Raw genomic sequence first — 276,284 nt, forward strand, 5'->3', positions numbered from 1 at the left:
TACAGGACGAGATGCTCACGCATTCCCAAAGTTCGACCACTGAATCTGCAATTATTTTTTGGGCTACTTGAACGGGAAAATTTTGGTCGGTCTGTCTGTCCGTCTGTCACTCGATTCAGCCAGCCGGCCAAAGTGAAACATTGCCTGCGCAATAGTGGTATATACTCACAGCCAAATCTAAACGTATAAGTCCGATCTTAATGTTCATACTTGTCAACATTGTTGAACAAGAACAAAACAATACGCAAACATAAGGCCGAAAAACAATACAGGAGTGATATTTGCAGCGTTCCTTTATTAGAAAATTAAAGATGCTTGCTTTTTGCGATAGCAAATAAAATACTACATCAACTACAGAAAACGGTCGCCTGCTGTGGCCCGCGCTACCTGGCCGAATCCTAAAAATCAAACGGCAACAGCAACGAAAGGTTCCACTATATAGGTTCCGCATTCAGCTTGGAACGATTGTGGGGTGGGGCAACGTGGTTCTATAAACGTTGTAGTCGGGTCCCTCGATTTACGCGCGTCTCCGCCGTACGGCAGCGCTTTCATCGAGGTACCGGACCGGGAGCAGTGGAACGCGGTAAATTTAAATTGACTTGAGCAAACCTTTAGCGCGTTAACTTGGAAGGAACGAGACGGGCGAGGAACAGCATCATGGGTGAGCGGGAAAGCGAAGGGATGTATTGCATTTACTTGCCAGGAGCGCCAGTCGACTGTCGTCTTGCGTCGACATTTGCAACGAAAGGAGCATGTACACGGCCATTTTTGTTTTGTTTTGTTAGTACAGGCAAAGCTTATAAAAGTAGCACTGAGCTAAATATAGTTTGCTTACTTGCCAATGAGTCGTCATAGTCGACCTCAGAAAATTGTCGGGTACGATAGTGCAAGGGAAGCCGCTCTTTCGAGCGCACCTTTCTTGTTAAAAAAAGGCATGTAAGTCGGCCGAAGAAACTCAGAGCACATCCTCCACATTCTAGACTTTATTCTGGTCAGGTAAGTTGACAATGCTTATCGGGAAGGCGTTCCAGCGAACGCCGCCCGCTCTCACCGAATCACCACAATTACAGCGCATGGGTCGAAATGTCCCCCCTACGAGTAACTTGACATCGCAACACATATTTTCTCCCACTTTTCACCTTTCAACATAGTAAAATTACCGCCGGTGCCTGAACTCTTCTGCAGCCCAGTAGCAGCAAACCATCGTCACGTGCAAACAGCGGCCGAGCTGCAGAGCCAAGTCAGTCGCGGGATGACAAAGTTTCATCACTCACGCGGCATTGTGTTGACTGCTGCCCTGTGACATAGAGGCACAGGGTAACCGAAGAAAGTGTTTGCTAGATAACGAAGCAACTACTTCTGCTAATCATGCGGAAGGGAAGAGGGGCGGAAGCGAAGTCTAGGGGAGCTTCTAGGCGGGGAACAGTTTCCAGTATACACTGTAGAACTCGTGAAGGAAAGAAAGCTTAGGTAAGCCTCCCAGCGATTCGCTGCATTGCGAGAAGTGGTAGAAGTCGCGCGGCTTTTGGCGCCCCCAGGAGGCCACTAGCAACAACGTGGTAGCAACGGGAGTGAAAGGCAGGTCCACAGAAGACCTAGGTGACGGCACGGCCCAGCTGATATCCAATGGCTGACAGGCGCTGATGAAGCAGACGACAGTAGAAACGAGTGGAAACAGAAAGTAGGCGCGAGTGAAGGCGGAAAGTGTGCGTACATTTATTTATTCGTTTAGGCATATTGTCGATCTCATCAAGGATTTTTGCAGGAAAGGCATGTAACGTTAAGTTGCAGAGTAAATACACAAGAAACACGCATAGCAATGCAGCTAAAAGATAATGACCTAGTAACAGATCGAATAGATTTTAAATTTAGGACAGTGCACGGAATTGAAACTTGTGAGTTCGCAATAGTTTGCAAGAATAAAAAGAATTCAGCGACTTGAGCAAAAATAGAGCATTGGTTGGTATTCACGGGGGTAGTCTAGAATCCTAGAACATGTCGGTACTGGAAATGTGATATTAGAAGCAGTGAGAATGGCGCATCGAAACTTTTAATCAGCGAGCAATTGAAGTCAATGAAATTAACGTGCAGGCATCGGTGCGTCAGGGCTGTGCATTGTCGAGCTATTTTGGCGGGATAAGTAATACCAAGTCTTTTCATGCTGTCGGTGAACAAGTGATACACCTGTCGAACATGCCTGTTTAAGTGGACTTCCATAGAGTTTACTGGCCTAAAATGTCATTCTGGAGCGAATGGACAAACGCGAATGACATCCTCCAAGGAGCTCACTTGAAGCTGAGTGTGTTCCTTAAACACATCTTCCCCGGGCCGGCTTGCAGAGTGAGTACTCTCGTCAGCAGGGATCTGAATATCAGAAAATAACATAAGCCAGCGGTCGTTGATATATAGATATAAGTAATTTTAAATGTTAATTATGGATACATTGCTGATTTATTTTTACAAAAACAGAAGCAGCGATGAAAAACAAGAACGTATTCTCTCTCACAACGACGTGCCAGTGCCGCCTGGTGGGGTGTTGCTCTATGGCAACCATTATCTGCGACGTTCACGCAGGCGGTTTGTTGTGGCTTTATGGTTGTGCTCCCGTTCAAGCCCAGTCTGTTATAATCCACACTGTGTGATGATTTTCTCTCGATAATAATGCTGCGGCGACTCGCTGCGCAACGAATAGCAGTGACGATATGACCGCCGGTGTTTGTTCGCCGTTCCCACATCGTTTTTGTGGACTTGTGCTAGGCGCCGATTGCTGCTTTGTTTTGAAGGTACGTTGCGCTTGCTGTGAACACAGAGACGGGCATGAAAAAAAAGTAGTCTTTCACGAGAAGACGGCGCACTAACAACTGATTTATTCGGAACAATACAAGGAGGGTAAACCTTTTAGGACAAAAGTAGAGGACAAAGGTACTTGGCAGAGGAGTGTTGCCACTTTCCTCCAGGGGCACTTAAAGAAGTTACCAATTGATGCTCCCTTCTTGATAAGAAGCTCTGATGAAGTTGTGGACTATCTAAGGGACAGCCCCGGTATGAACTGGTTCTCAGTTGACGTGCAAGACCTATTCTACAGCGTACCCCAAGACAATGTTTTGTTAGCGGTGGAGCAAAGTATTGATGTTTATGGGAATGTGCGATTCCAAAACGAAGTGGGTCTTTCCTCCACGAACTTCTTGTGTCTACTGAAATTGTATTTAGACTCGTACATTTGTCACCAAGGGTTTGTTTTCTCGCAAAAGGATGGGGCTCTTTCATCGCTCCAGTGCTTTGTGACTTATACCTTGCGCGTGGCAACAGAGAGCTGCAGGATTCTTTGAAGGCATTCCAGGTGTATAAGTGTTTTCGTTATGTTGACTATTTTCTAGTGTGCATACCATCCAGTAGCAACGTTCATGATGCTTCTATAGGTATTTTGGAGATGTTTAAGGCTGCCCACTGTGGTCTCCAGTTTACATATGAACTTCCTGTCAACGCCTGCTTGCAATTTCTAGATCTTTCCCGGCCGCGGCGGCCGCTTTTCTGATGGAGGCGAAAAGCAAAAACGCCCGTGTGTACGAGATTTCGGCGCACGTTAAAGATCCCCAGGTGGTCAAAATTAATCCGGAGCCCTCCACTACGGCGCGCCTCATCGCCTGCGTTGCGTCGGCGCGTTAAACCCCACAATCAATCAAATCAAATCAATCAATTTCTAGATCTTAGCCTAAAAAAAATGCTCGGAACACACTTGCTGGTCCTATCAAACCCGGTGAGAAAACGGCTTACTTCCTTTCGATTATGCCCATACAAAGTTATTCAAGCGTGGAATCGCGTTGTCGTGTCTTTCGAACGCGGTCAAAAAATCCTGCCACCACCGTATCACGGAAAGCCTTAGCTTCCAAGTCAGCCGGCTAAAGAAAAGAGGTTATCGAGACGCGTTGCTAATTCCTGTTGCAGAAAAAGTCCTGAGAACTGTTGTCAAAGGAAAAGGTGTAGAAGTAGGAAGTGTGAAAGAACGCATTCGACCTGCCGTCTTGATACGTTCACGGCGTTTCCCACAGGTTAAAAAAAGTCGGGGGAAAGCATAAAGTACCAGCTGTTTTCACTGCACCTTTAAAGCTCGGTGGCCTTTGTAAGGCTTTGCAGTTAAGAAAAGAAAGGGGAGAATCCAAGGCAACATGCACGATTCGGCATGTTGTATATAAGATACCTTTGTTTTGTGGTCGTTTCTACATCGGACAATCAGGCCGACGTATCAACGAAGGGGCGCGTGAACACAGATATGCCTGCCAACAAGTCAGCACAGTGGAAAATCTTGCAGCACATCGTGCGAGGTGCAAGTGTGAGGTCTCATTTGACAAAACCACCATTTTGTTCCGCGCTAAAGATAGAATGTCCCGGGAGATTTACGAAGCGTTTTAAATGATTTCAGGACGTGAGGGTGAATGCGTGAGCACCCCTTCGATTGCGCTCGCCCAGCGTGAGATTAAGTTTTTAGAATCTTCTAACGACTGCACGTGGAGCCGCTTCAACCACCACTATCTTTTTATCTCTTTTTATCTGTATATTTCACCCGTCTGTCTTCCCCTCTCCATCTACCCGGAATCGTTTGTTGCATTCTGTGTTTTCTATATATATGTTTTTGTATTGTTCCGAATAAATCAGTTGCTAGTGTGCCGTCTTTTCGCGAAAGTCTACGTTTTATTCCCATGCCCGTCTCTGTGTTCACAGCAAGCGCAACGTACCTTCAAAACCATGTTACACCAACTAGCCCGACATCAAGCTTTACTGCTGCTTTGTAGTTGTTGTGTGGGGCTAACCTTTTTTTCGTCATGCGTACTCTTTTTCCCATTCTCGCCCTATGTAACGAAGTTCTGCGAAGCATGGGCTGTTGTAGTGCACTGCCTGCGTTTGTTGTGCGTGCTCGTGCTTCGGAAATGGCAGTGAAAGCGAAGAACGTGATTTCACGGAACTTGGACGAGCATCCAACATGAATAGATCACAAAACCATCGTAGAGTTTCTGGAAAATCGCAAGCTGTGCCAAAGCCTAACGTAGCACTGCATTAATGTATATTATAACTGGTGGCTGCAGGAAGCTTGTTTATTGCTTGGCTTGGCGCTCGGAGGTCTAGTTTCATTACAGGTCGCGAAACACAGGATGTAAAATGCGGAGCTTCTGCGCGAACGAGAATTGCTCAATTTTAGCAGCTCGTATTCGACCAAACTTTTATACCTATTGTACCGCAAGTGAACTTTCACCCGCGGCAGCTGTGATTCGCGGCAGCTGTGAACTAATTCACCAAATTGGCCTTTACTGTCCCTTGGGGTGTAAGCAGAATATCTGGTGTCGCATTATTAATGTTCATATTTGTGCAGGCAATATTTTTGTACACATAAATGCTGGACTATAGAAATCCATCCTTTAATTTGTTCCGACATAGGTGGCTGTGCAGTTAAAATTTGTTGTCGTTTTGGCATGCTACGGCCCCCGGGTCGACTTAAAGGGGTCGTGCAGACAAAACACAAGTTTTGTTCATTCGAAAGATTGCCTCGTTAGAATAATTCTGACATCACTTTTAACGTGCACTCCCCTCAAATAAGCTATGTAGTAAGAAAAAAAGGGAATGGTCATGCGACTCACTAGCTCATTTCCCGCAACAAAACAAATGATGTCATATGCCCAGCTGTGTGATTGGCTGAGGCCGGCAATAGCAAACGCAAATTACGCAGGGCTGATATAAGCTTGCCAAACGAGATATTTGCGGTAGAATGTAATGCATAGTCATTTTACAGCAGTAAGAATAGTGGGGTAAACAGTGCAAGTTACGAAAGTATACGTAAACATAACAATATCGATGCGTACTGCTGTTGGTACTGCGCGCACTATGCTTGTTTTAACTGCACAGCACTGAGGCGCTTTGGGGTTGTCTCAGACGACACGGGCCGAATGGCGTAACCAACGGTGTCTTACGTGACCATATTTATCGAGCGAACACCATGTTTCACGAAACGATTATTTTCTACTTTAACCAAAACAAGCCACGTACAAATACGCTCAAAAACAAACAAACGGCAGACAATGGTGGACAACGGTCCCCGGCTCCGTATGGTAGCTCCATCTGGGAGGACTGACGGTAAGCAAGGCTGCAGAGCCTAATGGCGCACTGGAGGTTCGTTTGATTACCCACCCTTGTGACTTTATGCCAGGCGTCACGAAAACACACCATCTGGGGGGAGAATCAAAATTTTGACCTAAATTCATTAATTTATCAGCGAATACAGCACCGTTTACTGCCGGACAAGCGCTGGGGCACTATTAAACACGAAATCTTTCGACTAAAACAAACTTGTATTTTCTCTGCACGGCCCCTTTAAATTACACTGTTTTCCACCACAACTTAATCCCGCACAGTCATGGTAAAATGAAATGCGAACGCGCAAATATGGACGGGAACACAAAAATAGTGCTATACTTTCTATGCAAGTCAAATTTCCTCATCACTTCATAACATCAGCAATGTTTATAAAGGTGACTTTCCAAGTATACCCCAACGGTGTCACTACGTGATCTTCACGCACCTAATTCTTCGATCTTGCGTGTTCAGGTTCAGGTTCATATATTCGAGGTCGCTTTTCATTTTTTCATGGCTGTACGCTTAGTTAACACAATCAAGTGTTTACATTGTTTCTAGCGTCAAAGAATGGGAATTTCAAGTAATTGTCTGAGGAATATTTATTCCAGCTATTGTCACTGACATCTCGGCCAAGGGCCCTTTATTTCGTCGTTTTAGCAGCAGGGAGCCCCAGGTAATTCGGGAAGCCCCAGCGCACTCAGAGTAAGTGCGATTAAATAGGTACGTTTTAGAGGCGTATGAAATAAGGCGTGCACTAGTGGTGCCAGGCTGGAAAAACTGCAGAGATGGCGCCCCACTCCCTTCGTCGGAGACCCGGCTGTTGCACCTCGCATGGGTTACCGAACTTGCCGCTGAAAGTTCTTTATGACTGGCAGGCCCGGATCGTTTTGTCCGCGGGCTGTCGCATCTCTCCCAAGGTTGACCATGTTAGCACGCGCTAGAACCAGCGGCAACCGGCTTCGCGAACTCGGCGAGCGCACGTGAACTGGCGAGAAGAACAGCACGCGAGAGATCACGCCACGAACGCTGTGCAGAGTGTTCTCGATGGTCGAGCTGGTCGACATCTGGCGCTCCCCACGAGGCGCATGCTTATGTGCACTCGGACTTTTTCCGGGGTATTTTCTTGCCAGCTACTTACGTGGCACAAACCCACGCGCTGGGCGCTCCTAACGAGGCAAACCACCACGAGCGCTCGGTCTTCTTTCTTGCTATTTTTTTCTGGTAACGCTGTACGGCAGAACTAAAAGCTTAAACGGCTATGCTGTTAAAAAGGAACCATTTGCCGAAACCTAGGATGGAACAAGGAACCTTTAGATCGTCAGGCTAACGCTCTCCCAAATGAGCCATTTCAACGGGGCGACGTTTAATACGCGTCTTCACGAAGACTGCTATCTCGGCGAACAAGTGAAATTAAATGCCACATGGAGAAAAATGAAAACGCATGCCGAAACCCGGGATTGAACCAGGGACCTTTAGATCTTCAGTCTAACGCTCTCCCAACTGAGCTGTTTCGGCGGGGTGAGGGCTGGCAGGTGTTTTCACGAGGATTGCAATGACGGAAAATGAGCGATATAAAATTAAGCGTATTCAGCAGAAAAAGGAAACACGTGCCGAAACCCGGGATCGAACCAGGGACCTTTAGATCTTCAGTCTAACGCTCTCCCAACTGAGCTATTCCGGCGGGGTGAGGGCTGGCAGGTGTTTTCATGAGGACTGCAATGACGGAAAATGAGCGATATAAAATTAAGCGTATTCAGCAGAAAAAGGAAACACGTGCCGAAACCCGGGATCGAACCAGGGACCTTTAGATCTTCAGTCTAACGCTCTCCCAACTGAGCTATTTCTTTTTTTTTTTTTTCTTTATTGCCATATTTTGACACAGCACTTGAACCAAACAAACCAAAAACAAGATAACGATAAAAACTGCTAGCCAACAACCTTGCTAGCAGAAAGCGGTTAAAATTGCTTCAGGTCCGTTAGCGACTCCATCACGGACAGCCACTCTGGAGGGTCAGGTTGAGCCCTCCACACTTCAATCATCAATCGCATAGTATCAGCAAAATACTCTTTTGAGCGTTTGGCATCAACGTCACGATGACGGATCGCCATACGCGACTTCCAAATGCCGTGCAAAGCCAGGACCATGACAAGGTCGTATGGTACCTCATTGTCGCTCTCAATAGGCAGGAACCTGATGCCATGTGCGTCCAGAGGGAAGTCCTTTTTTAAAGTCCGCTGAAGCACGTCCCAAAAAAATATCCCATCCCAGCACTCGAGGAACACATGTTCTACCGTTTCGGGTTTCTTTCACGGGTAGCATTCAACCCCCCATGGCATGTACAGTCTTTGTCAAAATTTTGTGGGCCACGGGAACCGTGGCAGGAGCAGGCGCGCGGTCGAGCAGGGGCGCTGCACTTGCCGCTGTTGGCTGGTTGCGCGGCTAAAGAGAGTAAGGGGAACTTTCGCGCTTCCTTTCGTAGTATATGGCTGTCAATATAAGTGCAGCGGGGCCGGCTTCTCAGAGCAGGCGCACTTCGCTTCAGCGCACGTACTTTCCGCAGCACTTGTCGCGCCGGGCACACTACAAAAGCAAGAGCAAAAGTTCCCCTCGCTCTCTTTAGCTGCGCAACCAGCCGACAGTGGCAAGCGCAGCGCCCCTGCACGGCCGCGCGCCTGCTCCGGCCACGGTCACCGTGGCCCAGAAAATTTTGACAAAGACTGTACAAACCCTTCTCTTTCTGCCACGTTTTTACAGGGAGGACACCCGCATGCAGTTTAAAAAAGAATGACTTAACCCATGGCGGTACCGCCATTCGTTTTACACGTTTGAGCACGTCCTGTCCTGGCCCTGCACGGTACATTGACCTATACAACGGCACAGGTAATGCAGTGTCAAGCAAATCACGGTACAACTTTTTCCGCGTAACACTAGATAAGTACTCTGTACTGAAACGTGCACGCAAAAACTGGGTCGCTTGAACCACTTCACGGAAGTAGCCCTTGATTACTCCGACAGAAAAGTGGGCAGACGTAACAACAAATTCAGGTAATGCCCTTGATAACTTCAGCTGACACACTGTGCGCAGGAAAGGATCGTTCACGTCACGAAAGAACAAAAAACGATTGGCGACTTGCCGCAAAAACAAATGGGACAAAGAAAGCCCCCCCTGACGCACGCGCCGAAAGAGATTCGTGCGGCTCGTCCTTTCCCATGTCGATTCCCAGATCAGCACAGCAAACACCCGGTGCAGGGCTTGTACATGAGAACGCAACCAGTGCAGCACCTGAAGTACGTACCACAGTTTGCTCATCAAAAATATGTTGCATACTGATGCTCTAGCAAACATGGAAAGGCCACTGCCTTTCCATTTCTCAGCTTTTTCGCGCAATTCAGCGGTCTGTCTGCGCCAGTAAGGGTCACTGTCTTCATAGTTTTCCAGGGGCACTCCCAAGTACTTAGCGGGCGTCGTCTGCCAACTGATACATTCAAACACACTAGGCGCGCTTTCCCAGTCCCCATGCCAAAATCCTAAACACTTTTGCCAGTTTACTCCGCTGGCACTATATTTACAAAACCGTTTCAGAGCGTTTACAGCAACGCTGATGCTGCTTCTATCAACACAAAAAAGGGCAATGTCATCAGCGTAGGCCAAGACACGCACTTCAGCTGACTCTAATCGAAACCCGTTGACGCTCTCACTTCTTATGATGCTTAAACAAAACGCTTCAATATATACACAAAAAAGCAACGGTGACAATGGGCAGCCCTGACGCACGGCTCGCTGAACCTGAATGGGTTTGCTTGTCGTTTTGTTTACAACAAGGTGAGTGCAACACCCATTGTACGCCATACGTACTCCCTCGCGTACAACAGATCCTACGTTTACATGCTGTAACATGTCTAAAAGGAGTTCATGGGATACCTGGTCAAATGCTTTTGCCAGGTCTATCTGGAGCATGGCCACAGCACTTCGCATACTGTCACAACATTCAAGAACACTTCTGGCGGTGTGAATGTTCGTGACTATTGACCGTCCCTTTATTCCACAAGTTTGGTGTGGTCCAACAATGTCTCTTATTACACTCTGCAAGCGGCTAGCCAATACTTTCATTAATATCTTATAATCAACGTTGGTTAAACTGATTGGGCGATAGGCAGATATTTCCCTCAGTTTATTATCGTCCTCCGATTTCGGTATAAAGACTGTGTGGGACACAAGAAAGGACGGAGGTAGTTCTCCTGTTTTGTAAGACTCGGCGTAAACTTTACGCAAAACAGGGCTTAGATCCTCCTTGAACTTTTTATAAAAGGCTGAGCTCAGTCCATCCGGACCCGGGGTCTTCCCTGGGCTCAGCTCGTCAATGGCTCTCCTTATTTCATCTACTGTTATATCACTTTCAAGACCTGCTGCTGTTCCTTCGCTCAGGCGCGGCAACAAACACATAAATTCCTTTTGGAACTGGACAGCATCGATATTCTGACGCGCGAACAACTTCTCATAGTAGTCACAGAAACTACGCTCGATGCTTGCATGGTCATTACACTTTACGCCATCGTACTCTATTTCCGCTATCGTATTTCTACGTGCGTATCTTTTCTCTGAACTGAGTGCTCTTTTGGTAGGCGTTTCACCGAGTAGGAACCGTTCAGCCCTTGCGCGTACAAGTGCGCCGTGATACTTTTCCTTATCTAATTCTTCAAGCTGCACCTTCATTGTTCGAATGTCGTCCTTGAACGTACCGGGCGACTTACATTCTTCTGTAACAAAAACATCAAGGCTACTTCGTAGCAGGGCTTCTTTGCATTTATCTTCATTTTTCATTGCCCCCGATCTTTCCAGGGCTTTCATTTTTACTTCTTGTTTGAAGAGTTCCCATTTACAAATGAAGTTCACTCCTTCATCACTACCGAAAATCTTTCGTGCGCATGTGTTTACTGCCTCCACGAAAGTTCCGTCTTCGACTAACTTATTGTTCATCTTCCATAAGCCCCAAGAAAAGGCATTTCGCCGCTTCGCGCTCCTACCGAGCGTTAAAGATACCAAACAGTGATCGCTGAACGAGACAGGTATCACACGGTATTCTTCACACTGCGGCAGTAGATCAAGCGATAAGTACACCCTATCAAGACGCGCATGGCTATTGCCTTGGAAATGCGTGTAGCGCACGGGGCCATTACTACCGACGCTATCACCAACGTCTTCTAGGGCGAAGTCTGCTACAATATCACTTAGTACTGCCGTACTAGCATCTCTAAAAGGTGACGGGCTACTTTTGTCGCGTGCAGAACACACGCAGTTAAAGTCACCCAGTAAAATTACCATCCGGTCTGTCTCACACCACTTTCTAATTTCCTCAAAAAACAACTTCCTTTCGGCGGCTTTGGTGGGGCCGTACATGCAAATAACCCGCCATTCATTTGATAACAAGGCCAAATCACACACAACCAACCGCCCCGAATCAGACGCAGTGACGGTATTCAGGGTGGCCCCTAAACTACGCCGTATTAACAGTGCGCAACCCCCCGAGAACCCGACTGCGTGAGAAACACAGACGTCATAGCGCGACATGAATGGCCGCACTATACGGTCCGTCTGATCCTCTCTCTCGACCTTGGTTTCTTGCAAGGCGACAATATCTAGATCCTCGTCTACAAGAAGGCGGTACAACTGACTTTGACGTCTCCGATCCGCAAGCCCCCTGACATTTAGCGTGGCTATGCGTATAGGCTTGCTTAAATAAACCATTCCAAGAAAGCAACGGGGATTACCGTGTAACACTTAAGTCCGTACATTCCAATAAAAAGCACTCCGCAGACACTAAAGAACTCACCCGCATTCCAAAACGCAACTACAACAAAAAAGAAAATGAAACACTCATACATACACTCATACATACATACATTAAACTGCAAATACTCTAAGCGCTTTTCGGGCACCACTAAACACGGTGCTATACTTGCCCCTCCCCCCTTCCCCACCCTAAAAAACACACCGAAAGGCACTTTACAGGCAACAAAGTCACCGGAGACGCTACAAAAGTACTCATTGGACCCACCTACGTAGTTCAGTTTAGTTCGCTCGCGCTTCGGTAGAGCAGTGCAACACCAGACACAGATCAAACAGTTGCCGACTACCTTTCGAAGCATCGTGGTGACTAGGTGGGCGTAGCCGGGGGCTTTGTGCGGTCTGGGGGGACGTTGGGCTTCGGCTTGAAGCTCGAACGTCTCACTATAACCGCCTTGGTAGGCGGCTCCTCGCTGCCGGGGAGTCCGTCGCCTTGTCCTGTGTCGTTGCCCTCGCGCTGCCGCTTTGCGGCGGCACCACTGAGGTCCATTTGCACGACGTCCTCTACTGTAGACGACGCCGCCGTCGTCCCCTGGCTTGCCGCTCCGGGGCAGCCAGCCTCCTTCGGCGCTACGAGTTGGGGAGGCGTCTTCGGCTGACCGGGCGGCTCCGTTTCAGGACCGCGCTGGCCAGCCTCGGCCTCGACCTGTTCCGCAGGCGTCTGCTCCTTTGCCGCCCCGCCGGTGACTCCTGCTGCGGTCTCCTCCGCGTCTGCCTCGTCCATGAGGTTTTCGCGGAGGTCCTCGTCCTTCGAAGGCCCGGTGACGCTAGCGTAGGACTTGACACAGGCTGCCGCTTCGTGCCCGTAGCGACGGCACGCCGAACAACGTGGCACCTTACACTCCCGCCGAACGTGGCCCTTCATGTTGCAGCGCAAACACTGCGGGGCCCTCCCGGTGACGACGACGAGGGCCTTGTCGCCCGCCACGCGTAGCTCGTGCGGCAGGTCTTCCAGAGTTACTCCGGCCTTCAGTTTCAGGGTCACCGACCGCAGCGTGGAACCTTTATCTTGAATTCCGTCAACGCGCCAACGCTCTCTGCGCACCTCACTGACACGCCCGTAAGGCGCCAGCGCAGCGCGCACTGCCTCGTCCGGCACGTTGTGCAGAAGCCAACGTAGCTTCAGACGCGCTTCCTGGTTGCTCGGGTCGATAACAAGGCAGCGCCTGTCCTTTACCTTGATGTCGCTTGCTTCCAAAATTTTCTTCACACCTTCCGCTGACTTAAACGTCACCGCCCAGACGTGACTCATCTGATACGCCCCCAATGCCAAAACATCGGGGAGCAGCGCCAGACGAGCCAACGTGTCGCGGAAATCCTCGACACGGTAGGGGCGGGCACGCATGTCCGCATGCAGAAACACCGTGTTTAGCACCGACTGTCCTGTAGGAAACTGGGGCAAAAGTACTTGGTAGTCCTGAGAATCCTGGGCAAAAATCCTGTTACCGCGGGCCGAAAGGCCCGCTGAAGCCGCTCCTTGGGCGGAGCTCGACATTCTGCGACCGCACGCTGGCGCAACCGGAAGCAGAATCCCAACTGAGCTATTTCGGCGGGGTGAGGGCTGGCAGGTGTTTTCACGAGGATTGCAATGACGGAAAATGAGCGATATAAAATTAAGTGTAGTCAGCAGAAAAAGAAATCACGTGCCGAAACCCGGGATCGAACCAGGGACCTTTAGATCTTCAGTCTAACGCTCTCCCAACTGAGCTATTTCGGCGGGGTGAGGGCTGGCAGGTGTTTTCACGAGGACTGCAATGACGGAAAATGAGCGATATAAAATTAAGTGTAGTCAGCAGAAAAAGGAAACACGTGCCGAAACCCGGGATCGAACCAGGGACCTTTAGACCTTCAGTCAAACGCTCTCCCAACTGAGCTATTTCGGCGGGGTGAGGGCTGGCAGGTGTTTTCACGAGGACTGCAATGACGGAAAATGAGCGATATAAAATTAAGTGTAGTCAGCAGAAAAAGGAAACACGTGCCGAAACCCGGGATCGAACCACGGACCTTCAGATCTTCAGTCTAACGCTCTCCCAACTGAGCTATTTCGGCGGGGTGAGGGCTGGCAGGTGTTTTCACGAGGACAGCAATGACGGAAAATGAGCGATATAAAATTAAGTGTAGCCAGCAGAAAAAGGAAACACGTGCCGAAACCCGGGATCGAACCAGGGACCTTTAGATCTTCAGTCTAACGCTCTCCCAACTGAGCTATTTCGGCGGGGTGAGGGCTGGCAGGTATTTTCATGAGGACTGCAATGACGAAAAATGAGCGATATAAAATTAAGCGTATTCAGCAGAAAAAGGAAACACGTGCCGAAACCCGGGATCGAACCAGGGACCTTTAGATCTTCAGTCTAACGCTCTCCCAACTGAGCTATTTCGGCGGGGTGAGGGCCGGCAGGTGTTTTCACGAGGATTGCAATGACGGAAAATGAGCGATATAAAATTAAGTGTAGTCAGCAGAAAAAGGAAACACGTGCCGAAACCCGGGATCGAACCAGGGACCTTTAGATCTTCAGTCTAACGCTCTCCCAACTGAGCTATTTCGGCGGGGTGAGGGCTGGCAGGTGTTTTCACGAGGACTGCAGTGACGGAAAATGAGCGATATAAAATTAAGTGTAGTCAGCAGAAAAAGGAAACACGTGCCGAAACCCGGGATCGAACCAGGGACCTTTAGATCTTCAGTCTAACGCTCTCCCAACTGAGCTATTTCGGCTGGGTGAAGGCTGGCAGGTGTTTTCACGAGGACTGCAATGACGGAAAATGAGCGATATAAAATTAAGTGTAGTCAGCAGAAAAAGGAAACACGTGCCGAAACCCGGGATCGAACCAGGGACCTTTAGATCTTCAGTCTAACGCTCTCCCAACTGAGCTATTTCGGCTGGGTGAAGGCTGGCAGGTGTTTTCACGAGGACTGCAATGACGGAAAATGAGCGATATAAAATTAAGCGTATTCAGCAGAAAAAGGAAACACGTGCCGAAACCCGGGATCGAACCAGGGACCTTTAGATCTTCAGTCTAACGCTCTCCCAACTGAGCTATTTCGGCAGGGCGAGGGGTGAGTGGTGTTTTCACGAGGACTGCAATGACGGAAAATGAGCGATATAAAATTAAGCGTATTCAGCAGAAAAAGGAAACACGTGCCGAAACCCGGGATCGAACCAGGGACCTTTAGATCTTCAGTCTAACGCTCTCCCAACTGAGCTATTTCGGCGGGGTGAGGGCTAGCAGGTGTTTTCACGAGGATTGCAATGACGGAAAATGAGCGATATAAAATTAAGTGTAGTCAGCAGAAAAAGGAAACACGTGCCGAAACCCGGGATCGAACCAGGGTCCTTTAGATCTTCAGTCTAACGCTCTCCCAACTGAGCTATTTCGGCAGGGTGAGGGCTGGCAGGTGTTTTCACGAGGACTGCAGTGACGGAAAATGAGCGATATAAAATTAAGTGTAGTCAGCAGAAAAAGGAAACACGTGCCGAAACCCGGGATCGAACCAGGGACCTTTAGATCTTCAGTCTAACGCTCTCCCAACTGAGCTATTTCGGCTGGGTGAAGGCTGGCAGGTGTTTTCACGAGGACTGCAATGACGGAAAATGAGCGATATAAAATTAAGCGTATTCAGCAGAAAAAGGAAACACGTGCCGAAACCCGGGATCGAACCAGGGACCTTTAGATCTTCAGTCTTACGCTCTCCCAACTGAGCTATTCCGGCGGGGTGAGGGCTGGCAGGTGTTTTCATGAGGACTGCAATGACGGAAAATGAGCGATACAAAATTAAGCGTATTCAGCAGAAAAAGGAAACACGTGCCGAAACCCGGGATCGAACCAGGGACCTTTAGATCTTCAGTCTAACGCTCTCCCAACTGAGCTATTTCGGCGGGGTGAGGGCTGGCAGGTGTTTTCACGAGGATTGCAATGACGGAAAATGAGCGATATAAAATTAAGTGTAGTCAGCAGAAAAAGAAAACACGTGCCGAAACCCGGGATCGAACCAGGGACCTTTAGATCTTCAGTCTAACGCTCTCCCAACTGAGCTATTTCTTTTTTTTTTTTTTTTTTTTTTGTTTTTTCTTTATTGCCACACTCTGACAGAGAACAAGCACACAAAGCAAGGAAAACAGGTACACAAAGCTGTAACATACACTGATAAAACTGCTAACAGTCTTTTGCTAGCAGGAAATGGCTAAAACTGGTTAAGGTTTGTCAGCGACTCCATTACTGGAAGCCATTCCGGGGGGTCAGGCTGTGTCTTCCAAACCTCTACAATCAAACGAACAGTTTCTCCAAAGTATTCCTTGGAACGCTTAGCACCAACATCGCGGTGGCGTATAGCCATGCGAGATTTCCATATGCCGTGCAGAGCCAAAACCATCACCACATCATACGGCAACCCGCCGTCATTCTCGATGGGTATAAACCTGATTCCGTAGGCGTCTAGAGGGAAATCTTTCTTCAAAGTCCTCTGAAGCACATCCCAAAAAAAGACCCCATCCCAACACTCTAAAAACACGTGTTCTACTGTCTCCGGCTTTTTGCACGGATAACAGTCAACCCCCCACGGAACGTCCAGTCCTTTCTCTTTTTGCCACGTTTTGACTGGTAGGACACCCGCGTGGAGCTTAAAAAAGAACGTTTTCACCCATGGCGGTACCGCCATAGATTTCACGCGTTTAAGCACATCCTGGCCTGGCCCTGCACAGTACATTGACCGGTACAGTGGAACTGGAAATACAGAGTCAACGAGATCATTATACAATTTTTTCCGCGTGACGCTACATAGGTATTCCATCGTGAAGCGGGCACGCAAAAACTGGGTCGCTTGAAACACTTCGCGGAAGTATCCCTTCATTGTCGAGACAGGAAAACGTGCTGACGCTATAACAAAATCGGGTAACACCACAGACAACTTCATTTGGCAAACAGTACGCAAAAAGGGGTCTTGTACATCCCGAAGGAAAAGAAAACGATTGACAACCTGTCGCAAAAACAAATGAGACAAGGAAAGGCCCCCGCGACGCACGCGCCGAAACAAGTTCGTTCGACTTGTTTTTTCCCACGTGGACTCCCAAATCAACACGGCGAAAACGCGGTGCAACGCCTGCACATGCGCACGCGAACAGTGTAACACCTGGAGCACGTACCATATTTTGCTTATCAAGAACACATTGCAGACTGAGCCTCTTGCAAAAATGGAGAGCCCAGTGCCTTGCCATTTTTCTGCTTTATCGCGCAATTCAGCTGTCTGTCTGCGCCAATAGGGATCACTGTCCTCGTAGTTTTCGAGAGGCACACCTAGGTATCTGGTTGGCGTCGTCTGCCAGCTTATACTTTCAAACACCTCAGGGGCATCTTGCCATTGGCCGTGCCAGAAACCTAAACATTTTTGCCAGTTCACACTGCTGGCACTGTATTTACAGAAGACCTTTAGTGTCTTTACAGCTTCGCTTATGCTGCTTTTATCAACAAAGAAAAGTGCAATGTCGTCGGCATAGGCCAACACACGCACCTCACACGACTGTAGTCGAAAGCCGTTGATGGTTTTGCTTCCAATAACACTCAAACAAAACGCTTCTACATATACACAGAAAAGCAATGGGGACAATGGGCAACCCTGACGTACGCCACGTTGAACCTGCACTGCTTTGCTGAGGGACTTGTTCACAACGAGGCTAGTTGAACACCCACTATACGCCATGCGTACTCCTTGAAGAATAACAGCCCCTACATTTATGTGCTCTAACATGGCTATAAGGAGCTCGTGTGATACCTGATCGAACGCCTTCTCCAGGTCTACCTGAAGCATTGCTAGAGAACCTTGAGTGCTGTCGCAACACTCAAGAACGCTTCGAGCAGTATGAATGTTCGTTACTATCGACCGCCCCTTTATACCACATGTTTGATGCGGTCCAACGATGTCCCTAATAACAGTCTGCAAGCGACTCGCCAGAATTTTCATTAAAATCTTATAGTCTACATTAGTGAGACTGATTGGGCGATACCCAGATACAGCTCGGAGTTTGGCGTCATCATCTGACTTAGGAATAAAAATGGTGTGCGACTCATGAAAAGACGGTGGCAGCACACCATTCTGATACGCCTCAGCGTATAACGTACACAACACCGGACTTAGGCACTCTTTAAACTTTTTATAGAATGCAGCGCTTAGCCCATCGGGGCCAGGCGTCTTTCCCGGGCTCAAGTCCTCTATAGCTTTTCTTACTTCATTCTCCGTTATGTCTGTTTCGAGCAGTGCTGACACCTCTTTGTTTAGGCATGGCAACAATCTCAAAAATTCATCCTTAAACGCCACGACATCAATAGCGTGACGTGCAAACAGCTTGTCGTAAAAGTTACGAAAATAGCGTTCTATGCTGGCTTGGTCCTTGTACAAGACGCCTTCGCTTTCTATTTCCACTATCGCATTTCTGCGAGCGTACTTTTTCTCGGAGCATAAGGCTCTTTTGGTCGGCGCCTCTCCCAGCAGCATCTTTTCTGCTCTTGCGCGAACAAGCGCGCCATGATATTTGCCCTGATCTAAGACCTCGAGCTGTGCTTTAACATTCTGTATGTCATCTCTGCACGTCCCCGGCGATTTACATTCTGCTACAATAAGAGCATCGAGATTACTTCGTAGCGTGGCTTCTTTCTTTTTCTCGTCGCTCTTCATTACAGAAGAACGTTCAAGGCCTTTTAGCTTAACTTCTTGTTTAAACAGCTCCCACTTCCGAATGAAGTTCGTCACTCCTGAGCTGCTAAATGAGGTCCGTGCGCATGCGTCAACCGCCTCGACAAATTTATCATCTTGCAGAAGTTTGTTGTTCATTTTCCACAAACCCCAGGAGAACGCGTTTCCACGTTTAGCGGCCCTGCCTAGTGTTAACGACACCAGACAATGGTCGCTAAATGAAACTGGGGTCACTTCGTAATTGTCACATTCACGTACGAGTTCTACGGAAAGATACACCCTGTCGAGCCGCGCATGACTATTGCCCTGAAAGTGTGTATAGCGAACGGTGCCTGCATTGCTCATACTATCACCTGCATCTTCCAGGGCGCAGCCGGCTACTATCTCATTCAGTACCACCGTACTGGCGTCCCTGAAATTGGTCGTGCTGCTTTTGTCGCGCGCTGAGCAAACACAATTATAATCGCCCATTAAAATTAAGAGCCGTTCCGTCTCACACCATGGACGCATTTCTTCAAAGAAAGCCTTCCTTTCGGCTGTATTGGTGGGCCCGTAGACACATATTACACGCCATTCATTGGAACAATACTCCAAGTCGCACACAACATACCGCCCCGTTTCCGAGGCGGTGACAGTCTTTAGAGCGGCCCCTAAGCTTCTCCGAATTAGAAGTGCGCAACCCGCAGAAAACCCGACTGCATGCGACACGCAAACATCATAGCGCGCAATAAAGGGCCGCACCATACGATCCGTCTGGTCCTCCCTCCCAACTTTGGTCTCTTGCAAGGCCACGATGTCCAAATCCTCATCTGTTACGAGTCGATACACCTGATTTTGACGTCTCCGATCCGAAAATCCCCTGACGTTAAGCGTGGCGATGCGCATTGGTTTGCTCAAATAAACCATGTTTAGGAGGGAGCTAGACTTATTCCACAACACTTACATTCATGCAGCACGAAAAAGAAAGACGCTTCGTCAACTGCAAACATCCCATACACGCTCCAAAATCTCGCACTTATAAAACATTCGTATGGCCTGCGGGATTCACGGCAACTACAATACACACTGCCACCCTCCCCCCAGCCAAACCTAAAGATGAAAGCATAAGCATCACGAACACAATACCCCCTCCAAAAATACTGCCTTGACCCAACTACACTGTTGCGTTTAGTTCGTTGGCGATTCAAAACAGCAGCGCAACAACCAACACAGAGAAACAGGATGGCGACTACCTTTCGTAGTGACGTGCTGGCTAAGTGGGCGAAGCCGGAGTTTTCGTTCGGTCTGGAGGGACGTTGGGCTTCGGCTTGAAGCTCGGACGTCTCACTGAAACCGCTTTAGCCGGGGGCTCCTCGCTGCTGGTGAGTCCGTCAACCTGCTCTGTGTCGTTGCTTTCGCGTTGTCGTTTTGCCACGGCCCCACTCAGGTCCATTTGCACGGCTTCGGCTGCTAGAGCCGACACCTCCGTCGTCCCCTGCCTTGCCGCTCCGGTGCCGTTGTCCTCGTTCGACGAGACGTGAGGGGGAGGCGTCTTCGGCTCGACCGGCTGCTCCTTTTCAGGAACGCGCTGGCCAGCCTCGGCCTCGACCCGCCCCGCCGACGTCGACTCCTTCACCACCTTGTCGGCTACTCCTGCAGCTGTCTCCTCCGCTTCTGCCTCGTCCATGAGGTTTTCGCGGAGGTCGTCCTCCCTCGCTGGACCGGTGACGCTGGCATAGGACTTAACGCAGGCGCTTGCATCATGCCCGAAGCGACGGCACGAAGAACACTTCGGAACCTTGCATTCTCGCCTGACGTGCCCCTTGAGGTTGCAACGTAAGCACTGCGGGGCCCTTCCGGCGACGACGACGAGGGCCTTGTCACCCGCCACACGAAGTTCGTGCGGCAGGTCGTCGATGGTCACGCCCGCCTTCAACTTCAGGGTCACCGTCCGAAGTGTCGAGCCCTTGTCTTGGATGCCTTCGACGCGCCACCGCTCCCTGCGCACCTCGCCGACACGCCCGTAGGGTGCCAGCGCAGCGCGAACGGCGTCGTCCGGCACGTTGTGCAGCAGCCAGTGAAGCTTGAGGCGGGCTTCTTGATTCGACGGGTCGATAACAAGGCACCGACGATCCTTCACCTTGATATCAGCGAGCGCAGAAATCTTCTTTACACCCTCCGCCGACTTGAACGTCACTGCCCAAACGTGACTCATCTGGTACGCCCCCAAAGCCACGACGTCGGGGAGCAGTTCCAGACGAGCCAAAACGTCCCGAAAATCCTCAACACGGTAAGGCCGGGCACGCATGTCGGCATGAAGAAAAACCGTGTTTAAAACCGACTGACCTGAAGGAAACTGTGGCAAAAGTACTTGATAATCATCAGCATCCTGGGCAAATTTCCTGTTACCGCGGGCCGAAAGGCCCGCTGAAGCCGCTCCTTGGGCGGAGCTCGACATTCTGCGACCGCTCGCTAGCGCTACCGGAAGCAGAATCCAACTGAGCTATTTCGGCGGGGTGAGGGCTGGCAGGTGTTTTCACGAGGACTGCAATGACGGAAAATGAGCGATATAAAATTAAGTGTAGTCAGCAGAAAAAGGAAACACGTGCCGAAACCCGGGATCGAACCAGGGACCTTTAGACCTTCAGTCAAACGCTCTCCCAACTGAGCTATTTCGGCGGGGTGAGGGCTGGCAGGTGTTTTCACGAGGACTGCAATGACGGAAAATGAGCGATATAAAATTAAGTGTAGTCAGCAGAAAAAGGAAACACGTGCCGAAACCCGGGATCGAACCAGGGACCTTCAGATCTTCAGTCTAACGCTCTCCCAACTGAGCTATTTCGGCGGGGTGAGGGCTGGCAGGTGTTTTCACGAGGACTGCAATGACGGAAAATGAGCGATATAAAATTAAGTGTAGTCAGCAGAAAAAGGAAACACGTGCCGAAACCCGGGATCGAACCAGGGACCTTTAGATCTTCAGTCTAACGCTCTCCCAACTGAGCTATTTCGGCGGGGTGAGGGCTGGCAGGTATTTTCATGAGGACTGCAATGACGGAAAATGAGCGATATAAAATTAAGCGTATTCAGCAGAAAAAGGAAACACGTGCCGAAACCCGGGATCGAACCAGGGACCTTTAGATCTTCAGTCTAACGCTCTCCCAACTGAGCTATTTCGGCGGGGTGAGGGCCGGCAGGTGTTTTCACGAGGATTGCAATGACGGAAAATGAGCGATATAAAATTAAGTGTAGTCAGCAGAAAAAGGAAACACGTGCCGAAACCCGGGATCGAACCAGGGACCTTTAGATCTTCAGTCTGACGCTCTCCCAACTGAGCTATTTCGGCGGGGTGAGGGCTGGCAGATGTTTTCACGAGGACTGCAGTGACGGAAAATGAGCGATATAAAATTAAGTGTAGTCAGCAGAAAAAGGAAACACATGCCGAAACCCGGGATCGAACCAGCGACCTTTAGATCTTCAGTCTAACGCTCTCCCAACTGAGCTATTTCGGCTGGGTGAAGGCTGGCAGGTGTTTTCACGAGGACTGCAATGACGGAAAATGAGCGATATAAAATTAAGTGTAGTCAGCAGAAAAAGGAAACACGTGCCGAAACCCGGGATCGAACCAGGGACCTTTAGATCTTCAGTCTAACGCTCTCCCAACTGAGCTATTTCGGCTGGGTGAAGGCTGGCAGGTGTTTTCACGAGGACTGCAATGACGGAAAATGAGCGATATAAAATTAAGCGTATTCAGCAGAAAAAGGAAACACGTGCCGAAACCCGGGATCGAACCAGGGACCTTTAGATCTTCAGTCTAACGCTCTCCCAACTGAGCTATTTCGGCAGGGCGAGGGGTGACTGGTGTTTTCACGAGGACTGCAATGACGGAAAATGAGCGATATAAAATTAAGCGTATTCAGCAGAAAAAGGAAACACGTGCCGAAACCCGGGATCGAACCAGGGACCTTTAGATCTTCAGTCTAACGCTCTCCCAACTGAGCTATTTCGGCGGGGTGAGGGCTGGCAGGTGTTCTCACGAGGATTGCAATGACGGAAAATGAGCGATATAAAATTAAGTGTAGTCAGCAGAAAAAGGAAACACGTGCCGAATCCCGGGATCGAACCAGGGACCTTTAGATCTTCAGTCTAACGCTCTCCCAACTGAGCTATTTCGGCGGGGTGAGGGCTGGCAGGTGTTTTCACGAGGACTGCAGTGACGGAAAATGAGCGATATAAAATTAAGTGTAGTCAGCAGAAAAAGGAAACACGTGTCGAAACCCGGGATCGAACCAGGGACCTTTAGATCTTCAGTCTAACGCTCTCCCAACTGAGCTATTTCGGCAGGGCGAGGGGTGAGTGGTGTTTTCACGAGGACAGCAATGACGGCGAATGAGGGATATAAAATTAAGTGTATTCAGCAGAAAAAGGAAACACGTGCCGAGCCTCGGGATCAGACGAGGGACCTCTAGATATGCAGTCTTATGCTCCCCGAATTGAGCTATTTCGGCTTTTTTTGATTTCCGGTCTTAGACATAGTCCAGAAGCAAGGCACGTATAATAAAAGCGCTGGATTTACGTAAGCCAGCGTAATATGACTAAAAACTGGGTATAGGCAATATATTTTCAAGTTCATGCAACCACCAGGCGCACATTGTTGAATATTCCACATTTCTGCAATACGTTGGGCAGTCTCGCGGAAATACTGCCTTGCCGGCCTTTTGTCTACGTCACAGTGACGAGACTCCGTTCGTGACCTCCATATTTTATGAATTACCAGCGACATCACAATTTCATAAGGGACTTCATTATCGTTTTGCACCGCTAAAAACCGGATGTCATATGGGTTCAATGAAAACTCCTTTTTCAACGTTCGCTGAAGAACGTCCCACAAAAACAGCCCATCCAAACAATCCAAAAAACATGTTTCACCGTCTCGGGCTTCTTGCACAAAGAACAGCCCACTCCCCATGGCGCGGACAGACCCTTCTCTAACATCCATGTTTTGACTGGTAATACTCCATCATGCAGTTTCCAGAAAAACATTTTAACACCAGGAGGAATGGTCATAGCTCTTACACGTTTCAAAACGTTCTGCCCGGGACCCACCGGAAACATGGGTCGGTATAAAGGAACCTGAAAACCGATTTCAGCTAGGCCGTTGTACAACTTTTTCTTCGACAGGAAGCTCATGCCCTCCATGAAGAAACGCACACACAGAAATAGTGTCGCTTGCACTTCCTTTAAATATCCATGTACTCCTCCGTTGTAGGTTTGACATGACGTAATTAAGAATTGGGGCAACAGTTTTCTTAACCTGACTTGAATGACAGTGCGCAGGAAGAGGACCTTTACTTCACGCAAGAAAAAGAAACAATTTGCCACTTGCCCCAGAGAAATATGCGAGCGATAAACTGCCTTCTCGTGGTCGTCGAAAAAGATTCGTTCTGCTCGCCCTTTCCAAGGACGAGCCCCAAACAAAAACTGCATGAACGCTATGCATCCCCTGAACATCGGCACGCGAACAATGGGTCACTTGCAAAACGTACCACATCTTCCCAAAGAAAAACATGTTGCACACTGTTGCGTGCGCAACCATCCACAACGCACGGCCCTTCCCTTACTAGTTTTCTGCTTTATCACGCAGCGCCGTCGTCTGGCTTATCCAGTATGGGTTGCAATCAATTAAGCTATTTCGGCGGGGTGAAGGCTAACGGGTGTTTTCACGAGGACTGCAATGACGGCAAATGAGTGATATGAATTAAGCGTATTGAGCTGAAAAATGAAACACGTGCCGAAACCCGGGATTGAACCAGAGACCTTTAGATCTTCATAACGCTCTGCCAACTGAGCTTTTTTTGTCAAACAGTAACTTTATTAATATGAATAAGTAAGGGTACAGTCGACATGGAAATATGAAGGCGCGCGAGCGGCTAGATGTTCACACATTGATATGTACAAAAAATATCTCGGTTACAGGTGAGAAGCCGTTGGTACAAAGCTTGTATCATGAAAAAATAAGAAAAAGCTCATTGGTCAATGTTTACATTTGGAAATGCAGTGTCTATTTCGGTTTTTGATTGCCTGGCTCTGACAATACACAACAAATTCGAGATCAGCATGTAAAAAATTACACAAGAAAAGGGTGATGATGCCTAACGAGGGGCTAGCGTTGTTAGTGAAAATTCCCTAAATGGCGTGAGCTGCACTATTTCTGGCCGCAACACAGGCGATACCTGCGGAGATTTAATTAGTTAAACAAAGCATCCAACGCTTTCTTTAAAATACTGATTTACAGAACAGCCATCAACATCGGTGTAGAGCCTTGCTATGTGAGAACGCCATATTCTCTGGAGGCACAGTGCCATGACTAAGTCGTAAGGCACCCAGTACTCCTGATCTTCGATGAGCTACCGTGTACCGGGTGCAGTAGAAAATTCTAACGAGGCGTCCTTTGAAGGGCATGCCAAACATATTCCGCCTCCCAACAATGCAAGAAACCGGGGTCCATTGTCTCCGTAATTTTCCCGGGTGTAACCCAAAGAAAAAAGACTTGAGCCATCCCCTGGCTGTAGCTGCATGCTTTTCACCCTTATCAGCGCATCGTGGCCGGGTCTCTACAGTACATAGCTCTGTACAAGGTCACAGTGAAGACAGCATCCACAATATACTTATACAGGGTTTTCCGCGTCACTGCGCTTAAATATACTTTCAAAAAATATACAGTCAAAAAGTTCACACTCACGACTACTACTTTTAAAAAATCCAAATTTGCCACCTGATATGCACACTCAGTGGGGACAGCATAATTAGGGAGAATCCTGCCCAGCCTGAGTTGACAAATCGTATGGAGTAAAGGGTCTGTCATGTTTCTTAAAAAAAGTGTATTTACTAGTTGTCGCACAAATAAGTGCCTGTACTTGTTATCTTCCATACGCCTGAACAGGTTGCTGCGGCTGCACTTCTCCCTGGTTTTGCACATTTGTGCGAGAACACTGCAACAATTGCATCACATACCACAGTTTACAAAATAAAAACAATTTGCACACTGCTGCTCTACCAAAGGTTGATAGATAAGGCCCGTTCCACTATCTGACTTTGCGCTAGTCTCCAGGGTTTGTTCACGCCAGTAAGGTGCACTAAGGTATTTTACTGTAGTTGTTAACCAGCTTACGTTGGATAAAGTGTCGGGGGTTGATCGCCATTTGCCATGCTGGAACCCCATGCACTTACCAAAATCGGCGGGACAAGAACACGTGTTTTCATGAGGAGTGCTTTGTCGGCGAACACATGAAACAAAATTAAAGCGGATAGAGAAAAGAAGAAGACTTATGCGAAAAACCGCGATGAAACCATGGACCTCTCGACCTTCAATCTAACGCTCTCCCAACTGAGCTACTTGGGCTTTTTTTTATTTCCTGTATGAACACCAGAACAACAGTTCATCAATGGTAAGTTACAAATCGCCGACCATGCTTTCGCTTGCGGAAGGCTTTAAAATCAACATCAACAGTGCGCAAATCCTCCAGAATTGTTAACCATTCCAGTTCTAGGTCCTGGGTTGTAGCGACGTCATACATCGAAGTCATGCTCTGGGCGAAATATCTGCTCACGGTTTTGGCGTATACGTCAGCATGACGTACAGCAAAGCGTGACCTCCAAATCGAATGCAATCCTACAACCATTATGAGATCATATGGCACGCCTGTAGCGAAAGGGAACGAGGAGACCAGACGCCCGGCTATCCAAGATGGCTACGACCGACTCCCGCGAGAGCCGCGCTCGTGGAGCGAGCTCCCGCTGGCTGCGCTCGTGGCGCACTTCGTCCTCTTTATTTAACACACTCCCGCGGCCCCCAAGTTGAGCAGGGACTTGTTGCACCATAACATCTGCGGACCCTGTCGCCGTATCTTAAGTCCCGATGACAGGCGGACGGAAATCCACTGGCGGAAGGAGCATGGTCGCACAACTCCGTCGCGACCGAAAAACCGGTGACGATGGTGGTCGAGTTGCTAGACGGCAGGCATCGGCTTGTCTTCTAGAAACACGACGTCCTCTACTTCGAGCTTGGCTGGCGGCTGTTCTGTCACCTCGTGAGTGAATCGAAGCAGCAGGAGGTATTCCCATATCGGACGGTGCCACAGACGATACCCCTTGGCGGCTTGACGGTGCTGTCAGAGTATGCGCAGCTCGCTGCGAGTCAACAAGAGTTCTAGAAGGCAGAGTTTCTGCTGGAGGCACGTGTTCCCTTTGCTTAGCCAGGAGTGCGCTTGGAACAGCGGGCATGGCTTTGTTCTTTGCCACAGGCTTTTCCGACACAAACGTGGTGATATTGTCCTCCCTCAGAACAAGGCTGTCTGAGTCCTTCCACTGCGTGCCGAGCACTTTCATGATGCAGGGGTCACCTCTCTTCGTTTTAAAATCAAGTTTCACCTTTTGGAAGGACGGATGGTTGGCGACGTCGCTTCTTGGCTCTTCGTTGCGGAGCAAACCTGATCCCGGTGGTTTTCTTTGCGATCCTGAAGTTCGAACGGTTGGGCGGCGGGGTCGTTGAACGTGGAGTTTTCCGTAGTGCCCCGAGTTTCGCTGACTTCCAGGCGGCACATGGACGATCGATCGTTGTCTACGGCGGCGTCTTCCGTGGACGATTCTCCAAGGGAAAGAAAGAGTGCGCTCGAGTGAGCGGTCGAAAGGCTTGAGCTGTCGAGTTGACTACCTAGAACGGTCCAGCCCAGAACCGTCTCTACGGCCATCAGAGTGGGGGAAATTCTCGAAACGTTTACTGTTGCCACCTTCCAATACGCGTCTGAACCGATCAACACGCTGACCTGGTTCTCTCGAAACGTGGGCGCAAGTCGGGCATCCGCAGCAACTTGACCCTGATCGGCCATCACACGAGCGATTTGTTTGCTGACGGGCGGGCTTGTGATGGTGCAGATGCTGGGAACTTCCAGGGCCTCGACTGTGATGTTCTGGCCATCGTGCTGACTTTTAAGTGTCAAAGAGACTCTGTAGACTCTGTTGCACGTAACAGGTGCTCTCGGGCGAGTGTCTCCGAACGTAGAAAGCGTTAGACGTTCGACACCGTTGACCGGACAACAAAGTGCATGGGACACGTCGCATCGAATGAACGTTCGCTGGCTCCCGGTGTCCAACAAAAAGCGAACGAGCAGCTGGTGACTCTTGCCGAGGGCCCATGCACGGCCTGTCTGGAGAAGCACCGACATGGGTCCTGCACCAGTGGTTGACGCGGATGTCACCGCGCTGGCATTATTGATTGCTGCCCCTTTGCTGCGACTTTGCTCCGACTCTGGACTGGTGGGCCCAAACCTTTCCGCAGGGAGCTGGATGTCGCACAGGGACGTGAGGTGGCGACGGGAACAGTGGCTGCAGACAAGACTGTTGGCTGTTCTGCAGTGTCTGGCGAAATGGTTGTGCTTTCCGCACCTGAAACAGCACCTGTTTGCCTGCAGTCGCTTTCGCTTCTCCTCGGGTAATACCGCCGATGTGCAGTGGGCGAGGACGTGGTCCTGAGCGTTGCAAAGTTGACACCTGGGCCGCCCCGCAGAGGGACATTGGGCGCTCAGAGTCATTGCCGTTGGAAGAACGACACGCGGTGGCGACGACTGACCCCTCTCCTGGACGCGGTGCGTTGACGGCAGAGAACGATCGAAGGCGCTCTCCTCTCGAATCTCCTCCTGGACGCGGAGAAAGTCCAGGATCACCTTGATTTCCTTGGATCTGGCGGAAGGGGACGCGGACACCTCGGATGCGTCCTGCTGCGCCTCCTTCAGCCTTTGCCGGTACAGGAGGCCCAGGTCGTGCGGCAAGGTCCGCAGCAGTACGCGATGGAGCACGACGGAGTACTGGTCCGGGGAAACGCCCAGGCCCTCCAACGCGTTTATGCGAAACGTGACCGTGTCGTAGAGGACCCGCAATTTGTCGGTGTCGGCCGAATTCTGCACCGGCTCCAAGGCGAGCAATTTGTCCAGGTGGTCGTCCACTAGTAGGTCTTTCCGCCCAAATCTGTTGGTAATGATTTTGACGGCGAAGTCGTAATTGTCGTCGGCCAGCCTGATGCCCTCGATCGCGTCCTTGGCGGGACCGGTCAAGTACGAGAGAAGGTACTTAAACTTCTCGATGCGTGGCAAAGTCGCGTTCGAATGGATGCTTGACTCGAACTGGTCCCAGAACCCTTGCCAGTCGCGTCGGTCGCCCGAGAAGTTCGGTATCTGGAGCTTCGGGAGTGCGGCGAAGCGGGTCCCCTGCGTTGTCTGAGGGGTGCCCGGTCGAGAATGCGAAGGTGCGCTCCCGCAAAGCTCACCAGACTCGGCTGTAGCTGTGCTGGCTGAAGGGGACGGGCTCGTGACGGAGCGCACGCGCGTGCGAGGGGCGCAGATGCGCTCGTCGTAATCAATAGCATCCAAGACGTCCGCGTCAAATTCCTCTTCTGTGATATCCGCCTGAATCTGGCTGTCCAGCTCGTGCAAGGCTCGCTGCTTGTCGAGAATTATGTCCAGCAGCGTCTGACATTCGAGAGTCGGTGCCCCCGGGTTCTGCAGGAGCGCGTCGAGTGCCGTCATCTTCTTCGTGACGGTGACGCGAAGAACGGCACCAGAGAATTGTGTAGCGAAAGGGAACGAGGAGACCAGACGCCCGGCTATCCAAGATGGCTACGACCGACTCCCGCGAGAGCCGCGCTCGTGGAGCTAGCTCCCGCTGGCTGCGCTAGTGGCGCACTTCGTCCTGTTTATTTAACAACGCCATCACAAAACTCTACGGGAACGAACCGTATGCCCTGTGGTGTTACAGGAAATTATTTCTTTATGGTTCTTTGCAAGACGTCCCAAAAGAAGATGGCAACCCAGCACTCAGTGAAAACGTGTTCCACAGTCTCCGGTTTATTGCATAAAACACACGCACTAGACCAGACCTCGTATAAACCCTTTTCCTGCATCAAGGTTTTCCCTGGAAGCATGTTCGTGGCAGCCTAAAGAAAAAAGTTTTCACGGACATGGGAAAAATATCATCTTTACACGCGACAAAGCATTCTGGCCCGGCCCTTTGCAGGACAATGATCTGTACGGCGGTACAGAAAAAAAATCCTTCGAATCTTTTGTTCGGATTTAGGATCGGAGATGGGCGGTTCGGTTGGGGAGAAGGGAACACGTTTTTTAGGAATACGCAGCTTATCTGCTTCCTGGAGAGTTCAAACAAGTATTATATTAAGGAACCCACCTTCAAAAAATCTTTTTGCATCTTCCCTAACCCCCCCCCCCCCCCGGGAAGAAATCACCTGGAAGCCCTAGCCACCACTGGTCCTACAGGTGCAAATAAAAACGACAGATGCGCACTACCGACGCAGAAATGACGCTGTTGCACTACCCGTAAGAACGGCTCGTTCATATTAAAATGAAAGGAAGCGGGGAACCAGCTGGTGCACAAAACGAAAAAAAGTCCATGCCCTCACGATTCTAAGGTGAGAAACAGGTTATCTCTGCGCATGGGCTCAAAACTGTAACTCCACACAAAGGTAGAGAGTACCGTATGAAGGACTCTCACTTTATTCCTATAGCACAGGCCGGACATGCAAGACGTAGTCAAGCTTTACAAAGAGAAAAACGTTGCTCCCCCATTCTCCCCCCATCTATGATTGCGTGCTACGCTTAATTTCCGGAAGCACTAACTCTCAGTGGGGTTCAGTGTATATTTATTTATTTATTTATTTATTTATTTATTTATTTATTTATTTATTTATTTATTATACCTCAAATACCCCAGTACGGGGTGTTACATGAGGGGTCGGATGTGGTACAGATTTCTTTCGATGGGGGTTTTGAACAGAATGGGGCTTGAATGGTGCAGGACGTCGGGTGGAAAATCATCCCTAAGAGGAACTCCGAAGTCCTGGCCCTCTTCACAATCCCACGTAATTTTCCCCCCCAAAAATTACACCATCTTCCCGTGGGGAACCCTGATGAGGATGCGAAGCATCGTGGCGGTTCCGTGTGGTTCCATTGTGTTGCCGTTATGTTGAGTGATCTGGTTTTTACTAGCGCCAGAGGGAATTCCGCGTCCGGGTCCACACCGGTGGCAAAAGCACGCAAGTGCTGTTGTGTTACGGTGAGTAGGCGGTGGTTCTCGAGGCGCCGAAACTCGTCCATCATGTTCTTGTCGATGTTGTCTCTGTGGTAGAATCGGTAGTCTCCGTCAGCTTTGGTGAGGTAAAGGTTGTTGACATTGGCGCACCGGCTGAGAGCAATGTACACGCCCTCCTCTTCGCAGGAGTGCAATGCACTTCTTAAGCGACCCTGAACCTGCGTCCACCGGCGATGTCCGCGCACGTGGAGATGGGCGCGCGCAGCCTGGCCGCTGACATAGCACATACCCACGTGGGGGATTGGCCAGGAATCTCCTCGTCTTCCTTGGCAACGGGGGGAGATGGGCGCGCGCTGCCTGGCCGCTGACATGGCAAATACCCACGTGGGGGATTGGCCAGGAATCGGGCGTGAGAAGGGCTAATGCACCTGCTTAAAGGAGTACTGACACGAAATTTCAAAGCTGAGATCCGCTCTAGCAATCAAGTACAACGACAACACAAATAGGTGCCTGTGAATAAATGCATCTTTCTTTCTTTGAAGTTGTGTGTGTGTGTGTGATCTCTCTTTCGCGAACATTACCGAACCGCGCAAATTCAACTCGTCCATTCGCACTTTCACATTCTTCCCCTCGGGGAAATGCGGGGAATTTTTTCTCGTTCTTCTTCTTCTTCGGCGGTTCCCCTACGGGAAGATGACGATGGTGGTTGAACGCGAACCTATCTCGTGATGGATTCTTTGGTTGGCCAATCCCTAGGGGCATCCTGCCACAATCAGCATCAGAGGCGCCGCGGACGGGCTGGTTGAGCTGCAAGGCGCGTGGCGCTTCCCGCCACAGCTTTCCCACGGGAAATTCAGCATCCCCATCTAAAGTTTTCAGTTCGTCGTTTCCATTGACGTTCAGCTTCGCGTGCGTTCGTTGTATCAGTAGCTTCTTGACGTAGTTTGGATGAGTCAAGGACATAAGGCGCGTTCGTAGCCCTTGCTCCTGTCCCGGATTTGTAGCGTAGTGGGAAGAGCAACGCGTACCTCCCGTTGCGACCAGAGAGTCGTGGGATCGAAACCGGGCGCCGCTAACTATTTCTTTTTTTTTATAGTGTAGTATCGCGGAGCTGTGGGTGTAAGGAGGAGAGTTGCGCATGCACAGTGAGCGAGTGGACGGCGCCGCCATCAACGACGCAGGACAAGGCGAGCCTAAAAAATGCTCCGCATTTAAAACCTTGGCCGAGTACCCCAGAGACCAAGCCAAAATTCTTAGACTGCTCAAGATTTAAGGCAGTGCCACACACTTCACAAAACTGCCTGGTCAACCTGCCCGTTTCCAAAACATGTTTTTGTCATTGCAAAAGTAGACAATGTCATCGGCGTAAGCTAAGACTTTGACCTACACTGCGCCAGTGAGATTTTCTCTGTGTACCTTTGGATACGAACTGATGCCTAGCACCGAACGAACTTTGTGCGAAAATGCGGCGCGTTAGTAAAGAACAACAAAAAAACTGTCTCCAATCCACGCTGTGAAGGTGATTGCGTACCCGTTTTAATACATCTGATTGAAGCCCGCTCCCGATCCATGATCGCTATAGCGGAGGTGGAAAAGACATCTATAGTATCCCAATATGTGTTTTCATTCACTTCGCTTCACTTTGCTTACCTAAGCAAAGTGAAGCGTTTCAAAAGAGAAACGTTTCTAAAAAAACGAACAGCTCTTTTAGCTCTTTGGAACTCTTGATGACAGTGGCTCTTCGTCCACCCTCTACGTTCTCAAACCACTATTTCATGAACCCACCTGCCAGCACCGCGAAAGAATGCCGCATCGGGGGCTGGCTTTGCTTTCGGAAAAAGAAATACCTATGCACCCTTAGTTCGAAGTCAACATTTACTAAAACCGGCTTTCTCTGGGCTTAAAAAAGGTTTGATCGCCTCATGCGCTCAAAACAAAAATACCAAATAAACGATCCACAGTACTTTTGCACTTAGTTTACCCCAGCAGGATGACAGGGCATCGCCTGTGCCGCGTACCGAACTGAAGGGGAAAAAAACATGGTGTTACATACAAATGCTTGATTTCCGAGCGGAATGTTTCATATTTCTTTTTCGACTTTGTACGTTACCTGTATTTACAACAACACTTAGATATGTGCCGACCTAACTCCTCCATTGGGAGTTAAAAAAACTTTAGTTTTAAAGTCCCACACACCCAACCACGCACTTGAGCACTTCTCTAGGTTAACCTTGGCACCAGACACCACAGAAAACTCTGAGACGCGTTGTACTGCGTGTTGCAATTCTTCCCGAGATTCAAACACCAGGGTCAGATCAACAGCGAAGGAAGGCAAGCAGCTCCTCCCGTTCGTCCCCCATGTTGGCACCACTCACTGCGGCATCGACCTGAACGACAAGACAGAAAGGTTCCAGGTACAAAGTGAAGAGAACGGGCGACATCGTGCATCCTTGTTCAGCGGATATGTTGATCATAGTGACTTGGCCGTTCATAACTGCTGTCGCAACGTTTCTGTAATATGTGGCGACATACCTGAGCAGCTTCTCGCCAATATTGCACCCTTCAAGGAGGCTGAAGAGGAACTTGTGCGACACTATGTTGAACGCCTTGCTGAGGTCTATTGTCAGCACCGCAGTTTCGGCTCCAGTTGCCGACGCGGTTTCACACAACATTCGTATTTTTTACAGGTTGTATGCGATGTGACGCCGTGTGATACCATACGTTTGATGACCTCCCACGTCGTTCTCGACAGCATTGTCTAGTCTTCTCTCTAAAATTCTGGCGAAAATCATAAAGTCAGTAGTCAACAAAGTGATAGGGCGGACGTCGCTAGTATGCCGTTCGAGTGCTTTTTGGGTATCAGCACAGTTAGTCCTTATCTCATTGATGGTGGGATAAGATCCCTTCTCAAAATGTCATCGTAAAAATCCCTCAGGGCTGAGACAAGCACCGTTGTAAACTGTAAAGTGCTGGTGAGGCCATAGCTTCTTGTGTCCAACTATACTGAGTGGCCGAAATTTGAATTCCTTATGGAGGACGCCTGCTGTGAGGGCCTTTCCACAAGCTTAGAAACTGCTATCGGCAGTGCAACCCAGGCTTGCACGCGTACTGTCACAATGTCACCCAAAGTGACAGACTTTGATACCGAACTTGAACGCCTCCGGGCAATTCGATGGCGAGCGGAGCGACGGTACCGGCGTACAAAAGCTGTACACGACCTAAGGGTAGCCAGAAGCACACAAAAGAAGATACAGCGCCGCATCGCTCAGGTTCAGGCACAACTGTGGAAATCATTTTGTTAGTCCCTCGACCCCCAGAAGCCTTTTTCTTCTATATGGAGAGTAGTGCGTGGCATGACGACACCTGTGCAGCAGCGCTACCCTTTCAAGGCTTTGGCACTACATGAAAACCGTATGGAGATAGAAGTCCCAGAAGCTTTCTGCGCGATGGTTGCCTCTAGACCTGATGGCAATCGATCTGCAAGGATCCGTGAAGTCCCCACGTCACACGATCAACGCATGGACGTGCTCTTTTCCATGGAAGAGTTAGAGGCGGCTCTAGCATCCTGCAGGCGTAGCTCATCCCCAGGTCCCTATGGAATCTCCTACTCCACACTTTGCCACCTTGGTCCTCAAGCACGTCAAACTCTTTTGTACATATTTAACAAGACGTGGATGGATGGCATCGTTTCACCGGAGTGGAAAGTAAGCCGTCTGGTCCCCTTACTCAAGCCTGGCAAATCTCCGCTTGACCTTCCATCATACCGTCCAATTGCCCTGGCAAGCTGTCTTTGCAAGGTAAGGAGGAGGAGGAATGCCTTTAATGAATGAAGAGAAGTCAGCCTGGCAGCGAGCTTGGCTTGCTACTCCACATGAACATGAGATGTGCGAAACTGAAGGCAAACGAAAACACAAAAACTCACAGACACTACACAAGCAAATAAGCACACAAACTGACAAATGCAGGATCACGCACACGGCTCACAAACAGAAGTGAAGTTAAGGCACACATTCACAGAGTTTCGTTCAGGCCGGAGTCACGGAGAAATGACACCAAAGCCTGTGTACTCCGTGTTGCCGCGGCAGTTGAGTACCAAGGACCAATGGCGTCACAAAGCTTCAATGGTGCATCAGCACGCAGTCGCAAAGTTGTCTTCCAGGTTAGCCGCGAGGTGTCATAACGGGGACACACACACAGAACATGGAAATAATGATACTCACGTGGCTGCAGTGGTACCTCGAATACAACAATATATACCCTGAAGTTATGGCTGGCTTTCGGCGCGGGCGTTCCTCCATAGACTGCGTGGTGAACTTGGTAACGTTTGCACAGCAAGAAAAAAGTCGCAAGCGCATTTCAGCAGCCCTCTTCCTTGACGTTAAGGGCGCCTATGACAACGTCGTTCATGAGGCTATTCTAGACGCCCTGGAGCACTTCGGACTTGGTGGGCGAGTTTACCTATGGATGGAAAGCTTCCTGTCCGGAAGATCTTTTTATGTCATGATGGAGGATGGCCCGTCATCACAGCACTTTATTCAACGTGGTGTTCCTCAAGGTGCGGTGCTAAGTCCAACGCTTTTCAACCTAGTGATCGTCAGACTTGTGCACGCTCTCCCCAAGAATGTCTGCGTCTCCATTTATGCCGACGACATTTGCCTCTGGGATTCCGGGGTCAACCGACCACAGCTACGGGCACGACTTCAAAAGGCGGACAATGTCACGCGATCTTACCTGCAACAGCAAGGTCTGAGTATCTCGGGTGACAAGTGCGCGCTGGTTGCATTTACCCGCAAGCCCATGTTTCGATATTCTATCAAGATTAATGGGAGGTTCGTTCCCTACTCCAGGCATCACAAATTTCTTGGCGTCATCATCGACAAGGACATTTCCTGGAGCGCACATGTGTCTTTCCTTAAGAAGAAACTTACCACCATTGCCCACATATTCAGATTTCTTGCTGGAAAGACGTGGGGAACATCGGTAAGATGAATGCTGCAACAGTACTCCGCACTTTTTTTAGGAGCCTTGCGTTACAGCTTGCCAGCAATTTCCAACACTTGCACCCCTAACCTGAGGGTAATACAAAGCGTCCAAGCACAGGCTCTGCGTACGTGTCTTGGTTTGCCGCGTTGTGCATCAACAGTGGGCACCATTTGCATCGCTCAGGAACACCCAATAGCAACGTACGTGGCTACTGAAACACTACGCCTGTAGATAAGGCTCCTCACGAGGCTGCCTTCTCACCACCTGGCGCAGCTTTCTCAAAATAGACCCCGATCTACTTTTTCAGCCATTATCGCAACGCACAGGGCTGGAATCCCTCCAAGGTACGCCCCTGCGGCAACACCGTCCTCCCCGTTGTGGTGCCTGGCACAACATGAGATTCGTGTCAGTGTTCCGGGAATTCGAAAAAAAAGCCGACTTGTCACCATTGGCCCTTCAACAGCTTACACTGCTGTTACTGCATGAACGGTACAACGACCGGAAACATGTGTACACGGATGGCTCAGTAACGTCATCCACTTCGGCAGGTGCGGTGTTTGTGCCAGCAGATTTTGCCACAACACGATTCCGTGTTGGCCATACCACGAGCTCGACAGCTACAGAACTTGCAGCCATTCGTGAGGCTCTTGATCATGTCATTGGAGCTACTCCTCAAAATTGGGCAATCTTCTCTGATTCCAAAGCTGCCTTACAGAGCTTACGCGCAGCCCTGCGCTACGGCCCCCTCCACCAACTGGTGACGGAGATAAGAGAAAAATTCCATCAAGCCATCACAGCCGGCCATGACGGAATGTTTCAGTGCCTTCCAGGTCACTGCGGAGTCATCGGTAACGTGTTGGCAGATGAAGCTGCCCGTATAGGCCATGAGAGCGACCGCACCATTCTGCTTCCGCTTTCAAGGACCGATGCCGCCAGGACGCTTAGCTCCTTTGCAGGCAGGATTACCATGCAGCAATGGAACACACCGGACTTCTCGAATCTCCGTCTATATATTCAGGATCCTCTTCTTCAGCGTCGTATTCCATATGGGCTGTCTCTACTCCAGTCAACTTTACTTTGTAGACTGGTCGGGAGTGGCCTTCACGAAAGCCTACTCCTTCCTCATCGGGATGGCCAGCAGCGCCCACTGTGACGCCTGTGGGGCAGAAGAGACTGTAGAACATGTGCTGTGTCGCTGCCCCGAATACTCGTCAGAGAGTAGCGTGCTTGCAACCGCGCTCAGCCGATTGGACAATCGGCCATTTACAGTGGAAACTATTCTAAGTCATCGGTCTTTACCATCGACCTCGCAGAAGGCGACGAAAGCCATTTTACGTTTCCTGAGTGAAACGAACTTGCGTGAAAGACTGTAGTGCCCGAAATGGGACTAGAGTGCGCGCTTTCCCACTCCTATCTCTTCCTATTCTCCCGCCCTTTTATTCCCTGAGCCCCATTCCCCCAGTGCCGGGTAGCAAACCAGGCTCTACATCTGGTTAACCTCCACAGGGAAGTCCCGTTTCAAAAGGCGCTAAAAATCCATGGACGAAGGTTGAGATGTAAACAAACAAGGCGCCTTATTTGTTTACCCTTCAACCTTAGTGCGCGCCTTTTTTGCGCGTTTTAAAATATGAACATAAACCAGCTCGCCTGGCTCTTCGTTTTCATGCACGATAAGTAGTGATACATGTTTTCATGACGACTGCTTCGTCGGTGAAAAAGTGATAGAAAATTAACACATTGAAAAAAAAGGGCCCACATGCCGAAACCCGGGATCAAACCTTTACCTCTTTAGACTAATGCTCCACCAACTGAGCTACTTGGGCTCTTTTTTTCTTTATTGCCTGCTTGCCACGTGGCATATTAAAGAAACACAACACTCGTGGCACAGGTTTAAAAACAACAGCCTTGCTTATGCGGCAAGGTTAACTACAAGTTTCTTAATGTTTCGAGGCTATGTAGCGTAGTCAAGCGTTCAAGTGGGTCTGTGCCCGCCCTGTAAACTTCCCTGATGTATGTTACACATTCAATAAGATAATTCCTGACGGCTCTAGTACTGATATCGAACCCGCTCTCGTGTAAGCTAGCTGTGCAGGCTAAGTAACAATGTCATATGGGGCACGCCTCCTTTGTTTTGAGTTCGAATGCACACGGTGAAAGTGGAAGGTCCTTTTTCAACGATAGGATCTCCGAATGAAATATTGCATTCCAGCAATCGAGAAAGATGGGTTCGATTGTTGCTACTCTGCTCCCCAAACAACAGTTTACCGACCCGTGCACGAATAAACCCCTTTACTTTTTTCCTCCAACCAGGGGTAACTGAGACACTTTGGTGCGCTAAGCATTACCAAATGACAGACCGAACAGGAAAACAGCGCAAAAAAAAAAGACGACTAATAGAGAAGAGGAACACAGGCGAGCGCTGACAAACTGCTCAGAATGAACCAGCTGGCCCCATTTCTGATGTTAATTCAGTTCATATGAGAGAATGTTTGGCTGCGCCAACCTCAGAGCATCATGCAAAAGCAGCGCACATGCCTGCTCATAAAGCGTCCACAAATGCCTCTCTCTCGATATTTAGCATTTCACCGCTGGGGTGTGCGATGGGCGGTTCTCTCTTTTGTTAATAATGGTAAGTTTAACATATGCACCATTCCATCCGGGACGTTGTCATCTTGAGTGTGCAGCGCTGCCTTATAGCTAGCCGATTCGTTGCCTTGTGCGTTTTCTGCGTGGTGTGTGCGCGCGAGCTGGTGTACTCGATGAAGTTTATATTTTAAAAAAATTGATGCTTGTCTCATACCAAAGAATCGAAATAGCCGCGTTTCAGGGTCGTAGTGAAGCTGAAATTTATCTCGGAGTATAGCATGATCCATAGCGGGTTTCCACATGGTGGCGAATAAGACATATCTGATTGATTGATTGATTGATTGTAGGGTTTAGCGCGCGGACGCAATGCAGGCGGTGAGGCGTGCCATAGTGGAGGGCTCTGGATTAATTTTGACCACCTGGGGATCTGTAATGTGCGCCGAAATCTCGTACACACGGACATTTTGCTTTTCGCCTCCATCAGAAAAGGGGCCGCCGCGGCCGGGAATCGAGCCCGTGACCTCGTGCTCAGCAGCACAACGCCTTTATAACCACTGAGCCACCGCGGCGGGTAATAAGGCATATCTACAAATACTTGGTCACAACCCTTACCTCACAAGCCTCAAAACCAGCGCGAGACTCCGTCCCCTTTCCTAGCGGGAGGGAAAGGAACCCGCCCCTGCGAAACCACGGCGCCTTCTATCGGTGGGTCTGGGAACCTGCGCCTGCCCTTGAGCGACGGGCGAAAAGGCTCGACCTATAACAGCTCCGATGTTAAAACTTTTTTTTTTCCGACTTGCGAGGCACAAGCTTTCAAAATTGCTCATTTCCTAGTAATCTTTTCATTAAAGTAGCACATGAAGAATTGGAAAACTCGTCTCGCAATGTGTATCCAGAGCGCCCAAGCCGTGGCCAGCGAGGATACATCAAAAAGGAAGAAGGCTGTAAGTGCGCGACTTCTGTGGGGTACGATGTTAGATTTTCTTCTCGCCCAATAGAGCGACCTATAAATCGCTTTTCCACAGACCCATGGCTGCTGGAATTGCCTGCTTGCCTGCTAATTTCGTACAGCATGTTTCGTTCTCCCAATTTTTGATAAAAAAAGTTGCAGCGGCCGATTCGCTTCACCTTCGTGGTCACCCTAGATCTTTTATTGATGCAATGTTTATGTGCCTGTAGTTTTGCTATAGGTTTTGCCTAAGCGTAACTGGAGTTACGCGTCTGATCCGCCGCGGTGGCTCAGTGGCTGAGGCGTTATGCTGCTGAGCACGAGGACGCGGGTTTGATTCCCGGCCGTGGCGGCCGCTTTTCTGATGGAGGCGAAAAGCATAAACTCCCGTGTGTACGAGATTTCGGCGCACGTTAAAGATCCCCAGGTGATCTAAATTAATCCGGAGCCCTCCGATACGGCGCGCCTCACCGCCTGCGTTGCGTCGGCGCGTTGAACCCTACAATCAATCAGTTACGCGTCTGTGTTACCGGTGAATGGATTACTTATTTAAACTCTTCTTGTGATTTTACAGCTGAGAATGAAAGACTGAGAAATCTCATTTCTGTCTCTTTGAATATCCATCAACACCATTGCATTAGAAACCCGGACAACGGGCATGAAAGGTGCGGCAAAAAACGCACAGTGCATTGGTCACCCGTCTGAATTACGTCTTGTCGTATACGTGTGGTTGCTGTTACCGAGATATGCCTAGCTAGCCCGCGTTCTGGTCACAGCGGAAAACTTTGTCCTTTATTGAAAAAGTCCTACTTCCTCTATATAAACAGAGGTCAAATAGAAAAGCGTTGAGCGTTCACCTTGAGGCATTCCTGACGATGCAGCTGGCCGATCTTTGATCTGACCTCCTGCTCCAAGAGTGCACGCGCGGGTTTCTGGCTCGCCGACCCAGAAAACCCGAGAGAAAGCGCTTTATCTGCTGGCGGTGGGAGCATTCAGAGTAGGTTCGCTACACTGCGCGATCGCCTGGGCCTCCATTTGCGTGATCCGCTTCTCTTGGATCTCGAGGACATTCATAACACAGAGCAAGCTTCCCGATCCCGCTCAGTGACTCACGAGATTCTACAGGCCCCTGCCCTTCACCGTTCCTTTACCTACATCGCGTCTGCCCGAAGTTGCATTCTTTCTCCTCCAGCTGGGTTGGCCACCTGTTGACTGTGTCTTCAAACTCGAGAAACAGTGCTCGAACTCTTGTATTTCAGCTATGTATTCGTAAAGACAGGCAGAAACACCACCAGATAACACGACAATTGTGAACAAATGAACACAAAATATTGTACCACACCGGCTGAGCATAAAAACGTGAGCCGGCACTTTGAAATGAAGGCCTTTTTGTTTCATGGTGCCACGCATTTTAGGTGACGGACGGCACTGCAAGCGTCGCTTGCACAACTGAAGGTTGCGAACTACTTCTGCATCATCCAACGTTACGCCATCCTAGGCGGACGTCGTCATTCCAAATTTTCTGAACGTCGTACACGCTAGCTGATACAGTGTGTCATCACCTGCACGTGTCATACTATTACTCACAGGAGTAAAGCCGAGGCTATAGTGAAAACGTCCCCGAGCCTTCTGCGGGTATCTTCCGGAAGACTATACGGCGCTAATATTGCCGCACTTTTTTGCCTTTAAAATTTTCTATACTGGTGATAGCACGCACAGCTATAGCGTGCGAGGCGCGGATAGAAGGTCTCATTTCTTTAGGATGCCTCGTGTCTTTGGCGCCGGCAAAAAACGTTGCCTCAGGATGGAATCCCCTGGCACTAACACGCGCGATTCAATAGGATCGTGTGTGTGTTTCCATCTTTATATTTGCGCAAAAAATCATCTGTCCGCACCGACACCCGCCCAGACGTTGCGCAGGTAGACCGGGCGGGCCTAAGCGCTCGATTTAACTTTTGCCTCTGCATGCGGTGCTGCTCCATGCAAGAATTCGTGCTAACGGTTTTACTTCGCTGGGAGTGCCGCCTTATGGTCGGTGGCCGACTTTTTTTCCCCCTCCCGGTGTGCCTTTCTCCAAAGAACGTATCTGCGTCGCCTCCAGCCGTATCGGGTGTGTAACACTCCCTCAGAGATTCTTTGGGTGGCCAGGTTGCCATTGTACAAGACTGGTTGCCGCCTTGTCTTGTTCGTTCGGGGGAAAGGGGAGGACGTGTGGGCACAGAGGCTCGCGGCTATTCTTACACGCTTACCTGGCGTTTTTTGGGTTGCTCGGTTTTTTGTTTGCATTCCTCCACGAAAAGCACTGCAGTACAGCCGAGAGCAACCGAGAGTGCTCAGCCGGTGAATCTAGCTGATGAAAATATAACGGCGCCTACGCCATTCGTAGTTTCCATTTGTAGGATTCATTTTCCATTTTACAGTGACACCAATAAATGAATAAATCAGTGAATAATTCGATCAAAAGAACAGTTGCCTGTTTCCGCCTCCCCCTCACCCCCACTTTTTTTGTCTGAGTAATTTTCGTCGCGTTGCTTTTGAGCGTTCCTGTTGTTGAGGTGTCAGTGTTTGAATTTCGCTGGTATAGAAGAAGGCAGGTTATTTTTTGTGTGTTCACAGGGTTGCTTTTCTATAGTCATTTGGCTTTCGTAAAGATTTTGCTGATATAATATTGGTTCAGGTGAGCCTGAAGCACGAGTTTTGAAAGAATTTCTTGTAGATTTTTAAGTTTCGCCGAATGCCTATCTCGCGCGGTCGTCTTCCACGTGTGAGTGGTTTGACGGGCGAGAATTCAAAAACCTTTTGCTTGTATAACTTGATATGAAATGTCCACTTTTTTGTCCCTATGGCCTCTACGCTGCAGCCGCGGAGTTGCAGATTTTGACGAACAGGCGTTCAATATCTACACAGTTGCTGAGGTTGCTTAGTGAGATAAAGAATGTACATATTTATGAGACAAGCAAGCCTTACGACCATTGGGCTTTACTTACATGTTGTTGGTGACTCGTGCGCTCTCAATTACACAAGACAATTACAAATTACAATATACAATCACAAAATATAACGGCGCCTACGCCATTCGTAGTTTCCATTTGTAGGATTCATTTTCCATTTTACAGTGACACCAATAAATGAATAAATCAGTGAATAATTCGATCAAAAGAACAGTTGCCTGTTTCCGCCTCCCCCTCCCCCCCACTTTTTTTGTCTGAGTAATTTCGCCTGCTGAGCAAAGAAACAAAATTTACTGTTAGGTTGATCTTCAGTGAAAACAATGATCCGCACACTGCCAATTTTTATTTCACAAATGCAGTTATTCAGTCAGCCCTAGCCGTAGGAGGGAAACAGCCCAAGTTATACGAATCCAAGCTATCACAGAAAACCAAGGACCTTCTTGGCAAGCGCCGAAAAATGACAGTCTGCAGTGCACGGGACCGAATAGAAATGGCAGAGTTGGCAAAATTGATCAACAAACGCAAGACTGCCGACATCGGTGCATTCAATGTTGCAAAATTTAAAGTAATATTCAAAGCCAGAGGAGGTTTGAAAGCTACTAGAAGGAGGCTCACTATTGGCAAATATAGAATGTACGCTCTCTGTGGCGCCAATGGCAACATAAGAAACAATATTGATGATATACTCAAAATAGCCGAGGAATTTTACACTAAAATGTACGCTTCTGGCCCTGACTCAGAGACAAGTTATACGATAACTGGTGTCGGTCAGGCTCCGGCGATTACGACAGATGAGGTAACAACGGAGCTCAAAGCAATGAAGAAAGACAAAGCTGCACGAGATGATGCGATCACGGCTGATATATTGTGCCTCAAAGGCACATTGTGCTAACAAACCTTGCAGCCATATTCTCGCAGCACTGCTCGAGACATTCAATGGTGCCGAAGGTGTGGAAAAATGAGAATTTAGTTCTCCTTCACGAAAAAAGGCGATGACAAGGGGCTTAAAAACTACATATCCATCAGCCTCCGGTAATTACCTACAAATTATTTACAAAGGTAATTCTCAATCGTATACGTGCCACTTTACACTTTCAACAACCACGAGAACAGGCCGGTTTCAGGAAAGGTTTCTCCCCTTTAGATCATATTCACGCTATCAATCAGGTAATCGAAAAGAGTTCGGAATATAATACATTCTTGTATATGACATTTATAGATTATGAAAAAAGAATTTGATTCAGTGCCCACACTAGCAGTTATAACGGCGTTTCGCGAACACGGCGCAGACGAGTCACACGTTGCGCTCTTCAGAGATATTTGCCACAGACGCACGGGAACTATACAGCTCCATCAAAGAACTTGTAAGTTTCCTATACAAAAGGGTGTCCTCCAAGGGGACACAATATCCCCACAATTATTCACAGCCTGTCTGGAGAATGTATTCAGAAACCCTAGGTGGAGGAAAATAGGGGTGAGAAGTAATGGGAAATATTTCAGCCACCTGAGGTTTGCAGATGCCATTGTTCTGTTCAAACAAACCAGGAAGGATTTGCAGCGCATGCTTTCCCAATTGTGCTCGGAAAGTATTGCAGAAGGCTTGAAAAAGAACACAAAGAAATAGAAGGTAATGTTCAATACGAATGCTAAAACACGATAATTTAAGGTAAGTAACGAGGTCTCGGAAATAGTCCCAAACCAGGAAAAAAAAAATTGGGCCCATCTCCCCACGAGGGGGGACTCGAGTAAATGCGTCGCGTAGGGGGTGGGTGTATTGCGTTAACGTTAGTGTTTGGGGTGGGGGGGGAAGGGTGGGATGGTGGTGAATGTGTTAACTATTATTGCTTATTACTAGTAATTATTGTTATTTCTTTCATATATTAATTATTACTTTCGTGATTTTGCGACTCGAGTCCCCCCTCGTGGAGAGATGGGCCCAATTTTTCTTTTTTTGTGTGACGCAAGAAGTGAAGGCAAGGAGTAGGTTGTTGTAAGTCGTTATTTATTTATTTGTTGCTGTTGTCGTTGTATTGGACGCTGAGAACGACGGCTTCGTGGTCGCTAAAGTGTACTGTTAAGGGGTCTTTAAGCAGTGGTCGTGCGTTTCAGCAACTGGTGAAGACGAGATCGATGCAACTGCTGCCTTGTATCAGCAGCTTCTTGACGTAGTTTGAATGAGTCAAGGATATAAGGCGCGTTCGTACCCTTTGATTCTGTGTCGCTTTTGTGGCGCAGTGGGAAGAGCACCATGTACCTCGCGTTCCGCCCACAGGGTCGTGGGATCGAAACCAGGCGCCGATAACTATTTTTTTATATAGTGTAGGGGGAGGGGTGCGGACCTGTTGTTGAGAGCGAGGAGGGTAGCGTGATGCGGGAGAGGAGGAGTGGGGGAGAGGGCGCACCTGCGCGCTGAGCTGTTGCGGACGGACGGCGGACGCTACATGTGAGTTAAGGAAATGCTCTGCATTTAAAATTACTCGAAGAATTAGCATGGGTGGGCTGCTTTCGGTAAGAATTCGGATGTCCTAACTAGTAAGCTTCCTCTAGCTCTCCCTCAAAAAGCTGATATTTAGTCAGTGCATTCTTCCAGTTATGACGTACGGAGCAGAAACTTGGGATCTCACTAACCGTCTTGAAAGGAAACTTAGATCGGCACAACGGGCTATGGAAAGGTGAGTGCTGAGGGTCACGCTCAGGGCAAAAAAACAACTGCGTGGATGGAAGACCTTCTAGTTCAAATTAAATGAAGAAAATGGGCATGGGCGGGTCACGTCATGCGCTGAGGGGACAACAGGTGGACCCTCCGTTCAACAGAGTGGCTCCCAATAGACCGTAAACGCAATAGGGGTCGGCCGAGGAATCGATGGAGAGATGAGCAGCGAAAATTCGGGGTGAAAGCATGGAGTCAACTAGCACACGATAGACGTAACTAGAGATTTTTGGGAGAAGCTTCCATCCTGCAATGGAAACAACTAGGCTGATGATGATACCGGTGCCCGATGACTCGTGCCCTGTGCTTCACAATATATATATATATACATATACACACACACACACACACACACACACACACACACACACACACACACACACACACACACATATATATATATATATATATATATATATATATATTGTGAGACAACCTGACTATGCCCTGTGCTCTTAAATAGGTTACGGACATTTCCTCGTAAGCAGCACATTATCATTAGTGTTAGTGCCAGCTCTCATGGCCGCGGCATCATCATAACCTGTACATAATCATCATCACCACTTAATAGGCCTCTTTCGTCCGAGTGTCCGAAAAAACCCGTCACGCTTTCCATCGTCTCTCACTGAGTGGTGGAGGGTGCGTCTCGATTTCGCAGTCTACCTCTGCAGCGCCACTCCTGGAGATCCGCTCGGGCCGCCGTCTGACTCAGGAGACCATGCCCATGACACTCGATCCAGCCAGCCCCACGGCTACGCCTCCCCTGCAGTGTTTTGTCAACAACCCCCCCCGACTTTGCTGGCCTTCGTGGCGGTGATGTAGAAGAGTGGTTGGACAACTTCGAGAAAGTCAGCGCATATAACGGGTGGGACGACGAGCTAAAACGGCTGACTGTCGGCTTTTCCCTCACCGAAATCGCGAAGACGTGGTACCTCAATAACGCGGAACGCATACCCGATTGGACGACCTTTACAACCGAGATCCGCAAGATTTTTGGGACATCCGCAGCTCGCTCTGAGGGCACGAAAAAGAAACTGGGAGTGCGCGTACAACATCCTTGCGAAAGCTACACGTCTTACATCGAAGATGTCCTCGCACTATGCCGGAAGGTCAATAAGGATATGTCGGAGTCGGACTGCGTACGCCAGATACTGAAAGGTATTAAAGGGGTCCTGAAATACCTTCCGCCGATGCGTGGATGTACATGTAACCAAATAAAGCAATGTATTAGCAATCTCCTGCCGCAAGAATTTTGTTGAAGCGATGAGTATTAGCTGAGAAATCGTAAATCAAAAACCGCGCATTATCGTCGCGCCGCGTTTCCTCCTCCTTTCAACTTACTCTCCGCTGTTGACGGCGAGCGAGCCTTCCCTCCCATGATGCTGCGCTCCTCGGCGGTGACGTACTTCCGCTATTGCGCTGCTCACACAGCCGTCTGCTACGGGTGGCTACGGGCAAGCTTTGTTGACACCATGAATTCCGCACTCCGCTCAAGGCTGGAAAAGGGAACGAAAAATCTGGCCCCATGTGTGCGGCGGCCTGGCCTTGCCCTTTCGCGGTGTACGTTGTTGCAGAACTTTGCTATCGGCGGCACGCGACTTTTTATCGGCGGCGAACTCGCAGCCGCACGGGGAGGATCCTGCGCTCGCTCCCTTGGATGCACAGCGCACTGTTTATCCAAAAAGCGCCGTATCAGATGTGGCCCCGCTGGTGCCGGGTCTTATTTTGTGGCGGTGGTAATTCCTGCCGGCGGCATGTGAAAAAGACATTTTGAACCGATACAGAACCCGTGCACAAAACGCCAGTTCAGCTTGGGGCGACGCGTGGTGGAGAGCGGCAACGTTGGCAAAACATACTCCGCCACGGCTCTGAGCTTCCTCGCGCTGGAGCGAGCACCATTTCTTTGACAATATCAAACATCGGTTGCCCTGGCAACAAGGCACAAACCGCTCTAGAAGTCAGTTACGGTTGCGTGATCCCGGTTCAGCTTGGGGCCCCACCTCGCGGCATATGGGCACTGCAGGCATACTACTCACTCCCATTTGGAAGTGCGAGATGCGTTTGGCATTACAGGAGGCGATGGTGTGTGTGTTCTGGACGCCTTTGTTTCGCGATGAAATGCGTTGTGCTTCTGCGGGTGGATAGTGCTTCCCATGGTCTGGATTATCTTTCTCAAGCGGCGTACGACTCAACCTCGCATGGGGTATGTGCAGTGTGCGTGGCTAAAAGCCATCTCGGCTTGTGCGCCGGAGTTAAGTGACTTGCTGTTCGTCCCCGCAAACCGCGCGCGAGGTGAGTGCCGAATTTACGACTGGCAGGAGCAGGCAACCTATCGTCTGTCAATCGCGGTTCGGACTTGCAACGCATGTTGTGACGTTGTGTTCGTTCGAAACGCATCTCTGGATTGTTTGGAAGTTGAATAAAATGTATGCGTCAAACCCGGGCATTCGGCTCAGGGCGTTCTCTGCGATTGCAAGAAAGAAGTGCCACGGGGCTTCAACGCTTTCTTTATGGAACGTACTCAAGTAAGAGAATATTCATGTCATGTCATGGCCCTGTTGCATTTAATACAAACGGTTAAGCGCTTGTTTACACTTGTTTCGTTTGTCGTAAAATGTCCAAGCACTCCGGCACTCCGCTGGCATATCAGCCGGCGAGCCGACGCTGAGCAGACGACTCATCTCTTTGCCGGAAGTGCGTGAAAAAGCCGCCCAATAGCAGGATGTCTAGCTCATGACGAACATCTGGGAATCGATGATGTAGACATGTGAAGATGGCGGCGTCCAAAAACACGAAGGAAAGGGTGAGAAAAAAGCGACCAACTTTGCAACAAAAGTGTGAGCTTTCCGCTGCGCGTAAAAGAGTAATACTTGGCACAGATGATGTTGACGACCCAATCTAACGATTGCGCTAGTCAATTTAGTGTGCTCAAAACGCCTTTCAGGGCCCCTTTAACCCGTTCGCTTTCACTGCGCTCGCCCTTCAGAACCCAAGGACCGTCTCGGACCACTACATGACAACGTCTAGACGATTTGCAGTCGATCCGCATTCAGCACGATAAATCGGCCACGAACTTAGGTGACGAAGACCTTCGCGTGCTTATGAGGCAGCTGATTCGGGAGGAGCTTGATGGCCGTGCCTCCGTGTGTGCTTCTGCTCCTGCTCACCACCGCTCAGCAAGCCCCAATCTTCGAGAGATAATCAAAGAGGAGCTTGCCTGTGTGTCTGGGCGGTCTGTGTCTGATCTTGCCGCTCCTTATGCCGTACCATCCTATTCTGAAGTCGCTGGAAGACCGCCTCTGGCCATGTCCTCGGTTACCTCACAACCTCTGCCCGGATATGTGGCAACGATCAACCCTGCCATTCGCCCGCAGCCTTACTATCGTACGTTGGGCCTGCCGAGCCCCGATCACCCGCCTAACAGGCCAGTGTGTTTCTACTGCGGAATTCGCGGCCACATTGCTCGTTTCTGTCGCAGGCGTCTACAGGATGAACGGCGTGGCTACGACACCTACGAGCGCGACGTAACTATAGCCCTCGTTATGGATACCGACAGCGGGGTTATCAATCTCCGCCCCACCAGACTCCATCTCCAGCCGATTCCCCTGAGTTACAACGCAATCCCCGTGATCAACGACGCCGCTCTCCCTCGCCTTTCCGCCGAGCTGTATCACCGCTTTGCCCCGTCGTGCACGACAGCGCTCGTCTCTCAGAAAACTAAGCCATGCAGTTTTTGGAGGGGAAACTGCATCCAGGGAAAAGATAACAACTCCTCCAGAGCATCCCTCGAACATTTTGTGTGTATTCGTCGAAGGCATCGGCATCGAAGCGTTGCTGAACACTGGTGCAAGCGTCTCAATTATTCATGCTGATCTGTACAAAAGGTTACGCAAGGTGAGAACACCGTTTAGAGGTCCCTCATTACGTGGTGCAAATGCAACACGCATCGGTCCTTCTGGATATTGTACAGTACGTGTTTCCATTGAAGGAGTTTGTCATCATATTTAGTGTGCCGTACTCTCCACGTGCCCATACGACCTAATTCTTTGCTGGGACTTTCTTTCATCGACATCCGCTGTTATTTGTTGTAGAACTCCTGCTATTAGCATCACAGATACCAATCATTCAACTGTTTCCTCGACAGAGCCAATTTCTTTGGTGCTGACGACCGATCGCGTCGTAACCTCCCGTCGTGAGCACATTCTTCCCGTTTCTGCTAGCACTGTACTTGACGGTGATGTTCTGGTCATCCCCTGCAGCCGCCTCCTTTCCCGTGGAATTGCTGTTGCCGCGTGTCTGGTTCGTTTTTCGAAGCTCTTATACCTGTGCAAAACACTACTACACAAGACGTTCTGCTTCCGCAAGGTTCCACAATTGCATATCTCCGATGTCGAGGTGACCATACTGCCTTCGCGTTCCCGTCCCCTTACATGCCTGGCTTCAGCGACTACTTCCTCGAAGCCTTCTCTTGCGGTCACCGTCAGCCCGGACCTCACAGAGTGACAGAAATTATCAGTCCTGGAGCTTTTAAATAAGCACCATGCATCGTTCGACTCCTACTCAACAGATCTTCCACACACAACCACGACCATGCATCGCATCGAAACCGAAGGGTCGTCTATTGTTCGCCATCGCCCGTATCGCGTCTTCTCATCAGAAAAGCAAGTCATCGAGGAAAATGTGGCTGACATGCTGAAATGAAATGTTATTCGGCCTTCGTGTAGTCCTTGGTCGTCCCCGGTTGTGCTGGTAGAGAAGAAAGATGGCACCGTACGCTTTTGCGTTGACTATCGTGCCCTCAACAAGATTACCAGAAAGGATGCATATCCCATGCCACGCATCGACGACGCCCTGGACTGCCTGCAAGGCGCCGGATACTTTTCGAGCCTCGTCTTGCGTTCTGGCTATTGGCAGATTCCCATGCATGAGTCCGACAAAGAAAAGACAGCGTTTGCTACTCCCGATAGCCTATATGAATTTAATGTCATGCCGTTCGGGTTGTGAAACGTTCCGGCAACATTTGAACGCATGATGGATTCGGTGCTCAGAGGACTGAAATGGAAGACCTGTTTCTGCTACCTGGACGACGTCGTTGTCTTCTCGTCGACGTTTACAGAACATCTTAAGCGTCTGGACGAGGTACTCACATGCATTCCTAACGCCGGACTTCAACTCAACTAAAAGAAATGCCGCTTTGCCACCAAAACCACCAAGGTGCTTGGCCATGTCGTTAGTAAAGATGGCATCAGACCCGATCCTGAGAAGATCGCTGCCGTTGTAAGCTTTCCTCGTCCCCGCCAACAAAAAGACCTCCGTAGTTTTCTCGGGTTGGTTTCGTATTCCCGCCGCTTTGTGCGAGATTTTGCCACCATTGCGTCCCCTCTGAACCATCTCCTACAGTCCGGCGCCCAGTACGTTTCATCCGATGACTGTCAACGCGCTTTTGATGATCTGAAAGCCGCCCTAACGTCTGTTCAGGTGCTCTGCCCCTTCGACGAAACAAAGCCCACTATACTCCACACGGATGCTAGTGGACATGGCATTGGCGGTGTTCTCCTCCAAAGTGATGATCAAATTCGGGAGAGGGTCGTCGCCACGCAAGCCGTTCGTTGACACCTGCAGAAAAGAATTACACAATCACTGAACAGGAGTGCCTTGCCATCGTTTGGCAGAAATTTCGCCCTTATCTTCATGGCCGTCATTTTACAGTGGTGACCGACCATCATGCGCTATGCTGGTTGTCCATCATGAAAAAACTGTCTGGGCGCCTTGGCCGCTGGGTTCTCCGCCTGTAGCAATACGATTTTTCCATGGCGTATAAGTCAGGAAAGAAGCATATGGACGCCGATGCTCTCTCTAGTTGCCCACTGTCCTCTTAATCTTCCGATGAGCGGGAGCACGCTGATAACACACTTTGTTTGGCACCCGTTATCTCCTCAAGCATTGAGGGACGCGTGGATTTGCCGTCGCTGCAGTCGCATATTGCGGCCCCATCATTGGCTATCTCGAAGGCCGTTTGACACCCCCAAACAGCCGTGCGCATCGCCAACTCATCAATTTCAAACTATTTAATGGCGTTCTTTACGGGCAAAATTACCATCCAAACGGCAGCAAATGGGTCCCCGTTGCGCCTCGTACACTCCGGCGCCCTATCTTCGAAGCCTACCACGATGCGGCTACCGCTGGGCACCTTGGCTTCGCAAAAATTTACGAACGAATACGTAGTCTCTACTTTTGGCCTGGCCTGTCCACTTCTGTTGCCAAATACGTTCGCTCGTGCGCCTCTTGCCAGCACCTCAAGCGCTCAACTCCTCCTCCTGCTGGACTACTTCAACCTCTTCCTTGTCCGTCGGCGCCTTTCGGGACCGTCGGCATCGATTTGTTCGGACCACTAACTCCAACGCCATCTGGATACCGTTGGATAGTTACGGCTGTCGACCATCTGACACGATACGCTGAAACAGCACTCATTCGCTCTGGAACGGCTGCTGAAGTCGGTGACTTCATACTGCACAACATTATTATGCGCCATGGCGCGCCACGCGTCCTCCTCAGTGATCGCGGCAGGGCTTTTCTGTCCTCTGTAGTCGAAGAGCTTCTGCGTGCCTCCAACACGGTGCACAAAACAACGTCCAGCTACCACCCGCAGACGAATGCTTTAACTGAGAGATTTCATCGAACCCTCGCGGACATGTGTGTGCGTGTGCGTGCGTGCGTGGGTGTGTGCGTGGGTGCGTGTGCGCGTACGTGTGCGTGTGCGTGTGCGTGCGTGTGCGTGTGCGTATGCGCGTGCGTGTGCGCGTGTGCGTGTGCATGCGTGCGGTCGCCTATTTCAGAAACTAAAGCAATAATGCATGGTGTATGTTCTGGCTTTGACGAACAATCCGCAAGTAGGGCTGTTTGATGAGCAACAGCCGAGTTGCTCAAAAAGTGTTGCGTTGTTTTCCTAACAGCTTTTTTTTACATTTCCAAAAAAAAGACGCCATTTCTCGGATCGGAGCTGCGCGTACACCACGAATGTAAAGCACCGTATCGTTCCCACGTTTCGAAACGCGCCTAGAGGTCTATCTCGTCCAATCGGCAGCTTGGCTGCCCGCCCCAATCTTCTGAGGTTGGTTTCGCAACCGTCTTTGGGCGCTGTTTTTCGTCGCAGCGGACGGCAGATAGAGCAATACGTGCGTAATCTCGCGGCTTTTACGGCGGCAAAGAATGTTTCGAAAGCCCAGCAAATGCGAAGGGACGTCGAGCCTTCCCCGTGAGCGCCCTGTGTGCGTGGCCGAAGAAAAGATTAAGCTGCTGCCGCTCGCATCTCGTTCACGTACGAAGTAACCGATGCCGTTGTAGACGCCGCTTGAGCGAGCGATCAATGGAAAGAAGAGAGCAACCAGAAGAAGTGCCACTACCAGCCGTCCTCTTGCGCCGAGACCTGACCCAGCGAAAGCGGCTGCAGCTCTATCCGTCTGGGTGAACCGAAGTGCCTGTTGCTGCTGGCTGCTGCCAGGAGTTTACTATAGGGGCGTCGGGCAGCCATACACCAACGCGCCCCCCTCTCTCTCTCTCTCTCTCTCTCTCTCTCTCTCTCTCTCTCTCTCTCTCTCTCTCTCTCTCTCTCTCTCTCTCTCTCTCTCTCTCTCTCTCTCTCTCTCTCTCTCTCTCTGTTTTGTTTTTGTTTTGGCCCTTCTTTTTTTACCATGTTGTTAGCAGTTAACGTTTTAAGTCTCAAACGTACTGTGAGGAACCACCTTTCACGTACCTGAACCAGCAAGCCCAGCTAATGGTGAGCTGCTCTGACCACTGTTATGAACCAGCTGTAACAGGCACTAATTGTTAGGTGCCGCGAATTCTTCGATTAGCCCCAAAGCTCATGATTGAATTTTTCTTGCAACCCTCCTGTCTGTTACTTCGTTATGCCCTTGATCTCATCATGGATTAAACCGTTACACGTTACACGTCTCATTGTAGTAAACTCCCCGCTAGAAGCACGCCAGTCGTTGACATTCGTTTGAGCGGAAATTGAAAAGAAGCGCTGCAACGCTTCTCTTTGGGATTCGCTTTAACAGGCATATGATGATGATGATGATGGTGATGATGATGACGACGACGACGATGATGATGATATAATAACACGAACAAACACGGAAAAATTGACTGCATAACTGCCGTCTCGACCACGTAATGCCCCCTCTCTTCCACTCCCCTTTACCCTCTTCCTCCTTTTATTACCCTTTCTTCCGCATTCCATACCGTACCCACCCCCTCTTTCACACTCTCCATCCTCATTTCCCCCTCCCAGCCTGTAATTCCCGCCTCGCCCTCTTTCACTCTCCCTCCTAAGGAGCAGCGAGGCCACCAGTCAGTCAGGAATATCGAGGATGACGTAGTAGTCCGTCTCGTGTTTGAAAGTCCACATCGATTACAATAGCCAGGTTTTTATTGCATCGTTCCTTGAGTAACTCTGCCAGTGCATGAGTGAGAGTGAACTCAACAAGATTGGGTTCTCCGCTTGCAGCAACACGACGTAAACACCTCCAGGGCTCACCCAACCTCATACATAAGAATATCAGATCTGCCGAAATAAAAAAAAAATATTAACTGACAGGGGTAGGAGGCGGAAAAAGTCGGTCGGAAGTGTCCGCAGTTGCCACAGAGCTTATGGCTAACATCATCTCGTCCTGGAGGCTGCGTTCGGACAAAAGGTACTCCACATTTTCGGAATACTTACCTTGCATGTGGAGCAAGCAAACAAAAGCGTTTCTCCACGGTCCTACGCCTTACTCGCGTTAACGCATTGCGCGACGCTTGGTGATAATTGTTCTCGACGCCTGTGCCATCGCTCCCACATGGAGTTCGTTTTTTTGAGCACTGTCTTAATGGGTAGTTAACCCAGGCGACGTTATCTCTGCTCCTTTAGACAGACGTCATTCAAACTCGTTTCCCCCAAAGAGGGTGTCAGCACCTGAGTTGCAGACTGCAGTTCTATTCATTTTTCTTTCTTTTAGGGGCAAAGCACCTTCGGGAATCGAGCTGTCGGCGTCTTATGTCGTCGTCGTCGTTCGTCATCGTATTCTCATGTGGTCACGGTACTAAAACACCGGGACACTCGTTTTCGAACGCCTCGCGCTAGAACGTTTCATCTTCATGGGCAAAAACTGGTACGAAAAGAACACACCGGGTCACACGTTTTTCGTTGGCGCTTGCTCGCTTGCTTGCTTCCCTTTCGCTTCGTACTCGCTTTAACTTTAAAATGTGCAGTTCTCCGTTCCGAATTGCACTTCTCCTTCGTCTTTGTAATAGGGATGTTGCGTATACCAGCGCGCGTGGTTTTGGCGAGACAGAGATATACAATCTTTGAATACACTTACACACGGCATGTTTCGCCCCTCCCCAGGTTTCACGTTAATCGATGGCCCTGTTTTTTTTAAGTTTTTAAGGGGAGGGGGCTTAGGCATATTGAAAAAGAAAGAAAACTGAACAGAACTGCAGTCTTCCAATTTGGGTGACCACACGCCCTGCTTACGCGTAACGCGCAACGTAACTCACGCGTTAATAATAACATAAACGAAGCTTTTAAAGGGAGGGGGCTTGGGTATATTCGTTAATGTTATTATTAACGCGTGAGCGTTACTAGGTGCATTGAGAGATTTTTTGTGTGCGCTAGCCATCCGCAGCTCCCGTGGTTACCAGCTGTGCTTATCAAGCGCCTGTGGAAAGACGCCATCGCCGCCAACTAGAAACGACGACGGCGGTGGGCAGAATCCAGCGACCACCTTGAGCAGAAATCGGGCATAGCGACAACTGGAATGTGGAAAGGAGGATGCATTCCGGTAAGCTCGCCTGTAATGATAAAACGCTGGCGAAGGAGTAAATAATAACAACAATGCTTTATTTCTCATCTAAAACGATGTAAGAGGAGAGTGGAAAAAGCTAATTTGGATAGATTTTGAAAATAAAAGAAAAAAAAAACGAATAAGAAAAACAAATTATTTGGGATTTTAGTAAGCGATGCACTCGCACAGTGAAATTCCTTCTGCTCGCGTCGATTAGCCGTTCTCTTCATGTGCAGCGGCCTGTAGACGTGCTTCACCGATGTTTGCCGCTCGAGCTGGTCCGAGAAGCAGCGCCTTTCACACATCACGGTGGTGTGGGGCGCACTTTAGAGCGGCCCCCGCAAAATGTTGGGGCGGTGCGTCAGGCAGTGGGTGATAACAGGTTAAGAAAAAACTACTCGTTTGTCGAAATCGAAGCCCTAGCTTTTACTGCAGACGTATTTCATACAAAAAGTGGCACTCTCCCAACTACCCCAGTACAGTGCAGGGGGCATAAAAGAACTGTTGCTGCTAGTCTAGCTTTGGCGGCTGATCTTCATCGCTGCGAGTGCACGGATGGTGTGCACCAGCGACGACGAAGTAACGCTAGCATATCGCAAGACGTAAAGGTAGATTGTCAATGAGCGTGCTCTTTATTTTCACTTGCTAATCAACTTTTGCTGTCTAACATATACTTTCCCTATGGAAACTTATGCAAAATTCTAACATTTATTACCTACATACGCCTCGCCATGGCCGGGGAGCTTCTTGATAACCCTTTTTTTAAAAATAATTTTGCTGTGGGGTTCGGAACGTAGAAATTTCGAATTTTCGTAAAGCCAGGAAGGCATATACCTTATAATGATGTATTTTTTCTCCGCATGGAGAACGTCCACTGAGTCCCTGTTATCCTTATTTTTTTACTCATGGTGATCGCACTATATTTGTTGATTAACCTTGTTTATCTCGTCGCTTTCTGTTTATTTAGATTCAGAAGGACCGCCAAGAACGTCAGCTGTGTGTATTTTCCAACATGGGTTTCATATATCATACTAACTGTAGTACAGAGGCGCTTTTACTGTAAAAGAACCGAATAGCTACATAGCGCGAATGTATAAATACCCTCCACTTAGCGTTGACTGGGCAAAGCGCACGTTATTTCAACATCCAAATGCATGCGTACCTTCAAATTGGTCTACAAAGTGAATATAATAAACACCCGCCTTTGCCGGTGCGTGTGTTCGTGTGCGTTTGTGTTTGTGTGTGTGTGCGTGGGTGGGGGTTGTATGCATGTTTCTGCGTGAGCGAGCGTGATATAGATTCACACTAGTGAAAATGTCGAGCTACTCACAAAGTAGCTACTTTCACCATACCATTACACGAACTTATGCAAACCACACTGAAGATGATTCGTTCGTCTCCAATCTCCCACGACAGAGCAGCATCTCCGACAAATCGCTACTGTTTGGATCTCAATTTTAGCGCCGCCGAGATTATCAGCACGCAAGTTAAATGCCTCAAAGACGTGCCCCGGGTCACTCCAAATATAGTCAGTCATCGATTAGAATAGTTTGGTCAAAATTTTGCGGTTCGTGCTCCCTATAACAAGTTCTAAACTATATGCAAAGAGAGTAGACTAAGGAGATAAGGTACGCAACGGTAGGGGTAAAAGAAGTTGAATGAAGGTCCTCGCGTCATCCATGTTGGCGCCTGTTTGCGGAGCCCCGTGGCGCGCGCTTCCGTTTATCTCCGCCCGAGCATCCTCGGAGCAGCACCGCCGCACTCGGCGGGGCAGGTGAGAGTTCAATGCTCGCCGTCTGCGGCGGCACAGCGGCAGATGCCCAAGTGCTCTCTATGAACGAAGCGCCACACTACCGCCGGTTTCCTGGGTTCGTTCGACGAGCCTGCCACGAGACGGGCGCGCGAAGCGGCTTCTGTTCGCTTCTGGGAGCAGAAGGGTCCCCCCGTCACTCACCTCCAGATTTTACAAAAGGAGCCAGGGACTGCTTCGTGCCGCTGTATTTTCTGTGCTAGCTATTTTACTACTCTTGAATTACTAGGTTGGCATGTTTTCACATGGGACCACCAGATGAACAATTGCTACTGCAGAGACCTCTTTCGCTTTTCCTGATTGCAACAAATAAAAATAATACCAATAATAAAAATAAAAATACAAGACAATCGCTGAAGTGTATAGTAACGTGCGTGCAGGGACATCCGATAGGTCCTTGTACAGTAGCACGTATAAGAAACCCAACGTAACTTTTAAAGTGGGAAATGCGTATATACCCTACATGCAATGACCCATGAACCAAACTGTCATAACACAACAGGATAACATAATTTCGTCACAGAGATCGATGAGGGAACATATACTCTGAACACAGAGCGCGTAAATTGAGAATAAATATTATATTACTTAATGGGGGCAAGATACTAGGCAAGCAGCAAACTACAGGCCAACTACTACTACGTAAAAATAAATTCCATGTGACGGATTAATGAAATGTGTATGGAGTCAGCTGTTGACAATATCGTCATCAGCAGAATAGAAATAAGTGTTCTGTAGTATGGACAGGGTATCACAGCCACAATCAGAATCTTTATTTCAAGAAGAAAATGGATACAAGAAATAGGTGAAACGTCATCTGGATAGTTAGCCGACACTGCTTGTGATGGATCCATAACAAAATATGCATAAAGAAACAATTCGAACACAAAATTTACAAGGATGATATACATTGTGCTCAAGAGAAATATATTGTGCATTTTTAACATGGTGATATATACTGCTCAGACATAACATCAAGAATTTATTTAACGAATGAGTGTTTATGTGTGTTTTGTTTTATTTTGAGTGTTATATTATTCTATAGTTTGGCTCCCAAGCAACAAGCAGTGTGGCAACCATACACATTATGTATTTTCGGTAGATTTAAGTTCCATTGATGGGCGTGTCTGGTACAGCGGCCTTTGGGCTGAAATTACGAAAAGAGAGGAATTTTCTTGTTTGAGGCAGCACGATTTGAGAAAAGTTCTGCACAGCCAACTTTCGCCTGAATTACCGCTAAAAACTTTATCGCCTCCGCGTTCAGGCAACGCGGCACTTCCAAGTACAGCGGTCGTGAGCCAGGAGGGTTAGGCTCACGAGGGGCGCAATGACAGTATGAGCATCGACTACCATTTATTTTGTTCTTTATCAATATCATTCTCTATTTGATTTACACGCGTCGCTCCAGAAAACTGAGAAACATGTTGTAACGTGGCTACAGCTCTAGGAAACACGTAGAGCTGAGGAATTCTCTAGACAATCTGCAAGCTGCGCCGAAACGCTGAATTGCTCGCTGTTTGATAGATCTTACATGAGGGTGAAGGTAAACTTTTCATCAAGTTCCACAGTCGTTTAAATTATAGGCAAAGTAAGACTCGGTGGCAGTGAGTTCGATTCAGGCAGGCGTTCTATACAGCTTAAAAATTCGCGGACATTTTTTTTTTTTGCAAATACCTACGATCACTAAGACATTAAACTTCTTCGAAAATCTAGATCCCATCAGCAGTAAGTTAAAAAAGAATGCGTTATAGCGGCTCAAACATCATTGTCAAATAAAGAAAACAGGAGAGGACCGACAACACACCCCTGCGACAGGAAACTTGAAGCCAGTAACGAGAGGACCGCTAGCGGTTAACATTGACATAGCAGGTCCGCCCACGCAAGTGACTTATTAAAATGTTCAGGGGGGACAGTTTTGCATTTATGGAGTGGTGGCTGGCGACACGAAAAGCCATGCTTGGTCAAAGTACACAGTATTGAGCTGTATCCGAAAGTAGGTTACATAAGACATTTGGTTATAAAAGAAATGAGGGTGACAGTAATAAAAATCTAATAATAATATTAATGTTGGTATGTGCAGCCAACGATGGTTTATGATTCCCAGGTAGACTTTGGTGCTGGTACACAAGTGAACATGTTCGTGTAAGTGCGAGGTTGACCGAAGAAAAGCACAAAACGGACAAACAAGGAAAAATAGTTATACCTGATAACACAACGAACAGGTCTGTTGCCCGTGAGAACGGAAACAGAATACGGCACACAATTTGCTTCGGGAAGGCACATGGACCTTCCAAAATTGAACAAAAGAAAAACAATACTTAGTAATGTAAATAAGACGAGTGTTATGTGTATTGCTGACAACGTTAATAATAACTGCAGTATCAACAATGACAAGATCATTCAATAACACAAACAGAGTTTATGAAAGGGTGATACGGAGACAAAATACAACTTTGTTCAATTTGAAATTTCTAGCCTGTGGTAGCTTACTCAGCTCTGTTCCAGTCACGAAATTATTTTGCAACTAATGAAAGCCCAAGAAATATTGAAAAACTTTGTAATTCGTGTTACAGTGACGTAATATGGACAGGAGTTCCACGTAATGTGGGTCAGCAATAGAAACGTGGTTATCAGTGTGTTAACTGAATGCTAGTATTCAAGTGATACGATCAAACGGAACTAGAGGCCACACTACAATCGCCCAATCATGTTTCTGGGCAGTGGCTTAGGTCGGTGACCGCCAACCGCACGCACAAGATTCGGTGGCCTCACAGAGAAATCGCCGTAAAGTGGCTTGGGAGTCACCACTGCTCCATCTGTTTTTCACGATATCGCCATTATTTGTCTGAAGTTTTCGATAATACTGGTATCATTTCTTTCGGGACAAAGCAGTATTTTGAATGAACAAAAGTTGTATTTTGCCTTCATGGCCCTTTTAATAGCCCAGTAATAGCCCGTTGGCCATCGTCATTAATCAGGTAACATCAATCAGGTAACACGAAAATTCCCGGAGTATAATAAACCCCTCTACATGGTAGTTGCAGACTGATGAAAGGCATTTGGTCCTGTGAACACCGCTGCTGTACCGGAGGCATTGGAAGGCCAGGGAACAGAGGAGGCAAGACTCTTGGAGGACATATACAAGATATGCTCGGCCGGATAACCCTTCACATGAAGAGGGGAAACTTTCCTATCAGGAACTTACTGACGAGGTGACACTATAGTGAACACACGAAGTAAACACAGTAGTAAACACGCGAGTAAGCACAAGAAACCCGGCTTTACGGCACACACCTCATTTTCAAACAAGTTATAAGTGGAAGTCTTTATCTCGTAATCTCCCATGAATACTCAATAACTATACGCATACAAGCATATCTAACAAAGAAAAGACTAGGAGCTTTTTCACTCATGTAGACTGAAATCACCTGAGGGCAAAAGTGGTTCTGATCTTGTGCTGTTGATGGTTTTGCTTTGCTGTACTAGTAACTGTTACATTGTAGTTTAGGTATGGCTTGTCTGTATGTTCATACTAAAATGCATGCATTTTTATTTTTTGTGAATGCTAGAGAGCGTTACTTTTGTTGTTACTTGTGATATTGTACGTGTATGCAGAATGTAGATACACTGCATTATATGTACATTTTGTTAACTTGTGTGCCTTGTGCTTTGTTGCCCGTGGTACTTCCTGGCAATTCGTAGGTTATGCTTTTTGTTTTACTTTACATAAATAAGTGACTGTAATTTTTGCCTTCATATGCTTGCTGCCATTGCCTTGTGTGTGGTTTCCTAGCTTTGTCAACCTTCTAAGGCAGCTTTTAACCGGAAAACCACATCAGTTTCTGGGAAATAAAAACCAGTTATGACGATGGCGATGATGATGTCCACAAGGTTATTTGAAGTCTGTCTGGAAGGGGTATGCAAGAAGCTTGATTTAGAGAAGTCGGTGATACGAGCAAATGGGGAACACTTGAGCCTCCTGGGATTTTCGTACGAAATCGTCTTGTTCAATTACTAAAAAAAAACGCCTCCAAAAATGCGTCCGGAGCTGTACCCAAAAAATTTCGTCTTAGGGTCAAAGATGAATGTGAAGAAATCGAAAGTGTAAGTTAAATAGAGAGGCAGAAGTACTCCTTCCTAGCCAAAGTAATGGAATGCTTGAGGAGGTGGATGAATATAACCACCAAGGCTTGGACAAGTGGTAAGTGCGGAACACAGCCACGAGAAAGAAATTAGTACGCGCTGGGGGGCGCTCGGCATGCACTCTTAAATAATGAACATGAGGCTTACTCTATAACTGAAAAGAGTGGTAGACAACCAATGCGCATACTGCAGCCAACGACTTACGGGCCAGAAATTTGGCGCCTTACTAAACCCCTTGAAGGACAACTTACGTCAGCCCAACGATCAACGCAAAGAAGGACGATGGGAATAACGCTTATTGATAGTAAATGAGCTTCTTCGGCCAGGGAACAAACTTAGGGGCAGACTATGTCGCAGCTCAAGTTGAGAGGAAGCGGTTGGCTTAAAGGCGCCGTGCAGACAAAACAGAAGTTTTATTCGTTCGAAAGATTTCCTCGTTATAATCATACTGACCCCACATTTTACATAAACTTGGCTTAAATAAGCTATATGATCAGGAAATAAAGGAATGGCCACGCGATTCAATAGCTCGTTTGCCGCACTAGAACCTATGACGTAATATGCACAGCTGTGCGATTGCTGAGGCCGGCAAAAGCAAACGTAAGTGAGGCAGGGCTTATAAGCCTTCAGAACGGGCCATTTTCGCTTAATCGTAAGGCATATTCATTTTATAGCAGTAATTGATGGGGTAAACTACGGAAGTTACAAAAGTACACGTATATACAGAGCCGTAGCCTCAATCCTTTTAGGATGGGGTTATGGGTTATTGGAAGGGAGGAGTGTTACCGAAACACTAACCTTCGCTTTAGCGCTGCCTGGAAAAAATTTCGGAGAGGGTTCTAACCCCACAACCTCTGGCTAAGTCCCTGCGTATAGAAGTACCAGTGCGTACAGCTGTCGGTACTGCGCGCACTATGCTTGTTATAGCTGCACAGCAGTCCGGTGCTTTGGGGTTGTTTCAGACGACATTGGCTGATTGGCGTAAGCGACATTGTCTTAGGTGACCCCGTTTGTCGAACATACCCCATTTTTCACGAAACAACGGGGGTCTTCGATTTACACTCTCGGACTCACCGCGGATAGTCCGCGGGTATCCGAGGATTCCCAGAAGCCATAGGGATACGTGGGAAAATCAAATGTTGGACTGCTTCTCGGGGACTCCGCGGTGAGTCCGAGACTGTAAATCGAAGAGCCCCATGACTACCTACCGTAACAAAAACGAACCAGGTGCCAATACGGACAAAAAGAAAGCAAAGGCGGGAAGCGGTGCGGAGCAGTATGATAGCGCCATCCAGGAGGACTGACTGTAAGAAATGCTCCGCAGCCCGCTGCAGACTGAACATCGCATTTGAAGTTCGCTTGAAGACCCATCCTTGTGATGTCATGGCAGACGTCACGAAACACACGATTTGGGGGGAGAATCAAAACTTTAACTTAAATTGATTAATTTCTCAGTTAATAAAGCCACTTGCTGCCGGAGAAGCACTGGTGGCACTATAAAACACCAAATCTTCCGAATAAACCAAACTTCTTTTCTGTCTGCATGGCTCCTTTAAGTTGAGCGTGCAATGCGAAAAACTGAAAACCGGCGCACCAGTGAATAAATGGAATGAGAGGAGGAGAAGACAACTAACTCAATGGAGGGATGAAATAATAAAACTTCGTGGCGAAGAATGTACCCAGGCAACACAAGATGGGGATAATCGGAAATATATAAGAGAGGAAAGGCGGAGAGGTTAGTGCTGGGTTTAACTGTTTGTCTCTAAACAAACGTCTGTTGTCGTCCAACTAGAGAAAAAGTGGTGAAAGGTATAATGTTTCAGTTAGAAGAAATACTTACCGTATTTACTCGATTCTAAGCACCCCATTTTCCCGCGATCGCGATGCCCAAAGTAAAGGGGGTGGTTAGATTAGAAAAACCTAAATTACCGCCCACACCACCACTTTATTTCGCCGCCGTATCTCGACGACGCGGGCGCAAGGAGCAATGTTTTATGGAGCCAAATTCAAAAAGCAAAATAGGTACAGACCGTGGACCCACCGCTTATACGTCTGATACTGAGTCACTCTCACGAGTCACTACCATTCGAGTCCGTTGCGCCGCTTGGGCCGCCGGTCTCAGTATCCCCAAGCAGGTCGTCTTCTGTTCGGTTGAAGTGGTTTCAATGAAAAACTTCATAAATTACTCAGCCACAACGCCAACTCGGGCCCGCTTCCGTGTGTCTGAAATATACCTTGCGATGGTTGTTTAGAAAAGGGGGTGCTTAGATTCGAAAGCAAACTTTTTTTCGCAATTTTGTTTGCTGAAAGTATGGGAGTGTGCTTAGAATGAGGGGGTGCTTAGAATTGCAAAAATACGAAGTATACCGTTTAGTGTGGCTCTAGTAACACAGAAAATGCCAAACTGCAGGTATACCACCGCTTTGTACTTTTTCACGAACCTCGATTTGTGATTTCACAAATCGGGAATGTTGACGCCGAATAGAGGTGCTTGTTTCCCTGTAAGTCGAAAAAATCGAAGGGAAACGGGAAAACGAGATGACAGCTGCCATTATTTATTACTAAGCAAACAAATCGCCGTTTGTCGTCGAACAAAAGCTGAAAGATGTGCAAAAGACATGATCTTTCAGTTTCAATAAATGTTATAAAGCTTTTAGTTTTCTTATACCCCTTAAAGGAGTACTGACACGAAATTTTTATGTTACGTTTTTTTCGCTGTTATGCGTGCCTACCAGCCCACTAATCATAGAATGACAGATTAGACGGTCGAGCGCAGCGTAAACATTCATTTACGGCGTCGTTTATTCGTGCCAGTTTCGGTTTCGACAAAAAAACGCCGAGCGGCCGCCATGACAGCATGTATTACATGGCGTCACCATTCTTGCCGTATCGCTGCCTCTCTGGAAGCGCGCGCGAGCGAGCGCACGCGCGCGCCCAGACCGGCCGAGGTTTTCGCCGTCCCCACAGGCCCGGGCAGCAGACGTCAGTCCCAAAATCATGACGTGTACACACGCCCGAGCAGCGCGCGCCAACCACAGCCAGCGCGTCGGCTTCGTCACGGGAGCCCCGACGTCGTCAGTTTGGGGCACGTAGCAGATGATGTCACGTCGGCCCGCTCTGGGCTTTCTCGTGCGGGCGAAGATTAAAATGGATTTTAAATATGTTTCGCTGAACGGTTGCTGTTGAAACTTGCTGGGAGATATCTCCTGATAAAAAGGAAGCGTTTTACATAGTTATCTCAGCTTTGAAATTTCGTGTCAGTACTCCTTTAAAGTTTCATGCAGAGTTTAACCCTTCTTTTGTTTGCAGAAGTATTTTAGATGCGACTGCATCTCATTCACTCGCCTTGTCCCTGCATCCGGCGTCGTCGGCGTTGTTGTCGGCGTCCGCCCCTCCCCATTCTCCTCGCCGCGTGAGCTGCGCTCTCCGCCGTTCACCTTCTCTCCTCTCCGATAGCGAACACTCTCTCGCGAGGGGCATTGGATTGGATTCGAATGGATTGGCTTGGCTTGGCTTGGCTTGGCTTGGCTTGGATTGAATTGGATTGGATTGGATTTGGATTGGATTGGATTAAAGTGGATTGTGTTGGATTGTGTTGCGTTATAGCCGCGGCAGACGCACTGGCGCCGGCGGGTCCCCTCACCGTTATGCGCGCTATAAAACGCAGTGCCTGCACCGCTCCGCTCCATCGTTCCAGCGCCGTTCCTCCGCTGTCCAATGCTGCAACGTGAACCCCCTATGCGTCGCATCTACACAGGGGTTCCCGCGAGGGGAGATGGGAGTTTTTTGCTCTGATTGAAGTCATGCATGCGCCGGCCAGAAAGGCTGAGCGCCCTGGAAATGCAAGCGAATTTTAGAAAGGCAAAACGAACGGGATAGCTGCAAGTAGAGGCTAGAGCTTTTACTCTATATATTTCCTGGGAAAAAAAGGTGGGGTTTATGTTAATTATACTTTGCATCCACTGGCTTGGAAGTACCTCGAGATATCGTTTCGGTCATCTGTATTCATAGGTGGGAGACGTTCGTTGAGGGGCCTTGCGACTGGCCGTTTCCTGGTAATCGCAAGTAAAATGAGACACGCGATATCGCGCGCCATGCGCGGGCAGAGGTTCGAAGTGGCGTTTCCGAGTCGGTCGCGTGGTGCCTTGCACGAGCACCGACACACTTGGCTGGATACACTCGCGGCCGCGAAGGAACGTATGCGTTCTGAGGCGGAACGCCTCCGACGCTGCGAATGCTCCGGCGGGCAGCGCCGGAACGACTCCGCCCCCGGATACAGCGTCGACCTGAAAGAGAAGATTGATCCTTAGTTGGTACAAAAAAAAAAAAAAACCATTAAGAAGGGAAAGAGGGGAAGTTAACAGGTCCAATGTCGACCAGTTGTCAGTAACTTCGCAGCTGAAACGTGTCGCTTTGATGTACGCGAAAAAAAAAATGGTTGTGGGAACAAAGGGCTCAGAGAAATAGGGCCGACACGGCAATCCGGCTTAAATTAAAGGTTTGAGTCTTCAGTCATTGAGGCTTCATTGATAATCAAACTGGGTTTTAACGATCCTGAGCTCCACCTGTGATATATGGGTAGCGCTGTAGTGAAGTGCCAGTATAAATTTTGACCATGTGCGCCCGGATGACGGGGATTTTTTTCATTTCTATTTCGCCTCCACCGAAAATACTTCTAGGACCGGAAGGCGAAATTGCGATCCCGCGTGTAAATGCAAAACACCCGAGTCACTCAGCCACCACGGCCGGTCTAAGGTTTCAGTTAGAACGTATTGCAGCTTACAAATTTTCATGCATCCAATCTTGAAAACAGGGCTACATGATGCATGGCGGGAATAAGTAATAACCGTGAATGTCGCTTTAAAACACTACCGTTGCGTGCAAATTGCATATTAGCCAAATACTACGTAAGGGAAGTAGAGAAACTGAAGATAAAAAAGGAAGGAAGCTCACACTAACGCGTAAGACTCGAAGGTAGCGAAGCTGTGCGCAACCTTCCCTACCACCACAACGGCTTAAGTTCACGATTGCCGCCGATTTGCTTCCTCTTCGCTGCCGCAACGACCTTTCCTCCAAAATTGTTGCTATAAGTGTGAGCTTCCTTCCCTTTTTCTTGAAGTGATAATTTTTGGACGTCACCGTGGAGGGGCGCTGTACGCAATATTGACTTCACGACCATCATGATGGTTTAAGTCTACGATTGCAACCAATTTGCTTATTCGCTGCCGCAACAACACTTACTTCATTACTGTTGCTATAAGTGTGAGCTACCTTCATTTTTTTTTGGACGTGATAGTTATTGGACATAATTGGACTTTGGATGAGGGGCGTACACCATGACATCTTTCTCGTTCCGAGCAAGTGTTACCACGATTACGGCGAACGCTGGTCTTGCTTTTTTACCAACCTTGGCCAATATCTCTAAGTGGGTATGCCCGTTCTGGTCAATGTTGGCCTATCTCCCTTAGTGGGCATGATCGGCATTCTTGGCCAATCTTCCTAAGTGGGTATGCTCGGCATTTTCGGGGTATTTTTAACTGCGGAAATGAAAAATAACGATTTGCTAAACAGCTTCGCTGTTAAAAATGAAGGCCACTGAAGGCAAAAGCAGCATCTACGAAGCGGGCGGCTTGTGCAGTATCACAACGGTATTTTATATATTGTGAAAAAAGTCTTTCAATCCAACCAACCACAGCTGTCCAGCTAATTTGAATCCACCGGAAATAATCGCAACCTCGCCGTTGCCACTCGAAAGCGTACATGCTTCCTTCCTCTGGCGTTGCGCAGACGCGGACATCCTTGGAAATCCTTGATTTACGACACATTTGGTATTTGTGACATTGCATTGTGGCCATGGCTTTGGCTCTGCAAGGTTCCTTCTCTTACACGATATACCTCTAGAGCAGCGCAAGGACCGATGAATTACGTCTCTGTGAGCGCTTTTTCTAAACCAACGGCGTTTTCAAAACCACGTGCATTGCGCCGAAAAGCCTCTCACTTAGCCATCCGTGATAACCAGTGTTACCGTCACAATTACCTCCCCGACGGCTGCCAGTGGTAACTCGTCGTTCCTCTCTCACGGTGTCGGAATGGCATAAAAACAGGAACCAAGAGACGAACAGAAAAAAAAAACGATTTTTCTGGCCGGAACGAAAACGAAAATGGAACGTTATGTATTATCTCGTTCAGGAGCGAAACCGAAAAAAAATCGCTACGGTTTTAGGTTTGAGCGGAAAGTTGAGGTACTTCAGGATTCATTTCGAATTCCATGCAGAGAGGCGGGAGATTGCCGTCGGTTCGCTGGTATAAAATCGCCTTTCATATAGCTGGCTCCACCTCTCCTTCAGCAGGCTTGGTGCCTGCTTCCATGTTCTCTCCTTCTGTCTCGATGATTCCATGATCACTGCTGAGCTCTCCGCGTGATCGCCGCGCGCAACCAGCACACGTCGATTATTTATTTATTTATTTATTTATTTATTTATTTATTTATTTATTTATTTATTTATTTATTTATTTATTTATTTATTTACATACATTCACCCACCATCATTGTTGTGTGGTGTCTTATACATGAATAAAGAAGAATATTCTGAAACACGACACAACATTAAGAAGAATAAATCCAATGTATCGCGTGATTGCAGCAGCATACACAATTAGAAGTTACAACAGCGGCACGTTCAATGGAAACAACTACAAGTCATTGCGCTCGCAAGTGCTGCCAGAGCGCAGCGGAAAACATTTCATAAGGGGCGAACGAACGGTGTCGGGCAGGACATTCCAATTTTAAATAGTTTTTTTAGAAAAAAGATGCTTGGAACGCGCATGTGCGCCATGAAGATTTACCAATTTTCTTTTTATCCCTTTGGTTGGGTTTATACGTTGGGACTGAAGGTACTGATGTTGGTCCGTTGCTACGTCCTGTCATACAATCTGTTCCAAGATTAAACACGGAGAGAAGGTGCGCCGGCATTTTAGTGTCAGATGACACGGAGTGTTTTAAACTTGTAACGATAATATCACACCTATACGAGTTAGTAACAAAGCGCATCGCAGGATTGATTGATTGTAAGGTTTAACGCGCCGACGCAACGAAGGCGATGAGGCGCGAACGTTGTAGAGGGCTCCGGATCAATTTTGACCACCTGGGGATCTTTGGCGCGCGCCGAAATCTCATACGCACAGACGTTTTTGTTTTTTGCCTCGCGCACAGCAGGATCTTGAATATCCTCAAATTTATTCATAAAAGTTTTTGTCTTCGGGTCCCAGACCAAGGCGACATACTTAAGAATTGAGCGTACGCGCGCCGCACGCGACAGTGTTTTTCTGGAGGATTGGAGTGTTCGCACCTAACTTTTGTAAGCTTCACCTCAATGGGCGCCACAAGACCGATAGTGCTCGTAAATTTTTCATCTGCGACAGCGTCCCAATGAAACCTAGGGACCAGGTTGAGGACTGCCGGCATGTAGTTTCTGGTGACCAGGGTGGAAACTTTAAGCGTCCTTTAAAGCTGCGCCATCGGGAGTTATATACGGCGAGGAGTGCTTTGGTATCCTCGGATATTTTTGTGCGCAGTTGAGGTATTTGCGGGAAGTTTTACAAAAAAATGATGATCCTCACTTAATGTTTTTTAACAAAATTTCACAAATCTCAATTTTTCTTGCGCCCAAACATAAACCGTAATTAACTGTTACCAGAGTCCTTCAATGCTTTACTAGTCACGAAACTACTCCGTAACTCAATGGGAGAGCTTCATATGCTGCGTTTGGCCGCCGCGCGGTGGCGCCACCCTCTCACTGAGGTCACTCCTCGGGCGGCGTTGCGCTGGCTCGAACGGCGGAGCCGCGGCGAGTTGTGTTTGTTTTGTGCGGGAAAAAAATGTAACGTACATATCGCGCTCTTGTGATGTGACTTAAGTAGTGCAAAGACGATGCCGAACATTTGTTGCGTCCCGGGATGTCGTTCCTTGTACAACGATACCACAGAAAATGTTTCCTTGTTCTGTTGACCGAGCGACGGGCAGCTGCGTGAGAAAAGGAGGCGCGCCATTCCAAGGCAAGCAACGGGAGATTGCAGCTTCGATTATAAGTGTGTGACAGTGTGTGGAAATGCACTGTGTGTGAGATTGGAAAAAGCAATGTACCCTTTTGAGAGCATCGTGGACCTAGAATTGTACAAGGCTAACTTAAAACCGGATTTTTGTCATATCAGTCAGGTTGTAGCGGTGCTTCATTACCTGTTTGCAAACTTGTATTACCTTGCGCTCAGGCTCGCGTGTAAAAAAAGACTTCGGGACGTCCTTGTGCTTTTACTTTTCATATTTCCACGAATTATCCATTAGGGTTCGTTTTGTTTGTTTTGTAACCGCGCGTGGCCGATTCTGGTTTCTTACTGGCGTTTCAACGGGAGCGCCCGTTTGCTCTTTTTGTAGTACGTCCCGTCGGGCAATATTGTTTGATATGGAAAGGGTGCCACCTTGTCGCTAACTTGATTTTTTGTTTCTTTGACGATGTTCTCGATCCTATTTCCATGGATCTGAAATTAATAACGTTCCGAGAGTAATGCATGCATAGCAAACGCCGTGCAACTCACTTTATCGACGTTCATCTGTGCACGTCACACTGCGAACTGCTTCTTCGACGTTTGTGTTTCATTCTAGTCTTTTGTAGTGCAGGAGCTCGCTAGCTCGCTGCATTCAGAATAGCTTTGCGTCGTTCTTGGCTACGTGGCAATATTCTGTTTCCTCCGTGTGCTGCACATCGCAGCGCGAAAAATTAAGTTTTTGTACGCTGGACCCCGATCTTTTGTTTTCCCTTCGTAACATTGAAATTTTTTGTTCCGTGTGATAAAATCAGCTTCATTGTTCTTTTTTTCGCTTCCTGTTTTTGCAAGGATTGCAAAGCGTGGAAGCAGAAAGACACATGGTGCAACATATATCTCTTTGTGTTTTGATCCTTCGCGTTTCTGCAGCGTTTTTAGATGTTCTCATGTATGTACCCACTCATCGAAACGACAATACTATTGGGCTATCTCTTTTAGCGTTCTGTGCATTCCAGTGCAATCAACGGATTCATTAAGCGTAGTCTGAACGACGCGTACTTGGTTTCTTTCAGTTTTTTTATTGAATTATCGATAGACCCGCAGCAGTCCGTGACTACACAGCTACCGTATGTGTGGTATTTACAACTTTGTTTCAAGAAAAGAAGCAATATAGATTTAAAAATCCGTAAACACGACGGCGCAGCGCTTGTGCCAGAGCACACAGAAGCCGTTGCCGTCCGCGGCCGAAGTCTACGGTAATTTACTTCGAAAAATAAAACCCCATTGAAGGCAGGTGATATACACAATGACTGGACTATTCATCGCTAACTACTACGAAAAAAAAACACACTTAGTCAGCGCGCAGACACCAAAAGCAGCGAGCGTTTGCACGCCAAGAGCTGGCCAATACGCCGCACGCGCGGCGGCTGGATGCCCTTCGTGCGGCGGTGGCACCTGTAGTAGCGCGCGCGGTCCCTATATGAATCGAGCGCCGAAGTTTCGTGACAGGACTCTGCTGTTAAGAACCATTATTTCTTTTTGTTGTTGTTGTTCCAGGGCTCGACCGGAACGTAGCTTTTATTTAGGGAAAGAAACAGAAACCGAAACGAAAAACATTTCGTCCCGACACCTTGCCCCTCGTCTTCGGTTCCCATATTTGCGCCGCGTGCTACGGCGATGCGCCTAGTGGGACCACTGGGATACTGAGAAATGGGCGTAGCTTGCACTAGTGGCGCAAGTCTGGAGAAACAGCAGAGCTTGCGGCCCCTCTTCCTTCGTCGGAGACCCGGCTGTTGCACCTCTATTATTCCAGAACTTGCCGATGAACGCTCTCCATGACTGGCAAGACGCAACCGTTTCTTCAGAAGGCCTTCACATCACTCCCATTGTGGACTGCGTTAGCACGCGCTAGAACCCGCGGCAAAAGTCCAAAGCCAACGCTCACGCTGCGAACCCAACAGAAATGCTGTGCGCCCGGAATGCGATGACAGCTCACCCCATCTCAATATGCAGGCATTGAATGGTCATGCCGGCCACCAAAATACCTTGGCATACCAATGGACTGCTATAAGAATAGCACAAGATATTGGCGGGAACGGAGGAAAACCCTCTGTCGCTAAGCATGGAGTTTTGTGCTGCATAATCTTTCAATTTTCGGAAAAGCTAGGGCGTGCAACATGTTTCTCAATACAAAATTGCTGCATGTTTCAAAAATTTTTCACTGCTCGCGGCTCCCAGAGTTTTCACAGGACCTTCGCTAAATTTGTGTGGTCGTCTTCTGTAGACCTTATGAGACGGGATAATCTGTTTAGGCCCATCTGTGCGGTGGGGCTCGGGCTGACGCATCTCTATTTGAGGCAACTAGTCGTGCGTTTTTGTTTTCTTTGAGACTCATCCCATCCCATTCTTAGAGCCTTTGGTCAAGTGAACCTTGTGCATGTTCTTCCTGGTACAATCGTTTCTTCTAAATTTTTCTCATAGCCGTGTTTGTGGGGATTCATACATGAGGTGCGTTCTCGTGTTAGATTTTTATTGGCTCGTTTTTTCACTGACCATTTATTTACGGTGGCGCGCAAGGCACTCTACAGATATTTAATATCTATGCTATTTGCTGCACCCATCTACAGATCTCTTTGCGATGGTTTGCCCGGCCATGATTTCCTTAAGCGAGTTTGTAAAATGCCGATTTCACCATGAGCAAAATCGTTCTTTTTTAAGATACATACGGACACCTCGCGCGTTAAAACATGGCTGAGCAGTAGGAACATTTTTGTGTCTTTTTTTAACAGTACACTTTGGGACGCTCCAGAAACAATTGAGCATTGTTTCATTGACTGCAAAGGCACTATATTGTTCACGGATGTGCTTCAACGGACACTCCAAAAATACCTCGAATTAACTCCCAACAGGGTGCGGTACTTTGTAGCACCCTGCGATGATGTGCCTTATGACCTGTTTTTTCTGATGGCTCTACACAGTTTATAGAAAACGCGCATGCTAGACAGAAGCGCTGAGCCGATGATATCGTCGAAGTTGCACTTTAGCCATATGCTAATTAAGCTTAAAGGATACCATGACCAAAGCGATTTGAGACCTGATTGCTAGCCTGGTTGGCACCAGTGTGTATCACTGCCCCTGTACTAGCGGGAATCGTTGTCATTGTTTTGTTCGCCGAATCTCTGGATTACCCTTTTCGCCCTGTATATTAAGCGCCAAGATTTGTAAATACAACAATCCCTCGTTATAACAAAGCCAGCGGGACGGCGAAAAATTTTGTTACAAGCGGTATTGTGATATAAGCGACCACTCGAGGGAAGGTAAAGCAGTTGAGCTTTAATTGCGCCGCGGGTGCGAGGAAACAAAACACAATGTATTCAGTGAAGCAAAACTTCATTCAGATGCAAAAAAGGCAGTGAGCTTTGGCTGTTTCAAGTTCGTGCCGTGAGCGAGCAACCCATGATCTTATCTGACCAAGTATTGCACGAGGCTGTGGTCGCCGCCAATGCATTTATCAGCAGAACGTTCTGCTCCGAAGTCAGACACTTTCGCCGGGAGCCTGGTGGAGCCATTTATCACTGTAGACGACAAGAGCACCCACGAGGAACGCCTAACGAAGCACTCCGAATACACAATCCCATGGCCTGCAGCACGGATCCAAAGGCACGCGCCGTCGGCGCCCAAGTGATTGACCGCAGCGGGCGACGCAGGAGGAGCTTTGGAGGAGCATTGACGTCGTAACTGGCAGCAAGGCGCCGAGGAATTGACATGAAGGCGAGCAAGAGCAGTGACTGGCGTCCGAACGCTTCTCAGACTGGAGAGCGAATGAGGAGGCGAAGGCAGTGGCCCTTTGTATAGGTGGCGTGCGGGTGTCACCGAACGGGGAATGTTTTCCCGAGGTCCGCAGCCGTGAAGTTTGCGAAACAAAAGTTTTTGGGCGCCCCGTTGTCGACGACACTGCTAATTCTACGCTTTGAGTGCTGGTGTTCGCGCACCGTCACGTCCAGGCCATTGACCAACGTTTAGAAACCAAATTCAATCATCCTACCACGCATATGGACCGTTTGTATAAAGCCCGACGGCGTGAATTGAGCATGACCGGCTCGAGAAAAACACCGGGAAAATACCAGCTGGCGTTGACCTGCCATGTTGACAGCCTGACTAGGCGCTGGGTCACCGCCGCTCGGCAACGCCTTCGCTCCCCACATCGCTCTAAGCGGGTCAAGCTCTTCGTGCGCTTCGGGTAATGCGGCCTGAAATGCTAGAGCATAGGACCAGAAAAATTTTCGAATAAAGCAGTATTTCAAGTAAAGCGATTACCCTTGTATATATGTTTCTCTATATTGGAATTAGATACCATGGACGAAAGAAAAAATGATAGCTCAATCGGATACACGCCGGTTTCATAACGCGAGAGGCGCAGGTTAGATTCCGACCTCGGGAAGAGCCTTTTGTTCTTTCCAATTGGCTGCACGTCACTGTTCCCCGCCGCTGCTTACCCCGTACCCCTCGGGCCTTTGGGGTTACGTTTCCGGGCCAGTGGTTAGGTTGCCGGTTTCACGGCGTAAAGGTCCCGGTTTCGATTCCCGGGACCTCCCTAACCACCTTTTTTTCTTCAGGCTTTAAGGTTTTTGGTGCGACGGATGAATTTGTCTCGGCCGAAACAGCTATGCTGTTAAAAACTTATCAGCGCCCCCACCTACGGCATTGCTGGCGCGGAATGTACAGCTGTGGGAACACGTCGTGTGGTCCCGTCAAAACTTTTAGCACAGAAAAGACACGCGCCTCACTCACGGCCCGGCGCATAGCATCCCCTGCCTTTCCCTGCCCGACCTTTCGATCGCCTTAGGATCAACCTTCATGGACCCCTTTCCTGCACGGTTACGGGAAAGAGTTTGGCTGTTGTAGCCGTAGCCCACCTCCCGCGGTACGCTTAAACCGCTGCGCTACCTGCCGGCCCTGCAACGCTCAGGTACATGAGACGTCTATTCCCTTCGGCCGTTGTGGTTCAGCCTTCCTCGCGCAAGGCGACGTTGTTACCAGCTCACCATCCGCAAACAAACGGTCTGACGCAGCAATTTAACCGTGCGCATGGCGACACACTCGTTATGTACGTTTTCTCCGACAACTCAGACTTGGAAGCCTTTCTGCCATTGTGACTTAAATTCACACAACAGGTACGCAGACCTCCACCGGGTTTTCTGATTTCTTTCTGTTGCATGGCGCTAGCCGTAATGCCTTACACTCTAAACTTTTTTTCCACCCATATACTCCCTAGAGGTTCTTTTTCGCCTGTCCTCTAGTGATCCTCCTTGTAGGAGTTTTTTTACTACATGGAACAGGGAGGTTTTGTTTACCTCCTCAAAACAGGGTGTTTTTAGGTGATAGAAAGGAGGTAGTTAGGGAGTGTTAAGAAATGTTAGGGAGAATTTAAGGAGATCAAAATGGAGTATTCTTTGCTTCCTCAAGGCGTTTTTAAGTGATGTTTATGGACTTTTTAGGCGGTTGAATAGGAGCCTATTATGGCTCCCTTGGGAAGTACTTATGTTATTTTAGGGGCGTTTTGAGGAGGTTCAAGGGAAGCATTTACTTCTTTGGCATGGAGTTTTACGTTTTGTAGGCCTCGCGAGGGGAGTATTTAGGAGGTTCAAAAGAAGCATATATTTCTTTTGAATGGAGTTTTGCAAAGTTGGGGCGGTTTTATAGGCCTTCCGAAAGGAGTTTTTTCAAGGCCACAAGGGAGAGTTTCTAGTTCCCTGCGGGAGTACTGATTTCACACGGTTTTTCTCGGTTTCAGGTTTATTTTAAACGAACTTTCGCATACAAGTTTACATGGTACATGGTGTACACAAGGAGGCTCCGAAATAAAAACTTAGGGCGACCTCCTATAAGAAAGCAAAAATGGTAAATTGCTAAAAACACGCCAGTTAGGAATGGAAGACAGCAATAGAATGCTAGTTGAACAAACCGTAGAATTCATATTACTACAAGAACTGGAAATACGCGAAAAACAAAGATAGGCGCAAACACAACCACATGGTAAGTGAAATCATTACATAATAATAGCGGATCGAGAACGCGTCAGTACTTATCAGAACTTATCAGAACGCATCAGCACTCAGTACACAAAGTGAAAAAAATGGTTGCAGTGGTTTACAACAACAAAACATTTTCAGTTGGTGGTGAAATGAGCGATCTGTGTGCTAGTTGAACAAACTGTAGAAACAATATTACTACAAGAACTGGAAATACGCGAAAAACATATAGGCACAAACACAACGGCATGGTAAGTGACATCATTATATAATACTAGAGGATTGAGAACGCGTGAGTACTTATCAGTACGCATCAGTACTCAGTACACAAAGTGAAAAAAAAAATGGTTGCAGTGGTTTAAAACAACAAAAAATGTTTTCAATTGGTGGTGAAATGAGCGAGAGCTGTGTAACGATTTGATATTGAAAGGTAACGAGCATTTTGTAGATCGTAAAGGCACAAGAGATAAATGATGTAGGAGACAGACAGCAATGAGATGGCTATGGATAAATGAGTAATATAAAGAACGAGAAATATGCTGCGGAAAATACCAGTGCGTTTTGATAAAGACACAAATGCGCCAAGAAAAGTGACCCAGTCTGAGGGTTTAATTGCAAGGATATAGAACAGAATGGGTGGTATCGCGACAGCTTCTTCAGAGTGAGAAGAAGCAGCCATGTAATTCGTGTTTTTCCGATAATTTTTAGTTGATTCATTTGGCACCAGTTGCCAACATTAGTTAGATAATTGTTTCAAGTTATATTAGTTGGTTAATATTATTGCTTCACTAAAAGATAGCTGTATTATCAGCATACAGAAGGGCCCATCAAATATCCCCTGTTCAGTAAAAAAAAAAAAAAGAAAACGTCAGAAACATAATACGAAATTCTTTAAACTACTATCCAAGGATTACAGGATTGAAAACAAATAAAATATTGGTGAGGGATATTGATGCAATAAAGGTTAATTAGTTCTAAATCCTTCACACGTGGTTTGGTGCTCGCAAGGTCGAAAAAGACATATTCCACAAGCGTTAGAGCTCTGTGTGCCTTCTTGGGATATTGAATGTTGAAAACCCAGAACGATGCAAACAGACTACACAGTCCTCCCAGTAAAGATGATGCAGTCAAGACACTCTGGCCATCGATGCGGAGGCTAATTTCCCCGTTCCCGGAATGCAGGCAGGGAGTCAAAGGAACATCTACCTGAAAAAGCAAAAAAGAAAAAAAATGCCCCACATGTAAAATTCAAAACAGACACTATGGTTAAATGAACTTAATAATTCGGTACAGTAATAAAATTGTTATGCCAGGTTCCCTGCGAAGATTCAGTACTTAAATTAGGAATGCAAAGGCTTCATAAAACCAAGTGCCAGTACATTAACCATGGTGGCTTTTGCAGCAATAAAAAAGATATTACTTCCGCACAATATACTCGAGCACAACTTTAAATGATAGTGAAGTTAAAATGCAAGTCTCTCTAGGTTGATAGATTAGCTCACGGAGAACACTATTATACCCCTCTTACACCTGGCATTTTTTTTAAAATAAGGTTGAAACTAGCAAAAACACGTTTTCACCGGAAGGGCTTAAGTGGCCTGACGCGCACAACTTCTTTCTTGGCTGCCGCTGGATGGTGCTACTCGTCCATACTTGGGGTGGCAGTACCGTTTTCCAAGGGAGCATGCGAGCTACGCATGAGAAAATCGTTCGACGCCAAAACCTGCGGGGCCTCAAAAGGCCAATGTTTTTCTTCAGTGAAGCGTAAATACTGACCACAGGTCCAATGGAGAAACATTTTGCTTAGTGGTCTCGAACGGCAAATGACAGGGGAGTTTGGGGAAGCATGAGCGATTTGACCGGAACTGACCAAACTGCTTGGTACGTGGTAATGTTGTGTTCAGTTGCTTGTATACTGCTATTAATCACCGCTGCTTCACTTGCTGCCGGTTTATCCTGATGCAAACAGCGACTGCAGTCGTGTTTGCGTCACGTTTGATGAGCAGTTGAACAGCGATTTCTCAGCACTTAAGGCATCTTGGCACTAAATCAATGCTGAAATGGCTATGCGGAGGTCCGACTTCCGTTTGAAATCAACTTGCTGGTTGTCTTCAATGACCCTTTAACAACAAGTTACCCTTATGCCTCATCACTGCAACCGATTGTTTCTCCGTGTGGTGCAAAGTGTGTTAGTGTGTAACGTGAAACGAACCGTTTCTGTGATTTGTAGGACTGATTCTGCTATTAATTACTGCAGTGACAACAAGCTATGAAAGAAAATCCCGCCATCTCCACGAAGTGAATGATGATGAAAGGGGCGAATCTAAAATGCTTATCAGCAGACAATGTGACGCATTAAGTGCAAGCTGCTTTCATAGTGTGTGCATTGACATTAGGATATGGCCCCCTGGCAGAATGATGCGCTGCGCGAGATTTTGCCGTACCTAAAAGGACAGGCAACTCATTGTTACCGAGTATAGGATCTGTAAAAGGGTTGCGAGTTGGGCGAGTTGGTAATTATGCATTGCGAAAAATAAACTGCGCGCAAATTAACGAGGACAAGAACACATGAAGACGGCACAAGCGCACACTCGCAACTAGTTTATTATTGCACAATTCAAAGCTTTATATGCCCAAGCGCCCAATTGCCGCGCCCCCAATGCGTCACAGTTCTCGGCGCACTCAGCCGAAAATACTAAAAAACCGTAACAACAAAACCACAAAACGAACTTTGAGGCGTACGAAAGGCGAAAAATCAGCAAAGATAACCGCATCATACATGGATGAAGACCCCCCTCCCACCCCCAACACGCATTCCCAGAAGAAGCACCGAAATAGCGCTCAATGTGCGTCTAAATATGCGACTTCTCGATTAAGCAGGGCGATAGGGGATGACTGATACATTCGGAACCAGCTTTTCTGATGTGGCTGGCTTCTACAATTTCTCGCGTTTGCTGGTTCTTATGTCGCAAAAGGATGGCTGTGCGCTCAAACACAGGGACACAATCAGGTCTGCATGCGCGGTAATGAGAAGATAAGTGGCTCAGGTCACGTTGAAAAATGAAAAAAAAAATATACGGTACTTTTAGACGTCGTACGCTCGAGCTTGTGACAACGTACCCGTGTGCGGCTCTGTCCTGAAGTTCGGAGAAATGCAGGCGGGTTGTGTTATATTTCTCGTCTTGCATTACGCTTTCTTTTATATATTAGCGCCCTCTTTCCCGATCTCTCTACCTTCCTTCCCGCTTCCGTCTGACTGCGCTGATTTTCGCCAGCACGAAGTAACCGTCACGTTGCTTTGAAACGACGCCGCGCGCGACAAACAATTTTATCTCGAATGCCCTGTTACAAACCGGCCTACAAAAGTATGCGAACGCATACCCCAAAACCCACAAACAAGTAAAATAATACGAGTGTGCGCTTTTTTCTTTGCCCGTGCGTGTACGAGCTGTGAGCGGCACGGGTACCCGGGTACTTCGCTGTTAACCCTATCCAAACGTTTGACAAACGCATCGACTGATGAAAGACCACTTACCAGCGAGCTGTCCACACCTGTCGCCGTATCCAAATGCTGTTTGCGGCTGTTCCTCGTGTGACAGGAGCACATGAAAATCTTTCCACCAAATGGCACTACTAGTCCTTCACAAATACGAAAAAACGACGGCCCAAGGCGAGGCTTGAAGCTCCGGCCGCGCCGAGTCACCGGCCGCGCTGCGTTGATACACAGAGGTTGTTTACATCCGGGCAGCCAGTCGTGCCGCCAGGGCAAGTTGAGTCGCTGCAGTCGGGTGCGTTGGCGCGCTGGCACGAGAATTTAAATCGTCCATGTATGCGCAATCAAGCGAAGCATATGAACATTGCAATTGTTTGCAACGGCGAGAACTGCCTCTTCGTTAGCAGCAGAGTTTGACAACACCTATCGCCAAAATAAACAGATTGAGACAACCCGGCCGCGCTCTCTGCCTGTGATCGCGCTGGTTGAAGCATCTATACGGGTATACGTACGGTATTGGTTTTGTAGCTGCGTGCAACCGTCGCGTCCTGCTCACTCGTTCTGATTAGCATTAGGCCACGGTTGAAGTGCTGGTGCACGGAGACAACAGAAGACTAACATGGCGACCGCCCGCTTGAGATGATTACCTCAGATAGGGCGTTTATTGTGGACGTGGTAGTATATAAGGAACGGAACGCCATCTCACAAATGGTGTTAAGTAGTTCTAAATCTTCCCTTTTGCTACCTGGATGGGCAACGGTACTACCATGGAGGTTCGTCCACTTCTTTAGATCATGCCTAGGGAGCACATTTTTTGCTATAGGTACTTTTCAGGGCACATTACTTGATTAAAACTCCATTTCCGGCTAGTTTGCGTTTACAGTGTATGGATACCTTACTCCTTCCTGTACTGCCCAGATGCTTCCGAGTGTACGTCTGCGTCCCAAGTCTTTGCACATGCTGGAGTATGTCGGAATACTGTCACATCGTTAACAGCCGAAGACCAACCGCGCCTGGAGCACCGCGTCGCAACGAGTGCCAAGCTCCTGATGGGTTTTCCTGCCGACTCTCATGTCTGAACCTTGGATTACATCTGCAACTCCCGGCTTCTCTAAGACGCATCTTTTGAAGTTCCATTCCCCGTACCACGTTGTCGATTGTTGTATCCCTTACGACCTCCTCCAATCTCCATTGTTGCAGCTGCGAGATTGTCCACGTACAGCGCCACCGCATGCCCTGCCACGAGCCAATTTTGCAACTAGGTCATCAGGATGACTCCTTTACTGTTTGGGTTGATAATAATGAGGTTTCGCCAGTACTGAACATCACCGGCATGTAAATGCACCTCTGCGTAGGAGGAGCACAATATAAATCGGTGGAGAAGGCATGTAAATGCCCCACCAACGAAGCCGCGTCACCATGTGCAGACCGAAGAGCCAGCTCCTCTAATAGTGCTGCCACGTCGCCACAGCTACGCCTGTTTAGGAATTGGAACTGCCTGAAACGCTACCGCATTTGCCTAAGGCAAGCAGCAGCTTCACTCATTCATTCGCAGGAAGATTCCAGATATATAGCACGGATTAGTATAACCGTGAGCAAAGATAAAGCTAAACGTGGGCATCATTGTTTCTCGTTTTTGCGCTGCGTGACGCCAGTAGGTCACACGTTTACCAAGAACTAGTGTTCTGAAACTAGCCTTGGGCATCCGCGCTGGATGATATAAGCTAGGGATGAAGAAAAACGTAAAGAGAAAAACAAAAGGTACGCAAGCAGCTCAACGAAAAAGAGAGGGAGGGAAAAAGGGAGGACTGACCGAGCACCACTAATCCTTGACCGTCTTCTCACGTTCCCTGTAAGGGCGTCCGCTCGGAACCTGACGCGCAATTCCTCACGCATGCCGTAGAATCTGCTTGAGGGCCGCGTTCTCCGCCAATGGCGTAATTTCGCGCGAAGCGGGGCTTCCTCCGTACTGCAGATGTGGCACGCGCGAGCGCGTTAAGTGGTCGTGGGCAAGTGAAGCAGCCTCTGCCACCACTGCAGCCACTTCTGCGAGCTGCTTCTTTTACCCCACGCCGCTCTTTCATAACGGGTCGCGTAAGAACCGCTAGCCACGCTTGGGCGGGCGCGCTTAAAGTGCGAAACGAGCCTTGTGAGCACAGCGGACGGCACGGGAGCAAGAACACCCGTGTAATGTACACGCGAGGACACGTCGTTGCATCTCGTTTTATTTTCTTAATTCTCTCCTCGGGAGCCCAAGTGGTAAAACATGAGTTATTTTTTGAGTTACGCCGCGTCATCGGACGGAGAATCACTCTGCTCATGTGAGTGGCTAAGTTTTAAAAGACGTCAGCGTATACCAGATTGTCAGCCGGTGTGAAGAATTCATTAGTGAAAATTATGGGTCTCACGCGTTACATGACATTCAGCGACATCTGGCCGTTTTGAGCATTGAAGCAGGAAGAGGTGTTTTTTGTAGTAAGTGTCGAGTGAAAATTTGACAGCGCTGTTGCCCTTGAGTGGCGGCACCCATCATCTTCAGGGTGTCCACTATCATGTAGAGCTGTTAGTGACCCCAGCGTGTCAGTGCGAGGCACGTGCTACAGCACCAAACTACCCGCCGGTCCCCTGGTCGGGTGGTGTACCGCTGCCGCCCTTGGCTATCCATAAGTTTACCATCGCCGCCGAACTCCGACATTAAGCATGGAACACCGCACGCCCAGGGCAGGACGTGTACCTACGGTGATTGCCCGCTAAAATAAAGGGTCCTCTTGTAGACTAACACCAGTGAATTTTAAGCTGAAACTGGGGGCAATTTTTCGCAAACATACTGCCGCAGAAACTCTGGAGGAGAAGGAGCACCGACAGGTCGCTGCAAGGCTGTACATCTTGCCGAAATTGCACTGGTGCAGCCACCGGAAGTCCTGGGAGTGCTAAGCAATACCTCTTAGGGATGCCAATGATGGACGGCAAGCTATCAGTTAATTCGGAGACTAACGCCGGAAATATGCGTTTACTTCCTACATGTCTACCTGAGAGGAGGCTATGTGTGAAAATTGATTCCGCGTGCTCCTCGACATTCCCTTCGAAATAAATCTTGAAAGCTTAGATCAGGAAACCATGTATACGATGTAAGGTTGGCTTGTAACGCCGGAAACCCGGTGCAGTCCTTTAGCAGGGGTCTGAGAGACGTCAGTCTACTATAACGAGATCGAAGGGAGGCATACATTTGCTCTAGAAAGCTACGATGAAAGGTTTATTACGCTGATCACGTTAGGAATGCTTTTCATGGTAATTTGTAAAAGACCACCGTTGCATGCTTGACGATTCCGTGGTGATAACGCCGATGCGTCATGCCAATAAAGAGTTGTGGTACAGGGGTGGCGCGCGTAATGAACTATACTGCTCGCCATAACATACATCCTAAAGCTTGATTTGAAACTATACCAATAAACTGCCACTATTGGCGAGTACTTGAACCAACATACGACTCGCAGTAATTTCGTCCAATTTTTCCCTTCCTTCGCTCGCCCCCCCCCCCCCCCCCCCCCTCTATCTCGTACCCGTATATGTAATACGGGTACGAGATAGAGGGGGTGTATATATATGTTTCCAAAGAAAATTTCTGCATCTAAGTGTAGGACTCCCTCTAATTGGCACCATTCAAGGGGTAGCAGTAGTGTCTGGAGTGGCTCTAACGGCGCTAACGCTGACCGATAAAAGATACGGTCAGCTGCTAATTCAGCCTTCATCGTATGCAGTGAAGAAAGATGACAAAACCGCCGCGCGTACGAGATCCGAATTTGTTTCGTATGCGGGGAGAACTCCTCCATCCTTTCAGGCTTTGATGCGACGAAAAAGAAGACAAGAAAAGACTCATCAGCTTACGGTCCTCGGCCTGCGCAGTAGTGAAGCCAGATTGGCATATCAGATCCTCTCGTATGCACTTGTCGTCTGCTTTGGCTCACTGCCATTCTTCGCGACGAAGCCAGCTTCGGCAGGCTGGTTACGCGAAGGGAATAATACGACGAGCGCAATCTCGGTCGTGCGTAGCTAACAAACGTGGGCGTGCCCGCCCAGGTGTGCCGAACTCACTGCGTCGGGACGCGAGGGCGCTTCTTTTCCCGTACACGTGAAAATTCGTTGTCGAAACACAACGAGGAAGCTCTCGACTGTTTTGCATCGACAGCGTTCATATGCTAACGACGCTACTCGCGATACGCAGCCTTGAGAAACGCTGTCACGGAAAGCGGGTGGTCTTTGGCCGCAGATGTTGCCTCGGGGAGAAAGAAGTCTGCGGGTTGCCCTCGGCGCGCGCGCACACAGAAACGCGCGCGCCATCGCGTCTCGCGCAGGGGCTCTTCGCGTGTCTCTCTTCGCAGCTAACGCGACGGACAAATGAGGTCACATTTTTGTGCCCGCTGGTGTGTATACCCACGTGCGTGCGCGACTCAGTAGACAATCCATGTGTGGCATTCACGTGTTCGACTCATTAGCGGGAGGTCATTGGCTTGGTTTCTATATTGCTTGTTTTCTACCCGCTGGCGATGGTTATATGGCCATGAATCTACCTTCTTACCCGCCGCGGTGGCTCACTGGCTAAGGCTTTGTGCTGCTGAGTCCAAGGACGCGGGTTCGATTCCCGGCCGTGGCGGCCGCTTTCTGGTAGAGGTGAAAAGGAAGAATGCCCCTGCGTTCGAGATCCCCAGGCGGTCGAAATTAATCCGGAGCCCTCCACTACGGCGCGCCTCATAACCTGTGTAGTTTCGGAGCGTTAAATACCATAATCAATCTACATTCGCATCAGCCTGCCTGCTAGCCTCCACCTATACATTCCTGCATTCCTGCATATCTGTTCGTTCGCGTGACTTTACGGGTGCTTCTGTTTCAAGTATGTATACCTTATAAACGTCAAAGAAACAAATAACTTCGTACATTATAAGACGAACATTTTTTTGTCTAGAATGTCATTTGTTTATTCAGTGAGGCCCTTACGTTATTTTTTGTGAGTTCGTAGAAGCCATACATTTTTTAGAAATCTACAATATATAACGCTAATTACACTGTATAGGCTGATATGGGTCTTACCATAGGTGTATGTTGTTTATTATAACTTCGTTAGCGGCGGCTTTCACGCAGTTCGCCCATCGTGCAAATGACTTAACCCGTCCACGAGAATTAAGCAGACAACAAGGGGAGAGCGCAGAGCAAAACCGGCCGGATATACGTCAAAAGGCGACTTCCGGCCGGAGCATCTGCGTCTGTTCCGTTCCTTGTGCTGTGTTTTCTTGGGAAACTCGCCACGGAGGAAAGCTATTCAGTTCTTTTGTTGGTCTATTTCTATTCTGGCTATTTGTTGACTTTTATTTCTATATTTAACGCCTGAAAAATGCGGACGAAGGCGGAAGAAGACTGCGTTACCACGTCGTTGTTCCCAGCGTGGTTTCCATCATGCCGGCAAGTTGTACAGCGTACTGCGGGGCAAACTAAGCTGGCCGCGATGAAGGAAAACAAACCTTGTGCTACTGAAACTGTATGTTCTTCCGAACGTTTTTTGGGCTGCAGCGGACATCCGTGTTTATATTTTATTCAAGCGATATCCGTTCTGGTGAAAAGAGTTAGTTGCGGCATACCCTCTATGGCAATCCAATGGTTCAGCTTCACTACAACGCACTCGATCGACCAATCCATGCAGCAACAATAATATTTCGGAGAATCACGATGTCGGGATTACGATTTAATTAAAAAGTTCAGCCTACGCCGGGGCATCACGCATTGCAAGCATGGCGCTCTGCATAGCGCAATGCGACAGCGCAGATTAAGTTTTTGAGTCGAATGATGACGATGATGATTATGAGGTTTAACGCGCCGACGCTACACAGCCGATGAGGCGCGCCGTAGTGGAGGGCCCTGCGTTAATTTTGACCACCTGGGGATCTTTAACGGTCGAATGTACGGGTGTTTGCGCTTTTCGCCTCCGTCAGAAAAGTCACCGCCGCAGTCGGGGATCGAACCCGCGTCCTTGAGCTCAGCAGCTCAATGCCTTAGCCACTGAGCCACCACGGTGGGATTGCGTCGAATGGTATGCACGGTGCTTTCATTCGACAAATTTGTTTTGTTGATAGCATGAATTGCTCACTCAAATGCATTGCGGTGAAGCTGAACCACGGGATTGCTTTTCGAACGTAGTGTCTTCAATGCTGCATCAAAATAAAACTAATGATTATAATAATCGTGAAACAGTCTTCGGTCTGCCGACAATATATCCTAGTCCAGAAATAGAAACAATTTTATTCAGTTATTTTCATGAATGCTTATAAAGACCGCGCTTTGGTAATCCAGTTTTTACTAAATTACCAAACTGAAACGCTAAAATAAAACAAAGTGCAGTGCTGAGCAAATTTCCTTATGAGCGCGTACGGAAGTTGACGGGTTATTTAGGATTTCAAGGGTATAGCAGGCTTTGACGATGTATTTATTGATTTAGACTTTACCCATCGAATGAGATTTGTACGGGGCACGGGGAAGCCTGTCGAAGTTCGGATATAGGCGCGAGTTTTCTTAGGATTTTTAGATGCGACCGCATCTCATTCACACCCGCCTTGTCCCTGCATCCGGCGTCGTCGGCGTTGTCGTCGTCGGCGTCCGCCCCTCCCCCATTCTCCTCGCCGCGACAGCTGCGCTCTCCGCCGCTCACCCCCTCACCTCTCCGATAGCGAACACTCTCTCGCTAGAGTGAACTAGTTCACTCTACTCTCGCGAGGGGAATTGGATTGGATTCGATTGGATTGGCTTGGCTTGGCTTGGCTTGGATTGGATGGGATGGGATGGGATGGGATTTGATTGGATTGGATTGGATTGGATTGGATTTGGATTGGATTGGGTTGGATTAAAGTGGATTGTGTTGGATTGTGTTGCGTCATAGCCGCGGCAGACGCACTGGTGCCGGCGCGTCCTCTCACCGTTATGCGCGCTATAAAAGGCGGTGCCTGCGCCGCTCCGCTCCATCGTTCCAGCGCCGTTCCTCCGCTGTCCAACGCTGCAACGTGAACCCCCTATGCGTCGCATCTACACAGGGGTTCCCGCGAGGGGAGGTGGGAGTTTTTTTGTATCGCATAATTTGAAACGCTGGTGATGATAAGGTCGCATGGTTACGTGTCGACGAGGGGGAATCAGCAGAAGTGCTCAACATTTGACTACCCTGCGCAGCCGAGTGAGCTGCGTGATTTCCCGGTGAGCCCTCCTTATTGTCGGGGGGGGGGGGGGGCAGTCCATACGAACGTCAGTGTCCGTACGGCGGAAGGTAGTTATGTGGTGAAGTATTTTCTGAGCAAGTGGGTTGGTGGATGTCTGGTTTTTGGATGCTTCGAAATCTTCAAGCAATCACTATAAATGCGAAGGAATCAGTAAGCTAACATACTGTTCACACCCTTACGCTCACGCTGATTGCAGAATTTTCCAGAGCACGCGAGAGCACGAACAGTCTCAAGCTGCGAGTCTGCCCTCTACCCCAGTATATCCACAAAAAAGTTTGCTCGCCTACCTCCTCGGGGACGCATATCACGCTCTCTCTACACTTCGAGCCACCACATCACACCCGTCCCACTTCCTGGACGACTCTTTACGATCGGGCCTAGAGCCTTCCTCTAGAGGAAAGTTATCGTTCTTTTTTTTCTTAAATTCCTCTTCCGCCTAAGGGGTAGATAATATTATAAAACAAAAGAACCGAGGACACGTCTTTTCCTGGTTGCAAAAAAAAGGTATGCATGCCACAGAAGACAATATTTATCTAAAAATGTACAGTGAGGGGCCCGACCGCCCAAATATAGCGAACTGCCTTCAACAGAACCATAAAGTGACGTTGTGAATTTCTAAGAAAGCTTTATTAATCGCCTCAGGTGGGCTGCGGCGTTATCAGTAAGTGTGTTTTCACGCTACGGGATGGCATAGAGCGATTTCGTTGAAACCAAACGCTTCACAGAAAAACAGTGCAAAAAGTTAAGGAGGGACAGGCATAAGCAGGTGAAAAAAACCGGGCCATCTCCACTGACGCGAAAATGAGGAGGGGCGAATCGTGCAGTGCAGAAGTGTATTCTTGGCGCCTTGGCATTTTTGTCCACGCAGATGGAGGTGTAAAGGTATACAGGTTTGCTGTAAAAGTCTTGTGCCTTTGAAGTACGAAGCGTTCTAGCGCGAGACATTTGAAAACGAGCGTCCCGGTGTGTGTTCTTTTAGTACGGGTTTTTGCCCACGGAGATAAAACGTTCTATCGCGAAGCGTTACAAAGCGAGAGTCCGGGTGTGTTTCTTAGTACGCGTTACGCTCTAGCGCGAGGCGTTTGAAAACGAGTGTCCCGGTGTTTAGTACCGTGACTACATGAAACGACTACGACGACAAAAGGATACGCTAACGTGCCAGTACGAGCCCCTAGCGGCTTCGTCCCTCAAAAAGTAAGTATACAGGCTGTCTTTGGTGATCTCGCGAAAACGTTTTAATTCGGAGATAACGACTAAGCCAACAATTTATTCTTATACAGCTTTAAACATGGTTGTGTAACTAATTAAACATGGTTGTATAACTAAGAGTCTATATTTTGACTGCGTTTCACGCAGCTTGTAGTTAATAGTGGTGTGTATTCACCAAGTGCTTGCAAATCGCTCGGCTGATACCGCGGCCTCAATCTACTGGTGAAGTTTCCCGTAATTTCCAATTTGCAACGCACTTGCGGTACGGTTTATACGCAGTAGCCATCGGAAAATGTTCCACAGCCTATATGACATACCTTTGTCTCGCGGCAGCTAACCCCTGAACCCACAAAAATTACGCCATGTTCGCGTGTGGGGAACCCTGAGGAGGATGCGAAACAGCAGTGGGGGTTGGTTGGTGTGGTGGTTGGTGGCGTGGTGGTTGGTGGCGTTGACTTCGGCAGTGAGTGACCTAGCAGCAGCGTAGCAGAACCGGCGAAAACAAGGGTTGGAAGCAGACTAAACGGCGCGCAGCGCGTGTGCACACCTGGTTTATACGGCTGGTAGGAGGAGAATGGAGGAGATACGCGCATGCGCAGTGAAGTAGCGCGCAGCGCGTGTGCACACCAGGAGAATGGAGGAGAGACGCGCATGCGCAGTGGAGTTGCGCGCAGCGCGTGTGCACACCAGGAGAATGGAGGAGAGACGCGCATGCGCAGTGGAGTAGCGCGCAGCGCGTGTGCACACCAGGAGAATGGAGGAGAGACGCGCATGCGCAGTGGAGTTGCGCGCAGCGCGTGTGCACACCAGGAGAATGGAGGAGAGACGCGCATGCGCAGTGGAGTTGCGCGCAGCGCGTGTGCACACTAGGAGAATGGAGGAGAGACGCGCATGCGCAGTGGAGTAGCGCGCAGCGCGTGTGCACACCAGGAGAATGGAGGAGAGACGCGCATGAGCAGTGGAGTAGCGCGCAGCGCGTGTGCACACCAGGAGAATTGAGGAGAGACGCGCATGCGCAGAGGAGTAGCCCGCAGTGCGTGTGCCCACCTGGTTTATACGGCTGTGACGGGGAGAGGAAAGCGTGCTCGTCTCGTGGCGGCCCGGGAAGACACCGGCAACACTGTCGCTCCAGGAGCCATTAAAGGGTAAGACACCACCGGGCGTTCAGCAAGCCGAGCATGCGCGGTGGGGGTGTGGATGGCGCAACCACAACAAGGGAGGGACGGCGCAACAACAACAAGCCCCGACTATGAGATGCTTCGCATCTAAAAGCTAAGGCAGGCTACAGCTGCATGTTGTTTAAGAAAATCCGCGGAATGTTTCCCACTGGCTCTCCGCAGTACCCTATACTCGAAGTTTTTTTGTTTATTATGACCCTTTAGCATTTTTTTATGTGGTTGTGGATGATGGTAACAATGCCGTAACTGTATCGAAAGCGTACCGCTTATGTCCCGTTTGTTAACAGAGCAAACGCATGCGAAACACGGAGGCGCGTGAGGCCATGACGCCCGTCCTGCGCAGTGGAGTAGCGCGCAGCGCGTGTACACACCAGGAGAATTGAGGAGAGACGCGCATACGCAGTGGAGTAGCGCGCAGCGCGTGTGCACACCTGGTTTATACGGCTGTGAGGAGGAGAGGGAAGCGTGCTTGTCTCGTGGCGGCCCAGGAAGACACCGGCAACACTGTCGCTCCAGGAGCCATTAATGGGTAAGACACCACCGGGCGTTCAGCAAGACGAGCATGCGCGGTGGGGGTGTGGATGGCGCAACCACAACAAGGGAGGGACGGCGCAACAACAACAAGCCCCGACTATGAGATGCTTCGCATCTAAAAGCTAAGGCAGGCTACAGCTGCATGTTGTTTAAGAAAATCCGCGGAATGTTTCCCACTGGCTCTCCGCAGTACCCTATACTGGAAGTTTTTTTGTTTATTATGACCCTTTAGCATTTTTTATGTGGTTGTGGATGATGGTAACAATGCCGTAACTGTATCGAAAGCGTACCGCTTATGTCCCGTTTGTTAACAGAGCAAACGCATGCGAAACACGGAGGCGCGTGAGGCCATGACGCCCGTCCTGCGCAGTGGAGTAGCGCGCAGCGCGTGTACACACCAGGAGAATTGAGGAGAGACGCGCATACGCAGTGGAGTAGCGCGCAGCGCGTGTGCACACCTGGTTTATACGGCTGTGAGGAGGAGAGGGAAGCGTGCTTGTCTCGTGGCGGCCCAGGAAGACACCGGCAACACTGTCGCTCCAGGAGCCATTAATGGGTAAGACACCACCGGGCGTTCAGCAAGCCGAGCATGCGCGGTGGGGGTGTGGATGGCGCAACCACAACAAGGGAGGGACGGCGCAACAACAACAAGCCCCGACTATGAGATGCTTCGCATCTAAAAGATAAGGCAGGCTACAGCTGCATGTTGTTTAAGAAAATCCGCGGAATGTTTCCCACTGGCTCTCCGCAGTACCCTATACTCGAAGTTTTTTTGTTTATTATGACCCTTTAGCATTTTTTATGTGGTTGTGGATGATGGTAACAATGCCGTAACTGTATCGAAAGCGTACCGCTTATGTCCCGTTTGTTAACAGAGCAAACGCATGCGAAACACGGAGGCGCGTGAGGCCATGACGCCCGTCCTGCGCAGTGGAGGAGCGCGCAGCGCGTGTACACACCAGGAGAATTGAGGAGAGACGCGCATACGCAGTGGAGTAGCCCGCAGCGCGTGTGCACACCTGGTTTATACGGCTGTGAGGAGGAGAGGGAAGCGTGCTTGTCTCGTGGCGGCCCAGGAAGACACCGGCAACACTGTCGCTCCAGGAGCCATTAATGGGTAAGACACCACCGGGCGTTCAGCAAGCCGAGCATGCGCAGTGGGTGTGTGGACGGCACAACAACAACAAAAGAGGCACATAGCCCCGACCGTGAGATGCTTCGCATCTAAAAAACTGACACGAAACTCTTCCTCTTTTGTCCCAAACAAGGATTCATCCGCCCAGTTCCGGTCCATTCTCTTCGATATGTTTCGTCTTTGAACGTCGGAGATATCGATTTCATTCGCTCTGCAGACGGGACAAGCCTCCGAAAAGCATCTTTGCAAAGGCTGCTCTATCATGCTTCTTTTCTCGCAGTGCGTGTTGAAGGTTTCTGACTTCCTTAATTACAGTAGTGAGCTTATCCTTGGGTCCCTGAAATGCTCTGCTAACCTTCAAAATAAGTTCTAGAAGAGAGTGAGCAGTTTCCATGCAGCACACAAAGTCAAAGCGTATCTACTGGGAAAGGAGACCTTCGCCTTTTTTTATCGTCTCTGGGTGATGTGTAAACTCCACAATCTTCGTTGCAGCACTTGACAGTTCAGTGTAGCTTTCACGAACGGCGTTTACAGCTTCGGCACGACATACCCACCGGGTCGTAGACAGCGACTTTAAAGTTCTTAGCTTCGGGCCTACAGCTTGGAAATTTCGTTCGAATACAGCATGGCGTACAGAACTGATTTTAATGAAGTTGTACGCAATTTGAAGAATGCCATTTGATCAAACTCCGTTTTCCGCTCTACAAGCATCTATCCACAAGCAAACGGCTCAAGCAGTGCGTATTGCAGTTAAAATACACGAGCTTGTTGTTCTTCTCTTTGCACTTGGTTTGAACATCGGATATGTGTCCAGATATACATATTAGAAGCACCGTCAAAGCAGACGGTGCTTACAGAACGCCACGAAACATTGAGGCGAGTAATCCCTGCTTGTAGCGTAAAAAACAAAGAGTCGCTGTCTAACTTCGAGCACCAGAAATATATCTGGCCTATATTTAACCTCGCAGAAATACCTCGCAATAACAGAACGTTACTCGTGACAACCACATTCACGTGTCTCTTTACATACGCGCGAGATCGTGTTTCCTTTGTATGCGCTGGATAATCGAAGACATCCTGGCTGCATGCAGCGCCTCCAGCATATAGCTCTGCTCTGCATCCTGTTGCTGGTGTAGGAGGCGTTTTTAGGGCCTGACTATAGGTGATCCCCCAGCGCAGGGTCATATTTCTTTAAGAGATTAATCATCTAAAAAACAGGCCGTGCTCTGCACTTTCGTCCCTCTCACTGTGCCCTCTGAATGGCATGCCACCTGAAAAAACTACGGCGTCAGTGAAGAGCTTTAGCCCCTCACGATTTTGTTCCCGTTTTTACTTCACTCCAGAGGCTCGTTGTTCGAAGCCTTCATCTAGCACTGAAGTAACCTGTATGTTTGCCTTGGAGCGATTTCAGGATAAGATACTATTCACATGACCCTCAGTCTTTTCATGCTGATTGAACTTCTCTGTCGCTTTCCTCCAGTTTCGAAACTTAGTGGACACTTATGATGGGTCCGAATTCCCCTTTGATATGCCTCTACACCGGTGGAAATGCACGACAACAAATGCGAAGGGCAGCGTCTTTAGCTCGACTGTACTCAAGCCAGCAAAACGTTTGAAACTAGTGCACACACAGGCTGCGCTTTCGATTATTTGGGTTTTGTTTGTGCATAGCTGCTGAGATGAGGCTGGAAAGGTCCGCGTGCTTGCCTGGCTCTCTTGTCCACCTCGCAAATCGGCATTGCTAGCGCCGAGTCATCATTCGGGCTCGTGTGATTCTGGTGACACTACACAATAAACTTATTCTTCTCTATTTTTTGAAATGTCATCAGAAATTTTGAGCCCTTTTCTAGTAGTCAGGGGCGGCCAAGGCCCCCTTGGCCCCCCTCGTATGCACGCCTATGGTAGGAAGGATATGATTTAGAAGGAAGCTCGAGTCATGTCACAGCTTCCATACGTCATATCAACAACGCTCAGAAGCGCTTTGTTTCCAACTAGCTCATCCCAGACGCCGGATACATTAGGTAAAAATACTGACTGGTGTATCTTTGGGAGCCATGTTTAACATGTTCCTCCCCCTACGTGGCGGAAATTACGGTACTTATACTGCATCTCACAAAGTGGTTGCAACACGGTGAAAGCCACAGAGCGTGCAGCGGTCGTGTCCCTGCGAAGCGCCGTATAGTGCTCTCATTGCACATCCTGTTTCTTGATTGCACGACTAAAATAGTCATTGTTGTGCATACTGATGTAATTCAAGACCCAACACGAATGTTGGTCTTGTATGCTGGTGGTTTGTTGGTTGTTTTAAGCGATTTGGCGTTAGTACATGCGATTTGTCTTCACTTCAGGCAAGGAAAGAGAAGTTGCTAGCAGGACACTCCTTCTCAATCTCTGCCAAACATTTAGCACCAGTTTGCATAGTGGTATCATGCTAAGTGCTCTCAGCTGTTAATGTAGAAATTAGTGCTGCTGCGGCACAGTTAATGTAGAATTGAGTGCTCGCAGTTAGTAATAAACTGCTGGCCTGTGTATTTGAGTGTAGTTGACGGCAATAAATCTGATGAAAAGTATTGTGTAAGAAACACACATTTAATAACGTTCTTTTGTATCTCCGAAAACGAATGCGTGCACTGGGCCAAAAATATATGTTTAATTTATACCGAAACTAGACATCGCAGCTGTCAGGTACACAGAACTGTCATGAGTGTCCTTTTCAGGTCTTCTATGACGTTTGTTGGACGTCATCGCGATGAAATAGGAAATAAAGACGGGCTGCCATCTGCGAAGCCACAACAAATATAATATCGTTATTCCGCTCGCTCGTGGCGTACGCTGTACTGCAGCCACGTCAGGCAGCCTCCGATGACAATACTATTGCTTTACTGAATTCATCACGCAAGGACTACTCGTCATCCCAACGTGACGCCTTAATGAAATACTGAGTGATGCGGCATCAAACAAGCTCACACAGATGATGGCATTTAAGCATAGCCATTCCAACTGAAATGGCAGCATACTGCATACTGTGCATACTTCGCGCGTGTTCTGCCTTCTGCGTGCACGAGGCCGCTGGCGGCCTCTAGTAAGGGCTCGAAAAAATACAGCTCCCTCGAGTTACCCGCGAACATTCGAGCCGTGCTCTCCTAGGCATTGTGACTTTCAAACCGAAATTTGACGGGGTGGTCTGTGGACGTGTTTTATTACGAAGAATACCCCTGCGCTATCTGTAATTGGTGGATGGATAGCGGTGGCGTAATCTTGCATTCTAATGACGCTATTTCTTCATCAAATAACCGTGTCCAGAAGCTCGAAACCGCAATTCGCTGGTCGTGCTTTGATGGGGTTGGCAATGGCTGCTTAAACTTGTTTCTTGATGTCTGAAGTGCTTCCAGCAGACAGTCTTAAAGCACTGTATAACTAAATGTCTTAAAAGGTGTGTACTGGACTAACGCGATATAACTCGTTTCCTTGATTTCAATCCAAAACTAGTTTGGTTGCAAGAAAAATATATAATGAGTTAAGATAATGAGCTACGTATACAGTTAAATAAGTAATTACCGTGTTTATACATCAATAATTAGTGAATCATATCACACGGCTGCTTCTGTGCACAAAAGATCCTCACGTGTGATATTACTACTCCATTTTGGTCCCGCGTACCAAGCGATGTGGCGCTACCTATTGGACCGTTAGAAAAGTGAAAGACGCCGTCGCGGAAGCGGGGATTTTTAAAGTGCGTAAGTGTGTGAAAGTCTCGCAGGTAGACATGGACTACTTCACAAGGTTTCGACCTTATAAGGTCCACCTTAGCCTCGAGTGGACGTCAGCCTTACCATTAGAGGTTAAGCTAAGGGGACGTCAGAGGATGCGATCTTCTGGAAGAGTGCGTCCGATTTGATCCCCAATTCGACGAGATTGAGATTGTGGTTAGATCTGAGTCGGAAGCGAGGTCCATGATCATGATGGTTGTTTTTTGCGCGTCGAGAGCACTCTCTTTCGATTTTTATTGTGGAGGACGAACTTAAGCGCACCTGTTAAGCAAACGCCCTTCAAAGTGCTTTCGCGTGACTCCCAATATTCGTACACAATAATTTGGTTACGCATTCCTTTCAAACCCGACCTATTCTACACGCAGAAGACGAAACGTTTTTCTGCTTTCTTCGCAACCACCCAGTGTCACTGTTGATATCGTATGCGAAAATTCTGCCGGGTAAACCATCAAATCAAAATGAGAGTTTATGCAACTCAGCCACACAAAGGCTATACAGTCGCCCTTGCAAGCGCCGCATAAACCACCCGAATGTCGCAGCCAACTCATGCTCTCGTTGAATACGGTGCACAGACGTGCGGTGCGGGAAGGACATGAGATTTGTCGTTAGTGTCCACCACGTAATTCGGGTAAAGGACGTAACATAGCCTCCAAAGCTGCTGCCAGAGAAGCCCGCCACCTACAGTGAACCTATTTTCTATTTTCTATTTCCTATGCCTATTTTCTATGCCTATTTTCTAGAGAAAGAGGAATAGAGAGAGTCAAGGCTTTTTTTTTTAGCAGAAAAACACTTTCGTCGGTGTTTACAATCGCCCAATTATTATCTGCTCAGTGTTAAAGACGTGGACAAGAAAGCCCTTGAAAGAGGTGAACAGGAGGATAAAAAAGAAAGAACAAAATGATGAAGAAAGGAAAGAAAAAAAAACTCAGTGACATCTTCTCATTTCAGAAAGCCGCGGGCTTTCTTTGCTGCTCAGTCCTCGATTGACCACGAGTTCCTGCTTCTTAAGTTTGCGAGGTGGACAGCCCGCTCTTCCACTGCGCTGGGGAAGCGGATAGTACAGCGCAGGACCGTAGTCAGAATTTTTTTCGGAGGGGGTTATGGGTTATCGGAAGGGAGGGGTTTTGCTGAAAGGGACACTTGGTCTCGCTCAAGGCTCAGGACAAAGTATATGAAACCTGGAAGCGCAGGGGAAATGACCAAGGCAATAAAAAATGAAGTGAAAGAATCAGAGATAACGACCTGGAAAAAGAGGATGGATGCAAAGTAGCCCTTAGATACATACAGAATCGGGAAGCGGGAGATCACGAGGGAAAGAGTTCTTTGATAATGCCGAAGGGAGTGCATTGCTTTTTGAAGCCCGGACGGGTTGCTTGCGGACAAAAACGCTTATCCGCAAGCCGGTACAGGAATAACTGCGCGCAGGTTGCGACAGGGAGCCAGAAACCATGCGACATATTGTAACGGAGTGCAAAGGTATCCGTCCAGTCTTCAGAAAGGAAGACAATACAACTTCCATTAGCCCTTGGGTTTAAGGTTAATGGAAAAGCGGATTGGACAGAAGTTCTGGGAAAAGAGCTCTAGGAAAAGAGCGGAGAACAATCTGGGACATGCAAGCATAGAAGTCAGACTAGCACAAAAATTCCATAGTTTTTTTTTTTTTTTTGGCGAGGTGATTGTACAGTGGCGTATCGACTAAGGTCACTGTGCAACGCCACCCCGTTACAAAGGGGAAGCCGCTAAGCATCATCATCATCATAATCATCGGCGGTCGCTTGCGGAGTGGCGTGCGCAGCTGCGGTGGCTGCGCGGCGGGCTTGACTTTCCGTATCGTTCAAGCTGTGTTTCGGTGTTTTCTGCTGCCAGAGTTCATCACGAGGAGTAGACATTACGTTTCAGTTTCGCGTTGTGGTCGTCACCGATCACCAGCCGCAATGATCGTTGTGGAACTCATGGCGTGGAGCTAGCCGACGCTGTGCGCGGAGGTTGCGGCATATATGTGATTTTTCGATGAAAAGTCTCTGCGAAAGGCAACTTATAGTGCACCGTGTTTTCTCTAGCCAGAAAGGCAACGTTTAGTAATAAATGTGTTTGTTACACGTAATGGCTATTTTGGCTTCAGTGGAATAAAAATACATTTTTTATTCTTATGCTGAATGTATACATGCGCAATCAGGGTCGTAGCCAGAGGGGGTGTTTTGGCGCCAGAACACCACCCGAAATTTTCTGAGCGCGGCATCCTCCCTCCTCCTACTTTCGGCCTTGTTTTTTTTTTTGTGCATGCTATTAAAACATCATATATTAAATGCAAAGCATCTCTTGCTCTCGGTCCGTCGTCCGTCGTCCGTCGCCCGTCGTCCATCCATCCGCCGGCCCAGGAAGACACCGGCAACACTGCCGCTCCAGGAGCCCTTTAAGGGAAAGCGTGCTCGTCTCGTGCCGGACCAGGAAGACACCTGTAACACTGTCGCTCCAAGAGCCATTAAAGGGTAGGACACCACCGGGCATTCAGCAAGCAGAGCATGCGCAGTGGGGGTGTGGACGGCGCAACAACGACATAGCCGCGTCGCATCTAATAAAATTACACCATCTTCCCGTAGGGGAACCCTGAGTAGTATGCGAAACAGCCATGGGCTCAACGCAATTTCCCATTTCGTAGTTCCGGTAAGTGAAAAGTGTGGTAGTTACCATGGAAACCAATCTGTAAATATAACGGTAGCTACGTACCTCAACCTAACGGAAACGACGAACTGAAAACTAATGGCAGCATTTTCAATCTGTCGACAGCATTTTCAATCTGTCTGTGCCAAGCTGCAATTAAAAAATTGCTGCGGTTTTGATTTGGTTAACCGTATACAGTTGATAGCGAAAGCTCCAGTGCCCTGATTGTTGAGGTGGGGTGGAGGTATAGTTTCCAATGATATACAGACATGTTTGCAATTCATGTTTTGCACTACTTCTTCAACATCATTTTTCCCTTCATGGCGTTTTTTAAGCATCGCCGCTGTACGAGCCACCACAGCTGGATGTTCGTATTTCTACTTCGCACACGGCTCTGCATCGCTCGTGGCCTCCTGGCCTTCCTTTGTGGCATGCGCTTATCGCTGCGGCAGCGGCCTCCTCGCCTTGCCGCGCACGTCTCAATTCCCTCCTCACCTATCTCTCGCCAGAAGGGTTGCAAGCTGGGCTAGTTGGAAAGACATATTGTTGGATGAAACCAGCACCAACTTAAACAAAGACAAAGGAAGTGGAACATAAGCTGTATCATTGTGCGTTTGAGAGAGCATGAATTGTCATGAAAGGGCCCCCCATCATCCCAACTTTCTTCACATTGTACTAAGTGCCGCGGATGTAAACCTAATTTTCCTGCCACTGACATTTTATTTAGGCACCGTGAACAAACGCCCCGCGAAATTATGGAAGCGTTTTACATAGCAGAAGGAGTAGACAAGTGTGTCAGCCAAGCAAGCGTGTGTCTCCATGCCAAAGAGATTGCATATCTGCGTGGGCCTTGACTGTAGCCGGTGTCCATGTAGTCGCCTTATCGCCGTGGCTTTTGTAAAGTTTTTTTGCTCATGCGCCGTGTTTTTTTATTGTTTTGTGTTTAGTGTTTATATTCACACTTCTTGATATTAAATTTTACTTTTCAGACGAGTGACTGTCCTTTTGTTCACCTTCCTTTGCTGTTTAAGTTCGCGCTGGTTTCATCCATGAATAAGTCTATCTTTCCCCGGCTGCCTGTCTCTCCCCACCATCGGGGCGCTTTTCCGTGCTGGGCGCTTGCGGAAGAGGCTGCGGTTTGACCTCCAGCTTTCAAGGTCAAAACTGGCCACCCCGCGAAGAGCGCCCGAGGTAGCGTAGTGTAGCTTTCGCTACAAAAACTTCACGTAGACGCTGCTCCACTCCACGATCCCACAACACTTGCATTACGGCCACCGAAGCCTGGCGATAAGACAGGCCCTCGTGGCGGGGCGCACTCTGGCGGAGTTCCAGAGAAGCGCATGGAGCGGAGAACAAGGTATGGTCGTGCCGTCGCGCCCAGTGTCAACACCCAAATATATTCTTACACCGTGCCCGTGGCTTACGACCTGCGAACGTGAATTCGGGCTTTTTGAGGTCGGCTTTACTCAATGGCGTTTAGCATACAGCTATAAGGCCGAACGAATCCCCCTTGGCCTACCTATAGACCTGCGAACGTGAATTCAGGTCATTATGATCATAAGAGTGAATAAACTTTACTGTATGGCGTTCAGATCAATCATCGCACGTTGAAGTCAGTTATTTCAAGCTTCGCCTGAAAAAAAAAAAAAACAATTTTATTGTGCACAGTAGTCACTGAAATGCGGCCTGTAAATTCAAGGGTTTATTTTACACAAAAGAGCCCGTGTCAGTTGTCCTTGCGCCCCCTTTTCAATACGAGTAACGTTTTCGTAGAGTCGCCGCTGTTGACTGACCGGCGCCTTTCATCATCCTTATAAAGAACAGCCTGTTTAGGTCCCCTGCAGGACGACCACCTCTCCCACTGACCTCCAACCACTCCTGTCCTGCGCTGCTCGAGTCCATTCTTTCCCCCGGATTTCCTAATTTCATCTTTCTACCTTATTACTGGCCTTCCCCTTATTCTAGACCCGCTTCTTCGTGTCCACAACGTTACCCTGGTGGTCCACCGGTTGTCATTTCTTCTCACTACATGGCCAGCCCAAGTCCATTTCTTTTTCTTCATTTGAAGTTCATTTATCCATTTTATTTGGACCGACGCCTCTGGGGCCATTTAATTATTTCGCACTTTTTAGGGGTTCACGCGTGGGACTATTCAGGCGCATCCTTCAGGGGGATCCAGCAATCGTGAGTTTGCGCTCGTCTTTCTTGTCTCGCTCTCAAGTTGCTCCTTTTTTAACCACAACACGAATCCCTCAGCGAAGAACGTGTTTCGCTGGGGATAACGGCGTGCTCAAAATCGTTAGGAGTTCAAAAATGACCCCTTAAGGTGTACGTGAAGCTTAAAGAAGGTGTGTACGATCGTAGAACTCAACTTTGCCCGTCCAGCCGGCCAAGGCACCAATATTTTCTACAGCATGCACGTTCTTCATTCGCGCACGTGAGCAGAGTGCGTCCCGAGACAGATTGTTTTTTATCTTCAACCCTGCTGGCGTTAAAAAAGTTGAAAAACAGAAGCCATAACTCCGCGGCAATCTGTAATCGAAATGGCGGCAGATCAGCTTTTGAAATCGTGATGGTTATTACATCTGCCTCACTTTTTTGGACTTCTTCTTTTCGCCGTTACCCAACACGATGCCGAGGGTTCCTGATCTTCAGGCTTTAAGCGTTCCACTAGTACGTAATGCATACTGCGCTGCATACGTACTCTTCACTGTGTGCCTGAAACGTGTGGCCTACAAGGGACAAAACTACATCGTATTATCAAAAGACAGGACCTAAATAATTAAATAAAAAAACGCAAAACTTTTATCCGTGTCTTTTATAAACTCAAATACTGAAAGTCATAGAAATACGAGATTTTGTCAAGAAAAACAATTGCTGCGCAGTCATTCAGGAATCTGTTATATGCCGATTATATTGCTGTAACCGGGCAAGTCAATTTGATATTTGAATAGTATTGTGTTGTTTTTTAAAAAAAAATCTGTATAAGCTACAATTAGTAGGGTTTCAGACGTATTTAACAGCTCCAAGCGCATGTAAAAGTTTTAAAAAGACAAAAAATCATGAATAGTGCTGCCTCAAGAAAACGCTGGGCTCACTTTAAAGTAAGTGTCCAAGAAGCTTGTCTTTTAATGCTATAACACGCTGGTCACGTTGCATAAATCTAACTGGGCGTGAAATGTTGACAGAACTACAGGTATTACTAACTTCTTTTTGAACTTCGTTTGTAATCGAAGAGATGCGACAGAGTTAGCTACGAAACCTGCCTTAGGCGTCGCTAATATTGAAGCAAACATAATTCCACTGGGATATTTGTGTTTATATCGTCATGCACATTAAAATGACGAAGCTTGTGTTGTCTTTCCAATGCGACAAAATATGGCAATCTCCTGAATTGAATCTGGTAGGAGTGCTACTCCATGTGTTTTTCAGGGCATCACACAAAGGCAAGCAATGAATTACAGGTTTGCGTCGGGTTCGCATAGAAAGCGACTGTCACTGCTTTTATCCACGGACTTTCTTGAGGCCGCAGGCTTTCCTGAGATTGGGGGATGAAATGTGTTTTTCCTTCCGAACAACGTTTTTATTCTTTGTTGGAACTTGCCATCCTCAAGAAATCGCTTGCTGGAAACCACAGCACCCTTCTTCAGTGGTTCCTCGCCATTTTTTTGGCCGTTCAACGATTCATTGCAGATTTCCTCTTGTTCAGCGAAGTAATGCGAGCATATTGCCGCTTCCCGTGAGTAAAGTGAACATGGAATCGAACAACAGCGTAGTACTGTTAAGTCTGTGCAGTTCATATGCCCATTACCAGCGAAGCAGACATGAATCGCGCACAAACCGTACATCGACACGCTACCCTCAGCGCAAAATCTGCAACAGAGAATTAATACGTTAGTATGCTTACTGACTAGCAGGCGACGCTGTTGGTACTTATAGGCTTATCTCACGGAGAACCGATATTGAGGCGAGATGTTAAAGCCGTGCTCCCTGGCTCCTGATGTCAGCTTGTCGACTTGCACCGCCGTCGTCTTCTGCACTCTGTTTAAGTGCGGCTGCAGCTCCTGTGCTCGCACCCGCCTTTTTTGACGCTTGATACATTGCAAGAGCGATTTTACTTTAGTTCAATTCTATTATGGCCTTCTGACGACTTTATATGCCCTCGATCTGCATATCGTCACAAATAAATTAGCCCGACATCAGGGTAGCTTCTCTTTTTAGCTTATTTGCGAGTTCAATGCCTAGAGCTGCCTGATAAGTATTCAAACTCCGTAGGCTTCAATTAAAGTATTTTTGCTATGCTACCAAGAAAACTCAACAGCTTCTAATACTGCGCAGCAAACATAGAACGCCAGCAATCATATTGCACAGAAGTGTTTCGTTTCGCTGTTGAGTTGTATCAGGCTAAGGTTACTTCTTTACCACACATTTTTTTTTAAATGTTTTTGTGCCTTCATCAAAACCTTCGTTGGAGGTTTGAAGAGGTATCAGAGGCTCCTGGAAGGCCCGCGCTGAGCTTCAGGCTGCATAACACCGCTTCCTTAGTAACTGGCTCTTGTTGTAGCGGCGTGCAGGGAGGGTAGATGTCAAGAACGTGCGTTGTTCATGCACATGTAAATTAGGGAGAAGGTATATGGTACGTCACCACGAAACAACGCAGGCAGAGTTGTCCGCAGTACGTGGATGCTGCTTTTGCCCACTGAATTTCTATCGTAGCCAACGTTGGCATAATTGACAAGCTCTTTCCAGCTCTGGATATGACGCCATTAAAGGCTTCAAATTGATAGTCGCTAACAAATTCGAGAAATAGTATGCCTGCCCGTTACCTAAACAATAGTAATCTGATGAGATAAATGAATATGTACAGGGACTTTATTGGGCATCTTTGTTTGCACGCATTAATAAAGTTAATAATAATAACCTTCGTAATAATAATGAAAAGGTTAATAATAATGTTTTCGGACGTTAATAACGAGTAGTTGCCAAATTTGTTAGGAGGCTTATTGAATTGACGAAAATGACTTGCTCTGTTGGGTGCAGTTTCATTACAGCGCATGTCTGAATCTGGGGCAGAACTAAATGCGGATTGTGAAAAATCTAACGCAAAAGTTACCTTAGAACTGAAGAAACATAGTTTTTGACAGTGGTTTTGAACAAGTTCACTTTTATTAAAACAACATCATATTGTGTAAATAAGCCATGACGGTGCACCGCCAGAAAGGGTAGACGTCGAACACCATGGTGACTAATAAACAAAAACTTGCTTTAATTAAAGACACAACACATAATAAAAAAACTGTGCCATTCTCAAATCTCTTTCCTATGGTGTATACCCCGAAATATCTGGCTAGGCTGAAGCTACAATTGTTTCGTGAACGAGTCGGTTGTGGCAGCAGTGACCTGTTCGCGCACAGCCTCCGACTTTCAGCCGATCACGTTGCCGGTATCGGGCTCGAGCCCCAAGGTTAGCCTCAATAAACACCCATTCGCTCAAAGCCAGGTATAAAACCTGCATGCACCTGAAAACTAAGACTGTATCGAACCACGCTCGCGTTATTTGCGACCCTAGCGCATGCCGGCATACGCACATGAGATGGCAACGCAAGAGCGTGGGATAAAATATTTTCGGTCATTCCAGTACGTTACAAAAAATATGTAAACTATATTTTGAAATGGTAACAGAGAATACCTCCTGACAGAGCCTAAAAACCCCTGCAAAAAAAGGGCCTGGAATTATTTTTACTCTTGCATTTTCTCGGTTGCCGGGCGTTAGCAACCAGTTAATTCTCTATGTTTCAAAGCCACCTGGATGCAGAAAGTGAGGACCAGAATAACCGCATCAAGAAGCGGGCCTGCCTTATCACGCATAGCACACGAGAATTCGCAAAGCAGGCGGTGCTTCCCCGGAGGGCTAACAGCGAAACAGCCCTTTTATACAGCACGACTTTAACCTGTTTGAGTAAGCTGAAAGGTTGTATTACGATACAAAAATGACTGGAAGAAGAAATGACACGTGCCGAAACCCGGGATCGAACCAGGGAGCTTTAGATCTTCAGTCTAACGCTCTCCCAACTGAGCTATTTTGGCTGGGCGAGAGCTGACAGCTGTTTTCACGAGGACTGCAATGACGGCGAATCAGTTTTTTTTTTCTTTATTGCCTTGTTACCTGTGAGCCAAAAAAACGCGCTCGGAAATGTCAATTGATAAAGTAACGTCAGGGTGGCTTAGGCTGACGCTGGTGCTTCAATATTCGTTCAACTTGAACAGCTCTTCGAAAATGGGTATCCACTCAGGTTCAGCCTCTCGCACTTTATACATTTCTACAAAAAGATGTACCGACTTTTGAAATAGTCCGGTATTCTTCTCACATCAACGTCACTGTATCTCGCCGCCAATCTGTTCCGCCATATGATGTGCAGTCTTAACAGCATGACGGTGTTATACGGAATTCAATTATCATTTTTTACAGAGAGGAACCTTATACCCTGAGGATCCAGCGGAATTTTTTTTAATTGCTCTTTGCAAAATATACCCAAAGAATACGCCCCCCCCCCCCCCCCAAACAGTCTAAAAAACGTGTTCGATCGTCTCCGGTTTTTTACATACAAAGCAGTCTGGTCCCCATGGAACAAACAATTGTTTTTGCTCCATCCGTGTCGTTACCTCAAGTGTACCCGTGTGCATTTTGAAAACAAAGATTTTCCCGCCAGATGCAACAAGTGTTTTTTTACCCTTTTCAAAAGTTCCGCTCGATTCCCAGGGTGTACACGCTTCGGTACAATGGTATAGGCAGCACTATGTCTACAATATCTTTGTACAGCCTTTTTTTCGTGACTGCACTCAAATAATCAAGAGAAACGTGCAGTGAGGAAACGAAAAGACAAATCACTTCTTTGAAATAGCCCTTCACTCCACAGCTCAAATAATCGGTGGTCACGGCATACTCTTAAAGCACACTCCCAAGCCTCAATTGACAGATCGTTCGAAGAAAAGAATCTGTGACATTTTTAAAACGGAAACCTATTAACCAGTTGCCCCCAAAACAGATGAGTTAATCCGAGACCACCTTCTCGGACTGGCCGAAAAAGATTTGTTCTGCTTGTTCTTTCCCATGTTGAACCCCACACGAATACGGCAAATACCCGACGAATCTTCTGCACGTTTACTCTAGAACAATGCAACACTTGAAGCACATACCAAATCTTGCTGGAAAGAAAGAAATTGCAAACAGTGGCACGTGCGAATGCAGACAGTCCCCACCTTTTCCACTTGTCAGCCTTTTCGCGAAGCATAGCAGCTTGCTCTCTCCAATACGGCTCGCTGTCCTGATAGTACAACAGCGGCACTTCCAAGTGTTTAACAGGGCTAGTTACCCACTGCATGTTGGTGAATATGCCTGGAGTTGCAAGCCAGTTGCCATGCCCAACGCCGCCTGTATAAACATTGCCTAACTGGTCGCGCACTTTTCAATGGGAAGGGTACGGACGCTTAGTTAAGGTGCTCATCAGCTACGTGGCGTGCGCCGGGGGACATCCCGCCTTACGTCACTGCTCGCGAGTCGCGAACGCTGCACCCACTTCTACGACGTGTGCCTGTCAGCTTGCCTGTTGGGTTTCAAGAGCCGTTTCGCTCACATCTTAGCCGCTACGGGGCGCTAATTCTGGGGCGCACTGGGTATCTCGGGCAACGTGTCGCTCGCTTCACACTTGCTGCATTTTTTCGAAAAATAACTGATTGAGGCGGTACTGAAATAGTGTAAGAACATATTAATTGTCGCGTAGACAAATAGCGAACAGAAAAACGATATTTTCGGATGGTGCAACCATTATTTTACTGATATTTGTCTCTCTGGAGGATTTAAGGAACAAAAAATTGTGTGCACAGTTTTTGTTCCGGCGCTGACTTCTACCATCACTTTCCAAAAATATTACGTGCTTGTAAATTTGAGAAGATTATAGAAAACAAAAGAATAAGCAGCTGACGGCCCAGCCACGCTGTCTAGGCGCTTCTACAGTACAGTCCTCAGTTTTAAACGGCCGTACCGATGCGGAGTGCGAACAGCGGGGACAAAAAAAATTCCCCCGCATTTCCCCGAGGGGGAGAATGTGAAAGTGCGAATGCACGGTTGTCGGCCCGCTTGCGGCGCTTGCGCTCGGCCCCCGCAACCCACCGCCTCGCCGCCTTCTCTTCCATCTCTTCCATCGGGTTTGTAGTATCACGTGTACACCACGCAGTTATCAAGCCGCTATAACGCCGCTGAGTCGCCAACGCACGCCGCTGACGACGTAGTTTGAATGCGTTAAAGATATAAGGCGCGTCACTAACACTGATATCAGCGTCGCGTCCGTGGCTTGGTCGGTAGAGGGTCGCGCTGCGGCCGCAAAGTCCTCGGATCGAAACCTGGCGCCGGATGCTGTTTCTTTTTTAAATATAGAGGAGCACTGCGGACGCCGCCGCCGCCGCCGCCGCCGGCGGTGGATGGTTTGGGGTCGCTTATAAAGTGCATTCGCACTTAAAACAAGGCCGAAATGCAGAGGAAACAGAGGGGGGATGCCCCACTCAGAACATTTCGGGGCCTGTGATCCAAGTAGGTAAGCGCGCAAAGCCGACATCAGCCTGCGGCAGCACAAGTCATTTTGCGTCCGTCGCAAAGGCGGTTTTATCAGCGACAAACCAAGACAGACAGGCATGGTGAAAAACAAGAAGGCGTAGGAGCGCCTCCTGGGGAACGCTAAAAACTTTGAACTATTTTGCATAGTTTCCAACAAGCGGCGCTGGCCGATGGACATGAAAGCACGCAGGAAGGCTACGGAGCGAGAGAGAGTAGGAGAGAGCAACAGGAGAGCGGCTGTTTGGCCATTTTTCGCTCACGCGTTAGGCAATGATTATACAGGCGGCGTTGCCATGCCAAAACCCTAAAGATTTACCCCAGTTGACTGAACTGCCACTGGCTTCACAGAAACGTTTGACCACTTGTACAACCTCAAATACACTCTCGTAATTTGCACAAAAAACGCCAACATCATCCGCGTAAGCCAGTATTCTAACTTTAGCCGCATGGAGTAGGAAACCTTGAATGTTCTCACTCTTAATCATACTTAAAAAAACTCAATAAATATACAGAACCAGAGCGGGCTTAATAAAGGGCTGGTGAAGAGCTTTTCAAAAAAAAATTGTTGGGGGCATTACATTATGGTTTTCCCGACGCTGAATTCGAAAAACATGTTTATTTTATGTGTAAATACACCCAAACTATCTTTTTTCGTCAAAACAAACGACCCCTGCCCGCGGGCGCGGTGAGAGCCCTGGCTGCCTTTCGCGATTGGCTGGCGGCAGATGACGTCATATTCGGAAGTGCCGGCGCTGCGGGGACCGCTCGGCCTGAAGATCTCATTCTGTTCCCGTTCAGATACGGGCTAGAAGGTCCTCTGGTGAATGGAGGGCTCACACAATCTTCCCTTAGAATAGGAGAGCCTGAGGGAAGTATAAACACAACAGGTTCGCTCCCGGCGAGCTCTAGAAAGGGGTTCATCCCCGACGACTCATGGCCGACTTGTTTTTCGGGTGCAGGGAAGTTGCGCAGATATTGGTTCGCCGCTTTCACTACCAGCGCTAGCCACAATTCCTAGCACAATTTTTTAACCCACCATCATCCCCATACTCGAATGTGGAACTTTGTTTTTACATTTGGACAGGCGGCAACAAGCTCTGTGCAGCGGCCTGCGATGCGCACAGGCAGCGCGGCCGCTGCCGGTCGCCGCGTCGCGCAGAGGTGCTGGTGCCGGTCAGCGGAACGTGGCATTGCTGCACATACGCATGTTTTAGAATAGGGGAGCCGAACTTTGGTCGCCCCCCCAAAAGGTAGAGGAACCCAAGCGCAGCACGCTGGTCCCCGACGAGCTTTAGAACGCCTTCCCCAACAGCTCCAGCCGACTCAGGTTGCTCGGATCGCCGCTGATGTTGGGAACTTTAGGCTTAGCACCAAGGGAGCTAGTTGGACGCCGCTGTCTCTACAGTTGCGAATGACTATCCTTAACACAGTTTTTCACCACGCTATCATCCCCTTTCTCGCATGTGGAACCTTATTCCTACGTTGATAGTCATTCTAGCGATCGGTGCTGTGCTCATTCTTGCGCGCTGGTAACGCCATCCATTGACCTCTCGCCGCATCTCGTGCTCGGGCAGGTTCGTTTGTGGCCGTCGACGAGCCTCCGCGACCGGTCAGCGCTCCGCATCGCGATACAAATTCGATCACCTCTTTCGAAATCACCTTGTATGACAATCCCTAGCACATTTTTTCACCACGCTATCATCCTCTCTTGCACGTTTACCTTGCTTTTCGCGACGGCCTTGTTTCTGGACGGCAGCGAAGGGCGGTCGCTGCCGCGGCATGTGTGGTGCGAGCCGTTTCGTGCGCCGTACGGGCATGCCCGACCGGCGAGTGTGCGGAGCTCTTCCGCGCGCAGAAAACGCTTCATGCTTTCAGCTTGCTTGATTTCTTCTTAAAATCTACCTATTCAGCTAAGCTGTCGTCACAGCCAACAACGTTGATCGGGAAAACGAAAGCCCAGAGCGCTGTGGTCCCACAAATTTTCTAATTCCCTTATAATAATGGATCAGGAACGAAGCACAGAGCACCCGACGACACGGCCTGCCCCGCGACTACTCGTGAAGGCAATGTAGTAGCCACGGGCGCTCGGGTAGGAAATCTAGAATCACGTAGTAGCATTAAGGTTAAAAATCGACGCGGAAGCAACTCTAGACAATGATGATTAATAAGTGCAGATTACACGCCTGCTTAAATCGGAACTTCGCCCAGAAAACTGGGACACAGCGAAGCGGCGGCGCACGCCGCTGGCCGTCTTCCGAATATGACGCTACTTCCGGTCGCTGCCGTTCAGTTTCTCGCTCTTCCGGCGATGCGGCAGGGAGCGGTGGGCGGGGCGTAGGGTCAACTTTAACGACGAATACTGCTGTCCCCATGCTAAAAATGACGAAAAAAATTTTACAGGCACAAACTGACCAGTCTAATCATTGTAAAAAGTAGACTTTTGCCCGGTTTTAAAAGCACTTCAGTAGCCCTTTAAGGGGCATCCCTCCCTCGCAGACCATTCCGCTTATATTCGTTTACCGTCATGCTTGTTTATAATCATGCTTGTATGACAGCGAATCAGTGGCATAAAATTAAGCGTACTGAACGGAAAAAGGAAACACGTGCCGAAACCCGGGACCTTTAGATGTTCAGTCTAACGTTCTTCCAACAGCTATTTCGGCTGGGTGAGAGCTTACTGCTGTTTTCACGATGGGTGCAATGACGGTGAACGAGTGGCATAAAATTAAGTGTATTTAGCTGAAGAAGGAAACACGTGCCGAAACAAAGGACCTTTAGATCTTCAGTCTATATCTCCCAACAGAGCTGTTTCGGCTTTTTTATTTATTGCCAGCTTGTCACAGGACCCATTCCAATAACCCAACACGTGGTGAACAAGTTTAAAACCAGCAGCCTCACTTATACTGCGTCATTAATTAAAATTTTCTTAGCGATGCGAGGCTATCTATTATATCCATCCATTCAGGTGGGTCTACTTGCGCTCGGTAGACTTCCCTAATATATTTTACGCACTCAATGAAGTAATCCCTTACCGGTCTTGCATTGAAATCAGCATGCCTGACAACCATTCGAACTCCCCACAAACTATGTAAGTTAAGTAGTATGAACATGTCATAGGGCACGCCTCCTTCGTTTTCTGTTGAAAGGCACCTTATAAGCAGAAAGTGGCAAGTCCTTTTTTAAAGTCATCTGTAGGATGTCCCAATGAAAAACTGCATCCCAGCAGTCCAAAAAAGTTGCGTTCGATTGTTTCCGCTTTGTTGCACAAACGACAGTTTACGGACCCGTGGACAAATAATCCCTTTCCTCCAACCGAGGATTCACAGGAAGCGTTCCATTATGCAGCTGAAAAAAGAAAGTTTTGCATGATGACCTAACTTGCATTTCGTTAACTCTTTTGAGTACATCCATTCCCTTCCTCATTGGGTTCAGTGACCGGTAAGGTGGCACTGGCAAACATACATCAACAAGGTCCTTCTACAATCTTTTTCGCGTCACAACCCTCAGGTATTCCGTCGTAACTCGAACTTCGAGCAGTTTGACAGCTCCTACAACTTCACTCAAGAATCCTCGCACACATACTTGGTTTGCATTGCTTGCTGACACTAAAAATCAAGAACATTTGATAACCTTGCATGCATAACATCGTGACAAAAGGGGTCACTTTGGTGTCGAAAGAACATAAACCGCGCGACCACTTGCTGCAGAAACAAATGAACTAGGCCCAACCCCCCTGCCTTCACTGAACGAAAAAGATTCGTGCGACTAGTCGTTTCCCACGGGGACCACCACAAAAACACTGCGAACACTCTATGTATCTTTTGAACAACAGTTCTGGACATACACATGACTTGCCGCACATACATCACCTTCGCAACAAGGAACACATTACATACGGTTGAGCGAACAAACATAGAGAAGTATCGTCCACCCCAAATAAGGGTTTTCCCTCGATTAGTCTCAATTTGCTCCTTCCAATATTCTGGGTTTCTGTAGCACTCGAGTGGCACACCTAAATACTTAACCGGCCACATGTTCCATTGGACATTTGCGAATACAGTCGGGGTGGTTTCCCAATCCCCATGCCAGAAACCTGAGCATTTTTAGATGCGACGCTGAGAGGAGCATCTTTTGCCGGCGGCCCTGTCCTGCGTCCGTCGTCGTTGTCGTCCGCGTCCGCACAGCTGCGTCTCTCCTCCGCTCACCCATCTCCTCTCTCCGATAGCGAACGCTCTCGCCCAACATCTGCGGGCGCGTGGCGCAGCGCACTCTCACTCCGCCGGTGGGCGGCGCTGCGCGCTGTGCGCATGTGCAGTACTCTCTCTCTCCGCGGTCTCCTCTCCTTCGGGTGCGTGCCGCGCTCCGGCCGGTCTCTCAGTCGATGGTCGCACGCGCTTGCGCTTGCTCTCTCGCAGTACCGACGATTGCTTGATGCGACGGTTCCTTTAATAAAGCCTCCGTCTAAACGACAACAACGTCTCTCATTATGCTCAAAATTACGCCCGCATCCCCTCGCGTGGAACCCAACGATGTGATTGAAACGCAATTCACGTTCACAACGCGTTTCACGCAATTCGACTAATCGACCCAAAGGAAACACCCAACGGAACCCCCTTCACCGTCGCATCACACCAGGGTTCCCGCGAGGGGAAGTTGGCGTAATTTTTTTTTCCAATTAATTTCGCTACCAGACATTTCGCAAAATAACGAGGCTTCATCTGCAGTCTCCTCCACACTATCAGTGTCCTCGCAAAACACAGCAATGTCATCCGCTTACGACAATATTTTCACTTCGCTTGATTGCAGCTTAAACCCGTGCAGCCCCGCAGGGTCACCTTGCGTTTCAAGGTGATGGTAGTGGTGACACCACGGACCCCGAGCCCATGTGGGTTGGACCCACCCACGCCCTGGCTGTGCGTGGCTGAGCCGTGTACGGGGAAAAGGAAATCCTGGTGTCTGAGCCAAAGCCGGGGTTGTTTTGGACCTTCACGACCCCAGGTATTGGCAAGACGCCACTTTGGCCCCCGCTTCTCGCAGACGGTGCCCCCGGTCTGACCTGCCCGGGGGAAATCAGCCAGTCGCCTTTTCCTGCCTCCCTCTCAGCTCTTTCCCCTTCCTATCTTCTTTGCTACCCCTGTCCTGCCATCTCTTCTTTTCCTCCTTTCCACACATTTCCAGGTGGCGAGGGTTAACCCTGGGTAAGGACTCAACCTTGAGGACTTAAACAAGGTTATAGCAGCTATGTATGGCTAACACGCATCTAGTGCGTTCCCAGGTTGGGCTCGGTGGTGGGCGGCCAGCATTGCTGCTGAACTGATTTCACTTGTTATGGCAACAAGATTTTCTGCATCCCATGATCGTCCTCCAAAACGGGGGCGCAACGAAGCATTCCAGCAGTTTTTCACTCCGAAAAAGTCAGAAAATTTTCTCAAGTTCCACTTCATGCACTGAAAAAGAAGGCATGTCAATGAGACGTCTGTCACCTTTCTTGGTAGTCAAAGTTCTAAAGAATGAGCTAGGCGGCGGCTATAAAGTATGCAAGTTGGGAAGCAGTGACCTTCTTTTAGAAGGACAAGACGAGATCAGTGTGCCAAGTTGATGAAAATAACCACTGTTGGTGACAACCATGCAAGCATCACTCCCCAACGATCCATGAACACTACCAGAGGTGTTATCTCTGACGAAGACTTTGTGAACTTGTCTGAGCAAGAACTCCTGGAAGGGTTCTTGGGCCAGGATGTTGTGAATGTTCAACGAATCGAAATACGTAGAGTTTGGAAGGAAATTTCGTCCAAGCATGTAATCCTCACATTCTCGACCAGTGTACTGCCCGAGTCTGTCGAGGCAGGCTACGTTAAAATCCCTGTCCGTTTGTATATTCCAAACCCCCGACGGTGCTATAAATGCCAAAGATTTGGCCATGGTTTATTGAACTGCTGAGGTAAGGCAGCATGTCCAAAGTGTAGCCTTCCCGACCACTCGTCTGACACCTGTGAAGGTCCACTCCACTGTGTAAACTGCGAGGGAGAGCACGCCGCGTACTCGCGATTGTGCCTGCAATGGAAGAAAGAAAAAGAAATAATTCCTCTGAAGTATAAGGAACACATTACCTTTAGGGAAGCACGACAGAGACTGTTCCTGACATACACTAGCTTTGCCGATGCAGTACGACTGGGGGCGGCGCTACACTCGGCTGGGTTCCCATTGGAACCCTCCCAGCGAGGCGCCTCCCCAAGGGACACCTCAAGCCCCCTCAGTGCCGGTGGCTAAGGCCACCGCACATGCCACAAAAGAAGCGTGAAGGGCTGCCCCAGCACCCCTTGATGCCAACGCTAGGCCCCTTGCTGGCACTGCAGTGCCGGTCCCTGCTGAGAGGCAGGCTTCCGCAACCAGCTAGCCTAGCCCTGCTGTCGAGGCTTCGCAAGAAGCCATGGACACAGCACCAAGCTCTCCGGTGCGCGGTACGCCGAGAGGGCACGGCACGTCCTTTGACCGTGCAAAGCAAAAGCCACCTAGGGTCACGGCTCCTGGAAAGGTGTCTTGAGCCTGGGAAAGTGACAGCATGGCACTTCCTTAACCCTTGTTCAGCATAAGCTGATGGTAGCTGATAATGCAGTCCAATGGAACTGCAAAGGCCTCTTGAAAAACTTGGACGATATCTATGATTTGCTGTCACACCACCAAATAAGTATCCTGTGTCTCCAGGAAACACACTTGAGGGCAAAGCAGACAAACTTTAAAAAGGACTATTCTGTATTTAGGAAAGACAGGGATGTTTGCATGCCCCTCCTCTGGAGGAGTTGCGATTATCGTGCAAATGAGAGTGCCATGCCAGTTCCTATCGCTACAGGCTAGTTTAGAGGCTGTAGCCATACGAGCCATTATCTTTAATAAACTGGTAACAGTATGTTCGTTGTACATACCACCAGACCACGCACTCTCTAGTGTGCAGCTTGAAACATTAGTTGATCAGCTGCCGGAGCCGTGTCTGTTAGTTGGGGACTGTAATGCTCACCACCCACTCTGGGGGTCTGCACGCACTGATGTTTGAGGATGCCTCTATGAAAAGTTTTTGCTATCATCAGGAGCTTTCATTTTGAACAAGAAAGACCCAACATACTATAACACGACACATGTCACGTACTCCTGCAGAGATCTCGCCGTAGTTTCTCCATTTCTGTTTCCAGCACTCCAGTGGAAGGTGATTAATAACATTTACGGAAGTGATCACTTTCCAATCCGCCTCAAACTTTTAGACAATAATAAAAACAACACTCCGTGCCCAAAAAAGTTCAAGGAGGAGGCCACAGACTGGAAAAAATTCAAAGAGCTCTCGGAGTTTCACTATACACTTGTAGACCACCTTGATATTGATGAAGCTGCAGAGACCCTGACCAACCACATAACCGAAGCAGCACTTAACTCTATTCCACAGACTTCTTCTAGTAGCGCGACTAAGCCAGAACCTTGGTGGAATGATGATTGCAGGAAGGCCCATAAGGAACAGAATAAGGCGTGGGGTGTCTTGCGTAGGTACCAGACGACCGAAAAACTGCTACTTTTCAAGCGGGCAAAGGCCAATAGCAGACGGATTCGTCGTATTGCAAACAGAGAAAGGTGGAATAATTTTGGGTCGTCAATCACATCATATACTGATACGCGGAAAGTGTGGAGAAGAATTAAAGCACTTAGAGGAAGCAACACAGTTACGCACCTTCTGGTCAGCACAGGTGGAGACACTTTACAAGACCAAGCGAATGCTCTAGGGGAGCATTTGGGTACGTATCAAGCTCAGCTCGCTATTCAAGTAATTTCCTGAGACACAAAAAGTCGGAAGAACAAAAGATAATACGTGACAAAAGGCAGTCTGATGTCCGGTATAATTGCCCATTCCCCATGCAGGAGCTGAAAGCTGCCCTTGCCACTTGCGGGAAATCAGCACCAGGTGCACACGGAATAACATATACTATGATTAAGCACCTTCACGATGCCACGCTTGAAGCACTTTTGCTGTTGTTTAACAAGATATGGCATGAAGGACAATTTCCAAAAGAGTGGAAAGAAGCTATTGTGGTGCCGATTTTAAAGGAGGGGAGAGACCCAGCACTTGCAACAAGTTTTAGGCCAGTCGCTTTGACCAGTTGCTTAGGCAAAGTCTTGGAAAAAAATGATTAACCGCCGCCTCATGTACTTTCTTGAGTACAATGGTAATATCGACAATCGCCAGGCGGGGTTTCGCTCTGGGAGATGCACAACGGACCATCTGGTAACTCTTGAATCTTATATTAGAGATGCGTTTGCACACAACCAGCATTGTTTATCCATTCTCTTTTATTTTCTTTATCCTCTTTTATTTATTTATTTATTTATTTATTTATTTATTACTTATTTATTTTATTTATTTATTTTTATTATCCGTCTTTATTTTCTTTATCCATGACACAGCATGGCGTTATGGTATTCTTAGGGATCTGCAGCGTATTGGTGTTTGCGGGAACATGCTGACCTGCTTGCTGTCGCACAAATAAGTGCGCCAGTCCCAGTCCCCCATCTCTGATTCGCCTGAACAAGTTGGTGCGGCTGCACCTCTCCCAATTCGAGGCCCACACGAAAACAGCAAGGACTCGATGCAGCTTTTGCACATTTGTACGTGAACAGTGCAGCACTTGCATCACGTACCACAGTTTACTAACGAAAAACAAGTTGCACACTGTTGCCCTAGCAAAGGTTGACAAATAAGCCCCCCTCCACTTGTCTGCCTTTGCTCGAGTCTCCTGTGTTTGTTCGTGCCAGTACGGCTCACTATCTTTATAAAACTGTAGTGGGGCACCAAGGTACTTTACGGGGGTTGTTAACCAGCTTACGTTGGCAAAAGTGTCAGGGGTTGATTGCCATTCTCCATGCCAGAACCCCAGGCACTTTCCCCAAATTACAAGGCTACCTGTGATTGTGCTAAACTGTTTTGTTGTCTCAACTACTTTAATAATACTTTCTTTGTTCTCACAGAATGCCGCAATGTCGTCTGCATAAGCCAATACTTTTACCTCGGACTCATGCAATCGGAACCCTCGAATTTCGACATCTTGGAGGATACGCAAACACAATGTTTCAATATAAATGCAGAACAAAAGTGGGCTGAGGGGGCAGCCCTGGCGCACAGAGCGTTGCACGTTAATGGGCGCTCCCAATGCCTTGTTCACAACTAACCGCGTGGTGCAATTCCGGTACGCCATTGCTACCCCCTCTTTGATAACAGAACCGACGTTGATATAGTCCAAAATAAGAAACAATACCTGGCGCGATACACAATCAAAGGCCTTTTCAAGGTCTAGCTGAAGCGCAGCAACGCCTACATGCATGGCATCGGAACACTCCAGCACACACCTTGCCTTATGTATATTGGTGCAAATAGACCTTCCCCGTATGCCGCAAGTCTGATGAGGACCGACTATTTTATGTATCACTCCCTGGAGCCTACTTGCTAGTATCTTCATAAATATTTTATAGTCCACGTTCGTAAGTGAAATCGGCCTATAAGACGTAACCTGCTTAAAGGGGTCCTGAAATGCCTTCCGCCGATGCATGGATGTACATGTAACCAAATAAAGCAATGTATTAGCAATCTCCTCCTGCAAGAATTTTGTTAAAGCGATGAGTATTAGCTGAGAAATCGTAAATCAAAAACCGCGAATTATCGTCGCGCCGTATTTCCTCCTCCTTTCAACTGTTTCTTCGCTGTTGGCCTCCCCTCCCATGATGCTCCGCTCCTCAGCGGTGACGTACTTCCGCTATTGCGCTCCCACAGACTGCCGTCTGCTACGGGCCAGCTCTTTCGGCTTTTTCATCTCCGTAGACACCATGGACACAGGCTGGAAAAGCGAACGAATGACCTGGCCGCATGTGTGCGGCCTGGCCTCGCCCTTTCGCGGTGCACGTAGCTGCAGTTGGTATCGGCGGCGAACTCGCAGCCGCGTGGGGAGAATCGTGCGCTCGTTCCCTTTGGTGCACCGCGCACTGTTATTTACCCAAAAAGCGCGGTCTCAGATGTGGCCCCGCTGGTGCCGGGTGTTATTTTGCGGTGGTTGTAATTCCTACTACCGGCGGCATGTGAAAAAAGACATTTTCAACCGACACAGAACCCGTGCACAAAACGCGCCGGATCGGATCGCTTTATCAGCGGCGATGAACGTGAAGGCGAAGAGCAAACCAACGCTGCACTCGATCAGCGAGAACCCGTGTTCTGACAAGCTGCACCCATGTGTTGCATTCAACACTGACGGGAAAGCGTTTGTTTGGACTTGTTTGGATAGTCGTAAAATGTCCAAACACTCCGGCACTCCGCTAGCAGATCAGCCGGCGAGACATTTCGGAAAACATTTGACAGATGGCGCCGTATGCATTAGTGTGTCGCTACGCAAAACTGACGAGACGCTCTACTAAAACTCCCATCGCGGTGTCACGTAGCGGGACGCAAAAATTTAGCGTTTAGCGTATGCAAAGGCCACAAACGCTGTACTAAAACTCTATTAGCAGCAAAATAGCGTGCGTATGTGAAACCGCTTGCGTTTACAAAGCTGCACGCCGAGCGCGTACGTTTCAAACCTAGTGACATCGTTTAAATACACTGGCAAGCACAGTGTAACGTAGTCAGATATCCACCGTATGCTCAGGCGACAAGCAAGAGCTTATTTTATGTGGGGCTGAGATTGCGCATAAAGGCCCGTTCGCACTTGCGACGAAAGCGCGTGAGAGCGGCAGGAATTCCGTCGCTTTGTCGCGCGACGATCGTTTTTGTCGAATGGTCGGGACAAATTTTGGTTGCGCGACAGAATTCCCGTCGCTTTCGCTCGTTTTCGTCGCAAGCGGGAATGGAAAGTTCTGCCGCTGCCGTCTGCTACGCAGCTCGGAGGTAACCGCGCGATCTGCTCGGGCCGGATGAACGCGCACACTCCCGCACGGCAGCGCCCCAAGCGGCAGACGGCCGCGTACATCGCTCCCGGCGCCCGCCTGGAGCCCGCCCTCGGCACACTAGCCAGTATATTTCAGGCACTATAATGGAGGAAAGATTTTTTGCTTCCGATGAACCTAGTTCTTTGCCCCTGTGTTTTTAAATACGTGAAGTGGTTAGCACGTCGTCCTCACGCAGCTCTGTATCGTCGTAGCATCGCTGATTGTCCGAACGAAGCTTGCATCTAAGCCAATGCAGCGACCGAAGCTGTGTGTGTGTGTGTGCATCGCCTCCTGTGTGTTGTGGACGCGTTCGTTTCGCGATGAAATGCGACATTGTACTTCTGCGGGTGGATAGTGCTTCCCATGGTCTGGATTATCTTTCTCGAACGACGTACCACTCAACCTCGCATGGGGTATGTGCAGTGTGCCTGGCTAAAAGCCTTCTCGCTTGCGCGCCAGAGTTGTGACTTGCTGCTCGTCCCCGCAAACCGGGTGTGAGGTGAGTGCCGTATTTACGACGGGCAGGAGGAGGCAACTCATCGTCTGTCAATCACGGTTCAGACTTGCAACGCATGTTGTGACGTTGCGTTCGTTCGAAACGCATCTCTGGATTGTTTTGAAGTTGAATAAAATGTACGCGTCAAACCCGGGCATTCGGCTCAGGGCGTTCTCTGCGATTGCACCAAAGAAGTGCCACGGGACTTTCTTTATGGTACGTACTCACGTAAGATAAAATCCACGTCGTGTTATGGCCGTGTTGCATTCAATACAAACGGTTAAGCGTTTGTTTACACTTGTTTCGTTTGTCGTAAAATGTCAAAGCACTCCGGCACTCCGCTGGCAGATCAGCCGGCGAGCCGACGCTGAGCAGACGACTCATCTCTTTGCCGGAAGTGCGTGAAAAAGCCGCCCAATAGCAGGATGTCTAGCTCATGACGAACATCTGGGAATCGATGATGTAGACATGTGAAGATGGCGGCGTCCAAAAACACGAAGGAAAGGGTGAGAAAAAAGCGACAAACTTTGCAACAAAAGTGTGAGCTTTCCGCTGCGCGTAAAAGAGTAATACTTGGCACAGGTGACGTTGGCGACCCAATCTAGCGATTGCGCTAGTTCATTTAGTGTGCTCAAAATGCCTTTCAGGGCCCCTTTAAGTTTTTCAACATCTTCTGTTTTGGGAATTAACACCGTGTGAGCAGTTCCGTAAGAAGGTGGCAGTGATTTCAACTTAAACGATTCATTAAAACAACCGCTAATACCGTTTAAATTATCAATGGCGTCTTCAACTTCATTAGATACTATTGGTTGTTGCAGCCACTCCTTTGTTTCATCGTCAAGCTTAGGCATGTTGGTGAGGAATTCTTTCTTGAAGCTTTCAATATCGGCAGAGCGAAAATCAAAAAGCGACTGATAGTGCTCAAAAAAGGCACGCTCGATGTGCTTGCTATCCCCCGAAGTTTCGCCGTTCCAGTCAATCTCGGTTATATGATTACGACGAGCATGCGCTTTCTCGAGCCCCAAGGCCCGCTTTGTCTTTCCCCCGCTATCGCCTGGACCGCCCTTGCTCGTACAAGCGCTCCATGATAGCGCTCTTCGTCGATTATTTCTAGCTTTTGTTTTGTTTGCCTGATGTCGTCATTGTACACGCCCGGCTGTTTGCCCTCCTGCTCTGTCAGCGTTTTTAGTAATTCTCGGAGCGACGTTTCCTTTTCGTTTTGTTGGAACCTTATGCAGCTGGCCCGTTCGATTGCTTCAATTTTTGACGCTTCTTTTGTTAGTTCCCACATTTCCAAGATATTATTTCGGCTGCCCTGTTTGAATTTGCTAATTTGGTCCTTTACTGTGTTGCTGAAATTTTCGTCTTTTATAACCTTTTCATTTAACTTCCATAATTCCCATGTAAAATTGTTCCGACGCTTTTTGTGCCCTATTCTGCACGCGACAAGACAATGATCGCTGAAAGACAATGGCAAAACACTGCAGTTGCTGCACATTGGGACCATTTCCAACGATACGTAAATCCGGTCCAGTCGGGCGTGGCTAGCACCTTGAAAGTGCGTGTATTGCACGCTTCTTGCGCCCTCCAAACATTCGGCAACATCCTCAAGACCGAATTCCACAATATGCTCAGACAACAAATCAGTGCTGACATCCTTGAACGGCCTTTTGCTTGTTTTGTCACGTGCAGTTAAAGGAGCCATGAAGAGAAAACACAAGTTTGGTTCATTCGAAAGATTGCCTCGTTAGAACCATAACGACACCACTTATAACGCAAACTTCGCTCAAATAAGCTACATAATTAGGAAAAAAGGAAATGACCATGCGACCCACCAGCTCATTTTCCGCAACAGAACCTGTGATGTCACTTGGGAATGCTCTGCGATTGGCGGAGGCCGGCAAAAGCAAACGCATGTTAGGCAGGGCTTACAGTTTGCATAGCGAGCTAAATGCCCGTGAAACATACTGCACATTCTTTTTATGACAAAGAACGGTGGAGTAAACGGTTGAAAATCCGAACGAACTCGCAAGCGTGTGCGCCAATGCGTACGAAACTAGCGCCGGCCGAGCTCGACATCTCGCCGTCGCACAGACGAATTTTCGGGTTCGAGGCTCTTCGGGGCCAACGAACCGTTCCAGCACGCACAGCCGCGACCTTGCTTCGTATCGTAATCCCTTCACAGGAGGTTGGCCGTCATATCGCCAACCAGCAAAGGTAAAAATAGAAACGAGGGGAGTAAGGAACAGCAAGAAGCGACGAGATAGTGCCAGTCGTCGCGTAAGTTTCGAATGGTGTTGGCTTGCTGCTGTCGTTACGAGCTCGTTTCCAGTTTACAACCACTGAAAACTTCAGCTTGTTCGAGTACTTTACAATGAAATTTCGTTGCTGCGTTTTGAAATGCCCATGTAGTACGGGCAAATCGTCGAGGGAGTGCGACATCCCCGCCGGTGAGGAGATCTCCTTTCATGTGCTGCCCAACGACGAACCTAGGCGAAGCAAGTGGCTACGTTTTGTGAACTTTGCAAACGGAGGAGAAAAAGAGCTAAAGGAAGTACGAGTGTGCTCGCTTCATTTCCGAGGAAGTGATTACGGCAGGGACCCTTACGTTAGCTCACTCCTGGGACATGCTGGCGCTCGTCGCCGACTTCGTCAAATCGCTCTGACCTTGGGGGAAAAAATGCCGTAAACACCGCGCATTGACGCTCGTATCTTTCTGGTCGAAGCAGAGAGCTCGCGCGAACGGCTTTCCATACACGACACCGGCCAACTGCCATAAGTGATACTGCTACTGAAATTGAACTATTATTAACCGTAATCAAAATACGGCACATACGTACCAGTCTATATTCGTCCGTCGCGACGGGGCTGACGAGGCAGCGGTGCCGACGGCTGGGCGTTCGTCCGTTGCGGCTATCGCGGAATGGTCGCTTTCCCGTCCACCGCGTATCCCACAACTCTTGCCGCTCGTGCACTTAGAAGCATTAAGCGTTTTTGTGGTGTGAGGTTGTTAAATGCAAGCCCAAACTCCTCGGCGAGAGTTTTGTTCTCCGGATCAGGCGATTCCATCAATTCCATGACTAGGGCTGCGGGTGCACTAGGTCAACGCCGCCTGTATAAACAGTGCCTAACGCGTGAGCGAAAAATGGCCAAACAGCCACTCTCCTGTTGCTCTCTCCTACCCTTCCCCGCTCCGTAGCCTTCCAGCGTGCTTTCGTGTCCGCCAGCGAGCGCCGCTTCTCGGAAACTATGCAAAATAGTGGAAAGTTTGTTTAGCGTTCCCGAGGCGGCGCTCCTACGCCTTCTTGTTTTTCACCATGCCTGTCTGTCTTGGTCTGTCACTGATAAAACTTCCTTTGTCACGAAGCAAAATCCCTTGCGCTGCCGCAGGCTGATGCCGGCTTTGCGCGCTTATATACTCGGATCACAGGCCCTGAAATTTTCTGAGTGGGGCATCCCCCCTATATCCCCTCCGCATTTAGGTATTGTTTTGACACCCCTGTTCGCACTCCGCATCGGTACGCACTTCTAAAATTGAGGACTGTACTGTAGAAGCGCCCGGACAGTGTGGCGGAATCGCAGCTGCTTATCCTTTTGTTTCCTATAATTTTCTGAAGTTTACAAGCACGTGATGTTATTGGAAAGTAATCGTAGAAGTAAGCGCCTGAACAAAAAACGTGCACGCAATTTTTTCTTCTCTAAATACTCCAGAAAAAAAATATCAGTAAAATAATGGCTGCCCCATCCGAAAATATCGTTTTCTGTTAGCTATATGTCTACCCGACAATCAGTATGTTCTTAGACTATTTCAGTCCGCCTCCGTCTTTATCTTTGGAAAAATGCAGCAAGTATGAAGCGAGCGACACGTTGAACGAGATCCCCAGTGCGCCACAGAACTAGCGCCCCGTCACGGCTAAGATGTAAGCGAAACAGCCCTTGAAGCCCAACAGGCAAGCTGACAGACACACGTCGTAGAAGTGGGTGCAGCGTTCGCGACTCGCGAGCAGTGACGTAAGGCGAGATGTCCGCCAGCACGCGCCACATAGCGGATCAGTACCTGAACTAAGCGTCCCTACCCTTCCCATTGAAAAGCGCGCGACGCGTCAGGCAATGTTAATACAGGCGGCGTTGACTAGGTTTTACTAGTATTTTTAAAATGGCCGCCGTCTCGATCGACTCCCGCGTGTGGGTGCTATATGGAGTCGACATACTTAGTATCTGTTTCATGGACCGGCTCTATGACGCCATTGTACACGTCACGGAATGTTCAATTTTAGCGGGAGATTTAAAATTTTGGCTTAAATTGCCTTATTTCTCAGTGAATAAAGCATCATTTGCTTCCGGGAAAGCGCTTGGGGTACTATGAAACACCTAATCTTTCGAATAAAACAAACTTTTGTTTTCTCTTCATGGCTCCTTTAACACGCAATTAAAATCTCCTAATAGTATTATTTGCTTATCTGTGGTGAGGTGCTGCCTGATACTATTAAAAAAGTCGGCACGCTCGTCCCCAGAATTGAGGGCATAAATGCACAACACACGCCACTCGACACTGCGAAAAGAGAAATCGCACACCACTAATCGCCCCGACAAACATGACATAACGGTTTGGACAGCCAAGCCCGGTAGCTTTCGCACGAAAAGCACGCAACCCGCCGAAGTGCCGACTGCGTGACTAACACATGCGAAGTACCTCGACGTGAAACGCCGCACCATGCTCTCAGTCTCTGCCTCCCCCTGCACCTTGGTTTCCTGAACCGCCAACACATCAGCTCGGTTAAAAGCCGGTACACTTGGATCTGTTTTCTTTTCCCAGCCAATCCCCTGACGTTGAGTGTAGCTACGTTCAGTGCGAGGTCGTCAGACAGTATCGTCACAGAACAGGGAGGATTTTCGTTCAATTAGAGGCTGAGAGCATGGCGCTTACCTTTCGCGTCTTGAGCTGGCTACGCGCTCCCGCCCGCCGCTGCGCTGTTCCCTGCGTTGCGCTGTTGGGGGGGCGTTTCCGGGGGTTTCCTGTCGGGCGGTATGGTGGGCTTGGGTCTGAACGACGGGCGCCGTATCTTCGTTGTTTTCGCCGGCGGCTCCTCGCTGTTCTTGTTACCACTGCTGTCGTTCCCGTCTGCGGCGTCGAAGTGGGGGCGTTTGACGGTCCCCGCCGGAGTCGCTGCTCCGTCGGTGTCCATCGTTTCCGGGTGTTGCCCCGCTAGTGCGGCGGGGGGCTCGACTGCCGAGCACTTTTCGTCGCTTTTAAGTTTTAACCGAGCTCTCCTCCGGTACTGCCGTCTTTGCTGGGGTGGCCTCCGAGGTTTTCACTTCCTGGGTGAGGCAGCCATTCCTTGGGGTCACGGTGGTAGCTTCGGAGGGCTGGCCACCACCAGCGCCTTTAGCTGCTTCCTCTGCCTCGACGACGTCCATAAGGTGCTCGGTAGTACCCTCGTTGTCAGCGGGCCCCGTCACTGACGCGTACGAGGGCACGCATTGCGTCTCGACGTGACCAAAACGCCGACGCCTGGAACAACGGGGCACCTTGCACTCGCGCCGCACATGGCCCTGACCGTTGCAGCGAAGACACTGCATGGGACATCCCGGTGCCACGACGAGGGCGAGTTCGCCCGCAGCCTTTATCTGGTGCGGCAGGTCGGCAATCTTGAGGCCTCTTTTCAACTTTAGCAGCACCGTCCTCGTCGTGGAACCCTTGTCGTTGACGCCCTGGACGCGCCACCGCTCCCGGATCACCTCGGTCACCTTGCTGTACAGTCGCGTGCGATTTGAAGGTAATCGCGCGAGCTTCGACCGATAAAGACGATAACGCCCACTCGCGGCAATTTTCGGCGTGCCTGGGACCTAGTCTATGCATTCTCCTCTCCCTCGCTCGCTGTTCCTTCGAGCAGTCATCACTCCCGCTACTAGTAAACCACCCTTTCCGATTTGTGGCGATTGTCTGTTGTTGTAATCACTTGTGCGTTTTCTTCTTGGTTATCGTGAACAGCGATAGCAGCCATTGTTATAAATACCCAGTATTTGCCGAAAATGTGTTTGTGCACACCCTTTCGAGAACAGATGTAAGATACAAGTGGGACGTCGTCGCTGCGTGCGCGATAAAAAAAAAGGAAGCGGTTACTGGTTTTGCCGCGGTAGTGATGGCAGCTTGATTAAACAGCAACCGAGGGAGAGAAGAATGCGTAAACTAGGAACCAGGCACTGTAAAACAAGACGCGTGGGGGCGGTATTGCAGTTGTTGGTCGATGCTCGCGCGATTACCTTCAAATCGCACGCGACTGTACGACGCCAGTGCAGCTCGTCGTCGGCTACGCCGTGCAGTAGCCAGTGCAGCTTCAGTCTGACCTGTTGGTCTTGTGGGTCGATGACGACGCACCGCCGGCACTTTACTTGAAGCTCCTTGACAGCGAGCATCTTCTTCGTTGCTTCGGCGCTGTTGAACGTTATTGCCCACACGTGGTTTATCTGGTAAGCCCCCAAGGCGACAACCTCGGGGAGCAGACCAGTCTGTGCGAGCGCATCGCGAAAATCTTCGACCTTAAACGGCCTGGCCTTCACGTCGCCATGCAAAAACAACGTGTTTAAAACGATGCGTCCGGTAGGCAGTTGCGGCAGAATAATCTGGTACTCCTCGTTATCGCTTCCAGTTGGCCTGTTTCCGCGGCTCGGCTGAGCCGCTATCACCGCTCCGCTGGAGCTCATGATTCGCACGTCCGTCCGCGAGCGTGGCCGGAAGTAGAATCACAGAACAGGGAGGATTTTAGAGAAGCAAAGGTCTAGCTTTGCCTGTAGTGCCAGAAAAATCGTAGCGGCGGCGTCGTGAATTACCGTGGGAGCCCGCTTGGTGCCGCTGAAACAAGGCTTTGTAAACATGGCGGATGCTTTTTGCACAGGCCGCTTGAGCTCCTTAATAACATGGCTGCTCTCGCAAGGCAGCCGCCGGCTCGCTGCTCCTGCTGGTTGCTGGCTGGCACGCTGGCCGCGTGTTTACTTGCGCCGCGCTAGTGAAGTGATGTTACGCCAGCTGACCAGATGGCCTCGACTGGCACAGACCACAGTGAGCAGCAAGTGAGAACAAATCGTTTATTGACATCCGCAAGTTTACAGGGCCCAGGACATCATTTCATTTTGATCGCTGCAATTGTACGTCGCTTTCGTGACATTTTTTTTTTTTTTTGCCATAACAACTCGCTCACTTGCGCTAAGATTTCGAACGAAGGGCACACAACCAGCACTCAGTCGACGATGAAAGGCGGCGGTATACAGCGAGCGTCATCAGTTCGCACGTGCGATGTGCCCGCCTTCCGCATCTATCACATTGGAGAGCGGCGACGTTGTCATACACAACATTTTCGCAGCGGCTGCAAGTAGGACGTGACGACGTGCGCTTGGGGCCGGGATTGATCGCAATGTCTCCAGCGAGCAAGAGGCACAACGTGACTGTCGGGCGGCCAGGAAGGGGTGCGCACATGTGGCGGCATACCTTGGGGCGATGCTTCAGCGAGGTGGTGGAAACCAACTCCGTGCACAGCGCGCGAGACAGACTTGTAGTGGCGAGCACGCTCAGACGGGCGCATCCGTCGTGAGGAGCAACACGTACGTTTGGCGAGGTCTGGACCGAGGCGAGTCCGTAAAACGAAGAGTGATGCCAATAGCAAGAGGAGTCGCAGCCTGACTATAGGCCTAGATGCGCCATCACAACAAGTCGATGCGGCGGTACAGCGGCCCCGCTAACACGGGCTCCAACAGGCTCACGCGGGTCGCTGAGCCTTCCCGGTGGCACGTATCACACTCACTGCATGTTCACAGCGCAGAAATACTCAAGAAAACTAGATTTGACAAGACCACCACAGAGAATACGTTAACCGCAATCCAGCTTGGCTTAGCTTGGCTTTGTGGTTGCGAATTCACAAGCGAGGTGGTTCACCAGTCGGCTGTTCGTAAAAAGTTGCGTACATTTTGCTCAACAGATGTTTGATAAAAAACTTGTTAATAATCTTTTTAAACAACACATTGTAAGCGAACTTTGTTGGCTCTCTGAGTCATGGAATGAATGTTTTGTATTCTCTACCAAAAGTAACCTCTCGGTTGCGCCGTCTGGTGGACTTGATTAAGAAAGCTGCCGCTGTAGGTTGCCATGTTGCTGTCGATTTTTACGCCGCCTATAGGGAAACCAAGGAACGTCCAAGCTTGAGAGGCCTGGTAGAATCACAGGTAGAATCACAGAACAGGGAGGATTTTAGAGAAGCAAAGGTCTAGCTTTGCCTGTAGTGCCAGAAAAGTCGTAGCGGCGGCGTCGTGAACTACCGAGGGAGCCCGCTTGGTGCCGCTGAAACAAGGCTTTGTAAACATGGCGGATGCTTTTTGCACAGGCCGCTTGAGCTCCTTAATAACATGGCTGCTCTCGCACGGCAGCCGCCGGCTCGCTGCTCCTGCTGGTTGCTGGCTGGCACGCTGGCCACGTGTTTACTTGCGCCGCGTTAGTGAAGTAATGTTACGCCAGGTGACCAGATGGCCTCGACTGGCACAGACCACAGTGAGCAGCAAGTGAGAACAAATCGTTTATTGACATCCGCAAGTTTACAGGGGCCAGGATATCATTTCATTTCGATCGCTGCAATTGTACGTCGCTTTCGTGACATTTTTTTTTGCCATAACAACTCGTTCACTTGCGCTAAGATTTCGAACGAAGGGCACACAACCAGCACTCAGTCGACGATGAAAGGCGGCGGTATACAGCGAGCGTCATCAGTTCGCACGTGCGATGTGCCCACCTTCCGCATCCATCACATTGGAGAGCGGCGACGTTGTCATACACAACCTTTTCGCAGCGGCTGCAAGTAGGACGTGACGACGTGCGCTTGGGGCCGGGATTGATCGCAATGTCTCCAGCGAGCAAGAGGCACAACGTGACTGTCGGGCGGCCAGGAAGGGGTGCGCACATGTGGCGGCATACCTTCGAGCGATGCTTCAGCGAGGTGGTGGGAACCAACTCCGTGCACACCGCGCGAGACAGACTTGTAGTGGCGAGCACGCTCAGACGGGCGCATCCGTCGTGAGGAGCAACACGTACGTTTGGCGAGGTCTGGACCGAGGCGAGTCCGTAAAACGAAGAGTGATGCCAATAGCAAGAGGAGTCGCAGCCTGGCTACAGGCCTAGATGCGCCATCAGAACAAGTCGATGCGGCGGTACAGCGGCCCCGCTAACACGGGCTCCAACAGGCTCACGCGGGTCGCTGAGCCTTCCCGGTGGCACGTATCACGCTTACTGCATGTTCACAGCGCAGAAATACTCAAGAAAACTAGATTTGACAAGACCACAGAGAACAAGTTAACCGCAATCCAGTTTGGCTTAGCTTGGCTTTGTGGTTGCGAATTCACAAGCGAGGTGGTGCACCAGTCGGCTGTTCGTAAAAAGTTGCGTACATTTTGCTCAACACATGTTTGATGCGGAACTTGTTAATAATCTTTTTAAACAACACATTGTAAGCGAACTTTGTTGGCTCTCTGAGTCACGGAATGAATGTTTTGTATTCTCTACCAAAAGTAACCTCTCGGTTGCGCCGTCTGGTGGACTTGATTTCGAAAACTGCCGCTGTAGGTTGGTGTGGATTTTTACGCCGCCTATAGGGAAACCAAGGAACGTCCAAGCTTGAGAGGCCTGGTAGAATCGACTGAGCTATCTCGGCTGTCAAGAGCTGACAGTTGTTTTCACGAGGACTGCAATGACGGAGAATGAGCGGAATAAAACCAGGTGTATCGAGCGCAAAAAGTATGTACGTGCCGAAACCCGGGATCGAACCAGGGACCTTTAGATCTTCAGTCTAACGCTCTCCCAACTGAGCTATTTCTTCTGGGTGAGAGCTGACAGCTGTTTTCACGAAGAGTGCAATGACGGCGAATGAGCCGAATAAAATCAAGTGTATCGAGCACAAAAAGGAAGTACGTGCCGAACCCTGGATCGAACCAGGGACCTACAGATCTTCAGTCTAACGCTCTCCCAACTGAGCTATTTCGGCTGGGTGAGAGCTGGCAGTTGTTTTCACGAGGAGTGCAATGACGGCGAATGAGCGGAATAAAATCAAGTGTATCGAGCACAAAAAGGAAGTACGTGCGAAACCCGGGATCGAACCAGGAACCTTTAGATCTTCAGTCTAACGCTCTCCCAACTGAGCTATTTCTTTTTTTTCTTTATTCCCTGCATTTTCTAGGTTTACACACTATTATCGGTTTAAAACCCACCGGCCAGACTTTGGATGGGGAAAACTGCTAAAAACGCCAAAACTTGCAAGGTTCCCAAAATCATGCAGCCACTCGGTTTCTATACATTGAATCTCGTACACTTTGTGGAGTAACTTAACGTTCTCTGCAAAATACTGAGACACAGTCTTCGCATCTACATCGGAGTGCCTTACAGCCATTCGACTTCGCCATATTGCGTACAGGCCTAACAGCATGACAAGGTCACATGGTAAGCCATTTAGGGCTTCTACTGAAAGAAAACGGATACCATGCGCTGTGAGTGGGAATTCTTTCTTTAACGTCCTCTGCAGGACGTCCCAAAAAAAGATGGCGTCCCAACACTCAATGAAGACGTGCTCTATTGTCTCTGGTTTCTGACAGACGAGGCAACTAGTTGGCCAAGGTACAAACAATCCTTTTCCTTCCATCCATGTTTTTACTGGGAGGGTTTCTGTATGTAATTTAAAAAAGAATGTCTTCACTGAGGCCGGGACAACCATCTTCTTAACACGGCAAAGAACATCCTGGCCAAGGCCCAGATTGTACAATGCCCGATACAACGGCACAGGGAACAGCATCTCTTTCAGGTGCATGATTAAAGGTTTCCTTTCAACCGTTGACAGATATTCAAACGAAAAACGTGCACCCAGAAATCTGACAGCAAGCACCACTTCTTTCAGGTACCCTTTTACCACACAACAAACATCATCACTTGACGATACAATGTATTCGGGAAGCTCTTTCACCAGTGCCACTTGTAGGAAAGTACGGAGAAATGGGTCTGGGGTGTCCCTCAAAAAAAGAAACCTATTCACAATTTGCCGCACAAAAATGTGTGACAGACCTACCCCTCCTTCCTTAACTCTACGAAAAAGATAAATCCTGCTCATTCGCTCCCACGTGGATCCCCACACAAATACAGCGCACACTCGATGTATCTTTTGCACGTGCAATCGTGAACAGTGCAGCACCTGCATCACGTACCATAGTTTCACGAGAAAGAACAGGTTGCATACACTTGCCCGTGCAAAAATAGACAAAGCCCTGCCTCCCCATTTGATTGGCTTTTCCCGCAATTTTTTTGTCTCCTCCTGCCAGTATGCATTGGTGACCTGATAGCAGTCCAGCGGCACACCGAGATAGCGCGATGGTATGACCGTCCACGATACGTTTTCAAATACGTCTGGCGTCGAGCTCCATTCCCCGTGCCAAAAACCCGTGCACTTTTCCCAGTTCACCGAGCTGCCAGTGACGGAGCAGAATTCTTTGGTGACTGCTACTGCACTACTCACACTTCTTTTGTCAACACAAAACAAAGCAACATCATCTGCGTATGCAAGAAGACGCACCTCACTTGAGTGCAACTGAAAGCCATGAATGTCCTGACTATGCAGAATCTTCAGACAGAAAGGTTCAAGAAATATTGAAAAAAGAAGGGGGCTAATTGGACAGCCCTGCCTAACAGAAGACAAAACAGGAATTCGCTCAGTGACGCTTTTGTTAATAATTAACTGCGTAAAGCAGTTGCTATAGGCCATGGAAACACCCTTTATCACCACCTCACCAAGGTTTACATGTTTAAGAACACAGAATAGAACCTTGTGACAAACCCGGTCAAAGGCCTTTTCGAAGTCGACTTGCAATACTGCTACTTTTCTGAATAACATTTCGCAACACTGTAAAACGCTCCGCGCCACGTGAGCATTGGTCACAATGCTCCTCCCGCGGATACCACACGTCTGGTACGGCCCCACTATGGTCTTGATTACTGTTTGCAAACGTTTCGCAAGTACTTTCATTAAAATTTTGTAATCAACATTAGCCAGTGTTATTGGCCTGTAACCTGACACTGACTGCAGCTTTACGATGTCCTCGGATTTCGGTATTAACACCGTATGTGTCCTTGAAAATGACGGCGGAAGGGATTGCCTCTCATACGCCTCTTTAAATACAGCATACAAAAAAGGGCAAATTTTCCCGCAGTGTTTCTTGTAAAACTCAGCTATTAGCCCGTCTGGCCCCGGTGTTTTGCTAGTTTGTAATTCAGCTATTGCGTTCTCTATTTCCGCAAATGATATCGGTTCTTCTAAAGTGCGTATAACTTCCGAATCGAGCCGTGGAAGCAGGGGTAGAAACGTTTCTTCGAACTCGTCCATTCTAGGCGAGCTGGGACCAAACAGCTGGGTGTAATGCTCGACAAACGCATTTTGTATGCATGTTTTATCTTCAGTCAATCGACCACGATACATTATGCTCTCAATATCGCTCTTTCTGGCATACCGCGTTTCGTCGCAAAGCGCCCGCCTTGTTGGCTGCTCTCCGGCCAGAAACCTTTCTGCGCGTGCGCGTACAATCGCCCCTTCAAACCTGATCTTGTCTATTGCTTCCAGCTTACTTTTTATCTCCGCGACATCTTCATTAAACAAACCTGGCATGTCGCTTTCCAGTTTCAGCAACTGAGTCAAGTTAGAGCGCAGTTTTTCCACTGTTCTTCTTTCGAACTTTTTTAGCACGCTTGCTCTTTCTACCTGCTTCTATTTTAACTTCTTGCTTAAAAAGCTCCCACTTAGTGCCCCAGTCAGTGTCGTAATCTTCCAAGTGTTTAATCAAACTAACATCCACTTTATCGCAAAATACAGGGTCATTCAGTAGTCTTGCGTTTAATTTCCATAAATCCCAGTTAAACTTGTTCACTTTCTCTTTTCGCTTCCCAATCGTGAACGAAACCAAGCAATGATCACTGAAAGAAACATTTTCTACCGAATACGAGTTACATTCCTCGGCCACTTCCAACGACACATATGCCCGGTCGAGGCGCGCATGACTTGATCCCTGAAAGTGCGTGAAACGCAGACATTTAGAAGGTGGGGCGAACTGACCGACGTCCATAAGCTCGTATTCCTCAATGAGCTCTACCAACACTTTCGTACTTTCGTCTATAAACGGTGTGCCACCACTTTTGTCTTCACTCGCGCAGACGCAGTTAAAATCTCCTAGTAGCAACACGTTTTTTTCACACCCCAAGTACCCCCTGATTGATTGGAAAAATTCAAGTCTGCCCCGTACTCTATTTGGGGCATAAACGCATATTAAACGAAACGCTACATCTACAAACGTAAAATCACACAAGACAAGCCTTCCTGACTCACAGGAAATCACGTTTTCTACACTCAGATCCGTTGAATTTTTCAACAAAACACAACACCCCGCAGAAGCCACTACTGCATGGCTGACGCAGACACTGTAATTATTTCCAAACTGTTTAACAAAGCTGTCAGTGCGGTTCTCACTTTCAATTTTCGTTTCTTGTATTGCTAGCACGTCGATTTCATTTTCATTTAGCAACCGTTTCAGTTGGCATTGCTTTCGCCTCTCTCCTAGCCCCCTGACGTTGAGCGTGCCTACGCGGAGTGGTTTTTTAAAAGTCATTTTTCTCGAAGTGAGAACCACACGGAGAGCCTAGTTTGGAAAATACATCGCTTACTCTGAAGCACTCCACGTTTCAATGAAGAGCTTACGTGGTCGTCCAGTGCGTACGAGTTGGCCTGCCGTGCCTGAAACGTTCTTCGCACACCCCCTTCATACAGCACTTTCAAGTTTTCGCTGACCTCGGAACACGTTCAGTCGAAACGTTCGGCTTCGGCCTGAGCGTTGCCCTTCGTAGTGACGTTGCTTTAAGCGGGGGCCCCTCCACGTTTTCACTTTGGCTGTTCGACTCACTACTACTGCGTTTTCTCACACCACTAGCGGCGTTAGCCATTTCCTCGTCGCTTGTTGCCCCTTCCAAAGTTGGCGTAGCAGTTGACACTGTCACACCAGCTGTCGTTGCACCATCCTTGATAGACGTGCCCTTCCCCGGGCTCTGCTCGAGACGACTCGGCGACTCGACACTTCCTGGATTTCCGCCTTCTCCACCTTTTTCGGGCGGTGGCTCCACCGTCCAACTGAGCTATTTCGGCTGGGTGAGAGCTGGCAGTTGTTTTCACGAGGACTGCAATGACGGCGAATGAGCGGAATAAAACCAAGTGTATCAAGAACAAAAACGAAGTACGTGCCGAAACCCGGGATCGAACCAGGGACCTTTAGATCTTCAGTCTAACGCTCTCCCAACTGAGCTATTTCGGCTGGGTGAGAGCTGGCAGTTGTTTTCACGAGGACTGCAATGACGGCGAATGAGCGGAATAAAATCAAGTGTATCGAGCACAAAAAGGAAGTACGTGCCGAAACCCGGGATCGAACCAGGGACCTTTAGCTCTTCAGTCTAACGCTCTCCCAACTGAGCTATTACGGCTTTTTTTTTCTTTATTGCCTGGTTTTGAAAACACACAAAACATTACAGATCATCACAATAAAACACTCAACTCAGGAAAAATGGGGCTGCCAGCGAATAACGGGCTGGCGTTGTCATTAAAAAAGCCTGATCTTTGTCAGCTGCTCCATTTCTGGCAGCCAAACCGGGAATAACTCCCGAGACTTAATAATTTCGACAAAGCGACCAACACTCTCTTTGAAATACTGTAGTGCAAAACGGGCATCGACATCATTATACAGTCTTGCTGTGCGCGAGCGCCATATGCTATGGAGGCCCAGTACCATTACTAAATCATAAGGCACTCCAGCCTCATTGTCCACTGCAAGAAATCGTATACCGTGAGGGTTTAACGGAAAGTCTTTTCGTAATGTCCTTTGTAGAACATCCCATAAATTCACCCCCTCACAACAATGCATAAACATGTGGTCGATTGTCTCTGGTAATTTACATCTAAAACAGTCTGTCCCCCATGGTACAAATAGCCCCCTCTGTTCCATAAATGTTCTTACTAATAATGTACCTGTATGCAGCCTAAAGAAAAAAGACTTGACCCCTGGCTGAATTTGCATCTTTTTCACCCTCTTAAGAACGTCCTTGCCTGGGCCTCCAGAGTACATAGCTCTGTACATTGGCACAGGGAACACGGTATCCGCAATATCGTTATACAGGTTTTTCCTTTTTACCGTACTTAAGTATTCTTTTGTAAACCGCGCGTTCAAAAAATTTACACTTCCAACGACTTCTTTGAAAAAACCAAAAATGCCTCCATGCGTATGCCCAGTGGTTACAACAAAGTCAGGCAGAAGCCTGCCCAACCTTACCTGACATACTGTCCTCAGAAAGGGGTCCCTTACATCCCTTACAAACAGAAATCTATTTACAAGCTGTCGCACAAATAAGTGCGCTAATCCCAGACCCCCATCTTTGATTCGCCTGAACAGGTTGGTGCGGCTGCACCTCTCCCAATTCGAGGCCCACACGAAAACAGCAAGGACCCGATGCAGCTTTTGCACATTTGCACGCGAACAGTGCAGCACTTGCATCACTACCACAGTTTACTAACGAAAAACAGGTTGCACACTGTTGCCCTAGCAAAGGTTGACAAATACGCCCCCCTCCACTTGTTTGCCTTTGCTCGTGTCTCCTGTGCTAGTTCGTGCCAATACGGCTCACTATCTTTATAAAACTGTAGCGGGGCTCCCAGGTACTTTACGGGTGTTGTTACCCAGCTTACGTTGACGAAAGTGTCAGGGGTTGATTGCCATTCTCCATGCCAGAACCCCAGGCACTTTCCCCAATTTACAAGGCTCCCTGTCATAGTACTAAACTGTTTTGTTATCTCAACTACTTTACTGATACTGTCTGTTCTCACAGAATACCGCAATGTCGTCTGCATAAGCCAATACTTTTACCTCGGCCTCATGCACTCGGAACCCTCGAATTTCGATGTCTGTGAGGATACGTAAACACAATGTTTCAATATAAATGCAGAACAAAAGTGGACTGAGGCGGCAGCCCTGGCGTACAGAGCGTTGCACGTTAATGGGCGCTCCCAATGCTTTGTTCACAACTAACCGCGTGGTGCAATTCCGGTACGCCAATGCTACCCCCTCTTTGATAACTGAACCGACGTTGATATAATCCAAAATAGAGAACAATACTTCGTGTGATACACAATCAAAGGCCTTTTCAAGGTCTAGCTGAAGCACAGCGACTCCCACTGAGCTATTACGGCTGGGGGAGAGCTGGCAGTTGTTTTCACGAGGACTGCAATGACGGCGAATGAGCGGAATAAAATCAAGTGTATCGAGAACAAAAACGAAGTACGTGCCGAAACCCGGGATCGAACCAGGGGCCTTTAGATCTTCAGTCTAACGCTCTCCCAAATGAGCTATTTCGGCTGGGTGAGAGGTGGCAGCTGTTTTCACGAAGAGTGCAATGACGGCGAATGAGCGGAATAAAATCAGGTGTATCGAGCTCAAAAAGGATGTACGTGCCGAAACACGGGATCGAACCAGGGACCTTTACATCTTCACAATAACGCTCTCCCAACTGAGCTATTTCGGCTGGGTGAGAGCTGGCACTTGTTTTCACGAGGACTGCAATGACGGCGAATAAGCGGAATAAAATCAAGTGTATCGAGCACAAAAAGGAAGTACGTGCCGAAACCCGGGATCGAACCAGGGACCTTTAGATCTTCAGTCTAACGCTCTCCCAAATGAGCTATTTCGGCTGGGTGAGAGGTGGCAGCTGATTCACGAAGAGTGCAATGACGGCGAATGAGCGGAATAAAATCAGGTTTATCGAGCTCAAAAAGGATGTACGTGCCGAAACCCGGGATCGAACCAGGGACCTTTAGATCTTCAGTCTAACGCTCTCCCAACTGAGCTATTTCGGCTGGGCGAGAGCTGACAGCTGTTTTCACGAAGAATGCAATGACGGTGAGTGAGCGGAATAAAACCAAGTGTATCGAGCACAAAAGGAAGTACGTGCCGAAACCCGGGATCGAACCAGGGACCTTTAGATCTTCAGTCTAACGCTCTCCCAACTGAGCTATTCCTTTTTTTTTTCTTTATTGCCGGTTTCAAACAAAATCCAGAAACAACGGTACATATGATAAAATCGCTGACTTCACTCAAGCCAGCGCTACATAACTAAAAACGGGGCATAGACAATACCTTTTCAAATTCATGCAACCATTCAGGAGTACAGTTCTGACTCTTCCACATTTCTACAATACGTTGGGCACTCTCACAGAAATACTGCCTTGCTGGTCTTCCGTCTACGTCACAGTGCCGAAACGCCATTCGAGACCTCCATATTCCGTGGAGGACCAGCAACATCACTAGGTCGTAAGGCACTCCGTTATCGTTTTGCACTGCCAGAAACCGGATGCCATAAGGGCTCAACGGAAACTCCTTTTTCAATGTTCGCTGAAGAACGTCCCACAAAAACACCCCATCCCAACAATCCAAAAAAACATGTTCCACCGTCTCGGGCTTTTTACACAAAGAACAGTCCACACCCCATGGCACAAACAGACCCTTTTCTAACATCCATGTTTTAACTGGTAACACTCCACAGTGCAGTTTAAAGAAAAATGTTTTAACACCCGGGGGAATGGCCATAGCTTTTACACGTTTCAAAACGTTCTGCCCGGGGCCCACCGGAAACATGGATCGGTATAAAGGAACAGGAAAACAGATTTCAGCAAGGTCTTTATACAACTTTTTCTTCGACACAGCACTCAAGTACTCCATAGAGAACCGTACACAAAGAAATTGTGTCGCTTGAACAACTTCTTTTAAATACCCGTGTACTCCTCCATTATAGCTTTGACATGACTTAACAATAAATTGGGGCAATAGCCTGCCTAACCTGACTTGAATAACAGTGCGCAGGAAGGGGTCCTTTACCTCGCGCAAGAAATAAAAACGATTCACCACTTGTCTCAAAAAAAGATGCGAGAGCGATAAACCGCCTTCGCGTACTCTTCGAAAAAGATTCGTCCTACTCGTCCTTTCCCAGGACGAGCCCCAAACAAAAACAGCACAAACGCGATGCAGCCTCTGAACACTAGCGCGAGAACAGTGAATCACTTGCAAAACGTACCAAAGTTTCGCGAACAAAAATATGTTGCACACCGTTGCGCGCGCGAACATCGACAGCGCACGCCCCTTCCCTTCCCACTTTTCCGCTTTATCACGCATCGCAGTCGTCCGGCTTCGCCAGTACGGATCGCTATCTCTGTAGTTTTCAAGTGGCACGCCTAAGTATTTGACCGGCACAACCTGCCAGTTCATACCTTCAAAGACACTAGGGGTTACGTCCCAATTGCCGGGCCAGAATCCCATGCACTTGCTCCAATTTACAGAGCTCCCAGTATACTCACAAAATGTCTTAAGCAACGCAACTGCATTGCTAATACTTTTTCTGTCTCGACAAAATAAAGCGATATCGTCCGCGTATGCCAATACACGTACCTCGCACGCCTGCAACTGGAAACCATGAATATTATTGCTGTTTATTATGCTTGCACAAAACGACTCGATGTACAAACAAAAGAGCAAAGGGGACAGCGGGCATCCTTGCCGCACTGAACGCGTGACAGTTATTTGACGGCTCACTGACTTATTTATTACCAGCCTTGTTGAACACTCCTTATACGCCATTCTTACGCCCTCCGTTATTACTTTTCCTAGGTTTATGTTTTCCAAAATAGTATAGAGTAGCTCATGTGAGACCTTATCAAAGGCCTTTTCAAGGTCTATTTGTAGCATGGCTACAACCTCATCCATTCCGTCACAACACTCGAGAATGCTCCGTGCTATGTGTATATTACTAGTTATAGGCCTTCCTTTTATTCCACATGTTTGGTGTTCGCCTACTATGTCTATTATCACACTCTGTAACCTCCTTGCTAAGACTTTCATTAATATTTTATAATCTACATTCGTTAAAGATATCGGCCTATACGCAGTAACTTTTCTGAGCTCTTCTTTTACATCTGTTTTGGGTATCAGAACAGTGTGCGATTGTGAGAACGAGGGTGGAAGTCTTCCTAGTGTGTACGCTTCTGTGTACAGGTCACATAACACTGGACTTAGGTGATTGCGGAAAGCTTTGTAGAACGCAGTGCACAACCCGTCAGGGCCTGGAGACTTTCCAGGACTTAATTCATCGATAGCCTTCCTAACTTCTTCTACTGTAATTGGTAATTCTAAATTTTCTTTTACCTCTGCATCTATCGTCGACAACAAATTTAAAAAATTGTCCTTAAATCGTTCTAAGTCTACAGGTTGACACGAAAACAAACCATCATAAAACTCACAAAAAGCATTGCTAATTGCTTGTTGTTCATCGAGAACCTGCCCTTTATACTCTATTTCCGCGATAGAGTTGCGGGTAGCGTATCTCTTTTCAGAGCTAAGTGCTCTCTTTGTAGGGGCTTCCCCTAACATGAACTTTTCCGCACGAGCTCGCACTATCGCGCCATGATATTTTTCTTGTTCTATAGCCTCTATCTGATGTTTCAAAGTTTTAATGTCTTCCTTGAACAGTCCAGGTGACTTGCACTCTAGTGCAGAAAGCGTCTCCAGGTTTGCTCTAAGCAGGGCTTCCTTTTTTCTTTTCTCATAATTTAAGGCAGCTGACCTTTCCAATGCTGACATCTTAATTTCTGCTTTGAAGTTCTCCCACTTAGAGGCACAGTCACATGTATCCTGTTCAAGGTTCCTAATCTTTTTCGTCACTTCTTTTACAAATTCTTCATCCTTCAACAATAAGCTGTTCATTTTCCACAAATCCCAGTTGAACGACTTTTTATCTTTGCGCTTTCCAATCAAGAACGACACCAGGCAATGGTCGCTGAACGACACGGGTGTAACACTATACTCCGAGCACTCCGGCAGAAGTTCTAACGAAATATATGCTCGGTCTAATCTTGCGTGGCTCGTGCCTTGAAAGTGGGTGAATTGGATCTGCGTCTTACATTCCAACGCATCCCCCACGTCTTCCAAACCAAAATCTGCCGCGATACCAGTCAATGCAATCGTGCTTCCGTCGCGATAAGGAGTACAAGTAGATTTATCGCGAGCCGAGCACACACAATTAAAATCTCCCATTAACACGACAACCCGTTCTGTGCCAAGCCACGCCCGCAATTCTTCGAAAAACACTTTCCTTTCATCGGCTTTTGTCGGCGCGTACACGCAAACAATACGCCATTCTTTTGAGGCAAAAATAAAATCACAAATAACAAAGCGCCCAGACAAACTGGACATCACGTTTTGCACTACTGCGCCGCTGCTCCGACGTATTAAAATGAGACACCCATCCGATAAACCAACGGCATGGCTGACACAGACTTCATAACTGGAATTGAACACCCCCACCATCCTTTCCGTGCTTTGCTCGGTCTCTACTTTAGTCTCCTGAAAGGCCACGACGTCTAACTGCCTTTCGCTGATGAGTCTGTACAATTGACTTTGACGTTTGCGCTCAGAAAGACCGCGTACATTAAGGGTGGCACAACGCAGATGATATGAACACCGCATGAATGGAAGGTGAAGGCACGTCGCACATTGTTACACACGCTTTACAGAAACACTGGCCCCGCCCCCTTTTCTACCCCTCAAAAAAGAAAAAGTGTTGTCCGTGCCGTAACGCTCACTCGAAGACCTCTCCCCAAAAAACAGCAAACGTTTCGCTTACGGTGGCTTCACCGTTGCATGTCCTCTGTCATAAGGCGTGGTGTTGGGCTTTGGCTTGAAGCTTGGACGCCTCAGCATAACCCCTCCCACACTTGCCTTGACGTTGCCGGAGTCACCAGAGTCCTCACGCTTGTCGTCCTCCTTACGCGGCCGCTTGACGGTGGCTTCGGGGTCGTCTCCGTCACCGTCGCCGGCGTCACGCACTTCACGAGATGAGGCGGTGTTCGTCGGACCCGCCCCAACACACTCCTCACTTTTCGCGTCCAGCACGGGTGCCACTGGCGTAGGGTCGTTCTGGGAGGTCGATTGCTGCTCCGCGGGCGCAGCATTTACGTCCTCCACGCCTGGTTCCGCCAAAGGGTCCCCGGGTGCGGACGCACCACCTCCACCGGCCGCGGCCGCCTCCGCCTCCTCCTCATCCATACGGTTTTCGGCCGCGTCCGCGCCTCTGACAGGTCCGGTGACATGTGCATACGTCCGCACGCACTGTGTCGCTTCGTGACCGAAGCGGCGGCAGACCGTGCAGCGAGGCACCTTGCAGTCGCGCCTCATATGGCCCGTCCCCGAGCAGCGGAGGCACTGCGGGGCCCTGCCTGGCACGACCACGAGCGCCTGGCATCCCGCAACCCGGAGCTCGTGCGGCAGGTCGTCGATCCTCACACCGGCGTTGAGCCTGAGGGTCACCGACCGCGTCGTCGAACCTTTCTCGTTCATGCCCTTGACCCGCCACTTCTCGCGTCCGCTGTCGATGACACGCCCGTACGGTAGCAGCGCCGCTCGCACCTCCTCGTCCGGCACGTTGTAAAGAATCCAGTGCAATTTCATCCGCACATCTTGGTTCGCCGGATCGATGACGAGGCACCGGCGCTCCTTCACCTTCACGTCGGTGGCCGCGAGCATGCGCTTTACGCCGCCTTCGTCCCTGAATGTCAGGGCCCATACGTGGTTCATTTGATACGCCCCCAAGGCAAGCACCTCGGGGAGCAGTTCCAAACGAGCCAAAGTGTCCCTGAAATCTTCGACGCGATAAGGCCTCGCACGAACGTCCGCATGTAGAAAAATGGTGTTTAAAACACACCGACCTGTTGGCAGCATTGGCAAACTCACGGGGTAATCTTCCGATTCCTGTCCAAAAAACCTGTTTCCGCGGCCAGACATGGCCGCATTCACCGCTCCTGAGGAGCCAATCATCCCGCGTCCGCACACTAGCGCGGCCGGAAGCAGAATCCCCCCAACTGAGCTATTCCGGCTGGGCGAGAGCTGACAGCTGTTTTCACGAAGAGTGCAATGACGGCGAATGAGCGGAATAAAACCAAGTGTATCGAGCACAAAAGGAAGTACGTGCCGAAACCCGGGATCGAGCCAGGGACCTTTAGATCTTCAGTCTAACGCTGTCCCAACTGAGCTATTTCGGCTGGGTGAGAGCTGGCAGTTGTTTTCACGAGGACTGCAATGACGGCGAATGAGCGGAATAAAATCAAGTGTATCGAGAACAAAAACGAAGTACGTGCCGAAACCCGGGATCGAACCAGGGACCTTCAGATCTTCAGTCCAACGCTCTCCCAACTGAGCTATTTCGGCTTTTTTTTTTATCACCTTTTGCACACATGTAATACAAGTCACGGATAAATTAAAAACCGCCTGCCAAACTTTGGCTGACGGAAGGACTTAAAATAAACATCAAAAGTACACAACTCTTCCAAAACAGGAAGCCATTCAAGTTCGGGGTCCTGTAACTTGTACACTTCATACAAAAGCGTTACATTTTGAGAAAAATACTTGCTTACAGTGAGCGCATTCAGGTCCGCATGTCTCACAGCCATTCTGGACCTCCAAATGGCATGTAACCCTAGCGCCATTATCATATCATACGGGACTTCATCTTCGCGCTCAACCGGAAGGAACCGAATGCCATGCGCTGAAATGGGCAGGTCTTTCTTTAACGTTCTCTGTAAGACGTCCCAAAAAAATACGGCGTCCCAGCACTCCGTGAAAACATGTTCCACTGTTTCGGCTTTCGCACACAGCGTACACATGTTTGACCAACCAATAAACAGCCCCTTCTCCTCCATCCATGTTTTAACTGGCAGTGTTCCTGTATGTAACTTGAAAAAGAAAGTTTTCACGCATGCTGGGACTGCCATTTTTTTCACGCGGGATAACACATCCTGCCCAGGACCAGAACTAAACATTTCACGATAACGTGGTACGGGGAACAGCATCTCCCTCAAATTATTTGTAAGGGTTTTTCTCGAAACAGTGGCTAAATATTCTACTGAAAATCTCACAGTAAGAAAACGAAAAGACTCAACCACTTCCTTCATATAGCCTTTCACGGCTCCACATCTATCACTTACAGAAGAAACAATATACATAGGCAAGGCATCTACTAATGTAATCTGCATTAAAGTGCGAAGAAATGGATCACGTGTATCACGCAGAAACATAAACCGGTTTACAAGCTGGCGAACAAATACATGACACAGGCCAACACCCCCATGCCTTACTCGGCGAAAAAGGTTACTCCGACTGGAACGCTCCCACACCGATGACCAGATAAAGACTGCGAATACTCTGTGCATTCGCTGCCCGTGGACTCGTGAACAATGAAGCACCTGCAGCACATACCACAGCTTTGCCAAAAGAAAAAGGTTGCATACCGTGGCTCGTGCGAAAACAGACAATGCGCGACCGCCCCACTTGGTTGTTTTTTCGCGCAGCTTCGCCGTCTCGGATTCCCAGTACTCGCCGCTATCCTGATAGCGATCCAGCGGAACTCCGAGATAACGCGCTGGTGTACGCGACCAAGACACGTTTTCAAATACAGATGGTGTTGACCCCCACTCCCCGTGAAAAAAACCCGCACACTTGGCCCAATTAACACAGCTGTTAGTAAGACTACAAAACTCCCTTGTTATCGATATGGCTGCGCTTACACTCTCCTCGTCTTCACAAAAAACCGCCACATCATCCGCGTATGTTAGTAACTTCACCTCGCATGTGTGTAACTGAAAACCACGTACTCCACTGTCATTAATTATTCTTAAACAAAAGGGTTCCAAATAAATTGCAAACAGAAGAGGAGATGCTGGACATCCTTGTCGCACAGAAGACAGTACAGGAATACTTCCCGTGACATTCTTGTTGATTATAAGTTGCGTGCAGCACTGAGAGTACGCCATACGCACTCCCTGTATGATCACATCACCAACATTTATATGCTCCAAAATACAAAAAAGAATCTCATGGCACACTCGATCGAACGCTTTTTCGAAATCAATCTGAAGCATAGCGACCCTTTTAAAAAACATATCACAACACTCCAGCACACTGCGCGCAACATGAACATTTGTTACTATACTCCTCCCCTTTATACCACAGGTCTGATGCGGCCCTACTACACTTGTTATAACACTCTGCACTCGTTGCGCTAAGATCTTCATAAGGATTTTATAATCTACATTGGCCAATGTAATCGGCCGGTACCCAGAAACCGACTGAAGTTTAACACGGTCTTCCGATTTGGGTATGAGGACGGTGTGTGTGCGACCAGACGACGGCGGAAGTACCTTGGACTCGTACGCCTCGCGAAAGACCATAAATAAAAACGGAGTTACTATATCCGAGAACCTTTTATAAAAATCCGCACCAAGCCCGTCAGGTCCTGGCGACTTACCTACTTTTAACTCCGATATTGCCGTCTGAATTTCGCCAAGCGATATCGGTCGTTCTAACTCCTCCCTCACATCGTCTCCCAATCTTGGCATGGCTGGAAGAAAGTCTCGCTTGAACTCGTCAGTTTTTGGAACTGTGGGGCTAAACAAATCTGTGTAATGTTCTTGAAACGCACTTTTTATGTTCTCTTTGTCACTGGTAAGCGCGCCTCGCCAGTATATTTCCTCGATACCATTTCCTCCCGCGTACCGAGCTTCGTCTTTTATCGCTCGCTTTGTTGGCGCTTCGCCGGCCAAAAACACCTCGGCCCTCGCCCTCACGGTCGCTCCCCGATATCTTTCTATATCGATGGCTTCTAGCTTATTTTTAATGGTTCTGATATCTTCTTTATATGCCCCAGGCATTTCGCTTTCGAGTTTTAACATGTGTTGCAGATTATTTCTGAGTTTGTTTTCCACTTCCCTCTCTTGCCGTTTAAGCACTGTCCCCCTCTCCATCGCTACCATTTTGCATTCCTGTTTGAATACCTCCCACCTTTCCCGCCAGCTGCTGATTTCGTCGTTTGTTTGTTTTTCCGCAATTTCCTGTACTCTATCCGTGAATGTGGTGTCTTGTAATAATTTTACATTAAATTTCCAAAGTTCCCAGCTGAACTTCTTACAATCCTCCCTCCTTTCCCCCAACAAAAATGAAACCAGGCAGTGGTCACTAAAAGAGACACTATCGACCACGTAGTTCTTGCACGCCGCAGCGAGCTCGAAAGATACGTATGCACGATCCAGCCGCGCATGGCTCGTGCCCTGAAAGTGCGTGAATTTTAAAGCACTTCTGTTAACCGCACAGTGTGCTACATCGGCTAGTTCGCAGTCTTCAAGAACTTCTGTCAAGACCCTTGCACTCTGATCAATTGTTCGCGGCGACACATTTCTGTCTCTTCGTTCTAACACACAATTGAAGTCGCCCAATAAAATTACTCTTTCTTGCTTCTTTAAATAATCAGACAACCCTTCGAAAAAAACCGTCCTGTCCCTTGCAACATTTGGTGCATAGATACACACTGCACGAAAATCTACTCCACAGTAGTTGAAATCACAACACACAAGCCTGCCAGTTTCGCTCGAAATAACTGATCGTACACGAATACCAACTGAATTTCTAACCAAAATACAACACCCCCCAGAAGTTCCCACAGAATGACTCACGCAAACGCTGTAACGCCCACTAAAGGGCCTTATCATGCTCTCGGTGCTGCCTTCGCTTTCAATTTTTGTTTCTTGAATGGCCATTATATCTATTTCTTTGTCGTCCATAATCCTTCGCAGCTGATATTGCTTGCGCCTGGCCCCAAGCCCTCTTACGTTTAATGTAGAAATGCAAAGTGGCCTATTTAAAGTAGCCATTACATCGAATTAAAGCACACCAAGAGCATAAAAAACAAAGACCAGCTCAACGAACCCTAGACTCCAGTGTAGCGACGGCGGATATCCCAAGTATGTTGCCGTGCTCTTGTCCATAGTAGCTGCTCAACACTCCCCGGAGACGGCTGCTCGTTGCGCTGCACTGCACGGAGAACATCACTGGGCCTTATTGACATTGCAGGGACGCAAAAGGGGCTTCACGTTAAGTGTCCGGTGGCTTCCTGGGCCGCTCCGCGTTGACGTTCGGCTTCACTTTAACCGATGCCCGTCGAGCATGCGTCGGAGCTTTCGCCGGCGGCTCGTCACCGCTCGGCTCGACGGTGCTGGCCTGTTTTTCTTCGACAGCATCCCTTGCACGCTTTGCAGAACCAGAAAGAACACCTGCCATCTCAACCTCTTCTTCTTCCTTGCTTTTATCTCCCTCCGACGCCGAGAGTGGTGCTTCGGCCAAGCCTGAACTGTCCGTGGGGATTTGGTGGCCCTGCACGTCCGGGGATTCGGTGGGAGTGCCACCTTCGGCGGGTGGTTCGGCGCTCGGTGCCACGGCGGCTGCAGGTTCAGGGGGCGTTGCCTCCTTCACCACGTCCTCGTCCTTGCCCTTCGAAGCGCTCTCCGCGTCTTCGGCGTCCATCACGTACTCGGCCTTGTGGTCGTCATCCCCTGGTCCGGCAACGTTCGCGTAAGTGCGGACGCACTCGCTCTCGCTGTGGCCGAAGCGGCGGCAACGCCCGCACCGTGGGACGCGGCACTCCCGCCGAATGTGGCCACTCCGGTGGCAGCGCAAACAAAGCGGTACCCGTCCGGGCACCACGACAAGGGCGTGCTCACCGGCGATGCGTAGCTGATGCGGGATGTCGTCTACGGTGACGTCTGACTTCAGTCGTAGGGTGACCAGGCGTGTCGTCGAGAGCTGCGAAGTGCAGCCCGGCACACGCCAGCGGTCACGGGTCACTTCGGTGACCTTCCCGTAAAGCGACAGGGCGCCTCGCACTTCGTCGTCTGGGACGTTGTGGAGCACCCAGTGCAGCTTTAGGCGTACGTCCTGGCTCCGCGGATCGATGATAAGGCACCTCCGCCCCTTCACTTGAAGTTCGGAGGCGGCAACCAGCTTCGCAGCTCCCTCGGCATCCTTGAACGTCACGGCCCACAGGTGGTTCATCTGATATGCGCCCAAGGCCACAACCTCGGGCAGCAAATTCAGACGCACCAGCGGGTCACGGAAATCTTCCACCTTGTATGGCCTGGCTTTCACGTCCGCGTGCAGAAAAATGGTGTTCAGAACAGATGGTCCGGATGGCAAATGAGGCAGAATAACTTGATATTCCTGGTTTGCAGAGTTGTCAAAAACAGAAGACCTGGTACCGCGGGCCGATGTGCCCGCCAAAGCCGCCCCTTGAACGGAGCTCGCCATCCTGCGTCCGCACCGCGCAGCGGCCGGAAGCAGTCGAGCTATTTCGGCTGGGTGAGAGGTGGCAGCTGTTTTCACGAAGACTGCAATGACGGCGAATGAGCGGAATAAAATCAGGTGTATCGAGCTCAAAAAGGATGTACGTGCCGAAACCCGGGATCGAACCAGGGACCTTTACATCTTCACTCTATCGCTCTTCCAACTGAGCTATTTCGGCTGGGTGAGAGCTGGCAGTTGTTTTCACGAGGACTGCAATGACGGCGAATAAGCGGAATAAAATCAAGTGTATCGAGCACAAAAAGGAAGTACGTGCCGAAACCCGGGATCGAACCAGGGACCTTTAGATCTTCAGTCTAACGCTCTCCCAACTGAGCTATTTCGGCTGGGTGAGAGGTGGCAGCTGTTTTCACGAGGACTGCAATGACGGCGAATGAGCGGAATAAAACCAAGTGTATCGAGCACAAAAAGGATGTACGTGCCGAAACCCGGGATCGAACCAGGGACCTTTAGATCTTCAGTCTAACGCTCTCCCAACTGAGCTATTTCGGCTGGGTGAGAACTGACAGCTGTTTCCACGAAGAGTGCAATGACGGCGAATGAGCGGAATAAAACCAAGTGTATCGAGCACAAAAAGGAAGTACGTGCCGAAACCCGGGATCGAACCAGGGACCTTTAGATCTTCAGTCTAACGCTCTCCCAACTGAGCTATTTCGGCTCGGTGAGAGGTGACAGCTGTTTTCACGAGGACTGCAATGACGGCGAATGAGCGGAATAAAACCAAGTGTACGAGCACAAAAAGGAAGTACGTGCCGAAACCCAGGATCGAACCAGGGACCTTTAGATCTTCAGTCTAACGCTCTCCCAACTGAGCTATTTCGGCTTTTTTTTTCTTTATTGCCTGGTTTTGACAACACACAAAACATTACAGATCATCACAATAAAACACTCAACTCAGGAAAAATGGGGCTGCCAGCGAATAACGGGCTGGCGTTGTCATTAAAAAAGCCTGATCTTTGTCAGCTGCTCCATTTCTGGCAGCCAAACCGGGAATAACTCCCGAGACTTAATAATTTCGACAAAGCGACCAACACTCTCTTTGAAATACTGTAGTGCAAAACGGGCATCAACATCATTATACAGTCTTGCTGTGCGCGAGCGCCATATGCTATGGAGGCCCAGTACCATTACTAAATCATAAGGCACTCCAGCCTCATTGTCCACTGCAAGAAATCGTATACCGTGAGGGTTTAACGGAAAGTCTTTTCGTAATGTCCTTTGTAGAACATCCCATAAATACACCCCCTCACAACAATGCAAAAACACGTGGTCGATTGTCTCTGGTAATTTACATCTAAAACAGTCTGTCCCCCATGGTACAAATAGCCCCCTCTGTTCCATAAATGTTCTTACTAATAATGTACCTGTATGCAGCCTAAAGAAAAAAGACTTGACCCCTGGCTGAATTTGCATCTTTTTCACCCTCTAAGAACGTCCTTGCCTGGGCCTCCAGAGTACATAGCTCTGTACATTAGCACAGGGAACACGGTATCCACAATATCGTTATACAGGTTTTTCCATTTTACCGTACTTAAGTATTCTTCTGAAAACCGCGCGTTCAAAAAAATTTACACTTCGAACGACTTCTTTGAAAAAACCAAAAATGCCTCCATGCATATGCCCAGTGGTTACAACAAAGTCAGGCAGAAGCCTGCCCAACCTTACCTGACATACTGTCCTCAGAAAGGGGTCCCTTACATCCCTTACAAACAGAAATCTATTTACAAGCTATCGCACAAATAAGTGCGCCAATCCCAGACCCCCATCTTTGATTCGCCTGAACAGGTTGGTGCGGCTGCACCTCTCCCAATTCGAGGCCCACACGAAAACAGCAAGGACCCGATGCAGCTTTTGCACATTTGCACGCGAACAGTGCAGCACTTGCATCACGTACCACAGTTTACTAACGAAAAACAGGTTGCACACTGTTGCCCTAGCAAAGGTTGACAAATACGCCCCCCTCCACTTGTCTGCCTTTGCTCGTGTCTCCTGTGCTAGTTCGTGCCAATACGGCTCACTATCTTTATAAAACTGTAGCGGGGCTCCCAGGTACTTTACGGGTGTTGTTACCCAGCTTACGTTGGCGAAAGTGTCAGGGGTTGATTGCCATTCTCCATGCCAGAACCCCAGGCACTTTCCCCAATTTACAAGGCTCCCTGTCATAGTACTAAACTGTTTTGTTATCTCAACTACTTTACTGATACTGTCTGTTCTCACAGAATACCGCAATGTCGTCTGCATAAGCCAATACTTTTACCTCGGCCTCATGCACTCGGAACCCTCGAATTTCGATGTCTGTGAGGATACGTAAACACAATGTTTCAATATAAATGCAGAACAAAAGTGGACTGAGGGGGCAGCCCTGGCGTACAGAGCGTTGCACGTTAATGGGCGCTCCCAATACTTTGTTCACAACTAACCGCGTGGTGCAATTCCGGTACGCCAATGCTACCCCCTCTTTGATAACTGAACCGACGTTGATATAACCCAAAATAGAGAACAATACTTCGTGTGATACACAATCAAAGGCCTTTTCAAGGTCTAGCTGAAGCACAGCGACTCCCACTGAGCTATTTCGGCTGGGTGAGAGCTGGCAGTTGTTTTCACGAGGACTGCAATGACGGCGAATGAGCGGAATAAAACCAAGTGTATCGCGCACAAAAAGGAAGTACGTGCCGAAACCCGGGATCGAACCAGGGACCTTCAGATCTTCAGCCTAACGCTCTCCCAACTGAGCTATTTCGGCTGGGTGAGAGCTGACAGTTGTTTTCACGAGGACTGCAATGACGGCGAATAAGCGGAATAAAATCAAGTGTATCGAGCACAAAAAGGAAGTACGTGCCGAAACCCGGGATCGAACCAGGGACCTTTAGATCTTCAGTCTAACGCTCTCCCAAATGAGCTATTTCGGCTGGGTGAGAGGTGGCAGCTGTTTTCACGAAGAGTGCAATGACGGCGAAGGAGCGGAATAAAATCAGGTGTATCGAGCTCAAAAAGGATGTACGTGCCGAAACCCGGGATCGAACCAGGGACCTTTAGATCTTCACTCTAACGCTCTCCCAACTGAGCTATTTCGGCTGGGTGAGAGCTGGCAGTTGTTTTCACGAGGACTGCAATGACGGCGAATGAGCGGAATAAAATCAGGTGTATCGAGCTCAAAAAGGATGTACGTGCCAAAACCCGGGATCGAACCAGGTACCTTTAGATCTTCACTCTAACGCTCTCCCAACTGAGCTATTTCGGCTTTTTTTTTTCTTTATTGCCTGGTTTTGACAACCCACAAAACAACATTACAGATCATCACAATAAAACACTGAACTCAGGAAAAGTGAGGCTGCCAGCCAATAAAGGGCTGGCGTTGTCATTAAAATAGCCTCAGCTTTGTCAGCTGCTCCATTTCTGGCAGCCAAACCGGGAATACCTCCTCAGATTTAATAATTTCGACAACGCGACCAACACTCTCTTTGAAATAATGTAGTGCAAAACGTGCATCAACATCATTATACAGCCTTGCTGTGCGAGAGCGCCATATGCTATGGAGGCCCAGTACCATTACTAAATCACAAGGCACTCCAGCCTCATCGTCCACTGCAAGAAACCGTATACCATGAGGGTTTAAAGGGAAGTCTTTTCGCAGTGACCTTTGCAGTACATCCCATAAGTACACTCCCTCACAACAATGCAAAAACACGTGGTCAATTGTCTCAGGTAATTTACATCTAAAACAGTCTGTCCCCCATCGTACAAATAGCCCCCTCTGTTCCATATATGTTCGTACTAATAATGTACCTGTATGCAACCTAAAGAAAAAGGACTTGACACCTGGCTGAATTCGCATTCTTTTAACCCTCTTAAGTACGTCCTGGCCGGGGCCTCCAGAGTACATAGCTCTGTACATTGGCACAGGGAACACAGTATCCACAATATCATAATACAGATTTTTCCTTTTAACCGTACTTAAGTATTCTTTTGAAAACCGTGCATTCAAAAAATTAACACTTCCCACGACTTCTTTGAAAAAACCAAAAATTCCTCCATGCATATACCCAGTGGTTACAACAAAGTCAGGTAGAAGCCTGCCCAGCCTCACCTGACACACTGTCCTCAGAAAGGGGTCTCTTACATCCCTTAAAAACAGAAATCTATTTACAAGCTGTCGCACAAATAAGTGCGCCAGTCCCAGTCCCCCATCTCTGATTCGCCTGAACAGGTTGGTGCGGCTGCACCTCTCCCAATTCGAGGCCCACACGAAAACAGCAAGGACCCGATGCAGCTTTTGCACATTTGTACGTGAACAGTGCAGCACTTGCATCACGTACCACAGTTTACTAACGAAAAACAAGTTGCACACTGTTGCCCTAGCGAAGGTTGACAAATAAGCCCCCCTCCACTTGTCTGCCTTTGCTCGAGTCTCCTGTGTTTGTTCGTGCCAGTACGGCTCACTATCTTTATAAAACTGTAGTGGGGCTCCAAGGTACTTGACGGGGGTTGTTAACCAGCTTACGTTGGCAAAAGTGTCAGGGGTTGATTGCCATTCTCCATGCCAGAACCCCAGGCACTTTCCCCAATTTACAAGGCTACCTGTGATTGTGCTAAACTGTTTTGTTGTCTCAACTACTTTAATAATACTTTCTTTGTTCTCACAGAATGCCGCAATGTCGTCTGCATAAGCCAATACTTTTACCTCGGACTCATGCAATCGGAACCCTCGAATTTCGACATCTTGGAGGATACGCAAACACAATGTTTCAATATAAATGCAGAACAAAAGTGGGCTGAGGGGGCAGCCCTGGCGCACAGAGCGTTGCACGTTAATGGGCGCTCCCAATGCCTTGTTCACAACTAACCGCGTGGTGCAATTCCGGTACGCCATTGCTACCCCTCTTTGATAACAGAACCGACGTTGATATAGTCCAAAATAAGAAACAATACCTGGCGCGATACACAATCAAAGGCCTTTTCAAGGTCTAGCTGAAGCGCAGCAACGCCTACATGCATGGCATCGGAACACTCCAGCAAACACCTTGCCTTATGTATATTGGTGCAAATAGACCTTCCCCGTATGCCGCAAGTCTGATGAGGACCGACTATTTTATGTATCACTCCCTGGAGCCTACTTGCTAGTATCTTCATAAATATTTTATAGTCCACATTCGTAAGTGAAATGGGCCTATAAGACGTAACCTGCTTAAGTTTTCCAACATCTTCTGTTTTGGGAATTAACACCGTGTGAGCAGTTCCGTAAGAAGGTGGCAGTGATTTCAACTTAAACGATTCATTAAAAACAACCGCTAATACCGGTGATAGTTCACTCTTAAATTCTTTGTAGAACGCCGCAGTCAACCCATCCGGGCCTGGCGATTTCCCCGGGTTTAAATTATCAATGGCGTCTTCAACTTCTTTCGATGCTATTGGTTGTTGCAGCCACTCCTTTGTTTCATCGTCAAGCTTAGGCATGTTGGTGAGGAATTCTTTCCTGAAGCTTTCAATATCGGCAGAGCGAAATGCAAAAAGCGACTGATAGTGCTCAAAAAAGTCACGCTCGATGTGCTTACTATCCCCAGAAGTTTCGCCGCTCCAGTCAATCTCGGTTATATGATTACGACGAGCATGCGCTTTCTCGAGCCCCAAGGCCCGCTTTGTAGGTCTTTCCCCCGCTATCGCCTGGACCAGTCTTGCTCGTACAAGCGCTCCGTGATAGCGCTCTTCGTCGATTATTTCTAGCTTTTGTTTTGTTTGCCTGATGTCGTCTTTGTACACGCCCGGCTGTTTGCCCTCCTGCTCTGTCAGCGTTTTTAGTAATTCTCGGGGCGACGTTTCCTTTTCGTTTTGTTGGAACCTTATGCAGCTGGCCCGTTCGATTGCTTTAATTTTTGACGCTTCTTTTGTTAGTTCCCACATTTCCAAGATATTATTTTGGCTGCCCTGTTCGAATTTGCTAATTTGGTCCTTTACTGTGTTGCTGAAATTTTCGTCTTTTAAAACCTTTTCATTTAACTTCCACAATTCCCAAGTAAAATTGTTCCGACGCTTTTTGTGCCCTATTCTGCACGCGACAAGACAATGATCGCTGAAAGACAATGGCAGAACACTGTAGTTGCTGCACATTGCGACCATTTCCAACGATACGTAAATCCGGTCCAGTCGGGCGTGGCTAGCGCCTTGAAAATGCGTGTATTGCACGCTTCTTGCGCCCTCCAAACATTCGGCAACATCCTCAAGACCGAATTTCACAATATGATCATACAACAAATCAGTGCTGACATCCTTGAACGGCCTTTTGCTTGTTTTGTCACGTGCAGTTAACACGCAATTAAAATCTCCTAATAGTAATATTTGCTTATCTGTGGTGAGGTGCTGCCTGATACTATTAAAAAAGTCGGCACGCTCGTCCCCAGAATTGGGGGCATAAATGCACAACACACGCCACTCGACACTGCGAAAAGAGATATCGCACACCACTAATCGCCCCGACAAACATGACATAACGGTTTGGACAGCTAAGCCCGGTAGCTTTCGCACGAAAAGCACGCAACCCGCGGAAGTGCCGACTGCGTGACTAACACATGCGAAGTACCTCGACGTGAAACGCCGCACCATGCTCTCAGTCTCTGCCTCCCCCTGCACCTTGGTTTCCTGAACCGCCAACACATCAACGTCATGCTCGGTTAAAAGCCGGTACACTTGGCTCTGTTTTCTTTTCCCAGCCAATCCCCTGACGTTGAGTGTAGCTACGTTCAGTGCGAGGTCGTCAGACAGTATCGTTCAATTAGAGGCTGAGAGCATGGCGCTTACCTTTCGCGTCTTGAGCTGGCTACGCGCTCCCGCCCGCCGCTGCGCTGTCCCCTGCGTTGCGCTGTTGGGGGGGCGTTTCCGGGGGTTTCCTGTAGGGTGGTATGGTGGGCTTGGGTCTGAACGACGGGCGCCGTATCTGCGTTGTTTTCGCGGGCGGCTCCTCGCTGTTCGTGTTACCACTGCTGTCGTTCCCGTCTGCTGCGTCTAAGTGGGGGCGTTTGACGGTCCCCGCCGGAGTCGCTGCTCCATCTGTGTCCATCGTTTCCGGGTGTTGCCCCGCCAGCGCAACGGGGGGCTCAGCCGAAAAGCACTTTTCGTCGCTTTTAACCGAGCTCTCCTCCGGTACTGCCGTCTTTGGTGGGGTGGCCTCCGGGGTTTTCACTCCCTGGGTGAGGCAGCTTTCCCTTGGGGTCACGGTGGTAGCTTCGGAGGGCTCACCACCACCAGCGCCTTGAGCTGCTTCCTCTGCCTCGACGACGTCCATAAGGTGCTCGGTAGTACCCTCGTTGTCAGCGGGCCCCGTCACTGATGCGTACGAGGGCACGCACTGCGTATCGACGTGACCAAAACGCCGACACCTAGAACAACGGGGCACCTTGCACTCCCGCCGCACATGTCCCTGGCCGTTGCAGCGAAGGCACTGCATGGGACGTCCCGGTACCACGACGAGGGCGAGCTCACCCGCAACCTTTATCTGGTGCGGCAGGTAGTCAATCTTGAGGCCTCTTTTCAACTTCAGCAGCACCGTCCTCGTCGTGGAACCCTTGTCGGTGACGCCCTGGATGCGCCACCGCTCCCGGTTCACCTCGGTCACCTTGCCGTACGACACCAGTGCAGCTCGGATGTCGTCATCGGCTACGCCGTGTAGTAGCCAGTGCAGCTTCAGTCTGACCTGTTGGTCTTCCGGGTCGATGACGACGCACCGCCGGCCCTTTACTTGAAACTCCTGGACTGCGAGCATCTTCTTCGTTGCTTCGGCGCTGTTGAACGTTATTGCCCACACGTGGTTTATCTGGTAAGCCCCCAAGGCGACAACCTCGGGGAGCAGACCAGTCCGTGCGAGCGCATCGCGAAAATCTTCGACCTTAAACGGCCTGGCCTTCACGTCGCCATGCAAAAACAACGTGTTTAAAACAATGCGTCCGGTAGGCAGTTGCGGCAGAATAATCTGGTACTCCTCGTTATCGCTTCCCGTTGGCCTGTTTCCGCGGCTCGGCTGAGCCGCTATCACCGCTCCGCTGGAGCTCATGATTCGCACGCCCGTCCGCGAGCGTGGCCGGAAGTAGAATGACTGAGCTATTTTGGCTGGTTGAGTGCTGGCAGTTGTTTTCACGACGACTGCAATGACGGCGAATGAGCGGAATAAAATCAAGTGTATCGAGCACAAAAAGGAAGTACGTACCGAAACCCGGGATCGAACCAGGGACCTTTAGATCTTCAGTCTAACGCTCTCCCAACTGAGCTATTTCAGCTGGGTGAGAGGTGGCAGCTGTTTTCACGAAGAGTGCAATGACGGCGAATGAGCGGAATAAAACCAGGTGTATCAAGCTCAAAAAGGATGTACGTGCCGAAACCCGGGATCGAACCAGGGACCTTTAGATCTTCAGTCTAACGCTCTCCCAAATGAGCTATTTCGGCTGGGTGAGAACTGACAGCTGTTTCCACGAAGAGTGCAATGACGGCGAATGAGCGGAATAAAACCAAGTCTATCGAGCACAAAAAGGAAGTACGTGCCGAAACCCGGGATCGAACCAAGGACCTTTAGATCTTCAGTCTAACGCTCTCCCAACTGAGCTATTTCGGCTGGGTGAGAGGTGGCAGCTGTTTTCACGAGGACTGCAATGACGGCGAAGGAGCGGAATAAAATCAGGTGTATCGAGCTCAAAAAGGATGTACGTGCCGAAACCCGGGATCGAACCAGGGACCTTTAGATCTTCACTCTAACGCTCTCCCAACTGAGCTATTTCGGCTGGGTGAGAGCTGGCAGTTGTTTTCACGAGGACTGCAATGACGGCGAATGAGCGGAATAAAATCAGGTGTATCGAGCTCAAAAAGGATGTACGTGCCAAAACCCGGGTTCGAACCAGGGACCTTTAGATCTTCACTCTAACGCTCTCCCAACTGAGCTATTTCGGCTGGTTGAGTGCTGGCTGTTGTTTTCACGAGGACTGCAATGACGGCGAATGAGCGGAATAAAATCAAGTGTATCGAGCACAAAAAGGAAGTACGTGCCGAAACCCGGGATCGAACCAGGGACCTTTAGATCTTCAGTCTAACGCTCTCCCAACTGAGCTATTTCGGCTGGGTGAGAGGTGACAGCTGTTTTCACGAGGACTGCAATGACGGCGAATGAGCGGAATAAAACCAAGTGTATCGAGCACAAAAAGGAAGTACGTGCCGAAACCCGGGATCGAACCAGGGACCTTTAGATCTTCAGTCTAACGCTCTCCCAACTGAGCTATTTCGGCTGGGTGAGAGGTGGCAGCTGTTTTCACGAGGACTGCGATGACGGCGAATGAGCGGAATAAAACCAAGTGTATCGAGCACAAAAAGGATGTACGTGCCGAAACCGGGAATCGAACCAGGGACCTTTAGATCTTCAGTCTAACGCTCTCCCAACTGAGCTATTTCGGCTGGGTGAGAACTGACAGCTGTTTCCACGAAGAGTGCAATGACGGCGAATGAGTGGAATAAAACCAAGTGTATCGCGCACAAAAAGGAAGTACGTGCCGAAACCCGGGATCGAACCAGGGACCTTTAGATCTTCAGTCTAACGCTCTCCCAACTGAGCTATTTCGGCTGGGTGAGAGCTGGCAGTTGTTTTCACGAGGACTGCAATGACGGCGAATGAGCGGAATAAAATCAAGTGTATCGAGAACAAAAACGAAGTACGTGCCGAAACCCGGGATCGAACCAGGGACCTTTAGATCTTCAGTCTAACGCTCTCCCAACTGAGCTATTCCGGCTGGGTGAGAGCTGGCAGTTGTTTTCACGAGGACTGCAATGACGGCGAATGAGCGGAATAAAATCAAGAGTATCGAGAACAAAAACGAAGTATGTGCCGAAACCCGGGATCGAACCAGGGACCTTTAGATCTTCAGTCTAACGCTCTCCCAACTGAGCTATTTCGGCTGGGTGAGAACTGACAGCTGTTTCCACGAAGAGTGCAATGACGGCGAATGAGCGGAATAAAACCAAGTGTATCGCGCACAAAAAGGAAGTACGTGCCGAAACCCGGGATCGAACCAGGGGGCTTTAGATCTTCAGTCTAACGCTCTCCCAACTGAGCTATTTCGGCTGGGTGAGAGCTGGCAGTTGTTTTCACGAGGACTGCAATGACGGCGAATGAGCGGAATAAAACCAAGTGTATCGAGCACAAAAAGGAAGTACGTGCCGAAACCCGGGATCGAACCAGGGACCTTCAGATCTTCAGTCTAACGCTCTCCCAACTGAGCTATTTCGGCTGGGTGAGAGGTGGCAGCTGTTTTCACGAAGAGTGCAATGACGGCGAATTAGCGGAATAAAATCAGGTGTATCGAGCTCAAAAAGGATGTACGTGCCGAAACCCGGGATCGAACCAGGGACCTTTACATCTTCACTGTAACGCTCTCCCAACTGAGCTATTTCGGCTGGGTGAGAGCTGGCAGTTGTTTTCACGAGGACTGCAATGACGGCGAATAAGCGGAATAAAATCAAGTGTATCGAGCACAAAAAGGAAGTACGTGCCGAAACCCGGGATCGAACCAGGGACCTTTAGATCTTCAGTCTAACGCTCTCCCAACTGAGCTATTTCGGCTGGGTGAGAGGTGGCAGCTGTTTTCACGAGGACTGCAATGACGGCGAATGAGCGGAATAAAACCAAGTGTATCGAGCACAAAAAGGATGTACGTGCCGAAACCCGGGATCGAACCAGGGACCTTTAGATCTTCAGTCTAACGCTCTCCCAACTGAGCTATTTCGGCTGGGTGAGAGCTGGCAGTTGTTTTCACGAGGACTGCAATGACGGCGAATGAGCGGAATAAAATCAAGTGTATCGAGAACAAAAACGAAGTACGTGCCGAAACCCGGGATCGAACCAGGGACCTTTAGATCTTCAGTCTAACGCTCTCCCAACTGAGCTATTCCGGCTGGGTGAGAGCTGACAGTTGTTTTCACGAGGACTGCAATGACGGCGAATGAGCGGAATAAAATCAACAGTATCGAGAACAAAAACGAAGTACGTGCCGAAACCCGGGATCGAACCAGGGACCTTTAGATCTTCAGTCTAACGCTCTCCCAACTGAGCTATTTCGGCTGGGTGAGAACTGACAGCTGTTTCCACGAAGAGTGCAATGACGGCGAATGAGCGGAATAAAACCAAGTGTATCGCGCACAAAAAGGAAGTACGTGCCGAAACCCGGGATCGAACCAGGGCGCTTTAGATCTTCAGTCTAACGCTCTCCCAACTGAGCTATTTCGGCTGGGTGAGAGGTGGCAGCTGTTTTCACGAGGACTGCAATGACGGCGAATGAGCGGAATAAAACCAAGTGTATCGAGCACAAAAAGGATGTACGTGCCGAAACCCGGGATCGAACCAGGGACCTTTAGATCTTCAGTCTAATGCTCTCTTTTTTTTTTTTCTTTATTGCCTGCTTGGCACATACATAGGACATGTAATATCAGTACACAAAATATTACGCACACATATGCACTGGCCCTACTTGGGCAGTGCGGCGAGTTAAAATTCTTTCAGTGCAACCAAGCTGTCCAACAGAGGTAGCCACTCAGGCGGCTCTTTTTGAAGCCTGTAAATTTCTCTCATGTACACCATACTCTCTTTGAAATACACTCTCGCAGGCTGAGCGTCCACATGAGCGTGTCTGTCAGCCATTCGTGTCTTCCAAATACTATGGAGACTCAGCAGCACAAACATATCATACGGCACGCCCCCACTGCTTTGAATGGACAAGAAACGAATGCCATGGGGCGTTATTACAAGGTCTTTTTTAAGCGTGCGCTTCAGAATGTCCCAGTGAAAAACGGAGTCTGAGCAGTCAAGAAATATGTGGTCGATCGTTTCTGGCTTCAGACAAATGCGACAGTTAATGGACCAAGCCACAAATAAGCCTTTTTCTTGAAGCCATGGTTTCACTGGGAGCGTGCCAGTATGCAATTGAAAGAAAAAACTTTTCACAGATGGTCGCACAGGCATTCTTTTCACTCGCTTCAACACATCCCTTCCACCCTCTCCTCTGTACAAGGAGCGGTACAGAGGTTCAGGCAAGCAAACATCAAGCAAATCCTTATACAAATGTTTACGAGAAACACTACCTAAATATTCAACGGAAAAACGGGCTTTAAGAAATTTGAAAGAGTCGACTACCTCACGGAGGTAACCTCGCACACGATTGTGTGTCACATCACTTGACGACACAACGAAATCCGACAACTCATCTCGTAGGAACACTTGGACTACAGTTCGTAAAAATAAATTATTCTGGTCTCGCAAAAAAATATATCTCGCTACTACTTGTCTCAGAAACAAGTGTGCAAGGCCGACACCTCCGTTTTTTACAGAACGGAAAAGATTTGTTCGACTGGTGCGTTCCCATGTTGAACCCCAGAGGAAAACTGCAAATACTCGGTGCAACCTTTGCACCGCACCCCTGGCCATGCACAATACCTGCAACACATACCACACTTTTGCGACAATAAAAAGATTACAAACAGTCGCCCGCGTAAACACAGACATATCACGGCCTCCCCATTTCGACGTTTTCTCGCGCGCCTGCTCTGTTTGCTCTTTCCAGTGTTCGGAAGGGTCCCTGTAGTACTCAAGCGGCACACCCAGGTACCTCGTGGGAACCACAGTCCACTGAACGTTTTCATACACAGGTGGTGTGGTTTCCCACTGACCGTGCCAGAATCCCGAGCACTTATTCCAATTTATGGTGCTGCCAGAAAGTTTACAAAAAGCTGTGACGTCCTTTACCGCCTCGTTGATGCTGTCCTGCTCTGTACAAAACACCGCAATATCATCTGCGTATGCCAGAATCTTGACTTCAATTGAGTGCAGCTTAAAGCCATTTATTCTATTGTTGGTCAAAATCTTTAAACAGAAGGGTTCTAAGTACATCGCAAAAAGCACAGTCTAACGCTCTCCCAACTGAGCTATTTCGGCTGGGTGAGAACTGACAGCTGTTTCCACGAAGAGTGCAATGACGGCGAATGAGCGGAATAAAACCAAGTGTATCGAGCACAAAAAGGAAGTACGTGCCGAAACCCGGGATCGAACCAGGGACCTTTAGATCTTCAGTCTAACACTCTCCCAACTCAGCTATTTCGGCTGGGTGAGAGGTGACAGCTGTTTTCACGAGGACTGCAATGACGGCGAATGAGCGGAATAAAACCAAGTGTATCGAGCACAAAAAGGAAGTACGTGCCGAAACCCGGGATCGAACCAGGGACCTTTAGATCTTCAGTCTAACGCTCTCCCAACTGAGCTATTTCGGCTGGGTGAGAGCTGGCAGTTGTTTTCACGAGGACTGCAATGACGGCGAATAAGCGGAATAAAATCAAGTGTATTGAGCACAAAAAGGAAGTACGTGCCGAAACCCGGGATCGAACCAGGGACCTTTAGATCTTCAGTCTAACGCTCTCCCAACTGAGCTATTTCGGCTGGGTGAGAGGTGGCAGCTGTTTTCACGAGGACTGCAATGACGGCGAATGAGCGGAATAAAACCAAGTGTATCGAGCACAAAAAGGATGTACGTGCCGAAACCCGGAATCGAACCAGGGACCTTTAGATCTTCAGTCTAACGCTCTCCCAACTGAGCTATTTCGGCTGGGTGAGAACTGACAGCTGTTTCCACGAAGAGTGCAATGACGGCGAATGAGTGGAATAAAACCAAGTGTATCGCGCACAAAAAGGAAGTACGTGCCGAAACCCGGGATCGAACCAGGGACCTTTAGATCTTCAGTCTAACGCTCTCCCAACTGAGCTATTTCGGCTGGGTGAGAGCTGGCAGTTGTTTTCACGAGGACTGCAATGACGGCGAATGAGCGGAATAAAATCAAGTGTATCGAGAACAAAAACGAAGTACGTGCCGAAACCCGGGATCGAACCAGGGACCTTTAGATCTTCAGTCTAACGCTCTCCAAACTGAGCTATTCCGGCTGGGTGAGAGCTGGCAGTTGTTTTCACGAGGACTGCAATGACGGCGAATGAGCGGAATAAAATCAAGAGTATCGAGAAGAAAAACGAAGTACGTGCCGAAACCTGGGATCGAACCAGGGACCTTTAGATCTTCAGTCTAACGCCCTCCCAACTGAGCTATTTCGGCTGGGTGAGAACTGACAGCTGTTTCCACGAAGAGTGCAATGACGGTGAATGAGCGGAATAAAACCAAGTGTATCGAGCACAAAAAGGAAGTACGTGCCGAAACCCGGGATCGAACCAGGGACCTTTAGATCTTCAGTCTAACGCTCTCCAATCTGAGCTATTTCGGCTGGGTGAGAGGTGACAGCTGTTTTCACGAGGACTGCAATGACGGCGAATGAGCGGAATAAAATCAAGTGTATCGAGAACAAATACGAAGTCCGTGCCGAAACCCGGGATCGAACCAGGGGCCTTTAGATCTTCAGTCTAACGCTCTCCCAACTGAGCTATTTCGGCTGGGTGAGAGGTGGCAGCTGTTTTCACGAAGAGTGCAATGACGGCGAATGAGCGGAATAAAATCAGGTGTATCGAGCTCAAAAAGAATGTACGTCCTGAAACCCGGAATCGAACCAGGGACCTTTAGATCTTCAGTCTTACGCTCTCCCAACTGAGCTATTTCGGCTGGGTGAGAACTGACAGCTGTTTTCACGAGGACTGCAATGACGGCGAATGAGCGGAATAAAATCAGGTGTATCGAGCTCAAAAAGGATGTACGTGCCGAAACCCGGGATCGAACGAGGGACCTTTAGATCTTCACTCTAACGCTCTCCCAACTGAGCTATTTCGGCTGGTTGAGAGCTGGCAGTTGTTTTTACGAGGACTGCAATGACGGCGAATGAGCGGAATAAAATCAAGTGTATCGAGCACAAAAAGGAAGTACGTGCCGAAACCCGGGATCGAACCAGGGACCTTTAGATCTTCAGTCTAACGCTCTCCCAACTGAGCTATTTCGGCTGGGTGAGAGGTGGCAGCTGTTTTCACGAAGAGTGCAATGACGGCGAATGAGCGGAATATAAATGAGGTGTATCAAGCTCAAAAAGGATGTACGTGCCGAAACCCGGGATCGAACCAGGGACCTTTAGATCTTCAGTCTTACGCTCTCCCAACTGAGCTATTTCGGCTGGGTGAGAACTGACAGCTGTTTTCACGAAGAGTGCAATGACGGCGAATGAGCAGAATAAAACCAAGTGTATCGAGCACAAAAAGGAAGTACGTGCCGAAACCCGGGTTCGAACCAGGGACCTTTAGATCTTCAGTCTAACGCTCTCCCAACTTAGCTATTTCGGCTTTTTTTTTTCTTTATTGCCTGCTAGTGACATGATACAATCGACAGACACAACGCTTGGTGGATGGATGTGAAACAGTAGCCTCTCTTATGCTGCGTCAAGAACTAAAATTTTTTCAATGATGCCAGGCTATGTAATCTTGTGATCCACTCAGGTGGGGCTACTTGCACTCGGTAAACTTCCCTGATGTACGTTATACATTCAATAAAGTATTCCCTGACGGGCCTAGCATTGGCATCAGCATGCCTGACCGCCATACGAACTCTCCACAAACTATGTAGAGATAGGAGCATGATCATGTCATAGGGCACTCCCCCTTCATTTTCCGTTGGAAGGTACCTAATGCCGTAAGGAGAAAGTGGCAGGTCCTTTTTCAAAGTCCTCTGCAGAATGTCCCAATGAAATACTGCGTCCCAGCAATCCAGGAAGATGTGTTCAACTGTTTCTATTTTTTTGCCCAAACGACAGTTTACGGACCCGTAGACAAATAACCCCTTTTCTTTCAACCAAGGATTCACAGGAAGAGTGCCGCTATGCAACTGGAAAAAGAAAGTTTTTCAGAGTGCTCTAACTGGCATTTTCTTAATTCTTTGAAGAAGATCTTTGCCTTTTCCAGTTGGGTACAGCGACCGGTATATTGGGACGGGCAAGCATACATCAACAAGATCTTTGTACAGACGTTTCCGCGTGACAACACTCAGGTATTCTGTCGAAAATCGCACTTTAAGGAGCTTGACGGCACCTACAACTTCACTCAAAAACCCTCTCATAGACACTGGTCTTGAATCACTAGTTGACACAACAAACTCAGGGAGAGTGTGCGATAGCCTTGTCTGAATAACATGGCGCAAAAAAGGATCGCTTTCATCACGAAAGAACATGAACCGTGCGACCACTTGTCGCAGAAACAGATGTACAAGGCCCAAACCCCCTGCCTTCGCTGAACGAAAAAGGTTCGTGCGACTCGTTCTTTCCCAAGTTGACCGCCACAAAAACAGCACGAACACTCGGTGTAACTTTTGAACTATAGTTCTTGACATACACAGGGCTTGTAGAACATACATTACCTTCGCAACAAGAAACACGTTACATACGGTCGAGTGTGCAAACATAGACAAGTCCCGTCCACCCCACTTGAGCGTTTTCTCTCGTGTAGCCTCAATTTGCTCCTTCCAGTACTCGTCTGGGTCTCTGTAACACTCAAGTGGCACGCCTAAATACTTAACTGGACATACACTCCACTGGACGTTTGCAAATGTGGACGGCGTGGTTTTCCAATCCCCGTGCCATAAACCTGAACATTTTTTCCAATTGATTTTGCTCCCAGTCACTTCGCAAAACAAGGAGGCTTCTTTTACTGTCTCCTTCACGCTATCTGTGTCCTCGCAGAACACGGCAATGTCATCCGCGTACGACAGTACTTTCACTTCACTTGACTGAAGCCTTATCCCGTGTACAGCACTATTTTCCAGTATTTTCAAACAAAAGGGTTCGAGAAAAATCGCAAATAGCAACGGATTCAAAGGGCACCCTTGCCGTACCGATGACAGAACGGGGAAGCTCTGACTCACGTTTTTGTTTATCACTAGGTTTGCTGTGCACTGCTTGTATGCCATCGTCACGCCTTCTAAAATGACCGACCCTAGGTTCATATGGCGCAAAATGCTGAACAATACTTCGTGCCCCACCCTATCGAAAGCATTTTCCAGGTCAATTTGTAACATTGCCACTTTACCACCTAGTGCATCAATCATCTCTAATATACTTCGCGCCACATGAATGTTTGTGTAAATTGTCCTTCCTTTAATCCCACATGTTTGGTGTGGCCCCACTATTTGTTTAATGACTAACTGTAACCTGCTTGCCAGAATTTTCATTAAGATCTTGTAATCGACATTGGTAAGGCTAATCGGTCGGTAACACTCGACTTGCAGCAGCTTCTCTGGATCGTCGCTTTTGGGAATTAAGACGATGTGACTTCTTTGAAAGGACGACGGCATTTTTTTACACTCGTACGCTCTCGTAAACACCGCGTGCAATATCACCGCTAAATCTTTCTTGAACGTTTTGTAAAAAGCGGCGCTGATGCCGTCCGGCCCTGGTGACTTGCCCTTTCCCAGTTCATCGATTGCCTTTCTATTTCACTAGCACTTATCGGTTCCTCCAGTCTCGCCTTGACCTCTTCATCTAAATTTGGCATAAGAGACAAAAATTTACTTTCATAGTCTTCTTTAAACCAACATTGATGACTAAAAAGACCTCGATAGTGCTGAACAAAATCGCGTACTATCAGGTCGCTGTCTTCAGTAACTTCATTTCCGCATCGTATCCTAGTGATTTCGTTGCGTTTCGCATACCTTTTTTCTTCCCCTAACGCTCGCTTCGTCGGTGTCTCATTTGACCATAACCGTACCGCGCGTGCGCGTATCGTTGCCCCCCTGTATCTTTCGATATCGATAACCTCGAGGGCATTTTTCACTTCTTTGATTTCTTTACTAAATATTCCAGGCGCTGCGCATTCCTGGCTTAGCAAAAACTTCAATTGCGTATGCAGCTCTTCCTCTTTTTTCCTTTCATTGTACCGTAGTACACTCGCACGCTCTATTGCTTTCATTTTCACGTCATTCTTAAACTGCTCCCACCGAACAATAACATCACCTTTTCCGATAAACTCGTGCACCCGCTCATTTACTATGTTCACAAACTTTTCATCTTCGAGTAGCTTTGCGTTAAGCTTCCAGAGATTCCAATTAAATCTCGCCTTTTTTTGCTTTTTACCTATCGTAAGCGTCACCAACGCGTGGTCACTAAAGGATACTTGATTGACATTGTAACTTGTGCAACATGGTATAAGCTTCAGCGATGCGTACAGCCTGTCCAGCCTTGCATGACTCTGGTTTTGGAAGTGTGTGTATTCTGGCGGCTGGCCACTGGCCAGAGCGGAGCCAACATCCTCTAACTCATACTCGTGTACCAGTTCATTCAAGAAAATGGCGCTTTTGTCCCTGACAGGCCTCCCCTTTACTCTATCTTCAGCGTTACATACGCAGTTAAAATCTCCAAGGAGTACAACATTCCTGTCGGTGCGTAAAAAGCTCTCCACTCGCACAAAGAACACTTTTCTATCATTCTCTTTGTTTGGTGCATATACACATACAACACGCCAGTACATTTCCGACAAAAAGAAATCGCACACAGCCAGTCTGCCGTCATCGCCTGCCGTTACACTTTCTTCCACAATACCTAGGCTACTCCGCAGTAAAAGTAAACAGCCCCCTGACGTACCCACAGCATGGCAAACACACACGTTGTAGTTTCCTCGAAACTGCGAAATAATCTGCTCCGTCTGCTCCTCAGTTTCTACCTTAGTCTCTTGAATGGCGATTAGGTCAAGGTCATGTTCAATAAAGAGCCTACTCAGCTGGCACTGCCTCCTTCTGGCCGCCAAACCACGGACGTTTATCGTACCTACTCGCAATGCTGTTTTATCCATTGATGTCTCGATTAATGGCACAGACTAGGAGCAGAAATTTCGCTGCATCTCTCAATACACTGTTGGCAACCTACTACACCCACCCACCCACGCATACACACACACACACACACACACCCAAACCCAAAAAACCTCGTGATGGTGGCATACCTCGAGGGCACTTTGCAAGAACGTTGAGGGCTTTGAGTCTGCCATTACAAGTCTCTACTTTCAACACGTGTCCACCCTCATTTTTTGGGGGGCTTCGATGCACTCTTATGTCTCTCCATTGGAATGTTCGGTCTCACCTTCAGTTTCGGTCGACGCCGAACCCTGGTTTCCGTAGACAGTTCACACGCACTAGTGTTCCCGGAGCCTTCGTCGTGGTCATCGTCGTCGTCATCGTCGTCGTCGTCCCGGACCCGTTTGCCACTCGCGCCGTTGGCGTCGGCCATTTCAGCGTCTGCCTCGTCCTGTGGTGTTCCTTGCAAGTCGTCGCTTACAGGAGGTTGGCTTCCGTCGCTGGTGGGGCCGGCTCGCTGGGTTGGAGTAGCGGACAGCACTTCCACAATTTGTGGTTCACCGCTCTGCTTTCCTTCTGGCTGCTCTTTCGCTCCTAGTTGAAGCTCGGGGGTGGTGGTTCGGCCGCCGTCCCCCTTTGCCTCGTCCTCCCCCTTGTCGCTGCCCTTTTCACCCTTGGCGTCGTCCTTGACGTCTATTGCCGCTGCACCGGGTTCTTCCTCTCGTGCCCTGGCTGCTTCTTCCGCATCGGCTTCATCCATGAGGTGTTCCGACGCTTCGTCGACGACCGCTGGACCAGTGACACTTGCGTAAGTCTTGACGCAAGCGTCGGCGTCATGACCGAAGTGTCTACACGTTTCACAGCGGGGCACTCGACATTCCCTGCGGACTTGACCTGTGCCGCGACAGCGTAGGCACATGGGGGGCCTACCCGGGACAGCGACCAGCGCATTGTCCCCCGCGACACGTAGCTGATGAGGCAGGTCCTCCACTTTCATCCCGGCCTTCAGTTTGAGCGACACGGACCGCGTCGTTGACGCTTGCTCGAAACAGCCGCGAACTCGCCACCGCTCCCTCGCTACTTCGGTTACTTTTCCGTAGGGCGCAAGAGCTACCCGCACATCGTCGTCGGTCACGTTATGCAAAACCCAGTGCAGCTTGAGTCGAATGTCTTGGTTGCTGGGGTCGACGATGATACACCGCCTTTCCTTCACCGTCACCTCCTTCGCAGCTAGCGTTTTCTTTAGTGCTTCGGCATTCTTGAACGTGACAGCCCAAACATGGTTCATTTGAAACGCCCCCAACGCGGCAACGTCGGCGAGCGTTCCCAATCTTATCAGCATGTCACGAAAATATTCCACCCGGTATGGCCTTGCTTTCATATCAGCGTCAAAAAATAAAGTATTCGAAACAGTACGACCTGTTGGCAGAGTCGGCAGAAGAACTTGGTTTCCATGGTCCTGTTTCCGCGACCCGGGTGGGCCGCAAAATCCGCTCTCGAAGAGCTCATGAAAAACACGTCCGCACACCACGGTGGCCGGAAGTGGAATCGAACTGAGCTATTTCGGCTGGGCGAGAGCTGACAGTTGTTTGCACGAGGACTGCAATGACGGCGAATGAGCGGAATAAAATCAAGTGTATCGAGCACAAAAAGGAAGTACGTGCCGAAACCCGGGATCGAACCAGGGACGTTTAGATCTTCAGTCTAACGCTCTCCCAACTGAGCTATTTCGGCTGGGTGAGAACTGACAGCTGTTTTCACGAAGAGTGCAATGACGGCGAATGAGCGGAATAAAACCAAGTGTATCGAGCACAAAAAGGAAGTACGTGCCGAAACCCGGGATCGAACCAGGGACCTTTAGATCTTCAGTCTAACGCTCTCCCAACTGAGCTATTTCGGTTTTTTTTTCTTTATTGCCACACTCTGACAGAGAACAAGCACACAAAGCAAGGAAAACAGGTACAAAAAGCTGTAACATACACTGATAAAACTGCTAACAGTCTTTTGCTAGCAGGAAATGGCTAAAACTGCTTAAGGTTTGTCAGCGACTCCATTACTGGAAGCCATTCCGGGGGGTCAGGCTGAGTCTTCCAAACCTCTACAATCAAACGAACAGTTTCTCCAAAGTATTCCTTGGAACGCTTAGCACCAACATCGCGGTGGCGTATAGCCATGCGAGATTTCCATATGCCGTGCAGAGCCAAAACCATCCCCACATCATACGGCAACCCGCCGTCATTCTCGATGGGTATAAACCTGATTCCGTAGGCGTCTAGAGGGAAATCTTTCTTCAAAGTCCTCTGATGCACGTCCCAAAAAAAGACCCCATCCCAACATTCTAAAAACACGTGTTCTACTGTCTCCGGCTTTTTGCACGGATAACAGTCAACCCCCCACGGAACGTACAGTCCTTTCTCTTTTTGCCACGTTTTGACTGGTAGGACACCCGCGTGGAGCTTAAAAAAGAACGTTGTAACCCATGGCGGTACCGCCATAGATTTCACGCGTTTAAGCACATCCTGGCCTGGCCCTGCACGGTACATTGACCGGTACAGTGGAACTGGAAATACAGAGTCAACGAGATCATTATACAATTTTTTCCGCGTTACGCTACATAGGCATTCCATCGTGAAGCGGGCACGCAAAAACTGGGTCGCTTGAACAACTTCGCGGAAGTATCCCTTCATTGTCAAGACAGGAAAACGTGCTGACGCTATAACAAAATCGGGTAACACCCCAGACAACTTCATTTGGCAAACAGTACGCAAAAAGGGGTCTTGTACATCCCGAAGGAAGAGAAAACGATTGACAACCTGTCGTAAAAACAAATGAGACAAGGAAAGGCCCCCGCTACGCACGCGCCGAAACAAGTTCGTTCGACTTGTTTTTTCCCACGTGGACTCCCAAATTAACACGGCGAAAACGCGGTGCAATGCCTGCACATGCGCACGCGAACAGTGTAACACCTGGAGCACGTACCATATTTTACTTATTAAGAACACATTGCAGACTGAGCCTCTTGCAAAAATGGAGAGCCCAGTACCTTGCCATTTTTCTGCTCTATCGCGCAATTCAGCTGTCTGTCTGCGCCAATAGGGATCACTGTCCTTGTAGTTTTCGAGAGGCACACCTAAGTATTTGGTTGGCGTCGTCTGCCAGCTTATGCTTTCAAACACCTCCGGGGCTTCTTCCCATTGGCCGTGCCAGAAACCTAAACATTTTTGCCAGTTCACACTGCTGGCACTGTATTTACAAAAGGCCTTTAGTGTCTTTACAGCTTCGCTTATGCTGCTTTTATCAATAAAGAAAAGTGCAATGTCGTCGGCATAGGCCAACACACGCACCTCACACGACTGTAGTCGAAAGCCGTTGATGGTTTTGCTTCCAATAACACTCAAGCAAAACGCTTCTACATATACACAGAAAAGCAATGGGGACAATGGGCAACCCTGACGTACGCCACGTTGAACCTGCACTCCTTTGCTGAGCGACTTGTTCACAACGAGGCTAGTTGAACACCCACTATACGCCATGGGCACTCCTTGAAGAATAACAGCCCCTACATTTATATGCTCTAACATGGCTATAAGGAGCTCGTGTGATACCTGATCGAACGCCTTCTCCAGGTCTACCTGGAGCATTGCTAGAGAACCTTGAGTGCTGTCGCAACACTCAAGAACACTTCGAGCAGTATGAATGTTCGTTACTATCGACCGCCCCTTTATACCGCATGTTTGATGCGGTCTAACGATGTCCCTAATAACAGTCTGCAAACGACTCGCCAGAATTTTCATTAAAATCTTATAGTCTACATTAGTGAGACTGATTGGGCGATACCCAGATACAGCTCGGAGTTTGGCGTCATCATCTGACTTAGGAATAAAAATGGTGTGCGACTCATGAAAAGACGGTGGCAGCACACCATTCTGATACGCCTCAGCGTATAACGTACACAACACTGGACTTAGGCACTCTTTAAACTTTTTATAGAATGCAGCGCTTAGCCCATCGGTGCCGGGCGTCTTTCCCGGGCTCAACTCCTCTATAGCTTTTCTTACTTCATTCTCCGTTATGTCTGTTTCGAGCAGTGCTGACATCTCTTTGTTTAGGCATGGTAACAATCTCAAAAATTCATCCTTAAACGCCACGACATCAATAGCGTGACGTGCAAACAGCTTGTCGTAAAAATTACAAAAACAGCGTTCTATGCTGGCTTGATCCTTGTACAAGACGCCCTCGCTTTCTATTTCCGCTATCGCATTTCTGCGAGCGTACTTTTTCTCGGAGCATAAGGCTCTTTTGGTCGGCGCCTCTCCCAGCAGCATCTTTTCTGCTCTTGCGCGAACAAGCGCGCCATGATATTTGCCCTGATCTAAGACCTCGAGCTGTGCTTTAACATTCTTTATGTCATCTCTGCACGTCCCCGGCGATCTACATTCTGCTACAATAAGAGCGTCGAGATTACTTCGTAGCGTGGCTTCTTTCTTTTTCTCGTCGCTCTTCATTGCAGAAGAACGTTCAAGGCCTTTTAGCTTAACTTCTTGTTTGAACAGCTCCCACTTCCGAATGAAGTTCGTCATATCTGAGCTGCTAAACGAGGTCCGTGCGCATGCGTCAACGGCCTCGACGAATTTATCATCTTGCAGAAGTTTGTTGTTCATTTTCCACAAACCCCAGGAGAACGCGTTTCCACGTTTAGCGGCCCTGCCTAGTGTTAACGACACCAGACAATGGTCGCTAAATGAAACTGGGGTCACTTCGTAATTGTCACATTCACGTACGAGTTCTACGGAAAGATACACCCTGTCGAGCCGCGCATGACTATTGCCCTGAAAGTGTGTATAGCGAACGGTGCCTGCATTGCTCATGCTATCACCTGCATCTTCCAGGGCGCAGCCGGCTACTATCTCATTCAGTACCACCGTACTGGCGTCTCTGAAATTGGTCGTGCTGCTTTTGTCGCGCGCTGAGCAAACACAATTATAATCACCCATTAAAATTAAGAGCCGTTCCGTCTCACACCATGGACGCATTTCTTCAAAGAAAGCCTTCCTTTCGGCTGTATTGGTGGGCCCGTAGACACACATTACACGCCATTCATTGGAACAATACTCCAAGTCACACACAACATACCGCCCCGTTTCCGAGGCGGTGACAGTCTTTAGAGCGGCCCCTAAGCTTCTCCGAATTAGAAGTGCGCAACCCGCAGAAAACCCGACCGCATGCGACACGCACACATCATAGCGCGCAATAAAGGGCCGCACCATACGATCCGTCTGGTCCTCCCTCCCAACTTTGGTCTCTTGCAAGGCCGCGATGTCCAAATCCTCATCTGTTACGAGTCGATACACCTGATTTTGACGTCTCCGATCCGAAAATCCCCTGACGTTAAGCGTGGCGATGCGCATTGGTTTGCTCAAGTAAACCATGTTTTAGGAGGAAGCTAGACTTATCGCACAACACTTACATCCATGCAGCACGAAAAAGAACGACGCTTCATCAACTGCAAACATCCCATACACGCTCCAAAATCCCGCACTTATAAAACATTCGTATGGCCTGCGGGATTCACGGCCGCTGCAATACACACTGCCACCCTCCCCCCAGCCAAACCTAAAGCTCAAAGCATAAGCATCAGGAACACAATACCCCCTCCAAAAATACTGCCTTGACCCAACTACATTGTTGCGTTTAGTTCGTTGGCGATTCAAGACAGCAGCGCAACAACAAACACTGAGGAACAGGATGGCGACTACCTTTCGTAGTGACGTGCTGGCTAGGAGGGCGGAGCCGAAGTTTTCGTTCGGTCTGGTGGGACGTTGGGCTTCGGCTTGAAGCTCGGACGTCTCACTGAAACCGCCTTAGCCGGGGGCTACTCGCTGCTGCTGAGTCCGTCACCCTGCTCTGTGTCGTTGCTTTCGCGTTGTCGTTTTGCCACGGCCCCACTCAGGTCCATTTGCACGGCTTCGGCTGCTAGAGCCGACACCTCCGTCGTCCCCTGACTTGCCGCTCCGGTGCCGTTGTCCTCGTTCGACGAGACGTGAGGGGGAGGCGTCTTCGGCTGGACCGGCTGCTCCTTTTCAGGAACGCGCTGGCCAGCCTCGGCCTCGACCTGCCCCGCCGACGTCGACTCCTTCACCACCTTGTCGGGTACTCGTGCAGCTGTCTCCTCCGCTTCTGCCTCGTCCATGAGGTTTTCGTGGAGGTCATCCTCCCTCGCTGGGCCGGTGACGCTGGCATAGGACTTAACGCAGGCGCTTGCATCATGCCCGAAGCGACGGCACGAAGAACACTTCGGAACCTTGCATTCTCGCCTGACGTGCCCCTTGAGGTTGCAACGTAAGCACTGCGGCGCCCTTCCGGCGACGACGACGAGGGCCTTATCACCCGCCACACGAAGTTCTTGCGGCAGGTCGTCGATGGTCACGCCCGCCTTCAACTTGAGCGTCACCGTACGAAGTGTCGAGCCCTTGTCTTGGATGCCTTCGACGCGCCACCGCTCCCTGCGCACCTCGCCGACACGCCCGTAGGGCGCCAGCGCAGCGCGAACGGCGTCGTCCGGCACGTTGTGCAGCAGCCAGTGAAGCTTGAGGCGGGCTTCTTGATTCGACGGGTCGATAACAAGGCACCGACGATCCTTCACCTTGATATCAGCGAGCGCATAAATCTTCTTTACACCCTCCGCCGACTTGAACGTCACTGCCCAAACGTGACTCATCTGGTACGCCCCCAAAGCCACCACGTCGGGGAGCAGTTCCAGACGAGCCAAAACGTCCCGAAAATCCTCAACGCGGTAAGGCCGGGCACGCATGTCGGCATGAAGAAAAACAGTGTTTAAAACCGACTGACCTGAAGGAAACTGTGGCAAAAGTACTTGGTAATCATCAGCATCCTGGGCAAATATCCTGTTACCGCGGGCCCAAAGGCCCGCTGAAGCCGCTCCTTGGGCGGAGCTCGACATTCTGCGACCGCACGCTAGCGCAACCGGAAGCAGAATCTCTGAGCTATTTCGGCTGGGTGAGAGCTGACAGCTGTTTTCACGAAGAGTGCAATGACGGCGAATGAGCGGAATAAAACAAGTGTATCGAGCACAAAAAGGAAGTACGTGCCGAAACCCGGGATCGAACCAGGGACCTTTAGATCTTCAGTCTAACGCTCTCCCAACTGAGCTATTTCGGCTGGGCGAGAGCTGACAGTTGTTTCCACGAAGACTGCAATGACGGCGAATGAGCGGAATAAAATCAAGTGTATCGAGCACAAAAAGGAAGTACGTGCCGAAACCCGGGATTGAACCAGGGACCTTTAGATCTTCAGTCTAACGCTCTCCCAACTGAGCTATTTCGGCTGGGCGAGAGCTGACAGTTGTTTGCACGAGGACTGCAATGACGGCGAATGAGCGGAATAAAATCAAGTGTATCGAGCACAAAAAGGATGTACGTGCCGAAACCCGGGACTGAACCAGGGACCTTTAGATCTTCAGGCTAACGCTCTCCCAACTGAGCTATTTCGGCTTTTTTTTTATTACCTTTTGCACACATGTAATACAAGTCACGGATAAATTAAAAACCGCCTGCCAAACTTTGGCTGACGGAAGGACTTAAAATAAACATCAAAAGTACACAACTCTTCCAAAACAGGAAGCCATTCAAGTTCGGGGTCCTGTAACTTGTACACTTCATACAAAAGCGTGACATTTTGAGAAAAATACTTGCTTACAGTGAGCGCATTCGGGTCCGCATGTCTCACAGCCATTCTGGACCTCCAAATGGCATGTAACCCTAGCGCCATTATCATATCATACGGGACTTCATCTTCGCGCTCAACCGGAAGGAACCGAATGCCATGCGCTGAAATGGGCAGGTCTTTCTTTAACGTTCTCTGTAAGACGTCCCAAAAAAATACGGCGTCCCAGCACTCCGTGAAAACATGTTCCACTGTTTCGGCTTTCGCACACAGCGTACACATGTTTGACCAACCAATAATCAGCCCCTTCTCCTCCATCCATGTTTTAACTGGCAGTGTTCCTGTATGTAACTTGAAAAAGAAAGTTTTCACGCATGCTGGGACTGCCATTTTTTTCACGCGGGATAACACATCCTGCCCAGGACCAGAACTAAACATTTCACGATAACGTGGTACGGGGAACAGCATCTCCCTCAAATTATTTGTAAGGGTTTTTCTCGAAACAGTGGCTAAATATTCTACTGAAAATCTCACAGTAAGAAAACGAAAAGACTCAACCACTTCCTTCATATAGCCTTTCACGGCACCACATCTATCACTTACAGAAGAAACAATATACATAGGCAAGGCATCTACTAATGTAATCTGCATTAAAGTGCGAAGAAATGGATCACGTGTATCACGCAGAAACATAAACCGGTTTACAAGCTGGCGAACAAATACATGACACAGGCCAACACCCCCATGCCTTACTCGGCGAAAAAGGTTACTCCGACTGGAACGCTCCCACACCGATGACCAGATAAAGACTGCGAATACTCTGTGCATTCGCTGCACGTGGACTCGTGAACAGTGAAGCACCTGCAGCACATACCACAGCTTTGCCAAAAGAAAAAGGTTGCATACCGTGGCTCGTGCGAAAACAGACAATGCGCGACCGCCCCACTTGGTTGTTTTTTCGCGCAGCTTCGCCGTCTCGGATTCCCAGTACTCGCCGCTATCCTGATAGCGATCCAGCGGAACTCCGAGATAACGCGCTGGTGTACGCGACCAAGACACGTTTTCAAATACAGATGGTGTTGACCCCCACTCCCCGTGAAAAAAACCCGCACACTTGGCCCAATTAACACAGCTGTTAGTAAGACTACAAAACTCCCTTGTTATCGATATGGCTGCGCTTACACTCTCCTCGTCTTCACAAAAAACCGCCACATCATCCGCGTATGTTAGTAACTTCACCTCGCATGTGTGTAACTGAAAACCACGTACTCCACTGTCATTAATTATTCTTAAACAAAAGGGTTCCAAATAAATTGCAAACAGAAGAGGAGATGCTGGACATCCTTGTCGCACAGAAGACAGTACAGGAATACTTCCCGTGACATTCTTGTTGATTATAAGTTGCGTGCAGCACTGAGAGTACGCCATACGCACTCCCTGTATGATCACATCACCAACATTTATATGCTCCAAAATACAAAAAAGAATCTCATGGCACACTCGATCGAACGCTTTTTCGAAATCAATCTGAAGCATAGCGACCCTTTTAAAAAACATATCACAACACTCCAGCACACTGCGCGCAACATGAACATTTGTTACTATACTCCTCCCCTTTATACCACAGGTCTGATGCGGCCCTACTACACTTGTTATAACACTCTGCACTCGTTGCGCTAAGATCTTCATAAGGATTTTATAATCTACATTGGCCAATGTAATCGGCCGGTACCCAGAAACCGACTGAAGTTTAACACGGTCTTCCGATTTGGGTATGAGGACGGTGTGTGTGCGACCAGACGACGGCGGAAGTACCTTGGACTCGTACGCCTCGCGAAAGACCATAAATAAAAACGGAGTTACTATATCCGAGAACCTTTTATAAAAATCCGCACCAAGCCCGTCAGGTCCTGGCGACTTACCTACTTTTAACTCCGATATTGCCGTCTGAATTTCGCCAAGCGATATCGGTCGTTCTAACTCCTCCCTCACATCGTCTCCCAATCTTGGCATGGCTGGAAGAAAGTCTCGCTTGAACTCGTCAGTTTTTGGAACTGTGGGGCTAAACAAATCTGTGTAATGTTCTTGAAACGCACTTTTTATGTTCTCTTTGTCACTGGTAAGCGCGCCTCGCCAGTATATTTCCTCGATACCATTTCCTCCCGCGTACCGAGCTTCGTCTTTTATCGCTCGCTTTGTTGGCGCTTCGCCGGCCAAAAACACCTCGGCCCTCGCCCTCACGGTCGCTCCCCGATATCTTTCTATATCGATGGCTTCTAGCTTATTTTTAATGGTTCTGATATCTTCTTTATATGCCCCAGGCATTTCGCTTTCGAGTTTTAACATGTGTTGCAGATTATTTCTGAGTTTGTTTTCCACTTCCCTCTCTTGCCGTTTAAGCACTGTCCCCCTCTCCATCGCTACCATTTTGCATTCCTGTTTGAATACCTCCCACCTTTCCCGCCAGCTGCTGATTTCGTCGTTTGTTTGTTTTTCCGCAATTTCCTGTACTCTATCCGTGAATGTGGTGTCTTGTAATAATTTTACATTAAATTTCCAAAGTTCCCAGCTGAACTTCTTACAATCCTCCCTCCTTTCCCCCAACAAAAATGAAACCAGGCAGTGGTCACTAAAAGAGACACTATCGACCACGTAGTTCTTGCACGCCGCAGCGAGCTCGAAAGATACGTATGCACGATCCAGCCGCGCATGGCTCGTGCCCTGAAAGTGCGTGAATTTTAAAGCACTTCTGTTAACCGCACAGTGTGCTACATCGGCTAGTTCGCAGTCTTCAAGAACTTCTGTCAAGACCCTTGCACTCTGATCAATTGTTCGCGGCGACACATTTCTGTCTCTTCGTTCTAACACACAATTGAAGTCGCCCAATAAAATTACTCTTTCTTGCTTCTTTAAATAATCAGACAACCCTTCGAAAAAAACCGTCCTGTCCCTTGCAACATTTGGTGCATAGATACACACTGCACGAAAATCTACTCCACAGTAGTTGAAATCACAACACACAAGCCTGCCAGTTTCGCTCGAAATAACTGATCGTACACGAATACCAACTGAATTTCTAACCAAAATACAACACCCCCCAGAAGTTCCCACAGAATGACTCACGCAAACGCTGTAACGCCCACTAAAGGGCCTTATCATGCTCTCGGTGCTGCCTTCGCTTTCAATTTTTGTTTCTTGAATGGCCATTATATCTATTTCTTTGTCGTCCATAATCCTTCGCAGCTGATATTGCTTGCGCCTGGCCCCAAGCCCTCTTACGTTTAATGTAGAAATGCGAAGTGGCCTATTTAAAGTAGCCATTACATCGAATTAAAGCACACCAAGAGCATAAAAAACAAAGACCAGCTCAACGAACCCTAGCCTCCAGTGTAGCGACGGCGGATATCCCAAGTATGTTGCCGTGCTCTTGTCCATAGTAGCTGCTCAACACTCCCCGGAGACGGCTGCTCGTTGCGCTGCACTGCACGGAGAACATCACTGGGCCTTAGTGACATTGCAGGGACGCAAAAGGGGCTTCACGTTAAGTGTCCGGTGGCTTCCTGGGCCGCTCCGCGTTGACGTTCGGCTTCACTTTAACCGATGCCCGTCGAGCATGCGTCGGAGCTTTCGCCGGCGGCTCGTCACCGCTCGGCTCGACGGTGCTGGCCTGTTTTTCTTCGACAGCATCCCTTGCACGCTTTGCAGAACCAGAAAGAACACCTGCCATCTCAACCTCTTCTTCTTCCTTGCTTTTATCTCCCTCCGACGCCGAGAGTGGTGCTTCGGCCAAGCCTGAACTGTCCGTGGGGATTTGGTGGCCCTGCAAGCCCGGGGATTCGGTGGGAGTGCCACCTTCGGCGGGTGGTTCGGCGCTCGGTGCCACGGCGGCTGCAGGTTCAGGGGGCGTTGCCTCCTTCACCACGTCCTCGTCCTTGCCCTTCGAAGCGCTCTCCGCGTCTTCGGCGTCCATCACGTACTCGGCCTTGTGGTCGTCATCCCCTGGTCCGGCAACGTTCGCGTAAGTGCGGACGCACTCGCTCTCGCTGTGGCCGAAGCGGCGGCAACGCCCGCACCGTGGGACGCGGCACTCCCGCCGAATGTGGCCACTCCGGTGGCAGCGCAAACAAAGCGGTACCCGTCCGGGCACCACGACAAGGGCCTGCTCACCGGCGATGCGTAGCTGATGCGGGATGTAGTCTACGGTGACGTCTGACTTCAGTCGTAGAGTGACCAGGCGTGTCGTCGAGAGCTGCGAAGTGCAGCCCGGCACACGCCAGCGGTCACGGGTCACTTCGGTGACCTTCCCGTAAAGCGACAGGGCGCCTCGCACTTCGTCGTTTGGGACGTTGTGGAGCACCCAGTGCAGCTTTAGGCGTACTACGTCCTGGCTCCGCGGATCGATGATAAGGCACCTCCGCCCCTTCACTTGAAGTTCGGAGGCGGAAACCAGCTTCGCAGCTCCCTCGGCATCCTTGAACGTCACGGCCCACAGGTGGTTCATCTGATATGCGCCCAAGGCCACAACCTCGGGCAGCAAATTCAGACGCACCAGCGGGTCACGGAAATCTTCCACCTTGTATGGCCTGGCTTTCACGTCCGCGTGCAGAAAAATGGTGTTCAGAACAGATGGTCCGGATGGCAAATGAGGCAGAATAATTTGATATTCCTGGTTTGCAGAGTTGTCAAAAACAGAAGACCTGGTACCGCGGGCCGATGTGCCCGCCAAAGCCGCCCCTTGAACGGAGCTCGCCATCCTGCGTCCGCACTGCGCAGCGGCCGGAAGCAGTCGAGCTATTTCGGCTGGGTGAGAGCTGACAGCTGTTTTCACGAAGAGTGCAATGACCGCGAATGAGCGGAATAAAACCAAGTGTATCGAGCACAAAATGGAAGTACGTGCCGAAACCCGGGATCGAACCAGGGACCTTTAGATCTTCAGTCTAACGCTCTCCCAACTGAGCTATTTCGGCTGGGTGAGAGCTGACAGCTGTTTTCACGAAGAGTGCAATGACGGCGAATGAGCGGAATAAAACCAAGTGTATCGAGCACAAAAAGGAAGTACGTGCCGAAACCCGGGATCGAACCAGGGACCTTTAGATCTTCAGTCTAACGCTCTCCCAACTGAGCTATTTCGGCTGGGTGAGAGCTGACAGCTGTTTTCACGAAGAGTGCAATGACCGCGAATGAGCGGAATAAAATCAAGTGTATCGAGCACAAAAAGGATGTACGTGCCGAAGCCCGGGATTGAACCAGGGACCTTTAGATCTTCAGTCTAACGCTCTCCCAACTGAGCTATTTCGGCTTGGTGAGAGCTGACAGCTGTTTTCACGAAGAGTGCAATGACCGCGAATGAGCGGAATAAAATCAAGTGTATCGAGCACAAAAAGGATGTACGTGCCGAAACCCGGGACTGAACCAGGGACCTTTAGATCTTCAGTCCAACGCTCTCCCAACTGAGCTATTTCGGCTGGGTGAGAGCTGAAAGCTGTTTTCACGAAGGGTGCAATGACGGCGAATGAGCGGAATAAAATCAAGTGTATCGAGCACAAAAAGGAAGTACGTGCCGAAACCCGGGATCGAACCAGGGACCTTTAGATCTTCAGTCTAACGCTCTCCCAACTGAGCTATTTCGGCTGGGTGAGAACTGACAGCTGTTTTCACGAAGAGTGCAATGACGGCATTCCACTTCCGGCCACCGCGGTGTGCGGACGTGTTTTTCATGAGCTCTTCGAGAGCGGATTTTGCGGCCCACCCGGGTCGCGGAAACAGGACCATGGAAAGTATTTCTCAGGAATACCAAGTTCTTCTGCCGACTCTGCCAACAGGCCGTACTGTTTTGAATACTTTATTTTTTCACGCTGATATGAAAGCAAGGCCATACTGGGTGGAAGACTTTCGTGACATGCTGATAAGATTGGGAGCGCTCGCCGACGTTGCCGCGTTGGGGGCGTTTCAAATGAACCATGTTTGGGCTGTCACGTTCAAGAATGCCGAAGCATTGAAGAAAACGCTAGCTGCGAAGGAGGTGACGGTGAAGGAAAGGCGGTGTATCATCGTCGACCCCAGCAACCAAGACATTCGACTCAAGCTGCACTGGGTTTTGCATAACGTGACCGACGACGATGTGCGGGTGGCTCTTGCGCCCTACGGAAAAGTGACCGAAGTAGCGAGGGAGCGGTGGCGAGTTCGCGGCTGTTCCGAGCAAGCGTCAACGACGCGTTCCGTGTCGCTCAAACTGAAGGCCGGGCTGAAAGTGGAGGACCTGCCTCATCAGCTACGTGTCGCGGGGGACAATGCGCTGGTCGCTGTCCCGGGTAGGCCCCCTATGTGCCTACGCTGTCGCGGCACAGGTCACGTCCGCAGGGAATGTCGAGTGCCCCGCAGTGAAACGTGTAGACACTTCGGTCATGACGCCGACGCTTGCGTCAAGACTTACGCAAGTGTCACTGGTCCAGCGGTCGTCGACGAAGCGTCGCAACACCTCATGGATGAAGCCGATGCGGAAGAAGCAGCCAGGGCACGAGAGGAAGAACCCGGTGCAGCGGCAATAGACGTCAAGGACGACGCCAAGGGTGAAAAGGGCAACGACAAGGGGGAGGACGAGGCAAAGGGGGACGGCGGCCGAACCACCACCCCCGAGCTTCAACTACCCGGACTAGGAGTCAAAGAGCAGCAAGAAACCAAGCAGTGCGGTGAACCACAAATTGTGGAAGTGCTGTCCGCTACTGCGACCCAGCGAGCCGGCCCCACCAGCGACGGAAGCCAACCTCCTGTAAGCGACGACTTGCAAGGAACAACACCACAGGACGAGGCAGACGCTGAAATGGCCGACGCCAACGGCGCGAGTGGCAAACGGGTACGGGACGATGACGACGATGACGACGACGAAGGCTCCGGGAATACTAGTGCGTGTGAACTGTCTACGGAAACCGGTGTTCGGCGTCGACCGAAACTGAAGGTGAGACCGAACATTCCAACGGAGAGACATAAGAGTGCATCGAAGCCCCCCAAGAAATGAGGGTGGACACGTGTCGAAAGCAGACTTGTAATGGCAGACTCAAAGCCCTCAACGATCTTGCAAAGTGCCCTCGAGGTATGCCACCATCACGAGGTTTTTTGTGTTTGGGTGTGTGTGTGTGTGTGTGTGCTTGCGTGTGTGTGTGTATGCGTGGGTGGGTGGGTGTAGTGGGTTGCCAACAGTGTATTGAGAGATGCAGCGAAATTTCTGCTCCTAGTCTGTGCCATTAATCGAGACATCAATGGATAAAACAGCATTGCGAGTAGGTACGATAAACGTCCGTGGTTTGGCGGCCAGAAGGAGGCAGTGCCAGCTGAGTAGGCTCTTTATTGAACATGACCTTGACCTAATCGCCATTCAAGAGACTAAGGTAGAAACTGAGGAGCAGACGGAGCAGATTATTTCGCAGTTTCGAGGAAACTACAACGTGTGTGTTTGCCATGCTGTGGGTACGTCAGGGGGCTGTTTACTTTTACTGCGGAATAGCCTTGGTATTGTGGAAGAAAGTGTAACGGCAGGCGATGACGGCAGACTGGTTGTGTGCGATTTCTTTTTGTCGGAAATGTACTGGCGTGTGGTATGTGTATATGCACCAAACAAAGAGAATGATAGAAAAGTGTTTTTTGAGCGAGTGGAGAGCTTTTTACGCACCGACAGGAATGTTGTACTCCTTGGAGATTTTAACTGCGTATGTAACGCTGAAGATACAGTAAAGGGGCGGCCTGTCAGGGACAAAAGCGCCATTTTCTTGAATGAACTGGTACACGAGTATGAGTTAGAGGATGTTGGCTCCGCTCTGGCCAGTGGCCAGCCGCCAGAATACACACACTTCCAAAACCAGAGTCATGCAAGGCTGGACAGCCTGTACGCATCGCTGAAGCTTATACCATGTTGCACGAGTTACACTGTCAATCAAGTATCCTTTAGTGACCACGCGTTGGTGACGCTTTCGATGGGTAAAAAGCAAAAAAAGGCGAGATTTAATTGGAATCTCTGGAAGCTTAACGCAAAGCTACTCGAAGACGAAAAGTTTGTCGACATAGTAAATGAGCGGGTGCACGAGTTTATCGGAAAAGGTGATGATGTTGTTGTTCGGTGGGAGCAGTTTAAGAATCTCGAGAAAATGAAAGCAATAGAGCGTGCGAGTGTACTACGGTACAATGAAAAGAAAAAAGAGCAAGAGCTGCAGACGCAATTGAAGTTTTTGCTAAGCCAGGAATGCGCAGCGCCTGGAATATTTAGTAAAGAAATCAAAGAAGTGAAAAATGCCCTCGAGGTTATCGACATCGAAAGATACAGGGGAGCAATGATACGCGCACGCGCGGAACGGTTATGGTCAAATGAGACACCGACGAAGCGAGCGTTAGGGGAAGAAAAAAGGTATGCGAAACGCAACGAAATCACTAGGATACGATGCGGAAATGAAGTTACTGAAGACAGCGACCTGATAGAACGCGAATTTGTTCAGCACTATCGAGGTCTTTTTAATCATCAAAGTTGGTTTAAAGACGACTATGAAAGTAAATTTTTGTCTCTTATGCCAAAGTTAGGTGAAGAGGTCAAGGCGAGACTGGAGCAACCGATAAGTGTTAGCGAAATAGAAAAGGCAATCGATGAACTGGGAAAGGGCAAGTCACCAGGGCCGGACGGCATCAGCGCCGCTTTTTACAAAACGTTCAAGAAAGATTTAGCGGTGATATTGCACGCGGTGTTTACGAGAGCGTACGAGTGTAAAAAAATGCCGTCGTCCTTTCAAAGAAGTCACATCGTCTTAATTCCCAAAAGCGACGATCCAGAGAAGCTGCTGCAAGTCGAGTGTTACCGACCGATTAGCCTTACCAATGTCGATTACAAGATCTTAATGAAAATTTTGGCAAGCAGGTTACAATTAGTCATTAAAGAAATAGTGGGGCCTCACCAAACATGTGGGATTAAAGGAAGGACAATTTACACAAACATTCATGTGGCGCGAAGTATATTAGAGATGATTGATGCACTCGGTGGTAAAGTGGCAATGTTACAAATTGACCTCGAAAAGGCTTTCGATAGGGTGGGGCACGAAGTGTTGTTCAGCATTTTGCGCCATGTGAACCTAGGGTCGGTCATTTTAGAAGGCGTGACGATGGCATACAAGCAGTGCACAGCAAACCTAGTGATAAACAAACACGTGAGTCAGAGCTTCCCCGTTCTGTCATCGGTACGGCAAGGGTGCCCCTTGAGTCCGTTGCTTTTTGCGATTTATCTCGAACCCTTTTGTTTGAAAATACTGGAAAATAGTTCTGTACACGGGATCAGGCTTCAGTCAAGTGAAGTGAAAGTACTGTCGTACGCGGATGACATTGCCGTGTTTTGCGAGGACACAGAAAGCGTGAAGGAGACTGTAAAAGAAGCCTCCTTGTTTTGTGAAGTGACTGGGAGCAAAATTAATTGGAAAAAATGTTCAGGTTTCTGGCACGGGGATTGGGAAACCACGCCGTCCACATTTGCAAACGTCCAGTGGAGTGTGTGTCCAGTTAAGTATTTAGGTGTGCCACTTGAGTGCTACAGAGACCCAGACGAGTACTGGAAGGAGCAAATTGAGGCTACACGAGAGAAAACGCTCAAGCGGGGTGGACGGGACTTGTCTATGTTTGCACGCTCGACCGTATGTAACGTGTTTCTTGTTGCGAAGGTAATGTACGTTCTACAAGCCCTGTGTATGTCAAGAACTATAGTTCAGAAGTTACATCGAGTGTTCGCGGTGTTTTTGTGGCGGTCAACTTGGGAAAGAACGAGTCGCACGAACCTTTTTCGTTCAGCGAAGGCAGGGGGTTTGGGCCTTGTACATCTGTTTCTACGACAAGTGGTCGCACGGTTCATGTTCTTTCGTGATGAAAGCGATCCTTTTTTGCGCCCTGTTATTCAGACAAGGCTATCACACACTCTCCCTGAGTTTGTTGTGTCAACTAGTGATGCAAGACAAGTGTCTGTGAGAGGGTTTTTGAGTGAAGTTGTGCGTGCCGTTAAACTCCTTAAAGTGCGATTTTCGACAGAATACCTGAGTGTTGTCACGCGGAAACGTCTGTACAAAGATCTTGTTGATGTATGCTTGCCCGTGCCAATATACCGGTCGCTGTACCCAACTGGAAAAGGCAAAGATGTTCTTCAAAGAATTAAGAAAATGCCAGTTAGAGCACTCTGCAAAACGTTCTTTTTCCAGTTGCATAGTGGCACTCTTCCTGTGAATCCTTGGTTGGAAGAAAAGGGGTTATTTGTCTACGGGTTTTTTTTTTTCTTTTTTTTTTTTCGGTCCGTAAACTGTCGTTTGTGCAAAAAAATAGAAACAGTTGAACACATCTTCCTGGATTGCTGCGACGCAGTATTTCATTGGGATATTCTGCAGAGGACTTTGAAAAAGGATCTGCCACTTTCTCCTTACGGCATTAGGTACCTTCCAACGGAAAATGAAGGGGGAGTGCCCTATGACATGATCACGCTCCTTTCTCTACATAGTTTGTGGAGAGTTCGTATGGCGGTCAGGCATGCTGATGCCAATGCTAGACCCGTCAGGGAATACTTTATTGAATGTATAACGTACATCAGGGAAGTTTACCGAGTGCAAGTAGACCCACCTGAGTGGATCACAACATTAGATAGCCTCGCATCATTGAAAAAAATTTAGTTCTTGACGCAGCATAAGAGAGGCTGCTGTTTCACATCCATCCACCAAGCGTTGTGTCTGTCGATTGTATCCTGTCACAAGCAGGCAATAAAGAAAAAAAAAGTGCAATGACGGCGAATGAGCGGAATAAAACCAAGTGTATCGAGCACAAAAAGGAAGTACGTGCCGAAACCCGGGATCGAACTAGGGACCTTCAGATCTTCAGTCTAACGCTCTCCCAACTGAGCTATTTCGGCTGGGCGAGAGCTGACAGTTGTTTGCACGAGGACTGCAATGACGGCGAATGAGCGGAATAAAATCAAGTGTATCGAGCACAAAAAGGAAGTACGTGCCGAAACCCGGGATCGAACCAGGGACCTTTAGATCTTCAGTCTAACGCTCTCCCAACTGAGCTATTTCGGCTGGGCGAGAGCTGACAGTTGTTTGCACGAGGACTGCAATGACGGCGAATGAGCGGAATAAAATCAAGTGTATCGAGCACAAAAAGGAAGTACGTGCCGAAACCCGGGATCGAACCAGGGACCTTTAGATCTTCAGTCTAACGCTCTCCCAACTGAGCTATTTCGGCTGGGTGAGAGCTGACAGCTGTTTTCACGAGGACTGCAATGACGGCGAATGAGCGGAATAAAATCAAGTGTATCGAGCACAAAAAGGACGTACGTGCCGAAACCCGGGATCGAACCAGGGACCTTAAGATCTTCAGTCTAACGCTCTCCCAACTGAGCTATTTCGGCTGGGCGAGAGCTGACAGTTGTTTGCACGAGGACTGCAATGACGGCGAATGAGCAGAATAAAATCAAGTGTATCGAGCACAAAAAGGACGTACGTGCCGAAACCCGGGATCGAACCAGGGACCTTTAGATCTTGAGTCTAACGCTCTCCCAACTGAGCTATTTCGGCTGGGAGAGAGCTGACAGCTGTTTTCACGAAGAGTGCAATGACGGCGAATGAGCGGAATAAAACAAGTGTATCGAGCACAAAAAGGAAGTACGTGCCGAAACCCGGGATCGAGCCAGGGACATTTAGATCTTCAGTCTAACGCTCTCCCAACTGAGCTATTTCGGCTGGGTGAGAGCTGACAGCTGTTTTCACGAAGAGTGCAATGACGGCGAATGAGCAGAATAAAACCAAGCGTATCGAGCACAAAAAGGAAGTACGTGCCGAAACCCGGGATCGAACCAGGGACCTTTAGATCTTCAGTCTAACGCTCTCCCAACTGAGCTATTTCGGCTGGGTGAGAGCTGACAGCTGTTTTCACGAAGGGTGCAATGACGGCGAATGAGCGGAATAAAATCAAGTGTATCGAGCACAAAAAGGAAGTACGTGCCGAAACCCGGGATCGAACCAGGGACCTTTAGATCTTCAGTCTAACGCTCTCATAACTGAGCTATTTCGGCTTTTTTTTCCTTTATTGCCTTCCACAAAGTACACATATTCAACACAAACCCTTCAGCCTATCTTTGGCTGATCATTGATATCAAAACTTTTTCAGACAAACAAGAGCATCAAGAATTTCCGTCCACTCAGGCGGCTCTGCCTGGGTCACAAAGATATCGCGAATATACGCAATGCTCTCAATGAAGTTTTTGCGCACAGGGCGAGTGTTCACATCTGCGTTGTTCACATCTATCCTGGTCTTCCACAGTCCCAGCACATGTCATAAAGTACGCCATTTTCATTGGGAAGGTACGTATACCATGTGGAGTTATAGGCAACTCCTTTTTAAGTGTCCTTTGTAAGACATCCCAGGGAAATATTTGATCCCAACATTCAATAAATGCATGCTCTATGGTTTCCGGTTTCCGGCACATTCTACAATTTGTGGTCCACGGAACGAAGAACCCCTTTTCTTTCATCCATGTGCTTCCTGTTAAAGTGTTTATGTGCACTTTAAAGAAAAAGGACTTTACACAAGGCCTTACAGGCATCTTTTTAACTCTCTTAAGGACATGTTGGCCCGTATTGCCTTGGTATAACGACCTGTAAAGCGGCACAGGCATCAACGTATCTACAAGGTCTCTATACAACTTTTTCCGATTTGCTGCACTAAGATACTCTAGAGAGAAATGGACTGTTAGGAACCGAAAGCCATGACAACCTCCCTGAGGTACCCTCTGACGGCCCGACCGCTCTCACCACCTGTCGATACTATAAATTCCGGGAGGTATCTTCGAAGACGCACCTGCACTATTTTGCGCAAAAAAAGGTCCGTCTGGTCTCGAAGAAACATAAAACATTACACCAGTTGGCGAATGAACAAATGCGACAAGCCCAGCCCCCCCCTCTTAACCGAACGAAACAAATTGGTTCGGCTGGTCCTCTCCCAGTTTGATGCCCATATAAACACTGCAAACGCCCTGTACAATTTTTGTACATTCACTCGTGTCAGACGCAGCACTTGAAGCACGTACCAGACTTTAGCGGTCAGAAAAAGGTTACATACTGTAGCCCGCGTGAATACTGATAAGCCTCGACCTTGCCAACCTTCCGCTTTTTCGTTTATCTACTGTGTTTCTTCCCCCCAGTATTGCGCAGTGTCTACGTAGTGTTCTAGGGGCACCCCTAAATACCGCCCAGGCAAGGCTGTCCATTGCGTATTAGCGAAAAGTTGCGGTGTGTAATCCCAGTTGCCGTGCCAAAAACCAGTACATTTTTCCCAGTTAATTTCACTTCCAGTTAGACGGCAAAAGGAGTCTGCAATATTGACCACTTCTACAACGCTCTCTTTGTAAACGCAGAAAACTGCGATATCATCCGCTTAGGCGAGAACCTTAACTTGAGCCTGCTCTAGTCGAAACCCGCTTATATTGTCATTTCTTATCATTCTCAACAGGAAAGGCAATAAGTACAGGGCAAAAAGCAAGGGGCTCAACAGACACCCTTGCCTTACCGAAGAACGGACGTTTATGCCTTCGGTAAGGTTTTTGTTGACTATAATCCGTGTAACACAATCGGAATAAGCCATCTTAACACCCTCTACTATTGTGGTGCCTAAGTTTACAAATTCCAACACAGAAAACAAGATTTCGTGGGAAAGAAGGTCGAAAGCCTTTGCTTAGTCTATTTGGAGCATGGCTACTCGGCTTTCGAAAGCGTCAACACATTCAAGGACACTCCGCGCTACGTGTATATTTGTAGCAATGGTACGCCCCTTGATTCCGCATGTCTGGTGCGGACCCACTAAGTCCTTGATAACTGTTTGTATTCTTTTCGCTAAGACTTTGGTAGATATTTTGTAATCCACGTTGGTGAGGCTTATCGGGCGCTATGCCCCCCCCCCCCCTCCTACAACAACTTATCTGGGTCGTCGGTATTTGGTATCAAGACCATGTGTGCTACTTGAAAAGACTTCGGTTGTCGCTTCTTTTCGTATGCTTCCCGGATCACGGCGTACACCATAGGTGCCAATTCTTTCTTAAAGGCTCGATAAAACCCTGCTCCCAGGCCGTCAGGTGATGATGACGTTCCCGCCGCTAATTCGTCAATTGCCGCTTCGATTTCCTGCAACCTGATTGGCTCCTCTATTCGTGTTCGTACGTCGTCTTCTAATCGCGGCATGTGCGCCAGGAAACAGTTCGCAAAACCAGGCTCTATTCGTCTCTCTCGCCCAAACAATTCACTGCTCGACGAATGCACTTTCTATGCTTTCTTTGTCACCTGTAGCTTCGTTTCGGAAGTTTATCTGTTTTATTTCGTTTTTTGTTGCGTATCTCGTTCCATCGCCTAAAGCGCGCTTGCTGGGTTTCTCCCCAGCCCGCAGTTTTTACGCTCGTGCTCCTATCATTGCCGCCCGGTACTTATCGCCGTCCATTATTTCCAGTTTATTTTTCACACCCCTTATTTGGTCTAACCATTTCCCTGGCTGCTCGTTCTCCAGGCTTATTAGTTCGTCAAGCTGTTTACGTAGTTCATTTTCGGCTTTCCGTTCACTGCGCTGGATACTGCTTCCTCTTTCGATTGCAATCATTTTGACGCGACTTTTAAATTCTTCCCATACGACGCAGTAGCTTTCTGACGCAGTAGTTTCTATTTCAATTTGTACACTTTTCACGGAATCGTCATCCTCGAGCAACCGTTCATTAAATTTCCATAGCTCCCAATTGAACTTTGCACTTTCTTTTTTCCTGCCTAACGTAAACAACACAAGGCTGTGGTCCGTAAAGGATACGTGTTTTACGTCATAGCTATTGCATGACGGCACCAGTTTAATGGACACGTATGCTCTATCTAGTCTAGTATTTCTTTCGCGTTGGAAGTGATGAATTTACACACAGTTCCGGGTGTAAACACAGAACCCACGTCTTCGATTTGACACTCGTAATTGAGTCGACTAAGCAGGTTGGCACTCTTATCCCGCACAGGCACGTTTGTAGAGCGATCGTGTGCAGAACATACACAGTTGAAATTCCCCAGTATCACAATCAGTCGATCACACTTGAGATAAACTTCAAGCTGCTCAAAAAATTTGCATGCTCGTTCGAATTGTTTGGAGCGTAGACACAGATGAACCTCCAACTTAAGCCACTGAACGAAACACCAGCAACAACCAAACGACCACTTTCGCATGCCAACACGGCTTCGATTTGCATATCCAAGCTGTTAAAAGGACGCACCCCCCCCCCCCCTTGTACCAGCCGCGTGACACACACAAACATTGTAACGTCCCGTAAACGGCTGCACCATTCGATCGGCCTGGTCTTGTGTTGCTACTTGAGTCTCTTGTAAAGCCAATACGTCTAGCCCTACCTCAAGAGACAGGCGGCTCAACTGGTACTGTCGACGCCTCGCTGATAGACCACGCACATTCAATGTCGCGACCCGTAGGGTTTCCGTAATCGTCACTGGCATTACGAGAAGCCCTCATTCACACAGCCGTCACCTTCTCCGTCACGACACCGTCACGTCAACAAAAAGCGACGTTGACGGAACGGAGAAGTGTTCAGACTGGATCTACACGGGAGCTTTCCGTCATATTACAGGGTCGTCTGCCTAGTGATCAGTTTAGCCTAGAATTGAGCGTTTTTAATCCGAACAGTAAAGAAAATGGTTTGTGCTCACTTTTCGCTAAATTTAGCCGTAAAAATTTGTTTTCTGATTAGCTGGTTTAGCGCGGGGCATGGTCCCGTCACGTTGACGTGACGGAAACGTAGAGCTCGGCCTCCCGTCACCGTCGCACCGTTTTCGGCGAGAAATCGGTTGAAAAACGGCGCCCATGACGGAAGACGGTGACGGGACGGTTACGTGACGGGGTGAAAAACGGCTGTGGGAATGAGGGCTTACGAGCGAGCCAATTCGAACGGCGCATACCTTGCAGTTGATAGCGGTGGGTACAGTGCTCACGGATTGAAACGCGACACTGAGAGCGCGTGGCCGCCGGTACATGCAGCGCCGCCCGTGGAGGACCATGGAAGCTAGGCGTTGCATTGTGGTATACCGCGAGCATGAGAGCGTATTGACCGTAAGCTTACTGCTTCCGGCTACCAATGAGCGGGACTGTGGTTCCCCCGCAGCGACAGCGGGGCGCTGCGAGCCTGGAGCGTTGGAACGCGCTTGTGCGCCGACGGTAGTAGCACAGCTGTGCGCGCAGCCGATTTCGTGACATCGTGTGCGCGCGCTCTTGTTACGCGCGCCCTTCCAATGTTGCGCAGTAATGTTCATGCAATGCACAGTCACGCTCATCTGAATAAAAGAAACTACTGTGCGAAGGAACAGCACACTTTACACCAGAATGTAAACTAAAAAAAGGGAAAGACGCCATTGCAGGCACGTTCGCGTGTGGTGCAGTGCATTAGTACTTCGTCGGCTCTCCTCTTTTTTTAGTTTATATCATGGAGTAAAGTTGGCTGTTCCTTCGTGCAGACCACGGGGCAAGATATAAAGAGGAGCGCCGACTGTGGTACAGAAAAATTCTTTCGCTCGGGCCGATAATGTCCACGCGCCGCCGGCCGCCCAGCTCTCCCTTTGCTCTCTTCCTCCTTCGTTTGCCCTCTCGTCGCTGTGCCTCTGTACATGGCTCTTCCCTTCTTCGCTCTCCCCAGAGGCGTCGTTTCTTTCGCAACGACGTCTGTCGTATGCCTGTCCTACTATGCAGGAGGAATGCCTGCACGCGCGGAATTTAAACACCCGTGCGCAGCCGGAATAGACGGCGCAGGTAATCGCACGCCACCGCATACATGGCGGTCGCTTATTCCCTATCGGGGGGCGTTTATTCTGACATTATGAAGACCCGCTAAAAATATTGTACTAACCCAGCAGATGTAAGACGCAACTGAACGACGACGACTTTAGAATCACCAAAGAATGAGCAAGAGTAATATGAAATGCCACAACATGCAGTCTAGCGGGATTCTGCTTACGACAAACCGATGCAGCGCAAAAATTACCCTCTGTTGGCCCGCTCTCCGGCCACCTGCTTAATTATTTATGCCGCTTCTGCGCACGAACAATGCTTACAAGGGTCGCCCGGAGTCTCCATCGGGAAACGGCAATGAGACACACATTTCTGTGCCAATGACTGAATTGGACGGCTGCCCTGTTGTAATAAGTGTACAAAAACACTGTCATCTTGATAAGGCACCCAAGAATATCAAACGCAACCTTCATTGTAACTCATACCGCAACTTACCGCCCGATGTTCACTGTCGCTCTACGGTCGTGTTATCTCGTCGATAACGCCGTGGACTCCAAATAAAATGCTGCGATTTGTATGGCTGCAATTTTGGGCCTACGAGGGTTCCCGGCGTTTTTTTTTTTTTTTTTTCTTTAAGCGGCTGACCAGCAAAACAACCGGCTCGTCAAACCTTTTCTTTTGGCGAGTCATCACCACAGAGATATAGGGTCCGGACGAATTCAAATATCGCGAAATGAAGGCTTCTGAAAAGACCGCACTGTCAGGGCCTCTATCTTGAGCAGATTGCTACGTCGCGGGCAGTCGCGGGTGATGTTATCGCGTTTCTGTTATTTTCTGATGAGCGTGTGAGTGCCGGTCCGGGTTCTAGGCCCACTCTGTTTTGGACGTAAGTTGGAGAACGGCGAGAAAGCTGAGGCAACTTTTATAATCGCTAGTGATCAGAACCAGTTGCTCCTTTCGCCTTTTGCAAAACCTGTTAAAACACAGCCGAATTGGTGTTCACAAATTTACAAAACGGAGTCACATTTTCGTCAAGGACTGCGCAAAAGGTAGTGTTTGTATAGCAGCCATATGTCTATATGTGCGCTCTACATTTTGTTTTCCCGCCATGCAAACCAATTCTTAACGCATCTTTGCCGTGCCGTACGACCACTCAATTCCTTCGGGTTCGGGTTACCCAGAAGGTGCTGTCGAACAAGTTAATCAAGCCGTGCGAAGGAGGAGCGCAATGAACGCGAAGCGCCGCCAACGCAAGCCCAAAGCACTCCGTGCCCAAAACTACCGTCGCCGAAGCAGACGACAAAAGCCGATGGAATGCGTTCCGCCAACGCGCCCGCCGGCGCACGGGGAACGCCGGCCGCTAGCCGCCGGACCATTCGCTGTGCCATCTACATTGCGCTCCGCGAGTGATGGACATTAAGAGCCCGCAGGAGAGAGCGAAGTCGGCGCTCCTGTTTATCTTGCTCCATGGTGCAGACGTTCATTTTATCAGATAAGCGTGACTGTGCCTTACATGCACATTATCTGTGTTGCATCGGAAGGGCACGCGTAAGAAGAGCGCCCGAGCAGACGATGTCGCGAAATAGGCTGCGCGGACCGCCGGGAGGCTACCGCCGGCGCAGAAACGAGCTTCAGGCTCGCAGCGCACCGCTGTCACTGCGGCGAACCACAGCCCCGCTTATTGGCAACCGGAAGCAGCAAACCTACGCTTAAAACGCTCTCACCCTCGTGGTATACCACAACGCAACACCTAGCTTCCACGGGCGTCCACGGGCGGCGCTGCATGTACCGCAGGCCACGCGCTCGCAGTGTCGCATTTCAATCCGTGAGCACTGTACATCCGTGCTCTGGCTCGGCGACACAAGGATTCACTATCACTGTTGTGAAGGGGCTTTCTTTTTTTTTCCACGTAGGTCTGCCATTCTTGTGGGGTAGCACATTGCTGCACGTCCACGCAACCAGCGTCAGGAGCTGCCCACTGTCAGGAGTCTGAGTTCCGCCTACTTCCCACGATTTTTGCAATGTGAATGCGGTGTTGCAGCGAGTTTCCTGTCGGCGTTGTCGTTGGGCTTTACGTGAAGCGACGAACGCGTCACGTAAGGCTCCTTCGCAGACGTCTGTTCGCTGACGTTGATGGTCCTCGTGCCCGCAGTGTCTTTTCCTTCTTTACGCGGCCGCTTTGAAGCTGCTTCGTCGTTGCTCTCCTCGTCACTCCTCTTGACCTTGAAGTCCTCTTTTCCCGGCTCTTCAGCCTGGATATGCATGTCGTCTTCATCTTCAGGGGCACGCGCTGCTTCAGTAGCTGCCGCTTTTGATTGCCCTGGTTCGTCTTGTCCTTGCATTGCCTCGACGTCGCGCTCGATGTTGTCCGCCTCAGTGGGCGTCTCCTCATTTGTCGTCGCCTTGCCGCCATCCACCGTGGCGACGTCTTCCGCCTCCGCCTCATCCATTACGAACTCAGACACATCCTCGTGCCCCCCGGGTCCAGCTACGTTGGCGTTACTGCGTACGCAGTTGGACTCGTCGTGGCCGAAGCGACGACAAAGTCCACAACGCGGTACGCCACACTCGCGGCGTACAGAGGTCAAAAGTGTTAACAACAACGCGCGAACGCGTGGCTTTCAATACGTGCAGCGTAACCTGCTGGCAGCCACCGGCGTGACCAGCGAGATTTGGTGACGGCGCTGCGGCGGCTTGGCATGCGAAAGCTAGTGCCGATGCTTCCTCGTTTTGGGGGGCAAGGCTCGACGTCGAAAGTCCCGCACCACGACCGCCGCCGAAGCCTCGAGGATATACCGTGGCGCCACCTACGAGTGACGTCACTTGTAGGACGCCGAATCGTGTTGTCGTCTGCTACAGCAGATTTACCGTGCGTATGCGGAAGCGCGTTTTTTTCTTGTGGCCACCGTCTCGCCCGCTCCTTGTGGATTTGATGCAAATTACCAAAAAAGTTGTCTGTAAACCAAATAATTCGGGCAAGCAATCAGCGACTCGCTTGTTCCCGGCGACACCGCCGCGTTTAGGTAGTTGCTATCATCGCGACCCACAGCTCTTACATACGCAGCCAGCTAACGCCAAGGACGATGTAACTGATGCCGAGAAAAGTACGCTGTAAATGCATTATGAAATACTTGTAACGGGACATGTGTGTGCAAGCAAACACCTTGTAACAGCGACGGAAACGCGTCGCTCACTTATGATCTCACCGCGCGAACGGCTCGTATTGCCTGGTAAATGATTGACGCGAGAACGCTGACCAGATTGCTTCGCCGCACATGCTTAAAAGTATCGTTATGGTCTGCAGTTTCGCTTGATCAGTGCCTATTTCCCCTACGATGTTTTCAAGCAAAGCTTTTTACCTCTACCCCCCAAGGGTTCTTTCGCGACCGTTGGTGTCACCAGAAAACTCCAGCGAACAAATAAAAGAATTTACCGGCACCGCCGCGAATCGAACCTGGAACTAATAGACTAACAAAGCGAGAGCCCGTTGTCTTACCGATTTAGCTACGAGCCCACGCGAAGACGGGGAAGACAGGTGAACTAGGGCGGTAAGTTGGGCGAGTTGGTTACTGACTAAGGAAATCATCGTACTAGCGAACACTAAACAGAGACAAAGGTAAAAGAGGCGACGAAACACACGCTAGAACTTCAACTCAGTTTATGCCAGGTGGTGTACTCACCAAGCCCATCTGTGGGTTTACCCCCTGCGTTCTCGCTGAATGCCACGTGAAAGCGTCACGCGACCACTCCGCCCATCTAGCGGCCCTGTGCGCACCTTGCTCATGTGCTAAGAGTTACAGAAATTAAAGGAAGCTCACACCAATGCATGGCATCTCACTTCTAGTACGCCAATGTACTAAAGCCTGTGGCCTCCAGTGTCCACGTAAAAAATCACAGCTCCTTGTCGTCCGCCCTCACACCAAATCAAGGAATACATTCAAATACTCCTTGATGGCCAGGCCATCACTACAAGCCCCAGCATCAAGATCCTGGGCCTACATCTCGAGGCTAACACCAAAAGTGACGTCTCCTTGCAGCGCCTCAAAAACAACATTAATCAAATCATACACATGATCAGGCCAGTTGCCACCAAGAAGCGAGGCCTAAAGGAATCCGGTACCTTTCGATTAATTGAAGCTTTTGTCCTCTCGAGAGTCACTTACGTCAACCCCCTGTCTTCTCGACAAGGAAGACATAGAGATGCTTTATATAATGATTAGAAAGGCGGTCGAGCAGGCCATTGGTCTTCCCATGAGTGCGTCCACACAGAGGCTGCTTAGCACGGGGCTCCACAACACGGTGGAAGAGCTGATAGAAGGTCATCTTTCTAACTAGAAGGTCCAACTCAGAACTGCGGTGGGTAACCGCATGCTTCACCAGATTGGCTGGGCAGCCAAGAATGTCACTCCGCTTGACGTACGTACACCCAGACTCTTGGCGACTAAAACTAAAGATGCTCCCTTTGCTTAGAAATATGAACCCCTCACATGACGAGGGTAACCGAAAAGTACGGGCTCAAGCGCTAAACACCACCCTCGCTGGGGATCATGCAGTTATCTACACAGACGCCTCTAAACATCGAGGGCAGCAATACGCCATCATCGTGGCTACCTCCAGAACCAACCTCCTTGCGTGTACCTCGCTTAGGACCCAAGAAATGACGGCAGCAGAAGAGGCAGCCATCACCCTGGCTCTCACTCAACCAGGGGTTCGGAGGGTAGTCACCGATTCCCAGCAAGCCTTCTTGAATTACCAGTCCGGTTGGGTGTCCTGACCTGCACTGCGCGTGCTAAAAAACCACTCCCCAAACGGTTCCATTCAGCTCATCTGGACACCCCCTCATACTTCAATGGAGGGCAACAAATACGTCCACCCAACAAGCCTGCGCTTTTACCTCCCGTGCTATGGAGCTGCACGAGAACAGTCACCCGCTTGTCACGTTGAGGGAGATAACCCAGCACTATCGCCTTCTGAGACAGACCGTACCTTCGCCTTACCCTGACCTTTCCATAGAACAACAAACTACCCTACGGCTCATACAATCCGGGCTTCTTCCCACAGCCTACGCGTCTTCACTTAATGCATCCGAATCGCTACGACGCTGAATGTAAATTTTGCTCAGAAGTAGGAACACTCCGCCCCGTAATCGGGCTGTGCGACTTTAGCCCTGAGCACCCGCCTCTCTTTCGGTCAACTACCCAACAAGAGCAATAGGAGATGCTGCTGTCCAGGCCCTCTCTACCTACCCAGCTTCAGCGGGTGGACAGAACACAGGCCGCGCGGGCTGCATATGGGCCCCACAGAAGAAGGAATCACTCTCCAGGGCTGCACTCTGTACCGTTCAGAAATCTGAACAGAAGTATTTCTTCCTCCTTCTCTTCCGCAAATCTCGTCACCTCCGTCCGCGGAGCAGGGACGGAGAAGTCAGATCGTCTTAACACCGGGTGGAGCTTTAATTTTATAAAAAAAGTTCCCACTTTTTTGCTACACCAATACAACTCAACCAAACACGTTCATGCATCATGTATTAATTTAACCTTACCAAGAATATCTCTTTGAAGTAATAAATGTTGTGGTTAAGTGCATTTCACTTTTATCTGGTTTTACTATTTGTAGAGCGATGTGAGTGAATTTAAGTGACGTCGCATGGTTAATCGTTATAGTTGCCGTTTGCAGCTTTGCTTTACAACAAAATTCACGGAGTGGATTGGCGGGATTTTTTTTATAGTCATGCCCGGATTTGATTAACGATCACTGCCGTAGCCTGTACTCTTCACGGCTGATGTTTACTTTTCGCGACTTGTCCGCAATGTATGAACGGTATGAACGCGAGTTTTTAACGCCTTCGAGCGGGTTCGGACAAGGCTATACGTATTTAGTTTTCATTAGGTGCTCGGCGGGGTAATTTATAATTGCAGCGTGTTTTGTATGTTTACAGTAAGCCGGCATTTCTCAAGCATCAATTTCGAAACTCACGACTGCTCACAGAAGGCGAGGCTGCGTACGAGGAGAAAGACGTCGTTAACGATTTCGGGTAATGGGGATATTTAGAATAGGAGAACCGAGCGTTGGGGGCCCCCCAGAAGTTAGAGGAACCCAAACGCAACACACGCGTGCGCGACGGGAGGGCCTTCGCCAGCCGCTCGCAGCCGGCTTCGGATGCACGTAATCGGATGTTGGGAACTTTAGGCTTGGCGTCGCCGCAGATATTTCATCGCCGTTAGAGTTGCGAGTGACAGTCCCTAACAGAACGTTTCACCGCGCTGAGAACTCTGTAAGCGCGGTGATTTCCGTTGAAGCGATCGACGATCACGATACCTGCACGGCCTCGGTCGATTCTTGCGCGCAAGCATAGCCATCCTTCGGTCGCTCGCCGCACCATGCGTGAACGGGCCGGCGCTGCCGGGAACGACCTCCGCGGCCGGTCGGCGTAAATCGCGGCAGATATTTGAGCATCGCTTTGAAAACGACAGCTGATGACACTACCTTTCAGAATTTTTCATCGCACTAACATCCACTTTCACCAATCTGGAACTTCTTTTCCACGACTTGTGTGATTTTAAAAAGCGGCGACAAGTTGTTGCTGTCGCGACCTGCGTCGGTTCGAGCCGCACCGTCGGCTGTGCGGGCAGGCACGGCGGCTGCGTGTGCTTCTGCGAGCAGTTAACGCTTCACGAGTTCCTGCTTTATACATTTCTTGCAAACAAGGGAAATCTAGAAACTTCACTCGGCGATCGTCGTAGTCCACATTGTTGATCGGGGAAACAAGCCGCTGCTTATGCTTCGGTCGCATGCAATACACCACCACACTCACGGTGTTTGCGGATAATCTACCACAGTAGACACGGTAATACAGTCACCATTAGGTCGAACTGCACTTTACGCACTGAGAATTAACTTCAAACGATGGAAATTAACACGAAAGTACTTTTAGAACGCGCTGCCTAAGCTAAGTGCAAGCCAACTGCAAGCCAACTACGCAGCAAGGTAGGAACGGTGATCCTACAAGTGACGTCAAAACGATAGCAGCGCCGGCCTCTCCAGTGGTGGGCCCCGCGGCCAATATTAAACGTTATCTGACGCTGATAACCAGTGCAGTCTTGTCATAGCCTTTGGTATGGTTCGAATATAAAAAAGGGAGAATGTGGGAACCATACCAAAGGCAAAAAAATTACATCTTCCCACGTGGGAACCCTGAGGGGATGCAAAGCCGTGGAATAGTAGCGTCACTAGCGTGTTAATTGGTTGTTAGAGTAAAGACACGTGTAGTAGCGTATTAAATGTCTTCTGTATTTATCGAGTAGTGGGGAACGTTTTGCGGCTTCTCGTTCTCAAAGCGAGGAATCCGCTGTTCGACGCTGGCGTTTCGAAGCGTTGTCACGTTGCCGAACGCCATATGGATCAGCTACTCGCCGCTGGCGTTTCATAGCGGCTTCTCGTTCTTGAAGCGAGGAATACGCTGCTCGACGCTGCCGTTTACGTTCGGCATCACGAGCTCTCCTCTGTGCAGCCTTGTCTTCGGAGGTGCTCGCGGTTCTGACAGTGTGCTGGCTGGCGCTAGTTGAAGGTGTGCCAGCCAGTTCGCTGACGGAATCGGTGGCGTCCATTTCCAGTCATCGGACGGCGCAGAACCGAAGAAGCAACTGAGCGGAGCGCGGACGGGGTTTCTTTACAGAGCAGAGGGAGTGGAGAGGAGGAGCAGCGCGCTAGCGCACAGGTGGTGTGGAGAGGAGGAGGGGAGAGAGAGCGGCGTTATCACAGCTGTTGTGGAGAGGAGGAGAAGTGCGGACGCCGGACGACAGAGGGTCGACTAAAAGATGCTTTCCATCTAAAACGACACTGTGAGGGTTATCAGCATCAGATATAGTTTAATAGAGGCATTGGCGGCGTCGTGGTGAGGGTCTTTTGGTGTTGAATCTCTCCCCCCCCGAAACACGGAAGCATCGGCAATAGCTTTCACATGACAAGCCGCCGCAGCGCCGTCACCTAATCTCGCTGGTCACGCCGGTGGCTATCAGCAGGCTGCGCTGCGCGTATCGAAAGCCACGCGTTCGCGCGTTGTTCTTAACAGTTTTGACCTCTGTACGTTCCCGGTGGTGTGACAGCGAAGACACTTAGGCGCCCTTCCCGGCACCACGACGAGGGGCTGTTCTCCGGCTATGCGAAGCTGATGGGGAAGGTCCTCCACTGTATCACCAGCCTTCAGCTGCAACGTCACCAATCGAGTCGTCGATCCCCTGTCGACGACGCCGTGCACGCGCCAGCGCTCTCTCGTCACGTTGGTCACTTTGCCGTACGGGGCCAGGGCGACGCGCACTTCGTCGGTCACGCCGTACAACACCCAGTGAATTTTGATCCTTACGTCCTGGTTCGTCGGGTCGATAATCAAGCAGCGCCGGCCTTTCACTTTCATTTCCGTGATAGCGAGGATTTTCTTCACCGCTCCAGCGTTCTTGAATATGACGGCCCACACGTGATTCATTTGATACGCCTCCAGAGCGATAACGTCCGGGAGCAGTGCCAAATGACCGAGTGCGTCACGAAAATCCTCAACTCTGTAAGGCCTGGCATCAACGTCACCGTGCAAAAAAAAAAAAAACTGTATTAACTACTGTACGACCTGTAGGAAGACTTGGCAGCTTGACTCGATAATCTTCGCTGTCCGAAGCAGAAACCCTGGAACCGCGGCCCTCACGGGCCGCAAAACTTGCTCCCGCTGGAGCTTTCCATCGTGCGCCCGCTCTCGTCGGTGACCGGAAATCAACTGAGCTATTTCGTCTGGGCGAGAGCTGACAGCTGTTTTCACGTGGACTGCAATAACGGCGAATAAGTGGTAGAAAATTAAGTGTATTGTGCAGAAAAAGGAAGTACGTGCCGAAACCCGGGATCGAACCAGAGACCTTTAGATTTTCAGTCTAACGCTCTCCCAACTGAGCTATTTCGGCTGGGCGAGAGCTGACAGCTGTTTTCACGTGGACTGCAATGACGGCGAATAAGTGGTAGAAAATTAAGTGTATTGTGCAGAAAAAGGAAGTACGTGCCGAAACCCGAGATCGAACCAGGGACATTTAGATCTTCAGTCTAACGCTCTACCAGCTGAGCCATTTCGGCTTTTTTAAAGCTTTATTTAAAATCTAGTGCTATGTGCTGTCGGTTACAAAAGAAATCGGACCAATGTAGCGGTGCGCGATAACCAATCGGCGGGACGCCTGCTGTCGAGATAGCTGAGGGCGCATGCGTGTTCCAGTCCTGTCAATGTATTTCAGTTTCCTCGATCTCGGCCACAGCGATTCGTTGTGGCACCCCCCGGAGCGGTGCGTGGTGCACCGAGCGAGCGGCATGATTTTTGTAAGCGGCCGATAGCGTGTAGCATGCGCTTACGCGCGCAACGGCGCCGCTCATCTTTGCGATATGTTGTCGGGCGCTCCTTTTATTGCCATCTTATTGGCTGTACAGAAAACTGGCATTCAAGCAAGTCCGCAAAAGGATTCAACGCTTCCAAATACTGCTACGTAATAACTACGACACTTCTGCCTTACGTCCTGGATGGCCCATTCGTGGACGGGTGTTTCATTTTAGGGGCGAAGCTCCTAAAGCCATCGGTCTGTCCATCCCTTGTGTCTCGTGGTACGTGACCGCCGCATGCTTTCGGAGATGTCGCAAAGTGGGCCGCGTTGCACGCGCAAGAACCGGCTGCAACCGGCAGCGCAAACTCGGCACCGGGAGCGCGAGCTTGTCTGTGTTCGCCAACGGAGGCGCGAGCGCACGTGCACTGCGAGGGGGAGATCACGCAAGAGATCACGCCACGAACGCAGGCAGTCGTTCTCGGAGATCGAACGAGACGCAAGGACCTTTGCTCGTTTCCTCTCGTCTTGTTCGGGCACAAGTTCGCCCTAAATAAAAGTTCTTTCTTCAAATACGCACTCAGATGTATCCATATGAACCCTACCACGATCCGAGGAACGTGTATAGACCTAGTGTTTGCAAACTTCCCATTGCAGCCAGTACAAGAACCTCTATCGCTTCATTTCACAGATCATAAAGCCGTCGTAATGAAGGGACCTCGCAATCCAGTCATGACAACGACGAAATGAAAAGAACAAACGAAGAAAGGAAACAACAAACGAACAAGAACAAAATAAAAGAACAAAATAAAAGTTGATTTGTACAATGTACGCACACAGTCTTACGTCTTTCTTAATGATGTAATGGGCGAACTTTCACGGGAGAGTTACGGTTACCGATGATCTCCCCCTCTCGAGCTTCGCCCCACTTATCATCATTCATTCTGTGGATATGGCGTGATTTTTTTCAACAAGGCCGAAGCCCTGTCCACACAGTACGAGCAGTGAGCGCTCTCCTTGAGGACCACGCGTGGCTTTAGTTACGGTGGCCTCCGTGCGGGGCAGACCTAAACCCCATCGAGAATGTCTGGTGAATAATGAAAATGCACCTCGCCAAAAGAAATGACTGTGGCAGCATGGCTGACGAGCTGTGGAGTGCAATTGCAGAGGAATGGGAACGCCTTCGCTCCCGTCCAGAAATTGTAAAGTCTCCACCCGCCGCGGTGGCTCAGTGGCTAAGGCGTTGCGCTGCTGAGCACGAGGTCGCGGGTTCGATTCCCGGCCGCGGCGGCCGCTTTTCTGATGGAGGCGAAAAGCAAAAACGCCCGTGTGTACGAGATTTCGGCGCACGATAAAGATCCCCAGGTGGTCAAAATTAATCTGGAGCCCTGCACTACGGCGCGCCTCATCGCCTTCGTTGTGTCGGCGCGTTAAACCCTACAATCAATCAAATTGTAAAGTCTCTTTACGAATCGCTTCTCCCACGCATTCGCGAGATAGTAGACAATGACGGTAAGATTGCACACACCTAATCGGCTTGAAGTAAACCACTCGCTGTAACGCCTATTTAAGAAGCGAATAAACCATCCCAGTTGTTTTCGGTACTTGAAATCAACTGCATCCTCGTCACATAACAACCAGCACTGCTTCTTTATCACAGACTTGCTTGAGCACCAGTTTTCTGCAGTCAGTGAGATGACAATTAAAGGAGCGCCGGCAACATATCGCAAAGATGAACGGCGCCGTTGCGCACGTAAGCGCATGTCACACGCTATCGGCTACCACCCAAAATCGTTCCGCTCGTTCCGAGCACCGCGGACGGCGCCATCTGGGTGCCACATTCAAGAGAAATGAAGCGCTGTGGCTGAGATAGAGAAAACTGACATGCATTGACTGGACTGGAACACGCATGCGCCCTCAGCTTTCTCGACAGCAAGCGCTCGGCCCCACCGCTCCCTTGGTCCGTTTTATTTTGTGACCGACAGTACATATTAAAAAGGCAGTCTTTGCCTTTATACATCAGAGACCGTTGCAGAGACCGTTGACATAGTACACTCAGTGAAGTTCAACACACAGATACACTGATTCATCTTGAAATCACGGATGGACGCGTCTGTGCAATTGCGCCTCCATTACTTTCCACTTGCTATTCAATAGCTGGTTGTCTGCATTTTTAACTGAGAGCTGGTGTAGGCAAACGCGTCACAAAAATGCGTCCACGCGGACTTTGCTCCCTCTAAACAAAGGACTTGGTCCGTGCGAGACCGCCAAATTGCATACAATCCCAACAGCAGAACAATTTCCACACATTTGTCATCTCGGTATTCCTCACTTGTGACAAACTTCACATCCTTCCAAGTTGGATACAGAGGAATTTGAAATGCTCATCTGACCTCATGCCAGAAATGCGGTGCGTGTGTGAAAAAGAGGAACACGTGCTGAAGGGACCCTGAGTAAGGGCAGAGATCACAGTGGGTGGGCCAAAAGAAACCTTTGTTTGCCAGCCATGGCTTCACCGGCAGAACTTCCACGTGAAACCTGATAAAAAAATCCTTGACGGCGACCTTAACAGGAAACCGTGGTAATCGTTTCAAGACGTCTGACACTAATGTACTATCCATTCGTGACCGGTAGAGCGGCGCTGGAAAAAGCATGTCAATCGTGTCCCAGTACAGTGATTTTCTTTTCACTTCCATTAAGTAATCCCGTGAGAACCTCTCTTCGAAAAACCGCACCGCCTGTTCCAGCTCCCTGTAAAACTTTAGCACTCGTGACCTTGGTCCTACACCCGCATCTTCCAGCCAGTCTCTCAAAAATCCACAGACGAGCTTGGCGAATGAGTTCAACATTAAATGCCTATTCTGCCTGCGAAAAAAAAAAAAAGGTACCTCTGAACTTTGAGCTTCACCTCAACATTGACCAATCCCAGACCCCCTTTGGCTAAACTTAGAAACAGGTTACTCCTCCTCATTCGCTCAAAGCGAGACTCCCAAATAAACATGGCCTTTATTTGGAAGCCTTTATAGTCGGCTTCCAAAATTGATAGGAGCTGTCCTTTGCACTCTCTAATATCTGTCATAAACTTTCCAGATTCGGAGTTTTCCGCTTCAATGAGACTTCGAAGCGTGCGCATTAAAGCGTTTTTTCCTTCCCCTTTTTAAAGCCCCTTTTTCCTGTCCTTTCGCCACAAGAAACATTTTGCACTCTTCTTTCAATTCTTCCCACGCTATGGCGTTTACATCGCCCCGCTCTCGTACCTGCGTGATTATAGCTTTGATCCCTGCAACCACATCCTCCTCATCTAAAAGGCTTTCGTTGAGTTTCCATAATTGCCAAGAAGGTTTGGCAGTTTCCTTGGTCCTTCGGTTGCCGCCATTCTCAAACGTAGCAGTGACAAAGCCGGGGTCAGAGAACGCCACTGGCGTGAGGAGACGTTCATGCACATTAACTCACTCGATGCGTACACACGATCCAGTCGCGCATGGCAGTCCCCTTTCCGGTGCGTGAATGCAGGGGCGAGGGCTGGTGTGCCATCTGCTACGTCTCGCAAGTCAAAATCGCGTAAGAGCTTTTGCAACTCCTTCAAACTGGGGTCAGCTGGCCTCCTTTTTGAGCAGTCACGCGCCTGAAGTACGCAGTTGAAGTCACCCGCGAGAACGGTGCGGAATCCCGGGGTATCAAGATACTGCCTGAGCTTCGTGAAATATTCTCTCCGTTGCGGCGGGTGATTTGGTGCATGAATTGAGATAAGCTCACTCGCCGTGAAGTATTAAATCGACACTGCAAACACGTCCGCTGTGATCCCTTTCATATTCCGGATACACGGTTAGAGCCGCCCGTTTCCTTACCATGATTGCACTGCCTGCTCTGCGCCCGCATGCGGGCGAGAAGTGACAGTGAAAGCGACTGTGAAAGAATCGAGCCGCGCTATCTAGCTGCTCGTTGGAGGCTAATTTTGTTTCTTGTAGGAATGCTATGTGGACTCTTTCCTGTAAAAGCTGGTTTAAGAGCCACATGCTTGCGCATACGGCCTACAAGGCTTATGCAGTTGAAGGTTGCGAGTTTGAGGAAGGAAATTTGCAGAAAATAACGATTCTTTTTCTTTTCCTTCTATTTCCGAATGTGGCGCCTAGTTACGTTGGCGGGTTAAACGGAACGCTTGCGACGTCGTATTTCTATGGGTACGCGTGGCGCGGGGTTGAAGCGAGCCCTTCTTTTAGTGGGCGCGTTCCCCTTATTCTTTACATGAGTGGTTTTCCTTCCCGACGCCTCATTTACTTCATAGTCTGCTTCTGGTTAAATCGGAGACAAAGCTGGAAAGTCAGTCACTCCCTCCGCTTTCCCTTCTGGCAGCGCAGTTTCCTTCGCCTGTTCTCGCAAGACTCCATATTGAGGCTCTACGCCTATCACGGTGTCTTTTGTGGTCGACGTACTCGGCATGCTGACAGAAGGTTTGTTTTTCGGGGGTTTTTCGGGCTCACCGTGTTCTCCGGGTTTCCGAGGCGCCTCCATTGACACCTCAGGAGGTGGTGAAGCTAGAGGCGGGTTTTGCGTTGTCTCCGACGTCGGCTGGTCTTCGTGCAGTGGGGGGATAACCGCTGCCTCATCAGCTTCTTCCTCATATATAAGGGATTCCGTGTCTTCCTCTTCACTCTCGCCTCCCGTGACCATCGCGTAGGTCTTCCGGCAATCCGGAGCTTCATGCCCGAACCTCCGGCATTTGGAGCACCGTGGTATGCGGCAGTTCTTTCTGATATGCCCATTCCTCTTGCATCTCAGGCACAAAGGCGACCGTGCGGGCATTATCACAAGGGCATTGCCCCCCGGGATACGCAGCTGATGCGGCAGTGTTTCAGTCGTGTGCCCATTTTCAAGGTGATGGTTGCTGACCTTATCGACGTTTGGGCTCCCTTGAACTTGCTTGTTGGCCAAGTCTCTCTTGTGATGCTGTCAACTTTTCCAAAAGGCTCGAGGGCCTTCCGCACGATGTCGTCGTCAAGCTGGTACGGCAGCCAGTGGATCTTGGTGCGAATTTCGTCATTTTTGGGGTCGAGCACGAGACATTTCTTGCCCTTGATACGAAGTTCTTTCGCAGCAACTAGGCGGTGCTGGGCTGCCGCGGAGTGCGTTTACACAGCCCACACATGGTTCATTTGATATTCGCCAATCGACGCCACATCCTGGATCACTCCCAGTCGTTCCATTTCGTCTTCGAAATCGTTGATGCGGTATGGCCGCCCGGACACATCACAGTGCAAAAACACAGTGTTAAGCGGATCATTTCCAGTTGGCAGCGGAGGCAGCGGAGGCAGTAAAATACGGTATTCGTTCGAAGAAACAGATAAACCGCGGCCGGCGGCCGCCGATAACGAGCTATCGGAGCTCATCCTTTCCGCACCTTCACAGCTTGGCAGCCGGAACTGGAATGAACTGAGCTATTTCGGTGGGCTGTTTTTAAAAATAAAAGTGGTTTATTCGCATAATAAATACCCAGTATACAGTGAAAGGGCACATATAGACATTCCATCGACATAAAAAAACTACATATAGACAAGTTCAGGTGAGGTGAACAACATGGCACGCTTGTAATAATTGATCATTCACATGACCAACTGACCCAGAAAGTAACTCGGTTTGGCGAACGTACGCGTAGTGCCCAAGACCCCATTCTGGTCATTGCCTTCATAGGAGCGTAAAGCGTTCTGCTTCTTTTGTTTGGTAGCCTTGGCCCGTGTTGCGATTCAGCACGCCGCTATTCTTCTCGCGCGTGCTGCAAGCTTCGTGCAGTGCTCCTGTGCTTGGTGGCACAACCTACCACTACGTGCGTCTTCCGCGTGGACGCTTCGTTGGCGGTGACTCAAGTCATTGCAGCGACAGCCAACGGTTCAAGTGGAAACTTGCCCCGGCGGGGCAGATGCTGCAGCCGAGATTTCCTCTCCCCCTCACTCAGACTTAACAAGCGCCGTTGCTGCTTGACCCTTACGAACTCGGAAAGAGTGTTATGTCTGTCTGTACTGTGCTCAGGCCGTGTGCAAAATCACTAGGAGAACTGTTTGACCATTAGCGCATCGGACATTAACACTGGGGGCCTCCGAGCCCAAAATTAATTCGTTTTGGAGCAGCGAATCGATGCTGTCGCTCTGCTCGAATCCTGTACTGTAACCTCGCCCGGAAGGGTATTGTTCCTGTATCGCTACGGCTCATCTTTCGCCATGAAGTACAGCAGTTAAGTTTACCTTCAGCTTCTCGTCGCTGTCACCAAGGCAGCAAAAATGCTCTTCACCGCGCTACCACGCATGACGGAGGCAACGGAGCATGGTTTCGGCACGCCTTCCCGTCGGTAACAACTGGTGGCAGCGGTGGGATGGGAACGTCGTAGCAACTGGTGTCAGCAGTGCGAGATCCAACAACACGGACGGCAAGGCGGATTTCGACTTCGTAGAATTTACGGCGGTAAACGGTGAGGGCAGGACCTTTCTTCACTGAGTTTTACCATGATTCTGAGGATAGTTGGTAGGGCGTGTTTTTGTCGCGTGGTTATTCCCGCAAAACAAATTTCGTGCAGTGGGAAAGTTGTGCTCTAGACCACCCATGAATTTTAAAGCGTTGAAAAAGCCGCATTTGTTGGAACTTGCAGAAAAGTTGCGCTTGGATATTTCGGACGCGCTGAAAAAGCCAGAGGTGATACAGGCTACACTAGCTGTTGTGGCTGACGATGATGAGCTGTCAGAGTAGATTGAGCTGATCAATGACCGGGAGACGGCGTCAGGCTGCAGAAGCTGAGCGCCAGCGAGAGAAACGCCTACTCGAGGAGGCGAAAGAAAAGCGACAGCATGAGCTGGAGGCGAAGCGTCTGTAGGTTAAGGCGTCTCGAACTAGGCGTGAGAGTGACGGTAGGGTACAGTGTGCGGCGGCTGAGCAGCCTACGTTACGAATGAGTGACCTAATGAGACCTTACAAGGTAGGAGAAGACATCGGTCTTTTTTTTTTGGCAAACTTGGAGCGTACGTGCGAGAAGGCCCAGTTTAGCCGAGGCACATGGCTGCAATGGTTGCTTACGCTTTTGCTGGGGGATGACCCACTTGCCAAAAAGAGGAGGCGGAAGACTACGGGAAAGGAAAGTCGAGCCTCGTGCGTAAGTACAGGCTGTCTGCGGAAGCGTTTCGTCGGAAGTTCCGCGAAGCCGAGAGAGCTAAAGGCCGGTCATACTGGGTGTTTGCCGGTAAGCTAAGGGCTAACATGGAAGATTGGCTCAATGAAGCGAATTCTTTCGGAGAGCACGACAAGGTGGTTGAGTGCTTCGGTCTAGAATAGTTTTACCGCCGACTGCTGGAAAACGTGAAGCTCTGGGTGGAGGATCAGCCAGGGGCAAATACTGCGGATCGTGCAGCTCATCTCGGAGACGCGTTCGTCGCATGCCGGGGCGCACGGGAGCCGAAAGACTAAAGATGCTGAACTCAATCTTACCAAAATTCTTTTTTCCCCGAACAGCACACGAATGGAACCTGTTGCCTGCACATGTTGTACAATGCCCAGATGTCTTATCATTTATGCGTGAGCTCTCAAACGCACCGAAATGTACTTGATTTGTGCTTGAATGATATACTTTTTTTTCTTTGTTGTGCTGTTTCCTTTCGTTGTATCGCCCACTCCTGCTTAAAGCCTTGCCCCAAGGCTAGAAGTAGTTCTTTAAATAAATAAATAAATAAATAAATAAATAAATAAATAAATAAATAAATAAATAAATAAAAAGACTCCAGGCAGAGGCCTCACAAGTCAGGGGTGAAAGGCAGAGCTTCCCAGGAAGACGGTGGAGCTACGAGAACGTATTTTCGGGTAGTGAAACAGACCGGGAAAATGAGAAGGGCGCAGACGCTAAGGAGCAGCGCGGGAAAAAGCTTTTGAAACGCGCAAACAGGCTGCGTGTTGCAAGTGTAGCGAGACAGGGAATTTCGCTGCAAGTTGCAAGAAAGGCAAGCTCGTCTTTCACGTAGATCACAGTGAGGATAGCAAGCAGTTTCTGGAGCCCTACCTGCGTGAGCCCGTAATCAACGGTACACCGTGCCGAGTTGTTCGCCACTCCGCGGCGACTGTAGACATAATCCACCATTCGAAGGTTGAATCGGATTAGCTGACGGGACAGAGTGTTTTGGTTAAAAGGCTGTAGCAGCGAGCGCGGAACGTGCGCCTGCCGATAGCTAAACTCCGCATCGCAGGCCCGTTTGGTGAGCTGGTCACCCAGGCGACGGCATTCCCATAACTTCTTTTTGAATGCAGATACCTATTCTCGGACAGGTCCGATCAAGAACGGTAATATCAGGTAATATTTTCGAAACACTGCTGAGGAAGCAATCAACAGAGCTCGCTGCGAAGGTACGAGTACGGATAGTGTCGCCACCTGTGAGAGGAACGGGGTGACAGAGATAGCGCATTACCGGAGGCCCACGACAGGGGCCAACACGAGTCCCTTGAAACTAAGGCCCCTGTATTTTTCAAAGGTAGCGCGTAGCGCGAACCATTATACAAAAACGAGAGGAGAATCTCCTCTTCGCCCTACACATCTCTACTCACCCCGTCGCCCTTTTCTGCTCACCTATTTGACCAGACTCAACACGTGGCCGGTGACCTCCGATGTCCCCCCGTGAGTTTTGCTTTCGCCGGAGAACGACCTCATTAGGCAGCGTAGTACTTTTGGCGCACGTGTGCCTGCACATTAAAACAGGGGTAGATACACCTTTCTGAGGCGGCCTCGGCTGCAGCGCGGTACGAACTCTCTGCGCCATTCGCTGCTCCGGCAGTATGGAAAAAGCCGATCAGCTGTTGTTGTGCCAGGAGAGAAAAATTATACCAAAAGGGCTAGCGATACGGCTGCATTGAACCGGGAGAAAAAACTAATCTTCGCAGACAAGGATTTGTGAAATAAGCAATCACTACTAAACTCGTTCGTGTACACTGCCCCTGGAAGTTCTTTAAGGGGAGGTCAGACTTGTTACTGACGTTCAGGTTAAACGAAAAAAAAAAGCAGCGGGACGTTTCTGTTGGCGTTGTCTTGCAAGATGACACCACGATCGTTTCTAGCTCGCTCGTGTCAGGTCAGGCATTCAAAAACGCCCATGGTAATTACCGCCAAATACTTGGTGTTCATGATTTTCTTTTCATTTGCGAATATTTGCAGTGAAAAAAAAATACGGTTCATTATAAGAGCAAACACGTGTTTGATGTTTTTCTTTAAATTTTTTTTTCGCTTGATCCTTATCTGTAAGCAAACTTTTGGCGTCCGTGTCGTTTTTGTGTTCTGAGAATTCATTTTCGCATCTATTCTCATTTTTGTGCTCTTTTATGACGAGGTTTGCGCATGCCTGTGATTTTATTTTAGGAGAGCTTGCTGTGAACGCATTTGTCAGCGATGAGCATGGGGAAGTCCGTTCGCGAATTCACCGTTAGAAATTATTTCCAAGGTTATGTCTCTGCCATTCCTACTGAACAGGGTCCTCAGCAGAAGTGAGCGATGTAGCATAATAGTTTTGATCTAAAAAAAACTGAGGCACGGACATTTTTAACTGAAAGGAAAATGCGAGCAGGTGAATACATTTCTTGATTTAAAAATATGAAAGCTGGGCGTATGTAGGCCACTAAACATTCCTGCTATGCAGCGTGCATAGTTCGATGTAGCTTTTTTTTCGAACACGTCGTCTAAAAACAACACCTTTCTTTCCAGCATACAAGGGGAGGTAACAAATTCTGCATAGGAGTGGCTTTTTTCTAGATCTGTCGGGCGCCGATTCTATTAGAATTGAACATCTGCGTATGCAATAAAAGTACTTTCTTTTCACTGTACGGTGTTGGTAATTTGGGGGCAAATTATATAACACAACCCATTCTAAAAGTAGGCATGAACGTCCCAACTTTTAGCGGCTCTCTGGTTAGAACTCTGGTTGAGCCTATTTTATCTTTTTGCCGTGCCCTTCCACACTTAAAGGGGCCCTGAAAGGCATTTTGAGCACACTAAATGAACTAGCGCAACCGTTAGATTGGGTCGTCAACGTCCTCTGTGCCAAGTATTACTCTTTTACGCCCAGCGGAAAGCTCACACTTTTGTTGCAAAGTTTGTCGTTTTTTTCTCACCCTTCCCTTCGTGTTTTTGGACGCCGCCATCTTCACATGTCTACATCATCGATTCCCAGATGTTCGTCATGAGCTAGACATCCTGCTATTGGGCGGCTTTTTCACGCACTTCCGGCAAAGAGATGAGTCGTCTGCTCAGTGTCGGCTCGCCGGCTGATCTGCCAGCGGAGTGCCGGAGTGCTTGGGCATTTTACGACAAACGAAACAAGTGTTAAACAAACGCTTAACCGTTTGTATTGAATGCAACACGGCCATAACACGACATGGATATTCTCTTACCTGAGTACGTTCCATAAAGAAAGCGTTGAAGCCCCGTGGCACTTCTTTCGTGCAATCGCAGAGAACGCTGAGCCGAATGCCCGGGTTTGACGCATACATTTTATTCAACTTCAAAACAATCCAGAGATGCGTTTCTAACGAACACAACGTCACAACATGCGTTGAAAGTCTGAACCACGATTGACAGAGGATGGGTTGCCTCCTGCCCGTCGTAAATTCGCTACTCACCTCGCGCGCGGTTTGCGGGGACGAACAGCAAGTCACTTAACTCTGGCGCACAAGCCGATGGCTTTTAGCCACGCACACTGCACGTACCCCATGCGAGGTTGAGTCGTACGTCGCTCGAGAAAGATAATCCAGACCATGGGAAGCACTATCCGCCCGCAAAAGCATAACGTCACATTTCACCGCGAAACAAAGGCGTCCACAACACACACACCATCGCCTCCTGTAATGCCAAACGCATCTCGCACTTCCCAATGGGAGTGAGTGGTACGCCTGCAGTGCCCACATGTCGCGAAGTGGGGCCCCAAGCTGAACCGGGATCACGCAACCGTAACTGACTTCTGGAGTGGTTTGTGCCTTGTTGCCAAGGCAACCGATGTTTGAGATTATCAAAGAAATGGCGCTCGCTCCAGCGCTAGAAAGCTCAGAGCCGCGACGGAGCATGTTTTGCCAACGTTGCCGCTCTCCACCACGCGTCGCCCCAAGCTGAACTGGTCACATGATTGAAGCGTTTTGTGCACTTGTTCTATATCGGTTTAATATGACTTTTTCACATGCCGCCGGCAGGAATTACCACCGCCGCAAAATAAGACCCGGCACCAGCGGGGCCACATCTGATACGGCGCTTTTTGGATAAACAGTGCGCGGTGCATCAAGGGAACGAGCGCACGGCCCTCCCCGTGCGGCTGCGAGTTCGCCGCCGATAAAAAGTCATGTGCCGCCAGCAATGTACACCGCGAAAGGGCAAGGCCAGGCCGCCGCATACATGCGGCCAGATTTTTCGTTCGCTTTTCCAGCCTTGAGCGGACTGCGGGATTCATGGTGTCAACAAAGCTTGCCCGTAGCAGACGACAGTCTGAGCAGCGCAATAGCGGAAGTACGTCACCGCTGCGGAGCGCAGCATCATGGGAGGCAAGGCTCGCGCGCCGTCAACAGCGGAGAGTAAGCCGAAAGGAGGAGGAAACGCGGAGCGACGATAATGCGCGGTTTTTGATTTACGATTTCTCAGCTAATACTCATCGCTTTAACAAAATTCTTGCGGGAGGAGATTGCAAATACATTGCTTTATTTGGGTACATGTACATCCATGCATCGGCGGAAGGTATTTCAGGACCCCTTTAAGAACTCAACAACGTAAGAACTCAACTCCGTCCCAAGGATTTATACACACACCCCTATAACCCGTAACACCTCCCAGTAGGATTAGGACACCCCCCCCCCCCCCCCGCAAAAAAAAAAAAGATTTCACAACCATGGGCACCACGCCCAGGGATTTATATACAATATATTTATATTGTCCTGTACTTGATAAAAATAGTGTATATATGGGTGTAAAGGGCCCTTACTCTAAAAAGCGGAGATGAATTAGATGGGAGATGACAATGACGATGTTTAGGTGTGTGCTGGGGGCGTAATAACATAACACGGATGGCAGTGACGTCCCTGGCAGGTTATGGAAAAGCTCAAAACCACCCTCACTACTTGCATCGGGTGGCCCTGATGTCACACATGGTATGAAATGAGTGCCAAAAATCCAATGTCAGCGAGGTAGCTAAAAGGCGTTCACTTCTGATGGGGGACTGATCAGATAAAAGCAATGATGGGTGTAAGGGTATCGTATAGGTGTATAGTTCGGGGAAGTGTCCTTTCCTTGCGTCATGGTATGCCAAACATTCAATCGATACGTGGAGGACTGTAAGTCTTCGTCCGCATTTCTCACAAGCTGGTGGTGGGGTTCTGTTTAAAAGATATGAGTGTGTAGCGTGTGTGTGACCTATTCTTAATCTGCATATTGATATTCCTGTGAACCTGTTCCGTTTCTCTGAGTTGTATTTCCCTATGTGGGGTTTTATACTGTGCAGTTTGTTTTCAATTTGTGTGCCTCACTGAACCTGCCAGCGCCTCCGAATCATACTCCGAACTAGTGGCTTCATGTCTAGGTAGGGAACATGTGGGATATCTACAACACTGGGGAGAGCCGCCACAGCGGCTTTCTGGTCAGCAGTTTCCTTGCCCGAAATTCCGCTGTACCCAGGTACCCAGCACACTACTAAAGAGAATTTTAGAGCTTAGGCAGACACTATGGATTTTATAAGATGGTTTAAAATGAAGTTTCTTGTTGATTTTCCGGAATGAAGAGCTAGTGGGAGAGAGAACTGAACATTGCAAGGATTGTCTCGTGGGATCCGGACCGAGCATGAGCTAGTAATACACTCAGGCAGTGTGTAAAAATAATGGAACTGTGTATTCTGGTTTCTGTATGTGTTCCACAGTGGTTAGAATGCCGTGTGCCTCAGATGTAAAAAAAAGCCGCCCGCATCTTCTCACGGGGGGAACTCGAGTAAATGCGTCGCATCTACTCGAGTCAAGCAAAGCGTCACGTGAAGCGAAAGCCAAGCAAAGACGCCCTTGACTGAATTCCGAACGCGCGCTCCGCCGCTTATATACGTTGAGGGGACTGCGTAAGCCGGTCCCAGTCGACGACGTTGGCGTACTTGTAAAGCGGCGTGGACTCTAGGTGTTTGAGCCAACCGTGGATGTTGCTTGGCCGGAGAAAGGCACACCGGTTATATGCGCAGCGTGCCCGAAGGAGAGGAAACCGCGGAAGAGAGAGTACTGCACATGCGCCGGCCCAAGCGCGTCTGCCGCGGCTATGACGCAACGTGCCGCGGCTATGACGCAACACAATCCAACACAATCCACTTTAATCCAATCCAATCCAATCCAAATCCAATCCAAGCAAAGCCAAGCCAAGCCAAGACAATCCAATCCAAGCCAATCCAATCGAATCCAATCCAATGCCCCTCGCGAGAGAGTGTTCGAATCCAATCCAATGCCCCTCGCGAGAGAGTGTTCGCTTTCGCCTCGACTCGACGCGCATGCGCAGTGAGCGTGCGGACTACGGACGCCAACGCGGGTGACATCGTGAGTTACTGAAATGCTCTGCATTTAAAATACTGGTATTTTTGTTCATTGTCTTTGTGATAGCAAAGTTTGGGCCATGTGCAGCGCATGACACAGAATGGGCGGACTTGGAGGCGTCTGTGTAAAACGTCGTGTAAGGATATTTGTGTCGTAGGTGTAGGAAGTGCTGCAAGATGAGTTCTCTTGGTGCACAGCTTTTGTTAATGGCTCTAAAAGATAAATCACAAGAAACCGGGGACATTTCCCAAGGAGCAACAAGGTCTGTGATCGAAGTTTTGTAAGTCTCGCTCAAAGAAATCCCAAGCTCCTCAGCTTGCATTTTCACTCTCAGTGAAAAAGGCATAGATATAGAGGGCCGACTGAGAAACGAGTGCATGCCGGAGGTGTCATTGGCAATGAACAAAGAAGGGTGATTTTTTTTTTACGGATGTTGTCTTCACGGCATACAATAGGTATGTGTATAAGCGCTGGTCTTCCAGGCACCACTGGGTCAAGCATCTTTAAAGCGGTATACTACGCTCCCATAGTCCAACCGCAACTTCACCAAAGTGTTGTAGAGACGCAGTAGGCACATCTTATCTGCGCCGTAGGAGGGGTGGGATACGACTTTTAGGATATTCATTGCCTTTATACCTTTTATTTTAAATAGCTTTATATGTGCGATAAATGACAGCTTTTCATCTAGCACAATGCCTAAAAACGTGTGTTCCTTCTTCACAGGCACAGCTACTCCACTGAGCTGGGCGGTGGGCTCAGGGTGAATACCACACCTCTTGGAAAATAAGACACATGGGCTCTTTTGAGGATTTAGCATAAAGCCATTTTTGTCGGCCCATTTTACAAGCCTGTTTGTGGCAAGTTCTAACTGGCGTTCACAGATAGACAGGTTACAGGACCGGAAACTGATATGAACATCATCCACATAAATGGAGTAAAAAATTTTACGGGGCAGAGCTTTTCCAAATGTGTTCATCTTAGCTATAAAAAGTGTGCAACTAAGTACTCCACCGAAGAACACCGTTTTCTTGCATATACAGTGCGGATACTGCAGCCCCGACCCTCACTCTGAATGTTCCTTCAGACAGATAACTTTCAAGGGTGTTAAGCATATTCCCACAAATACCAAAAGATTTGAGGTCCCCCAGGATGCCGTAGCGCCAGGCAGTGTCATATGCTTTTTCTAGATCAAAAAAATATGGAAATACAGAACTGCTCGTTAACCAAGGCATTTTTCACATAGGATTCAAAGGTGACAAGTTGGTCTGTTGTTGATCTGCCCGACGGAAAACTTGCCTGGCAGCTGTCAAGAATACCATTGTATTCCAGGAAGTATAGTAACCTTTGTTAACCATTTTAGATGCAACGCATCTCTTTAACTCGCCTTGTCCCGCGTCGTTGTCGCGGCGTAGTCCGCATCCCTCCCCCATTCTCGTCGCCGCGGCAGCTGCGCGCTCTGCCGCTCTCACCGCAGCGCCATCTGTGCGTCAGCGCGATCAGCGCGCAGCTTGCGCTCGGCTGCGCTCGCTCCCGTCGCCGTGCCAGCTGTGCGTTAGCGCGCAGCTTGCGCTCGGTTAAAAATTTACACCATCTTCCCGCGAGGGGAACCATGGGGTAGATGCGACGCATCGGGGGTGAACATGCTGAGTAAATAGGATACACAACAACAGCGATCCACACGCTGACAACGCTAACATAACGGAAACGCAACGGCAACCACCGATGCGTCGCATCTACCCCCCCTCGCGGGAAGATGGTGTAAATTTTTTTCGAACAGCTTGCACAAGCAGCTGGTCAGGGCAATTGGACGAAAACTTGAAACACAGGAGGCATCCTTTCCCTGTTTCAGCAGTGGCACAACGATAGCCCGTTTCCATGCCTTAGGAAAGTGCCCAGCATGCCATATTCTGCTAAATAAAAACAGGAGAGTATTGATTGTGTCTGTATGAAGGTGTTCGATCATGCTGTACGTAATGTTATCTGCACCTGGCGCCGAAGACTTGCAACCAGCCAACGCAGTCATGAGCTCGTGAAGGGAGAATGGAGAGTTATTGGATTCATTCGATTGCTTGTGGTCACTTATGGACTTACGCTCAGCTGACCTTTTGTAGTGTATAAATGTCCTTGTGTAATGTGAAGAGCTTGAGACGTGTTCGAAGTGTTGTGCCAACGCGTTTGCCTGGTCCTCTAGGGTGCCACCAAGGATGTTAACAAGGGGTAAGCCATGTGTACTTTGTCCATTAAGTTTTCTTATCCTGTTCCAAACCTTTCGTCTATCGGTGAAAGAATTGATTGAAGTTAAGAAGGACTTCCAGCTATTGTTTTTAGCCTGACGGCGAATGCGCCTTCCCATTGCTTTGGTGCGCTTGAACGCTACAAGGCTGTACGCAGTTGGGTACCAGCCAAGGAGGTTGTATAGAACTATACAACCTCCTTGGTACCAGCAAAGAATGCCCCACGCCTTGTTCTGTGCCTGGCGTGTTTGTCGACACTCTTCATTCCACCAGCACCGCCTTATATTACTTGTGTTACCAGAAGTCTGAGGAATGAAGTTCTCTGCAGCGTCAAGGATATGTGCTGTGACAAAGTTAAAGCTTCATCAATACCCAAGTGTTCTATGGAAGTGTGTGTGAGTGGAGGTTTCTGCTTAAATTTCTCCCAGTCTGCAGTGGTTTCTTTCAACCTTTTCGTTTAGATGGGAGTGTAGGGGTCTCTGTCTAGGCATCGCAGAAATACTGGGAAATGATCACTTCCAAGGGTTTTTTTATCCACCTGCCACTCAACCAGTGGAAAAAGAACAGCAGAACGTATTGCCAAGTCTATGTGTGAGTACGTGTTGTGTGTGATGTTATAATACGTAGGCTGTTTATGTTAAGCAAAAACGCGCCAGATGATACTAGGAAATCTTCCATCAAGCGGCCACGAGCGTCAGTTCTCCCACAACCCCAGAGTTTGTTGTGTGCATTTAGGTCTCCAACTAAGATAAATGCTTCAGGAAGCTCATCCACCAAGGGAATGTATAATGAACATACCGTGATCAGCTGACCAAAAATGATCACGCGGGCAGCAACTGACTCAAGGCTGGTGAGTAGTCTAATGGACTAGGATGGAATGGATTTTTGCGTCACAATGGCAACCCCGCCAGATGAATGAGCAAAGGCATCTCTATCTTTCCTGAAGACAGTGTATTGTTTCAGAAAGTTACTTTGCTTGGGATTCAGGTGTGTCTCTTGTAGGCAAGCAATACTGGATTGATGTTTATTAAGGAGGTCATATACATCATCTAAGTTTTTTTATGAGACCCCTACAGTTCCATTGAACTATGTTTTTAACAGCAATTATGGCTTAAAGAAAATAAAAATGTAGTTGTGAAATTGCCTATTTTGGTTCATGACAGTGAGTCTTGTTTAGGGCCTGTGATACGAGGAGGTGGTTTTTTACCACGGCCAAAAGTGCTGCGGGGCTCATTTTGCTCGTGCTGCGCAGGTTGAGATGCCGAAGTGTCCATGTCCTCGTCTGACAATTCAGGCGGCACCGAAATGGTGTCCTTGCGACATCCACCTCGTGGATTGGTTCCTGAGGTGGCCGCAGGCTTCTTGGTCGGAACCTGTGGTGCGGGAAGGGAAGGAGTACGTGTGGGGCCCCCTGTGTTCATGCTCCCAAAGACCTCGGGTGTCGTGCGGCCCAACAGAGCTGGACTGGAAGAGGCCGGACCAGTCCCAACAGCGCCCGTCACCACGTCCTCCACGGGCTCCGCCGCAGAAGTTGCGGTGGGGTGCTCGGCTGTGGATGGCAGCCCAGCAAGAGGAGAAACCACCACAACCTCTGCTGTAGAGGCAGGAGTTGGTGGCTGCTCGGAGGGGGCTAATGACAGCGACACATCAGGTAAGCTGCACTGTGTCGCAGTACTAACCAAACGTCGCCAGTTTCTTGAAAGATGGGCAAGATAGTGAGTATGCAGCGTGTGAGCCACTTCAGTTCGGGTATTTCATGATTGTGTTTTTGCACTTATCAGAAGAGTGGTCATTTTCGTCACATTTCGCACAGGTGAGCTTGCCACGGCATGCTAGAGTTCCATGACCGTAGTGTTGACATTTAAAGCATCGTCTCGGGTTTGGAATGTAGGCGCCTACACTACACCTAATAAAAGCTGCCTTCACTGTCTCGGGCAGGGTAGAGCTAGCAAATGTTAGGATGCTGTGTCGGGTCTTGTTATCTGCTCCATCTCTTCTCATAATAATTCTACGGACGCCAACAACACCTTGGTCATGCAGTCCCTCAAGGAGATCGTCATCTGTCTCATGGAGGAGTTCTTTGTCAGAGATAACACCTTCGACAGTGTGTAGCGTGCGGTGTGGCGTAACGGTGACGGTCAAGTTGGCAATTTTTTCTTGTTCAGGTGGTTCTCGCTTTGGTTTTTTCGCATAACTTCAACAAGGAGGTCTCCAGAGGGCATCTTTTTGGCATTGTAGTCTTTCCCAACAATGTTTTCAATACACTTGGCAATGAAGAAGACTGACAGGTCGGTGATAGGCTTTTCGTCGGTTGAGTGTACAACCAGGTATTTGCTGAAAGCTGCCTGAGGTGGTTGGGTGCGGAGTGCTTCGGTGAGACCCCTTTTAGGAGGTCGATCAGGGTGTTTTGCGAGAATTGAGATGATAGGCATAGAACATGGAAGCAATTCGGTGGCAAGGCCAGTCGCCCACTACCGAGCCCAACAAGGGAACGTGGCTTTGAAGCTCACGTTAACTTTACCTCGCCTCTATAACCCTATGGTCGGAATGTAGGGTGATGTCCTCGCACAGGGTTAACCCTTGCCGCCTGGAGAAGAATGGAGAAATGTGGAAGAGAAAAGACGACAGGACAGCGTTAGGAAGGAAAATAGGAAAGAGAAAGAGTGCAGAGGACAGGAAAAGGCGACTGGCTGATTCCCCCCAGGACGGGTCAGACTGGGGCACCGTCTACGAGAAGCGGGGGCCAAAGTAGCGTGTTGCCGCTGCCAGGCGGCCGTGAAGGTCCAAAACAACCCTGACTGTGGCTCAGCCACCAGGATGCCCTTTTCCCCGGACACGGCAAATCCACGCACAGCCTGGGGCGTGGGTGGGTCTAACCCACATGGGCTAGGGGTCCACGGTGTCGCCACTACCGTCACCTTGAATAGACAAGGCGCCCCTGCAGGTGTCAAGGCTTGTCGAGATGCCGCACCGGTCAAATGATGCAGAGAAGATATCTCCCCGCTCTTGTATTCTTCCCATCTACTACCCCTTCTTCATCCTCTTGCCAGTAAATTCGGATCGGTTGTGTCTCTTTGTTCGAAATCGAGCCATCGGCGGTGGTCGCGGCCGCGGGACGTTTTCGCGGAGGGAGCTCCCCGGTCTTTCGAAAGCATCGAGGCTAACGCGATTTCAGTGGGCGGGCTATCTTTGGGGTCTTTAGGTAAATTTAATATCGCACCCCTAAAGGGGGGTGGGCGATGTTGCGGGGGAGGGCGTTCTCTTGGAACTTTACAGTAACCAATCTAAGTTTGAATTTCTATTCTCCAGCCAAATCGTGTGTTTCGTGACGTCTGCGATGACGTAACAAGGACAGATCTTCAAGCGAACGTTGGTGCGCTGTTTAGTCTGCAGCGGACTGCACAACGCCTTCTTTACCGTCAGTCCTCCTAGAATGCGCCACCATATAGCGCCGGACCACTAGGTGCCTTTGTTTTGTTTTTGACCGCATTTTCAGCTGGCTTGTTTTTGTTATGGTAGGTAGTAATCGTTTCGTGAAGCATGGCGAGAGGAGAATAAACATCTTTAATTTCGAGCTCAATGGTGCAGGACGGTGAGGGAAACGGCCAGGCGGAGGGCGTCCGCTAGTCCAGGATGCCCTGGTTGGTCCTTGCTGGTTGATCGTGCCCTCTCTATCAGCATGTGCTAATTCGAGAAGTCCGAGCTAAACAGCCTGTCCACCCACTGCTCGTACGTGGAACGGGGATTGGGTGTGAGGTAGGGGGATTGTGGGCATTCTCATACCAGATGGTAAAGGGTGCCTGGCTGGGGGCAAAAGTGGCTGGCACTGTAATTTTGGGTGGGGTAGATATGGTGGAAGAGGGTGGTCTGGAGCCGGCGAAGAGTGGTCGCTTCGGATCGGAAAAGGTGGGAGTTGGGTACTGTTGACGCTCGTGTCTCAAGTGCGAGAGGATGTCCGCGTAACCATTGAGTGTGTGTGTGTGTGGGGGGGGGGGGGGTCTTCTCCGTGTCTCAACTTTCTTCGTAAATGGCCCGAGGGTGTGTACTCTGGCAGCGGCGTGTGCCGCCTCGTTTCCGTCGAGGTACTCGTGTCCAGGGATCCAAACGATATAAATGTCGGGAAGCTGCGGAATGGTTCTCAACCATGAACATGCCGACGACCCCTTTCAGACTTGAAAAGGTGATGGGTGACCTTACGAGAGTGCCGTAGCCAGAAATACGTTTCGTGGAAGGGGGGGGGGGGGGGGGTATTATGTGCCACCAGTAAACGAAAACTAAAAAGAAAGAATGCCTGTACCAAACATGGTCGCAGTCATTTTTCATCCTTGTCATTTTTTTCGTTCTAACATATTAATATATCAAGTCCGTGTGTAAATATGAAAAAAGACTGAAAGCAGGGGGGGGGGGCGATTAGAAAATTTCTGGGGCTGTTCCGACACCGATACACCCCCCTTCCCTTCCCTCCCCTGCTACTCACCTGCCCCACGATGAACTAATTTTGATTGTGTCATAATATCAAACAATTCTCACTTGCAGCTTATGTCGTCAACATACTTATTCAATGCCCGCCTGTTATGCCTGACTGTAATACCAATGCGTGTAATACTGCCGAACAATTTGCTCTTGCAGCCACGAGTCACCTAGAGTTTTGCGTGTCTGGCTTTTTCGCATGGCTTGCGTGTCGTGCAGAAAGCCAACTTCAGGACATGGGCTATGCATGTAGGTATTTATTGATCATTAGGAAGAGAGGAAAATTTCACTAGCAGGTGTAAATTGTCTCGCCTAGGGGCGGACACCGGAAGCATGCTGTTGTAGGGGAGGTGGGATAGGGAGGAAAGATTACACAGGAATAGGGGGATAGGCGAGAAGGTTAACACTAGTGCATATATACAACCCAAATGGGATGTTAACAGGGACCATATATAAAAGACAAAGGGGAAAAAGGAGTTAAACAATTGTGCAAAGTAGCAACACAGATTATACATATAAACTAAACGTGAGTGTACGACATACATGCACAAGGGACACAAACACACGCACACGCACCCACACACGCATATGCACGCACACACACAGAACAGCTATATCCGCAGCATCACTCCACTACAATCTGGCCGGTTAGATGGCGTTGTAGTGGAGTGTACTGTGTAGCCCCGAGGCACCCAGGCATGCACCCAGGGCCTCGAGCACTTGGTCCCGCTCCCTAGCCCTGCCCGGGGGCCAAAGCAGTTCCTCAAGTGGCCGCACTCCATGAAGCACAGCCAGCAGCTCCGCCCGCCCTGCCGCAAACTTGGGGCTCTCGTTCAGTACGTGCGGCAGAAACTGCGCGGGCGCTCGTCAGTGAGTGCAGGCGGGGCTGGCCACCCGCCGCAGTCGGTGTTTACGCTCTGCCGTCTACGCATCCCCCACGCAGAGTCGCAGGATGGCCGAACGGAGTCGACGAGGTAGGCGTGACGACCGCACAGGCAGCGCCCCCCCCCCTCCCCCCCCCGACACGCAACCATAGGTCTGGATGCCTGGTGCGGAGGTGTCGCTGGATGAGCAGGCGGGCATCGTCCGCTGCCGCTTGGGCCACCGTGTCCGACGGAGGCAGCGCGTGTGCCCCGGCGGCCAGCTCGTTGCCATCCAGCCCGATGTAGGCAAGGACTCACTGCAAGCACAGCCGAGTGCCCCGGTCCGCCAGCTGCGCCGCCTTCTCCCGGATACCTCGCACCAACAGGGAGGGCGAGTCTCCGTCCCGTAGATGCACCAGGGCCACCCGGGAGCCAGCAGGGCGCAGCGCTCGGGAAAAGGCTCCATCTCCAGCAGCAGGTCCAGGCCCAGTACGACACCCACCAGCTCAGCTGTGGCCGAAGATGAGGCATAGGGCAGCCATGTCTACTGGATGGCCTCTCCCAGCATTGCGACCGCTGCGGCCGACCCCTGCTACGGCCGCACCGAGCCGTCCGTGTAAAGTAGGGCGTGGCTGTCTAGGTCACCCCAGACGACGCCCCGAGCCAGCTTCAATTGTCCGCAGTGGGGCGTCCGCCGCTTGCTGCGCGGACCCGGGATGTCCCGCCTCACGCTAGCTGCCAGAGCAGGAGCCGGGCCTCCAGGGCCCGCATACACGGTCCACCACCTCCTCGTAGAGCGCCAGCATGCGTCCCATGCGCGAGTGGTGGTGGCTCCGCACCCGCTGCAGCAGCGGGCTGCCTCCCTGGGCGCTCCGCAGCCGGTCAATCTGGCCAAGCGCCCGCTGGTCAGCCGTCATCGCGAGGGTCCACGCCCCCTCCCTAGCCAGCGTCTTCTCGCACGGCGAACTATGGGGCAGGCCGAGGCAAGTGCAGACCCCCTTGCGGTGGTCTCTTTCCAGTTGTCGCCGCCAGGTTGGTTTCCGCAGGCTCACCAGCAAAAGCGCGTACATAAGGAGACCCACAGCCGAGGCGCTGTACAGCCGGAGGACGCTGTACTTCCGCTTTGAGCAGCCACTGTCCCAGTCCACCATCTTGTACACTGCCGTGGTGGCCAGCTGCGCCCTGGCTCGGAGAAACATGGGCTACGCGGAGAAATTCAACGTACGTCATGCAGCGAAGTCACTATTTCGCATTTCCAGCAAGGTTTAGCAAAAAGAAGAATGAGGTGGGAGGGTTCCGGAAGAGCATCGGGGAGGGCTTTGCGGATCCCTGAAATTCCCTCGCGGACCCCTATTCGAGAACCAGTGGTATTAAGGATCTTGCGGGCAAAGGGTGATATGTGGCCGAGCTGGTAGTTGCGGCATGCTACTTGCGAGTCCGTGAGGACTGTGATGTATTCACTCTTTATTGTGGCTGCTAGGACGATGGCAAATTCCTCAGCGGTGTTTGTAGAAGTGGCGCATATCGTGGCGGCTGTGAGTTCGGTTCCCTGGTGGTCCGTCACCGTGACAGCGGGGGCGGGTTTGCCGGCGTAGCTTTCGGCGTCGGTGTAGCGCGTCGTAAGGTTCCCTGCATGCTTCTTCGTAACCCATCAACCCGTGCTTTTCGGAGTGCTTTGTTGTAATGGGGGTGCATATTCCGCGGCACGGGAGCTACCCGAATGTGTTGGAGGATGTGGAGGAGCACACGTTGTGGCTGGTCTTCTTCGGGTGCTACTGTATATCCGAGGCGTGTAAATGTATATCGTCCGGTAGGTGTGAGCTTGGGACGGATGTTTTGGGACTCCTGACTATGAGCTTCGTGCAATTCTTCCACGGTGTTGTGTACTCCTAGTTGGAGCAACTTGCGGTTGGATATTGAGGGGGTAGGCCTAGGGCGAGTTTTGTAGGCTTGGCGGATGAATGTGTTGAGTTTTTTTTTTTTTTTTTTTGCGGATTTGAGAGCCGGGTATGGTTTGCCGTAGTTTAGACGACTTATCAGAACTGCTTGCGTTATTCTGGGAGTTTCCTTCTCCTGAAAACCGTAGCGGCAGTGGGCGATGCGTCGCACGAGGTGCGTGAGTTGTGTGATGGTGCGTTGTAAGAAAGGTAAAGCTTGAGAGCCGTTTCCGTTTTTGGGGAGGAAGAGGCAAAGGAGGAAGAAGAAACTTTACTGAGCAAGAATAAATTGTGGGGTGGCTTCCTAGTCCGGAAGTCCATGGGCAATCCTGGCTCTGTCCGCTCGGTCAACCAAGATCATCTGGACGTCGATGCTCGAGCTAGATAACATGCTCTCCCACTGCTCATGGGAAGGGTTGGTAATGGGGCAAAGGTCGGGGTTTCGGTCGCGCTCCCAGACGATGTGATAGTGTGCCTGGATTGCCGCAAAACGCACACTCCGTGTAGTATTTTGTGGGGAATAGATGATTTAGTCGTGCTGGATTTTGGAAGGTGTTTGTTTGAATTCGTCTTTATGTGTCTTCCTGCATTTTAGACAAACTGCATTGGGAGTGGAGAAGGTCCTCCTACCTAATCTATAACATTCGGTTATTAAAGACGATAGTCTTTCTTGGGCTACTTAAACCCAGAAATTTTGGTCTGTCTGTATGTCTGTATGCCTGTCTGTCCGTCTGTCTGTCTGTGACTTGATTCAGCCACACGGCCAAAGCAAAACAATGCCTGCGCAATAGTCTTATATAGTCACAGCTAAATCTACCCGTCTATGTCCGGTGTAATGTTCATACTTGTCAACATTGTTCAAGAAGAACAAAACATTACGCAAATATGAGACAACAAATCAATACAGAAATGATATTTGCAGTGTTCCTTTATAAAGAAATCAAACATGCTTGACTATTCGGAAATTAAATACTTCATCAACTGCAGAAAAAGAATTCACTCCGCCGTCGCCTGTTGTCGCCCGCGCCACTATAGCTTCTGGAGCCATTTTAATAAATCAGCCGGCAACAGTTACGCAAGGTTCCACTAGATAGGTTCCACGTTCTGCTTGCAACGCACGTGGAGTAGGGAAATGCGGTTCTATAAACGTTGAAGTAGGGCGCCTCCATTAACGCGCGTCTTCGCCGTACGGCAGCGTTCGCATCGAGACACCCGGTTTGGCCCAGTGGAACGCGGGAAATTTAAAACGATTTAAGCAAACCTTTGGCGTCTTTACCTTGGGAGGAGCGCGAAGCAAGAGGAACAACATGAGAGGTGAGCGGGAAAGCGAAGGGAGGCATTTACTTCTCAAAAGCCGATAAACACTATCGTCTTTTGACGGCATTTGCAACGAAAGGAGCAGATACGCGGCCAATTTTTTTCCTGGAACGTCTCAATCGGCATTGGACTGTGCTCCTCCTCTGGGGTCCGATGCATGCGCGGGCTAATGCATGCATGGGCTGTGTCGTTGCCCGGGAGATCTGAGTTGGCAGGGGTCCACACGATTCTGACCGTGCGAGAGGGAGGGGTTTTGCACAGGAGGCACAGTGGTGTTGAAGAAACCGCACCACCCGCGTAGCTTCTGCATACCACTTGACAATAGGTGATTATCGTAATCGCGGTGGTTTCTGTTATTGCCAAGGCGATCGCCACTTCTTCCGCTTCCTGGAAGGAACCGGTCTCAATTGTGAGACTGGTGAGAGGTTAATCCCTTGAGGTTACCAGTGCAACCGCTGCCCCTAGGTAACGCTGGTAATTGGGTGGCATCAGTATACACGCTGGGGGGTCTTAAACCGCTTGTCGAGTGCCGCTGCTCTGGCTTTTCTCCTCCTCTCATGATGGTCTGGGTGCACATTTCTTGAGAGGTTTGTTACGTATACATTCTTTCTAATTTCTGGTGGAAGCGTCAGCGGTTTGCGTTTCCCCTGATCCCTGTTGGCAACATATAAATATATGTTGCCAACAGTAGTCGCCCCGCAGTGGACAAGCCTAACCACAGTTTGTGGCTTGCGAGGTGGGCCTCTATTAGTTCTTCGGCCGTGTTGTGAAGGCAGAGACTGAGCAGGTGGGCCGTGGAGGTACTCATGGGTAATCCCAAAGTGTGCTTGTAGGCTTTTCGGATGACATTTACGTTTTGGAGTTCTGTCTTGGATAGGACTGTGTGAGGGGTTGCGTTCGTTATCCGGGAGATGACTAATGTTTTCACGAGTCGTATTGTGCCCTGCTCCTTCATGCCGCACTGTCTGTTCGAGATTCTGCGAATCATGTGCGTTACTTGTTCTGCTGAGTGCTTAAGGCAGTTCACCAGGATAGTGTTCTTGGTATCCGCTTGGATTATCGAACCCGAGAATATTGAGGTGTTTGCAAGGGTTTATGGTGTGGCCGTCCAGTTTGATCTGAATGTCATTGAAGTCCTTGGCGGTGCCTTTTTTCATGACTAGTAGTAGCTCTGATCTTTTCTGGGCGCAGGAAAGGCCGCATTCCTGGGCATATTGGTTAACAATTTCGGCTGCCTGTTGAAGGCTGTGTTGAAGGCCACCCAGTGAATCAGAGCCAGTCCAAATTGTGATGTCAACGGCGTACAAGGCGTGTTTTACATTGGGAACCTCGTTGAGTCGTCTTGGAAGATCAAGTATAGCTAGGTTGAAATGGAGGGGGGATAACACTGACCCCTGAGGGGTCCCCTTGTCTCCGAGGTGGATGGGGGCTGAGGAGGCGTCTCCAACTCTGAGCACTGCCACGCAGTTCGAGAGAAAGTTCGCGATGTAATTGTATTTTGTTGTTAACATCCCGTTCCGGCTAGGCGCTGTAGGACTGCAGTAGGTGCCACGTTGTCGAATGCCCCCTTGCGGTCCAGGGCGAGGATGGCTCTTAAAGGGACCCTGCAACACTTGCCATCGACTGCTAGTAATGTATTTTGGGATAAAGTCTATTGTCCCAGAAATCTCCTCCCGCAAGAATTATGAAAATCCGTTCACAATTAACGAAACTACGCGCGATGAGAAATCGCGCATAATCGTTTCCTCTCAACTCGACTGTGGACAACGCGACGAAAGCTGCGCGCTCTCTCCCGGAGACGGGGGCGGCTCGCGGCGTTTTCTTCGGCGGCCTTCGATATATCACATGCCGGGTAGTTTTCTCCTTTTCTCCGCAACGCGGAGGGGCCTATTTCCGGTCTGGTGCCACAAAAAAGCAGGCATAGGTGCTTGCTCGCAAGTGCGCGCTCGGGCTGGTAGGGCGTTTTTGAAGCAATAAACGATTGTAGTCGAGTGGTCCCGTTGAAAGGGAAGTATTGAGCTCATCACTCAAGCTCCTCGCGCACTCAAAACACAAAAGAAACGGCAAAACTGTGCCTACAGGTTCAGGCATAGAAGAGGTTCGTACACAGCGATGACGACGACGGAAATGGGAGAATCTAGCCGCGAAGTTGACCAGTGACAGCCGATCGGGCAGCCATGACCTATGTGACGTCCCTTAGGCCATGCCAGGGGTTGCATAATGAGGGCAACTGAAGAGAGAGCGGTTGGTTTTTCCGCGTCTTTCACATCGATTTGCGCGCTCACCGCTTCACGTGCACGTGTAATATTTGGCTCAGGTATTCCTGGCAGTGTAATCTAAACGTCGCGCAGGTTTACTTGCACTGCTCAAAGAGTGTTGCAGGGTCCCTTTAAGGAGTGGCGGGAGGCTGGAATTAGGAGGCTGGAACTAGTAGCAATAGCCCCACAGCTGATGAGCAGCGTTTAAGTCTCCTAGTATGCGGGCTCGGCAACCACCAGCAATTTGCTGGTGGTTGCCCAGGGACCCGGCTGATGGCCATGGGTGCCAGCGGCTTGCACACATGGCAATCAGCCGGGTCCCTGGTTCCACAGGTGGAGCACGCCAGCACGTTGGGGCATGGACAGGCCGTGGATCGATAGCCCAGTTCGTAGCAGATGGTGCAGGGAGGAACCGTGTTCCTAAACAAGTAGCAACGGTGTTCAGCTCCCAGGTGGTAGACGTAGAACGGCACCCTTTTGCCCAGGATTTTTACTATTACTGTAGTTGAATTTCCGAGCCTTCTACAGGCAATGAACTCAAATCCTGGCAAGAAGATTTCTCGAGAATTTCTTGACTTGAGTAGTGCAGGGGGATGTCGTGGATGACCCCCTTGACTGAATCGTCCGGGGCGAGACCGTAAATTTGTACTGGATAGATGGTCCCTCCAAGCATAGCTTGTTTCAGGTGGTGCAGCGCTTCCGCTGCCTCGCGGTGGGATGTGCCCATCGTTGCCGTATTTTGAACACGGTCGATGCGAAGACGGAACTCTGCCTTGCGCCACGTGAGCTTCGTTTCCCGGAGTAGGACTTCTGAGAGCTCCGTTGGACTAACTCTGGCGAGATTCAGGCCTCCCTGGGGTCTTATGACGAGCTTGTAGTCGTTTAAAGGGAGGGGAGGTGGCTTCGGCTTCCCGGTGGGTTGAGCGGTAGGCTTCATTGCCGGCTTGGTCGTGGTTAGGTCTCGCTGCTGAGCGGTTTTCTTCATACGACGTCGTTGGGCCCGACTCCCGACGTCGACGCCGTTTTTGGGGAGGCTGAGATCGAGTATGCGGAGGTGGGAGACTATGGGTACTGCTTGGTTGTTGAATGTTAACTCCGGATCGGAGATTGGGTATGTTTGTTTTTGTAAGTGCGGGCACAAAGCGTGAGAAGAGCGGATTTTTCGGGGGTGCATTCTAGTCTACGAGCTTAGAGGTATGTTGGGGTTATGCCCGATAAACAGGCTCACGTAAGACAATGTCTCTTCCGCCAATCTGCCAGTGTCGTGTTCGGCAACCCCAAAGTACCGGACCGCTGTGCAGCTATACAAATCATAGTGCACGCAGTACCAACAGCAGTACGCACTGGTACTTCCATGTTTACGTGTGCTTTCGTAACTTCCATTGCTAACCGGTCCCCCACCATTCTCACTGCTATAAAATGAATATGCATTAGATATAAGCGAAAATATATAGCTCGTTTTGGAAGTTTAGAAGCCCTGCCTAACTTGCGTTTCCTTTTTCCAGCCTCAGACAATCGCACAGCCGATATTACCTCTTAGGCATATTACACGAAATGAGCTAGAGAGGCGCAGAGCCATTGCCTTTTTCCTAATTATGTAGCTTATTTGACCGAAATTTATGTGAAGTGGTGGGAGTGTGATTCTAACGAGGAAATTTTTCGAATCAACCAAACTTGCGTTTTGTCTGCATGGCCTCTTTAAGACGCTGGGCAGCTTAGGCATGAAGATCCAACCGAGCGTCACGGCGAGAGCAGCCAAGGCCAGCGGACGCTACCGGCCACCATGGCACCCCAAGGACCATCTATTTTTAAAATAAAATTCATCTCTCTCTCTCACTCTCTCTCTCCCTATATACATATATATATATATTCTCCACTTTCTTTCTTTCTTTCAAAATTCTTTATCTGTTTCAATTACCTACCACATCCTCCCCTTTGCTTTCCGAGGTTTTCTTGACTGCCAACCCTTATTTCTGTCTTACTTTCAACGAGCCCCTCATTTCCTATTCTCATTCGCTACATGCATAGCGAGGGCCTCTGTTCTGGCAGTCTTGGTGCCATAGGGAGCTTAAGAGGGTTCAACGCTGGTCGACCACTCTCGACATGTCGTCGACACTCGAGTCACGGCCCGGGGGTTAAAAAGAAGGTCCCCTTCACCCCGAGTAGTCAGAGTGGCGCTGGCTACCACCCCCAAGCGCAGGAAACAAAAATACCTAACATAAATACCCAGAAAGTGGAGGGGAAATATAGCCCCGCCGGTAGCGTAGTGGTTATCGCACCAGACCGGTATTCTGGAGGTCGTGGGTTCGGATCCCACCTGGCGGGCAATTTTGCTCCACTTTCTTGCTTCCTTTCCAAATTCTTTATCTGTTTGAATTACCTACCACATCCTCCCCTGTGCTTTCCGAGGTTTTCTTGACTGCCAACCCTTATTGCTGTCTTCCTATTTTTTCTTATTTCCTATTCTCATTCGCTATATATATATATATATATATATATATATATATATATATATATATATATATATATATATATATATATATATATATATATATATATATATATATATATACATGCCGGCAGTCTACAACGCCAAAGAAGGCAAAGGGGAATGGTTAGACTATTTTGTGTAGCGTTAGTGACGTTGCATTTTTTTTATTAATTACGTGAGAAAGAAAAAATGTAACGTCGCTAACGGTAAAAAAAAGTCTAACCATTCCCCTATGCCTTCTTTGGCGTTGTAGACTGCCGGCATTTCTTTCCGTATATATATATATATATATATATATATATATATATATATATATATATATATATATATATATATATATGTAGCGAATCAGAATAGAAAATGAGGGGCTCTTTGAAAATAACACAGAAATAAGGGTTGGCAGTCGAGAAAACCTCGGAAAGCAAAGGGGAGGATGTGGTAGATCATTGAAACAGATTAAGAATTTGGAAAGAAAAACTTTCTTTCTTTCTTTCCAAATTCTTGATCTGTTTCAATGATCTACCACATCCTCCCCTTTGCTTTCCGAGGTTTTCTCGACTGCCAACCCTTATTTCTATATATATATATATATATATATATATATATATATATATATATATATATATATATATATATATATATATATATATATATATATATATATATATATATATATATATATATATATATACAAGTCAAGTTTTGATCACTAAGGAGGATGCTCAAACCGCAAATTACAAACGTGTTTTTTTGCGTCCACTCCTTGAAATGCGCCCAGCTTCGTTGGGCATCCTTATTCACCGAGTTTTCACGCACCAAATTTTCATTTGCAGATAAGTTTTTTTTTTTTTGGGGGGGGGGGGGAGGGGGAGGAGCGAGAAACACCAGGAGTGGCGTCGCAATATACGCAGGACGCAATGGCGTATACTAGGGCGAAGCTGACCCCCTGTCTGCTGCCTACCCAGCGTAAAACGGAGCGGTGGGCCCCAAACGCCAGCTCGGCTAACTAAACGCCCGGTGCTGTCTTCGGCTTGAAGTACCCATGGAGCTACACTTTTGCCGGTGTCTTTTCACGCACGCGCACATCAGGGCGCAGAAGGCGGTCGCTCCCTTATGACGGCACGGCGTGTGCCGGCACAAGCAGGCTAGGAGTCAGATTGTTCGGTTTAACGCGCCGAAGCCTCGGCTGTGAGGCGCACCGTAGTGAAGGGCTCCAGATTAGTTTTGACCGCCTGGGGATCTTTAACGTGCTCCGAAATCTTGGCACATGTGCGTTTTCGCTATTCGCCTCCATCTTAAAAGCAACCACCATGGCCGGGATCCAACCCGCGTCGTTGGGCTCAGCAGCACAACGTTTTAGCCACTGAGCCACCTTTACCGTTTTCTGACTACACAGAAACGGTAGCACATCTGATGACAACCTCTCCGGGACGCTTGTCTCTATTAACTAGCACTGCTACCAACTCTGCAACAAAACAAAATGGACGAGTCTGTAAAGCTGAAATGTGAATGTGAGCGGGTAAAAAGATGTCCTTAAACGGGTGCGAAATTTCACAACAAAATCGGTTTATTTGCTACTATGAATGTTTTTCTTTCCATTTTTACTGATAAACACCGACATTTTATATGTCCAGCCCAAACACACAGGCACGCGCTGGCTTTTGAAAATAAAATACACGCCGGTAGACGTTCGTGAATTTTCTCAGATTGCAACACCAGCACGTCGGACGCCTGGTTATAGCTAGAGTTCCATGTTTTCGGTGTTTCTTTTTCTTTTCGAGCAGGGGTGTCTTCTGGCCGTTTATTTCCCCCCTCAGAATGACCCTTTTTCGTTGTACGATGTAAATGGCGGAAACAAATCGATGTGTACCGGTGATTGCATGGGAAACTGAGTGCATGTCCAAGTGTAATAAGTAACAATTTTCTGAGGAGATTAAGTGTAGCTGACAATACACAACTTTCGTGACGACATTGCGAAGCCTCCTTGGACAACACATCACCAAAAGTAAAATAATATACGTAGCCTTACCGTGATTCTTTCAGGCACGTAGCTCCAATACTTCAACTTGTCGAAAAAAGTTACGACGAAAAAGGACGTGCTTTTGACCAGACTAGCTGCGTGCTCTTAACAGGCTTTCGAAGGTCAGTCCACGAAACCTCATAAACGGAACCTTCTGCAAATTAGAGTCTCAAACATGGACGCACGTGTACGACGGGTTAAAACAGGACACTAAAACAATCCACTGAAATTCCCCAGTGGAAAGGCAGTAGTTTTCGGTAGAGCTGCGACGTTCTCTGTGGCGACTCGAAGGCAGTGGATTTTTTTGTTGTTGTTGTCCACCGACTCCAACAAAATTGCTTCACATCAGCAGTTTTTGTGAAGATGGGACCGCCCTCCAATGAGCCGCTTGCGCATTATGATGCGGGATGGATGTGAGTACGACATTTGTTGCATCGCTGCCACGATACGCAATAGGGGTACACTATATCTCTACACATGATACCCAAGCTTGCACGATATTCTTTACACGATATTATATTAGGCGGTATCCTCTACGCGAGGTACACGATACATGTCATCCCCATATACGATACGCTTCGCGTAATGCCCCATTATACTTTTTAGGGTAAGCGTCCTGGACTGGTCGGTACACTCCAGACCCCTGTGGACACTCCAGAAGTTTCCGTCTGAACTACAGCGTCAAGGTTTGGACGAACTCAAACCCACACGCACGGCTACTGAAACCCAAGTGAACTTCTGTTGTTTTTCAGTTATCTGCATGCAATAAACGTGTGTCTGCACCATGCTGGCAACAGGAGCAAATATCCTCCATTTGATCTATACCTGTCGTTTACGTATTTTTTCACCGATCCATGTGCAGCTTTCCCGCTCATGGCAGTCCTTTCAACAGTGATTACTCTGCAATTTTTTAGCGAAATGAAAAGTTCTTTTGCACAACCAATATTTGGGGTGAATACTTGCTTTGTGTACAGTTTCAAGTCACACACGTTGTGCGACTGGGTTCCTGAGCCATGGGAACTATCCCATAGAAATGCATGGGGAGTTAGATTTGACAGCGAATTACACAAAAAAATATTCAGAAACCTGAAATATTCTTCTAGCGTTTTAATCTTCACGTTGACTTCTAGCTTTATGCCAAATATCATTTTCCTAAAGTGTTTTTTTTTAGGTTCCCGAGAGGTTGTAATTTTGAGCGAGAAAGCTGGGTATGATTACCGCTTGTGGCACTTTCACCGGTAGCGAACTCTCGTGCAAACATATTTGACAATAACGTAAACACCAAAAATCGTTTGATTGATTGTGGGGGTTTAACGCGCCGACGCAACGCAGGCGATGAGGCGCGCCGTAGTGGAGGGCTCCGGATTAATTTTGACCACCTGGGGATCTTTAACGTGCGCCGAAATCTCGTACACACAATCGTTTTTGCTTTTCGCCTCCATTAGAAAAGCGGCCGCCGCGGCCGGGAATCGAACCCGCGACCTCGTGCTCAGCAGCGCAACGCCTTAGCCACTGAGCCACCGCGGCGGGTACCAAAAATCGTCTACCTGCAGGCTTAGTTCTGTCTGATAATGTATATGGACAAGAGAAGAAAAAAGGGTCTTACCTGGTCTCCATGCGGCTGGTGAGTTGTATCTACAAACTAATCACATACTTCGTAGATTTCTAATAAGGTGTATATATATATATATATATATATATATATATATATATATATATATATATATATATATATATATATATATATATATATATATATATATATATATATATATATATATATATATATATATATATATATATCTATATATATCGAGTTGCGGACATTTATCCTTCCCATTACGCTGAGAAAGGCTGCCGGCATTTTGTCTGCTCCTCAGTATTCCTTGATAATTTTTTTTTCAGTTGCAGCGGATTTCTTTTGTACGGCGGAATTTCAGAAGAACTTCCTTACAGTAGAATACTGTGCCTGCGCGCCTCTTTGCTACCTGTAGGAAGAGCTGAGCCACTCATTCTCGGTTTAGGTCCCCCCCCCCCCCCCTTCCGCCCACTGCTATTGGTTTCCGTTCTTCTCTCTTTACAGCAATTTTAAGCCATAAAATTATTTTTTTTGCCTCGCTTTTGAGCCCGGAGCGTCAGCGCATGAATATGTTAATAACTAAATACTCATAAATTGGTGAGAGAAAATGCGCATGATTCTTAAATGTATTTTCTTTACATAATCGTATTAAAACCTCTACATCTGTTTTGGGTTATGAAAGACCGGCTATTAGGGCGACCTAATTAGTTCAGAGCATCCTCAGCTCGCTCTTTGGAAGAGCTGTCAAAAAACGGTGAACACAGGTTGTGAAAGAAACAACAAGAACGCATATTCTGGGAGTCAACCATTGGCATGTATTTGACTAGCGCAAAATCTCTACGTCCCGAGCATCAAGCTTATTATAGAGCGGCGAAGACGACGAACAGTGGTCCTTGCTTCCTGCGTGGCAAGTAAACGTTTCGCAGCGGATGATGACGTCGATTTCACAGGACAATCTTCAACATAGAACACCCACTTATGAAGAAAACAAAGAAAGAAAACAGAGAAAGTTTGTGATTCATGTAGCGGTGACCGGTGACCTCGATGACGAAGACAACGCAGATGATTTGAGTGACTCGAAATGTGACCGCCGTCGCAACTTCGGACGGCGGAGACTTGGTCGAGACGAGGTAAAGAAGAACGCAATTGAGTAAAAAGAGTAAGACGCTGAAAACCCCAGAACAGATACGATTCCGCAGGTGATCGGCGTTCTTCAACGCTGAGTTTAACTCAGAAGGGAGCATAGATGCCTCGCACAATTGACAACGTCGTACGACAGCAGCAGAGTCGATCAAACAGGCGCGCACTCTTGTCGCTTGCACGTGAGGGCAGGTACCGAGACGATTCTTTCGTAGCAAAGACGCATACAAGAAACAATGATACTTTACTAAATATAAATGCATGTTGCTTGGCTATTCAAACTAAATGCCTCAAAATAATACCTGTACACCACGGCCTGCTTGTGCAGTTCTGTGAAAAAAAAAAGAGAACGACGCGTTAGCATCGCCCCGCCCATACAGCTCTCGTGCGCTCGCGAAGACTGTACACCCGCCTTGAGAGGGGCTATGCGTGGCGATTCGAGAGAATAGTAACCGCACAGAGCGCACAAGCGTTCCGAGTGTGCGAGTGTCGGCGTAAGTTACCCCGCGTAACCTTGAAAGGATAAAACTGACGCTTGGCTAAACGAAACTGATCGCCACGACGAACACAGCAGTGAATTACACCGACTCCAAAGCCACCTCTGCGCTTATGCACCTCAAGTAAAACAGAGTATAACCAGGAAATGAAGGAGTCAATATTGATGGAGCATATATGTGAACATTTCTAATGAATAATGTGATCTGCGTAAACTTTAGCCATTGCAACAAGTAACAAAATGGAGCGGTTTAGCAATCACATGATCGGCACGCGTCTTACATTTTATGCACATTATTTCTGTGAGTCGGACGCTATGCCCAGCCAAAGGAGTGAAAGTGGACTCGTGCTCTCATAAGCGTCCCATTTAGGTAACAACAGTAAATATCGGGATCGTGTTCCGTACAACGGCTGACATCGGACGTATCGACCCAAATCAGCTACAACCAAGGGACAGGTGCTACTTTTCTTTCCCAAGACGGCATCGCTCGGCGTTGCACAAGCGAAAACCTCTAGCCACAATAAAGTGGCCTTTTTATGTTTTTCTTCGGTTTTTTTTTTAGTTCACGGCTACGGTATATGTTTCGCGCGTGCTAAATCCGGGCACCATTTGCGCGCGCTAATGTGGTGCGTTCAAAATACAGGCTATCGGTTCCCCACTTGAAAATTGGTCTCTGACGTGTCCTGTACCCCGCTTGATGTCAGAAGCGCGATAACAGTCACTGGTTTAGTCCACTAGCAGGTTTGCTCTCTCCGAGCTCTGACTCGCGGGGACAACGTTCAACACAACCTTTCTGCTGGTCAGTGCAAGCGAATTCTCCCAGCGTTACCAGGAACGCCAGCCTTCTTCATCGCTTTCCCTTCCTGTATGACGGACTGCAACTTCGATGAGTTGTTGCCCAGACTTTTTCGTAAGCCAGGGTGCGCCCTCTAGCTTTGGTCACGAGTACTTCGAAGACGTATGTCGTGTCCGGCTGCAGCTTTCTTATCTTTTGCATGATCACGTTCTGGAAGCGGTGCTTGCTGAACCGATGGTAGCGGCGGCAGCTGACCTTACCGCTTTTCTCAGCCAACTTTGTCTCGTCGCAGAAATCTTGTGCCCTGGCGAAAACACCCGAATAGCTTCCACGGACCTCTTGCTTGAAGATGCAGTAGCGGACCTTCTCATCGAGGGCGGCCTTCCAGGCCAATGTGACAGAGTTGCACGTGGTCAGAGAGCCCATCAAATTCACACCGCTGTCATCGGGCAATGTCGGGAACGGAAACTTGTGGTACCTTTTGCTGATGAGTAGGTGGACCCTTCGTAGCTGCGGGACGGTTGACGACACCTTTATGACGTAGGTGCCGTTGGACGGGTGGTTTAGGGTCAGTGTCCTGGTGTCCATGACTTCTGCGGCGAGCACTTTGCTTTTGCGTAGCGTCACTGACAGTTGTATGGGACCGGGCCCTGAACACGACTGCACGAACATCCAGACCGTCGGCACGTTGGCGTTGACCGAATACTTGACCACGTGCCCAAAGTTGTCCCTCTGATCGAGCACGATGCGGACAAGCTGGTTATCCTGGATTCGTTGGTTTCCCACAGTCCTGGCGACCACGCTGGTGCCAGGGTAGGCCGTGCTGGCGTTAGTCTTGGCATTGAGCGCGAACACGTCGATGTAGTACCTCTGGTCGACCTCCATGTCGGCGAAGCTGTGCCATGTCCTGCGACCGACACACTCGAACACAACATCCCGCTGAGGCCGGACGGCGCGCTGCATCTCGCGTGATCGGAGCGCCATCTTGCGACGCGCCGCTTTTTCCCACCAAAAGCCGAAGCCCGAGTCCGGGTGTGGAGTGCTGGGTACGTCGCCTTGCAGCGCGCTGTCCACGGCACACCGCGTGTGGAAGTTTTCCCTGCGGTTTGCTGCCACGCAGTACTGCACGTCTTGATGCGCAGAGCTCTCTGACGGGCTCGGCTTCCACGTGAAGAGCACACGCCCGCTGCGCACCTGCGGAAGAAATGACAAGGGTAAATTTCCTGACAAGTTCAAGGCATGCTTGCTTAGAGCGGCGTAAGTCCCGTCACTGCTTTAGGATAACGCCTTTCATGCTGCTGCAAATATACATGTCCACAAAGGGGCACACTAATTTAAGGGACGTTGCAACACTTCTTAGAACTTCTCAAATATATTTCCAATGTAATAAATGCAAATGTGCCCAGTGTTTACATCACGTGACCGAGAAAAATCTTAGTAAAATACTACTAAAATACTACTGCCCAGCCGAGACATTATAAACTCTCAAAAAGATTGATGTCTCTCTATTGTTCCAATTACAGGCATCTAAGTTGGCGTACCATCAGTATTTCTGCTATAGGCCGGATGCACTTCAGTTACAGCTACAAATATTTCTAATAACCGCTTTCAGGAGCAGCGCAACGAAAGCAAATCAGGGAATGAAAAAAATGGGTGGGGTATCGGTTTCGCGAGCCAATCATGGATAGCTTTGTGCTGCCAGTGCTCCTCAATTTGTCACTGTCTGCAAGGTTGCTTGCGTCGTAATGGGGCGCCTGCTGCTCGGTTCATTCGGAGCAACCAGCTTAACAGAGTCATGTCACTTGCTTTCACACCACCCCCGTAGACCGCGTTCTGTCTGCTGGGGAGCTCTGGTGAGCCAGATTGCGCAGTGTTTACGTTCTTTTACAGCGAATCTGTTCGTCTCTCGTTGTTCGGAAAATTTCGTTCCGTAAACAAAAAACCCAGGCAGGATACAGCAGTTCCAGCCCAAGACGCTCAGCGCATGCGTCAGGCAAAGCAGGACCCAGAGTTTGCCGGCAGACAAGCCCAGAGCAACCTCTCTTTGGAATCGGGTTCAGGATGCGTTAAAAAACCACAAAACAAGCATGGAAACCACCCGATAGATGATAAGGCGCCTGTGTACAATGTGACCCCCTATGCGTTCCTGGTAGAGACTAGGTTTGCAGCTGCTCGCGAAAAGGGGGGTTGACGTCATTCAAGGGCGAGCGCATGCGTCAGGCCACGCTGCCAGAGAGGCCGAGCGCAAGTAACAAGCCCGCCGAGACGACGAGGAACATGTCATACCATTCTGCATCAGCATCTGTAGTGGTTTACAAAAGCTTTGCTGGTCATCCACTTTCGTAGGGCGGGATGGTGGTCATTTAAATACGGTAGTCTTTCTTGGGCTACTTAAGCCCGAAAATTTTGGTCCGTCCGTCCGTCCGTCCGTCCGTCCGTCCGTCCGTCCGTCCGTCCGTCCGTCCGTCCGTCCGTCCGTCCGTCTGTCTGTCTGTCTGTCTGTCTGTCTGTCTGTCTGTCTGTGTCTCCCTCGATTTAGCCATCCGGCTAAAAGTTTGACGTATACTTGAACGGGAGGGTTATATAGGCAAAACTTTCTCAAGACACTAAATATGGAAACACGCTACATACTTATCAACATTGCTCAGGAAAAAAAAAACACTAGGAATATATGAGGCAAAACATGCATAAGTGGTATTTGCAGTGTTCTTTTAATTAGATATACAAGGCTTCTTGATTTTTGCGTTAGGAAATTGAAAAAATACGCTTTGAAAACAATGTTTCGACCTAAAATACAAAACGCGCTTTCGCCCATGGCTCGTGCCTCGAGGCGGCGTTACAGAAAGTCCCACGGTAACGAAATGTTCCAGTAGATGGTCCGAGTAGTGGAACGCGGGAAAGTTGCATTGACTTTAGCAAACCTCCTCCGTGCTTGTCCTAAGCGGAGCGACGAGGAAGGGAGGAGGGCGAGAGGTAAGCGGGGGAGAGAAGAGAGGCATTTACGTGTTGGATGCAGCAGAGGACTATCGTTTTTCAACGACATTTGCAGCGAAGAGGGCAGATATGCGGCCAATTTTTTTTTCTTCTGATAGACAGCGCGACTTGATTGTATTTAACACAAGTCCAAAGCACCCGTAATTACTCCGTTTTTACCACACACTATGCGTTTCAGAGTAAAGGTTGGGGCTCAAAAGCGGACAGTGAGGGAAAATGGCCGCGATGGTTGGAATATGCTTGGTACGGCGCCGCAGGCCCATATAGCTGGCGTTAAAAAAATGTCCTGCCTGCCGCAATCCATCCAGGGCCGCAGAAAATAAAAGACAGCCTCAGATAGGCAAGTTTCAGGGCCCCACTGGGCCTTGTGTATGCATATATTACGGCTTGCGTTTAATTCATTAAATAATTGGCGTAAACAACGCAATGGTTGCAATAACTCACGAAACAGTTTTATAAGCCTAAGCCGTGAGTGAACTCTCTCCTCCCCCCCCCCTTTTTTTCCCTCTAAACATCCGAGAGGAGGTGAAATGTTGTGTACATCAATGTACGCTAATGCCCACGCAAAAAAATAAAAAGAACATTCGCGGATATAATTCGCCGTTGTGCCCGTAACCAAAGCCTCTCAAATAAGAATGACTACTTACGGCCATAATCCTATCTTGGCCGGCGAGGCCCTGATCTCATACTAGCCGTGCGATCAGCCAGACAAGCGTTTTAGGCACCTACAGGGTGAAAGTTTCTGCGAAAGAAGATTTAACCCCCCCCCCCCCCCCCCCCCCCCCCCGAAATGCAGCCGTACTGCTACAAAGGCAAGCTATACATTTTTCATAGAAACTTCGCCGTTGAAGAATAATTTGCCTGGTGGTCCATCGCAAATTTTCCCTCTCGAGATTTCCCCCTGGACTAGTCGATTAACGGTGACGTTTTCTGACATTTTTGAAACTTGCCCACTCGCATCAGCAGAATGCCTCTCCCCCCCCCGAGTTAGTTATGAGGTGTTTGTCTGCATATCCGCTCGTTACGTCCAAGAATGCAGACTAGATGAACGAATAACAAGGTCCGACATGCACTGATTGAATTCAAAAATATGGCAGCGCCCTTACACCACCCCATGCTTCACGACAGGCTCTCTTTGCGTAATGTCGCAGCGCAGGCAGACTTTCGGTATGATTCATGTAGGGTTCACGCAGACAATGTGAGTACAGCAATTCCCATTTCAGTGGAGTGGCCGCGGTAATTTGAGAACGGCAGCCTCACAAAATATTTTAGTTTATATTTGGGCACAGGCTTCGGCTTACAATGCGCGACCTTCTGCGTGCAACCACAGAGAACTTCGCGAACCCTATCCGTCCTACACGACACTCCGGTGGACCTCCAGTGGACAAAACACCGATGAATGACCCGCGACTACACCGAAAAAAGCAAATTTGATGACTAGCGAGATTAGCCATATATACCACCTGACGCGAAAAGTGAATCATGGCATCGCGCGATGCAAAACGTTGTTCTTGCATTGCGCAATTACAGGCCACACTTTTAAAGCCAAATCAGACCTTGAGATTCGTCATTCGCCGACTTAGTTCCTTTTATCGCAGTAACTGGCTCTGGAAATGTGTTGTGGCGAAGCCCTTCTACCGGAGAGACTTGGAATGTTTCCAGGAAAGGCCCGCGCTAGAAGAGGGAAGTCATAGTTTATACGCTCCATGGTCCCGTCATGGTTAGCCGCGGTCCATGGCTGTCATGGATGGTCTGAGACTCTTAAACCTCGTCTGTGCACGAGGCGTTGGGAGTGTGCATATTATGCCAAAGTGGGCCACTGCTGAGCTCACCTGGAGCACGTCCACCTTGGGCTTGACGGGAAGCAGCGGGAACGGGTAGTGGGCGTCCGCGTCCGACGTGCCGTACACGCGGACGCTGGTATCCGAAGAGTCCGAGTCGAACTCAAGCATGTAGACGCCCCTGGGAGCGTCCCGCTTGGAGAAGCTGAGCCGGCCCCTTCCGTAGAACGAGCCGCCCACCACAGGCTCCGTCGAAGTGCCGTCGTCCCGGTACAACAGCGCCGACGGGTCTCGAGACTCTGCGACAGAGACCACACTCCGTTCACGCTCTGCACTGCGCGGAGTGGGCGAGTCAGTGCTTCCGTTCGCAGGAGGGCTTTGAGCGAAGCAGATGCGTTAATTTTCACCGAGAAGTGTCTCTCCGGGACGATCCTGTATTTCCTTGTAAACGGAGCCACCACTCACTCAACGCGAGGAGGCCTAATTTTTTTAGTTGTTTGTATCTGCAAGTCTAACTGCTAGTCATCGGGCTCTGTTAGTTTTGTAGCTACTTGCGCAGCGCCTGTTTCGTTGTTTATGATCGTCACTTGGCATTCTATACACCAGGATTGTTTGGCAATAAATCTAACTTGCAGACAGACAGACATGGAGTAAAGTGGCAAGTTGCCTACCGGTACCACCTGTCTAAGACACAGAGTAAAGTGGCATAGGTAAATTGAGTAAACTGGCACCTGAGTATAACCGGTTCTCTAAGACAAACAGACAGACAGACAGACAGACGGGCGGACGAACGGACGGACAGACAGACAGACAGACAGACAGACAGACAGACAGACAGACAGACACAGACAGACAGACAGACAGACAGACAAAGCCCAAGGAAAGGCACATTCCCACTGGCGATTTGCCTCGTCGCGCGACGGCGCGCGTCGCGCGATGAGGCCTTGCGGTGGTGTTCGCACTTGCGATGAGCGATTATGCGACTGCGTTCAGCGCAGCTGCTGCCCGACTTGTACGACCTCGTTGGTGCGTCAACCATTCGCAGTCAAAGAAAATTATGTTACGCGACAAAAGCAGGTAGAAATCAAACTAAAACACATGCTACTAACCTGGAGCAATGCCGAAAGCATTTGCGGGTTGCGGGAGGAGCAGAAAATAACAAACTTAAGAAGGCTCTTTTCAAAATATTATTGCACGAAGAAATGCACACGCTTGCCTTCACGCCACAACACCCGCATCACGGCCCACAAATGTCGCTTCTTTTCACAGGCGCAAAGTTCTGACGCCTCCGAACTCTACGCGTGTTTACCAGTCGCCGATAGAACGAAGAGGCTGCAAGAGAACCTACCATCTCGCTATCCACCAAGCTCTATACGATGATTACTTGCTTTTACAATCCATACACGCTTCTCCACACTGATGAGTTCCACGCTATTCGTTGATTAGTGCACGCGTACGCTGAAGCCACTGACCAAAGAACCGATGCACACGGGAAGTTGCTTGCCGGCCCGACCCGGCGGGTACAGCGATAGCGGGCCAAACGCCTGGCCGAGCGAGCCAGTGGCGGTGGCGGCGGCGGCGGCGGCTCGTCCTCGCCCGCCCGCCCGCCCGCAGCGTTTGCATACCGGATGTAAAGAAACGTTTCGTTTCCGGCCACGTCAGCCTACTCCGCGGCCATCACGGTTTTGCGGGGCCGTCGCGCGACGAGGATCTGCTCCGCCGTCGCAAAGCGACGAAAAGCGACGGCCGGAAAAGCGACGAAAAGCGACGGCCGGCTCGTCGCTTTTCGTCGCGCGACGGGGCGAATCGCCAGAGGGAATGTTCCTGAAGACTATCTCCTGTAAAGGTCTACTTGTGAGGACACGCGCCATGCACTCATAAAAGTGCGACCACCTTCTGCGCGGTGATGTGCGCGTGCCTGAACAGAAAGACAGCGGCAAAAGTGTAGCTCCGCGGGTCCTTCAAGTGGAAGACACCACCGGGTCTTCAGTTAGCCGGGAGCTGGCGTTCCGACTCGGGGCCCACCGCTCCGTTTTACGCAGGGGGAGGCAGCAGGCAGTGGGTCAGCTTGGTCCTCGCATCTGCCATTGCCTCCTGCGTATACTGCGACGCCACTCCTGACTCCTGTCGCTCCCGCTCATCCCCCCCCCCCCCTCCCCCAATATTTTTTGCAAATGAAAATTCGGTTCCCTTTCATTCTGTGAAGAATGGTGACCAGTGAAGCTGGGCGCAACCCAAGGACTGGATGAAACAAAAAAATTGGGCCCATCTCCCCGCGAGGGGGACTCGAGTAAATGCGTCGCATAGGGGGTGGGTGCATTGCGTTAACGTTTAGTGTTTGGGGAGTTGGTGGTAGTGAATGCGTTGTATCAGCAGCTTCTTGACGTAGTTTGAATGAGTCAAGGATATAAGGCGCGTTCGTAGCCTCCCATTCTGTGTCGGCTTTGTGGCGCAGTGGGTAGAGCACCATGTACATTGCGTTCCGCCCGCAGGGTCGAGGGATCGAAACCAGGCGCCGGATAGTATTTTTTTTATATAGTGTAGGGGGAGGGGTGCGGACTACGACTACGGACGTCAACGCGGGTGACATCGTGAGTTACTGAAATGCTCTGCATTTAAAAACGTTTGTTTCTAATTTGCAGGGGAGCATCCCTCTTAGTTAACTAGCTAAACAAAACTTGGAAGTACTAGAGTTTCATTGTGGCGGACGAACACACGGATATAAGTTTCCCTCCCGCGTAGTAGGCCCCTTACTGTCTATGTAACACACCAATCCAAACCTCTCGACTACGGAGGCTAGCAGTCAGGGCGCATCGGGCCGCGAGACGTCCAGGTTGAAATCTCTCATCATAACGACGGGCATGTTGTAATCAGTGTTGTTGTTGTTGTTGTTTACTGTCTCAAAAGGAAATGAGAAGGGAAGGATGCACGTGGATATTATTGGTAACATCCACGGACTCTCCAATCCAACACCTTTCCGCACCAATAGGAAGGCTTCACGCCATGTGCGCTACAATTCATTCTTGAAACAGGTGCCCTTCTTGCACAACTTAGTACGCTTCCCATTATCACGTTACGTCGGCCTGCCCCGACATTCCAAACATTCCCCGGATACCCAACCCAGCTGTTGAGCAGTGGAAGGCTACGCTGCTCAGCTCGGACCCGGAAGATCAGCGGCTGCTGCTACGACGGGCCACAAGTGCGGCTAGTGGCCCTGGAATAAGAAGCACCTCTCCTCCTCAAGAAAAAGACACGCGTCCGTAACTAGTTTGACATAAAGTTATCCCTCCGCCTCCTCCCCCTCCCAGAACCTAGACAGCTCCGATGTAAAAAAAAATTCGGCTGGCTTTGACCAGGGATTGTCGTAGAGCGAATGGAACGCATTTTTATTAAAGGAGTGCTGACCCGAAATTTCAAAGCTCAGTTAACTATGTAAAAAGCTTCATTTGTATGTAGAGATACCCCCTGAGGCTTGAAACCGCAACCGTTCAGTAGAACATATTTTAAATCAATTTTAATCCTTGCGCGCACGAGAACACCCATCCACGCCATCGGGCAAGCTCATAACGTAATCTGCGCATGGACCGAAAGGGCCGACGTCAGGGTTCCCGTGACGTATCGATGCGGCCGCGGTGCTGTTTGCGCGCGCTTTTCCGCCTTGTGCATCACGTCGCAGTTTTTGGGACCGACGCCACGACTGCGGATCGTCGGGCCGGTCGGGCGCGGGCGCGCCTGCGCGCGCCCAGACCGGCATTGGCTGTGGTAAGCTGTGGTACGACGAGAACAGTGACGTCAAGTGCGCCTCCCCATCATGGCGGCTGCCTCAGCGTTCGCTTCACCAAAACCGAAACTGACACGAATAAACGGAGATGTAAGTAATTATTTATGCTGCGCCCGAAAATCTAATGTGCTATTTTATGATAAACGTAACACAAAACTTTGTGTCAGCACTCCTTTTACCATGGAATCAAAAAAAGCGTTGACCTGGAAACAGCCCGAGGGAGAGGTGGCGTGGTAGCCTCATGACAGACGACGTATGTACAAAGCAATGCGGGCTGCCGCTAAAGATGACCTGAGCGCCGTCCTAGTGGACAGCGTGATCAAGCCATTGAAACATCGGAAATCGCGATCGTTTTCAGATTGTAATTAACTTGAGTATACGGTTAGGTTAATCAACGCAATGAAAATTAGCCAGGCAAAGTTTTTCCTGGTGCAGAAACATAATTCAATATGTTTTAGGGCAGTCGTATCAAAACTCGTTTTACTCCCGTTTACCCCGAAGACTGTGCGAGAGAGAGAGAGAGAGAGAGAGAGAGAGAGAGAGAGAGAGAGAGAGAGAGAGAGAGAGAGAGAGAGAGAGAGAGAGAGAGAGAGAGAGAGAGAGAGAGAGAGAGAGAGAGAGAGAGAGAGAGAGAGAGAGAGAGAGGCTGTCGCGCACTGGACCATGCTACTGGAGTGGTCCTACACTCTTAGGCAAAAAGGACTAAAAGTTCGTCCTTTGGGGGACTAACGACCTTTGCCACAATCATAGGGGACGAACGGTTAGTCCGCCACTCGGTTGGTCCGTTCCGATACTCCCCAAGAACGAACTGCCGAGAGTCGCAGAAAAAAAAAATTTTGTCCACCAGCAGGGATTGAACTACCGACGCCCGCAATTGTACGCAAGGAACCCGGCGCGCTACCACGACACCACTTTTTTTTTCTTTATTTCAAAACTCAACAAAAGCACTTCAAAACAGCATTTTTCTCAGTGTAACAAACAATCACTTCCCGACCACATTAAATGATATTTACATGCCAATGCACTTTCATTTCAATCAATTTACTACATAAATCCAGAACATCATCGTCATAACACATTTTTAACACTTCACGGACCTTGCACACGTTTTCAATAAAATAACCATGAACGGATCCGGCATTTACATCATTATGCCGTACCGCTAGCCTGCTCTGCCATATTGCGTGCAACCCCAGAAGAAAAACGAGGTCGTACGGGATTACATCTGGTTGTAACTCGAGATAGCGCATACCTTGAGCAGTCAAAGGTAGATCTTTCTTAATTGTTCTCTGCCGGACGTCCCAAAAGAAAACTGCATCCCAGCAGTCTAGAAAAACATGTTCTATGGTCTCTGGTTTCTTGCAAAGGTAGCAGTCAGCTCCCCAGGGCAGGTAAAATCCCCGCTTTTCCTGCAATGTCATGACAGGGAGAGTGAATCTCCCCTTACGTCTGACCAACGCAGAGCCATCAAGATCCGCCGTGATAATACGGACATCGCTGTGCTACCTGCAGATAAAGGCAACGCGACTGTCATAATGAACACGAGCGACTACGACGATAAAGTGCACGCGTTGCTGTCTGACGGAGACACGTATACTCGCCAAGACCCGACGTCGAAACTACAAAGGGATCTGCAGAAGCTAAAGCCACTTTACTACAAGCTCTTATGCCACAACGGATCTTCCCCGGCTCATTACGGCGTTCCCAAAATTCACAAGCCCGGTACTCCGTTACGACCCATCGTGGATTTCACCCCCCCCCCCCCCCTCTATAGGCTTTCTGGCTACTTGCATCGTTTTTATGTCCCCTCTGGTCGGTCAGAGTCCCACTCACGTCCAGAATTCAAGCCATTTCATAGAAAAAGCCAAGGACCTCTCGCTGGACGATGGTGAAATCATGGTGTCGTTCGATGTGGTGTCCCTCTTTACCAGTGCGCCAATTGACTTGGCAGTACAAGTAAGCCAAGACGCACTGGATTCTGACCCCACCCTCCCGGAAAGAACACCCATTGACGTGCCGGACCTTGTGAGGCTTTTATTCGTCTGTTTATAGAACACGTACTTCGTGTTTAAGGGTGTTTTCTACAAACAAGTTCACGGTACAGCCATGGGGGCTTCAATTTCGGTAATAGCCGCCAATTTGAGAATGGAGTCTGTAGAACGACGAGCGCTTTCGCTCTTCTCTCCAGCCCCGAAGATTTTCCTTCGCTACGTTGACGACTGCTTTTGCCTAATTGAGAAAGAAGATTTGGACTCATTTGCGCATCACTTAAACTGCATTGAAGATTGGATTCAGTTCATAGTGGAAAAAGAAAACAACGGGGAATTGCCCTTCCTGGACGTTCTGATCAAACGCGATGGTACTAAACTATCTTTCGCTGTTTTTAGAAAAAGCACGCACACGGGACGATACTTGAACTTCAAGTCGGTGCACCCTGCAGCGCACAAGAGGTCAGTGGTGTCTTCTTTAATACAACGTTTCCGCACTATCTGCTCCACGGCTGCCGACCACTTGGCTGATGCCCAACGTGTATGTCGCGACCTGTCTGCAAGCGGCTACCCGGATTCCTTCGTGACTTCGGTGCAAAAGAAGTTGGATCGCGCCTCTGCAGCCTCACAAAGATGCTCAAAAAGATGCAGCATTCCGTGCGTCCCGGGAGTGAGTGAGACTTTGGCCCGAGTCCTGCGCACGTATGACGTGCACGTTGCCCACGTTCCTACCCAGAAGCTAAAGGACGCTCTTGTGAAAGTGAAAAATAGATTACCAAAAGAACGATTTCCCGGTGTTGTATACGAAGTGCCATGCGCGAACTGTGATAGATTGTACATAGGGGAATCTGGAAATTTCGAAAGACGGTTAAAAGAGCATTGTAATGACGTGAAAAAAGGAAAAGTGTCCACTAATGCCCTCGCGGAACATGCACAATCGTCTAACCATGAGATAGACTGGGGCAAGGCACGTGTTGTCGCCACCGAGAAGGACTTTGCCTCTAGGCTGTATCTTGAATCTATAATGATACAGACGAACAAAAACACTCTGAACCGCACTGGCGGCAATCTTCCCCCCGCCTACGCGAGGTGGGTCACCTGCTTCATCCTACTTAAACTCATAGCTTTCTGTCTCTGCTTTTAGTGTGAACAAGGCTCCCGTTCGGGGTGCCGAAACGCCATTTTTTTTTCTCTTGTGGTCGGCGTCGTCTTTACTATGTACCTCAATGTCATTCCCGACCAGACGGGCGTCCGTCGAAGCCTCGATCTCGTCGAAAACACACGATTTAACAGGTACATCAAAATTTTAACGTAAATTTATTAATTTCTCAGTGATTAAAACATCGTTTGCATTCGGGCAAGCGCTCGGGACACTATAATACACGACCCGCCGTGGTGGCTCAGTGGCTAAAGCGTTGCGCTGCTGAGCACGAGGTCACGGGTTCGATTCCCGGCCGCGGCGGCCGCTTTTCTGATGGAGGCGAAAAGCAAAAACGCCCGTGTGTACGAGATTTCGGCGCACGTTAAAGATCCCCAGGTGGTCAAAATTAATCCGGAGCCCTCCACTACGGCGCGCCTCATCGCCTGCGTTGCGTCGGCGCGTCAAACTCAATCAATCAATCACTATAATACACGAAATCTTTCGAATAAAACAAACTTATATTTTGTTTTTTGGCTCCTTTAAATCACGCCTTGAGCTAGTGCGTGCAATTTTAAGTCTTTCATTATGATAAAAAGTGGCGGGTACGCACAATCTAGAGCGAACAAGCATAAAAAGTCAACCGATCGCAAAGAAACAGCAGGGAGAGTGAGCCCGGATGAAGCAGTGCTAGAATCCTTAAGCCGACGTCACGGAGACGCGCTTCGCAGCGCCTCCCGTGATCGCGCTCACCGTCAATTAGCAAGCGTCTAGAGACTTTCGACGTGAGTAGCATAGTTCACCTGATTTCTGCAGAGCACTTTTGCAATGGTAAGTTTTTCAAAGCCTCTCTGACTCATCGCCTGCGTTTCGTCGGCGCGTAAAACCCTACAATCAATCAAAGCCTCTCTGACACCCATATTCGTGGGTCTTCGCTAAGCTAACCGTGCTGAGCCAGCCGCACCGCCGTCACGCAACGGTTTCACTAGCCCCGTCAGCTATAAACCCACTAACGAGCTGTTCAGGTCATCATGGCAGAGGCCAGGACAGGGTCACGACTCGGCAGAAGGTACATGCGTCCTGGCGGCCGCGCCGTCAGCAGAAGGGCGCGTTTTGAGCAGCTCCTTATGGGAAATGCCCGCAGTTCTTGTCGTGCGACCGTAATGATGCCCGTGGCCGGACGCTGACAAGCGCTAAGCTGATCGACAAGGCGGGAAGCACGCTGGGGAGGGCGGATTTTTCTTCACCTTTCACGAGCACGCTTTCACTTTCTCGCTATTTCGAAGCAGCGCTGTCGGAATGCTGTTAGCCCGGTTGCCACACGCGCAGTAGGCTGATGAAGCGCACCCTGTCATTAACTTATGCCCTGTTGCACTCAGCGTTCCATTTAAGTAGGAGCCAAATGAGGCACATGACGCTTGTGGCTTCAAACTATCGATGAGCCTTGTACAGGAAGCGTGGGGCATAGGCAACTTGTAGACAATAAACGCAGTTCAAAGCGTCTCGAGGTTTCGGTGATCCTGATCCCCTGCACCTCGGGACGCGCTGCACGGAAGCTCTGGGACAGAGTTCTTCTCCTATAGAGTGGCCGCCGGTGACTGCTAAGAGATACGAGCGCGTGGCGCAGCAGATGGGATGACAGCGGCGGCGTGTCCGCTCGGGTGGCGGGGGAGCGCTCCTTGGCGCGTATTCGTCAGCGTCAGGCCCAGACGGAGCGTTAAATTAGGAGGAACCCCGAAAGACGACCGAGACACCGGCGTGCCACTCCACTGACGGATGAAAGAGCACTCCGGAGCAGAGGGGCCCGCTCTGCCCCTGGCCCGGGCATGTCGTTGGCCCGTGCGTGCCGCTTGAGTGATGGCCGCGGACACGGGGCTCACGGATACCGCGTAGCACGCCCTGTAGGTCGCAACTGGCGGGCAAGAAGGGCAACAAATCCATATAATCGCGACCCAAAGGCGAACCCACAGGGCTTCCGTATCTTGGAAACTATTTATCCCTGCTGTAAATGTATTCTTTAGGCCCCCGCGAAATTACTACTTCTGTGCTTCACATCAAGACAATCCCGTGCGCCGCCTTCCCCACAATGCACCTGACTGACTAGTTTGTGCGACCAACGCAGCATATTCACGGATGAAAAGCTCCAACGTATAATTCCCCCCATAAAAGGAAATTTTTGACTCAGACTGCATTGTAGACATTTTACATCAACTAATTTGTTCCGTTAGTAACACTGATTAATCATTCAGGTGTGCTGCGCTGAAGCAATGTACTGGCAAAACAAGAGTTCGTAATGGTTGCGCAATCGGGAACAGTGGCGCAGGTTTCCTTTGGGTGATAACGAAACAAAAACCTTATTTTCGTTGGTGGTGGGGTTTGTCACCCAAGTGGGAATCCGCGGGTTATTACTTTCGAGACAAATGGAAACAAAATTTAAACTCGAAATATATAAAGAAATAAACAAATAGTAAAAGTGCAATTATTCAATACGAAAGCGTAATCCCATTCAACATCGATCTTCAACAAGCTGCAGAAAACCTGAGAATTGTTTACTAATACGTAAGCATTCTTGCGCCGCTTCTCCGTTTCACCATCCTTACGTTTGTGTGGTGGCATTGAATCAATACGTCAATCTAGACGCAACCTTTATTTCTTGTTTTTTTGTTTAATCGCAAGGGACCGTTTGATTACGTAGGCCTTCGTGAACACGCGCGTTCATTTTGATTTTTTCACTTAATCGCGTGAGGGCGCTGGATTAGGCAGACATTCGTGCTTACGTTACCTCCATTTCATTTTTCTTACATTTTTTTCGTTTCTTGTCACGGACGATGAATGGCATATTTCGCTATGAATGCCCAAACTAGAAAACGTTTCGTTTGCAGAGAAATACGAATGATAATAGCACACGTTCGGCAAATGACACTAATACTTTCGCATTCCCTACATCATTAGGAGATCTTAAGTGTCTTCAACTCGCCGCGGTGCCTCAGCGGCTAAGACGTTGTGCTGATGAGCCCAAGGACACGGGTTCGATTACCGGCCGCAGCGGTCGCTTTTCTGATGGAGGTGAAAACCGAAAACGCCCGTGTTTTTTAGATTTCGGCGCACGCCAAACACCCGCAACTGGTCGAAATTAATCCGGAGCCCTCCACTACAGCGTGACTCATCGCCTGAGTATACCGTCGGCGCGTTAAACCTCATAATCAATCTTAAGTCGTTATTTTTTTTTACCATTGCTACCTCAAAAAATTGGTCGATAATCCCGCCCTGCGAAAGTGGATGTTCAGCAAAGCTGTTGTAAACCACTGCAAATGATGGAGAAGGGTGTGAAATGTTTCTCGTCGTCTCGGCGGGCTTGTCGGTTGCGCTCGGCTAGTGTCACTAGATAAGGGTACAGAGTGTCTGCACTCTTTTCTCCTATTGTTCCGTGCGCTACCACGATCATCGGTCAGTTCACATTACGAGAGAGTTAGAGAGAGAGAGAGATGGAGAGAGAGTAAATATTTTTGTTTACACTGCGATGGTTCATGGGCGCCACCATTTTGTTGTTTATGAGTTTTAGTCAGTCAACTCTCGTAGGCTGAGCTTGTCCTCCCTGATTTGCGGCTGCGCGCGACTAACGTCGTTCCGAATGCGAATCAAAGATAACGCGTGTAACAGCATTGCAGCAGCAGAAGTGTGTCCAAAGATGCGGCAAATGCTGTGTCTATAGAGTTTCTTACAATATGCACTAGTGAGGAATCTGGTGGTAGCGTCTATGCGGCTCATATCAAGGCCGTTTGTGTCGTCATGGGCCTTCATTACGCCATGCATTCGCCTTAGTTTCGTCATTGGCTTGGATAGGAACGCTTTAGTGGCCGTATATTCGAACATGGTGCCACAAGAATGCAAAGAATGTTGTCTTATCATATAAGTGGAAAATAAAACAGGCTGTTTTAAAGCTAAGAAAAAAGGACGTAAATCGTATTTTCGCGAACGGCTGTGCCTACTATTCTGCAGACCAAGCTGGTAGTTGACAACAATGTTAATATTTTGGTGGAAACTCGTTAGAGACTCTTATTTTTTATTTTACCATTACTTAAAATAAGTTGTTTGAAGAGCATGGTTTGAGTGTGCCTACGAAAACGCCGCCTTCGTAGTGAATCGGTGCACCGACCTTCAGCTACACTTTAACAAAACTTGTTGCTAAGCGAGGTGCTTCATACTTGAAGAAAAAAGAAAACGTGGCGTTAAACATTCGTGGACGACGACGAGATAGAACGGGTACAGGCGCCCGTATCTGTCGTACCTTGTCTTCATCGAAGTACGTTTGATTTCTTTTTTTTTTTTTTCGTCGGAGACAACTTTCGCAGCGGCATATCACCCGCTCTGTCATACGTTCCTTCGACTTCAGAATGATTAACGTGAGGTACGACCACGCCCTGCCAGCTATTTCACCGAACACGAAGTTGTTACGGTTCACGGCTACCACAGAACAGAAAAAATTTCGGCTACCTCGTAGCTTGTAGACGTGGTAAAGCATAGTGAAGAAAGCAAATCCAAAAAACAGATTAAGAATCCAATTGTCATGCCAAGCCCAAGCCAGAAGCAGGGGTCTTCCCAAAAGCCCCCACCACGACAAGGACTCCCAGGTGCAGTTTCCTCTCTAGTATACTTACTAAGAAACTCAATGGCTGTGTCCTGCCTATCCTCACTCATGCGCTAGGCGTCCTGGCCGAGAACTGCTCTATTTAGCAACGAAACTCTTGTTTAGCCTTCAAAGATAATCTTTAAACACAATCCTTACAAGGAACATGGTGGGGGTTCCATTGTTCTGAGCCGCCTTATCATACATAATGCGGTTTCGATGCTTGTTTTGCCGTTTCCTTACACGAACTCTGAGCTCTATGCTGTATGTCTGATTAGCCTTACGCATGCGCTCGTCTTCTTAGGCCTTGACGCCTTGCCGTTTTTGTTCACGGGGATCGTTTTCGCCCACGGTGGTGAAGTCGTTGTGAGGTAGAGCTATACAGCTTTGCTGTTGAAAACTGCCGCAGTAAATGGAGTGTTGAGATTCCACGCGTTTAGTGGTTGTCACGCGTATCAAAAAGCTGGCAAACGATCACAGACTACGTGTGGCTATTTTAGCGCAGCTGTCGGTTAGTTTGACTGACGTTGTGATTCGCTGCCAAGTGTCACTAACCAGGGCACCACACCATGTCTTGTTGCGACGCCGTGCCAAACGCCGCAGACGAAGATGGCGGCGACAGTTATGATGGTTTACATTTAGTTTCTAGGCCACTCCCTTGCGCTGACATAGAACGTGTCTGCATACGGGCCAGAAAATGCGTCATGTAGCCGCATCTCCCCAGGCCGCACTGTAGTGGTGGTCGGGGCGTGATGCATAGAAGCGCGTAGAAAATAAATGGCTTCCTGACCACCGAACATACGGTATAAGGATAAGAATGCATACGCCCTTTTTGAATTCTATACTTTTTTTATGATTTATAGTTTGTTATCTGATACTACAACTAGAATTTTATACTTTTACTTTTTTTCCGCACGTTGCTTCCCACGAGATCTTCGCTGCCTGCCCTCTCTGCGAGTTCCTTGTTCGCGTTCTTCCGGGATTGGTTTGTGTAAACTTGCTGCCCGAACACCGGCCTGTCGGCACGGCATAAGAAAGGGGAGCGTTCATCGCCGATCAAACTTCGTCGGAGGTTTCTCTGAGTACGGCAGGGAACTTTGGCGGGTGGGAGATTGAGTGAAGCGGAGAGAAGTGCGAATAATTATCCTTCAGAAGGCGCAGGATTCAAGGCGCGAAAGTTGAGCACACGGCTTATAAATGTAGCCGATTAAAAATGAGCGATGGGAGCCGCCCTACGACTCGTATAACAAAGTGCGCCATCGTCACCGTATCAGGGATATTCAGTGTTCCCGCGCATTTGTTACGCAAAGGTAAAGCACCAGTATCAGATTTTATCTACGGAAGGGAAATTTTGCTCCCCTTTATAGTAGTTTTTATTCACACCAAATTTACTTTGCCCCTTCTCCGTGAGACGTGCCTCAACTGTAAAACAGCGCGGCACGTTATAGAATTACCCTACTTGCCTCAGTATTGCGCAGTTTCTGCAGCTTCAACAAGCTTTTGGTGTCGGCGCAGTGCTGTCATGGTCAACACAGTCGAGCGCCGATTTTTCGTACCTGAAGGGGACGGTAGAAGTGGCCGAAAAACAACGCATTCCGAAAAACTGAGTCCGAAGAAAAGCACTGGGATGCTAATATCGGTCCCATTGAACCATCTGAGGGATCGAATCTGCGTCCTTTTGCTCAACAGCCCAAAAGACGGGCTGTTTTAACCCTCTGAGACGGGTTAAATTTCTTTCGGGTGCCAGAGCCCCGATTCATTCATTTTGGATTAAAACGCTCGCGATAGATTGTAGCTGCGGGATTTTCCCCGACTGTTACTCAGGTTCCTTTTAATTTGTTTGGTGATCGGAATGAAACAACGAAACAAGAATACGGGGTCTGAACTTCCGCTGACGTGGTGTCACCAAGCCACGCATATGGGCGCGTCAACGCTACGTCGGGCTATAAAATGGCCCTACGGGGGTACTCCCGGCTCGGGGCGGGAAGCGTGTGCTCGTCGACCTGTATTTCGCTGGCAGCTTGGCGTGCGTAATCTATAAATGCCGTGTAAAGGGGTTCAGTGTACTCTGCGGATTTTTCTATCACTATCACTTGGTTGACGAGATGGACGTGATCCATGGTTCACTACCATTTCCTAAACCCAGCCTGCTCTTTGGGTTGATGGGAATCCAGGCTGCCACCTATGCGGCTAACTATAACTTTGGTAAACAGCTTGTAAACAACTGAAAGTAGGCTGATGGGTCTGTAATTATTAAGGTCCCTGGGATCTCCCTTCTTATTAATCATAATAAGGTTGGCGTTTTCGCAGGCTATGGGCACTTTGTGAGTCTTCAAGCATTCCGAAAACAGTACAGTAAGATTTTCCAGTGCAATATCTCCTCCCTCCTTCAAAATATCTACGGTTATGCCCTCGCCGCCTGCAGCTTTTCCTATTTTCATGCCTTTGAGAGCCTTTCCAACTTCCTCTTTAGTTACTAGTGGGACATCGCAAGTTGAACTTGTATTCTCAGTAGTTTCCCCTGGTCTAATGTTGCTGACATACACCCTGATGTAGAATCGTTCTGCTACCTTAATTATGCCTTCCAAGTTGTGCGTTATGTTTCCCTGCCCATCTCTGTGTGCGTACATCCTGTCTTTGCCGATGGTTAGCTTTCACTTAGTTGCTTTCAAACTTCCCCTATTTGCAGCGTTTTTTCGATCACTGCCATGCTGTATGCACAAATGTCGTTTGTTTTACTTCTGTTTACTTCTGTTAACCAGCTTCGAAAGCTCGGCTAGTGCGATCCGATCCGCCGTGCTTGACACTTTCATGCTCTTACGTTTGGTAATTAGTCCCTTCGTTTTCTTAGTTAGTTTTCCAGTTTGTTCTCTACATGTTGCTTCTCCCACAGCTGCTGCTGATTCACTGAGTGCCGATGTTAGGTTGTCATTTAGCCTGTCTACACTGATCGCGTTCTGCTCGTTAAAGCTCGTCCGTACTCACCGCAGCCGTTTTAGAAGCACTAAAAGACCAAAGAATAGAGGAAACCTCCATAATACTTCTAGAAGAAGGGATGTACGGGCAGGATAGCCTTCTAAAAGCAAAGGGATAAATTTCCGATCCTAAAGGGAGTAAGACAGGCAGATAGCATCCCTCCGAAACTATTCACAACATGTCTGGAGGGGCTATTTAAAAAGCTTGACTGGGAAAACATAGGATTAAGGATAAACCCGGAACGCTTCAGCCATTTGAGGTTTGCGGACGACATAGTCTTGCTGAGTGAGACTGGAGAACACCTGCAAACAATGCTTGAGGAACTACAATCAGAAAGCACGGCCGTGGGGCTAGAAGTAAATATGAATAAATCTAAAGTATTCACTAATAAGCATGCCAAAAAACGACCTCTTCAGCTGAGGAAACGAAACGCTAGAAGAAGTAAGAGAATATAACTACCTCGGGAAGATGGTTAGTGCTGACCCCAACCACGAGAGAGAAATCTGGCGAAGAATAGGTATGGGTTGGGGAGCACTCGGCAAGCACTCCCTAATAATGAAAAGCTACCCCTGTCACTCACCAGAAAAATCTACAACCAGTGCATACTGCCGGTTATGCCATACGGAGCTGAAGCTTGGCGCCTTACTAACCAACTGGAAAGCAAACTTAAGTCTGCTCAACGGGCCATGGAACAGATAATGTTAGGAGTAACACTCAGAGACAGAAAACAAGCTACCTGGATCAGAGAACAAACTAGAGTAGACAATATAATAGTTCAAATAAAGAAAAACCACCGAGTGAGTGAACGCTCCTTGTGGGGGCGCGCGCTGTGCACCGCCTTCCGCGCGGTGATGTGCACGTGCCTGAGCTGAAAGACACCGGCGAAAGTGCCCCTCCAGGGGTCCTTCAAGTATAAGGCGGCCCGGGCGTTCAGTTATCTGGGAGCTGGCGTTCGGGGCCCACCGCTCCGATTTGCGCAGGGGAAGGCAGCAGGCGTGGGGTCAGCTTAGCCCCCACGTCTGCGATGCCTTCCCAAGAACCGCAACGCCACTCCTGGCACTCCCCTCTCAACCCCCCCCCCCCCCCTTTATATTATTTGCAAATGAAAGTCATGAGCCACCTCACGCTGTTAAGGTGGATGGCCAGCGGAGCTAGTAAGGCGGAAGCCTTAAGTGCCCCATTCAGCAAAAAACCCTCGTCGTCGTCGTCGTTGTTGTTTGTTTTGTTGTTGTCAGGACAAAAAATTTGCTGTCGCAGCAAACAGTAAGTAAAAAAAAATCCTGGGCCATTTCCACTAACATGAACGATTACGACGACGACTACAGGAGGCGCGAACAACCCCAGCCGTTAAGGCGCTACTACGCCCTTAAATCAAACGGACTTGGTCTGGCATGTAGCGAGATGAGCCGACAACCGATGGACAATTGGGGTAGCAGAGTGGATACCAGGAAGGCCATTAATACTATGGAGGGATCAAATAAAGAAATTCGGGGGTAAACTGTGGACTCGAGTAACGCACTACACGAGCGGTTGGAGGTCAGTGGGAGAGGCCTTCGTCCAATCTTCTGTACTGAGGCCAAAGTCCATTGATTTCTATTGTTATTATGAGTCAATGCACGGGACGAATAGGTACAATGACAACACAAATAAAGTGACCAGGACTAGGGTTCCACTCTGCCTATGAAGCTCCATGAAACCTCTCTCTCTCTCTCCTCTCGGCCTTTCCTTTCGCTTTTCTCTCTCTCTCTCTCTCTCTCTCTCTCTCTCTCTCTCTCTCTCTCTCTCTCTCTCTCTCTCTCTCTCTCTCTCTCTCTCTCTCTCTCCTTCTCTCTTTATCGGCACACATGTTTTGATGTCAACAAGCAGTTTTCTTCACTGCCCCGTCGTTTTTTTTTTCATCTTAGAATCGCGTGTCCTGCACGTGCTGCTTTCTTTTGCCCGTTAAAGTATGTAAGGAACCTGGAAACGGAAGCGAGAACAGCCATATGAAAGAATCCTTTAACCAGCTATCGCAACTTGCGCTCCCTCTTGAAATGCGGAGGGACGGATGCTTGAACCTCATGCTTTTCTTTAGCTGTAGGTGTCCTTAAGCCGGACTGATATGAAGGCTCCGCTGGGTTGCCGTTGGCACTTCCCCATTCGAGAAGCGCATCCTGGCCCTTCTCTCAGGACGTCCAAGAACGTTTCACGTAAAAGCCATAACGCGAATCGTGTCCGGTATTTGCGCATACTGTCCTCTATAAGTACGACTCCGGTGTTCCTATCGCAAAGCGCTACAGAGTAGCTTGCACTCCCGGTGGTGTGCCTGGTTGGTGCGCCTGGCCGAAAAATGCGCAGAGTGTGCGTTATAACTACACCTCTGCTGCGGCGAGACATCCGACACAGTGTGGCTCAACAAGTTCCCTGGAGCTGCGAGGAGAATATGATCTGGCAGCAGATTTACGCTTGATGATAATAACCCAGTGCTACGGACCGCACCACCATCGTCATGACATCACCTGGGCCAAAGCGTTGTGAACACTCATGGTTTGCGTGAAAGTCAATGGCACCAAATAGCAAAGTCTGGGGGTTCCCTATGTCCTTCAGTTTTCTCAACAATAAATCGCTTAAACGAAATTTGTAGGACCTACATTACGTTCTACCAACTGCCAGAAGAAAAGGCAGGGAGAAGAAAACACGATCAAGGCTTAGCTGCAGAAAGGGTCGCGTCTTGGCTTTAAAAAAAATTAAAGCCGTTCCACGTAACGTGAAAGCTGACGGAAGTGCAGAGAAAGTGATTCGCCTTAATGGGCTGTAGCGTCGTTGTGCGCTCCCTGCTACCACCCAAAGCAATTCAAATTTCCCGCCTCCGTAGTGCTCGCGCGCCCCTGCCTGAAAGAGCGCCAGCGAGAGTTCTGTTCTTTTTGTGTTTGCATTTCCTCCCGAACGTGCCGGTGCTTCACTGCCGCTTTTTTCGCTTAGTATTGCAAAAACCAACCCAACGAGCGTTCCGAACTAAATGAATACACATATACATATATATACTCAACAAATTCTTCATCTGTTTCTATGACCTACCGCATTCCCCCCTTTGCTTTTCGGGGTTTTCTTGACTGCCAACCCTTATTTTGTCTTAATTCACCGATATATATATATATATATATATATATATATATATATATATATATATATATATATATATATATATATATACAGTCGAACCCCGCTACAACGAACGCCGCTTCAACGAAATATTTCCAATTCCCCGTCAGCTAGCCATAGAAGTCAATGCAACAAAGTCCTCGCCACAACGAACCATTTGTCAGGCTTGCTTTCGCTTCAACGAAATTTTCGATGATTTGGGCTGGGTTTGAACAATTATTTTACAATAAAATAAGCATAGCGCCAGCTATCTGTAACTTTTTACACATTCAGGACGCTTAGTTTCACCGAAAATGCGCGTTGCGACCACACCGCCACCCAAAACAAAACAAAAAATAACTCATAGGCGCACGCCATTGCTTGATGGTGATAACGATGTGGCTGGCCGTCTTTACGCGAGGCGCAGGCCCGCTTCGCCAAGGCGGAGCCCCAGAGCTACAGCCAATACGTATCCAGTTGAAATTGCATGAATGTGCTCCGCTGCTGGCGCGGTGCCGTCATGTATGCGTTGTGAGCAGCTGTGCCGTTTTCCTTCTACCATTCTTCATAGCCAAGAGCGAAAATCATGTTTGCGCGTTTGGTCTTGAAGCCTAGTCATCCTATCTTAGTCGCGAGCGCGCGGTCATGTTAAATGCAAGCGCGCGCGTCTTGCCTGCCAAGGTCCGTAGCTGCCGTGCCCTGTCAGAGGATAAGATAACGGCACTGCTCCTGCCACAAGCGAGAGGGGGGCTTCCCACGGCCTAGCAGCTATCTGCAAGTAATCAGCTCGGTGGACACGCCTTGTTGTACAGCGATACGTTTTGCGCCTGCATATCTTCACCCCCCTCCGTAACGCGTTCTTTGGGTGGTGAAAAAACTGATAACCATTGGTATGTTTGTTATCCGAATAAACATGAGTTATTGCGCGTCACTCCTTTTTCTAAACATTGTATTATGCTGCCAATGTTGCGGAGACGCACAGGGCTATTTTTCTGGCCTTTCCGTGGTGTGTTGGGGCAGATTTCGCCTCAACGAATTTTCGCTTCAACGAAATTTTTCGCACGTCCCGTCAATTTCGCTGTAGCGGGATTCGACTGTATATATATATATATATATATATATATATATATATATATATATATATATATATATATATATATATATATATATATATATATATATATATATATATATATATATATATATATATATACCTGGCGGGCATTTTTTCTCCAATTTCTTTCTTTCTTTCCAAATTCTTTATCTGTTTCAATGACCTACCACATCCTCCCCTCTGCTTTCCGAGGTTTTCTTGACTGCCAACTCTTATTTCTGCGTTATTTTCAACCAGCCCCTCATTTCCTATTCTGATTCGCTACATATATATATATATATATATATATATATATATATATAATGAAGAAAATGAAACACGTCGAAAGAGGATAGGTTTTAACGTTTCGACTGGCCTTCGTCCCCGGTCGACACGTTAAAACCTATCCTCTTTCGACGTGTTTCATTTTCTTCATTATACTTACCGGTGGCCAAGAAATTGTTTCCCGCTATATATATATATATATTACGTCAAATGTACCTGGAGTTTTTTTTTTTTTTTCGCGCTAAACAATGGGGAGATGTATCACAAGCGCCAGCGTTTCTGACTATTTAAACCGCTTGAAAGCCCCCGCGGGACGCCCTACGACGGAACGCCGGGCTCTGCTTGGGTCTGTTATCTCGCGGCACCCCCTAATTCCGGGAGTCATTTGACATCGACCGTTACAGCGAGCTACAACCACAAGGCGAGCTCCTAAAGTGTTCTGCACTTAAAAAACGTCCAAGAGAGGAAGACAGCGTGTAATGGGGGTGATTTTCGATTTATCAAAATCCTGAACGAAATTCCTCAAGGGTATGGCCACAACTAGCATAGCATTTATGCAGATTTTACCTCCTGCTGCATGATTTTAGGCTAAAGGAGGTTTCCTATTTACAGAAAGAAGTGCACTTGCAGACGCTGAATACTTTGCAGAGATAGAGTTAACGCCAACTTGGTTGCGCGTATACAGCGCCCGAAGCAACCGGATGTGCTAGCAAATATGGCGCTCACTTTTGCGTACTATCTGATTCTTCTCTCCTCCACGGTACCTGCCTGAAGGGACTATTGGCACCGCTTATAACGAGTTTGCTTGCGAGATCTGTTTCCGCATTTTGACATTCGGGCCCTGGCTGTTTCGTGTGCTTTATTGGGCACTCTTTTGCTCGACTATCGGCCTTTAGTGCAGCATCCGACCACTACGGTGGTGCGGGGCAGAGTCGGGGACCTGGCGGCGCAAGAGGCTTGCACGTTCTATACGCGGTTGCTCGCAGACCTGGGAGGAGGAGAGACGCGGACGCTTTGGGCGCCACGTCCCCGCTCCGCCACAAGGTTCACGGCCGCCGCTGCCACACAGGCAGCAGCAGCAGCATTGAAGGAGAAACGCCGCGCGGAAGAAGACTGCAGGTCGGGCCGTCGGGGTGACCGCCCGAAATAGACGACGTCCTTCCGCCCCCCTCCCTTCCCTGCGGGCGTGCGCTCTTCAGCGACTTCTAATTGCCGTAGAAATGTGCCTACTCGGCACCGCCGGGGAGAACATCAATTCCATCACGGCGACGTTACTGGCGGCTCTGAACATATTTATAGAGCGAGCGCACGCCGTTCGTCCGCTCATCAGTCACGTTGAGGCGACGCCGACTGCTTTGGGCGTATATTACTCCCGATCGCATTCGCCGCCTCGCTGAACTCGTGTATAAGTCAGGAAAGTGGCTCCTCACGCAAAGGTTTATTGAGACTCCTGCACGGCCAGGAAGTTGACTCACAGGTTCCAATCTTCCTTTTTCTTGTGAAATGCAACGATCTCGCTCCCTCCGCGTAATCGCAAGAAAGTTGTCGCCTCTTTCACTGATATCTCCCAATTTTTTTTTATTTCGAGGCGTCCGCGATTTAATAGCCCAAGGGGGTAATCTTCAGTGTGAAATATTAAGAGCTGCAATTATGAGTAGCGTAACCAAGGCTAAATAATTGAACTGCTACTAAGAAACAGTTTTTGCGAGATGTAATGTTACCAATCCCGATGTCATGTACAAGTTTCGTTACCAAATGAAGCAGCCGTACATCAATGTAAGTGAAAGGCGGACATCTATGTATAATGCAGACCTGCTTATCCATGCCAAAGTGCATGAATGGCCTACATCAATTACGATCCTTTTGGAGCGGCATTCGTAGGATAGAGCTTATTTTCTCAGTAGCAAAACGGATGAAAAAGCAATTGTGTAATTTATTTGATAGCGAATAGAATTAAAAACCACGTACATATTGGTACGCCTTCTGATATCTTTCATTATCGACCGACGTATTGTTACCGACCTCGATTTAGTACTCGATAGTTTGGTAATAGATAAGTAAGCGTGACATGCGCTGAGTCATCGAAACATTAAGCCAGTACAAGTGGCGTCGACAAGCTGAAATGGTCGATCTTTGACGCCGTCACTCAACATGCAAGGGAAATTAAAGACAGGAGCCATCGTCCCGTTATATAGTGGTCGCCTCTGCAGTGGCAGTCTGCACAAGTTCATCCGCAGAGCAAGGCGCTTTTAATTATTCGCGTTTCGGAGGCCAAACGTTTGGGCACCGTGGCTCGTAACACAGCATGAAGCGGGCGTTATTTAGAAATTGGACGAAAATATTCGAATGGCCACGCCCTATAACCACAGTGAAATTAGAAATCTTGGAAGACGTTAAAGGAGCCATGAAGACAAAATACAAGTTTGTTTTATTCAAAAGATTTCGTGTTTTATAGTGCCCCCAGCGCTTGTCCGGTTACAAACGATGCTTTATTCACTGAGAAATTAATCAATTTAAGCTAAAATTTTGATTTTCCCGCTAAATCGTGTGTTTTCGTGGTCCGCAACGACATCACAGGAACCAGCCGCTGTGCAGCCGATTCCGAAGCCTTGTTTACCATTAGTGAACCTAGATGGCGCCACCATACCATTGCAAGCCGTTTTCTGCCTTCGGTTATGTTTTTGACCGTATTTAAACCTGGCTTGTTCTTGTTCTGGGAGAAAAAAATCGTTTCGAGAACATAGTGCTCGCTTGACAAATATGGCCACGTATGACACCCTGCTTGCGTCAATCGGCCGGTGTAGTCTGAGACAACCCAAAAGCTCCGCAGTGCTGTGCAGCTAAACCAAGCATAGTGTGCGCAGTACCAACAGCAGTATGCATCCGTACTTCTATAGGCCTCCTGCGCTGAAGTTTTGGCGGCATGCAGCGCCCCTAGGGGCCGACGCCTCTGGGTAGTACAAAAGCAGACGACCCTCACCGCCCTCCATGTGTTTTCAATTACAAGCCAGAGCAAAAGTTGGTTGTACTTAATTAAATCACATTGTGGTGCGTTTACTTGACTGCATACCGAATAAAATTTCCTTAAAGTAGTTGCAGAGGCTAAACAAAATAATATCCCCTACAACGAGCCGATTTATCGGCGTTTTTTTTTTTTTTTTTGAGCGAGCTCTCGTGATCGTCGCGGCGTGGAGCAGTATCGCCAGGTCAGGTGGTCTAACTTCTTGACAATAATTATCGTTCGTTCTTCTTGCGTGAGGGCGACAAAGAAAAGTTCACAAGTAGCATAAACAGAATGTTGCTGAGCCTGAGGTAACTGTAAATGGTCGCTTCAGCAGGAGCATGCCAGCGGACGCGAGGAGCGCAGCCGATTCAGCGGACGCTGCTGGCCTGGCAACGCCTCGAAAGCGAGTGGAAAATTTCTTTTGTATTTTCGCAAACTAAATGATTCTTGCTTAACATTTTACGCCACACGGTTTACGAACGGCGGGGTACACGTATACTAGCGAGTAGGTGAGACAATACCGTCAAATAAACAAATTGAGCGCAATTAAAGGACGCGAATCAAGCACCGAATCGCAAGTCCGTTGCCTGCTTAGATGTGTAACATAACACAGTAGCATACACGGTGCACGGCCCAAATATTTGCATAAGATCGTCACTGGCTGTGTTGGTTATGTTCTAGTGCAGGTGTCGTCGCTAATATGAACGCCGACACGCCAGTTTTGTCCTCAAAAGGGATTGGACGGCGAGACAATAACAGATCAGAATGAGTGAGTGAAAAACTATATTAAACGAGAGGCCATGGGGCCCTGGGGGGAGCAAGGATGAGGGGAAAAGGGGAAGGTCACAACTCGCACAATGAACACAGTTTCATCGCTTCCAGTTGCATTGTCCCCCATATTCACACTTCGCGATATTATTTTCAAATGTTATTGACACTTCGCTGATTTTTTTTTTCTTTTTTCTTCTTTTTCCTTTTCATCTAAAAATCCACAAGCCGCTACTGTGTTTCTCTCTGCGGAACGTGCTTCCTCGAAGGTCAAAGGCAGAAGAATAACCACGCAGCGGGCCGCAGCTTGTGCTTGCTTCCACGCCGGTTGAGCTTACGCGGCGTTCTACGGGTGAATAGCGCCGCCGCGAGAATGCTTTTCACTTTTCATCGTTTCTCTGGAAAGACCAGGATGCGCGTCTGGCCGACAGAATTGTTCCCTGCCGGGGAAAGGTTGTCTAAGTCCGAGCGGCGCTGCCCCTTCCTTGTGAAACCACCGTATCTGTATATTGTCAAGGGTAATTACCGCATTAGTGCGCGCGAGGCGAGGGTGCGTTGCTATGCTATGCTATGAAATTTTGGGGGGGGGGGGGGATAGATGGGTGAAAAGGGCCCGAAACTGTCTGGCGTGGGGTGCCGACGGGGGAGTTGCTATTTCTGGTTGTTTACTTCATCTACTACCCTGATTGTGTTCGGTATACTTTGTAATTCTTGCGCGTAACTTTCATGTGTGACTACGCTGCTGACTTTTATTTTTTTTCTTTTTCTTGACTTAAACTTGTATTGTGAACCTTGTAGCCATTACTTGTTCTGCTGTGTTTTGTTACTCGCAAATTTGTGCTGTATGATGCACAAAGCTTGACTTTTGTAACCCCCTTACTCAATTCCCTGCACAGGGCCTTTAAGGAATTTTAAATAACCGGCAATATTGTAATAACCATGCATTAAACGCGTATGTATCGTTCCTTTCGACACAGTTTACTATGTAAGAAATTTAGTTATGTTCCTGCATGTGAGTAACTTTCTATTTGCACATCTGAAGCGCAGTAACCTTACTGCGCATTTGTAAGACCGAAGTGGAAAGTGCCATATGTGTTGCTCCGTAACAGACGAGCACCAAAATCGCAGTTAAACATGTCTGGAGTTTGTCCCGTGCTCCCTGAAACAATTTCTCCAGGAGCATTTCTTTGGATTCTTTTTATCTCCAGACAATCTGTGCTGGTGGTGTTCCTATTCGTATAAAATACGTAGTTTGGTGTGAGTTTTAAATTTCAAACTTTACTTCGCCTCTGGATTATCCGACACCATATTTTAATTTAAAAACTGAAATGTAACGTTAATGTAACGACGCGTTCCAATGTTTGAAGTGGAACTGGAACGCGTTCCTTTCGCAATAAAGGAACTTGTAACGGGAACTCGCTTCAAAATTGGGAAGGAACGAGGAACGAGCTTTCGTTCCTGTTTTAGAGGAACGTGTACAACACTGCGGGGGAGGCGAGTCCCCACACACAAGGCGCTACCTCCAACATTTTTATTAGCAGACGAATACACATATATATACATCACAACTGGCCAGCGTCATAGTACAATTTAATCACGTCACACTGTACTAAAACAATCACGCTCTTTCTTTGATAAGGCGACAGACGCAGTACTAACACACTCGTAATCCGCTTTCGCTATCATATGTGCTTCCAATATCTCTCGCCTTGTGTTTGTTGACTCGCTTGTCCCGTTGTCCTGGCGCTCCAATTCCTTGGCATAATCCATACTTTGCGGATGGTTATATATGTAAATGCGATTATCGTTGTATTTCAGGTTATGAGTGAAGTTTAGTTCAGTTTAGTTCTGTTCAATGGTGCCCGAAGGAAAGTGCAGTGTGTAAAAGAACGTTATTCAAAATCCCAGAATTAAAAGACACTGTAATGAGACCCTTTATTATTCCTTTTACAGAAATAAGGAATAAGTAGCAGTCATGAACTTAGGTAATATAATCTGCATAACCCGACTAATCCAAATATAACGTAATATTGCATTACGACTCAGGAAAAACTTTACACAGACTATCAATAATTCAGCCGCCTAATTGGAATTTACGTTTAAGTGGAAGCGATGTGCTGGTCCCGGAAATTTTACATGCAAGCCAATAGAAGAAATAGCTCGATGAAGGCGAAAAGCGAAAACGCCCGTGTGTTGGAGATTTCGGCGCACGTTAAAGATCCCCAGGTGGCCGAAATTGATCCAGAGCCTTCCACTACGGCGCGCCTCATTACCTGTATAGCGTCGGCGCATTAAACCTCATATTCAATGAAATCAAACAAATAAATACTTTGATAAGTCCAAATGAAAACCCATTATATCGGTTGTTTGGAAGTTATTTCGACTAAAGAGGATCAAGGTAACCGTTCTTTATCGATAAAATTCAAAATTTTTAAGTGCAGAAAGAGCACCGTGTTCTGTACTGATGTCGGCGCCATCGCAACTAGCGCAGCGTACAGTTGACAAAGCGGCAGGCCAGTTGAGACTCGGGCCAGCGTACGCGTGCCTTTTTTTTCAGGTCCTTAACCTAATTTGTTGCGCACAACGCCGTGCGAGCAGTTCGTGTAGGAGACGCTCAGTTGATTTTAGGGATGAGCCTAAACTACTGATTCAGGGCAACCCGTTTCGTACGCTCGACTAGGGGACGGAAGTTGAGATTCTGACAGAATCAAAAAGGGAGACATGTTGCGGACTAGTAAGGATGCTGTTATTGTGCTCTTTCTTTAATTGGAAGTTCGGCTAATTTCTTCTTTTTTTGTTTTTTTGTGGTCCCCGATGACTTTGCATTAACGGGCGTCGACAATACACATTTGACAAGACGTAAAAAAAAAGCAATCAATAACGTTCATCCAGCTTCACCCTTGCCGGTAGCCACTCTGCTTCCAGTGGGCAAGTAGGGGTAACGAAGAACTACGACCACATGAGAGTTGTATGTATGTATGTTTGTGGTTTATTGGCGCAAGGGTTTCTAAGACCAAAGAGCGCCAGAACTATGTTATGTGGTCTTTCAATAGTCATGTTTGTGCTTAAAATATGTATGAAATGAGTATGATACATCTTAAAATACTGTATATATGGGTGTAGAGGGCCCGTCCACTAAAGCATGAAGATGTTCATAATGGTGGCTGAAATGGATTATGGGTGCAACGTGACGCACCTCGAGCCAAAGAGCATGCGACGAGAGTGGGCCTCCCGTGCAGACAAAGGGAGCATGAGGGCCTCACTCACTGCTCGTAGGCTCTGAGGTCACGCACTGTACGAGATGAGTTTTAAAAACTTGATGTCTGCAAGATAACTTAAAAGACTTTTGTTTGTAAACATAGGTTCATCTCCTAAAAACAGTGAAGGATGTAGTGGAATGTTGTAGGTATATATTTTCGGGAAATGCCGTTTTCTGGCTTCATTGCAGAATGTGCACTCAATTAATACATGGAAGACGGTGAGTCGTTCCCCACACTTGTTACAAACAGGTGGGAGTGTTCCATTCAAAAGATATGCGTGTGTAGCGTAAGTGTGGCCTATTCGCAGTCTGCAAATGGATACTTCAATGAATCTGTTTTCTTTTTCTGTTGTGTATCTTCCTAGGTTTGGTTTTACTGAGTGGAGCTTGTTGTCTGTGTGTGTGTCCAACATGTGCTGCCAGCATTTACGGATTCCCCTCCGGATTACTGGTTTCAGATCGAGGTGAGGGACCTGCGCTACATCAACACCGCTATGTAGGGCCGCCAAAGTGGCGTTCTGGTCAGCAATTTCATTGCCCAGAATGCCACTGTGTCCAGGGATCCAGCAAACAAGTATTTTTAGCTTTGACTTATAGGCAGTTATAAGAGCTTTAAAAAGGCGGTTTAGAATAACGTTTTTTGTGGGCTTAAAGGAATCCAATGCAGTTACTACGCTTAGGGAGTCTGTGTAGATGACTGATTGTTGTATTTTGTTCTGTGTAATGTGTTCCACTGTGATTAGAATACCATAGGCTTCTGCTGTAAAGATGCTACAATTTCTGTTCAATGTCCTTGTGCTGGCAAAGTCCGGGCCATGTGCAGCACAGGACACAGAAGAAGAAGACTTGGAAGCATCTGTGTAAAAAGAGGCGCATGGATATCTGTGTTGTAAACTTAAGAAATGCTGTAAAATCAATTCGCGGGGTGCACGACGCTTGTCAATTTGTTTAAAGGATGTGTCACAATGAATAGTTGACATGTCCCAAGGTGGGACTGTATCGGCGATACAGGTTTTTATGCCATCATCTAAAGACACCCCTATCTCCTCTGCAAGGCCTTTGACACGCAAGGCTACAGGGGCAGGGATCGACGGGCGCGCTAAATACAATTGGGCGGATGAGATGTCATTCACAATAGAATTGCATGGGTGATTCGTCATAGACATTGTGCTAATAGCATAGAGGAGTGCTGTATAAGCACGCTGGTGCTCTAGGCACCAGTGGTCGCATTCTACATAAAGACTCTGGATTGGACTTGTCCTGAAGGCTCCAGAGGCAAGGCGAAGGCCCAAATGTAGTACTGGGTCTAACATTTTTAAGGCAGTTTTAGACGCGGACCCGTATGTTACACTTCCATAGTCTATACGTGACCTAACTAAACTCACAAAGAGACGTAGAAGGCAGTCTTTATCAGCACCATAAGACTGATGTGACAACACTTTTAAAATGTTAATGGTTTTTAGGCATTTTTGTTTGAGTTTCTTTAAGTGCTGTACGTACGTTAGTTTTCCGTCAAGTACAACACCTAAAAACTTGTGTTCTTTCTTGACAGCAATCCGTTCTCCGTTCAGTGTGACATCGGGTTCTCGACGAATTCCACGCTGTCTTGTGAATAACACACATGTACTTTTGTGAGGATTCAATTTAAAACCATTTTCTTCCGTCCATTTTGCAAGCCTGTTCACACCTAACTGTATCTGCCTTTCACATATGGACTGATTGCATGACCTAAAGCTTATTTGGACGTCGTCAACATACATTGAGTAGGAGATTGAGGGTGGCAACGATTTCCCAAGTGAATTCATTTTAATTATAAACAGAGTACAGCTTAATACTCCACCCTGGGGAACCCCATTTTCTTGTATGTATGTTCTTGATACCACTGTCCCTACCCTTACCCTAAATGTCCGCTCCGACAAATAACTTTCAATAGTGTTTAGCATATGTCCAGACACACCGAATGCCTTGAAATCAAGCAGTATGCCGTAACGCCAAGTTGTATCGTATGCTTTTTCTAAGTCAAAGAAAACAGAAAGACAGTGCTGTTTGTGGATAAAAGCATCTTTGACATACGACTCAAAGGCAACTAGCTGGTCAGTTGTGCTTCGACCTGATCGGAAACCAGCCTGACAACTGTCCAGGATGCCGTTATATTCAAGAAAATGGATTAGCCTCTTATTTACCATTTTTTCAAAAACCTTTCCTAAGCAACTTGTCAGAGCTATTGGTCGGTAACTGGCAGGTAGTGAGGCATCTTTCCCCTGTTTTAATACGGCAACTACAACTGCTTCTCTCCAAGCTCTCGGAAAGTATCCCGCCGCCCATATTTTGTTGAACAAGTGCAAGAGTGTTCGGAGAGTTTCTGGGTGCAGATGTTGTATCATTGTGTATGATATACTATCTGCCCCAGGCGCTGAAGCCTTACATGTTCCCAAGGCGACCAAAAGCTCTGTTATGGAAAATTCCGTGTTGTATGGTTCGTCAGATCTTTTGTTATCACGAATCGGTTTCTTCTCCATAGATGTTTTGTGTCGTAAGAAAGCATTCGTGTAATGAGCAGAACTCGATACATATGAAAAGTATTTCGCAAGTGTGTTTGCCTGGTCCTCTAGGGTATCGCCTGTACTGTTGACCAAAGGTAGGGTGTGTGTTTTCCGTCCATTAAACTTTTTAATTCTGTTCCATACTTTGCCTGCATCTGTGTACGAGTTGATAGAAGTCACGAAAGAGCGCCAGCTATCTCTTTTTGCTTGCTGGCGAATGCGTCTTCCTTGTGCTTTTGCACGTTTGAAGCAAATCAAGTTTTGCGTAGTGGGGTACCTGCGAAGGACACCCCACGCCTTATTTTGAGCCTGCCGTGCAAGCCTACACTCTTCATTCCACCACGGCCTCGTAGTGTTAGGTGTGGCACCAGATGTTTGCGGAATTGAGCCCTCGGCAGCATGAAGAATGTGTGCAGTCACCAGTTCACAGGCTTCGTCAATGCCCAAATAGCTTAAGGACGTGTATGAAAGCTGAGATAATTGTTTAAATTTTAACCAATCAGCACCAGATTCCTTAAACTTTTTATGGCAGATGGAACTGTTACGGGCTTTATCAATGCCTTTCAATATGACAGGGAAGTGGTCGCTCCCATAGGGGTTGTCGTCCACTTCCCATTTAACAGCCGGAAAGAGGACAGAAGAGCCGATCGCCAAGTCTATGTGTGAGTATGTATTGTGTGTAGTGTTGTAGTATGTCGGCTCTTTTTTGTTAAAGAGACAAGCTCCGGATGAGAAGAGGAATTTTTCTATCAAGCGGCCCCGGGAATCTGTGCGTTCAGATCCCCATAGTGGGCTGTGTGCATTCAGGTCACCTACGAGTAGGAACGGTTCCGGCAGCTCATCTATGAGAGACTCAAATTCAGAGCGAGATAAACAATATTCAAGGGGGAATGTATAGTGAGCAAATTGTTGTTAATCTGTTGAAAATAATTGCCCGGATTGCAACCGCTTCTAGGGCGGTACGCAATTGAAGAGATTGGCAAGGGATAGATTTTTGCGTAACTATAGCTACGCCACCAGAGCGGTGCGTGCAGCTATCTCTGTCTCTCCTAAATACTGAGTATTGGTTCAGGAAATTGGTGTGCTTAGGTTTCAAATGTGTCTCCTGTAAACATAGGATGGCTGATTGCGTTTTGTGTAGGATTTCATATATATCATCTAGGTTTTCAATAAGGCCCCGGCAGTTCCACTGTGTAATTATTTGTGCTACCATAAATGTTTAGGGAGGAGATTTTACCTGGTGTAGATGAGGACTCGGGCTGGATGTATACTATCTATCAGTTCTGACTTGGGCCTGTGACACGGGTGGCTGGTGGCTTTTTGCCTCGCCCCGCCATGGTGCGCTGTTCTCTTTCCGCCTTTGGCACTGGCAGAGACGGTGTTACCTCCATGTCATCATCTGAGTGGTGTGACAGTGACGAGATGGAGTCCTTGCGGGCTCCGCCTCGGGATATGTTCGAAGTGGAGGCAGGAGCCCCTGCCGTCCCCGACTGTTTGTTGGACACAGAAGTGGTCGTGGGACCGACCACATCTACGTCCATGGCCGCCTGCAGTCTGGCAGCCGGAAGAGGAGGATTGACGGCAGAGCCGTCACTCCTCACACTCGCAGCTAACACAACACTTGTGGGCGCCACAGGTGTCGTGTCGGATGGTTGGGCTGCCTTGGGCAGCACCTGGGGGGGCTGGGACGGCACCAAGTCTGCTTCGCAGTACTGGGTGGCCGCCGTGACTAGACGCCGCTCCGCCCCCCGGCGAGCTGCATCGGCATACCTTTGCGAAAACATTGAGTGTTTCTGTCGTGCTTCTTGATAGGTAATGTTCTGGGTGACCTTCATGTTTATGATTTCTTTCTCGGCTTTGAATTTAGCACATGACCGAGAGTATGCAGCGTGGGGTTGTTCACAGTTGGCACATTTCAATACGTTAGAAGCACAGTTCTCTGAAGGGTCATGATGTCCTGCGCACTTGGCACATGTCAGTTTTCCGCGGCAGGTGGTAGTACTGTGCCCATACCGCTGGCACTTGAAGCAGCGGCGTGGGTTGGGTATGTAAGGTCGTACGTTGCAATGAAGGAAGCCTGCAGTGACAGACTCCGGTAGGACACTTCGGTCAAAAGTTAGGATCACATGTTTCGTTTTTACTTCTTTGCCATCGCGTCTGATCATTATTCTTCTTACCGCAGTAACGCCCTGGTCACGCATGCCCTCGAGGAGGTCAGACTCACTTTCATTGAGCAGGTCCATCTCAGATATGACGCCCTGTGAGCTGTTAAGGCTCCGGTGTGGCGTTACAGCTACTTCAAGGCCAAGTAGGTCGGTCTGGTTCAAGAGACTATCAGATTGTTTTTTAGTAGATAGTTCTACAAGCACGTCCCCCGATGTCAGCTTCTTTGCCTTGTAGTTCGCGCCAACTACACTCTCAATGAACTTGGCAATTAAGAAGACCGACTTGCAGGTAACTGGAGATTCCTTGTTCTTAGATTGTATCACTAAGAAGCGAGGAAAGTTGTCCGGGGTGTTAAATTTCATGTTGGGCAGAGGTTTGAAAATTACATCGGTGCGGGCCCTATTTGGGGCCCGATCATTTGGAAGAGAGGATTTCGAAAGTACCATGCGGCATAGTATAAAGCAGGGAACTGGGGTACTTTCTTCTTTGACGTTACCCTGATGGTCAAAGAGGTCCCGGAGCTCCCAGCCTGATAGACAGACAGGGAGCCCATCGGCCGGAGCTTGACCAGGGCTCCGACGGCCACCGTTCACGGCTTCTAACCCTTCACCTTTCAACTTCTCGCCACGGTAGGTAACAGCTTAAGTATGGGGGGCTCGGGGTACGCGGTGTCGCCACTCACCGTCACCAAGATTACTCAAGGTGCCCCGTGCGGGGACCACATGAGAGTTCCTGTGCGCACTTATCACAGGGTGGCATGGACGCAATGCATTTCTACTGATGCGGTGGGCTCTGCGATAGCAGTGGATTCCGGTTGTGCGAGAGATTTGTGTTGTCGAACTGAATTCACATCGCAACCCCACCCCTCCACTCCCTTCCTTTTCCATTCATTTGCTCGCCGCTCTCTCCTCTCCCCACTCTATTCCACCACCCCTCTTTTTTCCACCTTTTTTGTGAAGAGGAGGGCGTAACTTAAGCTTGGACGAAAGGGGGGTATGGGTTCGCGTAGGCTTTACACACAGGCGGTTTAGCGTAACACGCGAGGCAGGGACGCACACACCGCAAAGTGGGTGCAGTAGTCCAAGAATTAATTCTGACCGAATTTTAAAAATTGGTTGCGTAGCTGCTCACTTAGCTGCAAACGTCGTCAAAAGATTATAGTCTTCTGCTTCCCCCGCCCCCCCCTCGTAACACGCCCTCTCCTTTACCCATCTCTCGCGGCTCCCCTCCCCTCTACCTCCCCACCTTAACTGATGCAATTGAAGTTACCTCAATTCGATTGAATTGTCCCGCGTTCGTAGTGATCGCGTGCCATCTTTGGGACTTTTTCTTTTCATCGTTCTCGGAACAGCTCCAGAAGACGTCTGTGTCTTATCTGCCTGTCTTCGACAGCGTGATTTATCGCGTTTTCATTGACACGACTTCCACTATAAATTTACTTAAAAGACCACTCCTACCATTAGTAATGTACTGATGTTCTACGTCAAATATGACAAATGTTTTCTTTTTGCTAGCACACATTGATATGTATCCTGCGCGCCCCCAGTTTGGGTAGGAACGGATTTGCTTATATATACATTTGGCCCGGCGACTCAATCGAGTGACATACGGACAGACGACCAAAATTTTACCGTTTAGATATTGATATGTATCCTGCGCGCCCCCAGTTTGGGTAGGAACGGATTTGCTTATATATACATTTGGCCCGGCGACTCAATCGAGTGACGTACGGACAGACGACCAAAATTTTACCGTTTAGATATCCCTAGAAAAACTATCGTTCTTAAAAACGACCGTGACTTTGCAGGAGTAGCCGCAGCTGGTCCATGATATGAAATTGTATTTCTCACACAGGTCGGTGCACGTGCTGTCTGGTATCCTGCCGCAATCTCCTCGCTGGGGCGTCATTGCTGCTACAAAGTTACCCTCCGCCCTGGTTGCTGGCGTGCCGTGCCGGGTGACGTCGGGAGCTCGTTAATCGCTTCGCCATGTGCGGAGCACCGTATCGACTGCTGGCGTTGCCAACGCTGTGACCTCTTCACTTCTACTGCGCTCACTGACCGCCCAACGTGTGCGTAGACTGCAACAACCTTGCCATAAATCGCCCAGATTTAACTTGGTGGCAGCAGCCGCCACTAGCACATGGTTTGAAATTGTAGGCCCTTCTCACGCAGGTTGAAGCACTCGGTTTTTGCTAACGCTTTCCCTGAACTTTTCTATGGTTTCTGCTGCCATTTTGGAAATGTGCATGTCGTCTCTGAAAATGCCGACTGAAGTGGTTCAGCTGCTGAAAGCACTCAGGCAAGACATGGGCGATATGCGATCGGCACTCGAAAAGGAACTCCAGAGAGAATGCGAGGACCTCAAGCCGTCAGTCGGCTTCTTTAGCCAACAGTTCCATGCAATGGCTCAGCACCAAGCCAAAATACAGAAAAAGATGACACCGCACTGAAGAAAGCAGATGGCGCTCTTTCTACCGAATGCAAATCGCTAGTAAATTTGCTACTGTCGCCGAGAGAGGGTAACACACCTTCGCCAGTATTCGAGCGTACAAAAAATGTTAGAAAAGGTTTGCCTTTTACTTACATAAAATTTTGCGCCCAAACCCTTGAAAGAGCTCGACGTCATCATCTCGAAACCAACCACTGAACAACGTCGATGAGTGTCCTCGTTCAACTAGGAGAGACGAGGTTTGCCCGGATATCGTGTTGCAGTAAAAACGAAATGCAGTCCCCCTGTAGCGCTAATAGTTGTATTTACCACGAACACTAACCCTCAGAACTAGCATCTGGTGTCATCGCCATAAATATCGGTGTTCACCTACGCATCTTTCGTATGTGAGACGTGTGTGACACAAGAGCGTAGCACTACAACCACCATTATCAATCCCTTCTACAAAATTTCAGGGCATAAACCCCAATACAGAGCTGTTCTATAAAAGTATTTCCTTAATTTTGTTATCTGGTATATAAACAATGTGACGCCAACGTCCCCATATTTTTAACAGCGAAGCTGCATAGCAAATTATAATTTTTGCTATTCGTAGTTAAAAGTACAAAGAAAATGCCCAGCTCACGCACGTGAGCGCGTGCCTCGCGGTGACCGCCAGGCAGCTAAAAGAACCAAGAAAATGCCGAGCGCTCGTGAGTGCGTTCCTCGGGACGCACTCCCGGCGTCCCCGACCCACGTTTGTGAAGCCAGGTACACCCCCTTAGGGATATTGGCCAAGATTTAAAAAAAAAAAAACAGCAGCGTACACCGTAAACGTGGCAACATTTGCTCGGAAAGAGAATGACGCGTCATAGCGTACCCCCTCCAATGTGATGCCCAATGGTTATCACTTCCAAAAAAATGAAGGAAGCTCACACTTATAGCAACAATGATGGCGTAAAGGTCGTTGCGGCACCGAAGAAGAAGTAAAGCGGCTGTAATCGTGGACTTAAACCAATGTGATGGTCGTGAAGGTTGCGTGCAGCTTCACTACCTTCAAGTCTTACGCGTTAGTGTGAGATTCCTTCATTTTTTTCTTTGTTTTCAACGATTCCCACAAAAAATACTTCTCTCTAAAACAGCTGCACTAAAGGAGAGCCGCACTGACAATGAATTACAGCACAGACACTAAAACAAATATAACAGAAAGACGCCCTCTACAGACATTTCTTGTGAACCAGAGATGTCACCATAGGGCATGATTTCAAGGTGTTTTGTAACAAAGTAACCAGTCTCCTCGGACAAGCAAAAAAGAATTACCGTTATAACCTATTTAACGCTCAAATTTTGAAAAGCAGTGACACTTTCTGCAAAACTGGAACACAGGTAGTGCTCGGTCGACGGCCGGAACCCGCAGCATGCGCTGAACTAACCAATGATGGCATCACAGTCCCAGGAAAAGGTATAGCAAATACATTTAACGAAAACTCATTTAATGCCTCTGCTTGGAAAGAGCTCATACGATCCACGCGCCCTATACATGGCTTGCACTGACATCACTGTAGCGGCCATCTTGGAGCACTGGTTGCACGGTGGAAGGCTGTCGACTTATCTGCCGCTGTTATCTCGAGAAGCGCTGCGAAACTGAGATTAGCTCTCCTGCAAGGGGTGTGGTGACGTCACATGCAAGCTACGTCCATAAATTGCAATGGCTCGTTTTAGTACAATCAGACAGCGACAAAATTCACTGGGCGTTTATCGCTTTACCGAAATAGTCAATCCCTCGATTCTGAAGTGGTGCGTCTTTTTAACATGTGTTTAGACAAATTAGACAAATACGTATGCGCTTATTTTGCGTCCACCTTGCGTCCACCTTGATGCACTTATCAGACGATCACCTACACAAACTCCAGCAATACTGTTTCTCTGTTCACAATTTTTGAAACCGTAAACCGTTGCGCGGAAGAATGTTTAGAGCGGAGATACCTGTTCTTCCCGTTTTCGCATTTCTTCCTGTCATTAAAACTCTGCTCCTCCCGCGAATGGTGTATTTCCATTGTGGCTACTGATCGACTGGTACAGGGCCCTATGTTTTCCCAATTAGGTGACCCTTGAAGTTGCAGTATTTCATTTCCAGTAAATCCATCACCTTCATTTGTGATCTGCATGTTAATGTGACCGCAGATTTTAAACAACAGTTTGAACCACACCCTGACGCGCGGAAGGTTTTTTTTTTTATGCATAAAAATTAACGGCAGCTTCTGGGTGCTGAGGTGAGCGGCGGTACCGAGCCGGGGTTGTGTTCGTGGCTATTGCGCTCATGGGTTATGTCTTACGTCTTGAGGAAACCCGTACAAAAGCTATTTAGAGGAAGCGCCCTGGGCCTTGTGTATACACAGAGTGTCGGCGAATGCCGGACGTTTCATTAATAAACCAGTCAACCCGGTCACTCACTCTGGCGCACGCACACCGCTCAGACGCTTAGCACGCGCCCTACCCTGGCATCCTCCGTGCGCGCCCGCCCGCCGGGGAGAGAGAGAATGGAAGTTAAACTATGCAAATGCACGTGTTTATTAGAGCCCCTTCGGCGCCTCCTTTAGGTTTATTGACTCGACCCTTGCGGCTCTTAAGGGGAGCGTTTCGCGTTCAACGTGCCAGTGGATATACCGCAGCCTCACGATGAGCTCATTTTAACGTTTCCGGGGCCAACGGAATATAGAGGATTGGGAACCCCTGTAAACCTGCGTAATGGTCGTAACGGTCGTGGGCTTGGATTGTACATGACGCGTATAGACATGCGGAACGCAGCAGGTCGAATAAGTAACATTCAACATTGTCCACGAAAAGGAAAAATTGCCTTATTACAGAAAGAACACATCGCACTGGCGGAACTCACCGCACGCACGCCTAATCGTATATGATAACCAAATTGCTCATTTTGAAGCATTCTTCGGTCCACCTGTTCGGGGGGAGTAAAAACTGGGAAAGGAAAAGTGACCCGTAGGGACCAATGGGGATACAAAATACCACAAGGCTAGCCTGATACAGAGCCTGAAAGGAAGTCCAAAATCCTTTGACCCCGTTCATCCCAGTACGATATTAGGGCCAATTGCATGGATATGTGTAGATGCATATGATAAAGAATTTTGATGACAACGAATTGCGTCTGTATATAGGTAATATGCAGCTGGATCATGTACCTCCGAAGTTCTTTTTCGCTATCGCTGAGCAGTTTGTGGCTAAAGTATGAGTTTTTACACATCTGCACTTATAGGCCGCCCACATGGTGCGTAACGTGGACAACGAATGCACTACACGAGTAGTAGAATCTATGGCGAGCGACGGTATGAGACGCATAAAACAATGCGGTGGAACTTGATAAGAACCTCCGGGGTCAGATAACGGTTTAGGCATACGGGGTGTCATTCGGAAGCCGCTGCAGGAGTGAGGCCTTTATCCCGCAGTGCCTGAACAACAGCCGATAATGAGATCCAGCTGATGATGACAACGTTCCGGTACCATGGATTCACCAATGCATTTTTACGCAGCTAGATTCGGCACGTTCTCTCGACTTTAAATTCGTGCCTTACGGAGATGGAAAGCAGCGAAAGCTTCTCCGGCCAAAAAGTTCCTCTCGGTCATTTTTCGTGTAATGTTTCCAATAATCATTCAAAATTTACGAAAACACTCCACCATTCTATTGTTAGCGCAAATAATAACGAGCACGTTTGGCGGGAAGGGACTGGGGCAACGCCGAGCAGTGCATTCTGCAGCCACCCACCGTTGGACTCCTGGGAGTAGTCGGACGGCGCCAGGGGCTTCCGGAAGATGTGCCACTCGATGGGCGCCGAGCAGGGACTCGCAGTAAGCAGCAGCGAATTGCGCTCCTTCTCCACCAGGAAGAACACCCTGCGCATTCCGGAAGGGGGAGTGAGAGCAGACGGGCATCACCAAAAAATTAAAGCAGTTCCGCTCAGTGTGAAAACTGTCAAGTGCGGAGCAGTGATTCGCTAGAGGGGCTGTGGCGCCCATCTCTTGGCTAGTTTCAGTACCAGCCTGGCGTTTATACCGCAAGTAGCCACTAGAGGGTGCCGCAGCCCCTGAAAAAAAGCCTATAAAGAGACACTGGACTGAGTTTTCATTAATTTGGGGTAATTAGTACGCTAATTCACGATTTTTCCTTGTTTTATTTGTGGCCTAGATACGGCGGCCTCTGTATGCACACTTGCGTCGGCACGACTATGCATGCTGGTTTAAATGATTATGGGGAGAATGAGAACGCCATCGGTAGGCTTTGAAATGAACACATTCGAGCAGGGTTCCGTGGGACTCAAATTACTGCGTTTCCTTTATAATCGATAGCTTGTAGCCTAAATCTTATTGAATGCGATATAGGCGCCCAAGTGTGCCATTTTTAAAGCGTCTCGTTCCAAAATAGCCCCTTCAGAATAGTTCATCACAACGCGTATCTTGAAACAGTTCTCGAGACGTAGTGAGCCCCCGCATTGCCCAGTCTGCGCCAGCATTTAGTCAACACGAGAACCGACCGGCGAGACGGAGTACTCTCCCGAAGAACCCTGGGATAATGCACTGCGACGTGCTTGCGCTTTTAAGCTGTGCTAAGTACGCTTGAGCGCATCCGCAACAGTCGGGCGTGTAAGAGCCTGTGTGCTCCTGCGATACGCACAGCACACGATCGTTTTTTATGGGAGTTCGCACGGAGACGTGCACCGGCTGCAAAGTCTCCGCGCATGCACGCGGAGTACAGCATTCCAGTGAACGCACGCTGTTAGCAAGAGTGCCTATTCCTTTTGCCTCCTCTCTCTTTTTTTTGCATTGTTTGTGTGGGTGTTCTTGCTCGTCAAGGCTTTTGTCCGTTTGTCTCGCTTCGGTATCTCCGGGTATCGTGGAGAGAAGAAATAATTTGCTTCGCAGGCTTTGCTGCTACCGCGTGCGCGCGCGAAGCTGGTTCGAAACAAGCCTCCAGTATCGACCTGTCATGCGCCGGAATTCCTGCATTTGTCTCGCGACTGCTGCGCTGCCAGTTCGTATGCTCGGGATAGCGTGACAGTCAAGCACGACCCCTCTCGCAGCAGTTTCGGCTCAGGAAATGGCGTGGGATGCAAAGAAAAGAACGCAGTAGAGGGCCTCGTTCGGTGGCGCAGTTTCACCAGGCTCCGAGGGGTTTTTTTTGAATGAGAGTGAAGGCTGGGCAAAGTGATGGAGCGGGTGGGCAGTTGAGACAAGGTATCGTTTTAGAGAAGCTTTGCTGCCGGCCGATGAACGTGGACAGATAATTTTATAGGCGTTCGCGGATTCGCATTGCTCCCGCTCGGACCTCACATAGGGCAAGTTGGCCCTATAATTGATCGTACAGGTCGCGTTGACAGTCGGATGAGATTACACAATAGAGAAACTAAAGGGGACAGCGCGTAGAAAGCAGCGAAAGGGACATGGCGAATCGGTCTGGAATTTGTCATGCCCGCGCATCCCTCGCAAAATGTCAGAATTTATACCCTGAACTGGGCCGCAATCATGGAAATCTCTTCTTGCATTTCCCCCATTTAAATAGATAGCAGAATAAAACGCCCGGCAACTGTCAGGTTTTCGGACGTAAGATTCATGACTTTAGGAGAGGAAGATAGGAGTCGAACGGGAGTACGCGCACATGACGGAAGCACTCATCAGGCGTGTAGGTCCAGTTGAGTTCAAGAGATAAGACATCGCATAAATTAAACTTCCTCGTGCAAATAGGCGCACCATTGGTCTGTCACTGGGTGATAGCAAACACAATGATTTGCCCTCATATATTATTGAACGGTAGTCACACGCAGTAGGCACTTGTTTCGTAACTTGGCATAGACAGTCTGTACAATGAATAACACCTGCAGAATACCTGCACAATAATTATGATTACTCTCATTTCGTATTCATATTATGTTGAATTGAATTATTCTTGGTGCTTATGCCACCAATCAGGCATGTTGTTTATACCATGGAGGTATTGCTCATTGGCTTGAACTAGGTATCATAAGGTATAACATGGAACTGTAACGAGTTATTTACAATTTATTTGCTACTTATTGTCGATTCTAGGAGGTACTTTCAATTGGATTTTATTTTTATTTTATTTGTACAAACTGCCGCCCCATTGGAGCTATGGCAGGGGTGAGAATTGAACAGAACAAATGTAATAGCAACAAAACAGAGCAACATAACAATACAAAAAAGCACAATCAGAACAAATCACAAAGGGCAGGAACGAATTTTTTTAGTGGAAGGGAACGTATATCACCGGGCAATCCGTCCCAATTTTCAGCAGTTGAAGAAAAAAAAAACTAAATTTGAATGTGTTGGTTCGTCAATGGCAAGGCTTGATGTTAAGATGGTGATCGCTTCTGGCAATGGACGGTGAAGCAGATGTGATGTATGTATCATCAGACATTCGATACGCTGAATGAATAAGACCTTGTAGCCATTTCATTGAGTCATCGAGCCGGCGCGTGCGGAGTGTCCTCAGTTCAAGAGAGAACAAAGCGAAAAGTAGCGGTCACATCGATTGCAAATAAATCTTATAGCCTTTTTCTTTATGGCCTCTATTTTATCGATTTCGCCCTGCTTGTGAGGGTTCCATACGGGACATGCGTAGCCAAGCACAGGCCAAATCAGCGTTTTATGCATTAGTAATTAGTGCTTTTTAGGGACCATGACAGCGTTCGTCATAGAGAACCTGTTTTTTTTTTTTCAGATTTTGTGCAGATAAAATTAACGTGCTGAGACCAAGATAGATTGCCTGAAGAAGCGCTTATTCAGACGGAAGGAATGCTGTGCCAGTTCGTGAGGTTCCATACTAACCCCGCCGTAGTGACTGAGTGGCTAAGTCACCGTGATGCTAGCGCTGAGCACAAGGACCAGGGTTCGATCCCGGCAGCGGCGGCTGTTTTTCTATTTAAGGCGAAAAACGATAACGCGCGTGCGTCAATGTGTCAGCGCACGTCAGCGAACCCCAGGTGATCAAAATTAATCAGGAGACCCCCACTAAGGCGTTGCTCGTAGCCCCATAGTCCTCGTGTAGCTTCGGCGAGTGAAATCCCTTCCTTAAAGTTGCACTTTAAATTTAAGAGTTTAAAATTATTAAAATTAAGAAAACGTAACACAGAATATATATATATATATATATATATATATATATATATATATAC

General features: G+C 48.9%; 6 protein-coding genes, 100 non-coding genes and 1 pseudogene across 109 annotated transcripts in view; all 107 read right to left on the reverse strand.

Moving 5' to 3' along the window:
- Positions 1-7,565: 7,565 nt before the first annotated feature.
- Positions 7,566-7,638, reverse strand: Trnaf-gaa (transfer RNA phenylalanine (anticodon GAA)). Its single transcript has one exon. It is a non-coding gene; the product is annotated as a tRNA-Phe (tRNA).
- Positions 7,639-7,731: 93 nt separating this feature from the next.
- Trnaf-gaa (transfer RNA phenylalanine (anticodon GAA)) lies at positions 7,732-7,804 on the reverse strand. The gene has a single exon. It is a non-coding gene; the product is annotated as a tRNA-Phe (tRNA).
- Positions 7,805-8,850: 1,046 nt separating this feature from the next.
- Positions 8,851-13,500, reverse strand: LOC144154978 (uncharacterized). The gene has a single exon (XM_077686138.1). It carries the CDS (start codon positions 13,462-13,464, stop codon positions 12,280-12,282), a length of 1,185 nt encoding a protein of 394 aa, XP_077542264.1. The 5' UTR covers positions 13,465-13,500; the 3' UTR covers positions 8,851-12,279.
- Positions 13,501-13,613: 113 nt separating this feature from the next.
- On the reverse strand, positions 13,614-13,686 carry Trnaf-gaa (transfer RNA phenylalanine (anticodon GAA)). The gene has a single exon. It is a non-coding gene; the product is annotated as a tRNA-Phe (tRNA).
- Positions 13,687-13,779: 93 nt separating this feature from the next.
- Trnaf-gaa (transfer RNA phenylalanine (anticodon GAA)) lies at positions 13,780-13,852 on the reverse strand. The gene has a single exon. It is a non-coding gene; the product is annotated as a tRNA-Phe (tRNA).
- A 93-nt stretch (positions 13,853-13,945) lies between these two features.
- Trnaf-gaa (transfer RNA phenylalanine (anticodon GAA)) lies at positions 13,946-14,018 on the reverse strand. The gene has a single exon. It is a non-coding gene; the product is annotated as a tRNA-Phe (tRNA).
- Positions 14,019-14,111: 93 nt separating this feature from the next.
- Trnaf-gaa (transfer RNA phenylalanine (anticodon GAA)) lies at positions 14,112-14,184 on the reverse strand. The gene has a single exon. It is a non-coding gene; the product is annotated as a tRNA-Phe (tRNA).
- Positions 14,185-14,277: 93 nt separating this feature from the next.
- Positions 14,278-14,350, reverse strand: Trnaf-gaa (transfer RNA phenylalanine (anticodon GAA)). The gene has a single exon. It is a non-coding gene; the product is annotated as a tRNA-Phe (tRNA).
- A 93-nt stretch (positions 14,351-14,443) lies between these two features.
- On the reverse strand, positions 14,444-14,516 carry Trnaf-gaa (transfer RNA phenylalanine (anticodon GAA)). Its single transcript has one exon. It is a non-coding gene; the product is annotated as a tRNA-Phe (tRNA).
- A 93-nt stretch (positions 14,517-14,609) lies between these two features.
- Trnaf-gaa (transfer RNA phenylalanine (anticodon GAA)) lies at positions 14,610-14,682 on the reverse strand. Its single transcript has one exon. It is a non-coding gene; the product is annotated as a tRNA-Phe (tRNA).
- A 93-nt stretch (positions 14,683-14,775) lies between these two features.
- Positions 14,776-14,848, reverse strand: Trnaf-gaa (transfer RNA phenylalanine (anticodon GAA)). Its single transcript has one exon. It is a non-coding gene; the product is annotated as a tRNA-Phe (tRNA).
- A 93-nt stretch (positions 14,849-14,941) lies between these two features.
- On the reverse strand, positions 14,942-15,014 carry Trnaf-gaa (transfer RNA phenylalanine (anticodon GAA)). The gene has a single exon. It is a non-coding gene; the product is annotated as a tRNA-Phe (tRNA).
- A 93-nt stretch (positions 15,015-15,107) lies between these two features.
- On the reverse strand, positions 15,108-15,180 carry Trnaf-gaa (transfer RNA phenylalanine (anticodon GAA)). Its single transcript has one exon. It is a non-coding gene; the product is annotated as a tRNA-Phe (tRNA).
- A 93-nt stretch (positions 15,181-15,273) lies between these two features.
- Trnaf-gaa (transfer RNA phenylalanine (anticodon GAA)) lies at positions 15,274-15,346 on the reverse strand. The gene has a single exon. It is a non-coding gene; the product is annotated as a tRNA-Phe (tRNA).
- A 93-nt stretch (positions 15,347-15,439) lies between these two features.
- On the reverse strand, positions 15,440-15,512 carry Trnaf-gaa (transfer RNA phenylalanine (anticodon GAA)). Its single transcript has one exon. It is a non-coding gene; the product is annotated as a tRNA-Phe (tRNA).
- A 93-nt stretch (positions 15,513-15,605) lies between these two features.
- Trnaf-gaa (transfer RNA phenylalanine (anticodon GAA)) lies at positions 15,606-15,678 on the reverse strand. Its single transcript has one exon. It is a non-coding gene; the product is annotated as a tRNA-Phe (tRNA).
- Positions 15,679-15,771: 93 nt separating this feature from the next.
- Trnaf-gaa (transfer RNA phenylalanine (anticodon GAA)) lies at positions 15,772-15,844 on the reverse strand. Its single transcript has one exon. It is a non-coding gene; the product is annotated as a tRNA-Phe (tRNA).
- A 562-nt stretch (positions 15,845-16,406) lies between these two features.
- On the reverse strand, positions 16,407-21,065 carry LOC144154979 (uncharacterized). Its single transcript, XM_077686140.1, has one exon. It carries the CDS (start codon positions 20,936-20,938, stop codon positions 19,904-19,906), a length of 1,035 nt encoding a protein of 344 aa, XP_077542266.1. The 5' UTR covers positions 20,939-21,065; the 3' UTR covers positions 16,407-19,903.
- Positions 21,066-21,236: 171 nt separating this feature from the next.
- Positions 21,237-21,309, reverse strand: Trnaf-gaa (transfer RNA phenylalanine (anticodon GAA)). The gene has a single exon. It is a non-coding gene; the product is annotated as a tRNA-Phe (tRNA).
- Positions 21,310-21,402: 93 nt separating this feature from the next.
- On the reverse strand, positions 21,403-21,475 carry Trnaf-gaa (transfer RNA phenylalanine (anticodon GAA)). Its single transcript has one exon. It is a non-coding gene; the product is annotated as a tRNA-Phe (tRNA).
- A 93-nt stretch (positions 21,476-21,568) lies between these two features.
- On the reverse strand, positions 21,569-21,641 carry Trnaf-gaa (transfer RNA phenylalanine (anticodon GAA)). Its single transcript has one exon. It is a non-coding gene; the product is annotated as a tRNA-Phe (tRNA).
- A 93-nt stretch (positions 21,642-21,734) lies between these two features.
- Trnaf-gaa (transfer RNA phenylalanine (anticodon GAA)) lies at positions 21,735-21,807 on the reverse strand. The gene has a single exon. It is a non-coding gene; the product is annotated as a tRNA-Phe (tRNA).
- Positions 21,808-21,900: 93 nt separating this feature from the next.
- On the reverse strand, positions 21,901-21,973 carry Trnaf-gaa (transfer RNA phenylalanine (anticodon GAA)). The gene has a single exon. It is a non-coding gene; the product is annotated as a tRNA-Phe (tRNA).
- Positions 21,974-22,066: 93 nt separating this feature from the next.
- Trnaf-gaa (transfer RNA phenylalanine (anticodon GAA)) lies at positions 22,067-22,139 on the reverse strand. The gene has a single exon. It is a non-coding gene; the product is annotated as a tRNA-Phe (tRNA).
- Positions 22,140-22,232: 93 nt separating this feature from the next.
- Positions 22,233-22,305, reverse strand: Trnaf-gaa (transfer RNA phenylalanine (anticodon GAA)). The gene has a single exon. It is a non-coding gene; the product is annotated as a tRNA-Phe (tRNA).
- Positions 22,306-22,398: 93 nt separating this feature from the next.
- Trnaf-gaa (transfer RNA phenylalanine (anticodon GAA)) lies at positions 22,399-22,471 on the reverse strand. Its single transcript has one exon. It is a non-coding gene; the product is annotated as a tRNA-Phe (tRNA).
- A 93-nt stretch (positions 22,472-22,564) lies between these two features.
- Trnaf-gaa (transfer RNA phenylalanine (anticodon GAA)) lies at positions 22,565-22,637 on the reverse strand. Its single transcript has one exon. It is a non-coding gene; the product is annotated as a tRNA-Phe (tRNA).
- A 93-nt stretch (positions 22,638-22,730) lies between these two features.
- Trnaf-gaa (transfer RNA phenylalanine (anticodon GAA)) lies at positions 22,731-22,803 on the reverse strand. Its single transcript has one exon. It is a non-coding gene; the product is annotated as a tRNA-Phe (tRNA).
- Positions 22,804-22,896: 93 nt separating this feature from the next.
- Positions 22,897-22,969, reverse strand: Trnaf-gaa (transfer RNA phenylalanine (anticodon GAA)). The gene has a single exon. It is a non-coding gene; the product is annotated as a tRNA-Phe (tRNA).
- A 67,288-nt stretch (positions 22,970-90,257) lies between these two features.
- Positions 90,258-113,149, reverse strand: LOC144160068 (zinc finger MYM-type protein 1-like; annotated as a pseudogene).
- Trnaf-gaa (transfer RNA phenylalanine (anticodon GAA)) lies at positions 102,002-102,074 on the reverse strand. Its single transcript has one exon. It is a non-coding gene; the product is annotated as a tRNA-Phe (tRNA).
- Positions 113,150-125,828: 12,679 nt separating the features above from the next.
- Trnaf-gaa (transfer RNA phenylalanine (anticodon GAA)) lies at positions 125,829-125,901 on the reverse strand. Its single transcript has one exon. It is a non-coding gene; the product is annotated as a tRNA-Phe (tRNA).
- Positions 125,902-125,994: 93 nt separating this feature from the next.
- On the reverse strand, positions 125,995-126,066 carry Trnaf-gaa (transfer RNA phenylalanine (anticodon GAA)). The gene has a single exon. It is a non-coding gene; the product is annotated as a tRNA-Phe (tRNA).
- Positions 126,067-130,341: 4,275 nt separating this feature from the next.
- On the reverse strand, positions 130,342-130,414 carry Trnaf-gaa (transfer RNA phenylalanine (anticodon GAA)). Its single transcript has one exon. It is a non-coding gene; the product is annotated as a tRNA-Phe (tRNA).
- A 93-nt stretch (positions 130,415-130,507) lies between these two features.
- On the reverse strand, positions 130,508-130,580 carry Trnaf-gaa (transfer RNA phenylalanine (anticodon GAA)). Its single transcript has one exon. It is a non-coding gene; the product is annotated as a tRNA-Phe (tRNA).
- Positions 130,581-132,429: 1,849 nt separating this feature from the next.
- Positions 132,430-132,502, reverse strand: Trnaf-gaa (transfer RNA phenylalanine (anticodon GAA)). The gene has a single exon. It is a non-coding gene; the product is annotated as a tRNA-Phe (tRNA).
- A 93-nt stretch (positions 132,503-132,595) lies between these two features.
- Positions 132,596-132,668, reverse strand: Trnaf-gaa (transfer RNA phenylalanine (anticodon GAA)). The gene has a single exon. It is a non-coding gene; the product is annotated as a tRNA-Phe (tRNA).
- Positions 132,669-132,761: 93 nt separating this feature from the next.
- On the reverse strand, positions 132,762-132,834 carry Trnaf-gaa (transfer RNA phenylalanine (anticodon GAA)). The gene has a single exon. It is a non-coding gene; the product is annotated as a tRNA-Phe (tRNA).
- Positions 132,835-132,926: 92 nt separating this feature from the next.
- On the reverse strand, positions 132,927-132,999 carry Trnaf-gaa (transfer RNA phenylalanine (anticodon GAA)). Its single transcript has one exon. It is a non-coding gene; the product is annotated as a tRNA-Phe (tRNA).
- Positions 133,000-138,155: 5,156 nt separating this feature from the next.
- Positions 138,156-138,228, reverse strand: Trnaf-gaa (transfer RNA phenylalanine (anticodon GAA)). Its single transcript has one exon. It is a non-coding gene; the product is annotated as a tRNA-Phe (tRNA).
- Positions 138,229-138,321: 93 nt separating this feature from the next.
- On the reverse strand, positions 138,322-138,394 carry Trnaf-gaa (transfer RNA phenylalanine (anticodon GAA)). The gene has a single exon. It is a non-coding gene; the product is annotated as a tRNA-Phe (tRNA).
- Positions 138,395-142,108: 3,714 nt separating this feature from the next.
- Positions 142,109-143,299, reverse strand: LOC144160078 (uncharacterized). Its single transcript, XM_077691689.1, has one exon. It carries the CDS (start codon positions 143,063-143,065, stop codon positions 142,109-142,111), a length of 957 nt encoding a protein of 318 aa, XP_077547815.1. The 5' UTR covers positions 143,066-143,299.
- A 159-nt stretch (positions 143,300-143,458) lies between these two features.
- Trnaf-gaa (transfer RNA phenylalanine (anticodon GAA)) lies at positions 143,459-143,531 on the reverse strand. The gene has a single exon. It is a non-coding gene; the product is annotated as a tRNA-Phe (tRNA).
- Positions 143,532-143,624: 93 nt separating this feature from the next.
- Positions 143,625-143,697, reverse strand: Trnaf-gaa (transfer RNA phenylalanine (anticodon GAA)). Its single transcript has one exon. It is a non-coding gene; the product is annotated as a tRNA-Phe (tRNA).
- Positions 143,698-143,790: 93 nt separating this feature from the next.
- Positions 143,791-143,863, reverse strand: Trnaf-gaa (transfer RNA phenylalanine (anticodon GAA)). The gene has a single exon. It is a non-coding gene; the product is annotated as a tRNA-Phe (tRNA).
- Positions 143,864-143,956: 93 nt separating this feature from the next.
- On the reverse strand, positions 143,957-144,029 carry Trnaf-gaa (transfer RNA phenylalanine (anticodon GAA)). Its single transcript has one exon. It is a non-coding gene; the product is annotated as a tRNA-Phe (tRNA).
- Positions 144,030-144,121: 92 nt separating this feature from the next.
- Trnaf-gaa (transfer RNA phenylalanine (anticodon GAA)) lies at positions 144,122-144,194 on the reverse strand. The gene has a single exon. It is a non-coding gene; the product is annotated as a tRNA-Phe (tRNA).
- Positions 144,195-146,044: 1,850 nt separating this feature from the next.
- On the reverse strand, positions 146,045-146,117 carry Trnaf-gaa (transfer RNA phenylalanine (anticodon GAA)). The gene has a single exon. It is a non-coding gene; the product is annotated as a tRNA-Phe (tRNA).
- A 93-nt stretch (positions 146,118-146,210) lies between these two features.
- Trnaf-gaa (transfer RNA phenylalanine (anticodon GAA)) lies at positions 146,211-146,283 on the reverse strand. Its single transcript has one exon. It is a non-coding gene; the product is annotated as a tRNA-Phe (tRNA).
- A 93-nt stretch (positions 146,284-146,376) lies between these two features.
- Positions 146,377-146,449, reverse strand: Trnaf-gaa (transfer RNA phenylalanine (anticodon GAA)). The gene has a single exon. It is a non-coding gene; the product is annotated as a tRNA-Phe (tRNA).
- A 93-nt stretch (positions 146,450-146,542) lies between these two features.
- Trnaf-gaa (transfer RNA phenylalanine (anticodon GAA)) lies at positions 146,543-146,615 on the reverse strand. Its single transcript has one exon. It is a non-coding gene; the product is annotated as a tRNA-Phe (tRNA).
- Positions 146,616-150,185: 3,570 nt separating this feature from the next.
- On the reverse strand, positions 150,186-151,415 carry LOC144160087 (uncharacterized). The gene has a single exon (XM_077691697.1). The coding sequence runs from the start codon at positions 151,413-151,415 to the stop codon at positions 150,186-150,188; it is 1,230 nt and encodes a 409-aa protein (XP_077547823.1).
- Positions 151,416-151,565: 150 nt separating this feature from the next.
- On the reverse strand, positions 151,566-151,638 carry Trnaf-gaa (transfer RNA phenylalanine (anticodon GAA)). Its single transcript has one exon. It is a non-coding gene; the product is annotated as a tRNA-Phe (tRNA).
- A 93-nt stretch (positions 151,639-151,731) lies between these two features.
- On the reverse strand, positions 151,732-151,804 carry Trnaf-gaa (transfer RNA phenylalanine (anticodon GAA)). The gene has a single exon. It is a non-coding gene; the product is annotated as a tRNA-Phe (tRNA).
- Positions 151,805-151,897: 93 nt separating this feature from the next.
- Trnaf-gaa (transfer RNA phenylalanine (anticodon GAA)) lies at positions 151,898-151,970 on the reverse strand. The gene has a single exon. It is a non-coding gene; the product is annotated as a tRNA-Phe (tRNA).
- Positions 151,971-152,063: 93 nt separating this feature from the next.
- On the reverse strand, positions 152,064-152,136 carry Trnaf-gaa (transfer RNA phenylalanine (anticodon GAA)). The gene has a single exon. It is a non-coding gene; the product is annotated as a tRNA-Phe (tRNA).
- Positions 152,137-152,229: 93 nt separating this feature from the next.
- Positions 152,230-152,302, reverse strand: Trnaf-gaa (transfer RNA phenylalanine (anticodon GAA)). Its single transcript has one exon. It is a non-coding gene; the product is annotated as a tRNA-Phe (tRNA).
- A 93-nt stretch (positions 152,303-152,395) lies between these two features.
- Positions 152,396-152,468, reverse strand: Trnaf-gaa (transfer RNA phenylalanine (anticodon GAA)). The gene has a single exon. It is a non-coding gene; the product is annotated as a tRNA-Phe (tRNA).
- A 93-nt stretch (positions 152,469-152,561) lies between these two features.
- On the reverse strand, positions 152,562-152,634 carry Trnaf-gaa (transfer RNA phenylalanine (anticodon GAA)). Its single transcript has one exon. It is a non-coding gene; the product is annotated as a tRNA-Phe (tRNA).
- A 93-nt stretch (positions 152,635-152,727) lies between these two features.
- Positions 152,728-152,800, reverse strand: Trnaf-gaa (transfer RNA phenylalanine (anticodon GAA)). Its single transcript has one exon. It is a non-coding gene; the product is annotated as a tRNA-Phe (tRNA).
- A 93-nt stretch (positions 152,801-152,893) lies between these two features.
- Trnaf-gaa (transfer RNA phenylalanine (anticodon GAA)) lies at positions 152,894-152,966 on the reverse strand. The gene has a single exon. It is a non-coding gene; the product is annotated as a tRNA-Phe (tRNA).
- Positions 152,967-153,059: 93 nt separating this feature from the next.
- On the reverse strand, positions 153,060-153,132 carry Trnaf-gaa (transfer RNA phenylalanine (anticodon GAA)). Its single transcript has one exon. It is a non-coding gene; the product is annotated as a tRNA-Phe (tRNA).
- A 93-nt stretch (positions 153,133-153,225) lies between these two features.
- On the reverse strand, positions 153,226-153,298 carry Trnaf-gaa (transfer RNA phenylalanine (anticodon GAA)). Its single transcript has one exon. It is a non-coding gene; the product is annotated as a tRNA-Phe (tRNA).
- A 93-nt stretch (positions 153,299-153,391) lies between these two features.
- On the reverse strand, positions 153,392-153,464 carry Trnaf-gaa (transfer RNA phenylalanine (anticodon GAA)). Its single transcript has one exon. It is a non-coding gene; the product is annotated as a tRNA-Phe (tRNA).
- A 93-nt stretch (positions 153,465-153,557) lies between these two features.
- Positions 153,558-153,630, reverse strand: Trnaf-gaa (transfer RNA phenylalanine (anticodon GAA)). The gene has a single exon. It is a non-coding gene; the product is annotated as a tRNA-Phe (tRNA).
- Positions 153,631-153,723: 93 nt separating this feature from the next.
- Trnaf-gaa (transfer RNA phenylalanine (anticodon GAA)) lies at positions 153,724-153,796 on the reverse strand. The gene has a single exon. It is a non-coding gene; the product is annotated as a tRNA-Phe (tRNA).
- Positions 153,797-153,889: 93 nt separating this feature from the next.
- Positions 153,890-153,962, reverse strand: Trnaf-gaa (transfer RNA phenylalanine (anticodon GAA)). The gene has a single exon. It is a non-coding gene; the product is annotated as a tRNA-Phe (tRNA).
- Positions 153,963-154,055: 93 nt separating this feature from the next.
- Positions 154,056-154,128, reverse strand: Trnaf-gaa (transfer RNA phenylalanine (anticodon GAA)). Its single transcript has one exon. It is a non-coding gene; the product is annotated as a tRNA-Phe (tRNA).
- A 93-nt stretch (positions 154,129-154,221) lies between these two features.
- Trnaf-gaa (transfer RNA phenylalanine (anticodon GAA)) lies at positions 154,222-154,294 on the reverse strand. Its single transcript has one exon. It is a non-coding gene; the product is annotated as a tRNA-Phe (tRNA).
- A 93-nt stretch (positions 154,295-154,387) lies between these two features.
- On the reverse strand, positions 154,388-154,460 carry Trnaf-gaa (transfer RNA phenylalanine (anticodon GAA)). The gene has a single exon. It is a non-coding gene; the product is annotated as a tRNA-Phe (tRNA).
- Positions 154,461-154,553: 93 nt separating this feature from the next.
- On the reverse strand, positions 154,554-154,626 carry Trnaf-gaa (transfer RNA phenylalanine (anticodon GAA)). The gene has a single exon. It is a non-coding gene; the product is annotated as a tRNA-Phe (tRNA).
- Positions 154,627-154,806: 180 nt separating this feature from the next.
- Positions 154,807-163,141, reverse strand: LOC144160098 (uncharacterized). The gene is made up of 2 exons (XM_077691708.1): positions 162,484-163,141; positions 154,807-156,271 (listed from the first exon to the last, which is right to left on the reverse strand). Exons 1-2 carry the CDS (start codon positions 163,139-163,141, stop codon positions 154,884-154,886), a joined length of 2,046 nt encoding a protein of 681 aa, XP_077547834.1. The 3' UTR covers positions 154,807-154,883.
- On the reverse strand, positions 156,420-156,492 carry Trnaf-gaa (transfer RNA phenylalanine (anticodon GAA)). The gene has a single exon. It is a non-coding gene; the product is annotated as a tRNA-Phe (tRNA).
- Trnaf-gaa (transfer RNA phenylalanine (anticodon GAA)) lies at positions 156,586-156,658 on the reverse strand. The gene has a single exon. It is a non-coding gene; the product is annotated as a tRNA-Phe (tRNA).
- Positions 156,752-156,824, reverse strand: Trnaf-gaa (transfer RNA phenylalanine (anticodon GAA)). Its single transcript has one exon. It is a non-coding gene; the product is annotated as a tRNA-Phe (tRNA).
- Positions 156,918-156,990, reverse strand: Trnaf-gaa (transfer RNA phenylalanine (anticodon GAA)). The gene has a single exon. It is a non-coding gene; the product is annotated as a tRNA-Phe (tRNA).
- Positions 157,084-157,156, reverse strand: Trnaf-gaa (transfer RNA phenylalanine (anticodon GAA)). The gene has a single exon. It is a non-coding gene; the product is annotated as a tRNA-Phe (tRNA).
- On the reverse strand, positions 157,250-157,322 carry Trnaf-gaa (transfer RNA phenylalanine (anticodon GAA)). Its single transcript has one exon. It is a non-coding gene; the product is annotated as a tRNA-Phe (tRNA).
- On the reverse strand, positions 157,416-157,488 carry Trnaf-gaa (transfer RNA phenylalanine (anticodon GAA)). The gene has a single exon. It is a non-coding gene; the product is annotated as a tRNA-Phe (tRNA).
- Trnaf-gaa (transfer RNA phenylalanine (anticodon GAA)) lies at positions 157,582-157,654 on the reverse strand. Its single transcript has one exon. It is a non-coding gene; the product is annotated as a tRNA-Phe (tRNA).
- Positions 157,748-157,820, reverse strand: Trnaf-gaa (transfer RNA phenylalanine (anticodon GAA)). Its single transcript has one exon. It is a non-coding gene; the product is annotated as a tRNA-Phe (tRNA).
- Positions 157,914-157,985, reverse strand: Trnaf-gaa (transfer RNA phenylalanine (anticodon GAA)). The gene has a single exon. It is a non-coding gene; the product is annotated as a tRNA-Phe (tRNA).
- Trnaf-gaa (transfer RNA phenylalanine (anticodon GAA)) lies at positions 158,080-158,152 on the reverse strand. Its single transcript has one exon. It is a non-coding gene; the product is annotated as a tRNA-Phe (tRNA).
- Positions 158,246-158,318, reverse strand: Trnaf-gaa (transfer RNA phenylalanine (anticodon GAA)). Its single transcript has one exon. It is a non-coding gene; the product is annotated as a tRNA-Phe (tRNA).
- Positions 158,413-158,485, reverse strand: Trnaf-gaa (transfer RNA phenylalanine (anticodon GAA)). Its single transcript has one exon. It is a non-coding gene; the product is annotated as a tRNA-Phe (tRNA).
- Trnaf-gaa (transfer RNA phenylalanine (anticodon GAA)) lies at positions 158,579-158,651 on the reverse strand. Its single transcript has one exon. It is a non-coding gene; the product is annotated as a tRNA-Phe (tRNA).
- Positions 163,142-163,805: 664 nt separating the features above from the next.
- On the reverse strand, positions 163,806-163,878 carry Trnaf-gaa (transfer RNA phenylalanine (anticodon GAA)). Its single transcript has one exon. It is a non-coding gene; the product is annotated as a tRNA-Phe (tRNA).
- Positions 163,879-163,971: 93 nt separating this feature from the next.
- Trnaf-gaa (transfer RNA phenylalanine (anticodon GAA)) lies at positions 163,972-164,044 on the reverse strand. Its single transcript has one exon. It is a non-coding gene; the product is annotated as a tRNA-Phe (tRNA).
- Positions 164,045-169,250: 5,206 nt separating this feature from the next.
- Trnaf-gaa (transfer RNA phenylalanine (anticodon GAA)) lies at positions 169,251-169,323 on the reverse strand. The gene has a single exon. It is a non-coding gene; the product is annotated as a tRNA-Phe (tRNA).
- A 93-nt stretch (positions 169,324-169,416) lies between these two features.
- Positions 169,417-169,489, reverse strand: Trnaf-gaa (transfer RNA phenylalanine (anticodon GAA)). Its single transcript has one exon. It is a non-coding gene; the product is annotated as a tRNA-Phe (tRNA).
- Positions 169,490-169,582: 93 nt separating this feature from the next.
- On the reverse strand, positions 169,583-169,655 carry Trnaf-gaa (transfer RNA phenylalanine (anticodon GAA)). The gene has a single exon. It is a non-coding gene; the product is annotated as a tRNA-Phe (tRNA).
- Positions 169,656-174,721: 5,066 nt separating this feature from the next.
- On the reverse strand, positions 174,722-174,794 carry Trnaf-gaa (transfer RNA phenylalanine (anticodon GAA)). The gene has a single exon. It is a non-coding gene; the product is annotated as a tRNA-Phe (tRNA).
- A 93-nt stretch (positions 174,795-174,887) lies between these two features.
- Trnaf-gaa (transfer RNA phenylalanine (anticodon GAA)) lies at positions 174,888-174,960 on the reverse strand. The gene has a single exon. It is a non-coding gene; the product is annotated as a tRNA-Phe (tRNA).
- A 93-nt stretch (positions 174,961-175,053) lies between these two features.
- Trnaf-gaa (transfer RNA phenylalanine (anticodon GAA)) lies at positions 175,054-175,126 on the reverse strand. Its single transcript has one exon. It is a non-coding gene; the product is annotated as a tRNA-Phe (tRNA).
- A 93-nt stretch (positions 175,127-175,219) lies between these two features.
- Trnaf-gaa (transfer RNA phenylalanine (anticodon GAA)) lies at positions 175,220-175,292 on the reverse strand. The gene has a single exon. It is a non-coding gene; the product is annotated as a tRNA-Phe (tRNA).
- A 93-nt stretch (positions 175,293-175,385) lies between these two features.
- Positions 175,386-175,458, reverse strand: Trnaf-gaa (transfer RNA phenylalanine (anticodon GAA)). The gene has a single exon. It is a non-coding gene; the product is annotated as a tRNA-Phe (tRNA).
- Positions 175,459-180,666: 5,208 nt separating this feature from the next.
- Positions 180,667-180,739, reverse strand: Trnaf-gaa (transfer RNA phenylalanine (anticodon GAA)). The gene has a single exon. It is a non-coding gene; the product is annotated as a tRNA-Phe (tRNA).
- Positions 180,740-180,832: 93 nt separating this feature from the next.
- Positions 180,833-180,905, reverse strand: Trnaf-gaa (transfer RNA phenylalanine (anticodon GAA)). Its single transcript has one exon. It is a non-coding gene; the product is annotated as a tRNA-Phe (tRNA).
- Positions 180,906-180,998: 93 nt separating this feature from the next.
- Trnaf-gaa (transfer RNA phenylalanine (anticodon GAA)) lies at positions 180,999-181,071 on the reverse strand. Its single transcript has one exon. It is a non-coding gene; the product is annotated as a tRNA-Phe (tRNA).
- Positions 181,072-181,164: 93 nt separating this feature from the next.
- Trnaf-gaa (transfer RNA phenylalanine (anticodon GAA)) lies at positions 181,165-181,237 on the reverse strand. The gene has a single exon. It is a non-coding gene; the product is annotated as a tRNA-Phe (tRNA).
- A 93-nt stretch (positions 181,238-181,330) lies between these two features.
- Trnal-caa (transfer RNA leucine (anticodon CAA)) lies at positions 181,331-181,403 on the reverse strand. Its single transcript has one exon. It is a non-coding gene; the product is annotated as a tRNA-Leu (tRNA).
- Positions 181,404-181,495: 92 nt separating this feature from the next.
- Trnaf-gaa (transfer RNA phenylalanine (anticodon GAA)) lies at positions 181,496-181,568 on the reverse strand. Its single transcript has one exon. It is a non-coding gene; the product is annotated as a tRNA-Phe (tRNA).
- A 93-nt stretch (positions 181,569-181,661) lies between these two features.
- On the reverse strand, positions 181,662-181,734 carry Trnaf-gaa (transfer RNA phenylalanine (anticodon GAA)). The gene has a single exon. It is a non-coding gene; the product is annotated as a tRNA-Phe (tRNA).
- A 93-nt stretch (positions 181,735-181,827) lies between these two features.
- Trnaf-gaa (transfer RNA phenylalanine (anticodon GAA)) lies at positions 181,828-181,900 on the reverse strand. The gene has a single exon. It is a non-coding gene; the product is annotated as a tRNA-Phe (tRNA).
- Positions 181,901-195,505: 13,605 nt separating this feature from the next.
- Positions 195,506-195,578, reverse strand: Trnaf-gaa (transfer RNA phenylalanine (anticodon GAA)). The gene has a single exon. It is a non-coding gene; the product is annotated as a tRNA-Phe (tRNA).
- Positions 195,579-195,671: 93 nt separating this feature from the next.
- Positions 195,672-195,744, reverse strand: Trnaf-gaa (transfer RNA phenylalanine (anticodon GAA)). Its single transcript has one exon. It is a non-coding gene; the product is annotated as a tRNA-Phe (tRNA).
- Positions 195,745-229,489: 33,745 nt separating this feature from the next.
- Positions 229,490-276,284, reverse strand: part of LOC144154980 (protein NDNF-like) — a 234,445-nt gene continuing 187,650 nt past the window's right edge. For all 4 annotated transcript variants that reach the window (XM_077686143.1, XM_077686142.1, XM_077686141.1 and 1 more), the window contains exons 4-6: positions 272,864-272,991; positions 235,956-236,203; positions 229,490-232,323 (exon numbers count right to left, since the gene is read on the reverse strand). In XM_077686143.1, the coding sequence (XP_077542269.1) occupies positions 231,181-232,323; positions 235,956-236,203; positions 272,864-272,991 (1,519 nt within the window). In that variant the 3' untranslated portion in view covers positions 229,490-231,180. The remainder of the gene's footprint in view (positions 232,324-235,955; positions 236,204-272,863; positions 272,992-276,284) is intronic.

This window comes from Haemaphysalis longicornis, unplaced genomic scaffold (genome assembly GCF_048455015.1).
Source record: "Haemaphysalis longicornis isolate Haplotype H1 unplaced genomic scaffold, Haemaphysalis longicornis Haplotype H1 scaffold_1, whole genome shotgun sequence".
Classification (NCBI taxonomy): domain Eukaryota; kingdom Metazoa; phylum Arthropoda; class Arachnida; order Ixodida; family Ixodidae; genus Haemaphysalis; species Haemaphysalis longicornis.

What these genes read in the sequence shown, in the direction of transcription:
- LOC144154978 (XM_077686138.1), bottom strand. Translation starts at nt 13,464, where the DNA reads ATGTCGAGCTCCGCCCAAGGAGCGGCTTCAGCGGGCCTTTCGGCCCGC.
- LOC144160078 (XM_077691689.1), bottom strand. Translation starts at nt 143,065, where the DNA reads ATGAACCACCTGTGGGCCGTGACGTTCAAGGATGCCGAGGGAGCTGCG.
- LOC144154979 (XM_077686140.1), bottom strand. Translation starts at nt 20,938, where the DNA reads ATGCGTGCCCGGCCTTACCGTGTTGAGGATTTTCGGGACGTTTTGGCT.
- LOC144160098 (XM_077691708.1), bottom strand. Translation starts at nt 163,141, where the DNA reads ATGAAAGTGGAGGACCTGCCTCATCAGCTACGTGTCGCGGGGGACAAT. An exon ending in CGAAGGCTCCGGGAACACTA is followed by an intron (nt 156,272 to 162,483) that starts GTGCGTGTGAAC and finishes CGATGTACTTAG; the next exon opens with AACCCTTCTGTTTAAAGATT.
- LOC144160087 (XM_077691697.1), bottom strand. Translation starts at nt 151,415, where the DNA reads ATGAGCTCCAGCGGAGCGGTGATAGCGGCTCAGCCGAGCCGCGGAAAC.